The sequence below is a fragment of the Oncorhynchus nerka genome, linkage group LG19 (assembly GCF_034236695.1).
Source record: "Oncorhynchus nerka isolate Pitt River linkage group LG19, Oner_Uvic_2.0, whole genome shotgun sequence".
In the NCBI taxonomy this organism is placed as follows: domain Eukaryota; kingdom Metazoa; phylum Chordata; class Actinopteri; order Salmoniformes; family Salmonidae; genus Oncorhynchus; species Oncorhynchus nerka.
In genome coordinates, this window is record NC_088414.1 from 40,468,946 (window position 1) to 40,697,757 (window position 228,812).

The 228,812-nt window shown below is 43.3% G+C and overlaps 2 protein-coding genes, 3 long non-coding RNA genes and 1 pseudogene across 5 annotated transcripts in view; 3 read left to right on the forward strand and 3 right to left on the reverse strand.

Moving 5' to 3' along the window:
- fryb (furry homolog b (Drosophila)) overlaps positions 1-16,881 on the reverse strand; it is a 208,516-nt gene extending 191,635 nt beyond the window's left edge. The window contains 1 exon segment of the mRNA XM_065004939.1: positions 15,375-16,881. Coding sequence (XP_064861011.1) covers positions 15,375-15,642 — 268 coding nt within the window. The 5' untranslated portion in view covers positions 15,643-16,881.
- A 33,265-nt stretch (positions 16,882-50,146) lies between these two features.
- Positions 50,147-54,801, forward strand: LOC135562501 (uncharacterized). The gene is made up of 2 exons (XR_010460028.1): positions 50,147-50,780; positions 51,379-54,801. It is a non-coding gene; the product is annotated as an uncharacterized LOC135562501 (long non-coding RNA).
- A 13,135-nt stretch (positions 54,802-67,936) lies between these two features.
- On the forward strand, positions 67,937-182,781 carry pds5b (PDS5 cohesin associated factor B). The gene is made up of 35 exons (XM_065004940.1): positions 67,937-68,028; positions 103,785-103,910; positions 104,458-104,661; positions 107,143-107,229; positions 114,712-114,809; positions 119,078-119,204; positions 120,317-120,397; positions 120,834-120,974; positions 121,108-121,223; positions 121,754-121,848; positions 123,719-123,864; positions 124,750-124,901; positions 126,481-126,594; positions 129,204-129,285; positions 129,391-129,439; positions 132,476-132,615; positions 134,774-134,889; positions 136,117-136,222; positions 136,642-136,802; positions 137,730-137,853; positions 138,143-138,301; positions 138,418-138,486; positions 143,454-143,590; positions 143,958-144,081; positions 144,449-144,653; positions 147,747-147,861; positions 160,375-160,507; positions 160,633-160,752; positions 165,973-166,035; positions 168,926-169,071; positions 170,351-170,420; positions 170,841-171,241; positions 173,217-173,300; positions 177,864-177,996; positions 182,179-182,781. Exons 2-35 carry the CDS (start codon positions 103,803-103,805, stop codon positions 182,209-182,211), a joined length of 4,239 nt encoding a protein of 1,412 aa, XP_064861012.1. The 5' UTR covers positions 67,937-68,028; positions 103,785-103,802; the 3' UTR covers positions 182,212-182,781.
- Positions 182,782-188,845: 6,064 nt separating this feature from the next.
- Positions 188,846-189,870, reverse strand: LOC135562503 (uncharacterized). The gene is made up of 3 exons (XR_010460031.1): positions 189,739-189,870; positions 189,346-189,457; positions 188,846-189,251 (listed from the first exon to the last, which is right to left on the reverse strand). It is a non-coding gene; the product is annotated as an uncharacterized LOC135562503 (long non-coding RNA).
- A 406-nt stretch (positions 189,871-190,276) lies between these two features.
- On the reverse strand, positions 190,277-195,290 carry LOC135562502 (uncharacterized). The gene is made up of 6 exons (XR_010460030.1): positions 191,859-195,290; positions 191,450-191,520; positions 191,187-191,362; positions 191,035-191,096; positions 190,497-190,952; positions 190,277-190,417 (listed from the first exon to the last, which is right to left on the reverse strand). It is a non-coding gene; the product is annotated as an uncharacterized LOC135562502 (long non-coding RNA).
- Positions 195,291-197,809: 2,519 nt separating this feature from the next.
- On the forward strand, positions 197,810-204,717 carry LOC135562553 (uncharacterized; annotated as a pseudogene).
- Positions 204,718-228,812: the final 24,095 nt, after the last annotated feature.

Below are 228,812 nucleotides of genomic sequence, written 5' to 3' on the forward strand. Positions count from 1 at the left end.
AACCCTAATACTAACCCTAACCCTAATACTAACCCTAACCCTAATACTAACCCTAACCCTAATACTAACCCTAACCCTAACAGTAACCCTAACCCCCTAACAGTAACCCTAACCCTAACCCTAATACTAACCCTAACAGTAACCCTAACCTAACAGTAACCCTAACCCTAACAGTAACCCTAACCCTAACACTAACCCTAATACTAATACTAACCCTAATACTAACCCTAACCCTAATACTAACCCTAACCCTAACAGTAAATACTAACAGTAACAGTAACCCTAACCCTAATACTAACCCTAACCCTAATACTAACCCTAACCCTAATACTAACCCTAACCCTAACAGTAACCCTAACCCTAACAGTAACCCTAACCCTAATACTAACCCTAACAGTAACCCTAATACTAACCCTAATACTAACCCTAACCCTAACAGTAACCCTAACCCTAACAGTAACCCTAACCCTAACAGTAACCCTAACAGTAACCCTAACCCTAATACTAACCCTAACCCTAACAGTAACCCTAACCCTAACAGTAACCCTAACCCTAATACTAACCCTAACAGTAACCCTAATACTAACCCTAACCCTAACAGTAACCCTAACCCTAACAGTAACCCTAACCCTAACAGTAACCCTAACAGTAACCCTAACCCTAACCCTAACAGTAACCCTAACAGTAACCCTAACCCTAACAGTAACCCTAACAGTAACCCTATGCTATGGCAGTTCACCACGATCTAGCAGGCAAATACTAGCAATGAGAATACTGTAAATACTGATCATACCTGATGGTAATAGCAAGTTTCTTTTTAACATTATTTTGTTTTAAGCCTTCCCCAAACCATAACCCTAACCTTAACCACTCGGAATGAATAAACGGTTAACCTTTGAGTTATTTCTGTTTAAACCCTGTAACCACAACTAAAAATAGACCTTTGTCCATAATTCGCCACATTTCGAAAGAGAAACTATGAGGTGTTGTTGGGTTATACAGTATAGTGAAGTCATTCACCATAGCAGATCCTATTTGTCATGGCCAGCTGTGTCAAGGAAATACCAGTGTGAACCTGCCTACTCAAACACTGTGTGTGTGTGTTTGGATTTACTATCCTTGTGAGTACCTCTGGTCCCCACAAGGATAGTAAAACAAGAACAATTCAGACAAGTGAGGGAATGTTAGGCTTAGGGGTTAGGTTCAGGGTTACAATTAGGGTTAGGGAAAATTAGATTTTTAAAGGGAATTAATTGGTAATCACAAGGGTAGTAAACATGTGTGTGTGTGTGTGTGTGTGTGTGTGTATGTGTGTGTGTGTGTATGCCAGTAAAACTTGGACAGAATTTATATCCGTGTTTTCCATCTCTCGACACCCCACTACCCTACACGGTGAAAACGCTTCCGCTTCTTTCCGGGTGTCACGCCCTGGTCTTAGTATTTTGTGTTTTCTTTGTTATTTTGGTCAGGCCAGGGTGTGACATGGGTTTATTATGTGGTGTGTTTTGTCTTGTTTTTGTTGTTGTAGGTATTGGGATTGTGGCATAGTGGAGTTGTCTAGAAAAGTCTATGGTTGCCTGAAGTGGTTCTCAATCAGAGGCAGGTGTTTATCGTTGTCTCTGATTGGGAACCATATTTAAGGCAGCCATATTCTTTGAGTGTTTGGTGGGTGATTGTTCCTGTCTCTGTGTTTGTTTGCACCAGATAGGCTGTTTAGCTTGTCACGGTTCTTGTTTTGTTAGTTTGTTCATGTGTAGTTTCTTTATTAAACAACCATGAATCTAAATAACCACGCTGCATTTTGGTCCTCCTCTCTTTCGACGGAAGAAAACCGTAACACCGGGACCAAACCCTGTTAAACATCGGCCCGTAAATGGAGACAGCTGAAGTCTGAATCCCATGAGGGTGAAAGACAGTCAACTGACAGGCCTGTTGGGAAGCGCTTGGCGAGTTAGCTGGTTAGCTAGCCTAGCTATAGACTTACCTGGTTAGCTAGCCTAGCTATAGGGTAGTGGAGTAGTGTCGAGAGACAGAAAACATGGATATAAATTCTGCCCAAGTGTTTTAGCTGGTTAGCTAGCCTAGCTATAGACTTAGCTGGTTAGCTAGCCTAGCTATAGACTTAGCTGGCTAGCTAGCCTAGCTATAGACTTAGCTGGCTAGCTAGCCTAGCTATAGACTTAGCTGGCTAGCTAGCCTCGCTATAGACTTAGCTGGCTAGCTAGCCTCGCTATAGACTTAGCTGGCTAGCTACCTTGAACGGCAATAACAGAAACATATGGATTCCTGTAGAAACCTACGCAGTGGTCAGAAAAATATGGAGCCGAATTTATCAAAGAAAGAAAGTGCCAACAGCTAATCTCATGACAGAGATAAGGAGCCTAGGTACAACATTTTTTTTTTTTAAATGGACGAAATGAAGTTGTCTATCGACAAAATGATAAATAGTTAAGGTGACAGCATAGGGGCATCTTTGGAGAAAGCTGTCCAAGATAATCACACAGCTATGCTGACTCAACTGGAGAATAATAACAGGCAGCCACGAGACCACATAGCCCTTGATGTTGGACGTCTGAAAACCTGTGTAGAATCCCTGGAATCTGGGAGAACAGGCAATGCCAAAAGTTAGACCCAGATGTGGCTATCACAGTGGCAGGACTGCCAGCCAATGAAAACAAGGACCTAATCTCCAAAGTGAACCAGCTGATATCAGTAGGCCTTGGCTGAGAAACAGTTGAGAGTATGAAGGAGAGAGGTAAAGTGGAGGAGAAAGTTTAAAAAATAATTATTTCACCTTTATTTAAACCAGGTAGGCCAGTTGAGAACAAGTTCTCATTTACAACTGCGACCTGGCCAAGATAAAGCAAAGCAGTGCGACAAAAACAACAACACAGAGTTACACAGTGGGCCTGTTACGGAAGAAACAAAAGCCTGATTATGACAAAGTCTTCCTTCCAATCGCCTTATAGAACTGAACTTGGACGCTGCTGAGGGAAAATCCCAGGGGAAAAGGGACTATTTTGTCACGGGAAGCGGACGGGTCATGAAACGAGACCAGAGTGGACAAGGACAAGGACATGGACAAGGACATGGACAAGGACATGGACAGGACATGGACATGGACAAGGACATGGACAAGGACATGGACAAGGACATGGACATGGACAAGGACATGGACAAAGACAAGGACATGGACATGGGATGGACAAGGATAAGGACATGGACAAGGACATGGACAAGGGGTGGACATGGACAAGGACATGGACAGGACATGGACAAGGACAGGACATGGACATGGACATGGACAAGGACATGGACAGGACAAGGACAAGGACATGGACAGGACATGGACAAGGACAAGGACATGGGGTGGACAAGGACATGGACAAGGACATGGACAGGACATGGACATGGACATGGACATGGACAAGGACATGGACAAGGACAGGACATGGACAAGGACATGGACAGGACATGGACAGGACATGGACAGGACATGGACAAGGACAGGACATGGACAAGGACATGGACAGGACATGGACAAGGACAGGACATGGACAAGGACATGGACATGGACAGGACATGGACAAGGACATGGACAAGGGGTGGACATGGACATGGACAAGGACATGGACAAGGACACGGGGTGGACAAGGACATGGGGTGGACATGGACAAGGGGTGGACATGGACATGGACAGGACATGGACAAGGACATGGACATGGACAGGACATGGACAAGGACATGGACAAGGACAGGACATGGACAAGGACATGGACAGGACAAGGACATGGACAAGGGGTGGACATGGACAAGGACATGGACATGGACATGGACAAGGACACGGGGTGGACAAGGACATGGGGTGGACATGGACAAGGGGTGGACATGGACATGGACAGGACATGGACAAGGACATGGACATGGACAGGACATGGACAAGGACATGGACAAGGACAGGACATGGACAAGGACAAGGACATGGGGTGGACAAGGACATGGACAAGGACAAGGACATGGACAGGACATGGACAAGGACATGGACAAGGACAGGACATGGACAAGGACAAGGACATGGGGTGGACAAGGACATGGACAAGGACATGGACAAGGACATGGACATGGACAAGGACATGGACATGGACAAGGACATGGACAAGGGCATGGACAAGGACATGGGGTGGACAAGGACATGGACAGGACATGGACAAGGACATGGACAGGACATGGACAGGACATGGACAGGACATGGACAAGGACAGGACATGGACAAGGACAAGGACATGGGGTGGACAAGGACATGGACAAGGACAAGGACATGGACAAGGACAAGGACATGGACAAGGACATGGACAAGGACATGGACAAGGACAAGGACATGGACAAGGACAAGGACATGGACAAGGACATGGACAAGGACATGGACATGGACATGGACAAGGACATGGACAAGGACATGGACAAGGACATGGGGTGGACAGACCTACTACAGCCTGAGGGGCTTCCCCCTGCAGGATTACATTTCAACAGCGCATTGAAATAACGGATGGACAACCTTGAACAATAAGTTAAGAATATTAATACTACAACCCTTAAACTCAGACATTATCTCTATGAAGGAAACACATTTTTGTCGGACAAGAAGCTATTGACATTGAAGGGTGTGTACGGTATGGACACAACAGAAACACTCATTTGAAACCCCTAGGGGCTCTGGAAGACTGGGGGTAAGTGTAAGGTCTGATATGATGAAAGCATATAAAATTGAAATCATTGTTAAAGCCGTAGAAGGAATTATTTGTTTGCGTTTTGAACATAGGGAGTCAGATTATTGTTTTGTTGTGTTTTCATGCTATTTGACACCTGAACAATCCACATTGGGTAGAAATGCATCCTCCTTCTATAGTCATTTGTTAAGTCAAGTACACCTTTTAACAGAAGCAGATGCTATTTACATATGTGGGGATCTTAACAGTGGAATTGGGAGGTTAGATGACTATATAAATGATATTGATGATATTGATGGCTTTGTTAATCAACATGGGGAAACACTATTAGAATTCGGGACTCTAAAATGTGTATAAATGGAATGTGTATCATCAATGGAACGTGTATCATCAATGGAACGTGTATCATCAATGGAACGTGTATCATCAATGGAATGTGTATCATCAATGAAATGTGTATCATCAATGAAATGTGTATCATCAATGAAATGTGTATCATCAATGGAATGTGTATCATCAATGGAATGTGTATCATCAATGGAATGTGTATCATCAATGGAACGTGTATCATCAATGGTATCATCAATGGAACGTGTATCATCAGTGGAACGTGTATCATCAATGGAAGGATATCCCCTTAAGCGATCTCTTTACATCCATTCTGCCAAAGGAAAAGCTGTGGTGGACTATGAAAGTATTCGGACCCCTTGACTTTTGCAAAATGTTGTTACGTTACAGACTTATTCTAAAATGGACACACAATACCCCATGATGACACAGCGAAAACAGTTTTTTTTTTATTTCTGCAAATTCATATAAGTAAAAAAAACTGAAATACCAGACCCTTTAAAATGAAACTCAAAATTGAGCTCAGGTGCATCCTGTTTCCGTTAATCATCTTTGAGATGTTTCTACAACTTGATTGGAGTCCACCTGTGGTAAATTCAATTGATTGGAAATTATTTGGAAAGGACCTGTCTATATAAGGTCACAAAGTTGGCAGTGCATGTCAGAGCAAAAACTAAGCCAAGACATTGAAGGAATTGTCCATAGAGCTCCAAGATAGGATTGTGTCAAGGCACATATCTGGGGAAGGATACCAAAAAATGTCTGCAGCATTGAAGAACAAAGTGTCCTCCATCATTCTTAAATGGAAGAAGTTTAGAACCACCAAGACTCTTCCTAGATCTGGCCGCCCGGCCAAACTGAGCAATAGTCAGGGAGCTTTCGTCAGGGAGGTGACCAAAAACCCAATGGTCACTTCTGACAGAGCTCTAAATGTCCTCTGTGGAGATGGGAGAACCTTCCAGAAGGACAACGATCTCTGCAGCACTCCACCAATCAGGCCTTTATGGTCGAGTGGCCAGGTGGAAGTCAGGAAAGAGAACATTGGATGAACTGTCCATTGCAGAAGTTAAGAAGGTGAAGGACTCTGAAAAAATGAGAAAGCATTTGGCATTGATGAACTGCCTAATGAAGTCTAAGAATTGAATTGAATGAATTGAAGTTCTACATGATTTTCTCCTAATTTATTTTGAGTAGAGTATACTACCATCGATTTGGTATAAGTCTATAGTGAATTCCATTCCCAAATCTTTAAAAAAATGACCAGAGTGCCACTGAACTGCAGAATCATAAGTTTACTAGGTCTATAAATGATATTCATCCATCCTCAACAATCGGCTAATGACCTTTTAGGAGGATCAAAACGTTCTTGTGGAAGAACAAAATGGTTTTGATAAATCCAGAGCCCGTATAGATCATATCTTCTCCGTCTGAACAATAATCAGAAATAGATGACAGGAAGAGAAGTCTACTTTCGCACGTTTCGTTGATTTCCAGGAAACTGTTGATTTTGTAAATAGAGATATTTTAGGCTGTCGTTTGTTAAAGGCAGGGGTTGACGGGAAATGTTATCACGCAATCCCTTGACAAAGCACCAACTGCCTGTGTGCGTGTATATGGTACAGATTGGTTTCCCACACGCTCGGGTGTAAAACAAGGAGACGTCTTATCACAGATTCCATTTGCTTTGTTTATTAATGATTTGTCCAAAAAAATGAACAGTTAAATATTTGGGAGTAAAATATGATGATGAAATGCTAAGTATTCTCTTATATAATGATCATATTATTTGATGGTTGAAACTGAACAAATCAAATGTTAGTGGTCACATACACATGGTTAGCAGATGTTAATGTGTAGCGAAATGCTTGTGCTTCTAGTTCCGAACGTGCAGTAACATCTAACAAGTAACCTAACAATTTCTCAACAACTACCTAATACACACAAGAGTAAAGGAATGAATAAGAATATGTACATATAAATATATGGAACATGTTATTATGTCCAATCAAAAGATCATGTAAAAGATTTAGAGACTCATGATAAACAGGACAAAAACACAGATAATGACTTTGAGGAAACCAGATACTAAGAGCTGTGTTTTCCATCTTGTTTTGATGAAGACATTCTGGAGTTTATTAGCAATTGTAAATATTTAGGGTCTTTATTTCGATGAACATATGACCTTTCTATACGGCCACATCTGCTCGACTCAGCAAGTAGAGTTCTTTTGGGGGAGTGATAGTAAAACAAACCACTCAAAGATATTGGTTTTGTCACGTATTCCAAACTGTATCAGACCTCTGGACTATTCAGCAGGAATGTGGGGTGTTAAGAGGTCAAAAATGAACACGTCCATAACAGAAGCAGAGTTTGCACCGATACTGGAAAAAATGAGGACATTTTGAGACTGAAGGCATGGAATAGAATGTTGTTGGGAACCCTGTGAGGTGAGACTGAAGGCATGGAATAGAATGTTGCGGGTTGGGAACCCTGTGAGGTGAGATGGAAGGCATGTATGGTGAGACTATAGAATAGAAACGGGTTGGGAACCCTGAGGTGAGACACATGGAATAGAATGTTGGGAACCCTGTGAGGTGAGACTGAAGGCATGGAATAGAATGTTGGACGGGTTGGGAACCCTGTGAGGTGAGATGGAAGGCATGTATGGTGAGACTATAGAATAGAATGTTGGATGGGTTGGGAACCCTGTGAGGTGAGATGGAAGGCATGTATGGTGAGACTATGGAATAGAATGTTGGATGGGCTGGGAACCCTGTGAGGGGAGATGGAAGGCATGTATGGTGAGACTATGGAATAGAATGTTGGATGGGCTGGGAACCCTGTGAGGGGAGATGGAAGGCATGTATGGTGAGACTATGGAATAGAATGTTGGATATGCCAATATCCAGAATAGCCAGTAAAGTATTTCGATGTGGTTTCTCCATAAGGGGAGCCTGGGTAACTGAAATGTCTGACCCTTTCCTACAGGGACTGGTGAACGTCTGTACGAAAACAAAAATGAAGGGTGACAGACGATATTAAAAAACAACTGTTGACACAATATGAAAAGGAAATGTGTGGAGGAGATTTATCATAAACCCAAATTGAGAATATTTAGTTTAAGGGTGAATTAATGTGTGAGAGATATATTATGTACGACCTACCTAAGAACAAGAGATCGCTATCGTCCCTGAGTATCAAAACAGGTCGGTATTGTGGTGAAATGGAAGAGGAAGGACTAACTATTGTGACCTCGAAGAAATAGAGAACAAAATATTTTATCCTCGATTGCCCTTTTGACCACGACATACACTTGTCCTTATTCCAGAAAGACCACCAGATATACCCTGGTATTATGTAGTCATGAGGAGACAGACCATCAGATATACCCTGGTATTATGTAGTCATGAGGAGACAGACCACCAGATATACCCTGGTATTATGGAGACAGACCACCAGATATGCCCTGGTATTATGGAGACAGACCACCAGATATACCCTGGTATTATGTAGTCATGAGGAGACAGACCACCAGATATACCCTGGTATTATGGAGACAGACCACCAGATATGCCCTGGTATTATGTAGTCAGGAGGAGACAGACCACCAGATATACCCTGGTATTATGTAGTCATGAGGGGACAGACCATCAGATATACCCTGGTATTATGTAGTCATGAGGGGACAGACCATCAGATATACCCTGGTATTATGTAGTCATGAGGGGACAGACCACCAGATATACCCTGGTATTATGGAGACAGACCACCAGATATACCCTGGTATTATGTAGTCATGAGGAGACAGACCACCAGATATACCCTGGTATTATGGAGTCATGAGGAGACAGACCACCAGATATACCCTGGTATTATGTAGTCATGAGGAGACAGACCACCAGATATACCCTGGTATTATGGAGACAGACCACCAGATATACCCTGGTATTATGTAGTCATGAGGAGACAGACCACCAGATATACCCTGGTATTATGTAGTCATGAGGAGACAGACCACCAGATATACCCTGGTATTATGTAGTCATGAGGAGACAGACCACCAGATATACCCTGGTATGTAGTCATGGAGACAGACCACCAGATATACCCTGGTATTATGTAGTCATGAGGAGACAGACCACCAGATATACCCTGGTATTATGTAGTCATGAGGAGACAGACCACCAGATATACCCTGGTATTATGTAGTCATGAGGAGACAGACCACCAGATATACCCTGGTATTATGGAGACAGACCACCAGATATACCCTGGTATTATGTAGTCATTAGGAGACAGACCACCAGATATACCCTGGTATTATGTAGTCATTAGGAGACAGACCACCAGATATACCCTGGTATTATGTAGTCATTAGGAGACAGACCACCAGATATACCCTGGTATTATGTAGTCATGAGGAGACAGACCATCAGATATACCCTGGTATTATGGAGACAGACCATCAGATATACCCTGGTATTATGGAGACAGACCACCAGATATACCCTGGTATCATGTTGTCATGGTTATTATTATTGTTTCATAGCCTTCTGTTTCACGTTTCTTTGTTTTTATATATATTTAATAGTTTTTAGTTTTTAAATGTTGTATTTGTTTGACTTCTCTATGGTTAGTATTATTGCTTTAATAGCATTATGAACTATCATGTACTGATTTCTGTTCCATTCTTTATGTGGTTCTCACTGCACAGAACCCCGGAATAATTATTACTGAATTATGTGTCAATTAAACCCATAAGTGAGGGGTTGCCAGACTGGCAATTTGACACGAAAATAAAAAGTCATTCGTTAATTCACAGACAGACAGACACACACACACACACCTCCACCACCAGAATGAATTAGATTAATTTTATGAGAGCGTGGGTGAAAGTTTACACAGGCCTTTGTGGTGTTTTTATTCCAACAGTCAGTCTCCAAACCTTAATGCTCTGTCATTTCACTGGAGACAAACACACATACACACAAATACACGCTCAGATCAGGGGCTTTTTAGAATGAAGGCATGTTTATACAGGAGAATTACTCATCCTCACTTTAGTTTAGAATTCAGCTTATAGCTTTCTCCTCTCTCCTTCCTGCTTGCTCTCTCATCCTACCCCTTTAGGTTCTCCTCTCTCCTTCCTGATTCATCTCTCATCCTACCCCTTTAGGTTCTCTTCTCTCTCCTTCCTGATTCATCTCCCATCCTACCCCTTTAGGTTCTCCTCTCTCCTTCCTGATTCATCTCTCATCCTACCCCTTTAGGTTCTCCTCTCTCTCCTTCCTGATTCATCTCTCATCATACCCCTTTAGGTTCTCTTCTCTCTCCTTCCTGATTCATCTCTCATCCTACCCCTTTAGGTTCTCCTCTCTCCTTCCTGATTCATTTCTCATCATACCCCTTTAGGTTCTCCTCTCTCTCCTTCCTGATTCATCTCTCATCCTACCCCTTTAGGTTCTCCTCTCTCTCCTTCCTGATTCATCTCTCATCCTACCCCTTTAGGTTCTCCTCTCTCCTTCCTGATTCATCTCTCATCCTACCCCTTTCTACATGTAGCTTCATCTCTACCTTGTTTATTTTGAACAGGCATTTCACTTACTACGTAAATAAGCTGAATTGCGCTAATAAAGACTGTCTTCCCCTCTACTTGACCAAAACTCGCCTCATACAAACAGTTAGTCATTTCCTCAACATTGCCACTATATACAACCTACGTCACAGAAGTCATTACCTCATCTTACTCATCCTCAGAGGACGATGTCACATGTCTACAACTGCTGGATTATAAACGGGTTTGACAAACAGGTTACACACCACCAGGTGTTGGGGAAATACTCTGTAGAATTGTTGAGACAACACACGGTTAAAGACACACTGTAAGATGACCTAAGATAACAAATACCCGGTCAGTTACTGTCATCTTGTTTAGCTGTTGTGTCTTGGGTAAATAGCCTTTCTGAATAAGCTGCATTCACTTTGTATGTTCGTTTAACACCTACGTTCATCCAGGTTAGTCTCAATGACATGATATATATTGTTTAAGACAGACCTATAGGCTACTCAGATCCAGATCAGATCCAGAATCAGATCCTATCAATCAGGAAAACTGCTCCTTACTTCATCTAGGTGAGGTACAGCGTCTAGTCTATAGGTACTAGGTATAGCGTCTAGTCTATAGGTACTAGGTACTAGGTATAGCGTCTAGTCTATAGGTACTAGGTATAGCGTCTAGTCTATAGGTACTAGGTACTAGGTATAGCGTCTAGTCTATAGGTACTAGGTATAGCGTCTAGTCTATAGGTACTAGGTATAGCATCTAGTCTATAGGTACTAGGTACTAGGTATAGCGTCTAGTCTATAGGTACTAGGTATAGCATCTAGTCCATAGGTACTAGGTATAGCATCTAGTCTATAGGTACTAGGTACTAGGTATAGCGTCTAGTCTATAGGTACTAGGTACTAGGTATAGCGTCTAGTCTATAGGTACTAGGTATAGCGTCTAGTCTATAGGTACTAGGTATAGTGTCTAGTCTATAGGTACTAGGTACTAGGTATAGCGTCTAGTCTATAGGTACTAGGTATAGCGTCTAGTCCATAGGTACTAGGTACTAGGTATAGCGTCTAGTCTATAGGTACTAGGTACTAGGTATAGCGTCTAGTCTATAGGTACTAGGTACTAGGTATAGCGTCTAGTCTATAGGTACTAGGTACTAGGTATAGCGTCTAGTCTATAGGTACTAGGTATAGCGTCTAGTCCATAGGTACTAGGTACTAGGTATAGCGTCTAGTCTATAGGTACTAGGTATAGCGTCTAGTCTATAGGTACTAGGTACTAGGTATAGCGTCTAGTCTATAGGTACTAGGTATAGCGTCTAGTCTATAGGTACTAGGTACTAGGTATAGCGTCTAGTCTATAGGTACTAGGTATAGCGTCTAGTCTATAGGTACTAGGTATAGCGTCTAGTCTATAGGTACTAGGTATAGCATCTAGTCTATAGGTACTAGGTATAGCATCTAGTCTATAGGTACTAGGTATAGCGTCTAGTCTATAGGTACTAGGTATAGCATCTAGTCTATAGGTACTAGGTACTAGGTATAGCGTCTAGTCTATAGGTACTAGGTATAGCGTCTAGTCTATAGGTACTAGGTATAGCATCTAGTCTATAGGTACTAGGTATAGCATCTAGTCTATAGGTACTAGGTACTAGGTATAGCGTCTAGTCTATAGGTGCTAAGTACTAGGTATAGCGTCTAGTCTATAGGTGCTAGGTATAGCGTCTAGTCTATAGGTACTAGGTACTAGGTATAGCGTCTAGTCTATAGGTACTAGGTATAGCGTCTAGTCTATAGGTGCTAGGTACTAGGTATAGCGTCTAGTCTATAGGTGCTAGGTACTAGGTATAGTGTCTAGTCTATAGGTGCTAGGTATAGTGTCTAGTCTATAGGTACTAGGTACTATGTATAGCGTCTAGTCTATAGGTGCTAGGTACTAGGTATAGCGTCTAGTCTATAGGTACTAGGTATAGCATCTAGTCTATAGGTACTAGGTACTAGGTATAGCGTCTAGTCTATAGGTACTAGGTACTAGGTATAGCGTCTAGTCTATAGGTGCTAGGTACTAGGTATAGTGTCTAGTCTATAGGTACTAGGTACTAGGTATAGCGTCTAGTCTATAGGTGCTAGGTACTAGGTATAGTGTCTAGTCTATAGGTGCTAGGTATAGTGTCTAGTCTATAGGTACTAGGTACTATGTATAGCGTCTAGTCTATAGGTACTAGGTACTAGGTATAGCGTCTAGTCTATAGGTGCTAGGTACTAGGTATAGCGTCTAGTCTATAGGTGCTAGGTACTAGGTATAGTGTCTAGTCTATAGGTGCTAGGTATAGTGTCTAGTCTATAGGTACTAGGTACTATGTATAGCGTCTAGTCTATAGGTGCTAGGTACTAGGTATAGCGTCTAGTCTATAGGTACTAGGTATAGCGTCTAGTCTATAGGTGCTAGGTACTAGGTATAGCGTCTAGTCTATAGGTACTAGGTACTAGGTATAGCGTCTAGTCTATAGGTACTAGGTATAGCGTCTAGTCTATAGGTGCTAGGTACTAGGTATAGCGTCTAGTCTATAGGTACTAGGTATAGCGTCTAGTCTATAGGTACTAGGTACTAGGTATAGCGTCTAGTCTATAGGTACTAGGTATAGCGTCTAGTCTATAGGTGCTAGGTACTAGGTATAGCGTCTAGTCTATAGGTACTAGGTACTAGGTATAGCGTCTAGTCTATAGGTACTAGGTATAGCGTCTAGTCTATAGGTGCTAGGTACTAGGTATAGCGTCTAGTCTATAGGTACTAGGTACTAGGTATAGCGTCTAGTCTATAGGTGCTAGGTACTAGGTATAGCGTCTAGTCTATAGGTACTAGGTATAGCGTCTAGTCTATAGGTACTAGGTACTAGGTATAGCGTCCAGTCTATAGGTGCTAGGTACTAGGTACTGGGTACTAGGTATAGCGTCTAGTCTATAGGTACTAGGTACTAGGTATAGCGTCTAGTCTATAGGTGCTAGGTACTAGGTATAGCGTCTAGTCTATAGGTACTAGGTATAGCGTCTAGTCTATAGGTGCTAGGTACTAGGTAGGTATAGCGTCTAGTCTATAGGTACTAGGTACTAGGTATAGCGTCTAGTCTATAGGTACTAGGTATAGCGTCTAGTCTATAGGTACTAGGTACTAGGTATAGCGTCTAGTCTAGGTACTAGGTATAGCGTCTAGTCTATAGGTGCTAGGTACTAGGTATAGCGTCTAGTCTATAGGTACTAGGTACTAGGTATAGCTAGTCTAGGTCTATAGGTCTAGTCTATAGGTGCTAGGTACTAGGTAGTCTAGGTATAGCGTCTAGTCTATAGGTGCTAGGTACTAGGTATAGCGTCTAGTCTATAGGTACTAGGTATAGCGTCTAGTCTATAGGTCTAGGTACTAGGTATAGCGTCTAGTCTATAGGTACTAGGTACTAGGTATAGCGTCTAGTCTAGGTCTATAGGTGCTAGGTACTAGGTATAGCGTCTAGTATAGGTGCTAGGTACTAGGTATAGCGTCTAGTCTATAGGTACTAGGTACTAGGTATAGCGTCTAGTCTATAGGTGCTAGGTACTAGGGTAGCGTCTAGTCTATAGGTACTAGGTATAGCGTCTAGTCTATAGGTACTAGGTACTAGGTATAGCGTCCAGTCTATAGGTGCTAGGTACTAGGTACTGGGTACTAGGTATAGCGTCTAGTCTATAGGTACTAGGTACTAGGTATAGCGTCTAGTCTATAGGTGCTAGGTACTAGGTATAGCGTCTAGTCTATAGGTACTAGGTATAGGTAGGTGCTAGGTACTAGGTATAGCGTCTAGTCTATAGGTACTAGGTACTAGGTACTAGGTACTAGGTACTAGGTATAGCGTCTAGTCTATAGGTACTAGGTATAGCGTCTAGTCTATAGGTACTAGGTACTAGGTATAGCGTCTAGTCTATAGGTACTAGGTACTAGGTATAGCGTCCAGTCCAAATGTGTTACAGCTAAACAAGGTGTTAGGAGGCTTATTTAAGTGCTGTCCACTTGTCTGGAAGCCTATCTCACATATCAAAGGGTTTACAAAACCACAACAAAGGAAGGAATAGCTTGTTACCCATAAGTCAGAAGGAGAGAGAATATAAGAGACAGACACAGCCTGAGACGTTGTCCAGACACAATCTACAGGTTCATTCTAGAACAACGAACAATTATTCTGGAGGAGACCTCGTACACTCTTCGAAAAATGGGTTCCAAAAGGGTTCATCGGTTGTCCCCATAGGATAACCCTTTTTGGTTTCAGATAGAACCATTTAAGGTTCCAGGTAAAACCCTTACAAAGGGTTCTACATGGAACCCGAAAGGGTTCCACCTGGAACCTAAATAGGTTCTTCAAAGGGTTCTCCTATGGGGACAGCCTATTAGGTTCTAGATAGCATCTTTTTTTTCTAAGAGTGTAGAACAAAACCTGTTATAGAACAATGATATTCTGGAGTAGATCCAGTAGATCAACACCAGATAGTGTGATACAACATCCATAGATCCCTGCAAAAGCCTGCCCAACCTGAAAATAATTATATATTTGCCTATCTGAACCGCGACCAACAGGATACAGTGCCTTCCAGAACCTTAGTTCAAGCAAGACTGAATCTTTGTTGGATCAGAACCTACTCTGGTTTTCTATCAAGACTGGTTTTGGACGATATCAGTACGGGCATTAATTTCCAGAAGCTATGAACGGAACCTACCTCTGATGATCTGGGTTTTCTTCCTGGATCTGGACTTGATCTTAGTGAACCTTCCCTTGAAGTCGCTGGGCTCAAACATGTCCACAGAGAGACTGGCGATCCGGTCCAGTACTACAATCACATCTTCTAATACCTGGTCTGGATCCTGGTCTTGGTCCTGACCGTAGGTCTGGTTCTGGATAGTGGTCTGGTGTTCATTGTGGTCCGACTCGCTGTCCGCCCCCGCGCTCCCCGCGCTCCCGACACTCCTACCATCCTCCTGAGACATTGTATTGTCGTATTTTCATTCATTTAAATCATTCAACTCTGTTAGACAGTTTTAGACACTGAGGACAAATATATATATATACATATACAGAACAGCAGTGACCTGGTTAACAGACAGAGCGGCGGTTTCAGCTCTGCAGTCTAAATACCAGATCCCCAATCAGACGTTCTAGGCAGTGTGGAGGCTGGACAGACGTTCTAGGCAGTGTGGAGGCTGGACAGACGTTCTAGGCAGTGTGGAGGCTGGACAGACGTTCTGGGCAGTGTGGAGACTGGACAGACGTTCTGGGCAGTGTGGAGGCTGGACAGACGTTCTAGGCAGTGTGGAGGCTGGACAGACGTTCTAGGCAGTGTGGAGGCTGGTCAGACTTTCTAGGCAGTGTGGAGGCTGGACAGACGTTCTAGGCAGTGTGGAGGCTGGACAGACGTTCTAGGCAGTGTGGAGGCTGGACAGACGTTCTAGGCAGAGTGGAGGCTGGACAGACGTTCTAGGCAGTGTGGAGGCTGGACAGACGTTCTAGGCAGTGTGGAGGCTGGACAGACGTTCTAGGCAGTGTGGAGGCTGGACAGACATACAGATCCTGCACTACAGTTGACTCCAGTACAACAGCATTTCTCAAAACTGGAATTGCTTTCTCTTTCTCTTCCTTCTATGAGTTCCTTGTACGCATAAATGTACATTCCCTCCTTTCCATGTTTTCCAAGTGGTTCGATGTGATTTTATCTCTCTCTTCTTCCACTCTTCTTTTTCTTGTCGTCAGCAGCTTTGATTAGTTTGAATCCCGCTTTTCACTCCTTCATTTATCTCTTCTCTTGTTGTTTCTTCCCTCTCTTACGTGCTCCTCAGACAGAGAGGTGCAGAGTATTCCTTCTCTCCGGGTAGGCTAGTTAGACAGTGAGCTGCTTGTTTTCTTGTTGTTAGAGACACTTAACTCTCCTGTGAGTTCAGGGCTCTCTTTCTCTCCTCTCCTGTGTCTCTTCTATCCTGTGTGTCTTCTCTCTTTTCTTCCTTTGGTTTCCCAGAAACAGCTTAGAAAGTAGTAGAGTTTTGGCTGAATTTGAGGAGAATTTGTCTTCTCTCTTTGCGAAGAAAACTGATTCTGACAGTTTGAAGAGTTCCTTTCCTTCTTTGTCTCTTAATTTCTTCCTGTCATCTCACTTGTCCTCTCACCTGTTCCCTCCCCAGTCCTTTCACCTGTCCCCCTACCTGTCCTCTCTTCCTGTCCTCTCTTACGATCCTCTCTCCTGTCCTCGCACTCTCCAGTGTGTTTATGAAACTCCTCCTCTCTCAGGCAGATAGGCTCTACATTCTCATATTGCACTTGATTGGGTGGTTTGGGGAGTTTGGGTGGTTCTCTCTCTCGCTCTCCCTGTCGCTCTCTCTCTCTCGCTCTCCCTGTCGCTCTCCCTCTCTCTGTCTCCCTGTCGCTCTCTCTCTCTCTCTCTCCCTCTGTCTGTCCCTCCCTCCGGTCTCTCTCTTTCTCTCTGTCTGTCTTTCTATGTCTCTCTGTCGATCTGTCTCTCTTTCGCTCTCTGTCTGTCTGTCTGTCTATGTCTCTCTCTCTCTCTCTGGGTTCTTACACCTCCTTTCCCTCACGGTTGTTTGACAATAAGTAGCATGGCCAAATAGCATACCAATGACTGTGTTAGACCAAAACACATCCTGTGTGTGTCTGTAGTCACTGGTCAAGGCTGTTTAGCCAGTTAAAGTAACAACAGCATGTGCATGAATGGGCAGGTGTAGAAATACAGAGAGAGAGAGAGGGGGGCAGGTGTAGAAATACAGAGAGAGAGAGAGGGGGGGAGAGAGACAGGTGTAGAAATACAGAGAGAGAGAGGGGGGCAGGTGTAGAAATACAGAGAGAGAGAGGGGGGGGAGAGAGAGAGAGAGACAGGTGTAGAAATACAGAGAGAGAGAGGGGGGAGAGAGACAGGTGTAGAAATACAGATAGAGAGAGGGGGGCAGGTGTAGAAATACAGAGAGAGGGGGGGGGGAGAGAGACAGGTGTAGAAATACAGATAGAGAGAGGGGGGCAGGTGTAGAAATACAGAGAGAGAGGGGGGAGAGAGAGACAGGTGTAGAAATACAGAGAGAGAGAGGGGGGGCAGGTGTAGAAATACAGAGAGAGAGAGGGGGGGCAGGTGTAGAAATACAGAGAGAGAGAGGGGGGGCAGGTGTAGAAATACAGAGAGAGAGAGGGGGGGGCAGGTGTAGAAATACAGAGAGAGAGGGGGGCAGGTGTAGAAATACAGAGAGAGGGGGGGCAGGTGTAGAAATACAGAGAGAGAGGGTGGGGGGCAGGTGTAGAAATACAGAGAGAGAGAGGGGGGCAGGTGTAGAAATACAGAGAGAGAGGGGGGGCAGGTGTAGAAATACAGAGAGAGGGGGGCAGGTGTAGAAATACAGAGAGAGGGGGGGCAGGTGTAAAAATACAGAGAGAGAGAGGGGGGCAGGTGTAGAAATACAGAGAGAGAGGGGGGGCAGGTGTAGAAATACAGAGAGAGGGGGGCAGGTGTAGAAATACAGAGAGAGAGAGGGGGAGAGACAGACAGACAGACAGACAGACAGACAGACAGACAGACAGACAGACAGACAGAGAGACAGACAGACAGACAGACAGACAGACAGACAGACAGACAGACAGACAGACAGACAGACAGACAGACAGACAGACAGACAGACAGAGAGAGAGAGAGACAGACAGACAGACAGACAGACAGAGAGAGAGAGACAGAGATCATTACAACACTGTGTACAAACACTGACAAATGGCTTTATTATTTTAGAACTTTTGTGAGTGTAATGTTTACTGTTCACAGACAGACAGAGACACACACACACACAAGAAACATGGTATAAAGGAGATGGACCCACTGGTTGCCCTCTAGGTTACAGAGAGCAGGTAGTCCATCCACCAAACTACCAGGTGGGTGGTATAGAGGAGACGGACTCACTGGTTACCCTCTAGGTTACAGAGAGCAGGTAGTCCCTCCACCAAACTACCAGGTGGGTGGTATAGAGGAGACGGACCCACTGGTTACCCTCTAGGTTACAGAGAGCAGGTAGTCCATCCACCAAACTACCAGGTGGGTGGTATAGAGGAGACGGACCCACTGGTTACCCTCTAGGTTACAGAGAGCAGGTAGTCCATCCACCAAACTACCAGGTGGGTGGTATAGAGGAGACGGACCCACTGGTTACCCTCTAGGTTACAGAGAGCTGGTAGTCCCATCCACCAAACTACCAGGTGGGTGGTATAGAGGAGACAGACCCACTGGTTACCCTCTAGGTTACAGAGAGCAGGTAGTCCATCCACCAAACTACCAGGTGGGTGGTATAGAGGAGACAGACCCACTGGTTACCCTCTAGGTTACAGAGAGCTGGTAGTCCATCCACCAAACTACCAGGTGGGTGGTATAGAGGAGACAGACCCACTGGTTACCCTCTAGGTTACAGAGAGCAGGTAGTCCCTCCACCAAACTACCAGGTGGGTGGTATAGAGGAGACGGACCCACTGGTTACCCTCTAGGTTACAGAGAGCTGGTAGTCCCATCCACCAAACTACCAGGTGGGTGGTATAGAGGAGACAGACCCACTGGTTACCCTCTAGGTTACAGAGAGCAGGTAGTCCATCCACCAAACTACCAGGTGGGTGGTATAGAGGAGACAGACCCACTGGTTACCCTCTAGGTTACAGAGAGCAGGTAGTCCATCCACCAAACTACCAGCAATAAAACAGGGAAGGACAGACACAACCCACTCTATTAAATGAATGAAAACAGGAGCATTTCACATCTGGTTAGAACTAAATTAAGAAAGCAATGATCTCAACATAGAAAAATGTCCTCCTTTTTGCTACCTATATCCCCCCCACTTGAATCCCCATACTTTAATGAAGACATATTCTCTATCCTAAAGGGTGATCATGTCTATCTATCTATACTTTAACGACGACAGATTCTCCATTCTAGCGGGGGAGATCAATCATTTCCAGAATAGTCTGTGGCGACCTAAATGCCAGAACTGGACAAGAACCTTCAGCACACAGGGTGACAAACACCTAGCTGGAGGTGACAGCATTCTCTCCCAAATATTAGAGAGGGAGACAGAGAGAGGGAGACAGAGAGAGAGAGACAGAGAGGGACAGAGACACAGAGAGAGAGAGAGAGAGAGAGAGAGGTGACAGCATTCTCTCCCAAATATTCCTATGACAACATAACCAACAAAAACAGGTCACAACTCCTGCAGCTCTGTCACACGCTGGGTATGTACATAGTCAATGGTAGGCTTCGAGGGGACTCCTATGGTAGGTACACCTATAGCTCATCTCTTGGCAGTAGTACTGTAGACTACTTCATCACTGACCTCAACCCAGAGTCTCTCAGAGCATTCACAGTCAGTCCACTTGCACCCCTATCAGACCACAGCAAAATCACACTCTACATGAACAGAGCAATACTCAACCATGAGGCATGAAAGCCAAAGGAACTGAACAATATTAAGAAATGCTGTAGACGGAAGGGAAGTAGTGTAGAAACCTGCCAGAAAACTATTAGCCAACAATAAATTCAACCCCTTTTAGAAAACTTCCTGGACAAAATGTTTCCCTGCAATAGTGTGGCAGGGAGCCTAGTGGTTAGAGGCAGGTAGCCTAGTGGTTAGAGGCAGGTAGCCTAGTGGTTAGAGGTAGGTAGCCTAGTGGTTAGAGGCAGGTAGCCTAGTGGTTAGAGGCAGGGAGCCTAGTGGTTAGAGGTAAGTAGCCTAGTGGTTAGAGGTAGGGAGCCTAGTGGTTAGAGGTAGGTAGCCTAGTGGTTAGAGGCAGGTAGCCTAGTGGTTAGAGGCAGGTAGCCTAGTGGTCACAGGTAGGTAGCCTAGTGGTTAGAGCAGGTAGCCTAGTGGTTAGAGGCAGGTAGCCTAGTGGTTAGAGGCAAGTAGCCTAGTGTTTAGAGGCAGGTAGCCTAGTGGTTAGAGGCAGGTAGCCTAGTGGTTAGAGGCATGTAGCCTAGTGGTTAGAGGCAGGTAGCCTAGTGGTCACAGGTAGGTAGCCTAGTGGTTAGAGGCAGGTAGCCTAGTGGTTAGAGGTAGGTAGCCAAGTGGTTAGAGATAGGTAGCCTAGTGGTTAGAGGCAGGCAGCCTAGTGGTTAGAGGCAGGTAGCCTAGTGATTAAAAGCAGGTAGCCTAGTGGTTAGAGGCATGTAGCCTAGTGGTTAGAGGCAGGTAGCCTAGTGGTCACAGGTAGGTAGCCTAGTGGTTAGAGCAGGTAGCCTAGTGGTTAGAGGCAGGTAGCCTAGTGGTTAGAGGCAAGTAGCCTAGTGTTTAGAGGCAGGTAGCCTAGTGGTTAGAGGCAGGTAGCCTAGTGGTTAGAGGTAGGTAGCCAAGTGGTTAGAGATAGGTAGCCTAGTGGTTAGAGGCAGGTAGCCTAATGGTTAGAGGCAGGTAGGCTAGTGGTTAGAGGCAGGTAGCCCAGTGGTTTAGAGACAGGTAGCCTAGTGGTTAGAGACAGGTAGCCTAGTGGTTAGAGGCAGGTAGCCTAGTGGTTAGAGACAGGTAGCCTAGTGGTTAGAGGCAGGTATCCTAGTGGTTAGAGACAGGTAGCCTAGTGGTTAGAGACAGGTAGCCTAGTGGTTAGAGGCAGGTAGCCTAGTGGTTAGAGGCAGGTAGCCTAGTGGTTAGAGGCAGGTAGCCTAGTGGTTAGAGGCAGGTAGCCTAGTGGTTAGAGGTAGGTAGCCTAGTGGTTAGAGGCAGGTAGCCTAGTGGTTAGAGGCAGGGAGCCTAGTGGTTAGAGGTAAGTAGCCTAGTGGTTAGAGGTAGGGAGCCTAGTGGTTAGAGGTAGGTAGCCTAGTGGTTAGAGGCAGGTAGCCTAGTGGTTAGAGGCAGGTAGCCTAGTGGTTAGAGGCAAGTAGCCTAGTGTTTAGAGGCAGGTAGCCTAGTGGTTAGAGGCAGGTAGCCTAGTGGTTAGAGGCATGTAGCCTAGTGGTTAGAGGCAGGTAGCCTAGTGGTCACAGGTAGGTAGCCTAGTGGTTAGAGCAGGTAGCCTAGTGGTTAGAGGCAGGTAGCCTAGTGGTTAGAGGCAAGTAGCCTAGTGTTTAGAGGCAGGTAGCCTAGTGGTTAGAGGCAGGCAGCCTAGTGGTTAGAGGCAGGTAGCCTAGTGATTAAAAGCAGGTAGCCTAGTGGTTAGAGGCATGTAGCCTAGTGGTTAGAGGCAGGTAGCCTAGTGGTCACAGGTAGGTAGCCTAGTGGTTAGAGCAGGTAGCCTAGTGGTTAGAGGCAGGTAGCCTAGTGGTTAGAGGCAAGTAGCCTAGTGTTTAGAGGCAGGTAGCCTAGTGGTTAGAGGCAGGTAGCCTAGTGGTTAGAGACAGGTAGCCTAGTGGTTAGAGACAGGTAGCCTAGTGGTTAGACAGGTAGCCTAGTGGTTAGAGGCAGGTAGCCTAGTGGTCACAGGTAGGTAGCCTAGTGGTTAGAGCAGGTAGCCTAGTGGTTAGAGGCAGGTAGCCTAGAGGTTAGAGGCAAGTAGCCTAGTGTTTAGAGACAGGTAGCCTAGTGGTTAGAGGCAGGTATCCTAGTGGTTAGAGACAGGTAGCCTAGTGGTTAGAGACAGGTAGCCTAGTGGTTAGACAGGTAGCCTAGTGGTTAGAGGCAGGTATCCTAGTGGTTAGAGACAGGTAGCCTAGTGGTTAGAGTGATAGTTTCCGGATTCGACCATATTAATGACCTACGGCTCGTATTTCAGTGTGTTTTTATGTTATAACTAAGTCTATGAAATTGATAGGAGCAGTCTGACTGAGCGATGGTAGGCACCAGCAGGCTCGTAAGCATTCATTCAAACAGCACTTTTGTGCGCTTTGCCAGCAGCTCGTCGCTGTGCTTCAAGCATTGAGCTGTTTATGACTTCAAGCCTATCAACTCCCGAGATTAGGCTGGTGTAACCGATGTGAAATGGCTAGCTAGTTAGCGGGGTGCGCGCTTATTGCGTTTCAAATGTCACTCGCTCTGAGACTTGGAGTGGCTGTTTCCCTTGCTCTGCAAGGGCCGTGGCTTTTGTGGAGCGATGGGTAACGCTGCTTCGAGGGTGGCTGTTGTCGATGTGTTCCTAGTTCGAGCCCAGGTAGGGGCGAGGAGAGGGACGGAAGCTATACTGTTACACTGGCAATACTAAAGTGCCTATAAGAACATCCAATAGTCAAAGGTATATGAAATACAAATCGTATAGAGAGAAATTATCCTATAATTCCTATAATAACTACAACCTGAAACTTCTTACCTTCTTACCTGGGAATATTGAAGACTCATGTTAAAAGGAACCACCAGCTTTCATATGTTCTCATGTCCTGAGCAAGGAACTTAAACGTTAGCTTTTTTACATGGCACATATTGCACTTTTACTTTTACTTTCTTCTCCAACACTTTGTTTTTGCATTATTTAAACCAAATTGAACATGTTTCATTTTATTAGAGGCTAAATTGATTTTATTGCTGTATTATATTAAGTTAAAATAAGTGTTCATTCAGTATTGTTGTAATTGACATTATTAAAAAATAAAAAATAAATAAATCGGCCGATTAATCGGTATCAGCTTTTTTTTGGGGGTCATCCAATAATCGGTATTGGCGTTGAAAAATCATAATCAGTCGACCTCTGGTTTACATATCGCATCACCCATTTCATATGTATATACTGTATTGTAATTCTAGACTACACCACTGACTGTTAAACAGCCATCTCCAGCACATCGGAGGCTGCTGCCTATAGACATAGATTAGGAATCACTGGCCACTTTAAGGAAATGCAATTCTAGCCACTCTAATAATGCCTATGTATCTTGCATATGTATATACTGTACTCTATTCTATTCTACGGTATCTTAGTCCAATGCTGCTCTGACATATATGTATATATAGTCTTAATTCATTCCTTACTTAGATTTACGTGTGTATTGGGTATATGTTGTGAAACTGTTAGATATTACTTGTTAGATATTACTGCACTGTTGGAGCTAGAAGCACAAGCATTTCACTACACCCCGCAATAACATCTGTTAAACACGTGTATGTGACCAATAACATTTGATTTGATTTGAGAAACATTAAGGAACAGCATGACAGAAAACAGCTCAATGTGATTGAAGAATCACTGGAATCAAATCACTTCTGGGAAAATTGGAACACACCAAACAAACAACAACAGAAATCTATCTATCCAAAATAGAGACGTATGGATAAACCCCATTTCTCCAACCAATTTACAACACATAACAAAGAACCAAGAACAAACACATATACATGATCATTTACTGAACTTAAAGTCAGTTATTAAAGACTACCAGAACCCTCTGGAGGTACAGGACCAAACATAAACCCTCCAATCCAAAATGGCCTGTGGTGTTGATGGTATACCAAACGAAATTATCAAATACAGACCACAAATTCAAATAGGTTATTCTTAAACTCTTCAACATTATCCTTGGCTCTGGCATCTTCCCAATATTTGTAACCAAGGTCTAATCACCCAAATCCACAAATTCGACCCCAATAACTACCGTGGAATCTGTGTCAACAGCAATCTTGGAATAATCCTCTGCAGTATCATCAACAGCGGACTCCAACATTTCCTCAGTGAAAACAATGTCCTAAGCAAATGTCAAATTGGCTTTCTAACAAAATACCGTACGACAGACCACGTATACACACTGCACATCCTTATTGACAAACAAACAAAACAAAAGCAGTCTTCTCATGATTTGTTCATTTAAAAAAAGCTTTTGACTGGATTTGGCATGAGGGCTTGCAATACAAATTCATAGAATGTTGTGTTGGGGGTAACACAAACAACAATATAGAATTAATGTACACAAACAACAAGTGTATGGTTAAAATTAGCAAAAAACACACATTTCTTTCCACAGGTCTGTGGGGTGAGACAGGGATGCAGCTTGAGCCCCACCTTCTTCAACATATATATCAATGAATTGGCTAGGTCACTAGAACAGTCTGCGACTTCCGGTAACTCTCCGTGGTTCCAAATTTAAGTCTCCAATTTAAAGTACTTCAAACCCAAGAGCAGAGCAGTCAACTGTTGTCGGACCTAACCAACCAAGCTGACACCAGCACTGCTTCAAAAGAAAGAATCCAAATAAACAAAATCATGAACCAATCAAAGGACTCAACATTTTACAAAACTCAAAGCCAACAAAATTGCTATCTGGCCCTAAACAGAGAATATGAATTAGCCGATTATCTTTACTCTGTCAGAGATATGAAGCAGAGACAGACCCTTACCAAGTACAGGCTGAGTGACCACCAATTAAGTGATAATGCCCGAGAAGACAGGTGTTTGGAGGATATATTGGCACGGGTGTTGTTAGGCCCGAGGCGAAGTCGAGGGACGGCAAACCGTGCCAATATATCCTCCAAACACCAGCTTCAAGGGAATTTACACATTTATACAACGGGTTACCGACATAGTCAAATAATGTTTTACATATTTTCATTAAAAACGTTATTTTGATGAATTTATTCATACTATTTCATCCTTCCACAAAATATAGTCCCGACACAAATCTAGGATGGCTACCCAAGCCGGCTGAATGTTCATTCTATCGGTTCGGTGGCCAGAGACACATCCCAGTCGTTCAGTCTTTTTGTTGTGTATCCCAGTCGTTCGTTCAAAAAGTTCCATTGTCATACTGGCTGGCAACGTCCTTATCCCTTGCTTGCTAGCTAGCCAACTACGGCTAACTTACAGTTATGTCAAACAATGCAGCCCGAATAACAACAGTAGCTGCATTTGCATTTGTTTAAGCTGTTTTCTAGTGACATTTATTTGGACACATCCATAACAATGAGCTAATGAGACGCGATGTTGCCTGGCATAGAACATGTGCTCTCTCGTCAGCACACTGTTGTTCAGAGGAGCTAGTCAACAACACAGCTAACACAATAACTTCAAACTGAAGCTGGAAAGAATACAAAACTAGCTGTACTTCGTTTCGTTTGACCTTTTTTAAAAATTCACATTTCTTTGTATATATCCATAAAAATGATGCCAGCTGATTCATGATTGCGATTGGCTGAGAAACGCTGCCTGCCTGTCTGTCTCCTCCCTACTATTACCATGGGAACAGCTGGATCGAATTTGAATATTGAAACAATTTTGTAAATGTCGGAGAGACAGACAGCAAGGTTTATACAAATCTCCGCTGTAGAAATCTAAATGTTAGTCTAAAAGAAATTGGATAATGTCTAGATGGTTTTTATAGTGGAGATAAAGTTCACAAATTGCCTGGCTGGGCTGATGAAACAATGGATTGCGCAGTCAGATGGAACAGAGTAAATAGGCATTTTAACATTATAGATTTAGCCAGTGGTAACTTGTGGAAAAGACACCAGCTGGAATGCGGTTTTAACCAATCAGCATTAGACCCACCCGTTGTATAATTCACAATAGAAACCAGCAGATATAAAAAGACAAGGCTACCCCAAAGAGGAACGCGTGTATGTGGTTACTGCACAACAGGGGAGGTAGAGACAGAGATACACTTTCTCCTTTACCATGAGAAATATTCCTCACCAAGAGATACATTATTCACAGTAATTACGACATTTATTCCAAATGTTAACTTACTAAACCCAGAGGAAGAGCATAAAATACTCATGGGCGAAGGAGCAACAGCTCCTCTTGCAGCCAAATAGGTATTTTCCTGCCATAGCCTGAGGGACAATGAATAATAACATCTGCATAGTAAACAGTAACTTACTTATTATTATTGTTATTATTATTATTATTGTTGTGATTATTATTCTAAATAGTAGGGGTACGGGTAGCAGGGGTGATGGTAATGGTATTAGTTTAATAATGGTAGGGATAGCAGTGGTAGTAGTAGTAGTAATGATTATGGTAGTTGTGGTACTGATGTAATGGTGATGATGACAATTAGTTCTAAGTTATCTGTAGTTTTAGTAGGTGGTAGGTAAAGATATTAGAGGTAGAAATGTAACTAGTGGTGATGGTAGTAGTAGTAGAGATATTAGAGGTAATGATAGTAGTAGAGATATTAGAGGTAATGGTAGTAGTAGAGATATTAGAGGTAATGGTAGTAGTAGTAGAGATATTAGAGGTAATGATAGTAGTAGAGATATTAGAGGTAATGGTAGTAGTAGTAGAGATATTAGAGGTAATGGTAGTAGTAGTAGAGATATTAGAGGTAATGGTAGTAGTAGAGATATTAGAGGTAATGGTAGTAGTAGAGATATTAGAGGTAATGATAGTAGTAGAAATAGTAGAGGTAATGGTAGTAGTAGTAGAGATATTAGAGGTAATGGTAGTAGTAGAGATATTAGAGGTAATGGTAGTAGTAGTAGAGATATTAGAGGTAATGGTAGTAGTAGAGATATTAGAGGTAATGGTAGTAGTAGTAGATATATTAGAGGTAATGGTAGTAGTAGTAGAGATATTAGAGGTAATGGTAGTAGTAGATATATTAGAGGTAATGGTAGTAGTAGAGATATTAGAGGTAATGGTAGTAGTAGTAGATATATTAGAGGTAATGGTAGTAGTAGTAGAGATATTAGAGGTAATGGTAGTAGTAGTAGATATATTAGAGGTAATGGTAGTAGTAGTAGATATATTAGAGGTAATGGTAGTAGTAGTAGAGATATTAGAGGTAATGGTAGTAGTAGTAGAGATATTAGAGGTAATGGTAGTAGTAGTAGAGATATTAGAGGTAATGATAGTAGTAGAGATATTAGAGGTAATGGTAGTAGTAGAGATATTAGAGGTAATGGTAGTAGAGATATTAGAGGTAATGATAGTAGTAGAGCTATTAGAGGTAATGGTAGTAGTAGAGATATTAGAGGTAATGGTAGTAGTAGAGATATTAGAGGTAATGATAGTAGTAGAGATATTAGAGGTAATGATAGTAGTAGAGATATTAGAGGTAATGGTAGTAGTAGAGATATTAGAGGTAATGATAGTAGTAGAGATATTAGAGGTAATGGTAGTAGTAGTAGAGATATTAGAGGTAGAAATTATACTAGTGGTGATGGTAGAAGGAGGAGGGGTTGAGTGGAGCTGAAGGATGGGACTAAAAACAAACAATAGATAACTACTGTAAAACAGACTGTGTCCGTAAAATGTATAGAATATGTATAAGCTGGAAGTATAAGCCTAAGTGTTGGTCCATTCGTTTACTCCAATTAGGGGAGGGGTGGTAGGGTTCGGGGAAAATAATAAAGGAAAACATATTGAAATATATTTTATATATACACTGTATATATTTACCCCAAAAATATGGGGTATTGGAAATAATGCAGACAATTGCATTGATGGAAGCCACAATCTATCTGCAGTATTAAAGCTGATATACCCACACACAGAAAAAAATTATAGTAGACAGACTATAGAGTGATTGACAGTGTGGCAATTTGGTGTCAAACCCACAGAGAAGAAACAAACTCATAATTTACTTATTTCCTTAACCTTGAACTGTACCTTATTTCGCCAATAGCTACTGCCCTTGGTGACCTCCTGGTGTTTATCTCACCGTTGTCATGGCAGCGAGTCCTCTGAGAGTGGCCCTTCTAGCTAGGACCCTAAGGACCCGAGATAAGGATAAAGACACACACATAAACACTATGATAATCTGAGTACAGATTTGTTCAAATAAAACTGTGTTTTTGTGCAGCATTTTCCACAAGTACATTGAATAGCCAGCTAAATATAAAAAGTAGCCAGCCAGACACCCCCCTGGGTTCTACATGTTTGTCGAAGGATTATTCTAGTACATTCTAATGCTTTGATTCCATCTGAAATGCACAGACAAAGGGTCTAATACATTATAGTTCACCCCCCAGATAGGAAAAATGAGTTGTAGTATTGTGTAGAAAGACATGGCTTTACAATTTGAATTACTGAAAATGTATGAACTCAATGTGCAGTCAGTTGTTTGGGATATTGTCTAGGATCCCCATTAGCTGTTGTGAAAAGCAGCTTGCTTTGTGGAGTGTGGTGTCAGAAAATCAGAATATCTCTTTATTACTGCCAGACCTCTCCCCATCTTTACAACCATTGAATCTATATGTTTTGACCCTGATAGTTTACAATCTAAGGTAACGCCAAGTAATTTTAGACTCCTCGACTTGTTTAACAGCCACACCATTCAGTCATTACTAGATTAAGCTGAGGTCTAGAATTTCGGGAATGATTTGTACCAAAAACGACTACTCTTAGTTTTCGAGATGGTCAGGGCCAGTTTATTACTGGCCACCCATTCCAAAGAGACTGCAACTCTTTGTTAAGGGTTTCAGTGACTTCATTAGCTGTGGTTGCTGATGAGTACATCGTTGAACAGCATACATGGCCTAGAGAGCTGCCCTGTGGTACACCACACTACATGTTTGACATTAGAGAAGTTTCCATTAAAGAAAACCCTCTGAGTTCTATTAGATCGATAGCTATGAATCCACAATATGGCTGAGGTTTAAAAGCCATAACACATACATTTTCTCAACAATAGGTTATTGTCAATAATATCAAAGGCTGGACTGAAATGTAACAGTATAGCTTCCGCAATTGTCTTATAATGAATTTATTTCAACCAATCATCAGTCATTTGTGTCAGTACAGTACATGCTGAGTGCCCTTCTCTATAAGCACACTGAAAGTCTGTTGTTCATTTGTTTACAGAGAAATAGCATTGTATTTGGTCAAACACCATTTTTTCCAACAGTTTACTAAGAGCTGGCAGCAAGCTGATAGGTCTGCTGTTAGAACCAGTAAATGTAGCTTTCCCACTCTTGGGGAGCGGAAATGACTTTGGCTTCCCTCCAGGCCTGAGGACAAACACTTTCCTCTAGGCTCAGACTAAAGATCAGACAGATAGGAGTGGCTTTAGAGTCCCATCATTTAGAGTAGCTTTCCATCTAAGTTGTCAATGCCAGGTTTGTCATAATTGATCGATAACATACATGTTGCCACCTCTCCCACAGTAACTTTACAGAATTCTAACTTACAATGTTTCTATTTAATTATTTGTTTTTTTGATGCATGATGGCCCATTGTTTGTTGTTGGCATTTCCTGCCTAAAATTGCCCACTTTGCCAATGATAATTGGCAACATCAAATAGTTTTGTGACGAATAAGCCATCTGATTCCATTGAAGATGTAGTTGAATTAGTCTTTCTGCCCATAATTTCAGTTAAAGTACTCCAAAGTTTTTTTCCATCATTCTTTGTATCATTGATCTTGGAATCAAAATACAGTTCCTTCTTCTTTTTATAGAGTTAAGTCACATTATTTCTCAATTTGCAGTAAGTTTGCTACGATGTTTGTTCTTCAAATTATGTATTTTATTAAAACGGAAAAATTAAGTAAAAGGCACATATTATTTTTGAAAAGTAAATTAAAGGTTTTGTTTTTCCAGGTTTCTGTTTTTCACATTAATTTCAGGTTTTTTGAAAAACAAAAATCACACTTTTTTTCATAGAAAAATAAAGAAATTGGATGATCTAAGTCCACAACAATGATTAAACCACATCAGGGGACCACTTTTGAGGTCTGGAAAAATCTGAGAAATGTACATTTTTGGGTGTAGTTACCCTTTAATCTGTGCCTAGGAAGCAGCTGTTGTTTAGCTGTGTTTTCGTAGGGCACATGTGATGGTAGAGTTTGCAAAACAAATACCCACTGGATTGATCAAAATAACCATGATATTATTGTGCCAGGTTAGCATAGGCTACTTTGTATTATATTTATATTTATATATACATATATATATATATATATATATAAATATATATACTAAAAATAAAAAAAACATTATTAACACCCCCTTCGGAGGACAAATATTGTTTTTAATGTTTTTTTACAGCTTTTTTGTGAGCTAAAGATGAAAAATCTTCCTACGAGTATTATTACGAGTATTATTATATTATTTATTGACTATGGCTTTCCAGATCGCCCAACACTGCTATTTGTAAGGTTAATTTTAAAGGCATGTTGTGATTTTTTAACCATTCCTGAACCTGTGACCAGAGACAAGCTACATTGGGCAATACCAGAATAAATTATCTATTGATTCTGTCTCTTCGCAACTAAATCTACGGAGCTGAGATCGTTGTGTGCCCCATATATATAGCATTCTGTTGGTGGCAAGAATTGTATATAATAATTTAAATTGAAAAAACTCTATTTATGCCAGTTCCTTTCAGCCAATCTTTAATATATGGCAGGCAAACAAGTTCTCTACCTTCCCTCTTTTCCACTTGCCTCCTCCATTTCTGTGGTACAGCAAACAGTTGGTTGGTAAGTTTGGATTGAGCCGACATATTTACGATAACTGCATATGTGACATAACTCCTCCGTTTCTACACATAATATCATTAAAACATATAATACAATTTTTTTTATTCCATGAAGAATAATTTTTTATTAATTTATATTATATTATATTAATTAATATATTTGATTTTAACCATAACATTTGTTGTAATGTTTGTTCTGTCTTTTCTGGAGGATAAAACTGAAATTGTAAGCAGCTTTGTTTGTATGGCTTGTTTAAGAAAGGGCGAAACCTTAAACAAAATTTCATTTTCAATTAGTCGGAAATGAGAAGTTGTAATCTGTATAAAGGCAAAAAGGCAATTTTTAAATGAAGGATGAGTCTTTCTTTACTTTTTATGGCTGCAGGGGCAGTATTGAGTAGCTTGGATGAAAAGGTGCCCATTGTAAACGGCCAGCTCCTCAGTCTCAGTTGCTAATATAAGCATATTATTATTCGTATTGGATAGAAAACACTCTGAAGTTTCTAAAACTGTTTGAATTATGTCTGTGAGTATAACATACCTCATATTGCAGGCAAAAAACCTGAGAAATTCCACTTCCTGTTTGTATTTTTTCTGGGGGTGGCAGATTTTCAACCAAGCTCTCATTGAAATTACAGCGAGATATGGATGAGTTTTCACTTCCTACACCTTCCATTAGATGTCAACAGTCAATAACTTTGTCTGATTGATTCAGTACATCGTTTGACATGTTTCTACTGACTGTTACGGACATTTGGACATTTCGTCACGTTATAGTGGACGCGCTTTGTGACTTTGGAATTGTTTACCAAACGCGCTAATCAAAGTAGCTAATTGGACATAAATAACGGACATTTTCGAACAAATCAAGCATTTATTGTGGACCTGGGATTCCTAGGACTGCATTCTGATGAAGTTCATCAAAGGTAAGGAAACATTTATCATGTATTTTCTGATTTCTGTTGACTCCAACATGGCGGCTAATTTGGCTTCTGTTCTGAGCGCCGTCTCAGATGTTTGCATGGGTTGCTTTTTTCCGTAAACTTTTTTTGAAATCTGACACAGCGGTTGCATTAAGGAGAAGTATATCTATAATTCCATGTGTATAACTTGTATTATCCTCTACATGTATTTCTGTTGAAACGATGTGGCTATGCAAAATCACTTGATGTTTTTGGAACTAGTGAATCTAATAAGCCAATGTAAACTCAGATTCTTTGATATAAATATGAACTTTATCAAACAAAACATGCATGTATTGTGTAACATGAAGTCCTATGAGTGTCATCTGATGAAGATAATTCAAGGTTAGTGATTCATTTTATCTCTATTTCTGTTTTTTTGTGAATGCTATATTTCGCTGGAAAATGGCTGTGCTTATTGTGGTTTGGTGGAGACCTAACATAATCGTTTGTAGTGCTTTTGCTGAAAAGCACATTTGAAATCGGACACGTTGGTGGGATTAACAACGAGAATAGCTTTAAAATGGTATGAGACACATGTATGTTTGAGGAATGTTAATTATGAGATTTTGATGTTTTGAAAATGAAGCCCTACACTTTGGCTGTTGTCAAATCGCTCCCGTTAACGGGATTGCAGCCATAAGAAGTTAATGATCTACTGGAGAACCATTTGTGGTTTAAGTATAACTTGAGTGAAGCTTTTAGTGAGAGCTTTAAAGCTTTAATATTTAATCATTTTAGCCCCCCAAACTTATATTCATTATATAAATAGGCACGTTTAATTTGGTCTGGTTTAGCATTCCAAATTAAATTAAATATGTTTTGCTCATATCATTTAAAAACGAGTCATCTGGAGTAGGCTGTGCCATTAGTAGTAAGTTAGTAAACTAGGACAAAAGAGTTAATCAATGTGATTTTTCCATAAATAGACAAGTATTTACCTTTCCATGGTTGCAGAATCTTATCTATTTTTGCTAACTTTCAATTTAAATTAATTGTGGTAAGTTAATGTATATTTTTTGAGATGTGAATACCAAGTATGTCTACTTCACCATTCGCCCATTTTATTGGTAAACTACAAGGTAGTATAAACACTATATGTTTTTAATGATCCAATACGTAATATGGTACACTTGTCATAATTCGGTTTTAGTACAGAGAGGCTAGATAAGTGATCAAGATCTTCAATGAGACTGTGCAGGGATCCAGACTGCGGACTAGAGACTTCGGCATACATTGACACTTTTGTATTTATCACCTGGATTTCTAACTCCTTGATGTTCTTGTTGGATCAAATTTTAATAGCTAGTATTTCAATGGCCATAATAAATAGATATGGAGACAACGGACAGCCTTGTTTTACTCCTCTTAAAAACTCAATACTTTCTGAGAAGTTACCATTATTTACTATTTTACATCTGGGGTTGCTGTACATAACTTTAACCCATTGTGTAAGTGATTCACCAAAATTAAAGTAATCGAGGCATTTGTATATAAATTCTAGTTGTACTCAAACGACTTTTTCAAAATCTGCTATGAAGACTAGGCCTGGTTACTTCGATGTTTCATAATGTTCAATTATTTCAAGTAATTGTCGTATATTATCTCCAACGTGCTTGCTACTTTGTAGTTAACATTTTAATTGAGAACGTTTTTGAGACAGTATTTCCATCTTCCAGAATACTGTTTTCATTAACGTCATCGCTAACGGCTAAAGAAAGTTGCAGATCCCAGCAGCGCACACACACAGACAGGGGCATTCTTGTTGCCTCTTCGGAAAATTGCAGGAAATATGAAATCACTCATGCATTCTGTTCACGTCTTATGATAAACTTGGACAAATTAATACATGTTTAATACATTTAGTTGATTCCCTAATAAGGTCAATACATTTATTTATATTGTTGAATTCCATTTTAATGCCTGGATTCCGTGAGGGTCCTAGTGATCATGTCTGTGGTACAGCAACACTGGAATGGAAACCTAGGAAATCCTTTGGTTTACTTGTCCTGAACGTATAAGCACGTTGCTTTATGTAGGAATGGTAAAGGCATATAGAAGATTGACTTTATTCAGTCGGTTTGACACTTTCTATAAACTAGTCAACACTTGCTGTTCAGTAGTCAATCAACACACAGTAAATAGCCTACAACGCTCCACGACTCTGCGTCCAGCCCCCCCCCCCCCCAAAAAAAAACCGCAAAAGAAAATAAATGAATGTGTCAGAAAACAATAATTCGGGCTAAGTGGTGGATTTAGAATCATCACATTACACGAGAAAATTGCAAATTCACCAGCATCATGCTCTCTCCCTCCTCCAGAAATCCGACTGCAACCAAAGATCTGTATATCTTATAATGATGAGATGCTCATGTCTCCGCCCTTAATAATAATAGCCCACAGAAACACACGGGGCTTATTTTGGACAGAGTATAACCTCTCCCTTCGCCTCTTCCTCTCTGCTGGGTTTCCCTGTCACCGCTCACTTTGAGACTGACAGGTGCTATCAAAAGATCCCCTAGGAGACGGACATAGTTCATCCGAGCGGGAGAAGACTCGACGGACTAGGGAATTGAATCTTTTAAATGAAAAGTAGCCTAGTTAATATGAAGTGGAAGATGTAACCGGTTGAAAATGAGTCTGTAACCGGCTGACTAGCCGACAGCTGGCACTAATGTAAAACACTTGTAAGCGTGTGTGTGTGTGTGTGTGTGTGTGTGTGTGTGTGTGTGTGTGTGTGTACGTGTGTACATGTGGCCAGTCAGGCTGTGACCCCACAGTGGAATGTTGTGACTCATTGGGACAAAAACATTTTGTGAATTAAGCCAACTGTCATTACTGACACACACATATACACACACACACACACACACACATACATACTAACACACACAAAACTACTAACCCACACTAACCTTCATTTCAAACTAAACAACCTATCTTCAACTCTCTCTGTCTCTCTCTCTCTCTGTTTCTGTCTCTCTCTCTCTCTCTGTGTATCTATCTCTCTATGAGTCTCTCTCTGTTTCTGTCTCTCTCTCTCTCTCTCTCTCTCTCTCTCTCTCTCTCTCTGTGTGTGTGTATCTATCTCTCTCTGAGTCTCTCTCTCTCTCTCTGTGTATCTATCTCTCTCTCGCTCTGTGTATCTGTCTCTCTCCGAGTCTCTCTCTCTCTCTGTGTGTTTCTGTCTCTCTCTCGCTCTGTGTATCTGTCTCTCTCTGAGTCTCTCTCAATTCTCAATTCAAGGGCTTTATTGGCATGGGAAACATGTGTTAACATTGCCAAAGCAAGTGAGGTAGATAATATATAAAGTGAATATATAAAGTGAAATAAACATTAAAAATGAACAGTAAACATTACACATACAGGAGTTTCAAAACAATAAAGACATTACAAATGTCATATTATATACATACAGTGTTTTAACAATGTACAAATGGTTAAAGGACACAAGATAAAATAAATAAGCATAAATATGGGTTGTATTTACAATGGTGTGTGTTCTTCACTGGTTGCCCTTTTCTCGTGGCAACAGGTCACAAATCTTGCTGCTGTGATGGCACACTGTGGAATTTCACCCAGTAGATATGGGAGTTTATCAAAATGTGATTTGTTTTCAAATTCTTTGTGGATCTGTGTAATCTGAGGGAAATATGTCTCTCTAATATGGTCATACATTGGGCAGGAGGTTAGGAAGTGCAGCTCAGTTTCCACCTCATTTTGTGGGCAGTGAGCACATAGCCTGTCTTCTCTTGAGAGCCATGTCTGCCTACGGCGGCCTTTCTCAATAGCAAGGCTATGCTCACTGAGTCTGTACATAGTCAAAGATTTCCTTAATTTTGGGTCAGTCACAGTGGTCAGGTATTCTGCCGCTGTGTACTCTCTGTGTAGAGCCAAATAGCATTCTAGTTTGCTCAGTTTTTTTGTTCATTCCTTCCAATGTGTCAAGTAATTATCTTTTTGTTTTCTCATGATTTGGTTGGGTCTAATTGTGCTGCTGTCCTGGGGCTCTGTAGGGTGTGTTTGTGTTTGTGAACAGAGCCGGACCCCAGACCTCACAACCATAAAGGGCAATGGGCTCTATGACTGATTCAAGTATTTTTAGCCAAATCCTAATTGGTATGTTGAAATTTATGTTCCTTTTGATGGCATAGAATGCCCTTCTTGCTTTGTCTCTCAGATCGTTCACAGCTTTGTGGAAGTTACCTGTGGCGCTGATGTTTAGGCCAAGGTATGTATAGTTTTTGTGTGCTCTAGGGCAACAGTGTCTAGATGGAATTTGTATTTGTGGTCCTGGTGACTGGACCTTTTTTGGAACACCATTATTTTGGTCTTACTGAGATTTACTGTCAGGGCCCAGGTCTGACAGAATCTGTGCAGAAGATCTAGGTGCTGCTGTAGGCCCTCCTTGGTTGATGACAGAAGCACCAGATCATCAGCAAACAGCAGACATTTGACTTCGGATTCTAGTAGGGTGAGGCCGGGTGCTGCAGACTTTTCTAGTGCCTGCGCCAATTTGTTGATATATATGTTGAAGAGGGTGGGGCTTAAGCTGCATCCCAGTCTCACCCCACGACCCTGTGTGAAGAAATGTGTGTTTTTTGCCAATTTTAACCGCACACTTGTTGTTTGTGGATACGGATTGTATAATGTTGCATGTTTTTCCTCCAACACATCTTTCCATCAATTTGTATAGCAGACCCTCAGGCCATATTGAGTCGAAGGCTTTTTTGAAATCAACAAAGCATGAGAAGACTTTGCCTTTGTTTTGGTTGGTTTGGTTGTTGATTAGGGTGTGCAGGGTGAATCTGTTGTACGGTAATTTGGTAAAAAGCCCATTTGACATTTGCTCAGTGCATTGTTTTCATTGAGGAAATGTACGAGTCTGCTGTTAATGATAATGCAGAGGATTTTCCCAAGGTTACTGTTCACGCATATTCCACGGTAGTTATTGGGGCCAAATTTGTCTCCACTTTTGTGGATTGGGGTTATCAGTCCTTGGTTCCAAATATTGGGGAAGATGCCAGAGCTAAGGATGATGTTAAAGAGTTTTAGTATAGCCAATTGGAATTTGTTGTCTGTATATTTGATCATTTCATTGAGGATACCATCAACACCACAGGCCTTTTTGGGTTGGAGGGTTTTTATTTTGTCCTGTAACTCATTCAATGTAATTGGAGAATCCAGTGGGTTCTGGTAGTCTTTAATAGTTGATTCTAAGATCTGTATTTGATCTTGTATATATTTTTGCTCTATATTCTTTGTTATAGAGCCAAAAAGATTGGAGAAGTGGTTTACCCATACATCTCCATTTTGGATAGATAATTCTTTGTGTTGTTGTTTGTTTAGTGTTTTTCAATTTTCCCAGAAGTGGTTAGAGTCTATGGATTCTTCAATTACATTGAGCTGATTTCTGACATGCTGTTCCTTCTTTTTCCGTAGTGTATTTCTGTATTGTTTTAGTGATTCACCATAGTGAAGGCGTAGACTCAGGTTTTCCGGGTCTCTATGTTTTTGGTTGGACAGGTTTCTCAATTTCTTTCTTAGATTTTTGCATTCTTCATCAAACCATTTGTCATTGTTGTTCATTTTCTTCGGTTTTCTATTTGAGATTTTTTAGATTTGATAGGGAAGCTGAGAGGTCAAATATACTGTTGAGATTTTCTACTGCCAAGTTTACACCTTCACTATTACAGTGGAACGTTTTACCCAGGAAATTGTCTAAAAGGGATTGAATTTGTTGTTGCCTAATTGTTTTTTGGTAGGTTTCCAAACTGCATTCCTTCCATCTATAGCATTTCTTAATGTTACTCAGTTCCTTTGGCTTTGATGCCTCATGATTGAGTATTGCTCTGTTTAAGTAGACTGTGATTTTGCTGTGGTCTTATAGGGGTGTCAGTAGGCTGACTGTGAATGCTCTGAGAGACTCTGGGTTGAGGTCAGTGATAAAGTAGTCTACAGTACTACTGCCAAGAGATGAGCTATAGGTGTACCTACCATAGGAGTCCCCTCGATGCCTACCATTGACTATGTACATACCCAGCGTGTGACAGAGCTGCAGGAGTTGTGACCCGTTTTTGTTGGTTATGTTGTCATAGTTGTGCCTAGGGGGGCATATGTGGGAGGGAATGCTGTCACCTCTCTCTCTCTCTCTCTCTCTCTCTGTGTTTCTGTCTCTCTCTCTCTGTGTGTATCTGTCTCTCTCTGAGTCTCTCTCTGTGTCTCTGTCTCTCTCTGTCTCTCTCTCTGTGTCTCTCTCTGTCCCTCTCTGTCTCTCTCTCTCTGTCTCCCTCTCTCTGTCACTGTCTCGCTCTCTCTGTTTCTCTCTCTCTCACTCTGTCTGTGTCTCGCTCTCTCTGTCTGTCCAAGGAACAAGCAGACTTCATGGTGCCAAAGAAGGCGAGAGGCGTGGCCCTCCCCTCAGGACAAATTACAAATGCAAATTACACACACTCCTGCTCCTGTTCCCCAGGTTTCATCTCGTAGCTGATTGGTCGATGCCAACGCCAAACAGCCAATCATGGTGGGTCGTTGTGTTTGAATGTGGGTGGAAGTTAAGAATGTACGGTCCCTGTCAGATAGAGGGAGGCAGTAATCCATCTATAATGTAATTTCATCATGTAGTCTATTGTTGTTTTGTCTGAGTGAGAGTGCCAGTGACAATACGAAAGGGTTGTTGATGTTACTGTGTAGATTAAACAAGCACTCTCATTAAATAAAGAAAAAACTATTAAGTGGTTTGACCAGAAGTGAGAGACACAGAGATGGGAAGTAGTGAGAGAAGAGACAGAGTGGTTTGACCAGAAGTGGCATGGGAAACATATGTCTGTCTATATCTCTCTGTCTGCCTCTATCTCTCTGTTATCTCTGTCTGTCTATATCTCTGTCTATCTCTCTGGATATTATGGACATGACATTATGGACATGACATTATGGACAGGACATTATGGACAGGACATTATGGACAGGATATTATGGACAGGATATTAGGGGCAGGAAATTATGGACAGGACATTATGGACAGGACATTATGGACAGGATATTATGGACAGGATATTAGGGGCAGGACATTATGGACAGGACATTATGGACATGACATTATGGACAGGATATTAGGGGCAGGATATTATGGACAGGACATTGTTTGTTGTTGTGTTCACTTAATGTCACTGGATTAAACATCTGTTGGATGTAGTTTTAGGCCTCTAGTTTAACTAACCTAACACAGTGGTAATTCTAAGCACAATGCAGTAGTGCTATAGGTTCAGGGGTGTGCCTGAACTATTTCAGCTATTTTCACTTTCACCGTTATCGGCGCATCTGCTGGTGTTGGCGCGAGAGGGCTGGGTATTTAATGAATCAACAAGTTGTGTCGAGGCATGGCTCCTCACTGGCCAATCAGGACGTGATCCATGGCCCCTCACTGGGTCAATCAGAACGTGATCCATGGCCCCTCACTGGGCCAATCAGAACGTGATCCATGGCCCCTCACTGGGCCAATCAGAACGTGATCCATGGCCCCTCACTGGGCCAATCAGAACGTGATCCATGGCCCCTCACTGGGCCAATCAGAACGTGATCCATGGCCCCTCACTGGGCCAATCAGAACGTGATCCATGGCCCCTCACTGGGCCAATCAGAACGTGATCCATGGCCCCTCACTAGGCCAATCAGAATGTGATCCATGGCCCCTCACTGGCCAATCAGAACGTGATCCATGGCCCCTCACTGGGCCAATCAGAACGTGATCCATGGCCCCTCACTGGCCAATCAGAATGTGATCCATGGCCCCTCACTGGCCAATCAGAACGTGATCCATGGCCCCTCACTGGGCCAATCAGAATGTGATCCATGGCCCCTCACTGGGCCAATCAGAACGTAATCCATGGCCCCTCACTGGGCCAATCAGAACGTGATCCATGGCCCCTCACTGGGCCAATCAGAACGTGATCCATGGCCCCTCACTGGGCCAATCAGAACGTGATCCATGGCCCCTCACTGGGCCAATCAGAACGTGATCCATGGCCCCTCACTGGCCAATCAGAACGTGATCCATGGCCCTTCACTGGGCCAATCAGAACATGATCCATGGCCCCTCACTGGGCCAATCAGAACGCGTGATCCATGGCCCCTCACTGGGCCAATCAGAACGTGATCCATGGCCCCTCACTGGGCCAATCAGAACGTGATCCATGGCCCCTCACTGGCCAATCAGAACGTGATCCATGGCCCTTCACTGGGCCAATCAGAACATGATCCATGGCCCCTCACTGGGCCAATCAGAATGTGATCCATGGCCCCTCACTGGGCCAATCAGAACGTGATCCATGGCCCCTCACTGGGCCAATCAGAACGTGATCCATGGCCCCTCACTGGGCCAATCAGAACGTGATCCATGGCCCCTCACTGGGCCAATCAGAATGTGATCCATGGCCCCTCACTGGGCCAATCAGAACGTGATCCATGGCCCCTCACTGGGCCAATCAGAACGTGATCCATGGCCCCTCACTGGGACAATCTGGACGTGATCCATGGCCCCTCACTGGGCCAATCAGAACGTGATCCATGGCCCCTCACTGGGCCAATCAGAACGTGATCCATGGCCCCTCACTGGGCCAATCAGAACGTGATCCATGGCCCCTCACTGGGCCAATCAGAACGTGATCCATGGCCCCTCACTGGGACAATCTGGACGTGATCCATGGCGGAATATGTGGTTGCTTTAAATGGTGTATTTACGGTCTTTTATGTATTACCTTGGAACCTCAACTTCAATTCCAATGTTAGTCCACTTTAGTTCGTTAAATGGCTTCCAGAAACAAACTAACAAAATGTAGACCTATCTGTGCTAAATACGTTAACTTGAACCCATTTGCAGTCCACATTGTTCTAAGTAATTCAATAGCATTCACACTGATATAGAGGCTAGGCCTACTGTAAATTATATTATGGTTGAGCATGGACATGCCAAACATAGTCAATAAGCAAGATCAGATTCATTACTTTAAGCCCTAAAAATAGAACAAATAATTATAGTCTAATTCTAAACAAAACTAAAAAACAATTTGTTTTAAATAGGGTATGTCACAATTACAGGCACCATCATTTCCCCCCGTGGACATATAATATTACAACAATGAAGACTATGGAGGGTTTTTACACACATCCACACTTTAAACAGTAGCTGGACAAAGATCCTATATAAAGAGAAAGAGAGAATGTCCACAGTTATAGTGCTCCCCAATAGTTCTGTGTTTTATCAACCTAATCAGATCATATTCAAACATCTCCAGAAGTTGCATTACGAGCTCGCCACGGTTGTTGTCAACATAAAACCAGGAAGGTGAATCATTCTAAAAAGTTTGGTTGTAATAAAATTAAACAAATATCACAACTTATTTTTTTAACAACAATAAATACTAGAGATGCGCGATATATCGGTAAACATATCGGAATCGGACGATATTATCAAAAAAATGCCAACATCGGCCTGATATCGAGTTGAACGGCGATGTGTAAAACCGATGTCAAAGCTGAGGTACATAACTGTATAACGTAGGTAGATGAGGTACATACCTGTATAACGTAGGTAGATGAGGTACATACCTGTATAACGTAGGTAGATGAGGTACATACCTGTATAACGTAGGTAGATGAGGTACGTACCTGTATAATGTAGGTAGATGAGGTACATACCTGTATAACGTAGGTAGATGAGGTACATACCTGTATAACGTAGGTAGATGAGGTACATACCTGTATAACGTAGGTAGATGAGGTACATACCTGTATAACGTAGGTAGATGAGGTACATACCTGTATAACGTAGGTAGATGATGTACATACCTGTATAACGTAGGTAGATGAGGTACATACCTGTATAACGTAGGTAGATGAGGTACATACCTGTATAACGTAGGTAGATGAGGTACATACCTGTATAACGTAGGTAGATGAGGTACATACCTGTATAACGTAGGTAGATGAGGTACATACCTGTATAACGTAGGTAGATGAGGTACATACCTGTGTAACGTAGGTAGATGAGGTACATACCTGTGTAACGTAGGTAGATGAGGTACATACCTGTATAACGTAGGTAGATGAGGTACATACCTGTATAACGTAGGTAGATGATGTACATACCTGTATAACGTAGGTAGATGAGGTACATAACTGTATAACGTAGGTAGATGAGGTACATACCTGTATAACGTAGGTAGATGATGTACATACCTGTATAACGTAGGTAGATGAGGTACAAGTTCTACACCTGTTGTATTCAGCATTTTACTGTAAGTTCTACACCTGTTGTATTCAGCATTTCCCTGTAAGTGTTACACCTGTTGTATTCAGCATTTCCCTGTAAGTTCTACACCTGTTGTATTTGGCGCATATGACACATAAAATTAGATTAGATTTGATCTTAACGAGGGGGGGCCTCCTCCCCTCCATCCCTGACTATTTAACCTTACTAAACCTGTCACCTTACTCGTTATTAACACTGACTATTTAACCTTACTAAGCCTGTCACCTTACTCGTTATTAACACTGACTATTTAACCTTACTAAGCCTGTCACCTTACTCGTTATTAACACTGACTATATAACCTTACTAAACCTGTCACCTTACTCGTTATTAACACTGACTATATAACCTTACTAAGCCTGTCACCTTACTCGTTATTAACACTGACTATTTAACCTTACTAAACCTGTCACCTTACTCGTTATTAACACTGACTATTTAACCTTACTAAACCTGTCACTGGGCCAGAACAACCACAAGGAATGTGTCATCAGCACTGTGGTGACTGATGTTATAATCATTAAATGTCCTCCCTCTCTCTTGTCCTTCCTTCTCTTTCTCGCGCTCTCTCTCTCTTTCTCTCTCTCTCTCTTGTCCTTCTCCTCCTCTCTCTCTCTCTTGTCCTTCCTCCTCTCTCTCTCTCTCTCTTGTCCTTCCTCCTCTCTCTCTCTCCTCCTCTCTCTCTCTTTCTTGTCCTTCTCCTCCTCTCTCTCTCTCTCTCTCTCTCTCTCTCTCTCTGTTTGTATTGGAGTCGTCCACATTCACCTCAGCGATTACATATATCAGTGTTTCTTAATCCTGGTCCTGCACATTTTGTTTTTTGTCCTAGCACTACACACCTGATTCCACTAATCAGAGGCTTGATTATGTGCTAAGGAGAAGGAGGGGGAAGAGGAGAAGGAGGAAGAGGAAGAGGAGGGGGAAGAGGAGAAAGAAGAGGCCGGGGAAGAGGTAGAAGAGGAGGAGGGGGAAGAGGAGAAAAGGAGGAAGAGGAGGAGCAGGAAGATGAATAAGAGGAGGAGCGGGAATATGAATAAGAGGAGGAGCGGGAAGATGAATAAGAGGAGGAGGGGGAAGAGGAGAAAAGGAGGAAGAGGAGGAGCAGGAAGATGAATAAGAGGAGGAGCGGAAATATGAATAAGAGGAGGAGCAGGAAGATTAATAAGAGGAGGAGCGGGAAGAGGAGAAAGAGGGGGAGCCGAGGAAGGGGAGGAAGAAAAAGACGAGGAGGAGGAAGAAGAGGAGGACAAGGGGGAGGAGGCAGAAGAGATTGAGAAATAGGAGGATGGGAAGTAGGATGAGGCAGAAGAGGAGGAGAAGGAGGTGGTGCAGGAGGAAGAGGAGGAGGATGAGAAGGAGGTGGTGCAGGAGGAAGAGGAGGAGGATGAGAAGGAGGTGGTGCAGGAGGAGGAGGTGGTGTAGGAGGAGGAGGTGGTGCAGGAGGAGGAGAAGGAGGAGGACTGACTGGTTTGGCTGACTGACTGGTATGGCTGACAGACTGGTTTGGCTGACGGAATGGTATGGCTGACTGACATGTATGGCTGTCAGACTGGTATGGCTGACTGACTGGTATGGCTGACTGACTGGTTTGGCTGACTGACTGGTATGGCTGACTGACTGGTATGGCTGACTGACTAGTTTGGCTGACTGACTGGTATGGCTGACAGACTGGTTTGGCTGACTGACTGTTATGGCTGACTGACTGGTATGGCTGACTGACTGGTATGGGGCTGACTGACTGGTATGACTGACAGACTGGTTTGGCTGACTGACTGGTATGGCTGACAGACTGGTTTGGCTGACTGACTGTTATGGCTGACTGACTGGTTTGGCTGACTGACTGGTTTGGCTGACTGACTGGTATGGCTGACTGACTGGTATGGGGCTGACTGACTGGTATGGCTGACAGACTGGTATGACTGACAAACTGGTTTGGCTGACTGACTGGTATGGGGCTAACAGACTGGTATGGCTGACAGACTGGTATGGCTGACAGACTGGTATGGCTGACAGACTGGTATGGCTGACTGACTGGTTTGGCTGACAGAATGGTATGGCTGACTGACATGTATGGCTGACTGACTGGTATGGGGCTGACTGACTGGTATGGCTGACAGACTGGTATGGCTGACAGACTGGTATGGATGACTGACTGGTATGGCTGACAGACTGGTTTGGCTGACTGACTGGTATGGCTGACAGACTGGTTTGGCTGACTGACTGGTTTGGCTGACTGACTGGTATGGCTGACAGACTGGTATGGGGCTGACTGACTGGTATGGCTGACAGACTGGTATGGTTGACTGACTGGTTTGGCTGACAGACTGGTATGGCAGACGGAATGTTATGGCTGACTGACTGGTATGGGGCTGACTGACTGGTATGGCTGACAGACTGGTATGGGGCTGACTGACTGGTATGGCTGACTGACTGGTATGGCTGACAGACTGGTATGGCTGACGGAATGGTATGGCTGACGGAATGGTATGGCTGACTGACTGGTATGGATGACTGACTGGTATGGATGACTGACTGGTATGGCTGACAGACTGGTTTGGCTGACAGACTGGTATGGCTGACTGACTGCAGCGGGACATCTTTGTCCCCCTCTGCAAGAAGAGCCCAGTTGGCCCAGTTAGCCCAGTTTGACCAGTTAGACCGGTTAGCCTCTGCAACGGTGCCCTCTGCTGTTCACTGGAGAAAAGCTTTCACTCAGGATTTTTAAATCAACAATACTATACTACTGATTGCATTGAATTTGTTAAGTGTAGTATGTGTATGCGTGGTGCATGGTGAGTGTGTGTACTTTGAGTTGGCGTGAACACACAAACACAGATACATCATTTAGTTATGTAATAAAACACAGTGCGTTCGGAAAGTCCTCAGACCCCTTGACTTCTTCCACATTTAAGTTACAGCTTTACTCTACAATCCACATCAATCTACACACAATACCCCATAATGACAAGGCAAAATGTATAAAACATGTTTTAAAAAAACAACAGAAATACCTTATTTACACAACTATTCAGACCTTTTGCTATGAGACTCGAAATTAAGCTCAGGTGCATCCTGTTTCCATTGATCATCCTTGAGATGTTCCTACAACTTGATTGGAGTCTAACTGTGGTAAATTCAATTGAGTTTACATGATTTGGAAAGGCACACACCTGTTTATATAAGGTCCTACAGTTGACAGGGCATATCAGAGCAAAAACCAAGCCATGAGGTTGAAGGAATTGTCAGTAGAGCTCTGAGACAGGATTGTGACGAGGCACAGATCTGAGGAAGGGTACCAAAACATTTCTGCAGCATTGACGGTCCCCAAGAACACAGTGGCCTCCATTATTCTTAAATGGAAGAAGTTTGGAACCACCAAGACTCTTCCTAGCAATCAGAGGAGAAGGGCCTTGATCAAGGAGGTGACCAAGAACCCGATGGTCACTCTGACAGAGCTCCAGAGTTCCTATGTGGAGATGGGAGAACCTTCCAGAAGGACAACCATCTCTGCAGCACTCCACCAATCAGGCCTTTATGGTAGAGTGGTCAGACGGAAGTCACTCCTCAGTAAAAGGCACATGACAGCCCACTTGGAGTTTGCCAAAAGGCACCTAAAGACTCTCAGACCATGAAAAACAAGATTCTCTGGTCTGATGAAACCAAGATTGAACTCTTTGGCCTGAATGCCAAGCGTCACGTCTGGAGGAAACCTGACACCATCCCTACGGTAAAGCATGGTGGTGGCAGGTTGGATTATTATATATATATACCATTATTTAACTAGGCAAGTTAAAATGACAGCTTACCCCGACCAAAACCTAACCCGGACGACACTAGGCCAATTGTGCGCCGCCATATGGGACTCCCAATCACGGCCGGTTATGATACGGCCTGGAATCAAACCAGGGTCTGTAGTGACACCTCTAGCAGTGAGATGCGGTGCCTTAGACCACAGCGCCACTTGGGAAACCTAATAAATGAGAAGGATCTCGAATAAATAGGCCTACAATAATAATAATGATATACAATAATTATTATTATTATTTTATTATAAATACGAAAAATTACATCCTGGCATTTGGCCACGCCCACATTCTTCTCATCTATGTAAACTACAATATTACAAATATGTGGCTGGCAGACAGACAAGTAAATGAACAAGGTATTGTTTGCAATAAACTATGTTTAGGCCAATCATAGAAAGGATGTAGCCAGCTACATTTCCTAATATTTCGCTTTAAAGTTAATCTTGCGTTTTACCAGAGAAAAATAGGCTGGCGACACTGACAAAAGCACCAGAGGAAAGAAACTACCCCGTTCGTGAATTCTCATCTGAGTTTAGAAGTACAACTAAAGCACAAAATGTGTCTGACGCCGGGAAGAAATAAAAATACGAATCATTTTAGATATCATTTTAGATAACGGGCCCGGGACACCACACAGACACGGACTGCAGACATGCTGCTGGAGAGACTCTCGTTCACATTCACTTATGAAATGACATTCGGTAGCGTCTACCTTATATGTATAACTTTATGAGCTTGTCTATGCAATTAGTTTATTTTAGCATATTTAGCTAGCAGCCTCCATTTAAATTCGCTATTACTTGTGCTCATTTTGTTAGCATTCTGGTAATAGACGCCCGATGTTTTTTTTGTTGCTTTTTGGCACCCACTTGTGTACTACACCAGTAATATTATAGGGGTGAGAGGACAGTATGGCGATATGATACTCTGGATACCTCCTAACATGATGTACCCTGCCGCCCAAGTTATTTTTTACTCATTGTGTATTTTTTCCTTGTGTTATTATTTTTCTATTATTTCTTTCTCTCTGTGTTGTTAGGAAGGGCTGTCACGATCGTCGTCAGGGTGGAAATGACCGGACCAAGGTGCAGCTTGGTGAGCGTACATTTTCCTTTATTAAAAGTGTCGCCAACAAACCAAGAAACACCAAAAACGACCATGACGCTTACTAGGGCTATACAGGCCACTAACACAGACAACTACCCACAACTAAGGTGGCAAAACAGGCTGCCTAAGTATGATTCCCAATCAGAGACAACGATAGACAGCTGATTCTGATTGGGAACCACAATCGGCCAAACACACAGAAATACAAAACATAGAATGCCCACCCCACATCACACCCTGACCAAACCAAATAGAGAAATAAAACGTCTCTCTAAGGTCAGGGTGTGACAAGGGCCTATAAGTAAGCATTTCACTGTTAGTCTACACCTGTTGTTTACGAAGCACATGACAAATAGAATGTGAATTGATTATACCCACTCATAGTAGCCATGTATTAATCTAACAGTACATTTATTGTCCCAAAAAAAAGAAGTTGCAGTTGAAGCCTACCGTCCAATGAGGTCTATGGACTCACAATGGCCAATGAGCATTTCGCTCGTTCTGTATCTCAAAGCCATATCAGTTATATTTTTTAAATAGTTGCTATTGAGCTCATAATTGAGAGTTGAGAACAAAACATTATACCTACAGAAAGCTGAGGACATCCTAGTTCCATCTGTTACAACAGGATAGCAGTGATTTCCCAGCAATTGGATTTTAAAATGTAATTCAATCAGAACACTATTCATTCTCCCCAAGCATTTTTTTTCCACGGGAAAGGAGCGAGAGAGTGTCTCACAGCAGCAAGGCCCAGAGAAACAGGGACAGAGCAAACACTTTCATTACACTAATCATGGGGATAATGTACTTTACTGTTTGACCAAATCAGTCTGGAGCCCTGCCTTGTTGGCTTTTCACTATAGGAATAGTCTTTAACTCTTGTTTGACTTCAATGAAAAAGGACTGCATCTTCACAATCTACAGTAGCCAAGGCTCCTCTCTCTCTAGCCTCCTGTAAAGTAAGGCATCACAATACAAAACTGTCTGTATGAGGCAGTAATGAGAAGTAGAGTTTCAGTGAGTGTATTGCTGCCAACCCAGATGGCTGAGAGCTGCTATAAAATAAACATCAGACCCTTTCCCTTTCCACTCACAGGCCCTGTCATCCCCTATACGGGTTGAAAATGGCAGATTTTGACATTGACAAGCACCTAAATCGGAATGCAGTGACTGAACAGTATGCATTAAAAAAAAGATACCGATAACCGATATTTAACATTTTGGCAGCCTTTTAAGCATTCTATTAGACTTAAATCGTTAACACACACACATGGATGCAGCGGTCTAAGGCACTGCATCTCAGTGCAAGAGGCGTAACTACAGTCCCCGCCCTTGCTGTCTCTGCCTGGCCGGTTCCCCTCTCTCCACTGGGATTCTCTGCCTCTAACCCTATTACAGGGGCTGAGTCACTGGCTTTCTGGTGCTCTTCCATGCCGTCCCTAGGAGGGGTGCGTCACTTGAGTGGGTTGAGTCACCGACGTGGTCTTCCTGTCTGGGTTGGCGCCCCCCTCTGGTTGTGCCGTGGCAGAGATCTTTATGGGCTATACTCAGCCTTGTCTCAGGATGGTAAGTTGGTGGTTGAAGATTTCCCTCTAGTGGTGTGGGGGCTGTGCATTGGCAAAGTGGGTGGGGTTATATCCTGTCTGTTTGGCCCTGTCTGGGGGTATCATCGGATGGGGCCACAGTGTCTCAGTAAAACTGAGTAAAACATAATCAAAACCTTTTTCTTTCACTTACTTGCTGTGCTGTTTCGTTGTTAATTTGTTCAGTCGTTTCATTCTCAACCAGGATTTATATGGAACGCCGTTTGGGTCTTTCTGTGTCAAATAAGCTTGTTGACCAATCAGGACCTGAATATGACTGCACGTCACATAATAATTCAATTGTGTATTGAACACTATTCCCGAGGAAAAACAATACTGCGTGGATGCTTCGGAGTCTGATAACTCTGAGGAGGACGTTAGGAAAAAATATATTGGGTATGATTCCACCAACTGTAACCTTCTGCATCACTTTTAAAGAAGTACTTTTATTTTGAAGGCAAACCACACATTTCACTATTGTGCCAAATCCTTATTGTGGCTAGCTTCACAACACATAACTCAGTCAGGTCGAGACTCACTAGCCAGATGAAGCTAGCTGGCTGCTTATAACGTTAGCTTTGGGCAACAGGGTTAAGTAGCTGGCTAGCTATTTATCTTCATGAACTGAAGTTCAATTTCAATAGGCAAACAGCAAGTGGCTACCTAGCTAACACTTAGTCACAAGAATTCCTAAATCATTGCTAAGAATAATGAAAAGGCTGGTTGTATTGGTGCTAGCTAGGTACTAAGCTAAAGCTAGCTACCCCAGAAGTTGCGGTGGAACAAGTAATGCTTTATTACCAAAGCGGTATTGTAAGCACATCGTTCGTGCCCGGTGTTTGTATCTTTTTTTGACACGCAAAGACCCAAACGGCGTTCCATAGTATGTCGTGAAGCTAATAGCAGTGACGCTATTACTGTGTAACTCCGGTAGGGCAACATCTGAAAAATAGCGCACTTGGTAACGTTAGTGTGTACCGGTGCTCAACCAGTCGAGAAAGCCAACATCACCCATGACAGAAAACGGTTGATTGTCAAGGGCAATGAATTCCATTATCTTGGCATTAATGGTAGGAGAGTGTTAGAGATAAAGAGAGAGAGAGGGAGAAGTGGCAGCTGCTGCTAGTGTGTCATGTGTAATGGTTCAGATTACAGCTGTTCAAATGGAACATCAACAGTGTAGACTGAATAAGAACAGAACAAGTTCCATCTTAGAATATAACCTGTTCATCCCATTCTACCGTCTCCATAACGACCACATAGTTTTAGGAAGTATGGATGGGACCTGACAGTTACATAAAGCCTTCTAAAGCCTTCTATTATCAGAGCAGATGATCTGCTCACACAGCATCAGCTAAAAACAGACATCACGTCATATCACCATTAGGAACTGATGTACCGATGATCCATGTAGCAGAGTACCTTCTACGCTGACGCACACAGGAACTAAGATAGGACGTTTTGATGCATTGGTTAAGTTATTTTCTGGGGCAGGTGGCAGCACAAAGACACACTGTTTGTCTTTTGTGTCGGACCCCAGGAAGAGAATATCTGTCGTCATAAAATTAAAAACGGACTGGTATATTTTTTTGATTTCTATGAACACCCGACAATCGATCCCATGACCCTGGCGTTGGCTAGCGTCATGCTCTTTACCGACTGAACCACACAGCAGCATATTGACCTGGCTTTGGCCACATCATAGCTTTCACCAGAATGGCCTGTCTGTAGAACTAGACCTACTGCAGGCTGAAGTGAATAGATGATGTACTGCTGTACATTACACTACTGTGTTATGTGCTGATTGGGTATTGCTACGGTGCTGTAAAGGCTGCGTTTACACAGGCAGCCCAATTGTGATATTTTTTTTCTCTCACTTTTGACCAATCAGATCAGCTCGTTTGACCATAATTGTGGAAAAAGATCAGAATTGGACTCCGTATGTAAACACGGGCATAGTGTGATCGTGTTATTGATTAGTGTGTACTAGGACAAGATTGAGCCCCTCTGACAGCAGTATGGTTACACAACGGCTGGCGAATGCTAACAAGCAGACAGGCAGACAGCACAGTATGTAAGCAGCATCAATATGACATACACTAATGCTTCTTTGGGGTTCTATATAGAACCTATTGGTTCTTTGGACGAGATTAAAGAACCATTTACTAAAAAAAGGTTTTATATATATATATATATTTACCCATTGAAGGCAAAGAAACTAGAGGGTTCTATTCCTACCCCAGAGTGTAATGGTAATCCAGTCACATCATTTTTAATTTATTTATTTATTCACCTTTATTTAACCAGGTAGGCTAGTTGAGAACAAGTTCTCATTTACAACTGCGACCTGGCCAAGATAAAGCAAAGCAGTTCGACACATACAACAACACAGAGTTACTCATGGAATAAACAAACATAGTCAATAATACAGTAGAAAAATCTATATACAGCATGTGTAAATGAGGGAGGATAAGAGAGGTAAGGCAATAAATAGGCCATGGTGGCGAAGTAATTACAATATAGCAATTAAACACTGGAATGGTAGATGTGCAGAAGATGAATGTACAAGTAGAGATACTGGGGTGCAAATGAGCAAGATAAATAAATAAATACAGTTTGGGAATGAGGTAGATTGGAGATGACAGCTAACATTTCCTTTTCATTTGTTTCAGTTCTTTTCCACATTTATATCCATATGAATGATGTTGCATGATTTGGCCCGGTAAGAAGAATGGCTAGCTGGTAAGAAGAATGGCTATCTGGTAAGAAGAATGGCTGGCTGGTAAGAAGAATGGCTAGCTGGTAAGAAGAATGGCTAGCTGGTAAGACGAATGGCTAGCTGGTAAGAAGAATGGCTGGCTGGTAAGAAGAATGGCTGGCTGGTAAGAAGAATGGCTAGCTGGTAAGAAGAATGGCTAGCTGGTAAGAAGAATGGCTGGCTGGTAAGAAGAATGGCTGGCTGGTAAGAAGAATGGCTAGCTGGTAAGAAGAATGGCTAGCTGGTAAGAAGAATGGCTAGCTGGTAAGAAGAATGGCTGGCTGACGTCAGACACCATTAGCTCTCTATGGTAAGCGGAAGATCTAATTCATATTTTGCAACATTGTTGCAGAGGTCTGAGTGGCAAACAGCAAGGTTCATACAAACCTGTTGCAAACTAAATGCTAGCAAGAGGAAATAATGGGTTTAATAAAAACATACAGCCTTTAAAACACATTTTAAAATGGGGAGGGGGGGGGGGGTTCTATATAGAACCTTTTGGATAATTGAATAAAACTGCCAATCCATTCCAGCATGATGACGCAAAAGGTCAGTGGTAGAAGCGACATGCAAGCAGTCTACCAATAAGTACGTTATTTTTCAATGTGTTAAGGTAAGCGAAGTTGATTATTTAATTCAAATATATAAAGCCAAAGTCGTATGATAAATTATAGGCTAGATAAATAAAGTTGTAAAAGTTATTCGAATTTAGAGCACGTTTGTAAGCCAGCTAGCTAGCTAGCTAACTTAGTTGGCTAAACATAAAAAAAGATAGGCTACTTTAATTCACCACTTTACAAGCTAGCCATACAAATAAACATACTTTTTTTATTATGGGATATGCCAAATAGTGCTACAGATCCAGCCTGACATCGGAAATGACCTAATTGTTTATTTTATTTCGCTATTACAGTGTGTAGTCAATTGAGGGGATTGTGTTTCATGAAGCCATTAGAAGACTGTTGCTGACTGAGAGGAGGTATACATTATTTATTATAAACGATGTACAGTGCAATCGGAAACTATTCAGACCCCTTCCATTTTCCCACATGTTGTTACTTTACAGGTATTTATTTTCCTCATCAATCTACACACAATACCCTATAATGACAAAGCGAAAACAGTTTTTACATTTTTTTTGCTAATTTATTACAAATAAAAAAACAGAAATAACTTATTTATATAAGTATTCAGACCCTTTGCTATGAGACTCAAAATTGAGCTCAGGTGCATCCTGTTTCCATTAATCCTCTTTGAGATGTTTCTACCACTTGATTGGAGTACAACTGTGGTAAATTCAATTGATTGGACATTATTTGGAAAGGCACACACGCCTGTCTATATATGGTCCTACAGTTGACAGTGCACATCAGAGCAAAAACCAAGCCATGAGGTCGAAGGAATTGTCCATAGTGCTCCGAGACAGGATTTTACAGAGGCACAGTTGTGGGGAAGGGTACCAAAAAATGTCTGAAGCATTGAAGGTCCCCAAGAACAAAGTGGCCTCCATCATTCTTCAATGGAATGAGAACCTTCCAGAAGGACAACCATCTCTGCAGAACTCCACCAATCAGGCCTTTGTTGTAGAGTGGCCAGACGGAAGTAAAAAAACACATGGCAGCCGGCTTGGAGTTTACCAAAAGGCACCTAAAGGACTCTCAGACCATGAGAAACAACATTTTCTGGTCTGATGAAACCAATATTGAACTCTTTAGCCTGAATACCAAGCGTCCTGTCTGGAGGAAACCTGGCACCATCCCTACGGTGAAGCATGGTGGTGGCAGCATCATGCTGTGTGGATGTTTTTCAGCGGCAGGGACTGTGAGACTAGTCAGGATCAAGGGAAAGATGAATGGAGCAGAGAGATCCTTGATGAAAACTTCCTCCAGAGGGCTGAGGACCTCAGACTGGGGCGAAGGTTAATCTTTCAACAGGACAATGACCCTAAGCACACAGCCAAGGCAATGCAGGAGCAGCTTTGGGACAAGTCTCTAAATATCCTTGAGTGGCCCAGCCGGACTTGAACCCAATCTAACATCTCTAGAGAGACCTGAAATAACTGTGCAGCGATGCTCCCCATCCAACCTGACAGAGCTTGAGAGGATCTTCAGAGAAGAATGGGAGAAACTCCCCAAATACAGGTGTGCCGAGGTTGTAGCGTCATACCCAAGAAGACTCAAGGCTGTAATCACTGCCAAAGGTGTTTCAACAAAGTACTGAGTAAAGGGTCTGAATACTTATGTAAATGTAATATTTCAGTTTTTCTTTTGATTTTATACACTTGCAAAAATGCTGAAGTTGAACGGAGCAGAACACAGATTTTTGTTGTTCACTATAAATAATGGAAAAACTATACTGTAGTGTATGGTATGGAATGGTATGGAATGGAATGGTATGGAATGGTATGGTATGGTATGGAATGGTATGGAATGGTATGGTATGGTATGGAATGGTATGGTATGGAATGGTATGGAATGGTATGGAACGGAATGGTATGGTATGGTATGGAATGGAATGGTATGGAATTGGTATGGTATGGAATGGTATGGTATGGAATGGTATGGTATGGAATGGTATGGAATGGTATGGTATGGTATGGAATGGAATGGTATGGAATGGAATGGTATGGAATGGTATGGTATGGAATGGTATGGAATGGTATGGTATGGAATGGTATGGAATGGAATGGTATGGAATGGTATGGTATGGAATGGTATGGTATGGAATGGTATGGAATGGTATTGTATGGAATGGTATGGAATGGTATTGTATGGAATGGTATGGTATGGAATGGTATGGAATGGTATGGTATGGAATGGTATGGAATGGTATGGTATGGAATGGTATTGCATTGTATTGTATTGTATTGAATGGTATGGTATGGTATGGTAGTGTATTGTATTGTATTGAATGGTATGGTATTGTATTGTATTGAATGGTATGGTATGGTAGTGTATTGTATTGTATTGAATGGTATGGTATTGTATTGTATTGAATGGTATGGTATTGTATTGTATTGAATGGAATGGTATGGTAGTGTATTGTATTGTATTGTACTGTATTGAATGGTATGGTAGTGTATTGTATTGTATTGAATGGAATGGTATGGTATGGTATGGTGTTGTATTGTATTGTATTGTATTGAATGGTATGGTATTGAATGGTATGGTATGGTATTGTATTGTATTGTATTGTATTGTATTGTATTGTATTGTACTGCAAATAAGTCAGCCAGAGTTGGCATGGGCCATCATTCAAACAAAGAGATGCCTCTCTGGCCACCAGTGCACATTTCCAAACTATGTTTGCATACAATGACAATAAATTCTAAAAACTATACTGGTGTTCTTTTGTTATTTCATCCATTATTAAATGTTTTATTAAATTATGGTCTTAGCACAAAATATTACTATTTTAATAGTAGTAGCAATAATTAAAAAATGGCACCTCTAGGGTTCTATATAGAACTTTTAGGGGTTCCATATATGAAGCAAGCAATAGAAGCCTTTTTGGTTCTATAAGGAACCTTTTTTTCTAAGAGTGTAGCAACCAGAATTATGTTTATATACTGTACATCACCGAGCAACCATAATGAGTGCGTGGGTAGGCTGGCCTACTATCGCCCATCTACCCAGCCTGTAGCACAGTGTAACAGCGACAAAGAGAGAGAGAGAGGGGGGAGGAAAGCATCACAAAGGCTGTGTGTGTGTGTGTGTGTGTGTGTGTGTGTGTGTGTGTTTGTGTGTGTGTGTGTGTGTGTGTGTGTCTGTGGTTTGGTTTTACTATCCTTGTAGGAACCAGAAGTACTCACAAGGATAGTAAAACAAAGAAACAATTTTTTTTTAGGTTTAGTCGTTAGGTTTATGGCTAGGGTTAGAATTAGGGTTAGGGGAAGAATTAGGGTTAGTGTTAGGTTTAGGGGTTAGGTCAAAGGTTAGGGTTACTGTTAGGGGTTAGGGACAATATGATTTTGAAGCAACCAGTCAGCCATATTGGTACTCCCCAGTAGGAGCAGTTCTCCATTGGAATGAATGAAATTCTACAGTATATCAATTAAATGCTAACATGTATTTAAGTATTTTTGTTGTTGTAGTGGAGACAGTAACATTACATTAGCATGCTAGTAGATACCCATAGACTTCCAGTCATTGCGGTATTGCTAGTTAGCGTTGGCTCATGAAACTACCTCTAATTTCCTTCATACTGTATACAGATATAAAAAAAGAAACTATCCACTACTTCATCTGACTCTGGGGAAGTAGATAAAGGGCCGCTTTGCCAAAATCCCAAAGTATCCCTTAATAAAGTAAACCTTATTTAAAAAATGTTTATGTTTAGCTCACATAATATAAGGTAAAAGTATGCATTAAGGAATCTGTAATAAAAATAAATGTGGCAAAAACGAATGTAGACATTAATAAATGCATTTCTATAGCTTCCAAAATATATTTTACAACGGTCGGGGAGTACCAAGATGGAGGCATGGTGGCTTCAACACAGCGCCCCCTATCAGTCATCTAGTGCATATATAAATAAATAAATGAATGTTTTGTCACATAAACCGGATAGGTGCAGTGAAATCATTGGTTCATGCCCAGTGGCAGTGACCCATTGCCAATTTGACACTGATGATTATAACACGACAATGACACTACACTTCAAAAAAGTATGATGTTGATACACTTACACTGAGGTTTAGACGAACCTACTGTTAACAACAAAGAACATATAAGCAGTGTGTAGTTCTATAGTAGCAGGTCAAATCAGATAGGATGTTTTATCCTGAATTGACACTGCAGGCGGCAATGCATTACACAATAAAGCAAGTAGCCTACACACCAAACCAGACTGTACAACAAGGCTCCAGAAAGATGACTTATCAATAATTAACATGCTAATTACACACACATATCTGGTCGCAATGCATCCCGGGGAAATGAACAAGTAGCCTACACTCACTCACTACATAGGCGAAGCAAGCGACCGCGAGGGAGAGCAGTTGAACTTCGGGGTCAGAATTGTAACCTTTCGAAGTGCCCGGGGAAGATGTTTCATACGTGGTACAGACAGACAGACATACCTAAATAAATAATAGTGATTTAAATAAGGTAGAATTACTAAGTATAACATTACCCTAATAGAACCACCAAAAAAAACGTTTTTATTCCCTACTAGCTATATTCCTAGACACAACCATTTTGAAACACCGACGACCCGTAGTAAAAGCCTGTCAAGCTGAGCATCCCCGCCTACCCCATCACCTATTCTTGCACATAATCTTTTATCTCCGAGCAAATGGTATATCCACAGGGTGCATCAGATTGTTTACAGACATGTTGATCTGCAACGCAACGGCGGCGTTTCTTTGACTACATGATTGTGATAAAATAAGCTATTCGTGGTGAAAAACCGTGTAATTTCGTTGCCGCTAGCTAGCTGGTTACCTAGCCACCAAGTACAGTGGCACAGTCAGTGTGTGTTATCGAGACAAGATAGGAGACATGGCTGTCTCGTATTGTTATAGGCAAGCCAGCCACAAAACATCCCCATCGCTAGAATTGACACCAAAAATGCACTCTACCTTATGCGCGTCTTAACCGGTGTTTATTTGTACATTTCTCGGTGTATCGGTCTTGTTTGTTTGTGGTTTGATTCTCGTGTTTGCATCTATTCGTCTCGTCTCTCTTCCCTCCCGGAGTCGTGCCTTGGTCGGGTGACAGCTCTCTGGGTAGGGATGGCAGCACCCCGCCCTTAGCAACCAATCGGATGCGGGTCCTCTGTATACGGAGGAAAAGGACGCTAGGGATTGGCTGATTGTCCTGTCTGTTACTGTGTGCGCACCTTGGGCTGTCTGTAGGGCACCTGCCATGGAAAGATGCCTGGCTGGGCGCCGCAGTTGCGAACTGAAACCATACGACCGTTTGATTTACACAAAGACATGTTGTAGGTCTACACCCTACCTGTCTTCAAATGTGTAGGTGGGGTGTAGACCTACAACATTTAAAGATTGTTGCTGTATTGTTTGCCTCTACGTGACCTCAAAATTCTATTGGCCCTATCCACAAAATGCATAGGGATGGGAGAAGTGTGCAACTTCAGCCTGCGATTCGGGCCTTTCCTGCATGTAGGTATTCCTGCATCTGCAGGAACCCCTCGTTATTATAGACCATTTTCTATGTTTGCAAACATTGCCGCACGATGGCGATGCGCGCATGTTGGTGGCAGAACAAGGGGGAGTTCTAGAACGTCAGAAACAACAAAAAAGCATCTATTTACATGTTGATAATGGGTGCATTTCACACTACTTTTGGATTATAATTGGATTTCAAGGCTTGTATGAATGTCCTGCTTAATCAAATGTTTGTGTCATCATCACAAATAACCTGAATTATATATATATTTTTTTTAAACACTTCAACTTCAACCAGTAAAATGGCTCTTTGGCTAGCTTTTGTTTCAGCATTAGCATTATAGATAACAACTGCTACAACCTAAATAGTTAGTTTTGCGAAGATCAACATTTGTAAAATATCATACATTTTGCAAATTTGTAACATGTATGAATTGCAATTCTTGACATATTGTAACAACTGCAATTCGTAAACATAGGAGGGCACTGACAGCTGTCAATGTAGCTAGCTAGCTAGCATGCTAACCTTAGCAACCTAATGTTATCTCTTGTTGCTACACTGTATTCAAAAGATTAGCCAACTGGCTAGGATAGGGCTGGTTCCAGAGCTGGATTTGTCATAAACATTTATGCAAAACTTCGCCACAGATAGGGAGGGATAGGGGAAACCAGTATCTTTCACTTTGACATCTATTGTGTCATCTCCAAAGTTTTGTTATGTTCAATCAATGCTCCTTAGAAATAGAAAGGATAAGACGAAGCTCCGTTACTATGGATAAGACGAAGCTCCAGTACTATGGATAAGATGAAGCTCCGGTACTATGGATAAGATGAAGCTCCGGTACTATGGATAAGATGATGCTCCGGTACTATGGATAAGATGAAGCTCCGGTACTATGGATAAGACGAAGCTCCGGTACTATGGATAAGACGAAGCTCCGGTACTATGGATAAGACGAAGCTCCGGTACTATGGATAAGACGAAGCTCCAGTACTATGGATAAGACGAAGCTCCAGTACTATGGATAAGATGATGCTCCGGTACTATGGATAAGACGAAGCTCCGGTACTATGGATAAGACGAAGCTCCAGTAGTATGGATAAGACGAAGCTCCGGTACTATGGATAAGACAAAGCTCCAGTACTATGGATAAGATGATGCTCCGGTACTATGGATAAGACAAAGCTCCAGTACTATGGATAAGATGATGCTCCAGTACTATGGATAAGAAGAAGCTCCGGTACTATGGATAAGACGAAGCTCCGGTACTATGGATAGGACGAAGCTCCGGTACTATGGATAAGACGAAGCTCCGGTACTATGGATAAGACAAAGCTCCGGTACTATGGATAAGATGATGCTCAGGTACTATGGATAAGACAAAGCTCCAGTACTATGGATAAGATGATGCTCCGGTACTATGGATAAGAAGAAGCTCCGGTACTATGGATAAGACGAAGCTCCGGTACTATGGATAAGAAGAAGCTCCGGTACTATGGATAAGATGATGCTCCGGTACTATGGATAAGATGATGCTCCGGTACTATGGATAAGAAGAAGCTCCGGTACTATGGATAAGACGAAGCTCCGGTACTATGGATAAGACGAAGCTCCAGTACTATGGATAAGACAAAGCTCCAGTACTATGGATAAGACGAAGCTCCGGTACTATGGATAAGACAAAGCTCCAGTACTATGGATAAGATGATGCTCCGGTACTATGGATAAGACAAAGCTCCAGTACTATGGATAAGATGATGCTCCGGTACTATGGATAAGAAGAAGCTCCGGTACTATGGATAAGACGAAGCTCCGGTACTATGGATAGGACGAAGCTCCGGTACTATGGATAAGACGAAGCTCCGGTACTATGGATAAGAAGAAGCTCCGGTACTATGGATAAGAAGAAGCTCCGGTACTATGGATAAGACGATGCTCCGGTACTATGGATAAGATGATGCTCCGGTACTATGGATAAGATGATGCTCCGGTACTATGGATAAGAAGAAGCTCCGGTACTATGGATAAGACGAAGCTACCGTACTATGGATAAGATGATGCTCCGGTACTATGGATAAGACGAAGCTCCGGTACTATGGATAAGAAGAAGCTCCGGTACTATGGATAAGACGAAGCTCCGGTACTATGGATAAGACGAAGCTCCAGTACTATGGATAAGACGAAGCTCCGGTACTATGGATAAGACAAAGCTCCAGTACTATGGATAAGACGAAGCTCCAGTACTATGGATAAGACGAAGCTCCGGTACTATGGATAAGACGAAGCTCCAGTAGTATGGATAAGACGAAGCTCCGGTACTATGGATAAGACAAAGCTCCAGTACTATGGATAAGATGATGCTCCGGTACTATGGATAAGACAAAGCTCCAGTACTATGGATAAGATGATGCTCCAGTACTATGGATAAGAAGAAGCTCCGGTACTATGGATAAGACGAAGCTCCGGTACTATGGATAGGACGAAGCTCCGGTACTATGGATAAGACGAAGCTCCGGTACTATGGATAAGACAAAGCTCCAGTACTATGGATAAGATGATGCTCAGGTACTATGGATAAGACAAAGCTCCAGTACTATGGATAAGATGATGCTCCGGTACTATGGATAAGAAGAAGCTCCGGTACTATGGATAAGACGAAGCTCCGGTACTATGGATAAGATGATGCTCCGGTACTATGGATAAGAAGAAGCTCCGGTACTATGGATAAGACGAAGCTCCGGTACTATGGATAAGACGAAGCTCCGGTACTATGGATAAGACGAAGCTCCAGTACTATGGATAAGACGAAGCTCCGGTACTATGGATAAGACAAAGCTCCAGTACTATGGATAAGATGATGCTCCGGTACTATGGATAAGACAAAGCTCCAGTACTATGGATAAGATGATGCTCCGGTACTATGGATAAGAAGAAGCTCCGGTACTATGGATAAGACGGAGCTCCGGTACTATGGATAGGACGAAGCTCCGGTACTATGGATAAGACGAAGCTCCGGTACTATGGATAAGAAGAAGCTCCGGTACTATGGATAAGAAGAAGCTCCGGTACTATGGATAAGATGATGCTCCGGTACTATGGATAAGATGATGCTCCGGTACTATGGATAAGATGATGCTCCGGTACTATGGATAAGAAGAAGCTCCGGTACTATGGATAAGACGAAGCTCCAGTACTATGGATAAGATGATGCTCCGGTACTATGGATAAGACGAAGCTCCGGTACTATGGATAAGAAGAAGCTCCGGTACTATGGATAAGAAGAAGCTCCGGTACTATGGATAAGAAGAAGCTCCGGTACTATGGATAAGATGATGCTCCGGTACTATGGATAAGATGATGCTCCGGTACTATGGATAGCCTAAAAGCCCATTTATGCTTGATTTGACAATGTGGTCAGAGGCTTGCAGAAGAAATTGTGATGCAATTTCGGGAGGCATGCAGAAGTTCTGTACAGCATGGCTGTGCGCCTCCGTATAGCTCGACATTGACATGATTGGTTGACGGTAGGTGGGGGCGGGAGGTGCTGTATAAACACAAATACACTTCCTTGACAACTTCCTTCACAACAGCTCTGCTCCAGGAAGCCAAAAAGTATGTTTTCTCTGACTTCTCCAGAGGCCGCATGGCTGTAAATGCTGGAAGACCACTACAGATGTCAGATTGACCATGTAGAGTCTTTAAGAGACAATTTATGCTTGAACCGAAAATGTGGTCGGTAGGTGTGACGCAACTGCAGAACCTCCAGAGGCACGCATAGGCCAAATTGAGCTCCTTGCCGCATTTCTGTGCGCCTCTCAAATGTTATAACAATGCGGAGGGCTCCGTTTGCTCTGCATTGACATGATTGGTTGACGGTAGGTGGGGGCGGGAGTTCTTGTATGAACACAAATTCACTTCCTTGACAACAGCTCTGCTCAACAGCTCTGTGCTGCTCCAGAATGACCCTGACTTTAGCAGATGCTCTTATCGCCATAAATGCTGCAGGGCCAATGTCGCCTTCGGAATGACCATGCACCGCCTTTAACTATTGAACGGTTTGGACTAGAGATGCGTTTTTTTCTACATTGTAATGAACACGGTGCAACCTCTGGTAGGCTGCTAGCAGGAGATTCGGCTGCGTTGCGAAGTCAGCCCATGGTCATGCCATGGTTCTTGAAAAAGAAAAGGAGAGCCGCAAACTCTAGGTCCATGAGCTCAGATGCAATAATTTAATAACCCAATAATCAACGTTTCAACAGACAAGCTGTCTTCATCAGGGTATAATTAAGCAATAAGGCACGAATGGGTGTGGCATATGGCCAACATACCACGGCGTAAGGGCTGTCCCTACACGGCGCAACGCGGAGTGCCTGGATACAGCCTTTAGCCATGGTATATTGGCCATATACCACAAACCCCAAGGTGCCTTATTGCTATTATAAACTGGTTACCAACGTAATTAGAGCAGTAAAAATATATGTTTTGTCAAACCTGTGGTATATGGTCTGATATACCACAGCTTTCAGCCAATCAGCATTCAGTGCACAAACCACCCAGTTTATAATTACCAACATTGCAGGTCACTAGTTTATATTGTTTCAAAGGACATGTCTGTAATCATGGCTGGGTCTGGCTTGATTTTTTTATTTAACCTTTATTTAGTTAACTTTCTAGGAAAGTCACATAACAAATTCTTATTTACAATGGTGGCCTACACCGGGCAAACCTGGACGACGCTGGGCCAATTGTGCACTGCCCTATGGGACTCCCAATCACAGCCGGTTGTGCTGTTTTTGTTGTTGCATTGAACCTTTATTTAACTAGGCAAGTCAGTGAAGAACAAATTGTTATTTACAATGACTGCCTACCGGGGAACAGTAGGTCAGCTGCCTTGTTTGGGGGCAGAACGACACATTTTTACCTTGTCAGTTCAGGGATTCAATCCGGCAACCTTTCGGTTACTGGCCCAACGCTCTAACCACTAGGCTACCTACCGTCCCTACACGCTAACCACTAGGCTACCTACCATCCCTACACGCTAACCACTAGGCTGCCTGTCTCTAACCACAAGGCTACCTACCTCTAACCACTAGGATACCTACCGTCCCTACACTCTAACCACTAGGCTGCCTGTCTCTAACCACAAGGCTACCTACCTCTAACCACTAGGCTACCTACCGTCCCTACACTCTAACCACTAGGCTGCCTGTCTCTAACCACAAGGCTACCTACCTCTAACCACTAGGATACCTACCGTCCCTACACTCTAACCACTAGGCTACCTGTCTCTAACCACTAGGCTACCTACCGCCTGGATTCAAACCAGGGTGTGTGTAGTAACGTCTCTAACACTGAGATGCAGTGCCTTAGACCTCTGCGCCACTCGGGAGCCCTTGGTTAATTTACACATATAAACAAAACATATAAAAACATGAATGGATAGCATATGATCTTAGATACAATGTGGCTACATAAGCCTATAAGCATTTACAATGAATAGAAAAATCACAATAATCACAAGAATGGCTTCAGATCAAAGTCTACATTGAGACCGAAGGGAGCAAGGGTCTTTAAATTAAAGATCCAGGCAGCCTGTCGTTTTAATAATAAATTGTCGAGGTCACCCCCTCTCCTAGGGAGGATGACGTGTTCGATGCCGATATAACGTAGGGACGAAATCCATTGGTTTGCTACCAAACATTGGGCCGCAACTGGGTACTTTGAGCAGCTAATGGTGCTACGATGCCCCCGAAATTCATACTTTTAATTCATGCTTTGTTTTACCCACATCATTTTTTTACCACAAGGATAAGTTATAAGATAAATAACTGCCTTAGTGGAGCACGTGATAACACCTTTGATTGGAAAATGTTTTCTTGTTTGGAGGTGTTTGAAGGATCTACATTTGTAAGTGCCATTGCATTGAGCGAGAGCCATTACACTTGTAGTTTCCATCCGGAAGAGACGCAAATAGACATTGTGCAGTGGTATTCTGGGGTTGTAAATCAGAGTTTAAATCATGTTCTCACAGGGGAAATGAAATGACAGACTACTTTGCTCCTGATGCCACATATGATATGTTACACCGCCCTGGCTTGCATCAGACACAAAACGAAACACCAACACAAATGTAACAACAGCAGAATATATATATATATATAAACGCAAAAAAAATATATATATAAACGCAACATGCAACAATTTCAACTATTTTATGGAGTTACAATTCATATTAGGAAATCAGCCAATTGAAATACATGCATTAAGGCCCTAATCTATGGATTTCACATGACTGGGCAGGGGTGCAGCCATGGGTGGGCCTAGAAGGGCACAGGCCCACCAACGGGGGAGCCAGGCCCAGCCACTGGGGAGCCAGACCCAGCCAATCAGAATGAGTTTTTCTCCAAAAAAGGGCTTAATTACAGACAGAAATACTCCCCAGTTTTCATCAGTTGTCTGGGTGGCTGGTCTCAGACGATCCCGCAGGATAAGAAGCCAGATGTAGAGATCCTGAGCTGGCGTGGTTACACATGGTCTACGGTTGTGAGGCCGGTTGGACTTACTGCCAAATTCTCTAAAACGTTTTTGGAGGCGGCTTATGGTAGAGAAATGAACATTCAATTCTCTGGCAACAGTTCTGATGGACATTCTTTCAGTCAGCATGCCAATTGTGCACTTCCTCAAAATTGAGAAATATGTGGCATTGTGTTGTGTGACAAAACTGCACATTTAAGAGTGACCTTTTATTGTCCCTTATTATCACCTGCGTAATGATGACGCTGTTTAATCAGCTTCTTGATATGCCACACCTGTCAGGTGGATGGATTATCTTGGCAAAGGCTAAATGCTCACTATTTTTTTTATTTAACTAGGCAAGTCAGTTAAAAGCATGACGCAATGCGGAGTGGATACAGCCGTTAGGTGTGGTATATTGGCCATAATATAATGCAAACCCCAGGGGTGTCATTGCTATTATAAACTGGTTACCAACGTAATTACAACAGTAAAAAGTTATGTTTTGTCATACCTGAGGTATATTGTCTGATATACCACAGCTTTCAGCCAATCAGAATTCAGGGCTCGAACCAGGTTTATAATTAAGTAATAAGACCCGAGGAGGTGTGGCCTATGGCCAATATACCACGGCTAAGGGCTGTTTTTATGCACAACGCAACATGGAATTCCTGGACACAGCTCTTAGCCGTGATTTATTGGTCATATACCACAAACCCTTGAGGTGCCTTATTGTTATTATAAACTGGTTACCAAAGTAATTAGAACAGTAAAAATAAATGTTTTGTAATACCCGTGGTATACGGTCTGATATAGAACGGCTGTCAGCCAATCAGCACTCAGGGCTCGTACCACCCAGTTTATAATTGTAATTATTTTTACTGCTCTAATTACGTTGGTAACCAGTTTATAATAACAATAAGGCACCTCGGGGGATGGTGATAATTGGCCAATATACCACGGCTAAGGGCTGTATCCTAGCACGCTGTGTTGTTCATAAGAACAGCCCTTAGCCGTGGTCTATTGGCCATATTGCTTAATTATACACTGGGTGGTTTGAGCTCTGAATGCTGATGGGCTGACAGCCGTAGTATATCAGACCGTATATCATGGCCAATATGATGGCCAACAGAGGCAAATGCGTAATTCTTCACATTTAGCCTAATGTCAGTTTCGTTGAGGACTTTTACGCATAAAAATAACCACTCGAAGGAGTTCAATAACTTCCATTTCCCAGCAGCACCCGAGACACAAACTGAGCATAACTCACTGCTTGATAACATGTTATTCAAGTGGTCAACATTACAATGCAGTTTAAACCACCTCCAAGCGAATGTATGTAATGCGCTGTACTGCGCCCAACGTCGTTTTCCAGTGCTTTGTCTCCATTATTTCTTGATGTGCATCAGTTCTAGCATATTAATATGTTTTAAGGAAAATGGGTTCTAAAATAGGGGTCTCCATTATGACAATCTGAACAACCTACCTACAACTGGTAAACAGTTGTCACAACATGCACGTATGATGCTCTCTCTCTCTATTCAATTCAAGGGGCTTTATTGGCATGGGAACTATGTGATAACATTGCCTAAGCAAGTGAGGTAGACAACATCTCTCTCTCTCTCAATTCAATTCAATTCAAGGGGCTTTATTGGCATGGGAACTATGTGATAACATTGCCTAAGCAAGTGAGGTAGACAACATCTCTCTCTCTCTCAATTCAATTCAATTCAAGGGGCTTTATTGGCATGGGAAACATGTGTTAACATTGCCGAAGCAAGTGAGGTAGATAATATACATCACTCTCAATTCAATTCAATTCAATTCAAGGGCTTTATTGGCATGGGAAACATGTGTTAACATTGCCGAAGCAAGTGAGGTAGATTTGTATTTTTATTTTACCTTTATTTTACTAGGCAAGTCAGTTAAGAACAAATTCTTATTTTCAATGACGGCCTAGGAACAGTGGGTTAACTGCCTGTTCAGGGGCAGAACGACAGATTTGTACCTTGTCAGCTCGGGGATTTGAACTTGCAACCTTTCGGTTACTAGTCCAACGCTCTAACCACTAGGCTAATATACATCACTCTCTCTCTCTCTCTCTCTCTATTCAATTCAAGGGGCTTTATTGGCATGGGAAACGTGTTAACATTGCCGAAACAAGTGAGGTAGATAATATACACAAGTGAAATAAACAATAAAAATTAACAGTAAACATTACACATACAGAAGTTTCAAAAGAATAACGACATTTCAAATGTCATATTATGTGTATATATACAGTGTTGTAACGATGTACAAATGGTTAAAGTACAAAGGGGAAAATAAATAAGCATAAATATGGGTTGTATTTATTCTTCACTGGTTAACATTTTCTTGTGGCAACAGGTCACAAGAAAACCTCTCTCTCTCTCTCTCTCTCTCTCTCTCTCTGTGTCTCTTTCTTTCTCTCTCTCTCTCTCTCTCTCTCTCTCTCTCTCTCTCTCTCTCTCTCTCTCTCTCTCTCTCTCTCTCACGTGACTCAGTCAATAGCTGTACTGCTCTCTCAACACAGAACACACACACACTCCTCCGGCCCTCCCCACCACTCACTCAGCAACAGCCTGCCTCAATTGCCTGACAGTCAGCAGCAGGTCACAGTGAAATATATATATATATATTTTTTAAGAGAAATCCCATGGCGACCACATTGCAACTTACAAATAGCCCAAAAACCCACGAAAAATACTTTTTCACCCGCGACATCGTTTTTCAAAGTAGCCTAATTTTGCAGGAAAACTGCAGACATGGCAACACTGCTAACAAAGAGGAAGAATTTATCCGGTGTTTCTGATGAATTAACAATGCCATGCTAGTGGGTGGTAACATGCAAACAAAACCCAGCCCTGAAAAGAAATGGACACTGAAAAGTATTATCATATCATAGAGGAAACATTGGCAAAGAACATATCATTAGGGACCACTTCGGATTTCCCATTTCAACAACAATTATATCAACCTTTAACTAAAACTGTTTTTTTTCTTAAATCGTTGTGCAACATCATGGGGTAAGGTCTTTAACCTGAAAAATTGCATTTCCGCTCTTGTGGGTGTAACAATAGACAAAGAAAAGAGCGAAACAATAATTAAGCAATATATATAATTATTTTACCTTTATTTAACTAGGGAAGTCAGTTAAGAACAAATTCTTATTTTCAATGACGGCCTAGGAACAGTGGGTTAACTGCCTGTTCAATATGGACCGAGGAGGTGTGGTATATGGCCAATATACCACAGCTAAGGGCTGTTCTTGTGCACACGCAACAGGAGTGCCTGGATACAGCCCTTAGCCTTGGTATATTGGCCGTATACCACAAACCCTCGAGGTGCCTTATTGTTATTATAAACTGGTTACCAACGTAATTAGAGCAGTAAAAATAAATGTTTTGTTATACCTGTGGTATACGGTCTGATATAACATGGTTGTCAGCCAATCAGCATTCAGGGCTCGAACCACCCAGTTTATACTTATTATTATATTATGGCAAAATGGGTAGAATAGCAGGAAATTAGCTGTATTAAATGTGTTATAAAACTGCTAAATGTTCTCTCTGCCCCAGGGCTAAATGAATTGCACGAGCACCTTCATATTTAAAAATAATAATAATAAACAAAATATATATAAATATATATAGAGAGATATATTCAGTAAGTCATTACAGTAATAAATAGCCTTCGAGCCCGGGGTCGTTACATTATTCAACCCGTGGGTGCGTTCCCTGCGTGGCTCCATAGAGGGCGCTGTGTCCTCTGAGTGGTTTCTGGCCCACGGCTGCTGTCGGAGCAAATTGGCGCCATTTTGAAGATAGGAGGGGGGAAGAGAGCTGCAAGAGACAGAGAGAGAGAGGATACAATTCATTGCAATTCATTAAAAAAACAAGGTAGGAACGATCACAAGCAAACGTTATTCGTGTGGAATTCGGAGTTCATTTCGTGGTCGTAGAATTTTGTTTGTTTTTGTTTGGAGGTACATTTGTCTGGATCTGTCCAGTTAAAAGTGGGACAAATCCGACGGAGCTGTCCGTGTTCCCTGCCCGTATCGGGGCTAGCTAGCGGTGTCCGCCTTGCCGCTGTTCTTACACTGGGGGGTAGAGAATGGGGGGGCAAGTTTAGCTACCAGTATTTATAATTTTTTATTGTAAATGTATCACTAGCAACGGGGTTGTAGATGGCTATGAAATGAATATATGTGCACGGTTGATTTAATGTTCTCCACAAAATACAATTGATAGTAGCAAATGTAGGATTTGCGTGTTATTCAATACTATTTTGTATGGCTAGTTTACTAGCTACAGTACACTAACATGCAATTCAGTCAACTAGTGGCCTTGGCGTACAACTGTGCCATAACAATACGCACAAGCCAGCCGTTCACCCGTATGAATGCGACTGCATGTAGCTAGCTAATGTAGCTAGTTAGCCAGAATGGCTAACTACATATAGCATACCTCGTGTCCATGTTGAAAATATTAGCTACTGCTCAGGCTGCTCTTTTTGTGTGTGTGTGTGAATTAGCTACCGTTAACTAGTTAGCGTAGGATATTTTCAATTTTGTACGGTGGCTGAAGTTGGATAAGGGAAGTGAATTGTGTACTGTAACGCTAGCCTGGGTTTGCTAGCTAGCGAGCTAAAGGAAAAAGTCGAATGGCATGATTTGATTCGGAACCGATAATTCAGACTTTCTCCTCCGTGTTGGTTAGCTAGTAAGATGTGTCAATGAGGTAAGTCTTTGCCAAATGGCCAATGTTTCCAACCATCCTTTTATGAATATAAAATATTGTCATATTTAGTTGTTGTTGTCCCCCCCCTCCCCCCTACATACATCTTGCATTGCTTTGTCAACAACACAGTTCTCTCTGTCTGTTAACTTCGTGCTGTATTGATTGAACTAACGCACATGATTGCACAACCATTACGTTTCTCCCACATGCTTGTCTAAAAAAACATTTGAAAAATGTGCAAATGGATGAATTGGCTTTTGACTCAAGGTCTCTAGTTATCTTAGAAGGTCCATTGCAAGCCGTTTTTTTTTATCTCGATATCCAATCATTTCTGGGTAACAATTAGGTATCTAACTGTGATTGTTTTCGATCCAAATGAAATAAAAAAAATGGCTTCTTAGCAAAGAGCAATTTCTCAAGTAAGAATTTATCTAGGACTGTCTGGGAGTGGTCTGGGTGGAGAGGGGAAACTGAAAACTCGCTGTTATTGGCAGAGAGGTTTGGAACTGTTTCTTATTGGTGTATTAAAGATGCATTGTGAAGAGAAAAAAAATCATTTCAGACCGTAGTTTTGAAGGTGGTTCTGGCAAGCCTAATGTGGTCCTCGCTTTTTGTGTACTACATCAACCATTTTCGTATGTTTTTTTGTGTACTACATCATCCATTTTTGTATACGTTTTTGTGTGTGTACTACATCATCCATTTTTGTGTACTACATCATCCGTTTTCGTATGTTTTTTTTGTGTACTACATCATCCATTTTTGTATACGTTTTTGTGTGTGTACTACATCATCCATTTTCATATATATGTTTTTTGCAACTCGTTTTTTGCTATTTGTATTATATGGTATGAATCCAATTCGTTCTCTCTCTCTTATTTATATATATATATATATATTACAAAATTATTGTGCTTAAGATCCTGGAGTGAATCTCACTAATTTGCCCAGACCAGAACAAGTTTAAAAATCAAGGCTGTCTTTTCAAACAGCTCTTTATACGAAAAAAAAAGTCCATTATCATTTTCACAATTGTACAATATTATTGTTACCTCAGTGTGTTATATTTATATATATAACACAGGAAAATCTCATTTTGACAGCATTGGACCTGTTGATAGCTAGGTGAAGGTGTGCATATCTTATTAACATCACTACTCTGGACGGCTCTGACTTAGAATACGTGGACAACTACAAATACTTAGGTGTCTGGTTAGACTGTAAACTCTCCTTCCAGACCCATATCAAACATCTCCAATCCAAAGTTAAATCTAGAATTGGCTTCCTATTTCGCAACAAAGCATCCTTCACTCATGCCGCCCTTGTAAAACTGACCATCCTACCAATGCGATGTCATTTACAAAATAGCCTCCAATACCCTACTCAACAAATTGGATGCAGTCTATCACAGTGCAATCCGTTTTGTCACCAAAGCCCCATATACTACCCACCATTGCGACCTGTACGCTCTCGTTGGCTGGCCCTCGCTTCATACTCGCCAAACCCACTGGCTCCATGTCATCTACAAGACCCTGCTAGGTAAAGTCCCCCCTTATCTCAGCTCGCTGGTCACCATAGCATCTCCCACCTGTAGCACCCGCTCCAGCAGGTATATCTCTCTAGTCACCCCCAAAACCAATTCTTTCTTTGGCCGCCTCTCCTTCCAGTTCTCTGCTGCCAATGACTGGAACGAACTACAAATCCCTGAAACTGGAAACACTTATCTCCCTCACTAGCTTTAAGCACCAACTGTCAGAGCATCTTACAGATTACTGCACCTGTACATAGCCCACCTATAATTTAGCCCAAACAACTACCTCTTTCCCAACTGTATTTAATTAATTAATTAATTTTTTTTGCACATTCTTCCATTGCAAAACTACCATTCCAGTGTTTTACTTGCTATATTGTATTTACTTTGCCACCATGGCCTTTTTTGCCTTTACCTCCCTTCTCACCTCATTTGCTCACATTGTATATAGACTTGTTTATACTGTATTATTGACTGTATGTTTGTCTTACTCCATGTGTAACTCTGTGTCGTTGTATCTGTCGAACTGCTTTGCTTTATCTTGGCCAGGTCGCAATTGTAAATGAGAACTTGTTCTCAACTAGCCTACCTGGTTAAATAAAGGTGAATTAATTTTATTTTTTATTTTTAAATATTGCCTAGTCAGACCATTACTCTGTTCCTGTTTGGCGTACAGAAGATTTGACCAAGCTTAACTTGTCGACACTTCCTCAGATTGTTCTAATAGTCACCTGTACAGGGTTGCAGGTGTGATTACAGTGAACATCTTAGGCCCTGAGCTCCAACATGCAGGATGAAGTGAAATAAAATAATGAAAATGGTTATAAAACAAACGATATAAACAGCACTATATAAATAACAACGTTGGCATTGATTAATAAGTAAGTGTCCATTGGGGTGGGGGCAGAGTAAAACAACTTGAGGGGTGGGGGGAATGACCATGGGGGGAGCAGCAGCATGACTTACATGACTGTTGAGGGGGTGGGGGGATGACCATATGGGGGGAGCATCAGCATGACTGTTGAGGGGGGGGGAGCAGCAGCATGACTGTTGATGGGGGGGGGTGACCATATGGGGGGAGCATCAGCATGACTGTTGAGGGGTTGGGGGGATGACCATATGGGGGGAGCATCAGCATGACTGTTGAGGGGTTGGGGGAGAATGACCATGGGGGAGCAGCAGCATGACTGTTGACCATGGGGGGATGACCATATGGGGGAGCATCAGCATGACTGTTGGGGGATGACCATATGGGGGAGCATCAGCATGACTGTTGAGGGGTGGGGGAGAATGACCATGGGGAGCAGCAGCATGACTGTTGGGGGGATGACCATGGGGGGAGCATCAGCATGACTGTTGAGGGGGTGGGGGGATGACCATGGGGGAGCAGCAGCATGACTGTTGAGGGGGGGTGACCATGGGGGGGAGCAGCAGCATGACTGTTGAGGGGGGTGGGTGACCGTTGAGTGAAAACATGTAATATGTTTTTTATATAAATAGCACTACATGCATATAATAACACTTGTTTGTTCATCACTGCCACAGTTGCTGCAGTTGCTGTTTTTGTTTATATATATATTTGTTTTTCACTCAATGGTAATTTCTCCCACCCCCTCATTCTTTACTCTGCCTCCACCCCAATATATACACTACTGTTTAAAAGTTTAGAAATATCCTTGTTTTTAAAAGAAAAACACCTTTTTTGTCCATTAAAATAACATAAGGTTGATCACAAATACAGTGGAGACATTGTTAATGTTGTACATGACTATTGTAGCTGGAAACGGCTGATTTTTAATGGAATATCTACATAGGCGTGCAGAGGCCCATTATCAGCAAACATCACTCCTGTGTTCCAATGGCGCATTGTGTTAGCTAATCCAAGTTTATGATTTTCAAAGGCTAATGGATCATTAGAAAACCCTTTTGCAATTATGTTAGCACAGCCGAAAACTCTTGTGCTGATTTAAAGAAGCAATAAAACTGGCCTTCTTTAGACTAGTTGAGTATCTGGAGCATCAGCATTTGTGGGTTTGATTACAGGCTCAAAATGGTCAGAAACAAATAACTTTCTTCTGAAAATTGTCAGTTTATTCTTGTTCTGAGAAAGGAAGGCAATTTGAAGCTGTTAAGGAGCTTTTTGGACCTAAACTTGCCGCTCCGGGTGGGGGGGGGCTTCCTCTGACACTGCCAGTCTTTACATTTTTGCCAAGATGCTCCTGTACTGCCAGCGTTAGAGTGATTTTTGAAGTGGGGAGAACAGGGCAAGGCTTGGGTGGCTCGGGTCCATGATAATCTTCTTGTCCGTCCAAGTGTTGGTGTTGTAGGTGTCCTGTAGGGGCAGGCAGTGTGCACCAGTTATGTATTAGAATCCCAATGGTCACAGCTAGTCTTACTGGGGTCCGACAACATAGCGAAAAATACATTACAGACAAATCCTTTACAATTTTACATACCTTTAAAAAACATTAACATGTAGTGTGTGTGCCTCTATCTGTTACACGTACATGACAAGTAGGTCACAGAGAGGCGTTGTTCCGCGAGGTTTTGCTTTGTTTTTTGAAACCAGGTTTGCTGTTAAATTGCGATTATATAAGATGGAAGGGAGTTCCATATATGGCTCTGTATAATGCTGTATGTTTCTTGAATTTGTTCTTGACCTGGGGGCTGTGAAAAGACCCCTGGTGGGGTAAGTGTGTGGGGACTGAAAAGACCCCTGGTGGGGTAAGTGTGTGTGTGTCAGTTAGGGCTGGGCGGTTTAACGGGGGGGACAATATACATTTATATCTTAATTTATGTACCGGTTTGGATCTATACCAGTATTTTATTGTTTTCTATGTTAAATTTATTAATTTACAAATTAGTGTCATTCCGGCAGTGGCAACGAATGAGAATGATCTCATTTTGGAATGAAAGGCGCCCCTACCAACCAGGTGGGGAAAAACGATGCGTACTGCGTGAGGAAACAAACACACTTTGGAAACAAACACACTTTGGAAACAAACACAGAGAAATCAGTTAGTGGTGGAAAAATGCGATGGAGGATGTAATGTATGTATAATAATGTAAAGCAAGTAATGGAGTTTTCAAAAAAAATGCTCAGCCAATTCCTGCAGCAGGTGAGGAATTAGTGGATTAAAAAGGTGCACTGTCGGTAGTGTGGACATGGTTTGGTTTTAAGACAACAGACACAGAACAAACAAAAAAACGTTATTTGTAAGCAGACAGTGGCTGTAAAAGGGGGAAACATGAGTAACCTCCTATAGCCACCTAAAAAGCTGCCATGTGATTGAATATGGTGAATGTACGAAGAAGCGCAAAACTCCAACATCCACCCCCAGTGCCAGGCCTAAAACGACATCAAGTTTGAACTAAAATACTGGTTGTTAGGTTCTGGCCTTTCTTAGGAGTTTTTCCATAGCCACCGTGCTTCTACACCTGCATTGCTTGCTGTTTGGGATTTTAGGCTGGGTTTCTGTACAGCACTTTGTGACATCAGCTGATGTAAGAAGGGCTTTATAAATACATTTGATTGATTGGTTGCGTCATTTGAAAGTGGATCCCATACGACAAGAAAAGCAAAAGATGGCAGGACATTACGGATTCAAAAACGTTGGATCCCCGGTATGTACTGGCTAGCCGAAAATACTTTAGCGGGACAGTCTTACCAAATAAGTACACTGAATGCCATGAAAGAGTGAAGAGGGAGATTGAAAACATGATACACGTTGCCAGCACAACGGACCTATGGTCAAGCCCAGGTCAAGCCCAACATCCGAGCCTTACATTAGGCTAACTGTGCATTTTATAACCGATGCCTGGGAGCTGAAGAGAAGATATTTGCAAACAGCCTGGGAGCTGAAGAGCCTGGGAGCTGAAGAGCCTGGGAGCTGAAGAGCCTGGGAGCTGAAGAGAAGATGTTTGCAAACAGCCTGGGAGCTGAAGTGCCTGGGAGCTGAAGTGCCTGGGAGCTGAAGTGCCTGGGAGCTGAAGTGCCTGGGAGCTGAAGAGAAGATGTTTGCAAACAGCCTGGGAGCTGAAGAGAAGATGTTTGCAAACAGCCTGGGAGCTGAAGTGCCTGGGAGCTGAAGTGCCTGGGAGCTGAAGTGCCTGGGAGCTGAAGTGCCTGGGAGCTGAAGAGCCTGGGAGCTGAAGAGCACAGCTTTTTTCCCCCGGAGGACCATACAGACCCTAGAATTATGGGGACTGAAAGAAGAACAACTTGTTGTCAGTTTGTAAAACACACACGAATCTAACATGGTAAGAGTCATGGAGCTGGACAGCTGGACAAGACTGCAGTGTTCTGGTCACCGTCTTCATCGGTAAGTTTGAATAGTCGCCAAAATATTTTTTGGGGCAAATATCAGCTACTGTTATAAGCTATCAGGATGTTAGTCATTGATAGCCTAGCATTGCTGGCCAATTGTTTGGATTCAAAACTATATTTATTTTACTGTATATAATGTATGTAGATCAATCCATTTAAATCACAGTTACTGTAATGAAACTTTATACCCAATAATGGAAACGGTTAAATCAAATTTCATGTCAAATTTGTGTGTTTATTTATTATCTAGTTGTTTACTTTTTGGTTCTCGTTTCTATTCTGTCATTTAAATATAAGGAGAAAAAAAAAACTTGAGTTAATATTGTCAATTGTTTTATTTGGTATTTTTACAGAGAGAAGTGTTAAAGATCCCAGGATTGACCAGTTGTTGTGTGCAAGAGAGTAGTCAGCGCCTTTTCTATGGCCTATGAAAACTGCACACGCTGATGAACTTGACTTGCCTGACCACTCACTTGTCATTGAAACTCCATCTTCTGACGTGAGCCTGTAACTAAGGCTGTAACTCAGGTCCTGGCTGCAGACAAGAAAATCAGGCACCTTGTGACTACATGGCAGGACAAGTCCTTGAGTCAATCAACAAAGCCCAGGTTCCCCTGCAGGAGTTCACTGAAGCCTTGTCCGGAGAAGATTGTGTAAGTGACTCCTACATGAAAACCCACTGAACTCCAGCTGTTCAACGTTACTGTTTTGACTCTGGAAGATGACTCACCCCTAACAAAGGACAACAAGAGAGGACCATCCTCTACCCCGATCCTACCACAGATGACCTGTTGGACGTAGCGTCCTTCCCACACCCACGCTTTAAAACCACATGCATCAAGAGCAACAGGGTGGACTACATAAAGACAAAGAGTAGCTGAGCTTCATTAGACTGCTGACAGAGCAGCTGCCATCCATCGCAGATACAGATGAATCACAGGAGCAGAAGCACCAGACCCAGTGGAACCAAAGAAGATTGAGAAGACGCTTGGAAGCTAAAATTAAAATATATATATATTTTTAAAGGACAAACACCAGCAGATTCCCTGTCTGACAAAGGTGTAATTTGAAGCTGAGCTGAATAGCTACCTGCAGACAGTTGATGTTGACAGGTGAGGCAGTTCCCCTGGAGTGGTGGATGGACCTTGAAGAGCACCTTCCTAAGGTGAGCAAACTGGCCAACAAACACCTGTGCATTCCTGCCACTAGTTCACCTTCCGAAAGGGTCTTCAGGCACTAGTGGCAATGTAGTGACATGCCACAGAGCTGCACTTAAGCCAGATTAAAAAATATATATATATTTCACCTTTATTTAACCAGGTAGGCTAGTTGAGAACAAGTTCTCATTTGCAACTGCGACCTGGCCAAGATAAAGCATAGCAGTGTGAGCAGACAACAACACAGAGTTACACATGGAGTAAACAATAAACAAGTCAATAACACAGTAGATAGGCTTGTTTTCCTTTCCCATGACCTGTGGAACCAATATGATTGTTGGTTCTATACCAGGAGTTAATAACCTGGTTAAATGAAAGTGTGACATTTTTGTAATTCATAAGCCCTATTTGAAGCTGTTATCTTTCACTTGAATATTTACATAATTTAGTTGTAATTCTTGGAAGTTATTCTGTTTGGTAGCATTCAACAGCCTTCGCAATTTGCGCATCATGTGAAATAGTTATTTGTAATGTTATTTATTTTTCGGGGTGGTACCATAACATGCCACCGTGAAGTACTGAAGCCATGGACCGTAGACGGGCTTGTTTTCCTTCACCATAACTGTCTCACTGTGAATATATTCAGTTTTCTTTTCTTTTTGCAACATTATTTATTAGTGTTCCTGTGTTTTAGTAAAAGTTTAACCAATAGCACTACTGTTACTTACTGTCCGTGTTGTTTAAATCAGATTGGATTAAGCTAATGAAAACAAACATAGAATTAATTCGTTGCAATCCTTTATATAAGAAATAAAAAACTTTTTTTTTTTTTTTTAAATACTGTAAAAAATGTGAAAAATATAGGGGTATGATATTTAAGCCAGATCGTCCCCAGTCCTAGTGTCAGTGCTGTGTGTAAGTTGATTATGCAAATTATTTGGAATTTCCAACATTGTGTCAATTCTTGTTTTTGTAAGAAACCATCAGTCTTTCCTCAACTCTCAGCCAAGAGAGACTGGCATGCCTAGTATTTATATCAGCCCTCTGATTACCATGAAGAGCAAGGCGTGCTGCTCTGTTCTGGGCCAGCTGCAGCCTAACTAGATCGTTCTTTGTAGCACTTGACCATATGACTGGACAATAATCATGATACAACTAGAGCCTGTGGGACTTGCCTTGTGAAGTGTGGTGTCAAAAAAGCAGAGCGTCTTTATTCATGACAGACGTCTCTCCCCATCTTTACAACCCCCTAGAATCTATATGTTTTGACCATGACAGTTTACAAGACTAAAAGTCATTGTCTCCTCAAATCAAATTTTATTACCGTGAAATGCTTACTTTACAAGCCCTTAACCAAAAGTGCAGTTCAAGAAATAAGAGTTAAGAAAATATTTAGTGAATAAAGTAACACAGTAGAATGACATAACAGTAACTAGGCTTTATACATGGGGCCCTGGTACCCACTAAATGTGCAGGGGTACAGGTTAGTCTGGGTAATATATACATGGGGCCCTGGTACCCACTAAATGTGCAGGGGTACAGGTTAGTCTGGGTAATATATACATGGGGCCCTTGTACCCACTAAATGTGCAGGGGTACATTTAGTTATGTACATGTAGGTAGGGGTACAGTGACTATGGGGGTACAGGTTATTCTGGGTAATATGTACATGTAGGTAGGGGTACAGTGACTATGGGGGTACAGGTTAGTCTGGGTAATATGTACATGTAGGTAGGGGTAAAGTGACTACAGGTTAGTCAGGGTAATATGTACATGTAGGTAGGGGTACAGTGACTATGGGGGTACAGGTTATTCTGGGTAATATGTAGATGTAGGTAGGGGTACAGTGACTATGGGGGTACAGGTTAGTCTGGGTAATATGTACATGTAGGTAGGGGTAAAGTGACTATGGGGGTACAGGTTAGTCTGGGTAATATGTACATGTAGGTAGGGGTAAAGTGACTATGGGGTTACAGGTTAGTCTGGGTAATATGTACATGTAGGTAGGGGTAAAGTGACTACAGGTTAGTCAGGGTAATTTGTACATGTAGGCGGGGGTACAGTGACTAGGGGTACAGGGTAGTCTGGGTAATATGTACATGTAGGTAGGGGTAAAGTGACTACAGGTTAGTCAGGGTAATTTGTACATGTAGGCGGGGGTACAGTGACTATGGGGGTACAGGTTAGTCTGGGTAATATGTACATGTAGGTAGGGGTAAAGTGACTATGGGGGTACAGGTTAGTCTGGGTAATATGTACATGTAGGTAGGGGTAAAGTGACTACAGGTTAGTCAGGGTAATATGTACATGTAGGTAGGGGTACAGTGACTATGGGGGTACAGGTTATTCTGGGTAATATGTAGATGTAGGTAGGGGTACAGTGACTATGGGGGTACAGGTTAGTCTGGGTAATATGTACATGTAGGTAGGGGTAAAGTGACTATAGGGGTACAGGTTAGTCAGGGTAATATGTACATGTAGGTAGGGGTAAAGTGACTACAGGTTAGTCTGGGTAATATGTACATGTAGGTAGGGGTAAAGTGACTATGGGGGTACAGGTTAGTCTGGGTAATATGTACATGTAGGTAGGGGTAAAGTGACTATAGGGGTACAGGTTAGTCTGGGTAATTTGTACATGTAGGTAGGGGTAAAGTGACTATAGGGGTAAAGTGACTATAGGGGTACAGTGACTATAGGGGTACAGGGTAGTCTGGGTAATATGTACATGTAGGTAGGGGTAAAGTGACTATGGGGGTAAAGTGACTATGGTGGTACAGGGTAGTCTGGGTAATATGTACATGTAGGTAGGAGTAAAGTGACTACAGGTTAGTCAGGGTAATTTGTACATGTAGGCGGAGGTACAGTGACTAGGGGTACAGGGTAGTCTGGGTAATATGTACATTTAGGTAGGGGTAAAGTGACTACAGGTTAGTCAGGGTAATTTGTACATGTAGGCGGGGTAAAGTGACTATGGGGGTACAGGTTAGTCTGGGTAATATGTACATGTAGGTAGGGGTAAAGTGACTATGGGGGTACAGGTTAGTCTGGGTAATATGTACATGTAGGTAGGGGTAAAGTGACTATAGGGGTACAGGTTAGTCTGGGTAATTTGTACATGTAGGCGGGGGTAAAGTGACTATGGGGGTACAGGTTAGTCTGGGTAATATGTACATGTAGGTAGGGGTAAAGTGACTATGGGGGTACAGGTTAGTCTGGGTAATATGTACATGTAGGTAGGGGTAAAGTGACTACAGGTTAGTCAGGGTAATTTGTACATGTAGGCGGGGGTACAGTGACTAGGGGTACAGGGTAGTCTGGGTAATATGTACATGTAGGTAGGGGTAAAGTGACTACAGGTTAGTCAGGGTAATTTGTACATGTAGGCGGGGGTACAGTGACTGGGGGTACAGGTTAGTCTGGGTAATATGTACATGTAGGTAGGGGTAAAGTGACTACAGGTTAGTCAGGGTAATATGTACATGTAGGTAGGGGTACAGTGGCTATGGGGGTACAGGTTATTCTGGGTAATATGTAGATGTAGGTATGGGTACAGTGACTATGGGGGTACAGGTTAGTCTGGGTAATTTGTACATGTAGGTAGGGGTAAAGTGACTATAGGGGTACAGGTTAGTCTGGGTAATTTGTACATGTAGGTAGTGGTACAGTGACTATAGGGGTACAGGTTAGTCTGGGTAATTTGTACATGTAGGTAGGGGTAAAGTGACTATAGGGGTACAGTGACTATAGGGGTACAGGGTAGTCTGGGTAATATGTACATGTAGGTAGGGGTAAAGTGACTATGGGGGTACAGGGTAGTCTGGGTAATATGTACATGTAGGTAGGGGTAAAGTGACTACAGGTTAGTCAGGGTAATTTGTACATGTAGGCGGGGGTACAGTGACTAGGGGTACAGGGTAGTCTGGGTAATATGTACATGTAGGTAGGGGTAAAGTGACTACAGGTTAGTCAGGGTAATTTGTACATGTAGGCGGGGGTAAAGTGACTATGGGGGTACAGGTTAGTCTGGGTAATATGTACATGTAGGTAGGGGTAAAGTGACTATGGGGGTACAGGTTAGTCTGGGTAATATGTACATGTAGGTAGGGGTAAAGTGACTATGGGGGTACAGGTTAGTCTGGGTAATATGTACATGTAGGTAGGGGTAAAGTGACTATGGGGGTACAGGTTAGTCTGGGTAATATGTACATGTAGGTAGGGGTAAAGTGACTATGGGGGTAAAGGTTAGTCTGGGTAATATGTACATGTAGGCGGGGGTAAAGTGACTATGGGGGTACAGTGACTATGGGGGTAAAGTGACTATGGGGGTAAAGTGACTATGGGGGTAAAGTGACTATGGGGGTACAGTGACTATGGGGGTACAGTGACTATGGGGGTACAGTGACTATGGGGGTACAGTGACTATGGGGGTAAAGTGACTATGGGGGTAAAGTGACTATGGGGGTAAAGTGACTATGGGGGTAAAGTGACCGCACAGATGATTAAACAGCGAGTAGCTGCAGTGTAAAAACAAAAAGGGGGGGGGGGTCAATGTAATAATCCGGTGGCCATTTGATTAATTGTTCAGCAGTCTTATGGTTTGGGGATAGAAGCTGTTAAGGAGCTTTTTGGATCTGGACTTGGCGCTCCGGTACCGCTTGCCGTGAGGTAGCAGAGGGAACAGTCTATGACTTGGGTGACTGGAGTCTTTGACAATTTGGGCCTTCCTCTGACACAGCCTGTTATAGAGGTCCTGGATGTCAGGAAGCTTGGCCCCAGTGATGTACTGGGTCGTATGCACTACCCTCTGTAGTGCCTTACGGTCAGATACAGAACAGTTGCCATACCAGGCGGTGATGCAACCTGTCAGGATTACTCTCGATGGTGCAGCTGTACAATTTTTGAGGATCTGGGGACCTGTGCCAAATAATTTGTTTCCTGGTGGGGGGAAAGGTGCTGTTGTGCTCTCTTCACGACTGTCTTGATGTGTTTGGACCATGATAGCCACACCATTCATTACCAGATTAACCTGAGGTCTAGAACTAATGGAATGATTTGTACCAAATACAATGCCCTTAGGTTTAGAGACGTTCAGGACCAGTTTATTACTGGCCACCCATTCCAAAACAGACTGCCATTGGCAGGTCATTGGTAACAATAGAAAAGAGTAGACTCCTCTTGTTTTTAACTCCATATATCCTCATATCTTTTCAGCTGCAGAGGTCAGAGGTCGTCATCTCCCCTAATTGGCCGATGGTCTATTCCCATGCTCCTAACGTCTGCGGTAGTTGAACACAAGACAAACGTAATTGCAAAGATGTAGTGCAGGCTTTAGTCAAAATCACTTCGGTTACATGAATATTTCCTAAATGCTATTGTAAACAACCTTTTTGAGTAATCGCCCACAGCTTAGTCTGACACTCAGACATTGTATTGATTACCTAAAAGATCTAGCCTACTGCGAATGAGTGTGGACCTAATTGAACTTGGTCTTAATTCAGGTTTGCTGGCTACTGAGTTGCACGTTTACCCCCGTACCTCCATGATATTACAGTATATTCTTTGTGTCGGACTCATTTTCCCGCTAATTGCCTTATGGATCAAACATTTGCGTGTAGCTTACTGCCTTGTGCACATTGCTACGCTTATTATGTGAAGAAATAGTTTATCAACATTTTAAGCTAAACCTTCTGATCTGTTGCATCCGACACTTTTGAATGTTTATTTTTTATGTATCCTAGGCCTACTGGTTGTATGAATTGATGAAGTTGTCCAATAGAATGATAACTGTTCTATTATGGGGTATAGTAGATTGACATAGGCTAGTGGTCATCGGAATTTGGTAAGGAGGGATCTCACATCGTTGCTTCCTCGACTTGCAGGTTCTGTTAAGATGAGTTACCATGAACCTTCATGTGATTTTTATGTCATTTTAATCTCTGTGGGTGGACGCCATAATCAGGTTACGCACCCAATGCATATGGGTCGGTACATTTATCAAATGTTCAGTAAATTATAATGCTGCCGTTGAAATATCTAGCGCCACATTTTCCTAATGAAAACCTATCTGATATTGTACCACCATGGTCATCTGGCCAGCTAGCTAGCGTAGCAGCTAATATAGTTAGCTAGCTAACACCACAGATGAAAGGGTAAATTATTGTAATCTTTCCTAACAGGTCAACTAGCTATCTGCTTAGCTTATTGCATGCATGTCCGGGCATGTCAACATGTCTTATTATTGGTGAATTATCAGGGTGCCAGGTAGCCTAGTGGTTAGGGCGTTGGACTAGTAACCGGAAGGTTGCAAGATCGAATCCCAGAGCTGACCAGGTACAAATCTGTCGTTCTGCCCCTGAACAAGGCAGTTAACTCACTGTTCCAAGGCTGTCATTGAAAATAAGAATTTGTTCTTAACCTTTCTGGCGCAGGCGTGGCGCTAGCGACCCACCTCGACAACATCCGGTGAATTTGACATTCAAATTATAGAAATATTTAACATTCATGAAAATACAAGTGTAATACATCAAAAAATAAAGCTTAACTTGTTGTTAATCCAGCCGCAGTGTCAGATTTCAAAAGGCTTTATGGCGAAAGCACACCATGCGATTATCTGAGGACAGCGCCCCGCATACAAAAGCATGAAAAACATTTTTCAACCAGCTAGGTGCGCCACAAAAGTCAGAAATAGCGATATAATAAATGCCTTACCTTTGAAGATCTTCTGTTGGCACTCCAAAAGGTCCTTTTGTTCGATAAAGTCCTTCATTATGTCCCCAGTTTAGTTGGTGCGCTCCTTATTCAATAATCCACCGGTTTCCCTTCTTCAAAATGCGTACAAAATGAATCCCAAACGTTACCAATAAACTTCTCCAAACAGGTCAAACAACATTTATAATCAAACCTCAGGCACCCTAATACGTAAATAAACAACATTTAAGACGGAGAATCGTTATTGTCTTTACTCATTTTTTCAAAAACAAACCTGAAACTCTTTCTAAAGACTGTTGACATCTAGTGGAAGCCCTAGGAACTGCAATATGGGAGGTTTTCGCCTCATAATAAACATGACAGCCATTGGAAACAGTGGTAGGCTGGATTATTTTTTGGGGGAGGTTTGTCCTTGGGTTTTCGCCTGCCATATCTGTTCTGTTATACTCACAGACATTGTTTTAACAGTTTTAGAAACTTTAGAGTGTTTTCTATCAAAATTGACCAATTATATGCACATCCTAGCTTCTGGGCCTGAGTAACAGGCAGTTTACTTTGGGCACGCTTTCATCCAGCTTTCATCCAGCCCCCTAGCCCAAAGAGGTTATTAACTGACTTGCCTAGTTAAATAAAGGTATAAAAAAAAATCATAAAAAAAAAACGATTGGTGAATTAAAACTGAAATGTGCACCTTTTTGGGGTGACCTGACCAAATTCACATAGAAATGTGAGTTTATTGATTTGTCATTCTCATTGAAAGCAAGTCTAAGAAGCGTTAGATATATTCTATGTGTTCGGTTTCTATGCTTCCCTTTAAGTTTATTTTTTTTGCGTCTTTTGCTTTCAGTTTTGTACACCAGTTTCTTACAGCTGAAAATACAATATTTTAGGATTAATGAAAATATATTTCACACCGGTTTAGATGGTACAATGATTCTCTACACCAGTGTTTCCCAACCCTGGTCCTCCAGTACCCCCAACACTATACAGTTTCCCAACCCTGGTCCTCCATTACCCCCAACACTACACAGTTTCCCAACCCTGGTCCTCCAGTACCCCCAACACTATACAGTTTCCCAACCCTGGTCCTCCAGTACCCCCAACATTAAACAGTTTCCCAACCCTGGTCCTCCAGTACCCCCAACACTACACAGTTTCCCAACCCTGGTCCTCCAGTACCCCCAACACTACACAGTTTCCCAACCCTGGTCCTCTAGTACCCCCAACACTACACAGTTTCCCAACCCTTGTCCTCCAGTACCCCCAACAATACACAGTTTCCCAACCCTGGTCCTCCAGTACCCCCAACAGTATACAGTTTCCCAACCCTGGTCCTCCAGTACCCCCAACACTACACAGTTTCCCAACCCTGGTCCTCCAGTACCCCCAACACTACACAGTTTCCCAACCCTGGTCCTCTAGTACCCCCAACACTACACAGTTTCCCAACCCTGGTCCTCCAGTACCCCCAACAATACACAGTTTCCCAACCCTGGTCCTCCAGTACCCCCAACACTACACAGTTTCCCAACCCTGGTCCTCCAGTACCCCCAACAATACACAGTTTCCCAACCCTGGTCCTCCAGTACCCCCAACACTACACAGTTTCCCAACCCCGGTCCTCCAGTGCCCCCAACACTACACAGTTTCCCAACCCTGGTCCTCTAGTACCCCCAACACTACACAGTTTCCCAACCCTGGTCCTCTAGTACCCCCAACACTACACAGTTTCCCAACCCTGGTCCTCTAGTACCCCCAACACTACACAGTTTCCCAACCCTGGTCCTCTAGTACCCACAACAATACACAGTTTCCCAACCCTGGTCCTCCAGTACCCCCAACACTATACAGTTTCCCCAACCCTGGTCCTTCAGTACCCCCAACAATACACAGTTTGCCAACCCTGGTCCTCCAGTACCCCCAACACTACACAGTTTCGTGGTAGCTCTTGACAAACACACCTCATTCAACTCATTGAGGGTTTGATGATTTGTTGACAAGTTGAATCAGGTGTGCTTATCCAGGATTACAATTAAAAATGTATACCGCTGGGGGTACCGGAAGACCAGGGTTGGGAAACACTGCTCTACTCTAGCCATTGCTCATAAACTGAAATTAGGCAAACTATTAGACTTTTAGCAACCAGGAAATGGTGGGAAGATTTCTGCATATTGTACATTTTTAAACTAATATTTGCAACAGATTTTGGTCATTGTGTCATTTCATCCATTTTCCAATACGGCATCTGTTTGGATGAATGAGCTAGCTTGGCGCTGCTGATTTTCTCAGCTAGACATTCCTTGGCTTTGTGCGGTGCTCGTGGCTCGGGCGGTGAGTGGTGGTTGCCATAGCAGCAGCTTTGCTATGTAGCAGGACTATCAGGAAAGCCGATAGGGAAGAGCCGATGGACTAGAAAAGGTCAATATCGGCCCGACGTATCGGCTGAGCTGTTTTTATTTATATGTTTATTTAATGTAACATTTATTTTAACTAGTCAAGTCAGTTAAGAACAAATTCCTATTTACAATGACGGCCTACACACCGGTCAAACCCGGACGTCGCTGGACCAATTGTGCGCCGCCCTATGGGACTCCCAATCATGGCCCGGTTGTGATACAGCCTGGAATCGAACCAGAGTGTCTGTAGTGACGCCTCTAGCAATGAGATGCAATGCCTTAGACCGCTGCGCCTCTCAGGAGCCCCGAGTTAAACATAACATTCAACATTTTTATATTTAGATAATAAATTATCAAATTAAATCAGATTTTTTCCTAGTTTGAGTTTTTTTTAATCAGTTTCGGTCCAGTTGGGGCGAAGAAGATGTTTGACAATAAGAACTGCATTCCGAAGTTATATATAGTCATAGGCAAATAAATTAACTTCTACTGCTCTAGATGATGCATCATGGGGTGAATAAAACTTTATTTAAAAACATTGGAGTTTTTACAGGAACTTAAAAATGTTATGGTAATGAGATGACGTATTTACAGGAACGTGAAAATGTTATGGTAATGATATGTAGTTTTAACAGGAACGTGAAAAGTGATTTGGTTTCGAGAGATGTAGTTTTTTTACAGGAACTTAAGTGTTATGGTAATGAGATGTCGTTTTTACAGGAACGTGAAAAGTGTTATGGTAATGAGATGTCGTTTTTACAGGAACGTGAAAAGTGTTATGGTAATGAGATGTAGTATTTACAGGAACGTGAAAAGTGATTTGGTTTCGAGAGATGTAGTTTTTTACAGGAACTTAAGTGGTATGGTAATGAGATGTAGTATTTACAGGAACTTAAGTGTTATGGTAATGAGATGTCGTTTTTACAGGAACTTAAGTGTTATGGTAATGAGATGTAGTTTTTTACAGGAACTTAAGTGTTATGGTAATGAGATGTAGTTTTTTACAGGAACTTAAGTGGTATGGTAATGAGATGTAGTATTTACACAAACTTAAGTGTTATGGTAATGAGATGTAGTATTAACAGGAACTTAAGTGTTATGGTAATGAGATGTCGTTTTACAGGAACGTGAAAAGTGTTATGGTAATGAGATGTAGTTTTTACAGGAACGAAAAGTGGTATGGTAAGAGAAGTATTTACAGGAACTTAAGTGTTATGGTAATGAGATGTAGTATTTACAGGAACTTAAGTGTTATGGTAATGAGACGTTTTTACAGGAACTTAAGTGTTATGGTAATGAGATGGTTTACAGGAACTTAAGTGTTATGGTAATGAGATGTAGTTTTTTACAGGAACTTAAGTGGTATGGTAATGAGATGAGATGGTAATGAGATGTAGTATTTACAGGAACTTATGAGATGTAGTTTTTACAGGGTGAAAATGAGATGTATTTACAGGAACTTAAGTGTTATGGTAATGAGATGTCGTTTTTACAGGAACTTAAGTGTTATGGTAATGAGATGTAGTTTTTTACAGGAACTTAAGTGTTATGGTAATGAGATGTAGTTTTTACAGGAACTTTTTTATGTAGTATTTACACAAACTTAAGGAACTTAAGTGTTATGGTAATGAGATGTAGTTTTTTAACAGGAACTTAAGTGTTATGGTAATGAGATGTAGTTTTTTACAGGAACTTAAGTGGTATGGTAATGAGATGTAGTATTTACAGGAACTTAAGTGTTATGGTAATGAGATGTAGTGTGTTATGGTAATGAGATGTAGTTTTTAACAGGAACTTAAGTGTTATGGTAATGATGTAGTATTTATGTAGTGTTATGGTAATGAGATGTAGTTTTTTACAGGAACTTAAGTGGTATGGTAATTAGATGTAGTATTTACAGGAACTTAAGTGTTATGGTAATGAGATGTAGTGTGTTATGGTAATGAGATGTAGTATTTATAGGAACTTAAGTGTTATGGTAATGAGATGTAGTATTTACAGGAACTTAAGTGTTATGGTAATGAGATGTAGTTTTTTACAGGAACTTAAGTGTTATGGTAATGAGATGTAGTATTTACAGGAACTTAAGTGTTATGGTAATGAGACCTGTCCACAGACACCGTTTGTACGTAATACATGTTCTAATTTAATATAAACTTAATGTAGTATAGCATTTTAATGATTGATAGACAAACCACAGCAACGTCATTTTATAGATTCATCCAAGAATTCAATCACGATGCATTTCTTTAATGAGAATTTGGGGGTAACAATGTATAATAAAAAAAAACAATCTGGCTAAAATGTATTTAAAATAAGAAACTTAGACCTCTTAATCCTCAGAATTATAGTTGATTTTTGCAGATGCATCATGGCTTTGTCACTCAATGTGCTACAGCCGTTTTTAAACTGGTTTCATGGGAATCTCCCATGTACCTTTTAGAAGACATTGGTTGTCTTCCAAGTCGGGAATTGAGGAAAACGTTTTGCGACAGAATACACCCCTTGCTGAACACAACCTTGACATTCCCCCTTTTCAGTTCTCTCTCTCTCCTTTCAGAGATCTCTCTCTCCTTTCAGAGCTCTCCCTCTCTCTCTCCTTTCAGAGCTCTCCCTCTCTCTCCTTTCAGAGCTCTCCCTCTCTCTCCTTTCAGAGCTCTCCCTCTCTCTCTCTCCTTTCAGAGCTCTCCCTCTCTCTCTCTCCTTTCAGAGCTCTCCCTCTCTCTCTCTCCTTTCAGAGCTCTCCCTCTCTCTCTCTCCTTTCAGAGCTCTCCCTCTCTCTCTCCTTTCAGAGCTCTCCCTCTCTCTCTCTCCTTTTAGAGCTCTCCCTCTCTCTCTCTCCTTTCAGAGCTCTCCTTCTCTCTCTCTACTTTCAGAGCTCTCCCTCTCTCTCTCCTTTCAGAGCTCTCTTTCTCCTTTCAGAGCTCTCCCTCGCTCTCTCCCTCCTTTCACTCATACTCCTGTCTTTCAGTCACCAATCCTCTCTGCCTATCTCTCCCCTCTTGACTGCAGCAGTGTAACAGTCTGTCTCTTTGTAATGCATGATGCCCGGCTGCCTTTCCCTCCAGAAGCTCCCTCCAGATAAGCACATTGACTTCACTCACTGGCATCAGTGACTTGCCAAGTTGCCAATTCTCCCTCTACCCCGCCTCTTTCTCTCTCTCCCTCCTTTCTTCTTCTTTCTTTCTTTCCCCCTCTTTCTTTTGCAGACAGACCCCCCCCCACACACACACACCCCCATCGGTAACCATGGTTATCATTTTTCCAGAGACACGGTTAAGGAAATCTCCACCCCAGAGCTGTATGTTGGTATTGGTTATTATAAGTCCATTGTTGATAGTCCCAAAATATTTTTGCATGTCAGCAATCAAGTTTTCAAGATATATCACTTTCGAAATACAGCCGCTATGATGCATATTGCATCATATGATTTTGCGTTTCATACACACACACACACACACATACACGCGCAGAACTGTAATGTTAGAGAGAGGGGGGGAAAGAAAGGGAGACAAAAAGAGGAGGTAGAGTTGACAACTTGGCAAGTCACTGATGCCAGCGAGTGAAGTCAATGTGGATATCTGGTCTAGGTTAGAGGGAGGTTCATGTCTGTTTACTCAGACCCTTGGCTCCTCTCGTAAGAGGAGAGGTAGGGGTGGGAGAAGGGGGAGGTGGGGGGATGGGAAGAGGAGAGGTGGAGGAGGGGAGAGAAGGGGAGAGTAGAGGGGTGGGAGGGAAAGAGGAGGCGGGGGAGGGAGAGAGGAGAGGGGAAGAATAGGAAGGGAGGGGGGAGAAGAGAAGGGGAGAGTAGAGGGGTGGGAGGGAAAGAGGAGGCGGGGGAGGGAGAGAGAGGAGAGGCGAAGAAGAGAGATATATTGCGGCGATATTGACCTTTTCTAGTCTTGGTTAACGGCCCTTTATCGCTCGACATAGCAAAAACATGCAGATGTACAGTTGAAGTCAGAAGGTTACATACACTTAGGTTGGAGTCATTAAAACTATTTTTTTCAACCACTCCACAAATTTCTTGTTAACTTCACTAGGGTAGGGAGCTCCCAAAGTAAACTGCCTGCTTCTCAGGCCCAGAAGTTAGGATATGCATATAATTGGTAGATTTAGATAGAAAACACTCCAAAGGTTCCTAAACTGTTATAATAATGTCTGTGAACAACATAACAGAATAACAGAACTGATTTGGCAAGCGAAAACCTGAGAAAAATCCATCCAGGAAGTGTTAAATATATATATATTTTTTAAAAGTTTTCTATTGAATGCCATTACAGTATCCATTGACTTGGGACTCAAATTGCACTTCTTCCACTGGATGTCAACAGTCTTTAGAAATGGTTTCAGGCTTGTATTCTGAAAAATGAGGGAGTAAGACCTCTCTGAATGAGTGGACACTGCAGTGTCCCAGAGCCTTTTCATGAGCGCGAACGAGAGTGCGCCTTTCTTGTTTACCTTTTATATTGACGACGTTATTGCCCGGTTGAAATATTATCGATTTATTTATGCTAAAAACAACCTGAGGATTGATTGTAAACATCATTTGATATGTTTTTACGAACTTTACGGATACTATTTGGATTTTTTGTCTGCCTGTTTGACAAAACGCGCGAACAAACCAGAGGTTTTTGGATATAAAGAGGGACTTTATCGAACAAAACAAACATTTTATTGAGTATATGGGAGTCTTGTGAGTGCAACCATATGAAGATCATCAAAGGTAAGTGATTAATTTTATTGCTATTTCTGACTTGTGTAACTCCTCTATGTGGCTGGTAATTGTTTGTAATGATTTGTCTGCTGGGCGCTGTTCTCAGATAATCGCATGGTATGCTTTCGCCGTAAAGCCTTTTTGAAATCTGAAACCGTGGTTGGATTAACAAGAAGTTCATCTTTAAACCGATGTATAACACTTGTATGTTTCATGAATTTTTATAGTATTTCTGTTTTTGAATTTGGCGCTCTGCAATTTCACTGGATGTTGGCCAGGTGGGACGCTACCGTCCCACATCCCTTAGTGAGGTTAACAAACTATCGTTTTGGAAAGTTGGTTACGACATCTACTTTGTGCATGACACAAGTCATTTTTCCAACAATTGTTTGTTGGAAAACAGCTTGTAAAATTCCAGAAAATGTCATGGCTTTAGAAGCTTCTGATAGGCTAATTGACATCATTTGAGTCAATTGGAGGTGGGCCTGTGGATGTATTTCAAGGCCTACCTTCAAACTCAGTGCCTCTTTGCTTGACATCATGGGAAAATCAAAAGAAATCAGCCAAGACCTCAGATTTGTTTTGACCTCCACAAGTCTGGTTCATCCTTGGGAGCAATTTCCAAACGCCTGAAGGTACCACGTTCATCTGTACAAACAATAGTATGCAAGTATAAACACCATGGGGCCACGCAGCCGTCATACCACTCAGGAAGGAGACGCGTTCAGTCTCCTAGAGATGAACGTACTTTGGTGTATAAAGTGCAAATCAATCCCAGAACAACAGCAAAGGACCTTGTGAAGATACTGGAAGAAACTGGTACAAAAGTATCTATATCCACAGTAAAACAAGTCCTATAGACATAACAAGGAAGCAGCCATTGTTCCAAAACCGCCATAAAAAAAAGCCTAACTACGGTTTGCAACTGTACATGGGGACAAAGATTGTACTTTTTGGAGAAATGTCCTCTGTTCTGATGAAGCAAAAATATAACTTTTTGGCCATAATGTCCATCGTTAGGATTGGAGGAGAAAGGGGGAGGCTTGCAAGCCGAAGAACACCATCTCAACTGTGAAGCACGGGGTTGGCAGCATCATGTTGTGGGTGTGCTTTGCTGCAGGAGGGACTGGTGTACTTCACAAAATGGATGACATCATGAGGTAGGAAAATTATGTGGATATATTGAAGGAACATCTCAACACATCAGTCAGGAAGTTAAAGCTTGCTCGCAAATGGGTCTTCCAAATGGACAATGGCCCCAAGCATACTTCCAAAATTGGGGCAAAATGGCTTAAGGACAACGAAGTCAAGGTATTGGAGTGGCCATCACAAAGCCCTGACCTCAATCCTATAGAACATTTGTGGGCAGAACTGAAAAGGCGTGTGCGAGCAAGGAGGCCTACAAACCTGACTCAGTTACACCAGCTCTGTCAGGAGGAATGGGCCAAAATTCACCCAACTTATTGTGGGAAGCTTGTGGAAGGCTACCTGAAACGCTTGACCCACGTTAAACAATTTAAAGGCAATGCTACCAAATACTAATTGAGTGTATGTAAACTTCTGACCCACTGGAAATATATAATTCTCTCTACTATTATTCAGACATTTCACATTCTTAAAATAGAGTGATGATCCTAACTGACCTAAAAACAGGGCATTTTTACTAGGATTAAATGTCAGGATTTGTGAAAAACTGAGTTGAAATGTATTTGGCTAAGGTGTATGTAAACTTTCGACTTCAACTGTAGGTCTACACCATCGATCTTATCTCCAAACTATGGACAGATTTTAGTCATTCAGACAGAACATGCATCGTCGTTTCATCTTTGTTCCTGCGTCAGCTCTCCTTGTTAGATATTATTATTATATTATTTATCGTTTGGTAGGAAATGTTACCACCTTTGATCTAGCTCGAATAGTAGCAGTAAACTGCACCAAGTGATATGAGCAGTGGAGACAGAAGTGAAAGTGAGCAGAGTTAGAGCCTTCCTCTATCCAATCGTAGCAGTAGGATCAAGTTACAACCCCCACCCATTTCTTGACAGATAGTTAAACTAGCCAATCAAATGTCGTCCTGGCAGCTGAGTTGTTTAGAGATGAACACCTGACATCTGAAAGAAGATCCTGATCGTGGAAATCGACAAAAAAAAACACTAGTTTCATAAGCATCTCAAGTCATGACGTTACGTTGGACCCATTTTGCATTGAATAGATGTTCTTTTATATTGTCAAACTAACAGCAGTGCCTATATGACGTCTTTCCATACAGGCGTGTCCTGCTGGACTGCTGCTTCTTTGTAATTGTTGTTGATCAGTAGGCTAATGGAAGTCCCAAATGAAAGACAGATGTCTGTAATCTGTAGCATCATAGACTCCACTGATCAGCTATAACAAGATCATCAAGTCAATGCACACACCCCTATTGAATATGCCTTCACCTATATTGTGTGTAGGCCTATGTCATCTTGATTTACCCAGGTTATCAAGAGATTTACCATTCAAATACATGTATTACCGCTATGTAGTTAGAATGGTAAAAACTAAGTGAAATGTATTGTTTGGTTTTTAAAATGGATGCATTAATGCACACACACATGGCTGTCCGGGAAATTTTGTCATCAACATTTTCTAATTTAATGATATTGAGTATCGGCTTAAAATAACGTCCATCTACCTTCTTGACCCCCAAAAATCGGTATTTGCATCATCCCTAAAGACATCCATAATGGTCGTTCTCAACAACAACAAACAATACTGTCGTTTTGGTGCACGTACAGCCAACTAGTGCAAATATAATACTGTGATACTGGCAAAACGATACGATATATCGCCAAAAATAATATCCCGATTTGTAACGGCATATTGTCACGTCTTCTTTTCATCCATTGAAATTAACCGTCTTTTTCGTTTTTTTATTTTCTGGGTCTATTTAGTCAGTTAGCATCTCGTCAATTGCCACTGAAAAAAATTGGTGTTTTGACAAATATTTCTGCCACTATTTTCGTTGACTAAATGAATATTGTGTAGAATAGATCAAGATTCCTGTAGAATAGATCAAGATTCCTGTAGAATAGATCCGATTCCTGTAGAATAGATCCGATTCCTGTAGAATAAATCAGATTCCTGTAGAATAGGGAATCATTTCAACTCTATACATTTCATTTCTATCTGCAGCATTCTGTGTGTTTCAGTACATTGACAGAACACACCCCTGGTCTAAGTTGCTGAGTACGTCCCTCAGCCCTGGTCTATGTTGCTGAGTCTGGTCCTCAGCTCTGGTCCTCAGCCCTGGTCTAAATGGCTAAGAACACCCTTCAGCCCTGGTCCTCAGCCCTGGTCTAAGTTGCTGAGTACACCCCTCAGCCCTGGTCTATGTTGCTGAGTCTGGTCCTCAGCCCTGGTCTAAATGGCTAAGAACACTCCTCAGCCCTGGTCTAAATGGCTAAGAACACCCCTCAGCCCTGGTCTAAATGGCTAAGTACACCCCTCAGCCCTGGTCCTCAGCCCTGGTCTGAGTTGCTGAGTACACCCCTCAGCCCTGGTCTAAGTTGCTGAGTACACCCCTCAGCCCTGGTCCTCAGCCCTGGTCTAAGTTGCTGAGTACACCCCTCAGCCCTGGTCTTAAGTTGCCGAGTACACCCCTCAGCCCTGGTCTTAAGTTGCTGAGTACACCCCTCAGCCCTGGTCTAAGTTGCTGAGTACACCCCTCAGCCCTGGTCCAAGTTGCTGAGTACACCCCTCAGCCCTGGTCTATGTTGCTGAGTCTGGTCCTCAGCCCTGGTCTAAATGGCTAAGAACACCCCTCAGCCCTGGTCCTCAGCCCTGGTCTAAGTTGCTGAGTACACCCCTCAGCCCTGGTCTATGTTGCTGAGTCTGGTCCTCAGGCCTGGTCTAAGTTGCTGAGTACACCCCTCAGCCCTGCTCTGCTCTAGGCTGATAAGGGATTGGGTTCTTCTCTGGCAGCAGCTGTGGGTTGAAACGAGGTCAGTGACAGAACAGTCTGGCAGACTGTGTGTGTGTCTGAGAGCGTGTGTGTGTGCTGCACTACCCTGTTGAAGCAGGGGGTGGTTGTGGTTAAAATCTCAGTGCAGCAGCATATTTCTGGTTGCCTTGGCGGTATTTGGCTGCTGGGGTGTATGGTATGGTGATAAACTATAACTAACCAGTAAACTATAACTGACGGAATTTAGGCTAACAGTAAACTAACTGACTGAATTTAGGCTAACAGTAAACTAACTGACTGAATTTAGGCTAACAGTAAACTAACTGACTGAATTTAGGCTAACAGTAAACTATAACTGACTGAATTTAGGCTAACAGTAAACTATAACTGACGGAATTTAGGCTAACAGTAAACTAACTGACTGAATTTAGGCTAACAGTAAACTATAACTGACTGAATTTAGGCTAACAGTAAACTATAACTGACTCAATTTAGGCTAACAGTAAACTATAACTGACTGAATTTAGTAAAGTATAACTGACTGAATTTAGGCTTTACAGTAAACTATATATAACTGACTGAATTTAGGCTAACAGTAAACTAACTGACTGAATTTAGGCTAACAGTAAACTATAACTGACTGAATTTAGTAAACTATAACTGACTGAATTTAGGCTTTACACTAAACTATAACTGACTGAATTTAGTAAAGTATAACTGACTGAATTTAGGCTTTACACTAAACTATAACTGACTGAATTTAGTAAAGTATAACTGACTGAATTTAGTAAACTATAACTGACTGAATTTAGTAAACTATAACTGACTGAATTTAGTAAAGTATAACTGATGCAGTTATGACTGTCCTGCATAATCCATGTGGCCCTGCTGCTAGGGACGGTTTCCCTGACTCAGGGTGTGCGTCCCAAATGCCACCCTATTCGCTAGCTATATAGTGCACTACTTTTGACCAGGGCCCATATAACTATGTAGGTAATAGGCTGGCATTTGGGACTTAACTCCAGATTACTGGTAAACCTTTTCCTGGACCAGAAAACACTGCCAATAGAGATTCTCCATTGGGCATGCTTTCTATTCCAGGAATAGTTTTAATCTGGGTCCAGAGAACTGTCCGTATATAATATGGTTGAGAGGTATCTAGATTTTCATACAGTCAGACCGTTTCTGTACCGTACGGGGGTACAGGAAGTGCACACAAATGGGTGCTATTTAAAAAATAAAAATGTATTATACATACATTTAGGCAACAGGGATCTTCATCCAGGAGGGGGTTGAATATCTCTGCTGTTACCAAGAAGCTTGATCTTGACATTTCGCCACTTAGCTAGCAAGTCAGCAAACCAAATACATAGCTGGAACCCTGAGCTGGATATCATTTGACACATCTTAGATTTCTTGTAGTTATACTTTACTTTATAGTTAGTTATAAGCAGTGGCGTAGCACGCACCCCCGGAGGAAACGGTATTGACAATGTCATTATATCACTATGGTCGGACAATGTCGTTATATCACTATGGTCGGACAATGTCGTTATATCACTATGGTCGGTCAATGTCATTATATTACTATGGTCGGTATGGTCGGACAATGTCGTTATGTCACGATGGTCGGACAATGTCGTTATATCACGATGGTCGGTCAATGTCGTTATATCACTATGGTCGGACAATGTCGTTATATCACTATGGTCGGACAATGTCGTTATATCACTATGGTCGGACAATGTCATTATATCACTATGGTCGGACAATGTCGTTATGTCACGATGGTCGGTCAATGTCGTTATATCACTATGGTCGGACAATGTCGTTATGTCACTATGGTCGGTATGGTCGGACAATGTCATTATATTACTATGGTCGGTATGGTCGGACAATGTCGTTATCTCACTATGGTCGGACAATGTCATTATATCACTGGTCGGACAATGACGTTATGTCACAATGGTCGGACAATGTCGTTATGTCACTATGGTCGGACAATGTCGTTATGTCACAATGGTCGGACAATGTCGTTATGTCACTATGGTCGGACAATGTCGTTATGTCACTATGGTCGGTATGGTCGGACAATGTCGTTATGTCACTATGGTCGGACAATGTCGTTATGTCACAATGGTCGGACAATGTCGTTATGTCACTATGGTCGGACAATGACGTTATATCTGTAAGAGTACGCTACGGATTTTAAAATTCCAACACAAAACCTTCTCTGACGATAGTTTCGAAGCGCCACTTAACGGGCATTTCACTAGTCTGAAGGAATGTCTTTTCTGAAGTGGGACTAACGTCCATCACCAAAACTGATCATCAAATAATCTCGAGCTGCCTGCGTGCCGATCGCTCTCCTAAAAAAGTACTTTAAAGTTTAAATACCGTGACTTAACGAGACATTTGGTAAAAATACAATGTTGCTTCCGCTCGGAATTGACTCCTAAGATTTTTTGGAACGGTGGAGACTAATTAGTTGCCGTAGTTTTGAGAATGCGAACGATCAGATCTTTCCGGAACGGGGGGGGCAGTATTGACAGGTTGGCCACCATGCAATAGCTGTATATCGCATTGGAATGCTGTATTTTGCCATTTCTTGGCTTGCAGTGTCTCACAACTGAAGTGAAGCAGGGCCTATCATCAATGAATAGGCTAGGATATTCTACACGAACTGAACACACGCTCCTTGCATCATTAGTAAAGGGAAAGCAGGTGAGGCCCCCCCCCACCCTAAAAAAAAAGTTTCCCCATGTACATTTTTCTTTACGGATACCAGTTTAGTTTTTAACATTTTATAATTTACACCTCTAGTGTTGATAATGGAATAGGAGCGTGAAAGGACAGGGATTTTCTGGCGACCAGCCGAGACACACTGTCCAAAATACCATTACCTCACGCTCAGAATAGCCTACCTGGTTCAACATTTCATAGGCTCTCCGAGCTTGACATTTTGTATGACAGCGTGTTTTCTCTTTGCGTTGATGGTTTATTGGATTGGTTGAAATGTGTTCTTTCTCCTTTTTTCCCCAAGAGAGAGAGATTCTCTGGTGTGCACTATCATCCTAGACACGTGGGCTGTATCTAAAATGGTGGTACCCTATTCCCTATATATAGTGCACTACATTTGACCAGAGCCCTTTGGCACCCTATTCCCTATTATAGTGCACTACTTTAGACCAGAGACCTATGGAACCTTATTCCCTATATAGTGCACTACTTTTGACCAGACCCTATGGGCCCTGGGCAAAATTGGTGCATTATAGGGAATGGGGTTTGGGATGCCGCCATGGTCCGAAGTACCATTACCTCAGTCTCTCAGAATAGCCTACCTCGTTCAATATTTCAGAGACTCTCCGAGCTTGATGCTATGCTGTATGATGTCATGTTTCCTCTAGTCCTTTGTGGTTTATAGGATTGGTTTAAGGCCTTTAGCCAGTTTTGAAATGTGCTAGGTTTTTCATTTTCACCCATCTCTCCACGCTAACTTTAGAAACCAGAGGTCAGTACCAGGGTTTCCCCTATATCCATTTCGATCTATTCCGCTACTCCCAAAAATCTTAGCGGGAAACACCTGATCTTGTTTGGAATCTTTATATCACCTCTTAGAGTCCCAAGATTTCTTCTACAAGTAGCCCTGTACACAATTTATAAATACAACGTCATACAAATATAGACGACTCAAGAGAAACAATCACAATCTTCTAGGGTTGTCACCGACCCCCAAAATATATCGGTTTTATTTTTATTTTACCTTTATTTAACCAGGCAAGTCAGTTAAGAACAAATTCTTATTTTCAATGACGGCCTAGGAACAGTGGGTTAACTGCCTGTTCAGGGGCAGAACGACTGATTTGTACCTTGTCAGCTCGGGGGTTTGAACTCGCAACCTTCCGGTTACTAGTCCAACGCTCTAGTCCAACGCTCTAACCACTATATATGCATTGATCTTGTTAAAAGAAAGTCGTCTGTACTTTCGACCAATCGATTGGTAGACATTTTAAAACGTTCATTTTTCCATATAGAAACACCCTATTGTGTTTTATTAAAATCAACTATATATGCATTGATCTTGTCTGATGCTTTAAGCACACTGTTTGATGAAATACGACGACAAAGACGAGAGGGAGCAAGAAATCAAGATAACCGGAAGAAAAAACCCTGACCTGACCCAACCATCCTCATCCCGCTCCATCTGGCCTTCGCAGATTCTGCCGTTGTCACTGTCCTGAACTTCCTGCTTCCTGGTAATAGGTCGACAACCTTTCTCATGTGGAATAACAATTTATCTTACCATTTCTACTGATCTCTATGCCAGTTATTATTTTCATACAGTGCATTCGAAAAGTATTCAGACCCCTTGACTTTTTCCACATTTTGTTACGTTACAGCCTTCTTCTAAAATGGATGAAAATGTTTTTTTTCCTCTCAATCTACACACAATACCCATTTAATGACGAAGCAAGTCAGAGACTTGTCCCAAAGCCACTCCTGCACTGTCTCGGCTGTGTGCTTTCGGTCATCGTCCTGTTGGAAGGTGAACCTTCGCCCCAGTCTGAGGTCTTGAGCAGGTTTTCATCAAGGATCTCTATGTACTTTGTATCCTGACTAATCTCACAGTCATCCCCACAGCATGATGCTGCCACCACCATGCTTCATTGTAGGGATGGTACCAGGTTTCTTCCAAATGTGACGCTTGGCATTCATGCCAAAGAGTTAAATCTTGGTTTCATCAAACCAGAGAGTCTTGTTTCTAATGGTCTGAGAGTCTTTAGGTGCCTTTTGGCAAACTCCAAGAGGGCTGTCATGTGCCTTTTACTGAGGAGTGGCTTCCATCTGGCCACTCTACCATAAAGGCCTGATTGGTGGAGTGCTGCAGAGACAGTTGTCTTTCTGGAAGGTTCTCTCATCTCCACAGAAGAACTCTGGAGCTCTGTCAGAGTGACCATAAGGTTCTTTGACACCTCCCAGACCAAGGCCCTTCTCCTTCAACATGCACTGTCAACTGTAGGACCTTATATAGACAGGTGTGTGCCTTTTCAAATAATGTCCAATCCAATTGAATTTACCACAGGTGGACTCCAATCAAGTTGTAGAAACATCAAGGATTGATCACTGGAAAACAGGATGGAAAAAAATACTATACAAGAAACTGACATTTTTATGCAATAGAAACCCTATCTATCATCTTACAGTCAAAATACTATATTATTTAAATGTAATCTTTTAAATGTAAATAATTCTTATTTACAATGATGGCCTACCGGGGAACAGTGGATTAACTGCCTTGTTCAGGGGCAGAACGACAGACTTTTACCGTGTCAACTCGGGGATTCGATCCAGCAACCTTACCGTTTACTGGCCCAACGCTCTAACCACTAAGCTACCTGCTCTAACCACTAGGCTACCTGCTCTAACCACTAGGCTACCTGCTCTAACCACTAGGCTACCTGCTCCAACCACTAGGCTACCACTAGGCTACCTGCTCTAACCACTAGGCTACCACTAGGCTACCTGCTCTAACCACTAGGCTACCTGCTCTAACCACTAGGCTACCTGCTCTAACCACTAGGCTACCTGCTCTAACCACTAGGCTACCTGCTCTAACCACTAGGCTACCTGCTCTAACCACTAGGCTACCTGCTCTAACCACTGGGCTACCTGCTCTAACCACTGGGCTACCTGCTCTAACCACTGGGCTACCTGCTCTAACCACTGGGCTACCTGCTCTAACCACTAGGCTACCTGCTCTAACCACTAGGCTACCTGCTCTAACCACTAGGCTACCTGCTCTAACCACTGGGCTACCTGCTCTAACCACTAGGCTACCTGCTCTAACCACTAGGCTACCTGCTCTAACCACTAGGCTACCACTAGGCTACCTGCTCTAACCACTAGGCTACCTGCTCTAACCACTAGGCTACCTGCTCTAACCACTAGGCTACCTGCTCTAACCACTGGGCTACTTGCTCTAACCACTAGGCTACCTGCTCTAACCACTGGGCTACCTGCCGCCTGCCACCCTAGCCTATTATTGAACATTCAACTCCTTTAATGAAGAAGCTAATAAAACGTTAGGAAACACCGTTCTAAACAGAGCGGTTCCATTTGTGATAGGTGAACTTTTCTGTCAAACTTAAGTTTCCCCCTTTCTAATAGCAACATCTAGGCTGCGTTGCTGATGTCACTAGGCTGCGTTGCTGATGGCACTAGGCTGCGTTGCTGATGTCACTAGGATGCGTTGCTGATGTCACTAGGATGCGTTGCTGATGTCACTAGGATGCGTTGCTGATGTCACTAGGATGCGTTGCTAATTTGACTAGGATGCGTTGCTGATGTCACTAGGATGCGTTGCTAATTTGACTAGGATGCGTTGCTGATGTCACTAGGATGCGTTGTTGATGTCACTAGGATGCGTTGCTAATTTGACTAGGATGCGTTGCTGATGTCACTAGGATGCGTTTCTGATGTCACTAGGATGCGTTGCTAATTTGACTAGGATGCGTTGCTGATGTCACTAGGATGCGTTGCTAATTTGACTAGGATGCGTTGCTGATGTCACTAGGATGCGTTGCTGATGTCACTAGGATGCGTTGCTAATTTGACTAGGATGCGTTGCTGATGTCACTAGGCTGCGTTGCTAATTTGACTAGGATGCGTTGCTGATGTCACTAGGATGCGTTGCTAATTTGACTAGGATGCGTTGCTGATGTCACTAGGATACGTTGCTGATGTCACTAGGATGCGTTGCTAATTTGACTAGGATGCGTTGCTGATGTCACTAGGATGCGTTGCTGATGTCACTAGGATGCGTTGCTGATGTCACTAGGATGCGTTGCTAATTTGACTAGGATGCGTTGCTGATGTCACTAGGATGCGTTGCTAATTTGACTAGGATGCGTTGCTGATGTCACTAGGATGCGTTGCTGATGTCACTAGGATGCGTTGCTGATGTCACTAGGATGCGTTGCTAATTTGACTAGGATGCATTGCTGATGTCACTAGGATGCGTTGCTGATGTCACTAGGATGCGTTGCTGATGTCACTAGGATGCGTTGCTGATGTCACTAGGATGCGTTGCTGATGTCACTAGGATGCGTTGCTGATGTCACTAGGATGCGTTGCTGATGTCACTAGGATGCGTTGTTGATGTCACTAGGATGCGTTGCTAATTTGACTAGGATGCGTTGCTGATGTCACTAGGATGCGTTTCTGATGTCACTAGGATGCTTTGCTAATTTGACTAGGATGCGTTGCTGATGTCACTAGGATGCGTTGCTAATTTGACTAGGATGCGTTGCTGATGTCACTAGGATGCGTTGCTGATGTCACTAGGATGCGTTGCTAATTTGACTAGGATGCGTTGCTGATGTCACTAGGCTGCGTTGCTAATTTGACTAGGATGCGTTGCTGATGTCACTAGGATGCGTTGCTAATTTGACTAGGATGCGTTGCTGATGTCACTAGGATACGTTGCTGATGTCACTAGGATGCGTTGCTAATTTGACTAGGATGCGTTGCTGATGTCACTAGGATGCGTTGCTGATGTCACTAGGATGCGTTGCTGATGTCACTAGGATGCGTTGCTAATTTGACTAGGATGCATTGCTGATGTCACTAGGATGCGTTGCAAATGTTTTTTTTTTTTTTTTTTAACTAGGCAAGTCAGTTAAGAACAAATTCTTATTTTCAATGACGGCCTAGGAACAGTGGGTTAACTGATCTAGGAACAGTGGGTTAACTGGTCTAGGAACAGTGGGTTAACTGATCTAGGAACAGTGGGTTAACTGATCTAGGAACAGTGGGTTAACTGATCTAGGAACAGTGGGTTAACTGATCTAGGAACAGTGGGTTAACTGATCTAGGAACAGTGGGTTAACTGATCTAGGAACAGTGGGTTTCTAGGAACACTGATCTAGGAACAGTGGGTTCACTGATCTAGGAACAGTGGGTTCACTGATCTAGGAACAGTGGGTTCACTGATCTAGGAACAGTGGGTTTAACTGCCTTGTTCAGGGTATAGCTCTTCTTTGTCGTGACTCGTGGTCATCAACCATTTCTAACATCCGATCCCATTTGAATTGTTATTTGTTGCGCGATGACTGGGCTGAAAAGTGCATGTTTTCACTCGCGTGTACCAGCGTTTTGAGGAGCTGCTATCGCGCTGTCTGACAGGCGATAGGCTATTCCGTTCAGCAGACATTTACATTACATTTACATTTAAGTCATTTAGCAGACGCTCTTATCCAGAGCGACTTACAAATTGGTGCTTTCACCTTATGACATCCAGTGGAACAGCCACTTTACAATAGTGCATCTAGGTCTTTTAAGGGGGGTGAGAAGGATTACTTTATCCTATCCTAGGTATTCCATAAAGAGGTGGGGTTTCAGGTGTCTCCGGAAGGTGGTGATTGACTCCGCTGTCCTGGCGTCGTGAGGGAGTTTGTTCCACCATTGGGGGGCCAGAGCAGCGAACAGTTTTGACTGGGCTGAGCGGGAACTGTACTTCCTCAGTGGTAGGGAGGCGAGCAGGCCAGAGGTGGATGAACGCAGTGCCCTTGTTTGGGTGTAGGGCCTGATCAGAGCCTGGAGGTACTGAGGTGCCGTTCCCCTCACAGCTCCGTAGGCAAGCACCATGGTCTTGTAGCGGATGCGAGCTTCAACTGGAAGCCAGTGGAGGGAGCGGAGGAGCGGGGTGACGTGAGAGAACTTGGGAAGGTTGAACACCAGACGGGCTGCGGCGTTCTGGATGAGTTGTAGGGGTTTAATGGCACAGGCAGGGAGCCCAGCCAACAGCGAGTTGCAGTAATCCAGACGGGAGATGACAAGTGCCTGGATTAGGACCTGCGCCGCTTCCTGTGTGAGGCAGGGTCGTACTCTGCGGATGTTGTAGAGCATGAACCTACAGGAACGGGCCACCGCCTTGATGTTAGTTGAGAACGACAGGGTGTTGTCCAGGATCACGCCAAGGTTCTTAGCGCTCTGGGAGGAGGACACAATGGAGTTGTCAACCGTGATGGCGAGATCATGGAACGGGCAGCCCTTCCCGGGAGGAAGAGCAGCTCCGTCTTGCCGAGGTTCAGCTTGAGGTGGTGATCCGTCATCCACACGGATATGTCTGCCAGACATGCAGAGATGCGATTCGCCACCTGGTCATCAGAAGGGGGAAAGGAGAAGATTAATTGTGTGTCGTCTGCATAGCAATGATAGGAGAGACCATGTGAGGTTATGACAGAGCCAAGTGACTTGGTGTATAGCGAGAATAGGAGAGGGCCTAGAACAGGGCCCTGGGGGACACCAGTGGTGAGAGCACGTGGTGTGGAGACGGATTCTCGCCACGCCACCTGGTAGGAGCGACCTGTCAGGTAGGACGCAATCCAAGCGTGGGCCGCGCCGGAGATGCCCAACTCGGAGAGGGTGGAGAGGAGGATCTGATGGTTCACAGTATCGAAGGCAGCCGATAGGTCTAGAAGGATGAGAGCAGAGGAGAGAGAGTTAGCTTTAGCAGTGCGGAGCGCCTCCGTGATACAGAGAAGAGCAGTCTCAGTTGAATGACTAGTCTTGAAACCTGACTGATTTGGATCAAGAAGGTCATTCTGAGAGAGATAGCGGGAGAGCTGGCCAAGGACGGCACGTTCAAGAGTTTTGGAGAGAAAAGAAAGACTATGTTCTGTATGCTGCGCACGTGGCTAAATAACATGCATGGCGACTAAAGAAAACACACACTTCAATTTAATTCCACTAAATTATGCAAATTGACCTATAGACTGGTATGCATGACAAGTCAAATATATTTTTGGCCTGTTAACCGATTAACGGTTAACTGTTAGCATCATTACACTATAGGAGGACTGATCTGCGAGTATGGCTCTCTCTAAGTGTCTGTGTCTCTGTGTAGGAGTACTGAGCTGGGAGTATGGCTCTCTCTAAGTGTCTGTGTCTCTGTGTAGGAGTACTGAGCTGGGAGTATGGCTCTCTCTAAGTGTCTTTGTCTCTCTCTGTGTAGGAGTACTAAGCTGGGAGTATGGCTCTCTCTAAGTGTCTGTGTCTCTCTGTCTCTGTGTAGGAGTACTGAGCTGGGAGTATGGCTCTCTCTAAGTGTCTGTGTCTCTCTCTGTCTCTGTGTAGGAGTACTGAGCTGGGAGTATGGCTCACTCTAAGTCTCGAGCGGCCGATGGGAAGATCACCTACCCTCCGGGGGTCAAGGAGATCTCCAGCAACATCTCCAAGGAGGAGATGGTCCGCCGACTCAAGGTCAGTAATATCTCTATTTATTAGCCCGACCACAGCCTTATAGCTGTATAGGACTGTTCAATTCCGCTCCTGGACGGCCCAAACACTTTTTTGGTTTTCATCTCCTTCTAACCAGGGACTAATTCTGACCTGGGACACGAGATGAGTGCAATTAGATACTATGGGGAAGAATTGAAAAAATCTGGCAATTGAACAGCCCTGCGTTGTTGTTGTTGTTATTGTTATTATTATTATACTGTGTATTGTTATACTCCTTGAGTCCCGCAAGGATGTGTTCTTGGACCTCTTCTTTTTTTTCTTCAGTGGAACTGTAGAATTTGTGGCCCATGCTAGACGGACCATGGAGAAGACGCCCTTTATACAGGATAATAAAGATTGACTGTGATTTTATTGTTTGACTACCTGATTGATTGATTGTGTGATGGTGGTGAAGATGGACATGGATGAAGATGGGGAGGTAAGAGAGGGGAGCTTTACCTCAACCTGTCAGTCAATCAATGAATCCACCTCTCTGTCTCTCTCTGTCTCTCTGTCTCTGTGTGTGTAGATGGTGGTGAAAACATTCATGGACATGGATCAGGACAGTGAGGAGGAGAAGGAGTTGTACCTGAACCTGGCTCTCCATCTGGCGTCTGACTTCTTCCTGAAGCACCCTGACAAGGACGTTCGCCTCCTAGTGGCCTGCTGCTTGGCCGACATTTTCAGAATCTACGCCCCAGAGGCCCCCTACACATCACCTGATAAACTGAAGGTAACCTCTCCATACATATCACCTGATAAACTGAAGATATAACTAGGATGATTCCACCAAATATTTTTAGTGTCTCGATTGTTCTAGCAAATTTTCACATAGAAACTTCATTGGGAGGAAGGATGTTTGCATTACAAACCCATTTTTTATTATAAATCATGACGAAAGTGTCAGTTTCAGGCCCTTTTTTAGACCTATACATGTACGACCCTATGATCTGTGAACCGTACATGATACAGACATGATCTTGCTCTCATAATTCTCCTCAAAGTGGCCTCTAACAAATGGAGTATGCACAAACATTAATTTAATTCAAAATTACAAATATTTATACTAATTTCTCCAAACTACCCTTATTGATTTTGTTCATTTTAAGACATATTGTTTGTAACAATATACTCTACAAGTACATCACATTTCCAGAGTGGGCTCTGTGCTAATTCTGAAGTTATGATAAATGTTATGCGCACCACCAACACGGTGAATGGGAAAATGGAGTCAAATAGAACTCCCTCTGCTGGTGATTTGCTAAATGTGCCATCCTAAAGGAGTGCTGTGATTGGTTAATGACCCAGAGTGTCAATTTCTGTGTATAAAAAGGGTCATATCGTTTAAAGTACCAGAAAGCCACTCTGGAAATATTACGTGTTTTTAAGAGTATATACAGTAGTTATAACCAATGTTGTTGTTTTTTTAAACAACACAAAAATACAAAAAAAGAAGCAAAATCAAAATGGTTGTTTTGAGATAATATTTTTGATGTTGAATAAATGAATGTGTATTTCAGAATCTATACTTAGTCCATATGTTAGAGCATGCAATAGGGAGTATAATGTGTAACCTTTCTTCAACTAGGCGAGTCGGTTAAGAACAAATTGTTATTCTTACAATGAGCCAAACCCAGACGAAGCTGGGCCACCTTATGGGGCTCCAAATCATGGCCGGATGTGATTCAGCCTGGATTCGAACCAGGGGCTGTAGTGACGCCTCTTGCATTGAGATGCAGTGTCTTAGACCTCTGCGCCACTCGGGAGCTCGAGCCTGAATGACACCGGAGCTGACCACATGTTGACTGGTCGATTGTTCGGTCAATTCATTTAGTCGAGCAGTGGCAAATATATGTTTAAAAAAAAAAATTATGGACATTGTATCCATTGTGGAAGCCGTGTAGTACATTTCCTGTTCATTCCCTTCATTTCTAATCTACAATGTTCATTTAATGCATTCAATATATTATTATTACACTCTTACCATTTTTAGAAGTGGACAAGTTGTTTCATTTTCGGCTACACTTGCGAGGAAAAAAAGTTGAGGTTTTTATTTCATTCCATTAACCAGTTGTCAATGTATTAGTTCTCCTTTTTGTTTGGGACGCTCCGGTCAGTCTTGAGTAAGGACAACGCACGCACTTGATTACATGTATAGAAGTAGGACAAGTCGACATGGCCTGCACGTTAATGTAGGCCTATACATGTGTCCATATGGAGATCTGATACTATTTCTGATTGGCTTAACTCGCCGTCACTGTGGCGCTTCTCAAATAATGTTTTTCTTCGCCTTAAAACAGCCAGTAAACAAAGTCTGTTTTTACATCAATTGAGAAAAGCTGCATGGAGGAACTATAGTCAATTTTCCAGCTCTCTCCCTTTTGATTACCACTCAGCATGAAGGGGGGGATGTCATGCTCTGATCCGGTTGAAACTTAATAAAATAGGCCTACCTGTTTCCTTCTTATCCTTTGCACAAAATAGCCTACAGCAGTGTCTGTCTGTCTGGAGCTCACTGACGCAGGAAACTCCTGAGGGCACAGAATATTTTATACAATGTTATTGCAGCAGAACCAAGTTAAATACAATAGTTGCTACAATGTTACAAGTTTGCAGCAGAACCAAGTTAAATACAATAGTTGCTACAATGTTACAAGTTTGCAGCAGAACCAAGTTAAATACAATAGTTGCTACAATGTTTCCATTTCCTTGCAGACAGGCCACATGGGATAGCCAATGTGATTCATAGGATATTTATTTTTATCAGGATATTTTCTACCTGCTGGCTGCTATGTTTGGTAGAAGATTGGTAGAACTGGTCGGATAACTTGGCACTCCAAATGGAAAAAGTTGCCGGCCGCTGGTGTACTTCAGGAGTGTAACGGCACAATCTGTAAAGGCCAGCAGCAGACAGCGGGGGTCTGGAACAGGTTTTTCATTTCTTCTGGTTAGAGTATATTGATCTCTGGCGCCCTCTTTAGTAATTTGTCTTCGTTTTTAAATTGCGGTGCTTAAAGCAGCAGACAAGCTCAGTAGCCTACATGTAGGTGATTTTATTTTATGAGATCGCCACAGACAATAAGGCTAGCCTAGACCCTTCACTCTGTCTGTAGCTACAGTTAGTTAGCCTAAAGTAACACATCCGTGTCTGTAGACTGCTTCTAATGGTTCTAAAGGTTATTGATGGTTGTGTGTTCGTGGTTGTTATTTTCAGGATATCTTCATGTTCATCACTCGCCAGCTGAAAGGACTGGAGGACACCAAGAGTGCTCAGTTTAACAGATACTTCTACCTGCTGGAGGTAAAGGGTCAGGGGTCATTTAACACATACTTCTACCTGCTAGGGGTCAGGGGTCATTTAACACATACTTCTACCTGCTGGAGCTCAGGGGTTAGGGGTCAGTTCAATATATACTTCTACCTGCTGGAGGTAAGGGATCAGGGGTCAGCATGTGCTGGTGTCTGATGAAAATCTCTTATTTCCAAAATATAAACTTTTCAAGAAATAGAAAAATATTACAATATTTTCCCCATTTAACAAAGCTTCTGAAGTTTCATAATTATTTTGAATACATTTTCCTGATCTTAGAGTCATGAAATATAAAAAATACATTGAGGGGAATTACTTTTCATGGTAACCATATATCTCTGTATAGTGTTAACCTCTCTCTCTGTATAGTGTTAACCTCTCTCTCTCTCTGTATAGTGTTAACCTCTCTCTCTCTCTGTATAGTGTTAACCTCTCTCTCTCTCTGTATAGTGTTAACCTCTCTCTCTCTGTATAGTGTTAACCTCTCTCTCTCTGTATAGTGTTAACCTCTCTCTCTCTCTGTATAGTGTTAACCTCTCTCTCTCTCTGTATAGTGTTAACCTCTCTCTCTCTGTATAGTGTTAACCTCTCTCTCTGTATAGTGCTAACCTCTCTCTCTGTATAGTGCTAACCTCTATCCCTCTCTGTATAGTGTTAACCTCTCTCTCTCTCTCTGTATAGTGTTAACCTCTCTCTCTCTCTGTATAGTGTTAACCTCTCTCTCTCTCTGTATAGTGTTAACCTCTCTCTGTATAGTGTTAACCTCTCTCTCTGTATAGTGTTAACCTCTCTCTCTGTATAGTGTTAACCTCTCTCTCTCTCTGTATAGTGTTAACTCTCTCTCTCTGTATAGTGTTAACCTCTCTCTCTCTGTATAGTGTTAACTCTCTCTCTCTCTGTATAGTGTTAACCTCTCTCTCTCTGTATAGTGTTAACCTCTCTCTCTCTCTGTATAGTGTTAACCTCTCTCTCTGTATAGTGTTAACCTCTCTCTCTGTATAGTGTTAACCTCTCTCTCTCTGTATAGTGTTAACCTCTCTCTCTGTATAGTGTTAACCTCTCTCTCTCTCTGTATAGTGTTAACCTCTCTCTCTCTGTATAGTGTTAACCTCTCTCTGTATAGTGTTAACCTCTCTCTCTGTATAGTGTTAACCTCTCTCTCTGTATAGTGTTAACCTCTCTCTCTGTATAGTGTTAACCTCTCTCTCTCTCTGTATAGTGTTAACCTCTCTCTCTCTCTGTATAGTGTTAACCCTCTCTCTCTCTGTATAGTGTTAACTCTCCTCTCTCTCTCTGTATAGTGTTCTCTCTCTCTGTATAGTGTTAACCTCTCTCTCTGTATAGTGTTAACTCTCTCTCTGTATAGTGTTAACCTCTCTCTCTGTATAGTGTTAACCTCTCTCTCTGTATAGTGTTCTCTCTCTGTATAGTGTTAACCTCTCTCTCTCTGTATAGTGTTAACCTCTCTCTCTCTGTATAGTGTTAACCCCTCTCTCTCTGTATAGTGTTAACCCCTCTCTCTCTGTATAGTGTTAACCCTCTCTCTCTGTATAGTGTTAACCTCTGTATAGTGTTAACCTCTCTCTCTGTATAGTGTTAACCTCTCTCTCTCTGTATAGTGTTAACTCTCTCTCTGTATAGTGTTAACCTCTCTCTGTATAGTGTTAACTCTCTCTCTGTATAGTGTTAACCTCTCTCTCTCTGTATAGTGTTAACCTCTCTCTCTGTATAGTGTTAACTCTCTCTCTGTATAGTGTTAACTCTCTCTCTGTATAGTGTTAACCTCTCTCTGTATAGTGTTAACTCTCTCTCTGTATAGTGTTAACCTCTCTCTCTCTGTATACCTCTCTCTCTCTGTATGTTAACCTCTCTCTCTCTCTGTATAGTGTTAACCTCTCTCTCTCTGTATAGTGTTCTCTGTATAGTGTTAACCTCTCTCTCTCTCTGTATAGTGTTAACCTCTCTCTCTCTGTATAGTGTTAACCTCTCTCTCTCTCTGTATAGTGTTAACTCTCTCTCTCTGTATATAACCTCTCTCTCTGTAGTTAACCTCTCTCTCTCTCTGTATAGTGTTAACCTCTCTCTCTCTGTATAGTGTTAACCTCTCTCTCTGTATAGTGTTAACCTCTCTCTCTCTCTGTATAGTGTTAACCTCTCTCTCTCTGTATAGTGTTAACCTCTCTCTCTCTGTATAGTGTTAACCTCTCTCTCTCTGTATAGTGTTAACTCTCTCTCTCTGTTAACCTCTCTCTCTATCTGTATAGTGTTAACCTCCTCTCTCTCTCTCTCTCTCTCTCTCTGTATAGTGTTAACTCTCTCTCTCTGTATAGTGTTAACCTCTCTCTCTCTCTCTGTATAGTGTTAACCTCTCTCTCTGTATAGTGTTAACCTCTCTCTCTCTGTATAGTGTTCTCTCTCTCTGTATAGTGTTAACCTCTCTCTCTGTATACCTCTCTCTCTCTGTATAGTGTTAACCTCTCTCTCTCTGTATAGTGTTAACCTCTCTCTCTCTCTGTATAGTGTTAACCTCTCTCTCTCTCTGTATAGTGTTAACTCTCTCTCTCTCTGTATAGTGTTAACCTCTCTCTCTCTCTGTATAGTGTTAACCCCTCTCTCTCTGTATAGTGTTAACCCTCTCTCTCTGTATAGTGTTAACCCCTCTCTCTCTGTATAGTGTTAACCCTCTCTCTCTGTATAGTGTTAACCTCTCTCTCTCTGTATAGTGTTAACCCTCTCTCTCTGTATAGTGTTAACCTCTCTCTCTGTATAGTGTTAACCTCTCTCTCTCTGTATAACCCTCTCTCTCTGTATAGTGTTCTCTCTCTGTATAGTGTTAACCTCTCTCTCTCTGTATAGTGTTAACCTCTCTCTCTGTATAGTGTTAACCTCTCTCTCTGTATAGTGTTAACTCTCTCTGTATAGTCTCTCTCTCTGTATAGTGTTAACCTCTCTCTCTCTGTATAGTGTTAACTCTCTCTCTCTCTCTGTATATAGTGTTAACCCTCTCTCTCTGTATAGTGTTAACTCTCTCTCTGTATAGTGTTAACCTCTCTCTCTCTGTATAGTGTTAACCTCTCTCTCTCTGTATAGTGTTAACCCCTCTCTCTCTGTATAGTGTTAACCTCTCTCTCTCTGTATAGTGTTAACCTCTCTCTCTGTATAGTGTTAACCTCTCTCTGTATAGTGTTAACCTCTCTCTGTATAGTGTTAACCCTCTCTCTCTGTATAGTGTTAACCCTCTCTCTGTATAGTGTTAACCTCTCTCTCTCTCTGTATAGTGTTAACCTCTCTCTCTCTGTATAGTGTTAACCCCTCTCTCTGTATAGTGTTAACCTCTCTCTCTGTATAGTGTTAACCTCTCTCTCTGTATAGTGTTAACCCCTCTCTCTCTGTATAGTGTTAACCTCTCTCTCTGTATAGTGTTAACCTCTCTCTCTCTCTGTATAGTGTTAACCTCTCTCTCTCTCTCTGTATAGTGTTAACCTCTCTCTCTCTCTGTATAGTGTTAACCTCTCTCTCTCTGTATAGTGTTAACCTCTCTTTCTCTCTGTATAGTGTTAACCCCTCTCTCTGTATAGTGTTAACTCTCTCTCTGTATAGTGTTCTCTCTGTATAGTGTTAACCTCTCTCTCTCTCTCTGTATAGTGTTAACTCTCTCTCCTCTCTGTATAGTCTCTCTCTCTGTATAGTGTTAACCTCTCTCTCTCTGTATAGTGTTAACCTCTCTCTCTCTCTGTATAGTGTTCTCTCTCTCTGTATAGTGTTAACCTCTCTCTCTCTCTGTATAGTGTTAACCTCTCTCTGTATCTCTCTGTATAGTGTTAACCTCTCTCTCTCTCTCTGTATAGTGTTAACCCTCTCTCTCTGTATAGTGTTAACCTCTCTCTGTATAGTGTTAACCTCTCTCTGTATAGTGTTAACCCTCTCTCTCTGTATAGTGTTAACCTCTCTCTGTATAGTGTTAACCTCTCTCTCTCTCTCTGTATAGTGTTAACCTCTCCTCTCTCTCTCTCTCTGTATAGTGTTAACTCTCTGTATAGTGTTAACCTCTCTCTCTCTGTATAGTGTTAACTCTCTCTCTCTGTATAGTGTTCTCTCTCTGTATAGTGTTAACTCTCTCTCTGTATAGTGTTAACCTCTGTATAGTGTTCTCTCTGTATAGTGTTAACTCTCTCTCTGTATAGTGTTAACCCCTCTCTCTCTGTATAGTGTTAACCTCCTCTCTCTCTGTATAGTGTTAACTCTCTCTCTGTATAGTGTTAACCTCTCTCTCTCTGTATAGTGTTAACTCTCTCTCTCTGTATAGTGTTAACTCTCTCTCTCTGTATAGTGTTAACCTCTCTCTGTATAGTGTTAACCTCTCTCTGTATAGTGTTCTCTCTGTATAGTGTTAACCTCTCTCTCTCTGTATAGTGTTAACCTCTCTCTCTGTATAGTGTTCTCTCTCTGTATAGTGTTAACCTCTCTCTCTCTCTAGAGTGTTAACCTCTCTCTGTAGTGTTAACCTCTCTCTGTATAGTGTTAACCTCTCTCTCTCTCTCTGTATAGTGTTAACTCTCTCTCTCTGTATAGTGTTAACCTCTCTCTCTGTATAGTGTTCTCTCTGTATAGTGTTAACCTCTCTCTGTATAGTGTTAACCTCTCTCTCTCTGTATAGTGTTAACCTCTCTCTCTCTGTATAGTGTTAACCTCTCTCTCTCTGTATAGTGTTAACCTCTCTCTCTGTATAGTGTTAACCTCTCTCTCTCTCTGTATAGTGTTAACCTCTCTCTCTGTATAGTGTTCTCTCTCTGTATAGTGTTAACCTCTCTCTCTCTGTATAGTGTTAACCTCTCTGTATAGTGTTCTCTCTCTCTGTATAGTGTTAACCTCTCTCTGTATAGTGTTCTCTCTGTATAGTGTTAACTCTCTCTGTATAGTGTTCTCTCTGTATAGTGTTAACCTCTCTCTCTCTGTATAGTCTTAACCTCTCTCTGTATAGTGTTAACCTCTCTCTCTGTATCTGTATAGTGTTAACCTCTCTCTCTGTATAGTGTTAACCTCTCTCTCTGTATAGTGTTAACTCTCTCTCTGTATAGTGTTAACCTCTCTCTCTCTCTCTGTATAGTGTTAACCTCTCTCTCTCTGTATAGTGTTAACCTCTCTCTGTATAGTGTTCTCTCTCTGTATAGTGTTAACTCTCTCTCTCTGTATAGTGTTAACTCTCTCTCTCTCTCTGTATAGTGTTAACCTCTCTCTCTCTGTATAGTGTTAACCTCTCTCTCTGTATAGTGTTAACCTCTCTCTCTCTCTGTATAGTGTTAACCTCTCTCTCTGTATAGTGTTAATCTCTCTCTGTATAGTGTTAACCTCTCTCTCTGTATAGTGTTAACCTCTCTCTCTCTCTCTATAGTGTTAACTCTCTCTCTGTATAGTGTTAACCTCTCTCTCTCTGTATAGTGTTAACCTCTCTCCTCTCTGTATAGTGTTAACTCTCTCTCTCTCTGTATAGTGTTAACCTCTCTTTCTCTCTCTGTATAGTGTTAACCTCTCTTTCTCTCTCTGTATAGTGTTAACCTCTCTCTCTCTCTGTATAGTGTTAACCTCTCTCTCTGTATAGTGTTAACCTCTCTCTCTGTATAGTGTTAACCCCTCTCTCTCTGTATAGTGTTAACCTCTCTCTCTCTCTGTATAGTGTTAACCTCTCTCTCTGTATAGTGTTAACCTCTCTCTCTGTATAGTGTTAACCTCTCTCTCTCTCTCTGTATAGTGTTAACCTCTCTCTGTATAGTGTTAACCTCTCTCTGTATAGTGTTAACCTCTCTCTCTCTCTGTATAGTGTTAACCTCTCTCTCTCTCTCTGTATAGTGTTAACCTCTCTCTCTCTGTATAGTGTTAACCTCTCTCTGTATAGTGTTAACTCTCTCTCTCTCTCTGTATAGTGTTAACCTCTATAGTGTTCTCTCTCTCTGTATAGTGTTAACCTCTCTCTCTCTGTATAGTGTTAACCTCTCTCTCTCTGTATAGTGTTAACTCTCTCTCTCTGTATAGTGTTAACTCTCTCTGTATAGTGTTCTCTCTCTCTGTATAGTGTTAACCTCTCTCTCTCTGTATAGTGTTCTCTCTCTCTCTGTATAGTGTTCTCTCTCTCTGTATAATGTTAACTCTCTCTCTCTGTATAGTGTTCTCTCTCTGTATAGTGTTAACCTCTCTCTCTCTCTGTATAGTGTTAACCTCTCTCTGTATAGTGTTAACCTCTCTCTCTGTATAGTGTTAACCTCTCTCTCTCTCTGTATAGTGCTAACCTCTCTCTCTCTGTATAGTGCTAACCTCTCTCTCTCTCTGTATAGTGCTAACCTCTCTCTCTCTGTATAGCTTTAACCTCTCTCTGTATAGTGTTAACCTCTCTCTCTCTCTGTATAGTGCTAACCTCTCTCTCTCTGTATAGTGCTAACCTCTCTCTCTCTGTATAGTGTTAACCTCTCTCTCTGTATAGTGTTAACCTCTCTCTCTCTGTATAGTGTTAACCTCTCTCTCTCTGTATAGTGTTAACTCTCTCTCTCTGTATAGTGTTAACCTCTCTCTCTGTATAGTGTTAACCTCTCTCTGTATAGTGTTAACCTCTCTCTGTATAGTGTTAACCTCTCTCTCTCTCTGTATAGTGTTAACCTCTCTCTCTCTGTATAGTGTTAACCTCTCTCTCTCTGTATAGTGTTAACCTCTCTCTCTCTGTATAGTGTTAACCTCTCTCTCTCTGTATAGTGTTAACCTCTCTCTCTCTGTATAGTGTTAACCTCTCTCTCTCTGTATAGTGTTAACCCCTCTCTCTGTGTATAGTGTTAACCTCTCTATCTGTATAGTGTTAACCTCTCTCTGTATAGTGTTAACCTCTCTCTCTCTGTATAGTGTTAACCTCTCTCTCTCTGTATAGTGTTAACCTCTCTCTCTCTGTATAGTGTTAACCTCTCTCTCTGTATAGTGTTAACCCCTCTCTCTCTGTATAGTGTTAACCCCTCTCTCTCTGTATAGTGTTAACTCTCTCTGTATAGTGTTAACCCTCTCTCTCTGTATAGTGTTAACCCTCTCTCTCTGTATAGTGTTAACCTCTCTCCTCTCTCTCTCTGTATAGTGTTAACCTCTCTCTCTGTATAGTGTTAACCTCTCTCTCTCTGTATAGTGTTAACCTCTCTCTGTATAGTGTTAACCTCTCTCTCTCTGTATAGTGTTAACCTCTCTCTCTCTGTATAGTGTTAACCCCTCTCTCTGTGTATAGTGTTAACCTCTCTCTCTGTATAGTGTTAACCTCTCTCTCTGTATAGTGTTAACCCCTCTCTCTGTGTATAGTGTTAACCCCTCTCTCTGTGTATAGTGTTAACCCCTCTCTCTGTGTATAGTGTTAACCTCTCTCTCTCTGTATAGTGTTAACCTCTCTCTCTCTGTATAGTGTTAACCTCTCTCTCTCTGTATAGTGTTAACCTCTCTCTCTCTTTGTAGAACATAGCGTGGGTGAAGTCCTATAACATCTGCTTTGAGCTGGAGGACAGCAATGAGATCTTTACTCAGCTCTACAGGACCCTGTTCCAGGTCATCAAGTATGTACCACATATACACTTCTCTCTCTTTTCTCGCTCCCCTCTCTTTCTCTCTCTTTTCTCGCTCCCCTCTCTTTCTCTCTCTGTGTCCCCTCTCTCTTTCTCTCTGTGTCCCCTCTCTCTTTCTCTCTCTGTGTCCCCTCTCTCTTTCTCTCTCTGTGTCCCCTCTCTCTTTCTCTCTCTGTGTCCCCTCTCTCTTTCTCTCTCTGTGTCCCCTCTCTCTTTCTCTCTCTGTGTCCCCTCTCTCTTTCTCTCTCTGTGTCCTCTCTCTCTCTGTGGCCCCTCTTTCTCTCTCTATGTCTCGCCCCTCTTTCTCTCTCTGTGTCTCCCCTCTCTTTCTCTCTCTGTGTCTCCCCTCTCTTTCTCTCTCTGTGTCTCCACTCTCTTTCTCTCTCTGTCCCCTCTCTTTCTCTCTCTGTCCCCTCTCTTTCTCTCTCTGTGTCTCCCCTCTCTTTCTCTCTCTGTCCCCTCTCTTTCTCTCTCTGTGTCTCCCCTCTCTCCATCTACTCAACACAGCCTCGAGGGCTGAATTCTGCAGCAGAGAACTTGGCAGTGAGCTAGTCGAACGAGATCAGAGCGGCTTGTATGTAGCAACGCTCAGCCCCGCCCACCTGAGCATCTGCTTTTTTTCTCAACCATCTATGTCCTGTGTGTTTTGGGGTGGGGGGATTAATTTCTTTCATTTTTATCCCTGTGACTCTTTAGTACTCTAACTTGCGCCTGTCGTTCTTTTCCCCGTTAACGCAACGACCGCTCAAATGTTTGTAATGACCTGTCAAACACACCCCGGTAATGTCTGAAATGGGCTCGGTGGGATACGTCGTCGTTCCGGTGTGCGCGTGTGTGTGACTGTGTGTGTGTGTGTACGTGTGTGTAATCTTGGTGAATAGAGGGTAATGGTCTTAGGAATGTGAGTAATCGAGCTGGGTAGAAGTTGCCCTTAGACCCAGATCTAGGATCAGCTAACACCCCCAATCCTAACCGTAACCATCAGGGAGGAAACACGCAGAAACTGATCTTACATCAGTGTTAACTTCATCCTAGTCTGTCTGGGTCTGGATGCTGCTTCCTAGTGCATTTTTCAACCTCTTCATTATCTCCAGCACAATACCAGTGTCGTCATATGTGAAATCAGCTTTTGTAGATGTATATATATATATATACAAAAAGTTTTTTTTTTTTTTTAAAGTTATCTGATTGACATCATAAAAAAATTTAAAAAATAGTGATTTTTCTAAAACTGAGATTTGTGGTGACGTGGAGGGAGGCAAGAAAATCCCCTCCCTGGGCTTGAAACTCATTTTGAAAAATCTTTTTTTTTTTTTTTTTTTTTTGTCCAACACTATAAAAATAATTTACGACAACAAGAACACACTTAATATTATTAGTAGATGTAACTCAAAGGAAGTTCAGGGAATCGGTAATAAGCATAAAAATATATTGGATATAATATTATTAAATATGAGTTGATGTCACACAAATATTTTTAGCGAAGCCAACATATGTTTTGAAAACGCTTAAATGTTTAACATATTTCCCTGAATTTGATCATGTTTCGTTTGAACCTACTTTAGCAGGCATTGTGGAGCACAGTGTTCAGGATCCTACCTGGGAGAATCTACCTGGGAGATCCTACCAGGGGGTTGCAGTGTTCAGCCCAACGGGAGGAACCTACCTGGTGGTTGAACTATAAGCAGTGTTCAGCCCAACGGGAGGAACATACCTGGTGGTTGAACTATAAGCAGTGTTCAGCCCACCAGGAGTATCCTACCTGGGGGTGCAGTATTCAGCCCACCAGGAGTATCCTACCTGGGGGTGCAGTATTCAGCCCACCAGGAGTATCCTACCTGGGGGTGCAGTATTCAGCCCACCAGGAGTATCCTACCTGGGGGTGCAGTGTTCAGCCCACCAGGAGTATCCTACCTGGGGGTGCAGTATTCAGCCCACCAGGAGTATCCTACCTGGGGGTGCAATATTCAGCCCACAAGGAGTATCCTACCTGGTGGTTGAACTATAAGCAGTGTTCAGCCCACCAGGAGTATCCTACCTGGGGGTGCAGTATTCAGCCCACCAGGAGTATCCTACCTGGGGGTGCAGTATTCAGCCCACCAGGAGTATCCTACCTGGGGGTGCAGTGTTCAGCCCACCAGGAGTATCCTACCTGGGGGTGCAGTGTTCAGCCCACCAGGAGTATCCTACCTGGGGGTGCAGTATTCAGCCCACCAGGAGTATCCTACCTGGGGGTGCAGTATTCAGCCCACCAGGAGTATACTACCTGGGGGTGCAGTGTAAGCATTGCATGTTGCTGAATTAGCCTCTTGTCGTTAAGAAAGGTGATGGTGGTCTGATCATTGAAGGTCATTCTGTCTGACGGGTTTTAGATATCGTCAGGATCCATTACACCTCATAGTACAACACACTACTTAATACTAATGTAGAAGTATACTTTTAGTTTCTTCAATCGTACGTACAACATTGTGTAATATAATCAGTCTATAAATGTTGAATTACCCACAATCCTCTAAAAACGGGCAAGTTTTTAGCAACAACTTAAAATGTATTAAGGTGAGTTATTATAATAATGTACTAAATGTAGTAAAATAAACATTTTATCTCTTTAGTTATCCTGTAAATATTTTGTTTGGGGGGAGGGTGAGGGTAAAATGAAATTAACACATCATTAAAACAACTTGAACACCCTTTTTTAAAAATTAATTATATGTTTTTTTAAATTATTTTTGTCCATTTCAATTCCCCCACAGAATTTTGTTTTACAGTGCACCCACCCTGTCACTAAGAAAAGTTCAAGCGTGGCCAAATTGTCCCTTTAAGCCAAGGGCCGTATGTATCAAGTGTCTCGGGAATAGGAGAGCTGATTTAGGATCAGTTTGACCTTTTTTATGTCACAATGAATAAGATGACATGGACAGGAGGGGACCTGATCCTAGATCAGAATGACTAAGATTACATGGACAGGAGGGGACCTGATCCTAGATCAGAATGACTAAGATTACATGGACAGGAGGGGACCTGATCCTAGATCAGAATGACTAAGATTACATGGACAGGAGGGGACCTGATCCTAGATCAGAATGAATAAGATTACATGGACAGGAGGGGACCTGATCCTAGATCAGCTCTCCTAGACGCTTGATACGTACAGTGGCCCGTTTACTAGGTACACCCGGTTCACGGAAATGTTTGGCTCCTGCAGACAGTGAGTCACGTGGCCGCGGCTGGCAGACCGGCATCGAGGCATTCAGCTACTGTTTGGTTTAACGTTAGAATGGGCGAAACGAGTAACTGAGCGCGCTTTGATCGTCGGTTCCCGGGGCGCGTCTGTTCCCGTATCTAGGAAACGGCTGGCCTGCTTGGGGCCTTTTTTAAAACACAGCCGTGTCTAGTTTTTTACTGAAAGATTATGCGACAAAATGAAAAAACCGTCCAGTCAGCTGCAGTCCTGTGGTGAAAAACAGCTTGTTGATGAGAGATGTTGAAAGGAGAATGGCAAAGAATCGTGCGAGCTAACATGTGGAGCCACAAACAGTCAAATAACGGCGCAGAACGGCATCTCGGAACGCACAACTCTTCGGTCCTTGTCAGGGATGGCCTGTTGCAGCAGACGACCACACGGGGTTCTGCTCCTTTCAGCTAAAAACAAGAAGTAGCGGCTCCAGTGGGCAGATCGATTCCCATCCCTGGACAATTGCGGAGTGGAAAAACATCACCTGGTCCAATGGATCATGGTTCCTGTTGCGTCGTGCTAATGACAGAGTCAGGATTTGGTGTAAACAGCGTGAGTCCATGGACCCATCCTGCCTGGTGTTAATGGTACAGGCTGGTGGTGGTGGTATAATGGTCTGGCCCCATCCTGCCTGGTGTTAATGGTACAGACTGGTGGTGGTGGTATAATGGTCTGGGCCCATCCTGCCTGGTGTTAATGGTACAGACTGGTGGTGGTGGTATAATGGTCTGGCCCCATCCTGCCTGGTGGCGGTGGTGGAATGTAGTGGGGAATGATTTCCTGGCACACTTTAGGTCCCTTGATACCAATTGAGCTACGTTTTTAACAACCCAACTTAGAATCTGTAGAATCCATTCCCCAAAGAAGTCAGGCTGTTCTGGAGGGGGGGGGGGTCTGACCTGGTACTAGATTGGTGTACCTAATAAACTGGCCACAGAGTGTACTGTAAAGATCTGTGTTTTTTTTATTTATCAAAAGTGTTATAGCGACAAAATGTGATTTTACTTGACTCCTGTTTCCGTAGCAACGGGCACAACCAGAAGGTGCACATGCACATGGTGGATCTGATGAGTTCCATCGTCTGTGAGGGAGACAGCGTGTCACAGGAACTACTGGACACCGTGCTGGTCAATCTGGTGCCTGCACACAAGGTACACACACACACTGAAAACACACACACACACTGAAAACACACACACACACACACACACACACTGAAAACACACACACAGAAAAACACACACACACACACTGAAAATACCCACACACTGAAAACACACACACACACACTGTTGTATTTAGCCTTAGAGTGTGTGTTAGCCCGCTGGCTGGAGTGTTGGCTAATCACATTATCCACTGTTTCTGGTACTGTGAATCAGTCTGTCTTTGTGTTCAGTAATACTGTGAGACTCCTACTGTCTGATACTGTGAATCAGTCTCTCAGTGTTCAGTAATACTGTGAACCAGTCTGTCTCTGTGTTCAGTAATACTGTGAATCAGTGTTCAGTAATACTGTGAATCAGTCTGTCTCTGTGTTCAGTAATACTGTGAATCAGTCTGTCTCTGTGTTCAGTAATACTATGAATCAGTCTGTCTCTGTGTTCAGTAATACTGTGAACCAGTCTGTCTCAGTGTTCAGTAATACTGTGAATCAGTCTCTCAGTGTTCAGTAATACTGTGAATCAGTCTCTGTGTTCAGTAATACTGTGAACCAGTCAGTCTCTGTGTTCAGTAATACTGTGAACCAGTCTGTCTCTGTGTTCAGTAATACTGTGAACCAGTCTGTCTCTGTGTTCAGTAATACTGTGAATCAGTCTGTCTCAGTGTTCAGTAATACTGTGAATCAGTCTGTCTCTGTGTTCAGTAATACTGTGAATCAGTCTGTCTCTGTGTTCAGTAATACTGTGAATCAAGTCTGTCTCTGTGTTCAGTAATACTGTGAATCAGTCTCTCAGTGTTCAGTAATACTGTGAACCAGTCTGTCTCTGTGTTCAGTAATACTGTGAATCAGTCTCTGTGTTCAGTAATACTGTGAGACCCCTGCTGGTGGTGAAAGGTACTGCAGGACACAGTTCTTATAATGGCAGTATCTGTAACATATATATATATATATTTGTGTGTGTTTGTTTTCTATAAAATATGATTTACTTAAATGGCTCATATACATTTTAAATGAAATAAAAGTACAATTTAAAAGTGAAGAAACGCCTCTTTCACCTTGTGCATGTCTCTTTATTTTCTTAATAAAACGTTGTTGTTGTAGAACCTGAACAAGCAGGCGTATGACCTGGCCAAGGCTCTGCTGAAGAGAACAGCTCAGGCTATAGAGCCCTACATCACTAATGTAAGTAGACTTTACTGCACCTCTCATCTCTCTCTCTCTCCTCCGTTCTCTCTTTCTTATCTTGGGTTTCGGGAAGTTGCTCGTGCAATGTGATATTGACAGTTGTGTTTGTGTACTAATGCTCTCTCTTTCTCTCTCTCTGTCTCTCTCTCTCTCTGTCTCTCTCTCTCTGTCACCTCTCTCTCTCTCTGTCACCTCTCTCTCTCTCTGTCACCTCTGTCTCTCTCTCTCTCTCTGGCTCTCTGTCGCTCTTTCTCTCTCTTTGTGTCTCTCTCTCTCTCCTGTGTCTCTCTCTGTCTCTCTCTCTCTCTCTGTCTCTCTCTTTGTATCTCTCTCTTTGTATCTCTGTCTCTGTGTCTCTCTGTCTCTCTCTCTCTCGTTGTATCTCTCTTTCTCTGTGTCTCTCTCTGTGTCTCTCTCTGTGTCTCTCCATCAGTTCTTCAACCTGGTGTTGATGTTGGGGAAGACTTCTGTCAGTGATCTGTCAGAACATGTGTTTGACCTGATCCTGGAGCTCTACAACATAGACAGCCATCTACTGCTGTCTGTACTACCACAGCTAGAGTTTAAACTGAAGGTATAACACACACACACACACACACCTACCTCAAGGACAAACGATCTCTCGTTTACTGAATGATAACCCCTCCCTCCCTCTACTCTTTCTCTGCTCTCCCTCCCCCCCTCTCTCTTTCTCCCCTCCTCTCCAGAGTAATGATAATGATGAACGTCTCCAGGTGGTCAAGCTGTTAGCTAAGATGTTTGGAGCTAAAGACTCTGAGCTGGCAGCACAGAACAAACCCCTGTGGCAGTGTTACCTGGGCAGGTGAGACTCATGCTGGCTAAATGTTTGGTGTGAAAGGTTTTCCTCTTACCTGTTACACCCGTGTGTGTGTGTGTGTGTACACGTTTTACTATACTTGTGAGTAGAGGTCCCCAATTAATCGGAATGGCCGATTTAAATTATTAGAGGTCGACAGATTATGATTTTTCAACGCCGATACCGATTATTGGAGGACAAAAAAAAGGCAGATACTAATCGGACAATTTTTTGTTGTTGTAATAATGACAATTACATTTGACCTCCACTTGTGAGTACCAGGACATTTAGCTGGTCCGCACTTGTAAAAAGGCTATTTTGGGTTTAGAATTAGGGTTAGGGTTTAGGCTTAGGTTTAAAGGCAAGGTTTAGGGTTATATTTAAGGTAAATAGGATTTTTAATGGGAATCAATTGTTGGTCCCCAAAAAGTTATCACAAGTATAGTAAGACACAGCTCTGTGTGTTACAGATGCATAGATTGTCAGGCTTCTAAGGTAATTGGGTTTTTTAGAGGTTGTTGTTTGTGTCTTGTCAGGTTCAATGATATCCACGTGCCCATCAGACTGGAGTGTGTCAAGTTTGCCTCCCACTGTCTCATGAACCACCCAGACCTGGCCAAGGACCTCACAGGTAACTATCATTATTATCATGAACCAGACCTGGCCAAGGACCTCACAGGTAATTATCAATGTTATCATGAACCAGACCTGGCCAAGGACCTCACAGGTAACTATCATTATTATCATGAACCATCCACCCAGACCTGGCCAAGGACCTCACAGGTAAATATCATTATTATCATGAACCAGACCTGGCCAAGGACCTCACAGATAACTATCATTATTATCATGAACCATCCACCCAGACCTGGCCAAGGACCTCACAGATAACTATCATTATTATCATGAACCAGACCTGGCCAAGGACCTCACAGGTAACTATCATTATTATCATGAACCAGACCTGGCCAAGGACCTCACAGGTAATTATCAATGTTATCATGAACCAGACCTGGCCAAGGACCTCACAGGTAACTATCATTATTATCATGAACCATCCACCCAGACCTGGCCAAGGACCTCACAGGTAAATATCATTATTATCATGAACCAGACCTGGCCAAGGACCTCACAGGTAATTATCATTATTATCATGAACCATCCACCCAGACCTGGCCAAGGACCTCACAGATAACTATCATTATTATCATGAACCAGACCTGGCCAAGGACCTCACAGGTAACTATCATTATTATCATGAACCATCCACCCAGACCTGGCCAAGGACCTCACAGGTAACTATCATTATTATCATGAACCAGACCTGGCCAAGGACCTCACAGGTAACTATCATGTCATCTATCTGGAACCATCCACCCAGACCTGGCCAAGGACCTCCAGATAACTATCATTATTATCATGAACCAGACCTGGCCAAGGACCTCACAGGTAACTATCCCAGTTATTATCATGAACCAGACCTCCAAGGACCTCACAGGTAATTATCAATGTTATCATGAACCAGACCTGGCCAAGGACCTCACGGTAACTATCATTATTATCATGAACCATCCACCCAGACCTGGCCAAGGACCTCACCCAGATAACTATCATTATTATCATGAACCAGACCTGGCCAAGGACCTCCCACAGGTAACTATCATTATTATCATGAACCATCCACCCAGACCTGGCCAAGGACCTCACAGGTAACTACTCATTATTATCATGAACCAGACCTGGCACCTTCCGGAGACACCAAGGACCTCACAGGTAACTATCATTATTATCATGAACCATCCACCCAGACCTGGCCAAGGACCTCACAGATAAATCATTATTATCATGAACCAGACCTGTTCCACTGGACCTCACAGGTAACTATCATTATTATCATGAACCAGACCTGGCCAAGGACCTCACAGGTAATTATCAATGTTATCATGAACCAGACCTGGCCAAGGACCTCACAGGTAACTATCATTATTATCATGAACCATCCACCCAGACCTGGCCAAGGACCTCACAGGTAACTATCATTATTATCATGAACCAGACCTGGCCAAGGACCTCACAGGTAACTATCATTATTATCATGAACCACCCAGACCTGGCCAAGGACCTCACAGATAACTATCATTATTATCATGAACCAGACCTGGCCAAGGACCTCACAGGTAACTCAATGTTATCATGAACCAGACCTGGCCAAGGACCTCAGATAACTATCATTATTATCATGAACCAGACCTGGCCAAGGACCTCACAGGTAACTATCACGTCAGCCAGCCAGCCAGTCAGTCAGTTATTCTGTCAATCATTTAGCCAGTCAGTCAGTCAATAATCAGTGTTACCATTGATCAGCCTTACCTAGCAAAAGACTGGTAACTGTTGATCAATCAGGCAACCAACCAGTCAGTCAATCAATCAATTGATCAGTCAATCATGTGAAACGTTCAGTTATTGATCGGGAGTCTATCTGTCCCTCTTACGTTTCCCAGAATTCCTGAAGGTCAGGTCACATGACCCCGAGGAGGCCATCCGTCACGACGTCATCGTCTCCATAGTAACTGCGGCCAAGAAGGACCTGACTCTGGTCAACGACGCCCTGCTGAACTTTGTCAAGGAGAGGACTCTGGACAAGAGGGTATGAGTTGGTGTTTTTAGGAAGGAATGGATTAGTATGGGTTGTTGTGAACTTCCTAGTGGTCAACGTTTTGCTGTCGGTCTCCCTCTTCCCCTCTCTCTCTTCTCCCCCCTCTCTCTCCCTTCTCCACTCTTCTCCCCTCCTCTCTCCACTCTTCTCCCTCCCTCTCTCTCCCTTCTCCCCTCCTCTCTCCACTCTTCTCCCTCCCTCTCTCTCCCTTCTCCACTCTTCTCTCTCCCTTCTCCACTCTTCTCTCTACCTTCTCCACTCTTTCCCCCTCTCTCTACCTTCTCCCTCCCTCTCTCTCCCTTCTCCACTCTTCTCCCTTCTCCCTCCCTCTCCCTCCTCTCCCTCTCCACTCTTCTCCCCCCTCTCTCTCCCTTCTCCACACTTCTCCCTCCCTTTCTCTCCCTTCTCCACTTTTCTCCCTCCCTCTCTTGCCTTCTCCACTCTTCTCCCTCCCTCTCTCTCTCTCCACTCTTCTTCCTCCCTCTCTCCCCTCTCCACTCTTCTCCCTCCCTCTCTCCCCTCTCCACTCTTCTCCCTCCCTCTCTCCCCTCTCCACTCTTCTCCCTCCCTCTCTCCCCTCTCCACTCTTCTCCCTCCCTCTCTCCCCTCTCCACTCTTCTCCCTCCCTCTCTCCCCTCTCCACTCTTCTCCCTCCCTCTCTCCCCTCTCCACTCTTCTCCCCCCTCTCTCTCCCTTCTCCACTCTTCTCCCTCCCTCTCCCTCCCCTCTCCACTCTTCTCCCTCCCTCTCTCCACTCTTCTCCCTCCCTCTCTCTCCCTTCTCCACTCTTCTCCCTCCCTCTCTCTCCCCTCTCCACTCTTCTCCCTCCCTCTCTCTCCCCTCTCCACTCTTCTCCCTCCCTCTCTCCCTCCATAGTGGCGTGTGCGTAAAGAGGCCATGATGGGATTGGCTCAGATCTATAAGAAGTACTCTCTCCAGGGAGAGGGGGGCAAGGAGGCAGCCAATCAGATCTCCTGGATCAAAGATAAACTACTACACATCTACTACCAGAACAGCATCGACGACAGGTAGGAGGGGGGGACGCTGGGAGGGGGTGGGACAGGCAGGAAGGTGTGTGATACTGTGTGTGTGTGTGTGTGAAGGGACGTACAGAGCATCAACGACAAGTCTGTGTCTAAATGGAAAGAAGGGTTAGATTACAGAGAGTGTGTGCTGGCAGATGTAAAAAGATAATTCTGTTAAATTAGTGTAATGAGAAATGATCGATTCCAAGAGACTCCTACACTGCTGAGAGAGGAGGAGGAGGAGGGGAGAGAGAGACTGGTAGAATATAAAGATGGAGAGGGGTCAGAGGGGTTTGGATTGAGACTGAAATAAAATACAGCTCCCTATATCCCCCTGTAATGTTATAACTCCCTCTCTCGTTTCTCTCCTCTTTATAACCTTTCCTCCCCCCTTCCTCTCATCCTCTCTCCTTCACATCCCCTCTCTTCACATCCTCTCTCTTCACATCCTCTCCTCACATCCCCTCTCCATCCTCTCCTCACATCCTCTCTCTTCACATCCTCTCTCTTCACATCCTCTCTCCTCACATCCCCTCTCCATCCTCTCCTCACATCCCCTCTCCATCCTCTCATCTTCACATCCTCTCTCTTCACATCCTCTCTCTTCACATCCTCTCTCTTCACATCCTCTCTCTTCACATCCTCTCTCCTCACATCCCCTCTCCATCCTCTCCTCACATCCCCTCTCCATCCTCTCTCTTCACATCCTCTCTCTTCACATCCTCTCTCCTCACATCCTCTCTCTTCACATCCTCTCTCTTCACATCCTCTCTCCTCTTATCCTCTCTCCTCACATCTTCTCTCCTCACATCTTCTCTCCTCACATCTTCTCCCTCACATCTTCTCCCTCACATCCTCTCCTCCCTCCTCACATCCTCTCCTCCCTCCTCACATCCTCTCTCCCTCACATCCTCTCTCCTCACATCTTCTCCCTCACATCCTCTCCTCTCTCCTCACATCCTCTCTCTCCTCTCCTCTCTCCCTCCTCACATCCTCTCTCCCTCCTCACATCTTCTCCCTCACATCCTCTCTCCTCACATCCTCTCTCCCTCCTCACATCCTCTCTCTTCACATCCTCTCTCCTCACATCCTCTCTCTTCACATCTTCTCCCTCACATCCTGTCTCCTCACATCTTCTCCCTCACATCCTGTCTTCTCACATCCTCTCTCCCTCCTCACATCCTCTCTCCTCACATCTTCTCCCTCACATCCTCTCTCTCTCCTCACATCCTCTCTCCCTCCTCACATCCTCTCTCCTCACATCTTCTCCCTCACATCCTCTCTCTCTCCTCACATCCTCTCTCTCTCCTCACATCCTCTCTCTCCTCACATCCCCTCTCTCCTCACATCCTCTCTCTCTCCTCACATCCTCTCTCCTCTCTCCCTCCTCACATCCTCTCTCTCCTCACATCCTCTCTCTCTCCTCACATCCTCTCTCCCTCCTCACATCCTCTCTCTCCTCTCCTCTCTCTCCCCACATCCTCTCTCTCCTCTCCTCTCCCTCCTCACATCCTCTCTCTCCTCACATCCTCTCTCCCTCCTCACATCCTCTCTCTCCTCTCCTCTCTCCTCTGTCTGTCAGGTTGTTGGTAGAGCGTATCTTTGCCCAGTACATGGTACCTCACAACCTGGAGACCACAGAGAGGATGAAGTGTTTGTATTATCTCTACGCTACCCTGGACACTAACGCTGTCAAGTAAGTCTCCTGTTCGTCCCTCCCTACCCTGGACACTAACGCTGTCAAGTATGTCCCCTGTTCGTCCCTCCCTACCCTGGACACTAACGCTGTCAAGTAAGTCTCCTGTTCGTCCCTCCCTACCCTGGACACTAACGCTGTCAAGTAAGTCTCCTGTTCCTCCCTACCCTGGACACTAACACTGTCAAGTAAGTCCCCTGTTCCTCCCTACCCTGGACACTAACACTGTCAAGTAAGTCTCCTGTTCGTCCCTCCCCTGGACACTGTCAAGTAAGTCCCCTGTTCCTCCCTACCTCCCCTGGACACTAACACTGTCAAGTAAGTCTCCTGTTCGTCCCTCCCTACCCTGGACACTAACGCTGTCAAGTAAGTCTCCTGTTCGTCCCTCCCCTGGACACTAACGCTGTCAAGTAAGTCTCCTGTTCGTCCCTCCCTCCCCTGGACACTAACGCTGTCAAGTAAGTCTCCTGTTCGTCCCTCCCCTGGACACTGTCAAGTAAGTCCCCTGTTCCTCCCTACCTCCCCTGGACACTAACACTGTCAAGTAAGTCTCCTGTTCGTCCCTCCCTACCCTGGACACTAACGCTGTCAAGTAAGTCTCCTGTTCGTCCCTCCCCTGGACACTAACGCTGTCAAGTAAGTCTCCTGTTCGTCCCTCCCTCCCCTGGACACTAACGCTGTCAAGTAAGTCTCCTGTTCGTTCCTCCCTACCCTGGACACTAACGCTGTCAAGTAAGTCTCCTGTTTGTCCCTCCCTACCCTGGACAATAACGCTGTCAAGTAAGTCTCCTGTTCGTCCCTCCCTACCCTGGACACTAACGCTGTCAAGTAAGTCTCCTGTTCCTCCCTACCCTGGACACTAACACTGTCAAGTAAGTCTCCTGTTCGTTCCTCCCCTGGACACTAACGCTGTCAAGTAAGTCTCCTGTTCGTCCCTCCCCTGGACACTAACGCTGTCAAGTAAGTCTCCTGTTCGTCCCTCCCTACCCTGGACACTGTCAAGTAAGTCCCCTGTTCGTCCCTCCCTCCCCTGGACACTAACACTGTCAAGTAAGTCTCCTGTTCGTCCCTCCCTACCCTGGACACTAACGCTGTCAAGTAAGTCCCCTGTTCGTTCCTCCCTACCCTGGACACTAACACTGTCAAGTAAGTCCCCTGTTCGTTCCTCCCTACCCTGGACACTAACACTGTCAAGTAAGTCTCCTGTTCGTTCCTCCCTACCCTGGACACTAACGCTGTCAAGTAAGTCTCCTGTTCGTTCCTCCCTACCCTGGACACTAACGCTGTCAAGTAAGTCTCCTGTTCCTCCCTACCCTGGACACTAACACTGTCAAGTAAGTCTCCTGTTCGTTCCTCCCTACCCTGGACACTAACACTGTCAAGTAAGTCTCCTGTTCCTCCCTCCCTACACTGGACACTAACGCTGTCAAGTAAGTCTCACACTTACAATTAGGCCTTGTCCTATTTTTGACTCCAGCTCCCTCCCTACCTTTCAGCTCCCTCTATACTTAACCAATGCTACTGTATTGTACTTCTGCTGCTGTATTGTACTTCTGCTACTGTAATGTACTAATGCTTAGGGGCTGGCACAGTAATTGTATTCCGTAAAACTTAAATTAATATTTGCTTTAAATCACTGAACAAAACAGGTGGAGCCAGGCTTCCATTTGAGCCAGGCTTCCATTTGAGCCAGGCTTCCATTTGAGCCAGGCTTCCATTTGAGCCAGGCTTCCATTTGAGCCAGGCTTCCATTTGAGCCAGGCTTCCATTTGAGCCAGGCTTCCATTTGAGCCAGGCTTCTATTTGAGCCAGGCTTTTATTTGAGCCAGGCTTCCATTTGAGCCAGGCTTTTATTTGAGCCAGGCTTCCATTTGAGCCAGGCTTCCATTTGAGCCAGGCTTCTATTTCCTTAATGCACACAGCTTTTGCTCATTTGCTAAATTAATTGTTTAATATCATAATTTCTTAATTTCCTGCACTATAATGTGTTATCATTTACACTCTGTCACGTTTAATTTGTCTTAGTATGCCTCTATTTCGGAAAATTGAATAATTCGTTATTCTCCTCTTTGACTGTACATCTTTGGCGGTTCTTACGTTCCGCACTAGAGGGCGATATGACCATTTCTGGTGGTCTCTCCTCCCAAAGTTTGAGACGGTTTTTGTGTTTGCCAGTTAGCTATCAGTTTCTCAGCTGTTAGCAGCCAACGGCTAGCAGTTCTCAGCTGTTAGCAGCCAACGGCTAGCAGTTCTCAGCGGTTAGCAGCCAACGGCTAGCAGTTTTCAGCTGTTAGCAGCCAACGGCTAGCAGTTCTTAGCTGTTAGCAGCCAACGGCTAGCAGTTCTTAGCTGTTAGCCGCCAACGGCTAGCAGTTCTTAGCTGTTAGCAGCCAACGGCTAGCAGTTCTTAGCTGTTAGCAGCCAACGGCTAGCAGTTTTTTACTGGTGATGAAAACATGCTTTAGTCAGCAGAGGTTCTGTCTCCAGCCTCCTCCATACATACCTCATCAATGCTACTGTAATATGCCACTGCCCTCCTTTAGCAGAGCCTCTGTGGCCGACTTACTATGTGTTTTAATAGCCCTCTCTCTCTCTCTCTTCCCCCCCAGGGCTCTGAATGAGATGTGGAAGTGTCAGAACATGTTGAGACACCATGTCAAAGATCTCCTGGACCTGGTCAAACAGCCCAAGGTACTGCTAATCAATTGCTCCTGACGCTGAATGTTCATATATACTCTACTCCGAGACGGCTTCTGAAATGTATTGGAACAATAAATATTGTTTTTGTTTTTTCAGTCTGATGCGGGTAGCAAGGCGGTGTTTGCCAAGGTTATGGTGATTACGAGTAAGTCAACTTCACTCAACCCTTTGAAGAACCCTTTTTGGTTCCAGGTAGAACACTTTTGGGTTCCATGTGTAGAACCTTTTCCACTGAAGGTTCTACAATGGAACCCAAAAAGTTTCTACATGGAACTTAAAAAGATGATTCTATGGAGACTAGGGCTGACCCCAATTAGTCGATTGTTTGGTCCTTAGGCTGTTGGTCGACCAAGATTGTTTTAGTTAAGTAGTAACATTTATATATATTTATATATTGCGCCCATCTCAGTGAACTAATCCATTGCGGAGGCCTCGACTAAAAGCCAATTTCTGCTTGATCTGAAATGTGGTGGGAGGCTCGGGGCGGCAGGGTAGCCTAGTGGTTAGAGCGTTGGACTAGTAACCGAAAGGTTGCAAGTTCGAATCCCCGAGCTGACAAGGTACAAATCTGTCGTTCTGCCCCTGAACAGGCAGTTAACCCACTGTTCCTAGGCCGTCATTGAAAATAAGAATTTGTTCTTAACTGACTTGCCTAGTAAAAAAAATAAAGGTAAAATTTTAAAAATTAAAAAAAATATGGAGGGTGTGACGTAATGGCGGACCCCCTAGAGACACGCAGAGGTCAAATCCGGCTCCGTACCACATTACCATGTGCCTCCCAAATGTTGGAAAAATGCTCAGGGCTTTGTGTAGCTCTGCATTGACATGATTGGTTGACGGTAGGTGGGGGCGGGACATCCTGGTGAAAACACAAACTTCGCTACTTTGACAACAGCTCTGCACTGCTCCGTGAAGCGTGAAGGGCCCTGACTCCTGCTGAGGCCGTATCAACATAAATGGTGCACGGCCGAATGGTGGCGTGGGGATTGACCATGTGTCCAGAGGCACAATGCACACTTCTCTCTCCAGAATGCACACTTCTCTCTCCAGAATGCGCTCTCGCTCTCGCCCTGACTCCTGCCGAGGCCGTATCAACGTAAATGGTGCACGGCCGAATGCTGGCGTGGGATTGACCATGTGTCCAGAGGCACAATGCACACTTCTCTCTCCAGAATGCGCTCTCTCTCTCGCCCTGACTCCTGCTGAGGCCGTATCAACGTAAATGGTGCACGGCCGAATGCTGGCGTGGGGATTGACCATGTGTCCAGAGGCACAATGCACACTTCTCTCGCCAGTTGTTCGCGTTCATTGTTTCAGAACTTCATTGTGTGAATTGTTTGATTTTTAAGTCTATATTAATTCCCCATTACATATATCACCAGTAGTATATTTACCCTTAATTCCTATCATTTCTAATCTACAATGTTTGTTACTTTTTGTATATTTTACTCCCCATTTCTCCCCAATTTTGATCTTGTGTCATCGTTGCAACTCCCCAACGGGCTCGGGAGGCGAATGTCGAGTCATGCATTCTCCGAAATATGTACCAGCTTAACCCGGAAGCCAGCCGCACCAATGTGTCTGAGGAAACACCGTTCAACTGACCAGAGTTTTGCCTGTATGCGCCCGGCCCTCCACAAGGGGTCACTAGAGCGCGATGAGCCAAGTAAAGCCCCCCCCTGGCCAAACCCTCCCCTAACCCAGACGACACTGGGCCGGTTGTGACACGGCCCGGGAATAAACCCGGGTCTGTAGTGATGCCTCTCAGTGCCTTAGACCGCTGCGCCACTCAAGAGTGGTCGGTCTAAACTTTGGTTACGGTAATTTCTGTTAATGTAATTCAATATTATTATTCCAGTCTTCTGATTGGCCTAAAGCACCAACACTAATGACCTGTGGAGATTCTCAAAGTAACATTTTCTTCACCTCAAACGTCAAGCAAACAAAGACTGTTTTTACATCCATTTAGAATAATAATAGATCCTCGGTGTATCTGAAATATCTTTCTAGCTGTCTCCCTTTCCATAACCCTGATTACTTCTTATCAGTTCTTGAGTTGGACTGAAATAGGTTCTGATACTCATTTTTACGTGCTGGTACTGTTTATATTTAGATGCAGGAGATCCACAATACCTTTGAGCTAATATTCTATAAGAGGAACCGGAGCTCAAGCAGTAGAACATTGAGGTGCCGGTACCCCGCTCCGGTGAGCTCCTGCCCAAGTCAAGCACTGCTTCTTATCCCTTGTGAAAATAGCCTAGAGCTGTGTCTATCCCAAGCTCACTGGCATGGGAAACTCTTGAGTGCCCAGAATATTTTATACAATGTTGCGAGTTCGCCAGTGCAAGCTTCAGGCCTGACCCAAGTTAATAGTTGGTGCGGTGTTTAAAGTTGGTTGCAGCCAGGCCGTGTGTAGCCAATGTGATTTATAGGATATTAATTTAGGTAGAATTTTGATTAACCATATGACAATGATTTTGAGATATGACGGCGTTATTTTAAATTAAATCGAAACTGTCATGAAAATTTGCATATGAAAACCGCAACTGGTAGAGCGGTAGAAATGGTAAGATAAATTTGCATATGAAAACCGCAACTGGTAGATCGGTAGAAATGGTAAGATAAATTTGCATTCAACATGAGGAAGCTTGCTGACTCCTCGTGTAGCCTACTATCGGCATCTTCAGGAGAGTAATGGCAGAATACCGGCATCTTCAGGACAGTAATGGCAGAATACCGGCATCTTCAGGACAGTAATGTCAGAATACCGGCATCTTCAGGACAGTAATGGCAGAATACCGGCGTCTTCAGGAGAGTAATGGCAGAATCTGCGAAGGCCAGCAGTAGAGGTGAAGAGGATAGTTCTTTTTCTTCTGGTTATCTAGATCTCTGGTTCCCTCTTGAGGCATTTGTCTTACTTCAGCAAACAGTGGCGCTTAAAGCATCAGACAAGCTCAATGCATATAGTTGATTTCATTAAAACAATAGGGTGACTATATATGGAAAAATGCACGTTTAAATATTTTGACCAATCGATTGGTCGAACGAACAGATCACATTCGGTTGACCAAGATTTTTTTTTAAATGGGGACAGCTGAAGAACCTTTATTTTCTAAGTGCACACCCACCACACACACACTCTCAACTCTAACCAAATCCCCCCATGTGTGTGTGTCTCCAGGGAACCTTCCAGACCCAGGCAAGGCCCAGGACTTTGTGAAGAAGCTAGCCCAGGTCCTGGATGATGATGAGCGGATCAGAAACCAACTAGAGACCCTGGTCTCACCGGCCTGCTCCTGCAAACAGGCCCAAGTCTGTGTGGTGAGTAGAGAGAGCGTGTGTGTGCGATTGCATATGTGTTTTTATTACTTATCCTTCCTTCCTTTTTTTGTTGCTTTTTTCGTTGTTGTTGCTTACGTCACCTGGTATTCCCAGGCGGTCTCCTGTCCCAGTTCTAACCAGGCCCTAACAGGTGTGTCCAGGGTGGTGTGGCCACAAGCATATAATTAGGTCCCTTGGCTCATCTCTGTAACTTCTCAATGGAAGAGGTAAAGGTGAGGTCCTCTGAAACGTTACCCGCCCGGCCGTCCTCTGAAACGTGACCCGCCCGGCCGCCCTCTGGAACGTGACCCGCCCGGCCGCCCTCTGGAACGTGACCCGCCCGGCCGCCCTCTGGAACGTGACCCGCCCGGCCACCCTCTGGAACGTGGCCCGCCTGGCCGCCCTCTGGAACGTGACCCGCCTGGCCGCCCTCTGGAACGTGACCCGCCTGGCCGCCCTCTGGAACGTGACAGGACCTAACCCCAGGCTGTAGTGTCGCCTCGACTGCTACTCCACCCAGGGCCCCCGTTACTTATCCTCCTACAGAGAGACTTCACTAGGAAACCAGGCAGTCCTAAACAGCCTAGTAACCTGTTATACGTGTGTGTGTGTGTGTGTGTGTGTGTGTGTGTGTGTGTGTGTGTGTGTGTGAGTGAGTGAGTGATTATACTGTGTGTGTGTGTGTGTGGTGGTGTGTGTGTGAGTGAGTGATTATACTGTGTGTGTGCGCCACGGTTTTCCGTCAGCCGGTATTAGCCGGCTTGTGGCCGGAATATTTTTGGTTTGTTGAAAAACCGATAAAGTAAATTGACAATTGTCCGGTAGAAGAAGGAAAACAATCCCATAATGCTTTTAGCCTATTCATTAACACCAGTCCATGGAAAGACATTTGACCGGCCATGCCTATTGGTCTATGGGATAATTAGCATAATATAGTGGATTTAAATTGGTGCGTGTGTGTATATTCGTTACGTATCTTATTTACCACACACTCGCAGCATACAGATACAGAACCCTTGGAGGGTAAAACCTGTCAGACAGCGAGAGCTGTTGCTACAGCCTCTCAGACAGCAAATGTATCGGCAACAGAAGGCAGGCTTCATCGCCGCGTCACCACTTTGCAATAAGCTGGAGGCAGTACGCATTTTGAAAACATACTGAAATGTTGGAAACCTGAACATTTTACAACATTATGAGGCATGTTTTTACCTTGCTTCAAAGTAGCCAAATCAGAAATGTTCTTTCATTGTCTTGTAACCAAAAGAACACTCCTAGTCATATTAGCATCCCATGCTAGTTGTTGATAATCCTAGTCATATTAGCATCCAATGCTAGTTGTTGATAATCCTAGTCATATTAGCATCCAATGCTAGTTGTTGATAATCCTAGTCATATTAGCATCCCATGCTAGTTGATGATAATCCTAGTCATATTAGCATCCAATGCTAGTTGTTGATAATCCTAGTCATATTAGCATCCCATGCTAGTTGATGATAATCCTAGTCATATTAGCATCCCATGCTAGTTGTTACATCTTACATCTCCCCTCTTTCTACATTTCTAATGGACATAAAACCGCTCATTTTGGACAAGCGTTTTTCTGTTAATTGCATTATGGAACTAACATTTGCCTTGCGTAGTTGATAATATGAAGCTTTTGCAGGTTTTTTTTTTTTTTTCATATCTTTTTTTAATGTAGCCTAGGCTGGTTGTATGAATTTGGGATCTATCGTCCCACAACTGTCCCAGAGTCTGTTTGGTATCATTTGTATTTCTCGACAAGTTGACCAATAGAATAAGGACATTTTTCTATATTATGGGGGATAGTAGATTGACATAGGCTAGTGATTTTGCTGTCCGTTACTCATCTTGATGCCTGAGGGGAAAATGTGGGCATCGGACATTTAGTAAGAAGGGATCTCACATCGTTGCATCCTCGACTTGCATGTTCTGTTGAAGATGAACTGCTATGAACTAAATGTCGTTCTGAACACCGCGGGTGGACGCCATAATCAGGTTACTCAATGCATATGGGTACGGTAAAATAAAATGCTGCCAGTCAGATGTCTGACGCCACATTTCCCTAACAGAAACCGTGTGTGTGTGTGTGTGTGTGTGTGTGTGTGTGTGTGTGTGTGTGTGTGTGTGTGTCCTCCAGAGAGACATCACTAAGAAGTTAGGCAGTCCTAAACAGCCCAGTAATCCCTTCTTAGAGATGGTCAAGTTCCTGCTGGAAAGAATTGCTCCTGTACACATCGACACAGAGTCTATCAGGTAATACACACCCCAACACACTGACACCCCCACACACCCCCACACACACACCCCAACACACTGACACACACACACACCCCCACACACACCCCAACACACTGACACACACACACACCCCCACACACACCCCAACACACTGACACACACACACACCCCCACACACTGACACACACACACACACACCCCCACACACACCCCAACACACTGACACACACACACCCCCACACACCCCAACACACTGACACACACTAACACCCCCACACACACACCCCAACACACTGACACACACACACCCCAACACACTGACACACACACACCCCAACACACTGACACACACACACCCCAACACACGGACACACACACACTAACACACCCTGACACACCCACACCCCAACACACTGACACACACACACCCCAACACACTGACACACACACCCCAACACACTGACACACACACACCCTGACACACACACACACACACACCCCAACACACGGACACACACACACCCCAACACACGGACACACACACACCCCAACACACTGACACACACTTACACACACACTCTACTGCACAACCCCAAACACACAAGGTGATTGATCTATGATTTTCTTACGTTGTGTTTTTCTCTCTAACGCCCTCTCTCTCCCTCTCTACTTCCCTCCCTCTCTCTTCATCCCTCTCTCCCTCTCTACTTCCTTCCCTCTCTCTTCATCCCTCTCTCCCTCTCTACTTCCTTCCCTCTCTCTTCATCCCTCTCTCCCTCTCTACTTCCTCTCTCTTCATCCCTCTCCCTCCCTCTCTCTCCCCCTCTCCCTCTCTACTTCCCTCCCTTTCTCTCCATCCCTCTCCCGTTCTACTTCCCTCCCTCTCTCTCCATCCCTCTCCCTCCCTCTCTACTTCCCTCCCTCTCTCTCCATCCCTCTCCCTCCCTCTCTACTTCCCTCCCTCTCTCTCCATCCTCTCTCCATCCCTCTCACTCCCTCTCTCTCCATCCCTCTCACTCCCTCTCTCCCCCTCTCCCTCTCTACTTCCCTCCCTCTCTCTTCATCCCTCTCCCTCCCTCTCTACTTCCCTCCCTCTCTCTCCATCCCTCTCTCTCCCTCTCTACTTCCCTCCCTCTCTACTTCCCTCCCTCTCTCTCCCCTCCCTCTCTCTCCATCCCTCTCTCTCCCTCTCTACTTCCCTCCCTCTCTCTCCATCCCTCTCCCTCTCTCCCTCCCTCTCAGTGCTCTGGTAAAGCAGGTGAACAAGTCGATAGATGGAACAGCTGAGGATGATGAAGAGGGAGTTCCTACCGAACAGGCCATCAGGGCAGGACTGGAACTACTCAAGGTATCTCTCTCTCTCTTTTTCTCCTCTCTGGCTTCCTGTGCTTTCTGTCTCTGTTGTTCATTCACCCTTCTCTCTTTTTCTCCTCTCTGGCTTCCTGTGCTCTGTTGTCATTCACCCTTCTCTCATCCCCCCCCCTCCTCTCTCTTTTTCTCCTCTCTGGCTTCCTGTGCTTTCTGTCTCTGTTGTCATTCACCCTTCTCTCACCCCCCTCTCGCTCTCTCTTTCTCCTCTCTGGCTTCCTGTGCTTTCTGTCTCTGTTGTCATTCACCCTTCTCTCATTCCCCCCATCTCTCTTTTTCTCCTCTCTGGCTTCCTGTGCTTTCTGTCTCTGTTGTCATTCACCCTTCTCTCATCCTCCCCCCCCCTCTCTTTTTCTCCTCTCTGGCTTCCTGTGCTTTCTGTCTCTGCTCTCCCTCCAGGTCCTGTCGTTCACCCACCCGGTGTCGTTCCACTCTGCGGAGACGTTTGAATCCCTGCTGGGCTGTCTGAAGATGGATGATGAGAAGGTGGCCGAGGCGGCGCTGCAGATATTTAAAAACACAGGGAGCAAGATGGAGGAGAGCTTCCCTCACATCAAGTCGTGAGTTTAATGTCAAATGTTTGTGTTGCATAGATGTGTACACAGACATATTCACACACACACGCACCTACACACACACACACACACACACACCTACATACATCTACACACACACACACACACCTACATACATCTACACACACACACACACACACACACACCTACATACATCTACACATACACCTACATACATCTACACATACACACACACACACACCTACATACATACACACACACATACACACACACATACACACACACACACACACACACACACACATACATCTACACACACACACACACACCTACATACCTTACACATACACACACACACCTACATACATCTATACACACATACATCTACACACACACATACATCTACACACACACATACATCTACACACACACCTACATACCTTCCTCGCATCAAGTCGTGAGTTCACGACTTTCCCCCCCATTTTTCATTTCTTTGATGAACACAAATGTTTACACATAAAGCTCTCTGATTGTGTTACCTTGATGTTGTTATTAGGCTGAAGTCACTGGGATAGTCAGTCCCACGTTAAATAATCACAGTCTTTCTGTAGATTAGAACGTAAGGAGTCTGCTAATGTCTCCAACAACGGGGTAGGAAGTCTTGCCGCTCTCTTGACCATTGCATCCCATTGAACAAGCTGCTGTAGTGTGTAGAACAGCCTTCTAGTGTATGAATGTGTAATATAGAACTGGTTGTTTGGATCCTGGATGCTGATTGGTTGATAGACGGAGGGGCCTGTCATCAGTTCCATTTGAACTCCCCAACTGTAACAGGTGTACTGTCCCACAGCCCAGTCAGGCAATTCATAAACCTCATCTCCCCGGGGGGGAAAAAGAGTCTCTTATTTCCCTATAATTCCTCGGTCTAATGCTCTCCTCTTCTCCCCCTAGTGTTCTGCTGCCAGTACTGCAGACCAAAGCTAAGAGAGGACCACCTCGCCAGGCCAAATATGCCATCCACTGTATCCATGCCATGTTCACACACAGAGACACACACTTCGCTCAGATCTTTGAGGTGAGGACCAGTCTGCCTTTTACGATCTAGTAATTTTTCTCCTAATATCTTCGCTTCTTCAGCCCTATCAATCAATCAATCAATAATTTAATAAAATATTATACAAATGTTATATTATGAAATATTATATTCCAGCCGGAAGAGAGACTAAAAAGCTTTCTGAGTAGTGATTCTCCATTGAAAGTTATTTTTGGGCCGAGGTTTAATCTGTGTCTGGGGAAACCTGCCCTCTTGAAGTGTCAACAGATGACAAAGTAAAGAGTGAAATGTCTTGTCTCTCTCTTCCCAGCCGCTGCATAAAGGCCTGGACCTTGAGGACCTGGATCAGCTGATAACTCCTCTCACCACTCTGGGTCACCTGGCTCTGCTGGCCCCAGAACAGTTTGCCGCTCCGCTCAAATCACTGGTGGCCAACTTCATAGTCAAGGACCTGCTCATGAGCGACAGGGTGGGCACGGATAGACACACAGAACACTTACGTCTTTTCATTTGAGAGGAGAAGCTATCACAGTGTTCCTGGTTGTAACATCCTCTGTTTATTGTGGATGTGTGGTTGTTGTGTAGATCCCAGGTAAGAAGACCACCAAGCTGTGGGTTCCTGATGATGAGGTGTCTTCTGAAACCCTGGCCAAGGTTGGTTTCCCTTCTTCCTCCACCTCCTTCCTCAACCTCCCACCTCTCCTCAACCTCCTCTACCTCCCACCTCTCCTCAACCTCCTCTACCTCCTTCCCCAACCTCCCCTCTCTCCTCAACCTCCTCTACCTCCTTCCCCAACCTCCCCTCTCTCCTCAACCTCCTCTACCTCCTTCCCCAACCTCCCCTCTCTCCTCAACCTCCTCTACCTCCTTACCTCCCTCTCCCTCAACCTCCTCCCTCCTTCCCTCTCCTCAACCTCCTCTACCTCCTTCCCCAACCTCCCCTCTCTCCTCAACCTCCTCTACCTCCTTCCCCAACCTCCCCTCTCTCCTCAACCTCCTTTACCTCCTTCCTCAACCTCCCCTTCTCCTCAACCTCCTTTACCTCCTTCCTCAACCTCTCATCAACCTCCTCTACCTCCTTCCCCAACCTCCCACCTCTCCTCAACCTCCTCTACCTCCTTCCCCAACCTCCCACCTCTCAACCTCCTCTACCTCCTTCCCCAACCTCCCCTCTCTCCCCAACCTCTGCATCATAATGACGAAGGTAATGTTAGTTAGCTCCTTAGCGAAGGCATCATAATGACGGAAGGTAGTTAGCTCCTTAGCGAAGGCATCATAACGACGGAGGTAACGTTAGTTAGCTACATTGTTTAGTCAACTAAGCGAGAACACAGTCTTGCCGGCACATGCTTTGATCTCCACAGCGGTAGTAGACGCGATGGACCGGGCGGTGCAGTGTTGTGGTAGTTGGCTGTGTGTTGTGGTAGTTGGCTGTGTGTTGTGGTAGTTGGCTGTGTGGTGTGGTAGTTGGCTGTGTGGTGCTGTAGTTGGCTGTGTGGTGGTGCGGTAGTTGGCTGTGTGGTGTGGTGGTGCGGTAGTTGGCTGTGTGGTGGTGCGGTAGTTGGCTGTGTGGTGTGGTGGTGCGGTAGTTGGCTGTGTGGGTGCGGTAGTTGGCTGTGTGTGTGGTGGTGCGGTAGTTGGCTGTGTGGTGCGGTAGTTGGCTGTGTGGTGCGGTAGTTGGCGTGTGTGGTAGTTGGCTGTGTGGTGTGGTAGTTGGCTGTGTGGTGCGGTAGTTGGCTGTGTGGTGTGGTGGTGTGGTGTGTGGTGGCGGTAGTTGGTGTGGTGGTGCGGTAGTTGGCTGTGTGGTGTGGTGTGTTGGCTGTGTGGTGGTGGTAGTTGGCTGTGTGGGTGCGGTAGTTGGCTGTGTGGTGTGGTGGTGCGGTAGTTGGCTGTGGTGGTGCGGTAGTTGGCTGTGTGGTGCGGTAGTTGGCTGTGTGGTGTGGTAGTGCGGTAGTTGGCTGTGTGGTGTGGTGGTGCGGTAGTTGGCTGTGTGGTGTGGTGGTGTGGTAGTTGGCTGTGTGGTGGTGCGGTAGTTGGCTGTGTGGTGTGGTAGTTGGCTGTGTGGTGTGGTAGTTGGCTGTGTGGTGGTGCGGTAGTTGGCTGTGTGGTGTGGTGGTGTGGTAGTTGGCTGTGTGGTGGTGCTGTGTGGTAGTTGGTGGTGTGGTGTGGTGTGGTGGTGGTGCGGTAGTTGGCTGTGTGGTGGTGCGGTAGTTGGCTGTGTGTGGTGGTGGTGGTAGTTGTGCGGTAGTTGGCTGTGTGGTGTGGTGGTGCGGTAGTTGGCTGTGTGTGCGGTAGTTGGCTGGTGTTGGTGTGTGGCTGTGGTGTGGCTGGTGCGGTAGTTGGCTGTGTGGTGGTGTGGTAGTTGGCTGTGTGGTGGTGCGGTAGTTGGCTGTGTGGTGTGGTGGTGCGGTAGTTGGTGGTGCGGTAGTTGGCTGTGTGGGTGGGTGCGGTAGTTGGCTGTGTGGTAGTTGGCTGTGTGGTGTGGTGGTGCGGTAGTTGGCTGTGTGGTGGTGCGGTAGTTGGCTGTGGTGTGGTGGTGTGGTAGTTGGCTGTGTGGTGCTGTGTGGTGTGGCTGTGTGTGTGGTGGTGTGGTAGTTGGCTGTGTGGTGTGGTGTGGTGCGGTAGTTGGCTGTGTGGTGTGGTGCGGTAGTTGGCTGTGTGGTGTGGTGGTGCGGTAGTTGTGTGTGTGGTAGTTGGCTGTGTGGTGTGGTGGTGCGGTAGTTGGCTGTGTGGTGGTGCGGTGTTGGTGGTGGTGGTGGGTGGTGGTAGTTGGCTGTGTGGTGGTGGTGCGGTAGTTGGCTGTGTGGTGTGGTGGTGTGGTGGTGGTGTGGTAGTTGGCTGTGTGGTGTGGTGGTGCGGTAGTTGGCTGTGTGGTGGTGCGGTAGTTGGCTGTGTGGTGTGGTGGTGCGGTAGTTGGCTGTGTGGTGTGGTGGTGTTGGTGTGGTGTGGTGTGGTAGTTGGCTGGTGTGGTGGTGTGGTAGTTGGCTGTGTGGTGGTGGTAGTGTGGTGCGGTAGTTGGCTGTGTGGTGTGGTAGTTGGCTGTGTGGTGTGGTGGCGGTAGTTGGCTGTGTGGTGGTGTGGTAGTTGGCTGTGTGGTGTGGTAGTTGGCGGTAGTTGGCTGTGTGTGTGGTAGTTGGCTGTGTGGTGTGGTAGTTGGCTGTGTGGTGTGTAGTTGGCTGTGTGGTGCTGTGGTGGTGCGGGTAGTTGGCTGTGTGGTGTGGTAGTTGGCTGTGTGGTAGTTGGCTGTGTGGTGTGGTAGTTGGCTGTGTGGCTGTGTGGTGGTGCGGTAGTTGGCTGTGTGGTGGTGCGGTAGTTGGCTGTGTGGTGCGGTAGTTGGTTGTGGTGTGGGTGGCTGTGTGGTGGCTGTGTGGTCCGGGTAGTTGGCTGTGTGGTGTGGTGGTGTAGTTGGCTGTGTGGTGTGGTAGTTGGCTGTGGTGGTGCGGTAGTTAGTGTGGTGTGGTAGTTGTTGGCTGTGGTGGTGTGGTGGTGTGGTAGTTGGCTGTGTGGTGGTAGTTGGCTGTGTGGTGCGGTAGTTGGCTGTGTGGTGTGGTAGTTGGCTGTGTGGTGGTGCGGTAGTTGGCTGTGTGGTGCGGTAGTTAGGTGCGGTAGTTGGCTGTGTGGTGTGGTGGTGTGGTAGTTGGCTGTGTGGTGTGGTAGTTGGCTGTGTGGTGGTGGTTGGCTGTGTGGTGTGGGTAGTTGGCTGTGTGGTGTGGTGGTGCGGTAGTTGGCTGTGTGGTGTGGTGGTGTGGTAGTTGGCTGTGTGGTGTGGTAGTTGGCTGTGTGGTGTGGTGGTGTGGTGGTAGTTGGCTGTGTAGTTGGCTGTGGTGTGGTAGTTGGCTGTGTGGTTGTGTGTGGTGGCGGTAGTTGGCTGTGTGGTGGTGCGGTAGTTGGCTGTGTGGTGGTGCGGTAGTTAGGTGGGTAGTTGGCTGGTGTGGTGTGGTGGTGTGGTAGTTGGCTGTGTGGTGCGGTAGTAGTTGGCTAGTTGCTGGTGGTGCGGTAGTTGGCTGTGTGGTGTGGTAGTTGGCTGTGTGGTGGTGCGGTAGTTGGCTGTGGTGCGGTGTTAGGTAGTTGGCTGTGTGGTGGTGTGGTAGTTGGCTGTGTGGTGTGGTAGTTGGCTGTGGTGCGGTGGTGTGGTGGCTGTGTGGTAGTAGTTGGCTGTGGTGTGGTAGTTGGCTGTGTGGTAGTTGGCGGTAGTTGGCTGTGTGTTGTGGTGGTGCGGTAGTTGGCTGTGTGGTGGTGCGGTAGTTGGCTGTGGTGTGGTAGTTGGCTGTGTGGTGTGGTAGTTGGCTGTGTGGTGGTGTGGTAGTTGGCTGTGTGGTGTGGTGGTGTGGTAGTTGGCTGTGTGGTATTTGGCTGTGTGGTATTTGGTGGTGTGGTGGTGTGGGGGGCTGCACTGAAGTGATACATACTAAAACGTTGTCTGCTGTCCCCATTTCAAAGCAAAGGTTTGTAACCTCTCCTCTCCCTCCACCCCCTCCTTCCTTCCCACTCGCTCTCTGGCTCTCTCTCTCTCTCTCTCTCTGGCTCTCTCTCTCTCTGGTTCTCTCTCTCTCTCTGGTTCTCTCTCTCTCTGGTTCTCTCTCTCTCTGGTTCTCTCTCTCTCTGGCTCTCTCTCTCTCTCTCTCTCTGGTTCTCTCTCTCTCTGGCTCTCTCTCTCTCTGGCTCTCTCTCTCTCTCTCTCTCTCTGGCTCTCTCTCTCTCTCTCTCTCTCTCTCTCTGCTTCTCTCTCTCTCTCTCTGGCTCTCTCTCTCTCTGGCTCTCTCTCTCTCTGGCTCTCTCTCTGGCTCTCTCTCTGGCTCTCTGGCTCTCTCTCTCTCTCTCTGGCTCTCTCTCTCTCTGGCTCTCTCTCTCTCTCTCTCTGGCTCTCTCTCTCTCTGGCTCTCTCTCTCTCTCTCTCTCTCTCTCTCTGGCTCTCTCTCTCTCTGGCTCTCTCTCTCTCTCTCTGGCTCTCTCTCTCTCTCTCTCTCTCTGGCTCTCTCTCTCTCTGGCTCTCTCTCTCTCTGGCTCTCTCTCTCTCTGGCTCTCTCTCTCTCTGGCTCTCTCTCTCTGGCTCTCTCTCTCTGGCTCTCTCTCTCTCTCTCTCTCTCTCTCTCTCTCTCTCTCTCTGGCTCTCTCTCTCTCTCTGGCTCTCTCCCTCTGGCTCTCTCCCTCTGGCTCTCTCTCTCTCTGGCTCTCTCTCTCTGGCTCTGTCTCTCTCTCTCTCTCTGCTCTCTCTCTCTCTCTCTCTCTGTCTGGCTCTCTCTCTCTGGCTCTCTCTCTGGCTCTCTGGCTCGCTCTCTGTCTCTCTCTCTCTCTCTCTCTCTGGCTCTCTCTCTCTGGCTCTCTCTCTCTGGCTCTCTGTCTCTCTCTCTCTGGCTCTCTCTCTCTGGCTCTCTCTCTCTCTCTCTCTCTCTCTCTCTCTCTCTGGCTCTCTCTCTCTGGCTCTCTGTCTCTCTCTCTCTCTCTCTCTCTCTCTGGCTCTCTCTCTCTCTCTCTCTCTCTCTCTCTCTCTCTCTCTCTCTCTCTCTCTCTCGCTCTCTCTCTCTCTCTCGCTCTCGCTCGCTCTCGCTCTCGCGCTCTCTCTCTCTCTCTCTCTCTCTCTCTCTCTCTCTCTCTCTCTCTCTCTCTCTCTGTGTCTCTAGATCCAGGGTATCAAGTTGATGGTGAGGTGGTTGCTGGGCGTAAAGAACACCCTGTCTAAGTCTGGTAACTCCACTCTGAGGATGCTGACTGCTATACTTCACAGTGATGGAGACCTGACAGAGCAGGGCAAGATGGGGTACACATCACACACACACACACCACATCACCACACGCACACACACACACCACACCACATCACCACACACACGCGCACACACACCACATCACCACGCACACACACCACACCACATCACCACACACACCACATCACACACAGCACACACACCACATCACCACACACATCACATCACACACCACACACACACACACACACACATCACTCACCACACGCACCACATCACCACACACACACACACACACACACATCACACACCACACACACACACACACCAGCATTTGCTAGGACTTTGACATACACCTGACACATTCTTCTCTCTCCTCTCATTCTCCACACCTCCTCTCCCTCCCTCCCCCCTCCACAGTAAACCAGATATGTCCAGGCTGAGGTTGGCAGCAGCGTGTGCCCTACTGAAGCTGGCACAGGAGCCCTGCTACCATGAGATCATCACCCTGGAGCAGTACCAACTCTGTGCCCTGGTCATCAATGTAAGAGCACACACACTAAAACACTTTCCACACTAAACACACACACACATGTCCTGCTCTTCCCTCATTCAAAACACCTATTCATCTCTCTCCCTCCCCCTCTACCTACCTACCTACCTCTCTCTCCTCCCTCCCTCTCTCTCCCTCTCTCTCCTCCCTCCCCCTTTCTCTTCATCTCTCCCCCTCTCTCTCCTCCCTTCCCCTTTCTCTTCATCTCTCCCCTCTCTCTCCTCCCTCCCCTTTCTCTTCATCTCTCCCCTCTCTCCTCCCTCCCCTTTCTCTTCATCTCTCCTCCCTCCCCCGTCTCTCGCCATCTCTCCTCCCTCCTCCCCTCTCTCCTCTCCCCCTCTCCTCCCTCTCTCTCCAGGATGAGTGTTACCAGGTACGCCAGGGCTTTGCCCAGAAGCTCCATAAGGGTCTGTGCCGCCTGCGTCTGCCCCTGGAGTACCTGGCGGTGTTTGCCCTGTGTGCCAAGGACCCTGTGAAGGAGAGGCGGGCCCACGCCAGGCAGTGTCTGGTGAAGAACATTACAATCAGGAGAGAGTACCTTAAACAACACGCTGCCGTCAGCGGTGAGGGAGTGCACACACACACACACACACACACACACACACACACACACACACAGTCACACACACACACACACACACACACACACAGTCACACACACACACACACACACACACAGTCACACACACACACACACAGTCACACACACACAACAGTCACACACACACACAGTCACACACACACACACAGTCACACACACACAGTCACACAGTCACACACACACACACACACAGTCACACACACACACACACACACAGTCACACACACACACGCAGTCACACACACACACACACACACACACACACACACACACACAGTCACACACACACACACACACAGTCACACACACACACACACACACACAGTCACACACACACACACACACACAGTCACACACACACACACACAGTCACACACACACACACACACAGTCACACACACACACACACACAGACACACAGACACACACAGTCACACACACACACACACAGAGACACACACAGACACACACAGTCACACACAGACACACACACACACAGAGACACACACAGACACACACACACACACACACAGTCACACACAGACACACAGTCACACACACACACACAGTCACACACACACACACACACAGTCACACACAGTCACACACACACACACAGTCACACACACACACACAGTCACACACACACACACACAGTCACACACACAGACACACACAGTCACACACACACACACACACACACACAGTCACACACACACACAGTCACACACACACACACACACACACACACAGTCACACACACACACACAGTCACACACACACAATAATATCAACATCAGGAGAATGTCCAGGATACTATTTAATCTGCTCTATGAAACCAGACCAGAATACTACATTTACATTTACATTTAAGTCATTTGAAACCAGACCAATCTGCTCTATTAATCTGCTCAGAAACCAGCAGGACTTACAAATTAATCTGCTCTTTCACCTTATGAAACCAGACCAGGATACTATTTAATCTGCTCTATGAAACCAGACCAGAATACTATTTAATCTGCTCTATGAAACCAGACCAGAATACTATTTAATCTGCTCTATGAAACCAGACCAGACCAGGATACTATTTAATCTGCTCTATGAAACCAGACCAGAATACTATTTAATCTGCTCTATGAAACCAGACCAGACCAGGATACTATTTAATCTGCTCTATGAAACCAGACCAGAATACTATTTAATCTGCTCTATGAAACCAGACCAGAATACTATTTAATCTGCTCTATAAAACCAGACCAGAATACTATTTAATCTGCTCTATGAAATCTGCTCTATGAAACCAGACCAGAATACTATTTAATCTGCTCTATGAAACCAGACCAGACCAGAATACTATTTAATCTGCTCTATGAAACCAGACCAGAATACTATTTAATCTGCTCTTTGAAACCAGACCAGAATACTATTTAATCTGCTCTATGAAACCAGACCAGGATACTATTTAATCTGCTCTATGAAACCAGACCAGAATACTACATTTACATTTAAGTCATTTAGCAGACGCTCTTATCCAGAGCGACTTACAAATTGGTGCTTTCACCTTATGACTATTTAATCTGCTCTATGAAACCAGACCAGAATACTATTTAATCTGCTCTATGAAACCAGACCAGAATACTATTTAATCTGCTCTATGAAACCAGACCAGAATACTATTTAATCTGCTCTATGAAACCAGACCAGACCAGAATACTATTTAATCTGCTCTATGAAACCAGACCAGGATACTATTTAATCTGCTCTATGAAACCAGACCAGACCAGAATACTATTTAATCTGCTCTATGAAACCAGACCAGGATACTATTTAATCTGCTCTATGAAACCAGACCAGTCCTATGCCTTCCAAGTGCTGTGTGTGGGCAGGGTCCAATGTGAACAATTAATTTTTTATTTTTTCACCTCGTTTACCTTTTTAAGATATTTTTACATCACAAAATAGGACGTTGCCCTTTTAAAGACAACTTGTTCTCAAACGAGAGAACCTATCGATTTAGGCTACATTAGCCCAGACGAATGCTAGGTGTCGTTTTATAGAATGTAGCCTATTGCTAATTTAATACTATGTTCACTGATGACATTTGACAAAAACACATTTCCTTCAACTGTGGGGATGCAACGTTTGGTAACAGAATGACGGCACAAACAGAGCTTCAGTTTTCTATGGCAGACTGCGACAGAGCATGTCAATTTCAAACTGGAACGTCAAATACACTGAGAAGTTGACCCGGGAGGGCCAGTGACTGACTAGATCCACTGGCCCAATGCATGTTTACCTGCCCCTGGCCAGTGACTGACTAGATCCACTGGCCCAATGCATGTGTTTACCTGCCCCAGGCCAGTGACTGACTAGATCCACTGGCCCAATGCATGTTTACCTGCCCCAGGCCAGTGACTGACTAGATCCACTGGCCCAATGCATGTGTTTACCTGCCCCAGGCCAGTGACTGACTAGATCCACTGGCCCAATGCATGTGTTTACCTGCCCCAGGCCAGTGACTGACTAGATCCACTGGCCCAATGCATGTTTACCTGCCCCAGGCCAGTGACTGACTAGATCCACTGGCCCAATGCATGTTTACCTGCCCCAGGCCAGTGACTGACTAGATCCACTGGCCCAATGCATGTGTTTACCTGCCCCAGGCCAGTGACTGACTAGATCCACTGGCCCAATGCATGTTTACCTGCCCCAGGCCAGTGACTGACTAGATCCACTGGCCCAATGCATGTTTACCTGCCCCAGGCCAGTGACTGACTAGATCCACTGGCCCAATGCATGTTTACCTGCCCCAGGCCAGTGACTGACTAGATCCACTGGCCCAATGCATGTTTACCTGCCCCAGGCCAGTGACTGACTAGATCCACTGGCCCAATGCATGTGTTTACCTGCCCCAGGCCAGTGACTGACTAGATCCACTGGCCCAATGTATGTGTTTACCTGCCCCAGGCCAGTGACTGACTAGTGGGCCGTTGTTACTGTTGGACCAGGGTGCGTATTAACCTTTCTGTGTGTTGTTTTTTAATATATATTCCAGAGAAGTTGTTCTCTCTGCTCCCTGAGTATGTGGTCCCCTATGCCATTCACCTGCTGGTCCACGACCCAGACTACATCAAGGTCCAGGACATTGAACAGCTCAAAGACATCAAGGAGTGAGTCTGCTGTCATTGTCTGCTGTCATTGTCTGCTGTTATATATAGTCTGCTGTTATATATAGTCTGCTGTTATATATAGTCTGCTGTTATATATAGTCTGCTGTTATAGTCTGCTGTTATAGTCTGCTGTTATATATAGTCTGCTGTTATATATAGTCTGCTGTTATAGTCTGCTGTTATTGTCTGCTGTTATAGTCTGCTGTCATTGTCTGCTGTTATATATAGTCTGCTGTTATATATAGTCTGCTGTCAGTCTGCTGTTATATATAGTCTGCTGTTATGTATAGTCTGCTGTTATGTATAGTCTGCTGTTATATATAGTCTGCTGTTATATATAGTCTGCTGTTATATATAGTCTGCTGTTATTGTCTGCTGTTATATATAGTCTGCTGTTATATATAGTCTGCTGTTATATATAGTCTGCTGTTATATATAGTCTGCTGTTATATATAGTCTGCTGTTATATATAGTCTGCTGTTATATATATAGTCTGCTGTTATAGTCTGCTGTTATAGTCTGCTGTTATATATAGTCTGCTGTTATAGTCTGCTGTTATAGTCTGCTGTCATAGTCTGCTGTTATATATAGTCTGCTGTTATAGTCTGCTGTTATAGTCTGCTGTCATAGTCTGCTGTTATAGTCTGCTGTCATATATAGTCTGCTGTTATATATAGTCTGCTGTCATAGTCTGCTGTTATATATAGTCTGCTGTTATAGTCTGCTGTTATATATAGTCTGCTGTTATAGTCTGCTGTTATATATATAGTCTGCTGTCATAGTCTGCTGTTATATATAGTCTGCTGTTATATATAGTCTGCTGTCATAGTCTGCTGTTATATATAGTCTGCTGTTATATATAGTCTGCTGTCATAGTCTGCTGTTATATATAGTCTGCTGTTATATATAGTCTGCTGTCATAGTCTGCTGTTATATATAGTCTGCTGTTATATATAGTCTGCTGTCATAGTCTGCTGTTATATATATAGTCTGCTGTTATAGTCTGCTGTCATATATAGTCTGCTGTCATATATAGTCTGCTGTTATATATAGTCTGCTGTTATAGTCTGCTGTTATATATATATAGTCTGCTGTCATAGTCTGCTGTTATAGTCTGCTGTCATATATAGTCTGCTGTTATAGTCTGCTGTTATAGTCTGCTGTTATAGTCTGCTGTTATAGTCTGCTGTTATAGTCTGCTGTTATTGTCTGCTGTTATAGTCTGCTGTCATAGTCTGCTGTCATAGTCTGCTGTTATAGTCTGCTGTTATAGTCTGCTGTTATAGTCTGCTGTTATAGTCTGCTGTTATAGTCTGCTGTCATAGTCTGCTGTTATAGTCTGCTGTTATATATAGTCTGCTGTTATATATAGTCTGCTGTTATATATAGTCTGCTGTTATATATAGTCTGCTGTTATATGTAGTCTGCTGTCATAGTCTGCTGTTATAGTCTGCTGTTATATATAGTCTGCTGTTATATGTAGTCTGCTGTCATAGTCTGCTGTTATAGGCTGCTGTTATAGGCTGCTGTTATATATAGTCTGCTGTTATAGTCTGCTGTCATATATTGTCTGCTGTCATAGTCTGCTGTCATAGTCTGCTGTCATAGTCTGCTGTTATAGTCTGCTGTTATAGTCTGCTGTTATAGTCTGCTGTTATATATAGTCTGCTGTTATAGTCTGCTGTTATAGTCTGCTGTTATATATAGTCTGCTGTCATATATAGTCTGCTGTCATATATAGTTCATATATAGTCTGCTGTTATATATAGTCTGCTGTTATAGTCTGCTGTTATATATATAGTCTGCTGTCATAGTCTGCTGTTATAGTCTGCTGTTATAGTCTGCTGTCATATATAGTCTGCTGTTATAGTCTGCTGTCATAGTCTGCTGTTATAGTCTGCTGTTATAGTCTGCTGTTATTGTCTGCTGTTATAGTCTGCTGTCATAGTCTGCTGTTATAGTCTGCTGTTATAGTCTGCTGTTATATATAGTCTGCTGTTATATGTAGTCTGCTGTCATAGTCTGCTGTTATAGGCTGCTGTTATATATAGTCTGCTGTTATAGTCTGCTGTCATTGTCTGCTGTCATATATTGTCTGCTGTCATTGTCTGCTGTCATATATTGTCTGCTGTCATAGTCTGCTGTCATAGTCTGCTGTCATAGTCTGCTGTCATAGTCTGCTGTCATAGTCTGCTGTTATAGTCTGCTGTTATAGTCTGCTGTTATATATAGTCTGCTGTTATATATAGTCTGCTGTTATAGTCTGCTGTTATAGTCTGCTGTTATAGTCTGCTGTTATATATAGTCTGCTGTTATATATAGTCTGCTGTCATAGTCTGCTGTTATATATAGTCTGCTGTCATAGTCTGCTGTTATATATAGTCTGCTGTTATATATAGTCTCCTGTCTGTATAGTCTGCTGTTATATATAGTCTGCTGTTATATATAGTCTGCTGTCATAGTCTGCTGTTATATATATAGTCTGCTGTTATAGTCTGCTGTCATATATAGTCTGCTGTCATATATAGTTCATATATAGTCTGCTGTTATATATAGTCTGCTGTTATAGTCTGCTGTTATATATATAGTCTGCTGTCATAGTCTGCTGTTATAGTCTGCTGTCATATATATAGTCTGCTGTCATAGTCTGCTGTTATAGTCTGCTGTCATATATAGTCTGCTGTTATAGTCTGCTGTTATAGTCTGCTGTTATAGTCTGCTGTTATTGTCTGCTGTTATAGTCTGCTGTCATAGTCTGCTGTCATAGTCTGCTGTCATAGTCTGCTGTTATAGTCTGCTGTTATAGTCTGCTGTTATAGTCTGCTGTTATAGTCTGCTGTCATAGTCTGCTGTCATAGTCTGCTGTTATAGTCTGCTGTTATAGTCTGCTGTTATAGTCTGCTGTTATATATAGTCTGCTGTTATATATAGTCTGCTGTTATATATAGTCTGCTGTTATATATAGTCTGCTGTTATATATAGTCTGCTGTTATATATAGTCTGCTGTCATAGTCTGCTGTTATAGTCTGCTGTTATATATAGTCTGCTGTTATAGTCTGCTGTTATATATAGTCTGCTGTCATATATAGTCTGCTGTCATATATAGTTCATATATAGTCTGCTGTTATATATAGTCTGCTGTTATAGTCTGCTGTTATATATATAGTCTGCTGTCATAGTCTGCTGTTATAGTCTGCTGTTATAGTCTGCTGTCATATATAGTCTGCTGTCATAGTCTGCTGTCATAGTCTGCTGTTATAGTCTGCTGTTATAGTCTGCTGTTATAGTCTGCTGTTATAGTCTGCTGTTATAGTCTGCTGTTATAGTCTGCTGTTATAGTCTGCTGTTATAGTCTGCTGTATAGTCTGCTGTTATAGTCTGCTGTTATAGTCTGCTGTTATAGTCTGCTGTTATAGTCTGCTGTTATATATAGTCTGCTGTTATATATAGTCTGCTGTTATATATAGTCTGCTGTTATATATAGTCTGCTGTTATATATAGTCTGCTGTTATAGTCTGCTGTTATAGTCTGCTGTTATATATAGTCTGCTGTTATATATAGTCTGCTGTCATAGTCTGCTGTTATAGTCTGCTGTTATATATAGTCTGCTGTTATAGTCTGCTGTCATATGTCTGCTGTCATATATTGTCTGCTGTCATAGTCTGCTGTCATAGTCTGCTGTCATAGTCTGCTGTCATAGTCTGCTGTCATAGTCTGCTGTTATAGTCTGCTGTTATAGTCTGCTGTTATATATAGTCTGCTGTTATATATAGTCTGCTGTTATATATAGTCTGCTGTTATATATAGTCTGCTGTTATATATAGTCTGCTGTTATATATAGTCTGCTGTCTGCTGTCATAGTCTGCTGTTATATATAGTCTGCTGTTATATATAGTCTGCTGTTATATATAGTCTGCTGTCATAGTCTGCTGTTATAGTCTGCTGTCATAGTCTGCTGTTATAGTCTGCTGTCATAGTCTGCTGTCATAGTCTGCTGTTATATATAGTCTGCTGTTATATATAGTCTGCTGTTATAGTCTGCTGTCATAGTCTGCTGTTATATATAGTCTGCTGTTATATATAGTCTGCTGTTATATATAGTCTGCTGTCATAGTCTGCTGTTATATATAGTCTGCTGTTATAGTCTGCTGTTATATATAGTCTGCTGTTATAGTCTGCTGTCATAGTCTGCTGTTATATATAGTCTGCTGTCATATATAGTCTGCTGTTATATATAGTCTGCTGTCATAGTCTGCTGTTATATATAGTCTGCTGTTATATATAGTCTGCTGTCATATATAGTCTGCTGTTATATATAGTCTGCTGTTATATATGGTCTGCTGTTATAGTCTGCTGTTATATATAGTCTGCTGTTATAGTCTGCTGTCATAGTCTGCTGTTATAGTCTGCTGTTATAGTCTGCTGTCATAGTCTGCTGTCATAGTCTGCTGTTATATATAGTCTGCTGTTATATATAGTCTGCTGTCATAGTCTGCTGTTATATATAGTCTGCTGTTATATATATTCTGCTGTCATATATAGTCTGCTGTTATATATAGTCTGCTGTTATATATAGTCTGCTGTTATAGTCTGCTGTTATATATAGTCTGCTGTCATAGTCTGCTGTTATATATAGTCTGCTGTCATAGTCTGCTGTTATATATAGTCTGCTGTCATTGTCTGCTGTTATATATTGTCTGCTGTCATATATATAGTATGCTGTTATAGTCTGCTGTCATAGTCTGCTGTTATATATAGTCTGCTGTTGTTATAGTCTGCTGTTATAGTCTGCTGTTATAGTCTGCTGTTATATATAGTCTGCTGTTATAGTCTGCTGTTATAGTCTGCTGTTATAGTCTGCTGTTATTGTCTGCTGTTATATATATAGTCTCTTATAGTCTGCTGTCTATATATAGTCTGCTGTTATAGTCTGCTGTTATTATATATATAGTCTGCTGTCATAGTCTGCTGTTATAGTCTGCTGTTATATATAGTCTGCTGTTATATATAGTCTGCTGTTATATATAGTCTGCTGTTATATATAGTCTGCTGTTATAGTCTGCTGTTATATGTAGTCTGCTGTCATAGTCTGCTGTCATAGTCTGCTGTTATAGTCTGCTGTTATATATAGTCTGCTGTTATATGTAGTCTGCTGTTATAGTCTGCTGTTATATATAGTCTGCTGTTATAGTCTGCTGTCATTGTCTGCTGTCATAGTCTGCTGTCATAGTCTGCTGTCATAGTCTGCTGTCATAGTCTGCTGTCATAGTCTGCTGTTATAGTCTGCTGTTATAGTCTGCTGTTATAGTCTGCTGTATATAGTCTGCTGTTATATATAGTCTGCTGTTATATATAGTCTGCTGTTATATATAGTCTGCTGTTATATATAGTATGCTGTTATAGTCTGCTGTTATAGTCTGCTGTTATATATAGTCTGCTGTTATATATAGTCTGCTGTTATAGTCTGCTGTCATAGTCTGCTGTTATATATAGTCTGCTGTCATAGTCTGCTGTTATAGTCTGCTGTCATATATAGTCTGCTGTCATAGTCTGCTGTCATAGTCTGCTGTCATAGTCTGCTGTCATAGTCTGCTGTCATAGTCTGCTGTTATATATAGTCTGCTGTTATATATAGTCTGCTGTTATATATAGTCTGCTGTTATAGTCTGCTGTTATATATAGTCTGTCATAGTATAGTCTGCTGTTATATATAGTCTGCTGTCATATATAGTCTGCTGTTATATATAGTCTGCTGTTATATATAGTCTGCTGTTATATATAGTCTGCTGTTATATATAGTCTGCTGTCATATATAGTCTGCTGTTATATATAGTCTGCTGTTATATATAGTCTGCTGTCATAGTCTGCTGTTATATATAGTCTGCTGTCATAGTCTGCTGTTATATATAGTCTGCTGTCATAGTCTGCTGTTATATATAGTCTGCTGTCATAGTCTGCTGTTATATATAGTCTGCTGTCATAGTCTGCTGTTATATATAGTCTGCTGTCATTGTCTGCTGTTATATATTGTCTGCTGTCATATATAGTATGCTGTTATAGTCTGCTGTTATATATAGTCTGCTGTTATAGTCTGCTGTCATAGTCTGCTGTTATATATAGTCTGCTGTTATATATAGTCTGCTGTTATAGTCTGCTGTTATATATAGTCTGCTGTCATAGTCTGCTGTTATAGTCTGCTGTTATATATAGTCTGCTGTTATATATAGTCTGCTGTTATATAGTCTGCTGTTATAGTCTGCTGTTATATATAGTCTGCTGTTATATATAGTCTGCTGTTATATATAGTCTGCTGTTATAGTCTGCTGTTATATATAGTCTGCTGTCATAGTCTGCTGTTATATATAGTCTGCTGTTATAGTCTGCTGTTATATATAGTCTGCTGTCATAGTCTGCTGTTATATATTGTCTGCTGTCATAGTCTGCTGTTATATATTGTCTGCTGTTATAGTCTGCTGTTATATATAGTCTGCTGTTATAGTCTGCTGTCATAGTCTGCTGTTATATATAGTCTGCTGTTATATATAGTCTGCTGTTATAGTCTGCTGTCATAGTCTGCTGTTATATATAGTCTGCTGTTATAGTCTGCTGTTATATATAGTCTGCTGTTATAGTCTGCTGTCATAGTCTGCTGTTATATATATTCTGCTGTCATATATAGTCTGCTGTTATATATAGTCTGCTGTCATATATAGTCTGCTGTTATATATAGTCTGCTGTTATAGTCTGCTGTCATAGTCTGCTGTTATATATAGTCTGCTGTCATAGTCTGCTGTTATAGTCTGCTGTCATAGTCTGCTGTTATATATAGTCTGCTGTTATATATAGTCTGCTGTTATAGTCTGCTGTTATATATAGTCTGCTGTTATATATAGTCTGCTGTTATAGTCTGCTGTTATAGTCTGCTGTTATAGTCTGCTGTTATATATAGTCTGCTGTTATAGTCTGCTGTTATAGTCTGCTGTTATAGTCTGCTGTTATAGTCTGCTGTCATAGTCTGCTGTTATAGTCTGCTGTTATAGTCTGCTGTTATAGTCTGCTGTTATATATAGTCTGCTGTTATATATAGTCTGCTGTTATATATAGTCTGCTGTCATAGTCTGCTGTTATAGTCTGCTGTCATAGTCTGCTGTTATATATAGTCTGCTGTTATAGTCTGCTGTTATATATAGTCTGCTGTTATATGTCTGATATATATAGTCTGCTGTTATTATAGTCTGCTGTTATATATAGTCTGCTGTCATATATTGTCTGCTGTCATAGTCTGCTGTTATATATTGTCTGCTGTTATAGTCTGCTGTTATATATAGTCTGCTGTTATAGTCTGCTGTCATAGTCTGCTGTTATATATAGTCTGCTGTCATATATAGTCTGCTGTTATATATAGTCTGCTGTCATAGTCTGCTGTCATACATAGTCTGCTGTCATATTCTGCTGTCATATATAGTCTGCTGTCATATATAGTCTGCTGTCATATATAGTCTGCTGTCACATATAGTCTGCTGTCATAGTCTGCTGTCATAGTCTGCTGTATATATAGTCTGCTGTTATAGTCTGCTGTTATATATAGTCTGCTGTCATATATAGTCTGCTGTCATAGTCTGCTGTTATATAGTCTGCTGTCATAGTCTGCTGTTATATTGTCTGCTGTTATATATAGTCTGCTGCTATATATAGTCTGCTGTCATATATAGTCTGCTGTTATAGTCTGCTGTCATAGTCTGCTGTCATAGTCTGCTGTCATATATAGTCTGCTGTCATATATAGTCTGCTGTCATATATAGTCTGCTGTCATACATTGTCTGCTGTTATAGTCTGCTGTCATATATAGTCTGCTGTCATATATAGTCTGCTGTCTGCTGTCATAGTCTGCTGTATTATAGTCTGCTGTCATATATAGTCTGCTGTTATAGTCTGCTGTCATATATATAGTCTGCTGTTATAGTCTGCTGTTATAGTCTGCTGTCATAGTCTGCTGTCATAGTCTGCTGTTATAGTCTGCTGTATATAGTCTGCTGTCATAGTCTGCTGTCATAGTCTGCTGTCATATAGTCTGCTGTTATAGTCTGCTGTCATTGTCTGCTGTTCATATATAGTCTGCTGTTATAGTCTGCTGTATAGTCTGCTGTTATATATAGTCTGCTGTTATAGTCTGCTGTCATAGTCTGCTGTCATATATAGTCTGCTGTCATAGTCTGCTGTCATAGTCTGCTGTATAGTCTGCTGTATATAGTCTGCTGTTATAGTCTGCTGTTATAGTCTGCTGTTATATATAGTCTGCTGTCATAGTCTGCTGTTATATATAGTCTGCTGTTATAGTCTGCTGTCATAGTCTGCTGTTATATATAGTCTGCTGTCATATATAGTCTGCTGTTATAGTCTGCTGTTATATATAGTCTGCTGTCATAGTCTGCTGTCATATATAGTCTGCTGTTATATATAGTCTGCTGTCATATATAGTCTGCTGTCATAGTCTGCTGTCATACATAGTCTGCTGTCATATTCTGCTGTCATATATAGTCTGCTGTATATATGTGCTGTCATATAGTCTGCTGTTATAGTTTGTCATAGTCTGCTCTATATATAGTCTGCTGTTATATATAGTCTGTTAAATGTAAATATATAGTCTGCTGTCATTGTCTGCTGTCATTGTCTGCTGTTATAGTCTGCTGTTATATATAGTCTGCTGTCATATATAGTCTGCTGTTATAGTCTGCTGTCATAGTCTGCTGTTATATATAGTCTGCTGTCATATATAGTCTGCTGTTATAGTCTGCTGTCATAGTCTGCTGTTATATATAGTCTGCTGTTATATATAGTCTGCTGTCATATATAGTCTGCTGTCATTATAGTCTGCTGTCATATATAGTCTGCTGTTATAGTCTGCTGTCATAGTCTGCTGTTATATATAGTCTGCTGTTATAGTCTGCTGTCATAGTCTGCTGTCATAGTCTGCTGTTATAGTCTGCTGTTATATATAGTCTGCTGTTATAGTCTGCTGTCATAGTCTGCTGTCATAGTCTGCTGTCATAGTCTGCTGTTATATATAGTCTGCTGTTATAGTCTGCTGTTATATATAGTCTGCTGTTATATATAGTCTGCTGTCATATATAGTCTGCTGTTATATATAGTCTGCTGTCATAGTCTGCTGTTATATATAGTCTGCTGTCATATATAGTCTGCTGTCATATATAGTCTGCTGTCATAGTCTGCTGTCATATATAGTCTGCTGTCATTGTCTGCTGTTATAGTCTGCTGTTATAGTCTGCTGTCATAGTCTGCTGTTATATATAGTCTGCTGTCATTGTCTGCTGTTATATATAGTCTGCTGTTATATATAGTCTGCTGTTATAATCTGCTGTCATAGTCTGCTGTCATAGTCTGCTGTTATAGTCTGCTGTCATTGTCTGCTGTTATATATAGTCTGCTGTCATTGTCTGCTGTTATATATAGTCTGCTGTCATAGTCTGCTGTTATATATAGTCTGCTGTCATATATAGTCTGCTGTCATAGTCTGCTGTTATATATAGTCTGCTGTCATTGTCTACTGTTATAGTCTGCTGTCATTGTCTGCTGTTATATATAGTCTGCTGTTATATATAGTCTGCTGTCATATATAGTCTGCTGTTATAGTCTGCTGTCATATATAGTCTGCTGTTATAGTCTGCTGTTATAGTCTGCTGTCATTGTCTGCTGTTATAGTCTGCTGTCATAGTCTGCTGTCATATATAGTCTGCTGTCATTGTCTGCTGTTATATATAGTCTGCTGTTATATATAGTCTGCTGTTATATATAGTCTGCTGTCATTGTCTGCTGTTATATATAGTCTGCTGTTATATATAGTCTGCTGTTATAGTCTGCTGTTATAGTCTGCTGTCATAGTCTGCTGTCATAGTCTGCTGTCATAGTCTGCTGTTATATATAGTCTGCTGTTATATATAGTCTGCTGTCATTGTCTGCTGTCATTGTCTGCTGTCATTGTCTGCTGTCATAGTCTGCTGTCATAGTCTGCTGTCATATATAGTCTGCTGTTATATATAGTCTGCTGTCATTGTCTGCTGTTATATATAGTATGCTGTTATATATAGTCTGCTGTCATTGTCTGCTGTCATTGTCTGCTGTTATAGTCTGCTGTTATATATAGTCTGCTGTCATATATAGTCTGCTGTTATAGTCTGCTGTTATAGTCTGCTGTTATATATAGTCTGCTGTCATATATAGTCTGCTGTCATAGTCTGCTGTTATATATAGTCTGCTGTTATATATAGTCTGCTGTCATATATAGTCTGCTGTTATAGTCTGCTGTTATATATAGTCTGCTGTTATAGTCTGCTGTCATAGTCTGCTGTTATATATAGTCTGCTGTTATATATAGTCTGCTGTTATATATAGTCTGCTGTCATTGTCTGCTGTTATATATAGTCTGCTGTTATATATAGTCTGCTGTTATAATCTGCTGTCATAGTCTGCTGTCATAGTCTGCTGTTATATATAGTCTGCTGTTATATATAGTCTGCTGTCATAGTCTGCTGTTATATATAGTGTGCTGTCATAGTCTGCTGTTATATATAGTCTGCTGTTATATATAGTCTGCTGTCATATATAGTCTGCTGTTATATATAGTCTGCTGTCATTGTCTGCTGTTATATATAGTCTGCTGTTATATATAGTCTGCTGTCATATATAGTCTGCTGTCATATATAGTCTGCTGTCATAGTCTGCTGTTGTATATAGTCTGCTGTCATAGTCTGCTGTCATATATAGTCTGCTGTCATTGTCTGCTGTTATAGTCTGCTGTTATATATAGTCTGCTGTCATAGTCTGCTGTTATATATAGTCTGCTGTCATTGTCTGCTGTTATATATAGTCTGCTGTTATATATAGTCTGCTGTTATAATCTGCTGTCATAGTCTGCTGTCATAGTCTGCTGTTATATATAGTCTGCTGTTATAGTCTGCTGTCATTGTCTGCTGTTATATATAGTCTGCTGTCATTGTCTGCTGTTATATATAGTCTGCTGTCATAGTCTGCTGTTATATATAGTCTGCTGTCATATATAGTCTGCTGTCATAGTCTGCTGTTATATATAGTCTGCTGTCATTGTCTACTGTTATAGTCTGCTGTCATTGTCTGCTGTTATATATAGTCTGCTGTTATATATAGTCTGCTGTCATATATAGTCTGCTGTTATAGTCTGCTGTCATATATAGTCTGCTGTTATAGTCTGCTGTATAGTCTGCTGTCATTGTCTGCTGTTATAGTCTGCTGTCATAGTCTGCTGTCATTGTCTGCTGTTATATATAGTCTGCTGTTATATATAGTCTGCTGTCATTGTCTGCTGTTATAGTCTGCTGTTATATATAGTCTGCTGTTATATATAGTCTGCTGTTATAGTCTGCTGTCATAGTCTGCTGTCATAGTCTGCTGTTATATATAGTCTGCTGTTATATATAGTCTGCTGTTATATATAGTCTGCTGTCATTGTCTGCTGTCATTGTCTGCTGTCATAGTCTGCTGTCATAGTCTGCTGTCATAGTCTGCTGTTATAGTCTGCTGTTATATATAGTCTGCTGTTATATATAGTCTGCTGTCATTGTCTGCTGTTATAGTCTGCTGTCATAGTCTGCTGTGTTGACATATCAGTCTCTTTTTGGGATGCTGCCCTCTCACCCATCGTTCTCTCTCTTAATTCAACCAGTTTGATCGGCAGTCATATTATCTAACATCATCAACGCAGAAAAAATGCAGAGACATAAAACACATAGATGATTATAATGAACTGATGATAGTAATACCTTATACAAATAACTATAACCTCCTCCCTCCCTCCTCATCCCCCTCCACTCCTCCCTCCCTCATCCCCCTCCTCCTCCCTCCCCCCTCCACTCCTCCCTCCCTCCCTCCCCCTCCCTCCTCCCTCCCTCCTCCTCCCCTCCACTCCTCCCTCACTCCCCCTCCCTCCCTCCCTCCCTCCCCCTCCACTCCTCTCTCCCTCCCCCTCCACTCCTCTCTCCCTCCTACTCCCCCTCCACTCCCTCCCCCTCCACTCCTCCCTCCCCTCCCCCTCCACTCCTCCTCCTCTCCCTCCTCCTCTCCCTCCCTCCCCCTCCCCCTCCTCCTCCCTCCCTCCCCCTCCACTCCTCCCTCCCTCCTCATCCCCCTCCACTCCTCCCTCCCTCCCCCTCCACTCCTCCCTCCCTCCCCCTCCCTCCTCCCTCCCTCCTCCTCCCCCTCCACTCCTCCCTCACTCCCCCTCCCTCCTCCCTCCCTCCCCCTCCCTCCTCTCTCCCTCCCCTCCACTCCTCTCTCCCCTCCTACTCCCCCTCCCTCCTCCCTCCTCCCCCTCCCTCCTCCCTCCTCCTCCTCCTCCCCCTCCACTCCTCCTCCTCGCTCCCTCCTCCCTCTCCCCCTCCCTCCTCCTCCTCCCTCCCCTCCCCCTCCACTCCTCCTCTCCCTCTCCACTCCTCCTCTCCCTCCTCCACTCCTCCTCCCCAGGTCTCTGTGGTTCATCCTGGAGATCATCATGTCTAAGAATGAGAACAACAGCCATGCCTTCATCAGGAAGATGGTGGAGAACATCAAACAGACCAAGGATGCACAGGCTCCTGCCGACGCCAAGATCAACGAGGTACACACACACACACACACACACACAGATTCACATATACACGCAAAGATTCACGCTCACACACACACTCTCACACATACAGATTCACACACACACACTCTCACACCCTCTCTTTCCCTCTACAGAAGTTGTACACGGTGTGTGACGTGGCCATGAACATCATCATCTCTAAGAGCACCACCTACAGTCTGGAGTCTCCCAAAGACCCTGTCCTTCCCACACGCTACTTCACCAAGCCTGACAAGGTAGGTGTCTTAGTTAGAGGTCTTCTCAGATCACCAAATTCAGATCCGAATTGGATCCTCAAAATTATAACTCGACCCCCGACAGGATCCAGACATTTCATTCAAAAAAAATCTATATCCGATTCGGATCCTATCCGAAATACTGTATGTTCGAGTTGAGCGAGAATCGGATCCAAATTGGATCCAAAATATTACAAATCCAGCTTAATTGAAGGTCAAGCCAGCAAAATAGTTTGGACTCTGGTGCATTTTGGGTTGTTTCTGTAGTAATAGCTTAGTAATTTCATAATGACATCCCTATAGTTTAGTATTTTCACATCCCTATAGTTAGATGTGGAACATTGAGGACATCTCTATAGTTAGATTGAGGACGTCTCTATAGTTAGATGGAGAACATTGAGGGCGTCTCTATAGTTAGATGGAGGACGTCTCTATAGTTAGATGGAGGACGTCTCTATAGTTAGATGGAGGACGTCTCTATAGTTAGATGGAGGACGTCTCTATAGTTAGATGGAGGACGTCTCTATAGTTAGATGGAGAACATTGAGGGCGTCTCTATAGTTAGATGGAGGACGTCTCTATAGTTAGATGGAGGACGTCTCTATAGTTAGATGGAGGACGTCTCTATAGTTAGATGGAGGACGTCTCTATAGTTAGATGGAGGACGTCTCTATAGTTAGATGGAGGACGTCTCTATAGTTAGATGGAGGACGTCTCTATAGTTAGATGGAGGACGTCTCTATAGTTAGATGGAGGACGTCTCTATAGTTAGATGGAGGACGTCTCTATAGTTAGATGGAGGACGTCTCTATAGTTAGATGGAGGACGTCTCTATAGTTAGATGGAGGACGTCTCTATAGTTAGATGGAGGACGTCTCTATAGTTAGATGGAGAACATTGAGGACGTCTCTATAGTTAGATGGAGGACGTCTCTATAGTTAGATGGAGGACGTCTCTATAGTTAGATGGAGAACATTGAGGACGTCTCTATAGTTAGATGGAGAACATGGAGGACATCTCTATAGTTAGATGGAGGACGTCTCTATAGTTAGATGGAGGACGTCTCTATAGTTAGATGGAGGACGTCTCTATAGTTACATTGAGGACGTCTCTATAGTTAGATGGAGGACGTCTCTATAGTTAGATGGAGGACGTCTCTATAGTTAGATGGAGGACGTCTCTATAGTTAGATGGAGGACGTCTCTATAGTTAGATGGAGGACGTCTCTATAGTTAGATGGAGGACGTCTCTATAGTTAGATGGAGGACGTCTCTATAGTTAGATGGAGGACGTCTCTATAGTTAGATGGAGGACGTCTCTATAGTTAGATGGAGGACGTCTCTATAGTTAGATGGAGGACGTCTCTATAGTTAGATGGAGGACGTCTCTATAGTTAGATGGAGGACGTCTCTATAGTTAGATGGAGGACGTCTCTATAGTTAGATGGAGAACATGGAGGACGTCTCTATAGTTAGATGGAGGACATGGAGGACGTCTCTATAGTTAGATGGAGGACATGGAGGACGTCTCTATAGTTAGATGGAGGACGTCTCTATAGTTAGATGGAGGACGTCTCTATAGTTAGATGGAGGACGTCTCTATAGTTAGATGGAGGACGTCTCTATAGTTAGATGGAGGACGTCTCTCTATAGTTAGATGGAGGACGTCTCTATAGTTAGATGGAGGACGTCTCTATAGTTAGATGGAGGACGTCTCTATAGTTAGATGGAGGACGTCTCTATAGTTAGATGGAGAACATTGAGGACGTCTCTATAGTTAGATGGAGAACATGGAGGACGTCTCTATAGTTAGATGGAGGACGTCTCTATAGTTAGATGGAGGACGTCTCTATAGTTAGATGGAGGACGTCTCTATAGTTAGATGGAGGACGTCTCTATAGTTAGATGGAGGACGTCTCTATAGTTAGATGGAGAACATGGAGGACATCTCTTTAGTTAGATGGAGGACGTCTCTATAGTTAGATGGAGGACATTGAGGACGTCTCTATAGTTAGATGGAGGACGTCTCTATAGTTAGATGGAGAACATGGAGGACGTCTATAGTTAGATGGAGAACATTGAGGACGTCTCTATAGTTAGATGGAGGACGTCTCTATAGTTAGATGGAGAACATGGAGGACGTCTCTATAGTTAGATGGAGGACATTGAGGACGTCTCTATAGTTAGATGGAGAACATTGAGGACGTCTCTTAGGCTGTTCTGTAGGCTATTTTACTGTTAACATCTATCTTATTTAACTGTTTTGACGAACATGGGTTTAGACTCAAGGTAGGTTATAGCCTGTTTGACCAGCATGCTTCAAATTCATGCGGTCACCTATTTCATTTCCAACAGTTGGGATGTTAAGGTTAGTAATTCCCGCTATGACGACTCTGTTTGACAAAAATATTCCCTATCCAACTATACAAACGACCGGGAAGATATTATCAGTAATTCTGCATTATAGTATAACTTGTATATTTTATAAAGAAGGGCATGAATGAGCCTCATGTTTACGCTGAGAGATATTCCACTTGATTTGAGTCATTCAACATTAGTTAACAGATGTATTTAAATAAATAAATAAAATAGCTTACTAAATAGGCCAAATGTAAACTAATAAATAAAATATCTCAGGTCTTGAAAATATGGACCAAGAGAAGCAGCCTTTCTCCCATCCGTTGCCACAAGGTGTATAAATGAGGCCCGTACAGACAACTGACCTGTCGGGTTCTCCTCTTTCATTCAGTTTCATAGGAGAGACCTGTTTATATTGACTGGGAGAGACCTGTTTATATAGACTAGGAGAGACCTGTTTATATAGACTAGGAGAGACCTGTTTATATAGACTAGGAGAGACCTGTTTATATAGACTAGGAGAGACCTGTTTTATATAGACTAGGAGAGACCTGTTTTATATAGACTAGGAGAGACCTGTTTTATATAGACTAGGAGAGACCTGTTTATATAGACCAGGAGAGACCTCTTTATATAGACTAGGAGAGACCTCTTTATATAGACTAGGAGAGACCTCTTTATATAGACTAGTAGAGACCTGTTTATATAGACTTGGGGAGACTTCTTTATATAGACTAGGAGAGACCTGTTTATATAGACTAGGAGAGACCTGTTTATATAGACTAGGAGAGACCTCTTTATATAGACTAGGAGAGACCTGTTTTATATAGACTAGGAGAGACCTGTTTTATATAGACTAGGAGAGACCTGTTTTATATAGACTAGGAGAGACCTGTTTTATATAGACTAGGAGAGACCTGTTTATATAGACTAGGAGAGACCTGTTTATATAGGCTTGTAGAGACCTGTTTATATAGACTAGGAGAGACCCGTTTATATAGACTAGGAGAGACCTGTTTATATAGACTAGGAGAGACCCGTTTATATAGACTAGGAGAGACCCGTTTATATAGACTAGGAGAGACCCGTTTATAAAGACTAGGAGAGACCCGTTTATATAGACTAGGAGAGACCTGTTTATATAGACTAGGAGAGACCTGTTTATATAGACTAGGAGAGACCTGTTTATATAGACTAGGAGAGACCTGTTTATATAGACCAGGAGAGACCTGTTTATATATACTTGGGGAGACTTCTTTATATAGACTAGGAGAGACCTGTTTATATAGACCAGGAGAGACCTGTTTATATAGACCAGGAGAGACCTCTTTATATAGACTTAGGGAGACCTCCTTATATAGACTAGGAGAGACCTGTTATATAGACCAGGAGAGACCTCTTTATATAGACTTAGGGAGACCTGTTTATATAGACTAGGAGAGACCTGTTTATATAGACTAGGAGAGACCTGTTTATATAGACTAGGGGAGACCTGTTTATATAGACTAGGAGAGACCTGTTTATATAGACCAGGAGAGACCTGTTTATATAGACCAGGAGAGACCTGTTTATATAGACTAGGAGAGACCTGTTTATATAGACTAGGAGAGACCTCTTTATATAGACTTGGGGAGACTTCTTTATATAGACTAGGAGAGACCTGTTTATATAGACTAGGAGAGACCTGTTATATAGACCAGGAGAGACCTCTTTATATAGACTTAGGGAGACCTCTTTATATAGACTTAGGGAGACCTCTTTATATAGACTTAGGGAGACCTCTTTATATAGACTAGGAGAGACCTGTTTATATAGACCAGGAGAGACCTGTTATATAGACCAGGAGAGACCTCTTTATATAGACTTAGGGAGACCTCTTTATATAGACTAGGAGAGACCTGTTTATATAGACCAGGAGAGACCTGTTTATATAGACTAGGAGAGACCTGTTTATATAGACTAGGAGAGGCCTGTTTATATAGACCAGGAGAGACCTGTTTATATAGACCAGGAGAGACCTGTTTATATAGACTTGGACAGACTTTATATAGACTAGGAGAGACCTGTTTATATAGACTTGGACAGACTTTATATAGACTAGGAGAGACCTGTTTATATAGACTAGGAGAGACCTGTTTATATAGACTAGGAGAGACCTCCTCCTAGTCACCCACAACTAGTGCACTGTTTTACACAGTGTCACGTGCAGTGGCTAGTTTTTGTGCCGTTTTGTCACAAAATGGTAGTTTGACGCATTTGGTTTGATGAAAGGGGACCCCAGGGCAGGGTAGCCTAGTGGTTAGAGTGTTGGACTAGTAACTGAAAGGTTGCAAGTTCAAACCCCCGAGCTGACAAGGTACAAATCTGTCGTTCTGCTCCTGAACAGGCAGTTAACCTACTGTTCCTAGGCCGTCATTGAAAATAAGAATTTGTTCTTAACTGACTTGCCTGGTTAAATAAAGGTTAAACTATTTTTAAAAAAGGGGACCCCCTGACAATAATTTAAGAGAATAATCATTAAATGTGTGAAATTTGGGTTTAGGCCTAAGCTGTTTTAAGATTTAAATTATTCAAATATAATTTGCGATCTGGTCCGTATTTCACATATTTTCACACAAATCCGAAGTCCGTGGCCACTGAACAGGATCTGACCCGGGATCAACGACAACATCCCGGGTCGGGTAATCCGGTTTGGAAAGATCTGTGAAGACCTCTACTGTGTGTGTGTGTGTGTGTGTGTGTGTGTGTGTGTGTGTGTGTGTGTGTGTGTGTGTGTGTGTGTGTGTGTGTGTGTGTGCTCGCTCTAATCTGCAAATAAAACCATTCAATGGATTCACATTCTGACTAAACATCTCTTCTGTAGAATTTCAGCAACACAAAGAACTATCTCCCTCCAGAGATGAAGTCCTTCTTTACACCTGGAAAGGTAGGATGACTGCCCATGGTATTCATTCAGACAGGCCTTAACGGTAGGATGACTGCCCACGGTATTCATTCAGACAGGCCTTAACGGTAGGATGACTGCCCACGGTATTCATTCAGACAGGCCTTAACGGTAGGATGACTGCCCACGGTATTCATTCAGACAGGCCTTAACGGTAGGATGACTGCCCACGGTATTCATTCAGACAGGCCTTAACGGTAGGACGAGTGCCCACGGTATTCATTCAGACAGGCCTTAACGGTAGGATGACTGCCCATGGTATTCATTCAGACAGGCCTTAACGGTAGGATGACTGCCGATGGATTCATTCAGACAGGACTGCCCACGGTATTCATTCAGACAGGCCTTAACGGTAGGATGACTGCCCACGGTATTCATTCAGACAGGCCTTAACGGTAGGACGAGTGCTCACGGTATTCATTTCAGACGGTAGGATGACTGCCCATGGTATTCATTCAGACAGGCCTTAACGGTAGGATGACTGCCCATGGTATTCATTCAGACATTCAGACTGCCCATGGTATTCATTCAGACAAGCCTTAACGGTAGGATGACTGCCCATGGTATTCATTCAGACAGGCCTTAACGGTAGGATGACTGCCCATGGTATTCATTCAGACAGGCCTTAACGGTAGGACGAGTGCCCACGGTATTCATTCAGACAGGCCTTAACGGTAGGATGACTGCCCACGGTATTCATTCAGACAGGCCTTAACGGTAGGATGACTGCCCATGGTATTCATTCAGACAGGCCTTAACGGTAGGATGACTGCCCATGGTATTCATTCAGACAGGCCTTTAACGGTAGGGTGACTGCCCATGGTATTCATTCAGACAGGCCATAACGGTAGGATGACTGCCCATGGTATTCATTCAGACAGGCCTTAACGGTCGGATGACTGCCCATGGTATTAATTCAGACAGGCCTTAACGGTAGGATGACTGCCCATGGTATTCATTTGCTCAACTTCGGTTGTTAGAATCAGCGATTTGGAGCCCTTGCCAACAGTGGGATAAATTGTCTAACCCAGGGGGGTAGTTTGAGTAATAAAATAACAATATATATACACTACGTGACCAAAAGTATGTGGACACCTACTCGTTGAACATCTCATTCCAAGGTCATGGACATTAATATGGAGTTGGTCCCCCCTTTGCTACTGTAACAGCCTCCACTCTTCTGGGAAGGCTTTCCACTAGATATTGGAACATTGCTGCTATAACAGCCTCCACTCTTCTGGGAAGGCTTTCCACTAGATGTTGGAACATTGCTGCTATAACAGCCTCCACTCTTCTGGGAAGGCTTTCCACTAGATGTTGGAACATTGCTGCTATAACAGCCTCCACTCTTCTGGGAAGGCTTTCCACTAGATGTTGGAACATTGCTGCTATAACAGCCTCCACTCTTCTGGGAAGGCTTTCCACTAGATATTGGAACATTGCTGCTATAACAGCCTCCACTCTTCTGGGAAGGCTTTCCACTAGATGTTGGAACATTGCTGCTATAACAGCCTCCACTCTTCTGGGAAGGCTTTCCACTAGATGTTGGAACATTGTTGCTGGGACTTGCTTCCATTCAGCCACAATATGTTAGTGAGGTCGGACACTGATGTTGGGTGATTAGGCCTGTCTCGCAGACGGTGTTCCAATTCATCCCAAAAGTGTTTGATGGGGTTGAGGTCAGGGCTCTGTGTAGGTCAGTGAAGTTCATCCACACCGATTTCGACAAACCACTTCTGTATGGACCTCGCTTTGTGCACAGTGACATTGTCATGCTGAAACAGGAAAGGGCCTTCCCCAAACTGTTGCCACAAAGTTGGAAACTAAGGGCCTAGCCCGAACCATGAAAAACATCCCAGACCATTATTCCTCATCCACCAAACTTTACAGTTAGCACTGTACATTTGGGCAGGTAGCGCTCTCCTGGAATCTGCCAAACCCAGATTCGTCCATCGTACTGCCAGATGGTGAAGTGTGATTCATCACTCCAGAGAAGTGTGTCCACTGCTCCAGAGACCAATGGCGGCGAGCTTTACACCCCTCCAGCCGACGCTTGGCTTTGCGCATGGTGATCTAAAGCTTGTGTTCGGCTGCTCGGCCATGGAAACCCATTTTATGAAGCTCCCGACGAACAGTTATTGTGCTGACGTTGCTTTGAGGCCGTTTTGAACTCGGTAGTGAGTGTTGCAACTGAGGACAGGTGATTTTTCATGCTTCAGCACTTTGCGGTTCCATTCTGTGAGCTTGTGTGGCCTACCACTTCGCAGCTGAGCCGTTGTTGCTCCTAGACATTTCCACTTCACAATAATAGCACTTGCAGTTGACCGGGGCAGCTCCAGCAGGGCAGAAATTAGACAAACTGTCTTGTTGGAAAGGTGGCATCCTATGACGGTGCCACGTTGAAAGTCACGGAGGCCATTCTACTGCCACTGTTTGTCTATGGAGATTGCATGACTGTGTGCTCGATTTTATACACCTGTTAGCAACGGGTGTGGCTGAAATAGCGGAATCCACTCATTTGAAAGGGTGTCCACAGACTTTTGTATATATATAGTATACTTTAAAATTACTAAACCCAAATTGAAACTGTGTAGAAATAATGGATCTACATTCATGCAGTGTCTCCACTGTGTCCAGCTGGCTAATTAATAATCACCGAAGTTAGAAAATACATATCTGGAGGGGAGATATAAGTGAGAAAAATGAGTTTGACTCCCCTGTTCTGATCTCTGACCTTTCCTCTCTTCCCTTCTTCCCTGTGCCCCCTCACCCCTACACATCCTCCCTCCTTCACCCCTACACATCCTCCCTCCTTCACCCCTACACATCCCCCTCCTCACCCCTACACATCCCCCCTCTCCCCTCCCCCCAGCCTAAAGCAGCTAACGTGTTAGGAGCGGTGAACAAGCCCTTGGCCTCAGCAGGCAAACCCATCCAGAGTAAAGCATCACGCATGGAGACGGCTAGCAACGAGGATAGTACCTCAAACCCCAGCTCTCCTCAACGCACCAAGACCAGGTACACACACCTCTTACCCTAGACTCTCCTCCTGCCTCGCTGTCCCAGACATGAGTGTCTCTAACCTGTCCCAGACATGAGTGTTTCTAACCTGTCCTCCTGACCTCCCTGTCCCAGACATGAGTGTCTCTAACAATGTCTCCCTGTCCCAGACATTAGTGTCTCTAACCTGTCCTCCTGCCTCCCTGTCCCAGACATGAGTGTCTCTAACCTGTCTCCCTGTCCCAGACATTAGTGTCTCTAACCTGTCCTCCTGACCTCCCTGTCCCAGACATGAGTGTCTCTAACCTGTCCTCCTGTCTCCCTGTCCCAGACATGAGTGTCTCTCACCTGTCTCCCTGTCCCAGACATGAGTGTCTCTAACCTGTCCTCCTGACCTCCCTGTCCCAGACATGAGTGTCTCTAACCTGTCCTCCTGCCTCCCTGTCCCAGACATGAGTGTCTCTAACCTGTCCTCCTGACCTCCCTGTCCCAGACATGAGTGTCTCTAACCTGTCCTCCTGACCTCCCTGTCCCAGACATGAGTGTCTCTAACCTGTCCTCCTGCCTCCCTGTCCCAGACATGAGTGTCTCTAACCTGCCTCCCTGTCCCAGACATGAGTGTCTCTAACCTGTCCTCCTGACCTCCCTGTCCCAGACATGAGTGACTCTAACCTGTCCTCCTGACCTCCCTCTCCCAGACATGAGTGTCTCTAACCTGTCCCAGACATGATTGTCTCTAACCTGTCCCAGACATGATTGTCTGTAACCTGTCCTCCTGCCTCCCTGTCCCAGACATGAGTGTCTCTAACCTGTCTCCCTGTCCCAGACATGAGTGTCTCTAACCTGTCCTCCTGTCACCCTGTCCCAGACATGAGTGTCTCTAACCTGTCCTCCTGTCTCCCTGTCCCAGACATGAGTGTCTCTAACAATGTATCCCTGTCCCAGACATGAGTGTCTCTAACCTGTCCTCCTGTATCCCTGTCCCAGACATGAGTGTCTCTAACCTGTCCTCCTGTCTCCCTGTCCCAGACATGAGTGTCTCTAACAATGTCTCCCTGTCCCAGACATTAGTGTCTCTAACCTGTCCCAGACATGATTGTCTCTAACCTGTCCTCCTGACCTCCCTGTCCCAGACATTAGTGTCTCTAACCTGTCCTCCTGTCTCCCTGTCCCAGACATGAGTGTCTCTAACCTGTCCTCCTGCCTCCCTGTCCCAGACATTAGTGTCTCTAACCTGTCCTACTGCCTCGCTGTCCCAGACATGTCTCTAACCTGTCCTACTGCCTCCCTGTCCCAGACATGACAGTGCAGAGGACCACAGTGAGAATGAAGATATCATGAAGAAAGGAGACGCCTCCGACACGAAGGTGAGAGTCTGAAATGTATTGTGTAGCTCCATGAAGTTCTTTTAAGATGATTTGTACATGAAATGTGAAAATGCTAATATCAGGGATATTGACCCGCATTGGTTTTTATATCACAAATGCTAAAACGTTAGCATTGGGAAACAGTGGCCGGGGTAAAACCCCGAAACAATGGTTTCTGTCCGTACCTTTATCCATACACTGTTCACAGGGGAAGGAATCCAACGTGTCCTTTTACTATGCCACTAAGTAAGACTCATTTGCTGAGAAAGTGTATTTTCACGTTCACTGGGTAATCCAAACAAGCGTTCAGTCAGTTACCTGTTACCCTCAAAGTAACAAACTGTCAAATCCAACTCAGTCGACACTACTGTCTCCTTACAGTCAAATAGCAGTTTGTTGACAATATGGCCTTCTTTACAGGACAGTGACAAACCCCGGGGCCGTAAACGAGGCGCCGCCTCCAGTAACCTTGACGACAACCCTTCTCCTAAACCCAAGCGCGGCCGCAAGAAGGCAGCAGCAGTCGACCCCGAGGACCAATGGGGAGAGGAGTCCCGACTCGGCGACGCCCAGACGGAAGACGAGCAGAACAGCCCGCCCAAAAAAGGGCGTAGGGGGCGGTCCACGAAGGCCGCGCCAGCCAATCAGGAAACTCCAGCTAAGGGGAGGGGCCGGGGCCGGAAGAAGGCAACTCCTCCCCCTGAAGAAGAGGATGAGGGAGGAGAGGAGGAAGAAGAGGAGGAAGAGGAAGAAGAGGAGAATATGGAGCTGAAGACTAAGGGAGGAAGACCAGCGCGGGCGGCAAGGAGATCAACACAGAGGTCAGAGGGCATTTGGTGTTTTCTCCTTGATATGTGATGTAGTCACCTCAAACCATCCTGTAAGATCTGTTACTGTTCTGTTGACATACATTCGTAAACAGGGCATTCAGAAAGTATTCGAACCCCTCGACTTTGTCCACATTTTGTTATGTTACAGCCTTTTACTAAAATGGATTAAATCGTTTTTTTCCCCCTCATTAATCTACACACAATACCCCAGAATGACATCACAATACCCCAGAATGACATCACAATACTCCATAATGACATCACAATACCCCAGAATGACATCACAATACCCCAGAATGACATCACAATACTCCATAATGACATCACAATACTCCATAATGACATCACAATAGCCCATAATGACATCACAATACCCCATAATGACATCACAATACTCCATAATGACAAAGCAAAAACAGTTTAGAATTTTTTTTTTTTTTTTTTTAAGTAGTTCACATTTACATAAGTATTCAGACCCTTTCCTCAATACTTTGTTGAATCACCTTTTTCAGCAATTACAGCCTCGAGTCTTATTGGGTATGACGCTACAAGTTTGGCACACCTGTATTTGGGGATTTCTCCCATTCTTCTATGCAGATCCTCTCAAGCTCTGTCAGATTGGATGGGGAGCGTCGCTGCACAGTTATTTTCAGGTCTATCTAGATATGTTAGATCGGGTTCAAGTCCGATCTCTGGCGGGGCCACTCAAGGACATTCAGTTATATGTCCCGAAGCCACTCCTGCGTTGTCTTGGCTGTGTGCTTAGGGTCGTTGCCCCAATCTGAGGTCCTGAGTGCTCTGGAGCAGGTTTTCATCAAGGATCTCTCTGTACTTTGCTCCGTTCATCTTTCCCTCGATCCTGACTAGTCTCCCAGTCCCTGCCGCTGAAAAACATCCCCACAGCATGATGCTGCCACCACCATGCTTCACCGTAGGGATGGTGCCAGGTTTCTTCCAGACAGGACGCTTGGTATTCAGGCCAAAGAGTTCAATATTGGTTTCATTAGACCAGAGAATCTTGTTTCTCATGGTCTGAGAGTCCTTTAAGTGCCTTTTGGCAAACTCCAAGCAAGCTGTCATGTGCCTTTTCCTGAGGAGTGGCATCCGTCTGGCCACTCTACCATAAAGGCCTGATTGCTGGAGTGCTGCACAGATGGTTGTCCTTCTGGAAGGTTCTCCCATCTCCACAGAGGAACTCTGGAGCTCTGTCAGAGTGACCATCAGGTTTTTGGTCACCTCCCTGACCAAGGCCCTTCTCCCCCGATTGCTCAGTTTGGCCGGGCGGCCAGCTCTAGGAAGAGTCTTGGTGGTTCCAAACCTCTTCCATTTAAGAATAATGGAGACCAATGTGTTCTTAGGGACCTTCAATGCTGCAGAAATGTTTTGGTACCCTTCCCCAGATCTGTGTCTCATCACAAACCTGTCTCGGAGCTCTACGGACAATTCCTTTTGACCTCCGTGCATGTCAGCGCAAAAACCAAGCCAACTGTGGGACCTTATATAGACAGGTGTGTGCCTTTCCAAATCATGTCCAATCAATGTAATTTACCAAAAGGTGGACTCCAATCAAGTTGCAGAAACATCTCAAGGATGATCAATGTTATCAGGATGCACCTGAGCTCAATTTCGAGTCTCATAGCAAAGAGTCTGAATACTTATGTAAAGTATTTCTGTTTTTTTATTTTAATGCATTTCTCAAAACCTGTTTTGGCTTTGTCATTATAGGGTATGTATGTGTAGATTGAGGAAAACAATTCATTTAATCCATGTTAGAATAAGGCTGTAAGGTAACAACATGTGGGAAAAGGTCAAGGGGTCTGAATACTTTCCAAATGCACTGTAGACATTTATGCTCTATTATTTCAAATGAAGAGAGATATTAACATTAACTGCGGTGTTGAAAGAATCACACATTTATCTGTATTTGTTGTCAATAACCTCTAAATCCTGTTGCTTTCCTTCCCAGTTCTGAGTCTGCTGAGTCCACCCCAGTGAAGAAGAGAGGCCGGCCGGCCAAGGCAGCAGCACAGCCCGCCAAGAAACAACCAGCGTAAGTGTGTGTGTGTGTGTGTGGCAGGCGTGTGTGTGTGTGGCAGGCGTGTGTGTGTGTGTGGCAGGCGTGTGTGTGTGTGGCAGGTGTGTGTGTGTGTGTGTGTGTGTGGCAGGTGTGTGTGTGTGGCAGGCGTGTGTGTGTGTGGCAGGTGTGATGTGGACCTTTCCCTTACAAGACGATTCGATATGTATTGAGAAACGAGATATGATACAGAAACTATACATTATAGTTTGGAATGGTTCGATGCGTTTCAGTTCGATGCGATACATTAATATTTGTTGCGTTAACACATTCGTTTTCTAAATTAAAATCTGCTGCTGATGGAGCTCATGAGCTGGGCCTCTCTGAGCTGGGCCTCTCTGAGCTGGGGCCTCTCTGAGCTGGGCCTCTCTGAGCTGGGGCCTCTCTGAGCTGGGCCTCTCTGAGCTGGGGCCTCTCTGAGCTGGGCCTCTCTGAGCTGGGGCCTCTCTGAGCTGTGTGTGTGTGAGTGTAAATGATTGATGTCTGGTGTGTACCTGATCTAGGGATGCAAAGGGTCGGAATCTTTCTGGTAATGTTCCATGGCAAGTTAAGCCCGGGAATTTGGGGAATTTAGCTTAAATTCGTCAAAATATAACTGAACCTTTTTTGTGGGATACACATAAGGCATTTCTAGGTCTTGTGATATATTTTGGTTGAACTATCCCCAATTCAATGGAATTGCAACCCTCTGCATGTAAGGGAAACTAGGCATCTACCAGCCATACTGTTCCATCACATGTACAGCTGATTCTCAAGATCTTGCACACTAATGAGATGCTATTGAGCCCACACTACGACACTGTCTGAGCCAAGGACTACATGCTTTCTGGTAAGTTTTAATACTGGGTGGGGTGAATATATTTTATATGACATGATTTTTTGTTAACTAGTAAATAGTAGCCAACAACAAAGTGTGTTTAAATCATTTCTAATTTGTTAACAATTTCTGCTAGTTAATTTTTGCTACGATGTGGGATTTAGCTTGCTTGAGCCTGCTAACTGAGGAGTGTTAATTCACCTGTTTCCATACATGTTTCATTATAAAACATTGATCTTACGAAGGAGTTGTTTTAATCTAACTGCTTAAGTATTTATCTGTACATGGAATTGTATTTATTATTATTTTTTACAATTTCTTTCCTAATCTTTACAGGAAAATGGCACGGGCACTATCTGATGTGGAGACATTTCACTGCAGCTAATGTAGAAGGAAAAGCTGTGTACATTTGCAAATACTGTCCCAAATCATATGTGAAGAATGCAACAAAGATGCAGAATCATCTGGCCAAGAGCATAAAGTTCCCTCAGCGCTCACAACAAGTAACCTCTGACAAAAGTCCCTCTACTTCTATTCGAGGTGAAAATGATGAATCTGACACCTTATCGTTACCAACAGCTCATGGGCCTCCTGGAATCAGAAGTGTTTATGACTCAATGGAGAAATGTAGTCAGAGAAATGCTGATGAATGTCTTGCTCGAGCGGTGTAGGCAAACTGGTTCACCTCTGATGCTCACAGGCCATGTGTATTGGAAGAGATTTCATGAAGGTTCTTTGCCCAGCATGCACCACTCCAACCAGGTATGCTTTATCTACTAATTTGCTGGAGGCAAAGTTCAACAGAGTTCAAGTGAAGGTCAAGCAAATCATAGAGAAAGCAGACTGTATTGCAATCATCTCTGATGGGTGGTCGAAAGTTCGTGGGCAAGGAATAATTAACTACATCATCTCCACCCCTCAACCAGTATTCTACAAGAGCACAGACACAAGGGACAACAGACACACCGGTCTCTACATTGCAGATGAGCTGAAAGCAGTCATCAATGTCCTTGGACCACAGAAGGTATTTGTACTGTTGACAGACAATGCTGCCAACATGAAGGCTGCTTGGTCTGAAGGGGAGGAGTCCTACCCTCACTTCACACCCATTGGCTGTGCTGCTCATGCATTGAATCTGCTCCTCAAGGACATCATGGCACTGAAAACAATGGATACACTCTACAAGAGAGCCAAGGAAAATGGTTAGGTATGTGAAGGGTCATCAAGTTATAGCAGCAAATCTACCTCACCAAGCAAAGTGAGAAGAATAATCGCACCCCATTTAAGCTACCCAGCAAAACCCATGGGGTGGTGTTGTCATCATGTTTGACAGTCTCCTGGAGGGGAAGGAGTCTTTCCAAGAAATGGCCATATCACAGTCTGCCGATATGAACAGCCCCATCAAGAGGATCCTCCTGGATGATGTATTTTTTGAGTGTTAATCAGCCTGAAACTCCTGAAACCTATAGCAGTAGCCATTGCACAGATTAAGGGAGACAATGCCATCCTGTCTGATGTTCAGACTCTGCTTGCAGATGTAAGAGAAGAAATCTATACTGCCCTGCCCACTTCACTGTTGCTCCAAGCAGAGGAAACTGCAGTTCTGAAATGCCTCAAAAAGTGTGAAGACTTCTACCTGAAGCCCATTCACGCAACAGCGTAGATGTTGGACCTCAAGTATGCTGGCAAGAGCATCCTGTCTGGTGCAGAGATCAACAAGGCCTATGGTGTCATCACTACCGTGTCTCGCCACCTTGGCCTAGATGAGGGCAAGGTTCTTGGCAGTCTGGCCAAGCAAGGGCTTTGGGATGGAGATGCAGTATGGCAGTCGTGCCAACATATCTCATCAGCCACCTGGTGGAAGGGACTATGTGGATCTGAGGCTCTTTCCCCTGTTGCCTCCATCATCCTCCAAATCCCACCAACATCAGCCACCTCAGAGCACAACTGGTCCTTGTTTGGGAACACACACACCAACGCACGCAACAGGCTGACCAATACAAGGGTTGAAAAATTGGTGGCCATCTGGGCAAATTTAAGGCTTTTTGAGCCTGACAACAAGCCATCCTCAACAAGGTTGGAAAGTGACAGTGAAGATGAGGCCTCAGAGTCTGATGTTTAAGAGGTGGACATTGAGGAGGTCCAATGAGAAGACATGGAAGCCTGAGAGGAAGACAACCAAAGCTTTAGTTTCTAGACAATCATTTTACAGATGTATGTTGAAAACATTTTTTGGGAGAAGCGATGGATCATTGGGGATCATTCAATATTCCCTTTCTTTTGTTGTTCATTGAAATCATCCCATGTCAAGTCATTTAATTAAAGTTCAATTCGTAATTAAATTATATATATTTTTATTTCTATTGGAAGAATTTAATGATTTTCAATTGTCTACTTATGTTTCTGTCTCCACATGATATGGTAAATATATCCAATGCAAAAAAACATCTACATTTAAATGATATATTAATTTGCATATATTTCCATTAATTCCCATATATTCCCGTTAATTCCCACGGAATGTTTCCACCTCTGAATATTCTCCAAAATGTGCAACCCTAATCTGATCTGATTGATAGGGGAAACTAGGCATCTACCAACCCACTGTCAGAATAGGGAGGGACAATGTACCTGATCTGATCCATAAGGAAACTAGGCATCTACCAGCCCACTGTCAGAATAGGGAGGGACAATGTACCTGATCTGATCCATAAGGAAACTAGGCATCTACCAGCCCACTGTCAGAATAGGGAGGGACAATGTACCTAATCTGATCCATAAGGAAACTAGGCATCTACCAACCCACTGTCAGAATAGGGAGGGACAATGTACCTGATCTGATCCATAAGGAAACTAGGCATCTACCAGTCCACTGTCAGAATAGGGAGGGACAATGTACCTGATCTGACCCATAAGGGAAACTAGGCATCTACCAACCCACTGTCAGAATAGGGAGGGACAATGTACCTGATCTGATTGATAGGGGAAACTAGGCATCTACCAGCCCACTGTCAGAATAGGGAGGGACAATGTACCTGATCTGACCCATAAGGGAAACTAGGCATCTACCAACCCACTGTCAGAATAGGGAGGGACAATGTATCCTCTGTCGTCGTCCCCCCACCCCCCACTTTGGATCTGAAATCTCTATCGTCCACTAATTAACAGAGATTAAGTGTTTGAGCTAGTAATGTATTAATATTTATAAATTAACAATGACATAGCCTATATATATATAGCAGAACTTTTGATCTCACCCCCATGTCAAAATCAAATGTTTTTTGACCGCTTCAAAGTTTTTCAAGTGCTGTGCTCCTCAAAAAAGTCATTTCTGACCTCGCTATGAAATGATCAACTTTTACTCTCTATATCTAAAAAATGACCGTATACGCTGATTGTTTAAAGCGGCAATGTGTACCTTTTTTGGGGTGACCCGACCAAATTCACTTAGAAATGTGAGTTATAGATCTGTCATTCTAATTAAAAGCAAGTCTCAGAAGCGGTAGATCTGTTCTATGTGCGCTATTTCTATGCTTCCCTTGCGTCTTTTACTTTCTGTTTTGGATCGGTTTGGGGTCCTTGTATCTTAAACATTTGAATCAGGGACCGATAAATGTACGTGAAACAAATGTTTTTTGCATTTGTTTGTGTGAGTGTGTGTGCAGCCTATGTGTGTATGTCCTTGTGTGTTTTCTAAACCAGCCTCATCCCCTGTCCTATAGGCGTGGCCGTGGTAAGGCAGCAGCACCGCCAGCAGCCAAAGAGGAGTCTGAGGAGGAGATGGAGACACCGGCTGAGGAAGAAGAGGAAGAGCAGGAGGAAGTGGAGAAGGAGGAAGAACAGACCATTACTAAAGTAAAGGAAACTTCAACTCTGAACCATAACCTTTCACCCCTAAGCCTTTTAACCCCCAATAGGATATGCAGAAACTCAACCCTTTTAGTATCTTACCAGATGTATGTTCTGACCAGCTCTGTCTGTCAGGGTGGGGGTCAATGCCAGTTCAGGAAGTACACTGAAATTCCCATTCTCTTCTTTTCCTTTTCAATTAGCAAGAGGTGGAATTTGAATTTGGTTTACTTTCTAGATTTAACTGGGATTTAAATGCAATTGACCCTTGTTGTCTGGCAATTTGTTCTATGTTGAATGTTAGTTGGTAAAATGTCAGGCTGTTTGTCCGTAAAAACTCACGGACACTAGAGAAGCCTAACCAAGTTTAATTCTCCCCAAACGGTTCGACACAGCTGTATATTCAGACAAAATAAATGGATGCCCCCGTGGTGGTATTCATACCCCACTGTGGGTGGAGTCTCCTCCTCATCTCTAAACATGACATCCTTCCTGCTAAGCAGGGAACTAAGTGATACGTGGTGGTATTCATACCCCACTTTGGGTGGAGTCTCCTCCTCATCTCTAAACACGACGTCCTTCCTGCTAAGCAGGAAACTAAGTGATATGTGGTGGTATTCATACCCCACTTTGGGTGGAGTCTCCTCCTCATCTCTAAACATGACATCCTTCCTGCTAAGCAGGAAACTAAGTGATATGTGGTGGTATTCATACCCCACTTTGGGTGGAGTCTCCTCCTCATCTCTAAACATGACATCCTTCCTGCTAAACAGGGAAATAAGTGATATGAACCTTCAAACAGTTTCTCCCCTTTATCAGTACATTCACATGTGATCGTTTCCCCTGCACTCAGCCCCTCCCGAGCTTCATTATGGTATACCTCATGTCTCAGGTGTAACTAATGATCCTCTACTCTGAGTATAACCATGTTCAAGGTTTACTCCAGAATCCAACACTACATGACCAAAAGTATGTGGACACCAGCTCGTTGAACATATCATTACACAATCGTGGACATTAATATGGAGTTGGTCCCCCCTTTTGCTGCTATAACAGCCTCCACTCTTCTGGGAAGGCTTTCCACTAGATGTTGGAACATTGCTGCTATAACAGCCTCCACTCTTCTGGGAAGGCTTTCCACTAGATGTTGGAACATTGCTGCTATAACAGCCTCCACTCTTCTGGGAAGGCTTTCCACTAGATGTTGGAACATTGCTGCTGGGACTTGCTTCTATTCAGCCACAAGAGCATTAGTGAGGTCGGGCACTGATGTTGGGCAATTAGGCCTGGCTCGCAGTCGGCGTTCCAATTCATCCCAAAGGTGTTGGTTGGGTTGAGGTCAGGGCTCTGTGCAGGCCAGTTAAGTTCTTACACACCGATCTCGACAAACCACTTCTGTATGGACCTCGCTTTGTGCATGGGGGCATTGTCATGCTGAAACAGGAAAGGGCCTTCCCCAAACTGTTGCCACAAAGTTGGAAGCACAGAATCATCTAGAATGTCATTGTATGCTGTAGCGTTAAGATTCCCTTCACTGGAATTAAGGGGCCCGAACCATAAAAAACAGCCCCAGACCATTATTCCTCCTCCACCAAACTTTACAGTTAGCACTATGAATTGGGGAAGGTAGCGTTCTCCTGGCATCCGCCAAGCCCAGATTCGTCTGTCAGATGGTGAAGTGCGATTCATCATTCCAGAGAACACGTTTCCTCTGCTCCAGAGTCCAATGGCGGTGAACTTTACACCCCTCCAGCCGACGCTTGGCATGAAATATATTTAATTTTTTATGAATGGCATTTTTTTCTCTCGTGACAAATTGCCAGCTGGCCACCCTTACAAACAAACAAACAAACATTACAATAATTCAGTGTGATAATTATTTTTCCGGTGTTTTCTTCAATCCGCATAAAGAGTTTGAATTCAATTGAAATAAAATCTATACATAATAGTGAATAAGGTTATCCAAACAATAATTAATGCATTTGCAAACATTTCTAAAAACTTGTTTTTTTTTGCTTTGTCATTATGGGGTATTATTTAATCCCTTTTAGAATGAAGCTGTAACGAAACTAAATGTGGAAAAGGCGGAAGGGTCTGAATACTTTCCAAATGAACCGTGTACAGACGGTAAATACAGACGGTAAATACAGACAGTAAATACAGACAGTAAATACAGACAGTAAATACAGATAGTCAATACAGACGGTAAATACAGATAGTAAATACAGACGGTAAATACAGACAGGTAAATACAGATAGTAAATACAGACGGTAAATACAGACGGTAAATACAGACGGTAAATACAGACGGTAAATACAGATAGTAAATACAGACGGTAAATACAGATAGTAAATACAGACAGTAATTACAGACAGTAAATACAGACAGTAAATACAGATAGTAAATACAGACAGTAAATACAGATAATAAATGCAGACAGTAAATACAGATAGTCAATACAGATAGTCAATACAGATAGTCAATACAGACAGTAAATACAGATAGTCAATACAGATAGTGAATACAGACAGTGAATACAGATAATAAATACAGAAAAATAATATGGAAGGTAGCCCTTTTTATTCAAGGCTCTTGTCTAAATATTTCGCAAAACGCAAATACACAACGGGCAAAAAAAACCATTTGTGTTCTCCTCATCACTCAGCTACATAATACCAGGGTATATCTGGTGGTCTGTCTCCTCATGACTACATAATACCAGGGTATATCTGGTGGTCTGTCTCCATAATACCAGGGTATATCTGGTGGTCTTTATGTCGTGGTCAAAAGGGCAACAGAGGATAAAATATGTTGTTCTCTATTTCTTAGAGGTCACAATAGTTAGTCCTTCCTCTTCCATTTCACCACAATACCGACCTGTTTTGATACTCAGGGACGATAGCGATCTCTTGCTCTTAGGTAGGTTGTACATAATATATCTCTCACACATTAATTCACCCTTAGTCCCAAATTGAGAATATTTAGTTTATGATTCATCTCCTCCATCCATTTATTTTTCATATTTCATCAACAGTTAAAAAAAAGAAAAGTAAAATCTGTCTCCTTTAACTTGGCATCTTAAGCTTGTGTTCGGCTGCTCGGCCATGGAAACCCATTTCATGAAGCTCCCGACGAACAGTTATTGTGCTGACGTTGCTTTGAGGCCGTTTTGAACTCGGTAGTGAGTGTTGCAACCGAGGACAGGTGATTGTTCACGCTTCAGCACTCTGAGGTCCCGTTCTGTGAGCTTGTGTGGCCTACCACTTCGCAGCTGAGCCGTTGTTGCTCCTAGACATTTCCACTTCGCAGTAACAGCACTTACAGTTGACCGGGGCAGTTCTAGCAGGGCAGATATTTGACAAACTGTCTTGTTGGAAAGGTGGCGTCCTATGACGGTGCCACATTGAAAGTCACAGCTCTTCAGTAAGGCCATTCTACTGCCAGTGTTTGTGTATCAAAATTGCACGGCTGTGCTCGATTTTATACACCTGTCAGCAACGGGCTGAAATAGCCGAATCCACTCATTTGAAGGGGTCTCCACATACTTCTGTGTGTGTGTATATATCGTGTATGTTGAGTATTAGTTGGTTAAACATCAGACTGACTGTTGATTGGTTAAACATCAGACTGACTGTTGTTTGGTTAAACATCAGGCTGACTGTTGATTGGTTAAACATCAGACTGACTGTTGATTGGTTAAACATCAGACTGACTGTTGATGGGTTAAACATCAGACTGACTGTTGATTGGTTAAACATCAGACTGACTGTTGATGGGTTAAACATCAGACTGACTGTTGATGGGTTAAACATCAGACTGGCTGTTGATTGGTTAAACATCAGACTGACTGTTGATTGGTTAAACATCAGACTGACTGTTGATTGGTTAAACATCAGACTGACTGTTGATTGGTTAAACATCAGACTGACTGTTGATTGGTTAAACATCAGACTGACTGTTTATTGGTTAAACATCAGACTGACTGTTGATTGGTTAAACATCAGACTGGCTGTTGATTGGTTAAACATCAGACTGGCTGTTTGGTTAAACATCAGACTGACTGTTGATTGGTTAAACATCAGACTGACTGTTGATTGGTTAAACATCAGACTGACTGTTGATTGGTTAAACATCAGACTGACTGTTGATTGGTTAAACATCAGACTGACTGTTGATTGGTTCCACAGGGTCGACGGAAGACCGGAGGAAGAAAAAGATGAACAGAGGACAAGAAAAAAAGGGAAGGAGAGAGAGAGAGGTGGAGTGGATCCTTGGACACTTGTCTTGCCTTCACTAAAGGAGAGAGGGAGCGAAGGATGGATGGAGAGAGTGGAAGATGGGAGGGATGGAGATTAGACTTTTCTGAACTTTTCATACGCTGACGCTCCTACCTTTACACACACATGCGCGCACACACACACACACACACACACACACTCTTATAACATCAGTATCAATAACCGTAAGTTGTTTTTGTGATGCATTGTGATATTGTTCACCACATCTGTTCGAGAGAGAGAGAGATCTCAAATGATGAAGATCCCATGAGTTGTAAATAGTATCTTTCATGTCTGTGTTATGGTTGTTTTGTTGATTGACTGACTGGGTGCTGTTGTATAGCTTTTAGTTCCTGTTTGTTCCAAATGGTACTGTATTCCCTATATATAGTGCTCTACTTTGGTCTCTGGTCAACAAGAGTGCACAGTATAGGGAATAGGGTGTTATTTTGGCCCCGGATCTGAAAGTGCGCTACTTGTTTTACCCTCAAAATGAAATCAGTTTTTAAACAAGGCCTTTCAGCAATACTGTCTTTTTGTCATGTTCCCCTCTGTGTCCTCTTCTGCTGACATCAACTGAACCCTGACTTCAACTGAACCCTGACTTCAACTGAACCCTGACTTCAACTGAACCCTGACTTCAACTGAACCCTGACTTCAACTGAAAATCCTGATATCAACTGAACCCTGACATCAACTGAACCCTGACATCAACTGAACCCTGACATCAACTGAACCCTGATTTCACCTGAACCCTGACTTCACCTGAACCCTGACTTCACCTGAACCCTGACTTCAACTGAACCCTGACTTCAACTGAACCCTGACTTCGCCTGAACCCTGACTTCGCCTGAAAATCCTGACTTCGCCTGAAAATCCTGACTTCGCCTGAAAATCCTGACTTCGCCTGAAAATCCTGACTTCGCCTGAAATCCTGACTTCGCCTGAAATCCTGACTTCGCCTGAAATCCTGACTTCACCTGAAATCCTGACTTCACCTGAAATCCTGACTTCACCTGAAATCCTGACTTCACCTGAAATCCTGACTTCACCTGAAATCCTGACTTCACCTGAAATCCTGACATTAGATTTCCCGTACATTTACTATTTTACTCTTTTGTGAAGTCAATCATGTAATTTTTCCTTTGTAGTTTTTTAACAAAAAAAAAAGTCAATTGGTTTGTTTACAGCATTGTATATTCACGCCTTGTTGAGTTGTCGTTTTTGTTTTTTTTAAACCCTCTGGGAGAAAATTTCAGAAAACTGTGTCGGAATGTTGAATGTTTATTATAAATCAATAAAGTTTTAGTGTTCGTTCCATTTGACACCTGGCTGGCACCTCCTGCTGTGATCAGATGTGGTTTTAGTCTGGATAACGCTGCGTTAGAGACTTGGTCTAGGTCCCAAATGGCACCCCGTATAGTCCACTACTTCTGACCAGAGGCTATAGGGCAGTGAGCATACCACCCTGCATCCCACTGCTGGCTTGTCCCAAATGGCACCCCGTATAGTCCACTACTTCTGACCAGAGGCTATAGGGCAGTGAGCATACCACCCTGCATCCCACTGCTGGCTTGTCCCAAATGGCACCCCGTATAGTCCACTACTTCTGACCAGAGGCTATAGGGCAGTGAGCATACCACCCTGCATCCCACTGCTGGCTTGTCCCAAATGGCACCCCGTATAGTCCACTACTTCTGACCAGAGGCTATAGGGCAGTGAGCATACCACCCTGCATCCCACTGCTGGCTTGTCCCAAATGGCACCCCGTATAGTCCACTACTTCTGACCAGAGGCTATAGGGCAGTGAGCAAACCACCCTGCATCCCACTGCTGGCTTGCTTCTGAAGCTAAGCAGGGTTGGTCCTGGTCAGTCCCTGGATGAGAGACCAAATACTGCTGGAAGTTGTGTTGCAGGGCCAGTAGGAGGCACTCTTTCCTCTGGTCTAAAAAATATATATGCCAATACCCCAGGGCAGTGATTGGGGACATTGCCCTGTGATGGGACGTTTAAACAGGTGTCCTAACTGTGGTCACTAAAGATCCCATGGCATTTATCGTAAGGGTAAGGGTGTTAACCCTGGTGTTCTGGTTAAATTCCCAATCTGGCCCTCATACCATCATTGCCACCTAATCATCCCCCCAGTTTCCAATTGGCTCATTCATCCCTGTAACTATTCCCCAGGTTGTTGCTGTAAACGAGAACGTGTTCTCAGTCAACTCAAAGGTCCCTGGTCAAATGTTGTGCACTAGATAAGGAAACCTGTGCCATTGGAGATGCAGATCGCGTCACATCCACCCAGTCAGCTCCTGTTTGTCTCTGTCGTATCGATAAAGTTGTCCATACAACCAGACTTTCTGTGGTTTCTTTATGTAATGTGTACACTCACATTGTGTTGTGTTTGTCACTCCTACTACACACTGCACAACTTCCTCAATCCTCTGGAGACAGTTTACAAAGTAAAGCAGTATGTAGGGTATAGGGTGCAGGCTTAACATATGGGATCAGTTGCTATGGGAACTGGCCTCCTAGTTAGTGAAAAGTACAATTTAAGTGTTTTTATTGTCATATGTTATGTTTTGTCTGTCTCATCCACCGCCATGAAAAACAGATGGACACCATCGAACACATTCCCCAAAGAGAGGAGGTTCACAGAGTGTAGAGAGGGTGATTATGCCGTGTGCCTGGCGGGTGTGGGCCCCAAGACCACCCAGGTTTCCTGAACAGCAACCCCACTCTTCTGCAGCTTCAGGTGAGGGAAACTCCTGGAGGGAGAGGGCAGGTCGTCCCCTCTGGGTGGTTTTCCATCCACACTTCTCGTAATGGAGTCTGATGTCCACAGCGTACTGCAGCACAGTTCCCCAGGTGGATTGATTTGATATGAGTCCAAATGAAAGCAGGACTGGGGTCAATTCAGGAAGTACACAAATTCAGGAATTCAAATACTCTAAATGTTTTTTAAATTGGGAAAATGTTGAATTTGAATTGAAGTTTGGTTTACTTTATAAATTGCAGTGTAATTGACCCCCCAACCCTGGAAATGATTATGGAAGCCTTCTTCATCTCAGGTTCTCCGTGCCCTCTAGACCTTCTTTCTCCTCCCTCTTCTTCATCTCAGGTTCTCCGTGCCCTCTAGACCTCCTTTCTCCTACCTCTTCTTCATCTCAGGTTCTCGGTGCCCTCTAGATCTCCTTTCTCCTACCTCTTCTTCATCTCAGGTTCTCCGTGCCCTCTAGACCTCCTTTCTCCTACCTCTTCTTCATCTCAGGTTCTCCATGCCCTCTAGACCTCCTTTCTCCTACCTCTTCTTCATCTCAGGTTCTCCGTGGCCTCTAGACCTCCTTTCTCCTCCCCCTTCTTCATCTCAGGTTCTCCATGCCCCTCTAGACCTCCTTTCTCCTACCTCTTCTTCATCTCAGGTTCTCCGTGCCCTCTAGACCTCCTTTCTCCTACCTCTTCATCTCAGGTTCTCCGTGCCCTCTAGACCTCCTTTCTCCTACCTCTTCTTCATCTTCTCCTCCCTCTGCCTCAGTTGCTCACGGAACTCTTCAACCCTGGAATGAGAGGATACTTAAAAAGGAATTGTAAAACGTATGGTTAAGTCAGTGGTCTAAATGAAGGGTTAAGGTTTAGAAGCTAGGGTACGGCGATGGTCAAGGTTAGGTATAGTTTCAGTGAGGTTAGGGACAGGCTTAAACGGTGTGCTTCCATGTGTAAAACACAAAGAAATGTACTGTTTTATTTTGTTTATTCTCCACCACTTGTCTTTTCTTACTAGCACTGATTTAACTGCTTTACTGAGGAACACACTGAAATGTGCTGGTCTTACACATGTGTTTGGTCTCATCTAGCCTCATACAGTGTGGGGAAAAAGTATTTGATCCCCTGCTGATTTTGTACGTTTGCCCACTGACAAAGAAATGATCAGTCTGTCATTTATTTTTATTTGAACAGTGAGAGACAGAATATCAACAAAAAAATTGAGAAAAACGCATGTCAAAAATGTTATAAATTGATTTGTATTTTAATGAGGGAAATAAGTATTTGACCCCTCTGCAAAACATGACTTGTGCTCTGAACACAACCAACCCTCTCACGTGTATTTACCCAGAACTGATCTCATCTAGCCTCATATGTACCAGGAACTGATCTCATCTAGCTTCATATGTACCAGGAGTTGATCTTTATTTAACTAGGCAAGTCAGTTACGAACAAATTCTTATTTCATCTCATCTAGCTTCATATGTACCAGGAGCTGATCTCATCTAGCCTCATATGTACCAGGAGCTGATCTCATCTAGCCTCATATGTACCAGGAGCTGATCTCATCTAGCCTCATATGCACCAGAAACTGATCTCATCTAGCCTCATATGTACCAGGAGCTGATCTCATCTAGCCTCATATGTACCAGGAACTGAGCTCATCTAGCCTCATATGTACCAGGAGCTGATCTGACCCTTCCGCTTTTCTTTCTCCTCCTTCAGGGTGGAGGCTTCTTTTTACTGTCTCTCAGTGTGTAGGGGCGGCAGGTAGCCTAGCGGTTAGAGTGTAGGGGTGGCAGGTAGCCTAGTGGTTAGAGTGTAGGGGTGGCAGGTATCCTAGCGGTTAGAGTGTAGGGGCGGCAGGTAGCCTAGCGGTTAGAGTGTAGGGGCGGCAGGTAGCCTAGCGGTTAGAGTGTAGGGGCGGCAGGTACCTAGCGGTTAGAGTGTAGGGGCGGCAGGTACCTAGCGGTTAGAGTGTAGGGGCGGCAGCCTAGCGGTTAGAGTGTAGGGGCGGCAGGTAGCCTAGCGGTTAGAGTGTAGGGGCGGCAGGTAGCCTAGCGGTTAGAGCATTGGGCCAGTAACTGAAACGTTGGTGCATCGAATCCCCGAGTTCTTCCCTGGAACAAGGCAGTTAACCCACTGTTCCCTGGGCGCCGAAGACGTGGATGCCGATTAAGGCAGCCCTCTGCACCTCTCTGACTTTCATGCCAGCAACCCCGGCTCGCTTCCCTGTCTCTCTGTTCGTTACAAAATGTTTATTTTCATTATACACTGAGTGTACAAAACATTAAGAACACCTTCCTAATGTTGTTGCACCTCCTTTTGCCCTCAGAACAGCCTCAATTCATCGGAGCATGAAACTCTGCAAGGTGTCAAAAGTGTTCCACAGGGATGCTGGCCCATGTTGACTCCAATGCTTCCCACAGTTGTGTCAAGTTGGCTGGATGTCCTTTGAGTGGTGGACTGTTCTTGATACACACAGGTGACATGAATAAGAGATCATAGCTTTCACCTAGATTCACCTGATCAGTCTATGTCATGGAAAGACCAGGTGTTCATAATGTTTTGTACACTCATTGTATGTCTGTCCCAGTTTTGTGTGTGTGTTTTATATTTCCGTGCGCGTGTGTCCAGGTGGAGACCCCACCCAGGTTGTGGACACCAGTGTGTTTGTGTGTCCAGGTGGAGACCCCACCCAGGTTGTGGACACCAGTGTGTTTGTGTGTCCAGGTGGAGACCCCACCCAGGTTGTGGACACCAGTGTGTTTGTGTGTCCAGGTGGAGACCCCACCCAGGGGCCTGTTGCACAAAACTAGGATAAGGGATTAAGCCAGGATATCTTGGTGATCCGTAATCCGGTTGCACTAAAGATGGATAGGGGATATGTTATGAGATTTATTCTGTGGAGCTAGCCTGCTCCAGACCAGGCTAAATTCCAGGATCTATTTAATCTCATCCCTAATGTCAGTCAGCAGTCACCACAAATGGAAACCAATAGTTATTTCACTGCTCACTATACATTGTTATCACATAACTAGACCCACTGTTATTATTTAAACGTTTGTGATCATTGATAAAAAATGATTTTTAGATGATGTTGCTATCATTAGATAATTTACAGTTTCCCATAGACTATAAGGCTATATATAAAATGATAGAATATTAGGGCCACAGAGGGGGAAAAAACACAAGTCATAATATTGTAACCAGTTGTTTTAAAGGAGGACAGTTGTTAAAATGACAGATGTGGGGCATTTCGTGAAATTGTACTTCAGTATGGTTTCATAAACAAAGACATGCTGATGTGCCAGAATATTAAGTATCACATTGTCATAAGTATCAAAACAATATGTAGCTTTTCTGCAGAAAGAACCAGCCTCATAAATTTATGACTTTATCCTTTTTCTTCAGTGTGGCCCTAGTACTCTGTCATATAAACAAATACACATTCCATATGAATATAAAAACACAATGTGTAACATTATGTTCCTTTATTGAATAAGGACAAAACAAAGCAGGTAAACCATCAGCTCCTTTCGAAACTGAAGTCACAGTGACTCTACAAGATGGAAAGCACAGAATCCAAGCATATTATACAAAATGATACATACACATTCAAAGGTCTGTATATAACACACCCTGCATGTCTGCACACTAAAATAAATGCAGGACAAATCCATACACATCAACTGAACAGACAAATGAATGGATGCAGTAGCCTCCCTGCAGCCTTGTATTACACACAGTATACCGCACAAACATCATAAGAGGCCAAATTCGTCAAAAACGAACCCAAAAAACCCAAATTCCTCTGCCACCGCAGGTTATATTTAACCAAAATTGAAAGCACACATACTAACTAAAATAATTCAACACATATTGGTCCCTCAGCAGCCGACCACTGTCGTCATCAGGAAGATTGCCGGATTGTCCCAGTCCATGGCTGGTGGCACTCTGGGGGCCCTCTCCTTCCTCAGGCAGGCCACATTGTGGAGGACAGCACAAGCCACAGTAATATCACATGCCCTAACAGGGCTGACCCTTAATTTGTGAAGGCAGTGAAAGCGTGCCTTCAGGAGGCCAAAAGGTCATTTCAACTCTGGTCCTGGCATGGGCATGGTTGTAGGCCTGCTGTGCTTCCTGGGGGTCTGTGAAAGGTGTCAGGAGAAAAGGCTGGCAGCCATACCCCTGTCTCCCAGCAACACACCAGAGAATTCACCTGTCAACACAAAATCTCATCATTACTACCTCATAAACACAGTGATATTCTTGACACAGCCATGATGGTTATAAATAGGGGTTGTGTGGCTTACCTTGTGATAGGCACTGATAGATTTCAGAGGCCCGAAAGATTCTGGAGTCATGGACTGAGCCAGGCCATTTTGCCACAACATTGCTGATCACACAGTCAGCATTGCAGACCATCTGAAATCATAAGATGAGGAATATTACACCAATCAATGCACATCACTGGCAATGCAGAGTGTTCGTCAATGGACAATATCAAAAAGTTATGTTCACCTGAACATTAATGCTGTGAAAGGATTTCCTATTCACAAAATCGGCCTCATGGGCACCTGAGGGGGCTTTTATCCTTATGTGTGTGCAGTCCACTGCACCAATGACATTGGGGAAACCTGTCACACAAAGTAATGAGTATCCTACTATGTGTTAACAGTTGTCCTGTAATTTGTAGATCCTCTTACCTGCAATCCTATAGAACTCCTCTTTGATGTCACAGAGTCTTCTGTGGCCAGGGAAGGAGATGAAGACATCTGCTAATGCTTTGATAGCCAGACACACACTCCTCATTGTGCGGCAAATTGTGGCCTTGTTCAGCATCCCCACTGAGTACAGGAAGGCTCCACTAGCAAAAAAAAGCGCAAGGCCACACAAACCATTTGCTCCACACTCAGTGCATGGCTCCGTGCAGTGCGGTGCTTAATCCTGGGACCCAGTAGTCTGCATAGATACCTGATGCCATCTGCAGAAAACCTGTATCTTTCATATAGATGGTCATCAGGGAAGGCCAGTGGGTCCAACCGGTCCCTGAAGACCCTTTCTCGCCTGAAGGCTCTCCTCAGCACAAGTGCTTCTTCATCCACCACATCTCGCACGAATGGGCATGCCATTGTCAGAGCAGAAAGGAACACACAATTTTGGGCCTTCATATAGGCTAGTGGCCACACCTGGTGCTGGGGGGTGGGCAAAAGAGGCGATGCCTTATAACGATGACTTGGTTGTACTGATTGCTGGGAAAATAAAAAAATCTTAGAAAGATGCCACCGTCCTGTGTGCTCACAATAAGAGCTCATATGTCATGGCTCACTTGACTTTACGAGAATATACCTAATTTTTATTTTGAGCTGTGTCATCTTCTTGGAGCTGGGGGAGGAAAGAAAAATAATGATTAATACATTTGTGTTACAGTTAGCATACAGTGTACATTGAAGGCATATCTCACCTCCCTCTCAAGTTTTTTATTTCAAGGTCCAGTTTCCTAATTGTCCTCTTTTTTATTTCGGACTCCAGTGCAAGATTTTCCATCTTTTTCTTCTTGTACTGAATGTCTATGTCTGCCAGTTCTATTTGGCGCCGGAGGTGGTTGCCATACAACTTTCTGATAGCTTGTGAGCTCTGTGAACACAATACAATTAGCGCAGCTGGAATTTGGCAGGATGTGGTGTCCTTTTATTAATACGCACTATGTTGCCAGGCTGGTTTTCCCACTGTATAGCATCTGGGTCCTGTAAAAGAAAATAGATTTTTGATTTTGATGAGGACTCCTCACCATTGTAGAGTAAATAGTACTTTCACAGTCTTAACATGATACCTCATGCCTTCTGGAATCCAGAGAGATGGTCTCCTCCTCATCATCGTCTCCATCATGTGCTGTTGCTGCTGCACTGGGGCCTTCACCCTATCACATTTAATCGGATTCATATTGAAGCTAGTAGACAAGACATGCCAGGCCTACAGTATGCCTTTGATGGAGTACTCACTGGATCAGCATCGTCTGGTGCTTGTGCTGGTGGCTCTAACAGGAACACAGTGCTGCCAGGCACTGCAAGGCAATAGGTAAACCAAAGTCAGACAGTCCAAATTGATTCAATATGAATGTGGTTGTATCCCATGTAGAGATGGAAGGACATACCTTGAATGAAGCGGGTGGCATCTTGGGAGGAACCTATGCTCGTCTCTTTCCCCCAGGGATCCCCTCTAAGACGGGCCTGCCTTTATTTAGCTCCAAGGCCATGTCCTCTGCTGGGGTAAGGTCAGCCTTTGGTGACCCACCACCCGTGCCTTGTCTGTGGGTATTCTTTTTCACTGCTAAAACAGTACAGACAATGTGTGAGCAGGCACCTTCTGGGTACAATATATGCTTGTGCTTTGTTAAATATTAGTCAGGGACCATACCATTCTGCAGAATGTTCTTGTATTTGATTTTGACCTGCTGCCATGTCCGTTTTGGCCCGTTCATGTTTAATCTACACACACACACACACACACACACACACACACACACACACACACACACACACACACACACACACACACACCACATTTAATGGAGTCACACTGCAAAAAATTACTTGGTATTTTTGTCTTGTTTTCAGTAAAAATATCAAAAAATTTATCATAGCTTTATACAGTGTGATGGAGTTACTTTACACAATTTCACTCATATCTGCAGTACATTTCAATTAAAAATTTAACCGTTTCATAATTACAGTACAACTGCATTTTTGGAGATGTGAATTAAATATTTGAATTGTAATTGTGATGTTTCAGCGGAGCGGTGAGTGTGTAATTGTGCACTACTTACGCATTCAGGCGGTCTGCAATACTTTGCCACGCTTTTTCTCTTTGCTTTATCACTGTGGCGGTGTTGCCTTTCTTCTTAATTATATATTTTACCTCCTCGTATGCCTCCATGAGGATTTGTGCTTCCGACGGGGAAAAGTACGCGGCTCTAGTTGCCATGGTAAATCAGTTAATCTGTGATCTGTGGCGGGGTCTATTTGAGTGAGCCGTGAGCGCGCACCTATCCAGGATTGGTTTCACCTGGCTTAATGAATCCGTGTCTGCTCATCCTGGCTTGGTCTTTGTGCAACCAATTAAGCCTGGACGCACATGTTTTGGCTTCATTGAGCTCAGCTGAGTCATTTATCCCGGATGTCTTAATTCTACTTTTGTGCAACAGGCCCCAGGTTGTGGACACCAGTGTGTTTGTGTGGATCAGGGAGCTGAGGCTCTAGAGGAGTTCCAGGCCCCGCCCCTCCGCCAGGCACAGCACTGTGCTACCATTCACCAGCAGGTGGAGCTCTTTCTTCTGCTCTACATGTATACAGAGTTCCTAATGGCACCCTATTCCCTATCCAAATGGCACCCTATTCCAATATAACCAGTAAAACTAGTAAACAGTAAAACTGAGGAAAGATTGTTTTTAAGTGTTTTGCTGTCCAGCCAAATATGGTGTACATGTAGGTAGATAAGTGATAATGCACTGATGCATTATCTAATTATAAAGTCATATTTTATACCTATCAACCATGACCTCCGATCTGACCTACGACCCCTTAAAATATTGATACTGTCCCTTACCTTGGTATGAACTTAAATAACTATATGGGTAATGCAAAAGCAAAGTGAAGTTTTGTGGCGGAAGAATCAGAATTAGTTGGGTAACATAGATAATTAAGGTGTCTTATCTGCATAATATGCTTATGTGATATACTTGTTATTAGAATGTATCCCTTCAGACTCTGGTGTTGGCAGTTGTACTTCTTCCCTCAGCTGGGGCTCAGTCACCTGGGGCCCAGAGAGGGGAGAGGTCAGGCTTGTCTTTCACATGTCCCTGGTGCTATGCAGAATATCAGAAAGGGAAGAGGACAGAATGGAACATTGTCTTCTTATGTGAATGTGTCTTTACCTATTCTAAACCATGTGAAGGTATGGTGTGATTTATGGGGAACCAATGACTTGTCTCCACAATGTCTGTGCGCAAGTTACTCCCTCCTTTTCCCACTAGGGGGAGGTGTATGGCAGTGTCTGGAACCATTGTATGTCCTCTCTGATGTTGCACTTATCCTGGGATAGTGTATGACCTAGAGGCTCACTCCCCTCAGTGAGCTTGTCCAAGAGTGGGGTCAAGAGGGGGTTTACTTGAGATGGGAGTATCTAGAGTTGATAATTGATATATGCCATTGGATGAGTTGGTGTTTTTGTACTATGAAGTACCAGGAACGAGATTAGAACCTTATCTGAGGGACCAAACTGAACGATAATTTATAGCGAATGATATCTGGCTAAGGGATACTCCTTTCTTCAGAAAAAGTATTTCTTTGTGAACAGTTCCTAAGATCTGTGGTTCGTCATGTAAATTAAGAGGGGTGTATCTTGGCTATAAAAGACCTTTGTATTTTTCTGTAGTCACTTCTCAACGGTTCATTAGAAATAGTGAATTGTTGAAAGTCAAATTGCTTTTGCAAAGCTTATCATTTTTATTAAAGATGTAGTTTAAGTATAACTCTGACTGACTAGGACCATGCCCCAGGACTACCTGACATGATGACTCCTTGCTGTCCCCAGTCCACCTGGCCATGCTGCTGTTCCAGTTTCAACTTCCACCTGACTGTGCTGCTGCTCCAGTTTCAACTGTTCTGCCTTATTATTATTCGACCATGCTGGTCATTTATGAACATTTGAACATCTTGGCCATGTTCTGTTATAATCTCCACCCGGCACAGCCAGAAGAGGACTGGCCACCCCACATAGCCTGGTTCCTCTCTAGGTTTCTTCCTAGGTTTTGGCCTTTCTAGGGAGTTTTTCCTAGCCACCGTGCTTCTACACCTGCATTGCTTGCTGTTTGGGGTTTTAGGCTGGGTTTCTGTACAGCACTTTGAGATATCAGCTGATGTACGAAGGGCTATATAAATAAATTTGATTTGATTTGACTGGTGTGTAGTTTGTAACTCTCCTCTTTTGGTAAAGCAGAAATATGCCACCACACTATCTAGAAATCCAAACGTGTTGATCCAACTTTCTGGTTGTTTGGAGAATTCTAACTACATTCCAACTGTATTTAATGGTTTTATTTAGTATTGTTTTAAATGTTGTATTGAAGTAACCTTCAAGCATTTTTTTCGCCATAAGGTAAGAACTATTTCATCGCAGAGAATGTTTAAACTTTTTAAGAAATATTTGACTTAGTATAACTATCATTATAAACACTGTAAATTGCTTTATGAAAGCTAGCTATTAAATATTTTGTTTGCTATCTTTCTTACCATTATCTGGGTATTTGCGTTTCATAATTTCTCAGATTGTGCCATGTTTATAGATCGCTGGCTCTCTCACGGGGTCGTGTGTCATGATCGGGATCGGGATGGCCTGAACTCGGAGCCTGATAGATTACCAGTCAAAACATGGCAGAACAAAGCCAGACTGCAGACTGCACTTATTAACTTCACTTACTGCTGTTTACATGGATTTTTTACTGTGATTTTGTAGTTACTTCAAATATGTCACTCCATGTTCTCTGAAACGGACAGTTGAACCAGGACACTTTGTCACAAGATAAAACACATACTACAAAGCCTGATTTCGGGTCTTAACTCATCATTTACCAAAATGTGTAACAACAATTTGCAATTCTCCCGCAGAATAGCTGTACACATAATCCCAATTCTTCTTCATGGATTACATTTGAACATTTCCTTTCCTTTTAGGGCGTGAACTGCTATGGTCAGATTGAATCACAACAGCTAATTTAACAATACTAGTTATAAATCTTGTTGACATTCGTCCAAGGACACCTTGACTTGCATTACACTCTCACTGCAGAATACTTTTGTCATGAAATCATGTGACTTATACTTAGAGAAAAGGATTCCTGTAAACACGCCCTGCTACAAGCAAGAATTAAGTTACGGAGGAACCAGAAAAGTGACATATCTGTTTGATAGTTCACACATTCATCATTCAGGGTTACTATCTTGTCATCTTTTTGGCTAACCACATTGGAACATTCTAATCTTTAAGGACATGAACTGGCAGAACAGGTTTAAGTAAAGTCTGATGCCATTGTTTTCAGGAAGGTGTACCCATGGCGATACGAGGGACAGGAGGCAGACTAATGGCAAGGGCAGCCACCTGAACTGTGCTACAAAAGCAAAGCGCAGTCTAGGCAAACAGTGAATCTGACAAAAATGGCTTTAAAGTTGGTGTTTTTTACTGTCCATGCATATCAACCATGTCCACTGATCTGACCTATGGCCCCTTAAATGTGGATACTGCACTCTGCCTTTCTTTGACCTTATAGGGTGTCGTGTCTTTGGCATCATTAAAAGTGAAGACTGTTATTTTATCAAATCAATTCTCTGTAATTATTGTTATTTGATTAAACTAATCATGTAAATGTAATTAACTAAAAAATCAGGGCACCATGGGAAATCTTCAGATTCCAAAATTATAATTTTCCTTATATAACTCTTCAGATATTTTAATATCTGATCAATTAGTCTTCCAATTAATGAATTATTCTTTACCTCACTCAATCTCATTCCAAACGTCGTAAATTGTTAGTTATCTGCACAATCCCAGCCTTTACTATAAATGATCCATACACCAATTGGTTTAATCATTTATTTACTAACTAACTAAATAATCACAGAAATGCATAAACAAACAAGCAGTAGATACATGTTACTAACAAGGATAAGGAAGATTCCTAGTGGGCCAAGCCAATATAACGGCTTAGTGGACAAAGGAATGTGGGCGTGGACTGAGAGAGAGCGGGAAAGACAAAAGGGATCACTACACACAATTGATAATTATATTAATTAAAATGCTAATCCTTTGCGTATTCTCTTCAACGTGAGACGTCATTTCCGGTCACAACTTGTAGACTTGTTTATGTGCTGCTGTGTGGTTTGTTGCTAACCTTACTTTGCTACCTGCCAATTTTACGGTTTTTACTTTTTAATTACCGTCCCCCTCTCAACTTTTTTCATTCAACTTTTTCACCCCGGACGCTTTATCGGGACGTGGTTCGTCAGAACCTCCACCAGCCGAAGCTAAGTAGTAACATTAACCTCTTGAAACTCTGGAGGCAGTATTTCATTTTTGGATAAAAAAAAGTTCCCGTTTTAAATGGGATATTTTGTCACGACAAGATGCTCGACTATTAATATGATATTATAGGGATATTTATGTCCCATGCATTATGCTAATTAGTTTCAGGCGATGATTACGCACCCGGATCGGGGAAGGGTAGTATCAAGAAGTTTTAACAGGGTGCCTTCTAATTGCAGTCGCTGTACTCATACTATACAGGAGAACGATCGCCTTATGGCGAGGAAAGCTGTGCTTCAAGCCCAGCTTCAGATGCAATCGTTAGGCAAGGGTCATTTAAGTGTAGGAAAGGATGAAACAGCGTCTGTGTATACTACAGATAGTAAGTAGTATAAATCCCCTCGCACGGTCCCCGCAGCCAGACAATTTTCTCATGGCTTCTGGACGGAAATGCTGTAGGATTGCTGAACCGGTGTCACTCATTCAGCCGACAGAAACTTTCAACCGGTTCTCCCCATTAACCTTTTGTGACTAGGGGGCAGTATTTTCATTTTTGGAGAGAAAAAAACATTCCCGTAAGTAAACGGGATATTTTGTCAGGACAAGATGCTAGAATATGCATATAATTGACCGCTTAGGATAGAAAACACTCTAAAGTTTCCAAAACTGTAAAAATATTGTCTGTGAGTATAACAGAACTGATGTTACCGGCGAAAGCCTGACAAAAATACAATCCGGAAGTGACTCATCTTTTGAAAGCCCTGCGTTCCGATGCATCTCTATTGAGCTGTGAATGCCCTATCAACCAGATTACGCTTTTTACGTATCCCCCAAGGTGTCTACAGCATTGTGACGTAGTTTTACACATTTATGTTGAAGAATACTCGTAGGGGGCTACATTGCGCAAGTGGTCACCTGATGCTCCCAGAGAAAATCTTGCGTAAAGTACAGAGGTAGCCATTATTCCAATCGCTTCTACTGAGAAACCAATTGTCCCGGTTGGTGTATTATCGAATAGATATTTGAAAAACACCTTGAGGATTGATTCTAAACAACATTGCCATGTTTCTGTCGATATTATAGAGCTAATTTGGAATATTTTTCGGTGTTGTCGTGACCGCAATTTCCAGTCAATTTCTCAGCCAAACGTGAAGAACAAACGGAGCTATTTCGCCTACAAAAATAATATTTTGGGAGAAAATGAACTTTGGCTATCTACCTGGGAGTCTCGGTAAACGATTTAATTTGATTGCTTTTCTGATTTTCGTGACAAGGTTGCCTGCTGCTAGCAGGGCATAATGCTATGCTAGGCTATCGATAAACTTACACAAATGCTTGTCTATCTTTGGCTGTAAAGCATATTTTGAAAATCTGAGATGAAATGGTGATTAACAAAAGGCTAAGCTGTGTTCCAATATATTTCACTTGTGATTTTCATGAATAGGAAGATTTTCTAGGAAGATTTATGTCCGTTGTGTTATGCTAATTAGTGTCAGTCGATGATTACGCTCCCGCATGCGGGATGGGGAGTCACTAGGCAACAAGTCGGAGTCAGAGGCCGTGTCTTCTCTGGTCTCTACTCCTCTCGTTACGGGGTCTGAGAGCCTAATCCTTCCACCGTTAGCTCTGATAAATTGAAAACCTTAGTCATTGGCGACTCCAGAGTATTAGACTTAAAACAAATCCTCCAGCGATCATACCATGGGAGGATTACCAGGGAGCAGGGCTACTGATGTTAAGGCTAATCTGAAGACGGTGCTGGATAAAGCTAAAACTGGCGATCGTAAAGAGTATAGGAATATCGTTATCCACGTCGGCACCAACGATGTTAGAATGAAACAGTCAGAGGTCACCAAGCGCAACATAGCTTTAGCGTGTTTATCAGCTAGAAAGATGTGTCGGCTTCAAGTAATTGTCTCTGGCCCACTCCCAGTTAGAGAGAGTGATTGTCTTGAACATTGTCTTCATATGTGAATGTGTCTTTACCTATTCTTAAACCATGTGAAAGGATGGTCGTGATTAATGGGGAACCAATGACTTGTCTCCACAATGTCTGTGCGCCAGTCACTCCCTCCTTTTCCCACTAGGGGGAGGTGTATGGCAGTGTCTGGAAACATTGTATGTCCTCTCTGATCTTACACTTATCCTGGGATAGTGTATGACCTAGAGGCTCACTCCCCTCAGTTAGCTTGTCCAAGAGTGGGGTCAAGAGGGGTTTACTTGAGATGGGAGTATCTAGAGTTGATAATTGATATATGCCATTGGATGAGTTGGTGTTTTTGTACTATGAAGTACCAGGAACGAGATTAGAACCTTATCTGAGGGACCAAACTGAACGATAATTTATAGCGAATGATATCTGGCTAAGGGATACTCCTTTCTTCAGAAAAAGTATTTCTTTGTGAACAGTTCCTAAGATCTGTGGTTCGTCATGTAAATTAAGAGGGGTGTATCTTGGCTATAAAATACCTTTGTATTTTTCTGTAGTCACTTCTCAACGGTTCATTAGAAATAGTGAATTGTTGAAAGTCAAATTGCTTTTGCAAAGCTTATCATTATTATTAAAGATGTAGTTTAAGTATAACTCTGACTGGTGTGTAGTTTGTAACTCTCCTCTTTTGGTAAAGCAGAAATATGCCACCACACTATCTAGAAATCCAAACGTGTTGATCCAACTTTCTGGTTGTTTGGAGAATTCTAACTACATTCCAACTGTATTTAATGGTTTTATGTAGTATTGTTTTAAATGTTGTATTGAAGTAACCTTCAAGCATTTTTTTCACCATAAGGTAAGAACTATTTCATCACAGAGAATGTTTAAACTTTTTAAGAAATATTTGACTTAGTATAACTATCATTATAAACACTGTAAATTGCTTTATGTTAGCTAGCTATGAAATATTTTGTTTGCTATCTTTCTTACCATTATCTGGGTATTTGCGTTTCATAATTTCTCAGCAGGATTGTGCCATGTTTATAGATCGCTGGCTCTTTCACGGGGTCGTTTGTCATGATCGGGATCGGGATGGCCTGAACTCGGAGCCTGATAGATTACCAGTCAAAACATGGCAGAACAAAGCCAGACTGCAGACTGCACTTATTAACTTCACTTACTGCTGTTTACATTGATTTTTACTGTGATTTTGTAGTTACTAAAAATATGTCACTCCATGTTCTCTGAAGCGGACGACAGTTGAACCAGGACACTTTGTCACAAGATAAAACACATACTACAAAGCCTGATTTCGGGTCTTAACCTCTTGCTTCTACTTGGGACGCTTGCGTCCCAACTAGAGCTCTGGAAATGCAAATGCGCTACGCTAAATGCTAATAGTATTAGTTAAAACTCAAAAGTTCATTAAAATACACATGCAGGGTATCAAATTAAAGCTACACTCGTTGTGAATCCAGGCAACAAGTCAGATTTTTAAAATGCTTTTCGGCGACAGCATGAGAAGCTATTATCTGATAGCATGCACCAATACACTACAACAGAAAAGCACAGCAGGGGACGTAAACAAAATAATTAGCATTTCAGCGTTACACAAACCGCACAATAAAATAGAAAACAGTCATTACCTTTCACCATCTTCTTTGTTGGCACTCCTAGATGTCCCATAAACACTATTGGGTCTTTATTTCGATTAAATCGGGCCATATAAAGCCAAGATATCGTTATATGTAGACTGTGTGATAAACGAAAAAAACAGCGATTTCACAACGTAACGTCATTTTTTAAAATTCAAAAAGTAGACGATAAACTTTCACAAAACACTTCGAAATACGTTTGTAATGCTACTTTAGGTATTAGTAAACGCTAATAAGCGATAAAAATCATCCGTAGGCGATGTAAATATCATTAGCTGTCGTCTTGGAAAAAATTTCAGGAGAGAGCTCTTCCGGAATGATCTGGGCGGAGACCGGAGGTAAGCGGTGCCCCTCTTTCGGTTCAACCAAGAATCAAAGATGATTAAATTCACAAGATACTCGACAACATGGGGATGCTGTGGGAGTTGAATGCTCGGTCTTATCTAATTCGGCTCACTGTTAACAATTGCTGGAAGTGGCGCAAGGATATTTATTTCCATTTTCTGTGATCAGGTTTTCCTGCGCTTTCCGATGTAACGCACGTTATGTAATAGCCACAGTCGTGATTTAACCAGTTTTAAAAACGTCCGAGGGTTCCCTATCCACACATTCTAACCATATGAACGTACTATATTCCTGGCATGAGTAGCAGGGCGCTGAAATGTTGCGCGATTTTTAACAAAATGTTCAAAAAAGTAGAGGGTCGACTGAAGAGGTTAACTCATCATTTACAAAATGTGTAACAACAATTTGCAATTCTCCCGCAGAATAGCTGTACACATAATCCCAATTCTTCTTCATGGATTACATTTGAACATTTCCTTCTTTTAGGGCGTGAACTGCTATGGTCAGATTGAATCACAACAGCTAATTTAACAATACTAGTTATAAATCTTGTTGACATTCGTCCAAGGACACCTTGACTTGCATTACACTCTCACTGCAGAATACTTTTGTCATGAAATCATGTGACTTATACTTAGAGAAAAGGATTCCTGTTAACACGCCCTGCTACAAGCAAGAATTAAGTTACGGAGGAACCAGAAAAGTGACATATCTGTTTGATAGTAACCCTGAATGATGAATGTGTGAACTATCTCGTCATCTTTTTGGCTAACCACATTGGAACATTCTAATCTTTAAGGACATGAACTGGCAGAACAGGTTTAAGTAAAGTCTGATGCCATTGTTTTCAGGAAGGTGTACCCATGGCGATACGAGGGACAGGAGGCAGACTAATGGCAAGGGCAGCCACCTGAACTGTGCTACAAAAGCAAAGCGCAGTCTAGGCAAACAGTGAATCTGACAAAAATGGCTTTAAAGTTGGTGTTTTTTACATTTACATTACATTTAAGTCATTTAGCAGACGCTCATGCATATCAACCATGTCCACTGATCTGACCTATGGCCCCTTAAATGTGGATACTGCACTCTGCCTTTCTTTGACCTTATAGGGTGTCGTGTCTTTGGCATCATTAAAAGTGAAGACTGTTATTTTATCAAATCAATTCTCTGTAATTATTGTTATTTGATTAAACTAATCATGTAAATGTAATTAACTAAAAAATCAGGGCACCATGGGAAATCTTCAGATTCCAAAATTATAATTTTCCTTATATAACTCTTCAGATATTTTAATATCTGATCAATTAGAATATTTTTCGGCGTTGTCGTGACCGCAATTTCCAGTCAATTTCTCAGCCAAACGTGAAGAACAAACGGAGCTATTTCGCCTACAAAAATAATATTTTGGGAGAAAATGAACTTTGGCTATCTACCTGGGAGTCTCGGTAAACGATTTAATTTGATTGCTTTCCTGATTTTCATGACAAGGTTGCCTGCTGCTAGCAGGGCATAATGCTATGCTAGGCTATCGATAAGCTTACACAAATGCTTGTCTAGCTTTGGCTGTAAAGCATATTTTGAAAATCTGAGATTAAATGGTGATTAACAAAAGGCTAAGCTGTGTTCCAATATATTTCACTTGTGATTTTCATGAATAGGAAGATTTTCTAGGAAGATTTATGTCCGTTGTGTTATGCTAATTAGTGTCAGTCGATGATTGCGCTCCCGCATGCGGGATGGGGAGTCACTAGGCAACAAGTCGGAGTCAGAGGCCGTGTCTTCTCTGGTCTCTACTCCTCTCGTTACGGGGTCTGAGAGCCGAATCCTTCCACCGTTAGCTCTGACAAATTGAAACCTTAGTCATTGGCGACTCCAGAGTATTAGACTTTTAAAAAATCCTCCAGCGATCATACCATGTTTACCAGGGAGCAGGGCTACTGACGTTAAGGCTAATCTGAAGACGTTGCTGGATAAAGCTAAAACTGGCAATCGTAAAGAGTATAGGAATATCGTTATCCACGTCGGTGTCACGAACCGGCTCAAAGCCCGTAACAAAGGGAGACAACGTGGAGATAAGGCGTAACAAAATATATATTTATTAACTAAAGCAACTAAGGAAAATATACAATGGTGTGTGTAATCAGTAATCAGTAGTGTAAGTGAGTGTTTTGCATGCATTAATGTGATAATGCAGGGTGTTGAAAGGTGCCAAAGCAAACAAACAAAAGGCCACCAAGAACCACAACACAATCTACAAAGGTGTCTGCATGGAGAGAGTCTCTTCCATGAATGTGGAAGAGGTCTATTTATTCTGGGAGAAACCTGGCCCAGGTGTTTCCCATGTAGCTGACGACCCTCCCAACTCCGCCCACCGGCATCCTAATAAGGAAACAAGAACAAAGACAGAATACGGCAGACAGAGTGGGAGGGTCGTCACGTCGGCACCAACGATGTTAGGATGAAACAGTCAGAGGTCACCAAGCGCAACATAGCTTTAGCGTGTTTATCAGCTAGAAAGATGTGTCGGCTTCAAGTAATTGTCTCTGGCCCACTCCCAGTTAGAGAGAGTGAAGAGCTCTTCAGCAGAGTCTCACACCTCAATTGCTGGTTGAAAACTGTTTTCTGCCCCTCCCAAAAGATGATAGAATTTGTATATAATTGGCCCTCTTTCTGGGACTCACCCACAAACAGGACCAAGCCTGGCCTGTTGAGGAGTGACAGACTCCATCCTAGCTGGTAGGGTGCTTTCATGTTTTCTACGAACATAGACAGGGCTCTCTCCTAGCTTCACAATGAAGCCAGCCTGCCAGCTTAGTGGATCACTAGCACAGTCAGTGTAGTCAGCTCAACTATCCCCATTGAGACCGTATCTGTGCCACGATCTAGGTTGGGCAAAACTAAACATAGCGGTGTTCGCCTTAGCAATCTCACTGGAATAAAGACCTCTTCCATTCCTGCCATTATTGAAAGAGATTGTGATATCTCACATCTAAAAATAGGGCTACTTAATGTTAGATCTCTCACTTCCAAGGCAGTTATAGTCAATGAACTAATCACTGATCATAATCTTGATGTGATTGGCCTGACTGAAACACGGCTTAAGCCTGATGAATTTACTGTGTTAAATGAGGCCTCACCTCCTGGTTCCACTAGTGACCATATCCCCCTCACATCCCGCAAAGGTGGAGGTGTTTTACGATAAAAATAATCATGACCTCTAAACCTTCAAGCTGCATACTGGACCCTATTCCAACTAAACTCCCGAAAGAGCTGCTCCCTGTGCTTGGCCCTCCTATGTTGAACATAATAAACAGCTCTCTATCCACCGGATGTGTAACAAACTCACTAAAAGTGGCAGTAATAAAGCCTCGTTGAAAAAAACTAACCTCGACCCAGAAAAAATATAAAAATTGATCGGCCTATATCGAATCTCCCATTCCTCTCAAATTTGTTGGAAAAAGCTGTTGCGCAGAAACTCACTGCCACCTTGAAGACAAACACTGTATACGAAATGCTTCAGTCTGTTTTTAGACCCCATCATACCACTGAAACTGCACTTGTAAAGGAGGTAAATGACCTTTTAATGGCGTCAGACCGAATCTCTGCTTCTGTCCTCGTGCTCCTAGACCTTAATGTTGCTTTTGATACCATCGATCACTACATTCTTTTGGAGAGATTGGAAACCCAAATTGGTCTCCACTGACAAGTTCTGGCCTAGTTTAGATCTTATCTGTCGGAAAGATATCAGTTTGTCTTTGTGGATGATTTGTCCTCTTGGCATATCAACTATAAATGTAGGTGTTCCTCAAGGCTCCGTTGTAGGACCACTATTGTTTTCAGTATATATTTTACCTCTTGGCGATGTCATTCAGAAACATAATGTTAACTTTCACTGCTATGCGGACAACACACAGCTGTACATTTCAATGAAACATGGTGAAGTTCCAAAATTGCCCTCCCTGGAAGCCCGTGTTTCAGACATAAGGAAGTAGATGGCGGCAAATTTTCTAATTTTAATCTCGGACAAAACAGAGATGCCAGTTCCAGGTCCCAAGAAACAAAGATCTTCTGTTGAATCTGACAATTAATCTTGATGGTTGTACAGTCGTCTCAAATAAAACTGTGAAGGACCTCGGTGTTATTCTGTACCCTAATCTCTCTTTTGACGAACATATCAAGACTGTTTCAAGGACAGCTTTTTTCCATCTACATAACATTGCAAAAATCTGAAACTTTCAGTCCAAAAAGGATGCAGAAAAATGTATCCATGCTTTTGTCACTTTCCGGCTACCCGGAAAAAGAACTAAATAAACTTCAGTTAGTGCTAAATATGGCTGCTAGAATCCTGACTACATCCCAAAAATGTGATCATATTACTCCAGTGCTAGCCTCTCTACACTGGCTTCCTGTTAAGGCAAGGGCTGATTTACTGCTAACCTAACTATCTTTCCGATTTGGTCTTGCCGTACATACCTACACGTATGCTACGGTCACAAGACGCAGACCTCTTAACTGTCCCTAATATTTCCTGGGCAAACAGCTGGAGGCAAGGCTTTCTCCTATAGAGCTCAATTTTTATGGAATGGTCTGCCTATCCATGTGAGGGATAGGAAGACTCGGTCTCAACCTTTAAGTCTTTATTGAAGACTCATCTCTTCAGTAGGTCCTATGATTGAGTGTAGTCTGGCCCAGGAGTGTGAAGGTGAACGGAAAGGCACTGGAGCAACTAACCACCCTTGCTGTCTCTGCCTGGCTGGTTCCCCTCTCTCCACTGGGATTCTCTGCCTCAAACCCTATTACAGGGGCTGAGTCACTTGCTTACTGGTGCTCTTCCATGCCGTCCCTAGGAGGGGTGCGTCACTTGAGTGGGTTGAGTCACTGACTTGATCTTCCCCCCTTGGGTTGTGCCGTGGCGGAGATCTTTATGGGCTATACTCGGCCTTGTCTCAGGATGGCAAGTTGGTGGTTGAAGATATCCTTCTCGTGGTGCAGGGGCTGTGCTTTGGCAAAGTGGGTGGGGTTATATCCTGCCTGTTTGGCCCTGTCCGGGATATTGTCGGACTGGGCCACAGTGTCTCCCGACCCCTCCTCTCTCAGCCTCCAGTATTTATGCTGCAATAGTTTGTGTCGGGGGGCTAAGGTCAGTCTGTTATATCATTAGGATTTCTCCTATCTTATCCGGTGTCCTGTGTGAATTTAAGTTCTCACTCACTCACTCACTCACTCACTCACTCACTCACTCACTCACTCACTCACTCACTCACTCACTCACTCACTCACTCACAGGACCTGTGCCCTAGGACCATGCCTCAGGACTACCTGGCCAGATGACTACTTGCTGTTCCCTGTCCACCTGGTTGTGCTGCTGCTCCAGTTTCAACTGTTCTGCCTGTGGCTATGGAACCCTGACCTGGTTACCGGACGTGCTACCTGTCCCAGACCTGCTGTTTTCAACTCTCTAGAGACAGCAGGAGCGGTAGCGATACTCTGAATGATCGGCTATGAAAAGCCAACTGACATTTACTCCTGAGGCGCTGACCTGTTGCACCCTCTACAACCACTGTGAATATTATTATTTGACCCTGCTGGTCATCTATGAATATTTGAACATCTTGGCCATGTTCTGTTTTAATCTCCACCCGGCACAGCCAGAAGAGGACTGGCCACCCCTCATAGTCTCTCTAGGTTTTTTCCTAGGTTTTTCCTAGCCACCGTGCTTCTACATCTGCATTGCTTGCTGTTTGGTGTTTTAGGCTGGGTTTCTGTACAGCACTTTGTGACATCAGCTGATATAAGAAGGGCTTTATCAATACATTTGATTGATTGCACATGAATGCTCACCTATTTGGGAATAATTGCAATCAAAATATATTTTTGCCCATGTGTTGTTGTGATCTTTTCTGTTGGAATCCGGTCCGTCTGCTGGAGAGTTAATCCGAGTCTCTCTTTCTGTTTCCCTGAAGATCAAAGTCTTCCGTGGTTAGAATGGATACTTCAGAGTACCATTCAGAAATGTGCTCATAGAATAGGTGTTTCGGTGATTGTCGGTTTTCTCGTCCCAGGTTTATATAATTTCTACCTGCAGACTAGTAATTAGTACTGAAGATTTGCTCATATTCTGTAGGGATCGACAGTCTCAGAGTTGAACCATTTCCAGCCGTGTAACCAATGCTCCACGTGGTATGGTTAATTCAACAACCATTGCAACCTTAGCTTACACTGAGGTTTTTGTGGTCTGAAGAGGATTTCCTCAGGAGGGGGTTTTATTCGTAACAATAGGAAAGGGCTGTTCCATGACGCCAGATCATGTCTGTGCTCACGGGGGCGGGCCAATGACTTAGTTAAACTTTAAAGGGAAAACAATTCTCTAACATTAAAGGTTTAACATCACATTACATCATTTTACAAATAGTTTAACCTCATAGTCCACCAATACCGTATGCGGGTTCGTGACTAGGGCTCAAGCTCATTAGCATAACGCACAATGCGAAAAAATATTCCTAAAAATATTTAACTTCCACACATTAACAAGTAAAATAGCTCAAATGAAAGATAAACAAGTTGTTTATCTACCCAGCAAGTCAGATTTCTAAAATGTTTTACGGCGAAAACATAGCACATATTTATATTAGATCACCACCGAAGGCAAGCGGCGGCCATTTTGTCCCAGAAAAAATAACATTTAAAAGTAGGATTAAAAAATAAATAATTCACTAACCTTTTGAAAATCTTCATCAGATGACAGTAATATTACATGTTACACAGTACATTTAATTTTTTTTCAATAATATGCTATATAATATCCATAAATCTCGGTTGACAACATTTAAAAAAAAACATGCTACTCAAATGTCAGGAGAAATGATGATAGCTCCGACAGATAACGTCAGATAACAAGCAATAAACATGACTAAATATACATGTTCTACATATATTTACAAAGATACACTTCTTCTTAATGCAACCGCTGTATTACATTTATTTTTAACGTTACAGACATCGTTCATTTGGCTATACTAGGAGTCGGCGCTCAGATATTAGCAGTACGTTTGGAGTCCACAGAAACCCAAAATAACCACATAAATATTCCCTTACCTTTGATGTTCTTCCATCAGAAGACGTAGAAGGAGTCATACTTACCCAATACATCGTTTGGTTTCACGTTGTGTGTCCCTGTATTAGCACATGCTAACAGCTTCAGCTGGAATGCATCAAAAATGACTTCTGGTCCAGCACTCTGCGCATTAAAACTTCCAATTTACATATTATATGTCGATTAAACTGGTCAAACGATGTGCAAAATCGAGCTTTATGATGTTTTTAGCATGTAGAACAAAGGACAGCGCTAACAGACAAACCGGCTTCAAATGATGCATGTTGGAAAAAGACGTACTCCAAATCGGCCGAGCGCAATAGAGTGCCCGGTTTTGAGAGGGACACGCAGAATTTCGCGCGCCAAAGGTGCAGGGCTCGTGCGATTCTCACAGTGAATGCGCCATTTGAAAGCAGACATCGCGCTGAACTGATAGAGACTGTTCCTGGATCCGTAGCTGCCTGGGAAGGGTGTTGGCGATGATGTCAAAGTAGACCCAACTTTTCCATTGTTGACAGAGTGTTAGGGAGAATGGCTCTCCTGAGAGTTCTGCTTTACATACAGACATAATTTAAACGGTTTTAGAAACTTTAGAGTGTTTTCTATTCAATAATAATTTTTATATGCATATATTAGCAATTTTGGGTAAAAATATTTTCAGTTTACTATGGGTACGCACTTTCTCCAACAGGGGCAGTATAGAGCAGGAGTTCTAAGAGGTTAATCTTTACTCATTAAGAGTTCGATGCAAGCCTCAAAACTGAGGCACCTGTATACAGTCGTGGCCAAAAGTTTTGAGAATGACACAAATATTCATTTTCACAAAGTCTGCTACCTCAGTTTGTATGATCGCAATTTGCATATACTCCAGAATGTTATGAAGAGTGATCAGACGAATTGCAATTAATTGCAAAGTCCCTCTTTGCCACACAAATGAACTGAAACCCCCCAAAAACATTTCCACTGCATTTCAGCCCTGCCACAAAAGGACCAGCTGACATCATGTCAGTGATTCTCTCGTTAACACAGGTGTGAGTGTTGACGAGGACAAGGCTGGAGATCACTCTGTCATGCTGATTGAGTTCGAATAACAGACTGGAAGCTTCAGAAGGAGGGTGGTGCTGGGAATCATTGTTCTTCCTCTGTCATCCATGGTTATCTGCAAGGAAACACGTGCCATCATCATTGCTTTGCACAAAAAGGTCTTCACAGGCAAGGATATTGATGCCAGTAAGCACCTAAATCAACCATTTATCGGATCATCAAGTACTTTAAGGAGAGCGGTTCAATTGTTGTGAGGTACAGGGATTGGACTGCTGAGGACTGGGGTAAAGTCATTTTCTCTGATGAATCCCCTTTCCGTTTGTTTGGGGCATCCGGAAAAAAAGCTTGTCCGGAGAAGACAAGGTGAGCGCTACCTTCAGTCCTGTGTCATGCCAACAGTAAAGCATCTTGAGACCATTCATGTGTAGGGTTGCTTCTCAGCCAAGGGAGTGGGCTCAATCACAATTTTGTCTAAAAACACAGCCATGAATAAAGAGCAGTACCAACACATCCTCCGAGAGCAAATTCTCCCAACCATCAAAGAACAGTTTGGTGATGCACAATGCCTTGTCCAGCATGATGGAGCACCTTGCCATAAGGCAAAAGTGATAACTAAGTTGCTTGGGGAACAATATTTTGGGTCCATGGTCAGGAAACTCCCCAGACCTTAATCCCATTGAGAACTTGTGGTCAATCCTCAAGAGGCGGGTGGACAAACAAAACCCCACAAATTCTGACAAACTCCAAGCATTGATTATGCAAGAATGGGCTGCCATCAGTCAGGATGTGGCCCAGAAGTTAATTGACAGCATACCAGCACGGATTGCAGAGGTTTTGAAAAAGAGGGGTCAACACTGCAAATATTGACTCTTTGCATCAACTTCATATATTAGTCAATAAAAGCCGTTGAAACTTATGAAATGCTTGTAATTATACTTCAGTATTCCATAGTAACATCTGATAAAAATATCCACAATATCCACAATTTAGACCCAGAAATGGCCACGTCATGACAAGGGCAATATAAACACTAGGCTGTAGAACACCAGCTAACTGTTGGCATTTGTATTTGTATGTATTATGGATCCCCATTAGCTGCTGCCAAGGCTACTCTTCCTGGGGTCCAGCTAAATTAAGGCAGTTATACAATTTTAAAAACACGCATACTTACAAAGGGGATTGTAAGTATGCATTTCACTGTAAGGTGAAATACACCTGTTGTATTCGGCACATGTGACTAACACAATTTAATTTGATTTATTTATTTGATTTATTACCGTTTTTAATGTCCCGTTGGTAGGACATACGTGCTTTCAGTTTTCCTAATTTATTTTCCAGCGATTTAATTTTAGCGAGCAGGAGGGCAAAGGCAGATTATCCACTTGTCGCTTGATCCTCACAAGACAGATCTCTTTCCGCAAAATCTCAGTTTTCTTCTCCAGTAAATGACAAGGGCCTGTTCTGGTGTTTGGAGTATATCCTTCCCGTCTGACTCATTAAAGATAAACTCTTCGTCCGGTTCGGGGTGAGTAATCGCTGTTCTGATGACTAGAAGCTCTTTTTCGGTCATAAGAGACAGTAGCAGCAACATTATGTACAAAACAAGTTATGAACAACGCAAAAAAAAACAAATAAAATGTCGCCATCATTCCACTACATAGACACACTGGCTTTACTCAAAGCATGTCGTTAGTAAAGATTGAAAAAAGTATGGGGCCTAGACAGCTTTCCTGGGGAATTACTGATTCTACCTGGATTATGATGGAGAGGCATCAATTAAAGAATGCCCTCTGTGTTTTGTTAGACAGGTAACTCTTTATCCACAATATGTGACCCGTTTCAGGAAACTAGCCATATGTCGCAAGTCATGACTTCACAGGAATTTGAACGTGACCTTTTTTTTTATATCAAAATGCGTTTTTTTGGCAGAAATGCCTTCTGGAACATGTGAACTTTCATGTGCCTAATAACAAACTTGTATGCCATCTGTAAATATGAATACAATTGTTAAATTCCGAGTCTTGTTGGTTAAGCCACAGAAAAAGGAAGCAACCTTTCCACTAGCCATGATTGGCTGAGATAATGAGTGGACTGGACATGCCGAGAGAGGAGTTCGGATTGGTCTGCCTGTCACGTTGTTCGTAATAATGAATCTCGGACCAAGGCGCAGCGGACTTTGAGTTACACATAATTTTAATGAATAAAGTGAAACCCTGGAAGCGTACTGGAGACCAGGAGCGCTGAGCCACCACAACCCGTCCTGGAGAGATATCCATTTTAGCACGACAAATGCAGGGAGCTGGCACAGAACGCACCGGGCTGTGAAGGCGTACTGGAGACCTGGTGCGTATAGCCGGCTTCACTTGTATCGGAACTTTAACACACTTCTCAGGATGAGTATGGAGAGCTGACTCAGGTGGCTTTAAATCGATAACACGCTCCTTAGGACAAATGTCGTGCATCCTCCACCAATTCAATAACTCTCATTTCTCTCTCCTCCACATTCTCCCTCAACTCACTGACAGTCTCTGGTTCACTCCCCTCAACTTTCACCAACCACTCCTCACTCAATCTGTCCCAATATTCCTCCTCGGTCTCTGACTCACCCCTCAGCGTCGCCGACCACCCCGTGTGCACCCCCCAAAAAATTGGGCTGTCTTTTGGGCTTGCGTCGTGGCCGCGAACCCTGGCGTTGTCGCTGTCCTTCCTTCACCGCTTGCGTCTCCCGCCATGGAAGGCGATCCTGTCCTGCCAGGATTTCTTCCCAAGTCCAGGATACTTCCTCCTACTGGGCACGCTGCTTGGTCCTTTGTTGATGGGATATTTTGTCACGCTGTTCGTAATAATGAATGTCTGACCTAGGTCGCAGCGTACTTTGAGTTCCACATACTTTTAATGAATAAAGTGAAACTTAAGCAAATACAAAACAAATAAAGAATAAACGAACCGTGACGACAATGCAGTGTGAACAAGCAACTAAACATAAACTATATCCCATAACCCACAGGTGGAAAAAATGATACTTAATTAAGTATGATCCCCAATTAGAGACAACGATAGCCAGCTGCCTCTAATTGGGAATCATACTAAAACACCAACATAGAAAAAACAAACTAGAACCCCACATAGAAAATATAAACTAGACTAAGCCCCTAGTCACACCCTTATCTACCATAGAAAATAAAAGCTTTCTATGGTCAGGATATGACACTGCCATATAGAAGGCTTCTGTCTATTTGAGCTGGTCAGTATGTGCTTTTACACCTGCATTGTTTGCTGTTTGGGGTTTTAGGCTGGGTTTCTGTACAGCACTTTGAGATATCAGCTGATGTACGAAGGGCTATATAAATACATTTGATTTGATTTGATTTGTAGGTAATCCTGTCTAATGCAGCTATTTTTTATAGTAGTGGAGCTGCATGTGTTGCTCTCCACTTTCTGCATGTGTTGCTCTCCACTTTCTGGAGGATCGAGTTTTGAAATCAGTGGAATTAGAATATGATAGCTAAAGAGATGGAGAAAACACCTGTCTACGGATTACATCTTCAAACTAAGGGCAACCATGACATCCGTGGCAGGGAGAAGCGTCCATCATGCATGATGTATATGGGTAGATAGACTTGCTAGAGCTAGACGAGATGTTTACCACATGTCCTCACATGTGAATCCTTAAAGAGATGGGTGGGGCTAAGGTTTAAGAGGATGTGAACGATGCTGAATGGGTGTAGACAAAGTAGAGCTCTCCAGTAGGTGTACCATAACATTCAAGGGCCATTTTCTCAAAAGTAGGGTTACAAGTTCATCATCTTTCAAAGCAGAATTGCTTTCCCTTGTTCCCTTAAATACAGTGTATGATATACCATTTTGTATCTCTGTGTCTCTGCTTTTACCAAATGTAAAAAACAGAATTAAAAAGTTTGCTACATAAGACCGAATCAAGGCGATAGGTCACAAATAGCATTGTATCTGGTCAAACAATTTTTTTCTCCAAAACATTACTAAGGGTTGGTAACAGGCTGATTGGTCGGCTATTTGAGACAGTAAAGGGGGCTTTACTATTCTTAGGTATCGGAATGACTTTTGCTTCCCTCCAGGTCTGAGGGCAAACACTTTCCTGTAGGCTTAAAGTGAAGATATGGCAAATAGGAGAGGCAATATCGTCCGCTATTATCCTCAGTAATTTCCCATCCAAGTTGTCAGACCCCAGTGGCTTCTCATTGTTGATTTCATTTTCTTCTTGTAGGCTACTACCAAATGTGTAAACTAACTCCAATGACATGGTTACATTTTTGATTGATTTCACATGCCTGTATCTGCAATGGGTCACACTCACTGGAGTACCACAACCTAACACAATGTCTATCCCCTAAAATGCATAACTGCTTGCCATTGCATTCTGGTGCAAAACAAACAAACAACGTCAAATCCTCGGCTGTGTGATTGTCCCTCAGCCCTGTCTGCATCCTCAGCAGCATGTGGTCCTGTCTCTCCAGCCCCTGTCTGTCCTTGACATCATTGGGGACAGCTTCTATTGACTGCCTGGTGCACAGGTAACATGTCTACATTGTCATCCTCCTTACAAAGGTCTGAGAGCTGACAGTCCATCAGTGTCCTATAGACAGGGAGAGAGAGTTAAAAAACAGACCTTGTATATACTGTAGGTACAGTGCCTTCGGGAAAAGTAGTCAGACCCCTTGACCTTTTTCAGAGATATAGGTGATGGAGTTGCTGAATGAGTGGAAACGTATATAGTTCCCCTTGGTCCATTTGATAATGACATGAAAAGGATATGCTCATAATTGAAACATTTAATCAGAGAGCAATAATATAATATATTCAACCTCTTTGTCTTCCTATGAAGGTCATCTGCCTACGGCTGCTATAATTCATGAAGAACAATCCTTTTTTTTTTTTTTTTTTTTACAGCCTTTTTATATAATGGATTTACAAAATAAACATCCTCGGCAATCTACAAACAATACCCCATAATGACAAAGCGAAAACAGGTTTTTATATTTATTTTGCTAATTTATAAAATATAAAACCAGAAATACCTTATTGACATAAGTATGCAGACCCTTTGCTCTGAGACTCGAAAATGAGCTCAGAAGCATCCTGTTTCCATTGATCATCCTTTCTACAACTTGATTTGAGTCCACCTGTGGTAAATTCAATGGATTAGACATGATTTGGAAAGGCACACACCTGTCTATATAAGGTCCCATAGTTGACAGTGCATATCAGAGCTAAAACCAAGCCATAAGGTTGAAGGACTTGTCAGTAGAGCTCCGAGACAGGATTGTGTTGAGGCACAGATCTGGGGAAGGGTACCAAAAAATGTGTGCAGCATTGAAAGTCCCCAAGAACACAGTTTGGAACCACCAAGACTCTTCCTAGAGCTGGCCACCCCGTCAAACTGAGCAATCGGGGGAGATCGGCCTTGGTCAGCGAGGTGACCAAGAACCCAATGGTCACTCTGACAGAGCTCTAGATTTCCTCTGTGGAGATGGGAGAACCTTCCAGAAGGACAACCATCTCTGCAGCACTCCACCAATCAGGCCTTTATGGTAGAGTGGCCAGACTGAAGCCACTCCTCAGTAAAAGGCACTTGACAGCCTGCTTGAAGTTTGTGAAAAGGCACCTAAAGACTAACAAGAAACAAGATTCTCTAGTTTGGAACCACCAAGACTCTTCCTAAAATGCCAATTGTCATGTCTGGAGGAAACCTGGCAACATCCCTATGGTGAAGCATGGTGGTGACAGCATCATGCTGTGGGGATGTTTTTCAGCAGCAGGGACTGGGAGACTAGTCAGGATTGAGGGAAAGATGAATGGAGCAAAGGACAGAGATATCCTTGATAACAACCTGTTCCAGGCCGCTCAGGACCTCAGACTGGGGTGAAGGTTCACCTTCCAACAGGACAACGACCCTACGCACACAGCCAAGACAAAACAGGGGTGGCTTTGGGACAAATCTCTGAATGTCCTTGAGTGGCCCATCTAGAGCCCAGACTTGAACCCGATCGAACAGCTCTAGAGACCTGAAAATAGCATTGCGTCGACGGTCCCCATCCAACCTGACAGAGCTTGAGAGGATCTGCAGATAAGAATGGGAGAACTCCCCAAATACAGGTGTGCCAAGCTTGTAGCATCATACCCAAGAAGACTGTGTGTGTGTGTGTGTATATATATACATTATATCACAAAAGTGAGTATACCCCTCACATTTTTGTAAATATTTGAGTATATATTTTCATGTGACAACACTGGAAAAATTACACTTTGCTACAATGTAAAGTAGTGAGTGTACAGCTTGTATAACAGTGTACATTTGCTGTCCCTTCAAAATAACTCAACACAAAGCCATTAATGTCTAAACCGCTGGCAACAAAAGTGAGTACACCCCTATGTGAAAATGTCCAAATTGGGCCCAAAGTGTCAATATTCTGTGTGGCCATCATCATTTTCCAGCACTGCCTTAACCCTCTTGGGCATGGAGGTCACCAGAGCTTCACAGGTTGCCACTGGAGTCCTCTTCCACTCCTCCATGACGACATCACGGAGCTGGTGGATGTTAGAGAGCGATAGAAAACCGATCACGCAAATGTCACCATTTCAAAGAAAATTGTGCGAGCGCCCCGTGCCAGCCCCGGCACAATGCCTCCCTGTGTGGCTACCCATGTTGCCTATTCCTAAATCCTAAATCCGCCCCAGGTTGTTGGAGGTAAGGGGAGACTGTATGAGTTGCTGACTCACTTTATCCATCCTGAGATCATCATGAAGGTACGCCATACACACTGAGCAATAACAATGGGTTGAAGTATGTGCGTTGTTACGTTCCCCAGCAAGAAACCAAAAATCTGCACTCAAACCTTCACTGGTAGGCTAGCCTAAGCCTCACCCCAACAACAACGGAATCAAAGACAAGATCAGACTCGAGTTCCACATTATACAAAGGAATTTCCATGCAACACATCTCCACGCCTTGTACTAACACACTGTAACCAGTTGCTGAAGTGTCAGACAAAGGCGAAACACCCTCCTAACTGAAGGACAGTGTCTTGCAGTATCTTCACCAGTATCTGCTTAATTAACAGCATCGCCACTCTGCAGAGACACAAACTCTTCTGAAACAAAGCGTTCATACACATCTGGTCTAAAATCTTGCTTAGGAGATACACCATTCCCAACCAGAGACTTAATGGGCTGCAGTGCTCCCACAAGAACAAACATTTCTCTCTCTCATTTTTCTGTTTCAATTTAGGACACTGAGAGACAATGTGTCCTTTCTCACTACAGTAATGACAAACTGGTGGATACGAAGAACCCGTTTTCTGCCGGTCTTTGTCTTTGGGCGCTGGGGAAAAAGACAAACTTCGCAGTAGGAGGTGACTTCTCTAGATTGCTTTTTGTGTAGTGATAACTACTGGGTACTTTGTTTGTAAAGGTAGTTTTATGCGTGTCATGGCAGAATCAGAATTCTTTAGGTAACATTTATAAATAAGATGTTTTATTATTTTTCATAAGTATGCTTATGTGGGACAAGTTACTTGGGCCCAGAGAGGGGAGAGGTTGGGTTTGTCTTATCTGTGAATGTGTCTGTAAATTATTCCTAAACCATGTGAGGGGATGGTGTGATGAATGGGGCACCAGTTAGGTGGCTCCACAATGTCTGTGTGCCAGTCATTGTCTCTCTGTGATCTTGTCCATTAGGGGGTATATTTGATATATGCTAGTGGATGAGGTTTTGTTTTTGGTCCTGAGTGGTACCAAGAGCGAGATAAGAACATAGATTAGGAGACAAAGCTGAACGATAATTTATAGCCAATGCTGTCGGGCTATGTGTGTCTTTGCTATAAAGGATCTCAGTTGCAATGTGTAAGCACACTCAGATAATTCATTTATAGACAGTGAATTGATCTGAGAGTCACAGGGTTGTGATGGAGCTCATACTAATTAAAGATGGACTTTATGATAACTCTGACTTGTGTGGTGGTTTGGTCTCATGATTTGGTAAATACAGGAACTTTCCACTACATTTGGTGATGAGGAAGGGATGTGAATCTTCACTCGGTGACCGTTCCTGACGATCTAGGTAAATAAATCGTGCACGAGGGATCCCCCAAACTTGGGATCTTAGGGAAAACATACTTCGGGAATGAAGCAGATGGACCAACCTTTGATCTGAGAGGAAGCGAGCCGAGTGGTTACCACATCTCGAACTGAGTTTTTTTTAAAGAAAAAGATGAGCGAACCACACACAGATTTGAAGTCAAGTTTTTTTTTTTTAAATATGCCTGTTACGTATTCTCTGAGCGTGAATTCCTTTGTAAGGAAGGCACCTTGGCGGCGTAAGCAGGGCTGAGTCAGAGGAGAGTAATCTGAGAGTTTGTGGACTCAAAAGATACTCTGCCACTGTCCGGTTGCGAGTGACCAAGAGCCGTCCTGACACTGAATTGATCACAGTGGGGATTGGTGCGGTCTGTGGGGGTGAGGGGCCAAGGTGACTGTGTGTTTCTGTGTGAAACACGGCACTTGGTGAAGCCCTATTGGAAGGACCTCATTATGTGCATCTGTGTGACTGTCTAAGTGACCCTCAGAGGTGGTGAATTCCAATTATTTTAAATGTGCTAGCCTGGTATGCCTTGGGTTACTCTGTGTGAGTAATTTGTTATGGGATCACCAGGTAATAGTTGTCGGACCGTTCTGTGTGAGCGGGGTAGGTTGACTCTGTGTGGGTAACCTTTTAATGTTCTAATGTTCTGTGTGGACGTCTGACCAGTTCTGTGTGAACATCTGACCAATCCTGTGTGGGTGATCCTTAAAGTTCTGTGTGAACATCTGACCAATCCTGTGTGGGTGATCCTTAAAGTTCTGTGTGAACATCTGACCAATCCTGTGTGGGTGATCCTTAAAGTTCTGTGTGAACATCTGACCAATCCTGTGTGGGTGATCCTTAAAGTTCTGTGTGAACATCTGACCAATCCTGTGTGGGTGATCCTTAAAGTTCTGTGTGAGTACCTAAGTTTTATATGGATTCTGTGAATGATTTGAAATGATGATCAATTGTATGTGTGTATAATCAATTACTAGAGATTTGATAAAGTAATGCTGAGAATAATTAGATACAATTTAAACCACCCATTCGTAGACGTACATAGGTTTTGAGTTGGTATCTTAAATTGATAATTTGATAAAGATGAGGGTTTAAGCACTATTTACTTCTTGATACATAGCCTCAAACTAATTAGCATAACGCAGCGGCCATAAATATCCCTAGAAAATGTTCCTATTCATGAAAATCACAAATGAAATATATTGTTAATCACACTGTCATCTCAGATTTTCAAAATATACTTTACAGCCAACGCTAGACAAGCATTTGTGTAAGTTTATCATAGCCTAGCATAGCATTATGCCCTATTAGCAGCAGGCAACATTTTCACAGAAATAAGAAAAGCAATCAAATTAAATCATTTACCTTTGAAGAACTTCGGATGTTTTCACTCAGGAGACTCCCAGTTAGATAGAAAATGTTCCTTTTTTTCCCAAAATATTATTTTTGTAGGCGAAATAGCTCCGTTTGTTCTTCACGTTTGGCTGAGAAATCGACCGGAAAATGCAGTCACTACAACGCCAAACTTTTTTTCAAATTAGCTCCATAATATCGACAGAAACATGGCAAACGTTGTTTAGAATCAATCCTCAAGGTGTTTTTCACATATAAAATATCTACCGGGACAATTGGTTTCTCATTAGAAGCGATTGGAATAATGGCTACCTCAGTACTTTACGCAAGATTTTCTGCGGGAGCCATCAAGTGACCACCTGCTCAATGTGGTCCCTTACGGCTATTCTTCAACATAAATGCGTAAAAAGACGTCACAATGCTGTAGACACCTTGGGGAATACGTAGAAAGCATAAGCTCATTCGTAGCGCATTCACGTGCATATAAGGAGTCATTGGCATGCAGGGCTTTCAAAATATGGGGCACTTCCTGGTTGGATGTTAATCTGGGTTTCGCCTGTAACATCAGTTCTGTTGCACTCACAGACAATATCTTTGCAGTTTTGGAAACGTCAGAGTGTTTTCTATCCAAAGCTGTCAATTATATGCATAGTCGAGCATCTTGTCGTGACAATATTTCCGTTTAAAACGGGAACGTTTTTTATCCAAAAATGAAAATACTGCCCCCTAGTTACAAAAGGTTAAACTAGTCTACAAAATCTGGGAAATTGAGCTCTAGAAACGGATTAGAGTGTGTCCAGTTTTGGTTATTTTACCCTAACGATGTAACTATAAAACGCATATTGGATTATCTCCATCTGGGTGAAACATTTGAAATTAAACTGCCCTTAATTAAGGTCTGAAAATGTTATATTTTTTCTTCCCAGCATGAGAGAAGTTGCGGGATTTATTGAATAAACGGTTTTCCATAAAGTTAAAGAGAATTCGAGGGAATCTCGACGTAATTTATAATGTCGTACAAAGCCTAAAGTTTTCCATCAAACTAATTATCATTGCGTGATTAATGTGATGTAGTAAAGTAATTGAAATACGTTGCATAAGTAAACATAATCTACTTTTATTAAAATGCGCAATATCTGTTTCCTTGTCATTAAATGTCTATTTTATTCTTTGATTGCTAATCTATTCATTTGGCATTTGAGAATTATAGCTGGAGTAACGTTTGTACTATTAAACTTGGGATACTTTTTGTTCTAGTCTGGCTGCTTGTTCTTCTTATTTTTGTTCTAGTCTGGCTGCATGTTCTTCTTGTTTTTGTTCTAGTCTGGCTGCACGTTCTCCTTGTTTTTGTTCTAGTCTGGCTGCATGTTCTTGCTTTTGTTCTAGTCTGGCTGCATGTTCTTGCTTTTGTTCTAGTCTGGCTGCACGTTCTTGTTGTTTCTGTTCTAGTCTGGCTGCATGTTTTGTCTTCGTTCTAGTCTGGCTGCATGTTCTTTTTGTTTTTGTTCTAGTCTGGCTGCCCATTCTCCTTGTTTTTGTTCTAGTCTGGCTGCATGTTTGGTCTTCGTTCTAGTCTGGCTGCATGTTCTTGCTTTTGTTCTAGTCTGGCTGCATGTTCTTGTTTTTTCTCTAGTCTGGCTGCACATTCTTCTTGTTTCTGTTCTAGTCTGGCTGCGTGTTTTTGTTCTAGTCTGGCTGCATGTTCTCCTTGTTTTTGTTCTAGTATGGCTGCCCGTTCTTCTTGTTTTTGTTCTAGTCTGGCTGCATGTTCTTGTTTTTGTTCTAGTCTGGCTGCATGTTCTTCTTGTTTTTGTTCTCAGTTTGGCTGCACGTTCTTCTAGTTTTGGTTCTAGTCTGGCTGCACATTCTTCTTGTTTTTGTTCTAGTCTGGCTGCATGTTCTTGCTTTTGTTCTAGTCTGGCTGCATGTTCTTGTTTTTTCTCTAGTCTGGCTGCACATTCTTCTTGTTTCTGTTCTAGTCTGGCTGCATGTTCTTGTTTTTGTTCTAGTCTGGCTGCATGTTCTTCTTGTTTTTGTTCTAGTCTGGCTGCATGTTCTCCTTGTTTTTGTTCTAGTCTGGCTGCATGTTCTTCTTGTTTTTGTTCTAGTCTGGCTGCGTGTTTTTGTTCTAGTCTGGCTGCATGTTCTCCTTGTTTTTGTTCTAGTATGGCTGCCCGTTCTTCTTGATTTTGTTCTAGTCTGGCTGCATGTTCTTGATTTTGTTCTAGTCTGGCTGCCCATTCTTCTTGTTTTTGTTCTCGTTTGACTGCACGTTATTCTAGTTTTGGTTCTCGTTTGGCTGCACGTTCTTCTAGTTTTTGTTCTAGTCTGGCTGCATGTTCTTCTTGTTTTTGTTCTAGTCTGGCTGAACGTTCTTCTTGTTCTTGTTCTAGTCTGGCTTCATGTTCTTCTAGTTTTGGTTCTAGTCTGGCTGCAAGTTCTTCTTGTTTTTGTTCTAGTCTGTCTTCATGTTCTTGTTGTTCTAGTCTGGCTGAATGTTCTTCTTATATTTGTTCTAGTCTGGCTGCATGTTCTTCTTGTTTTTGTTCTAGTCTGGCTGCATGTTCTTCTTGTTTTTGTTCTAGTCTGGCTGCATGTTCTTGTTTTTGTTCTAGTCTGGCTGAACGTTCTTCTTGTTTGTGTTCTAGTCTGGCTGCATGATTTTGTTCTAGTCTGACTGCATGTTCTTCTTGTTTTTGTTCTAGTCTTGCTGCCCGTTCTTCTTGTTTTTGTTCTCGTTTGGCTGCACGTTCTTCTAGTTTTGGTTCTAGTCTGGCTGCATGTTCTTGTTTTTGTTCTAGTCTGGCTGCATGTTCTTCTTGTTTTTGTTCTAGTCTGGCTGCATGTTCTTGTTTTTGTTCTAGTCTGGCTGCATGTTCTTCTTGTTTTTGTTCTAGTCTGACCTCATGTTCTTCTTTTTGTTCTAGTCTGGCTGAACGTTCTTCTTGTTTGTGTTCTAGTCTGGCTGAACGTTCTTCTTGTTTTTGTTCTAGTCTGGTTGCATGTTCTTGTTGTTTTTGTTCTAGTCTGGCTGCATGTTCTTCTTGTTTGTGTTCTAGTCTGGCTGCATGTTCTTCTTGTTTTGTTCTAGTCTGGCTGCATGTTCTTAATTTTGTTCTAGTCTGGCTGCATGTTCTTGTTTTTTCTCTAGTCTGGCTGCATGTTCTTGTTTTTTCTCTAGTCTGGCTGCACATTCTTCTTGTTTTTGTTCTAGTCTGGCTGCAGTCTGGCTGCATGTTCTTCTTGTTTCTAGTCTCTAGTCTGGCTGCTGCATGTTCTTCTTGTTTTTGTTCTAGTCTGGCTGCACATTCTTCTTGTTTCTGTTCTAGTCTGGCTGCATGTTCTTGTTTTTGTTCTAGTCTGGCTGCATGTTCTGCTTGTTTTTGTTCTAGTCTGGCTGCCCGTTCTTCTTGTTTTTGTTCTTCATTGGCTGCACGTTCTTCTAGTTTTGGTTCTAGTCTGGCTGCACGTTCTACTTGTTTTTGTTCTAGTCTGGCTGCATGTTCTTGTTTTTCTTCTAGTCTGGCTGCATGTTCTTCTTGTTTTTGTTCTAGTCTGGCCTCATGTTCTTGTTTGTGTTCTAGTCTGGCTGAACGTTCTTCTTGTTTTTGTTCTAGTCTGGCTGAACGTTCTTCTTGTTTTTGTTCTAGTCTGGCTAAATGTTCTTCTTGTTTTTGTTCTAGTCTGGCTGCATGTTCTTGTTTTTGTTCTATTCTTGCTGCATGTTCTTCTTGTTTTTGTTCTAGTCTGGCTGAACATTCTTCTTGTTTGTGTTCTAGTCTGGCTGAATGTTCTTCTTGTTCTTCTTATTTTTGTTTTCTAAATGTTCTTCTTGTTTTCGTTCTAGTCTGGCTGAATGTTCTTCTTGTTTTTGTTCTAGTCTGGCTGCATGTTCTTGCTTTTGTTCTAGTCTGGCTGCATGTTGTTCTTGTTTTTGTTCTAGTCTGGCTGCATGTTCTTGTTTTTGTTCTAGTCTGGCTGCATGTTCTTGCTTGTTTTTTTCTTCTTGTTTGTTTTGTTCTAGTCTGGTTGCATGTTCTTCTTATTTTGTTCTTCTTGTTTGTTTTTGTTCTAGTCTGGCTGAATGTTCTTCTTATTTTTGTTCTAGTCTGGCTGCATGTTCTTCTTGTTTTTGTTCTAGTCTGGCTGAATGTTCTTCTTGTTTTTGTTCTAGTCTGGCTGCATGTTCTTGCTTTTGTTCTAGTCTGGCTGCATGTTGTTCTTGTTTTTTTCTTCTGCAGTTCTGGCTCATGTTCTTCTTGTTTTTGTTCTAGTCTGGCTGCATGTTCTTCTTGTTTTTGTTCTAGTCTGGCTGAATGTTCTTCTTGTTTTTGTTCTAGTCTGGCTGCATGTTCTTGTTTTTGTTCTAGTCTGGCTGCATGTTCTTCTTGTTTTTGTTCTAGTCTGGCTGCATGCCTTCTTGTTTTTGTTCTAGTTGGCTTGTTTTTGTTGTTCTAGTCTGGCTGCATGTTCTTCTTGTTTTTGTTCTAGTCTGGCTGCATGTTCTTGTTTTTGTTCTAGTCTGCATGTTCTTCTTGTTTTTGTTCTAGTCTGGCTGCATGTCTGGTTCTTGCATGTTCTTGCATGTTTGTTCTAGTCTGGCTGATGTTCTTCTTGTTTTTGTTCTAGTCTGGCTGCATGTTCTTCTTGTTTTTGTTCTAGTCTGGCTGCATGTTGTTCTTGTTTTTGTTCTAGTCTGCTGCATGTTCTTCTTGATGTTCTTCTTGTTTTTGTTCTTCTTGTTCTTTTTTGTTCTAGTCTGGCTGCATGTTGTTCTTGTTTTTTCTGGCTTGTTTTTGAGTCTGGCTGCATGTTCTTCTTGTTTTTGTTCTAGTCTGGCTGAATGTTCTTCTTGTTCTAGCTAAATGTTCTTCTTGTTTTTGTTCTAGTCTGGCTGCATGTTCTTGTTTTTGTTCTATTCTTGCTGCATGTTCTTCTTGTTTTTGTTCTAGTCTGGCTGAACATTCTTCTTGTTTGTGTTCTAGTCTGGCTGAATGTTCTTCTTGTTTTCGTTCTAGTCTGGCTGAATGTTCTTCTTGTTTTTGTTCTAGTCTGGCTGCATGTTCTTGCTTTTGTTCTAGTCTGGCTGCATGTTGTTCTTGTTTTTGTTCTAGTCTGGCTGCATGTTCTTGCTTTTGTTCTAGTCTGGCTGCATGTTGTTCTTGTTTTTGTTCTAGTCTGGTTGCATGTTCTTCTTGTTTGTGTTCTAGTCTGGCTGAATGTTCTTCTTGTTTTTGTTCTAGTCTGGCTGCATGTTCTTCTTGTTTTTGTTCTAGTCTGGCTGCATGTTCTTCTTGTTTTTGTTCTAGTCTGGCTGCATGTTCTTCTTGTTTTTGTTCTAGTCTGGCTGCATGTTCTTCTTGTTTTTGTTCTAGTCTGGCTGTCTAGTCTGGCTGAATGTTCTTCTTGCATGCATGTTCTTGCTTTTGTTCTAGTCTGGCTGCATGTTGTTCTTGTTTTTGTTCTAGTCTGGCTGCATGTTGTTCTTGTTTTTGTTCTAGTCTGGTTGCATGTTCTTCTTGTTTTTGTTCTAGTCTGGCTGCATGTTTTTGTTCTAGTCTGGCTGAATGTTTCTTGTTTTTGTTCTGTGGCTGCATGTTCTTTTGTTCTAGTCTGGCTGAATGTTCTTCTTGCTTTTGTTCTAGTCTGGCTGCATGTTCTTGTTTTTGTTCTAGTCTGGCTGCATGTTCTTCTTGTTTTTGTTCTAGTCTGGCTGCATGTTCTTCTTGTTTTTGTTCTAGTCTGGCTGCATGTTCTTCTTGTTTTTGTTCTAGTCTGGCTGCATGTTCTTCTTGTTTTTGTTCTAGTCTGGCTGCATGTTCTTCTTGTTTTTGTTCTAGTCTGGCTGCATGTTCTTCTTGTTTTTGTTCTAGTCTGGCTGCATGTTTTTTCTTGTTCTTTTGCATGTTCTTCTCTAGTCTGGCTGCATGTGCTTTTCTTAGTCTGGCTGCATGTTGTTCTTGTTTTTGTTCTAGTCTGGCTGCATGTTGTTCTTGTTTTTGTTCTAGTCATGTTCTTCTTGTTTTTGTTCTAGTCTGGCTGAATGTTCTTCTTGCTTTTGTTCTAGTCTGGCTGCATGTTCTTGCTTTTGTTCTAGTCTGGCTGCATGTTCTTCTTGTTTTTGTTCTAGTCTGGCTGCATGTTCTTCTTGTTTTTGACCTAGTCTGGCTGCCCGTTCTTCTTGTTTTTGTTCTAGTCTGGCTGCATGTTCTTCTTGTTTTTGTTCTAGTCTGGCTGCATGTTCTTCTTGTTTTTGACCTAGTCTGGCTGCCCGTTCTTCTTGTTTTTGTTCTAGTCTGGCTGCCCGTTCTTCTTGTTTTGTTCTAGTCTGGCTGCATGTTCTTGTTTTTGTTCTCGTCTGGCTGCCCGTTCTCTGTCACTTTCCTTGTGCTTGAGCTCTATTTTCTGTTGTTCTAATTTTGCCTTTAGTTCTAACTGATGAAACACCTGGCTAACGACATGACTGGTGTGTGTTTTGGGCTGGTGACAGAGTTTCTAGGTTACTGTGATGGTCAGCTGAAGGCGGAGGTGACCCACATGGCAGCCCACTATGAACACAGACTGCAGCAGAGCAGTATACATTGAAGACATTTAGCAGAGGCTCTGTGGTATGTATTTGGTTGATATCAGTAATGGATTATTCTGGACAGTGTAACCTCATACACAAGGTTATTCAACAAATGCTGTAAATAAAGTCACAACATTGCTGTTTATAAGAAATGTCTCTGTCTATTGATTGATATTACCTAGTGGACTTGTAGCTACCTCCACTACAAATGATTTGTTTTCCAGGAGGAATTTTCCATCTCAATACCGTGTGTCTCAATGGGGCAGCTAAAGGTCCATTGAATTTTCAGTTGTGCACTTCTCGGGACCATCAGTCACGCCCTCACCTGAAGTGAGGACATCCCATCTCTTCTTTAGTTAGTAGTTACCTAAGCTAACCGGAGCCGAGGAAAGAGTTTTACATAAGAAATCTTAGTTTATTTATCAAATAAACTCAGCCAAGCATTTTTTGATGTAAGAAAGCATGTGAAGTTACATTGATGTAATCCAAGTTTCTTTCAGTTTCTAAACTTGAATAGAAATATGAATAATCAAATATATACTGATCAACTTCCGGGTTGGAGCGAGCGGTCGCATCCGCACTCGGTCCGCAGGTAGTATTACATTTCACTACATTTCATTATAGTACAACGGTTTGATTTGCCTAATCTTAGCAATTTCTTCTTAGCTAGCTACATAGCCGTCTTTGTATCATAGATAATTGCGTAATTATCGTATTTCGTCGTCCTAACGCAGTCTACACTGCTATCTGCCCTGCAGCTAGCCAGCTAGCTAACGTCCACCGTCTACCGATTAGCAGCACAACTATTACACTCAACTGAACGACTTGATTAGTGTAGTGTTAGCTAGCTACATAGTTGTCTTTGCTGTCTTCGTATCCAAGATAATTGTGTAGTTTAGAGTGTGTAGTTTTAGAGTGATTATCTTAATTTACCGAGGTTAGCTAGCCAGCTATTTGTCGTCCTTAACGTAGGAGACACTGCTAGCTAGCCAACAGCTAGCCAACGTCTACCGAACAGAACTTCCGCACTCAACAACCCGGTCGCATTTCGCTTCGCTCCACAGGTAGTATCACATTTTCATTTCATTTCATTACAGTACAACGGCTTGATTTGTTTGATCGTAGCTAGCTACATAGCTAGCTACATAGCCGTCTTTGTATCAAAGATAATTGTGTAGTCTAGAGCGATTTCCTAGGTTAGCTAGCCAGCTATTGTCGTTCTTTTAACGCAACGTAACGTAATCAACACTGCTAGCTAGCCAGCTAGCCCCGAATAGCAGCACAGTAGAAACTATTACACTCAACGGAACGACTTGATTAGTGTAGTGCCAACAACGCAGCCACTGCCAGCTAGCCTACATAGTCAACAACGCAGCCTCTGCCAGCTAGCCTACTTCAGCAGTACTGTATCATTTTAATCATTTTAGTCAATAAGATTCTTGCTACGTAAGCTTTACTTTCTGAACACTCGAGACGTGTAGTCCACTTGTCATTCCAATCTCCTTTGCATTAGCATAGCCTCTTGTGTAGCCTGTCAACTATGTGTCTGTCTATCCCTGTTCTCTCCTCTCTGCACAGACCATACAAACGCTCCCACACCGCGTGGCCGCGGCCACCTAATCTGGTGGTCCCAGCACGCACGACCCACGTGGAGTTCCAGGTCTCCGGTAGCCTCTGGAACTGCCGATCTGCGGCCAACAAGGCAGAGTTCATCTCAGCCTATGCCTCTCTCCAGTCCCTCGACTTCTTGGCACTGACGGAAACATGGATCACCACAGACAACACTGCTACTCCTACTGCTCTCTCTTCGTCTGCCCACGTGTTCTCGCACACCCGAGAGCTTCTGGTCAGCGGGGTGGTGGCACCGGGATCCTCATCTCTCCCAAGTGGTCATTCTCTCTTTCTCCCCTTACCCATCTGTCTATCGCCTCCTTTGAATTCCATGCTGTCACAGTTACCAGCCCTTTCAAGCTTAACATCCTTATCATTTATCGCCCTCCAGGTTCCCTCGGAGAGTTCATCAATGAGCTTGATGCCTTGATAAGCTCCTTTCCTGAGGACGGCTCACCTCTCACAGTTCTGGGCGACTTTAACCTCCCCACGTCTACCTTTGACTCATTCCTCTCTGCCTCCTTCTTTCCACTCCTCTCCTCTTTTGACCTCACCCTCTCACCTTCCCCCCTACTCACAAGGCAGGCAATACGCTCGACCTCATCTTTACTAGATGCTGTTCTTCCACTAACCTCATTGCAACTCCCCTCCAAGTCTCCGACCACTACCTTGTATCCTTTCCCTCTCGCTCTCATCCAACACTTCCCACACTGCCCCCTACTCGGATGGTATCGCGCCGTCCCAACCTTCGCTCTCTCTCCCCCGCTACTCTCTCCTCTTCCATCCTATCATCTCTTCCCTCTGCTCAAACCTTCTCCAACCTATCTCCTGATTCTGCCTCCTCAACCCTCCTCTCCTCCCTTTCTGCATCCTTTGACTCTCTATGTCCCCTATCCTCCAGGCCGGCTCGGTCCTCCCCCTCCCGCTCCGTGGCTCGACGACTCATTGCGAGCTCACAGAACAGGGCTCCGGGCAGCCGAGCGGAAATGGAGGAAAACTTCGCCTCCCTGCGGACCTGGCATCCTTTCACTCCCTCCTCTCTACATTTTCCTCTTCTCTCTCTGCTGCTAAAGCCACTTTCTACCACTCTAAATTCCAAGCATCTGCCTCTAACCCTAGGAAGCTCTTTGCCACCTTCTCCTCCCTCCTGAATCCTCCTCCCCCTCCCCCCTCCTCCCTCTCTGCAGATGACTTCGTCAACCATTTTGAAAAGAAGGTTGACGACATCCGATCCTCGTTTGCTAAGTCAAACGACACCGCTGGTTCTGCTCACACTGCCCTACCCTGTGCTCTGACCTCTTTCTCCCCTCTCTCTCCAGATGAAATCTCGCGTCTTGTGACGGCCGGCTGCCCAACAACCTGCCCGCTTGACCCCATCCCCTCCTCTCTTCTCCAGACCATTTCCGGAGACCTTCTCCCTTACCTCACCTCGCTCATCAACTCATCCCTGACCGCTGGCTACGTCCCTTCCATCTTCAAGAGAGCGAGAGTTGCACCCCTTCTGAAAAAACCTACACTCGATCCCTCCGATGTCAACAACTACAGACCAGTATCCCTTCTTTCTTTTCTCTCCAAAACTCTTGAACGTGCCGTCCTTGGCCAGCTCTCCCGCTATCTCTCTCAGAATGACCTTCTTGATCCATATCAGTCAGGTTTCAAGACTAGTCATTCAACTGAGACTGCTCTTCTCTGTATCACGGAGGCGCTCCGCACTGCTAAAGCTAACTCTCTCTCCTCTGCTCTCATCCTTCTAGACCTATCGGCTGCCTTCGATACTGTGAACCATCAGATCCTCCTCTCCACCCTCTCCGAGTTGAGTTGGGCATCTCCGGCGCGGCCCACGCTTGGATTGCGTCCTACCTGACAGGTCGCTCCTACCAGGTGGCGTGGCGAGAATCCGTCTCCACACCACGTGCTCTCACCACTGGTGTCCCCCAGGGCTCTGTTCTAGGCTCTCTCCTATTCTCGCTATACACCAAGTCACTTGGCTCTGTCATAACCTCACATGGTCTCTCCTATCATTGCTATGCAGACGACACACAATTAATCTTCTCCTTTCCCCCTTCTGATGACCAGGTGGCGAATCGCATCTCTGCATGTCTGGCAGACATATCAGTGTGGATGACGGATCACCACCTCAAGCTGAACCTCGGCAAGACGGAGCGGCTCTTCCTCCCGGGGAAGGACTGCCCGTTTATGATCTATCATCAGGTTGACCAACTCCATTGTGTCCTCCTCCCAGCGCTAAGAACAGCGTGGTCCTGGACAGCACCCTGTCGTTCTCCAACTAACATCAAGGCGGTGGCCCGTTCCCTGTGGGTTCATGCTCTACAACATCCATGATGCGACCCTGCCTCACACAGGAAGCGGCGCAGGTCCTAATCCAGGCACTTGTCATCTCCCGTCTGGATTACTGCAACTCGCTGTTGGCTGGGCTCCCTGCCTGTGCCATTAAACCCCTACAACTCATCCAGAACGCCGCAGCCCGTCTGGTGTTCAACCTTCCCAAGTTCTCTCACGTCACCCCGCTCCTCCGCTCTCTCCACTGGCTTCCAGTTGAAGCTCGCATCCGCTACAAGACCATGGTGCTTGCCTACGGAGCTGTGAGGGAACGGCACCTCAGTACCTCCAGGCTCTGATCAGGCCCTACACCCAAACAAGGGCACTGCGTTCATCCACCTCTGGCCTGCTCGCCTCCCTACCACTGAGGAAGTACAGTTCCCGCTCAGCCCAGTCAAAACTGTTCGCTGCTCTGGCCCCCAATGGTGGAACAAACTCCCTCACGACGCCAGGACAGCGGAGTCAATCACCACCTTCCGGAGACACCTGAAACCCCACCTCTTTAAGGAATACCTAGGATAGGATAAAGTAATCCCTCTCACCCCCTTAAAAGATTTAGATGCACTACTGTTCCACTGGATGTCATAAGGTGAATGCACCAATTTGTAAGTCGCTCTGGATAAGAGCGTCTGCTAAATGACTTAAA

Bases quoted from the DNA above. Each gene is read 5' to 3' on its own strand.
- pds5b (XM_065004940.1), top strand. From the start codon at position 103,803: ATGGCTCACTCTAAGTCTCGAGCGGCCGATGGGAAGATCACCTACCCT. The intron at 170,421-170,840 runs GTGAGAGTCTGA...CCTTCTTTACAG, and splicing joins GAGACGCCTCCGACACGAAG to GACAGTGACAAACCCCGGGG. The intron at 173,301-177,863 runs GTAAGTGTGTGT...CCTGTCCTATAG, and splicing joins CCCGCCAAGAAACAACCAGC to GCGTGGCCGTGGTAAGGCAG.